Source organism: Balaenoptera physalus, assembly GCF_965194825.1.
Source record: "Balaenoptera physalus genome assembly, chromosome: 16".
Lineage (NCBI taxonomy): Eukaryota > Metazoa > Chordata > Mammalia > Artiodactyla > Balaenopteridae > Balaenoptera > Balaenoptera physalus.
Window position 1 is genome coordinate 54,366,326 of NC_138898.1, and position 288,358 is coordinate 54,654,683.

At 44.4% G+C, this 288,358-nt stretch overlaps 2 protein-coding genes and 1 long non-coding RNA gene across 11 annotated transcripts in view; 1 reads left to right on the forward strand and 2 right to left on the reverse strand.

Annotated features, from left to right (window-relative positions):
• Nucleotides 1-7,626: 7,626 nt before the first annotated feature.
• CREBBP (CREB binding lysine acetyltransferase) lies at nucleotides 7,627-136,592 on the reverse strand. 8 transcript variants are annotated; one of them, XM_082428658.1, is made up of 31 exons: nucleotides 135,934-136,592; nucleotides 112,083-112,795; nucleotides 79,281-79,457; nucleotides 60,812-61,052; nucleotides 59,356-59,469; nucleotides 51,285-51,527; nucleotides 49,772-49,874; nucleotides 49,409-49,555; nucleotides 48,459-48,576; nucleotides 47,758-47,929; nucleotides 47,097-47,141; nucleotides 44,924-45,048; nucleotides 44,123-44,311; nucleotides 42,398-42,709; nucleotides 40,687-40,866; nucleotides 39,486-39,675; nucleotides 35,062-35,180; nucleotides 33,978-34,217; nucleotides 33,113-33,201; nucleotides 27,569-27,679; nucleotides 25,932-25,988; nucleotides 23,136-23,213; nucleotides 22,741-22,808; nucleotides 18,048-18,198; nucleotides 17,537-17,683; nucleotides 16,806-16,919; nucleotides 15,534-15,699; nucleotides 15,024-15,191; nucleotides 12,758-12,919; nucleotides 12,307-12,588; nucleotides 7,627-10,823 (listed from the first exon to the last, which is right to left on the reverse strand). In XM_082428658.1, exons 1-31 carry the CDS (start codon nucleotides 136,016-136,018, stop codon nucleotides 8,688-8,690), a joined length of 7,242 nt encoding a protein of 2,413 aa, XP_082284784.1. In that variant the 5' UTR covers nucleotides 136,019-136,592; the 3' UTR covers nucleotides 7,627-8,687. The 8 variants fall into 8 exon arrangements, with proteins under 8 accessions (XP_082284784.1, XP_082284783.1, XP_082284782.1 ...); XM_082428657.1 differs by having other exon boundaries at nucleotides 27,569-27,649; nucleotides 42,293-42,709; XM_082428656.1 differs by having other exon boundaries at nucleotides 42,293-42,709.
• Nucleotides 136,593-150,967: 14,375 nt separating this feature from the next.
• LOC309645184 lies at nucleotides 150,968-163,280 on the forward strand. The gene is made up of 2 exons (XR_014254782.1): nucleotides 150,968-159,975; nucleotides 160,291-163,280. It is a non-coding gene; the product is annotated as an uncharacterized lncRNA (long non-coding RNA).
• Nucleotides 163,281-201,503: 38,223 nt separating this feature from the next.
• ADCY9 (adenylate cyclase 9) overlaps nucleotides 201,504-288,358 on the reverse strand; it is a 121,465-nt gene continuing 34,610 nt past the window's right edge. Inside the window, exons 3-11 of one of the 2 annotated variants that reach the window (XM_082428679.1) lie at nucleotides 246,600-246,790; nucleotides 233,461-233,565; nucleotides 231,754-231,971; nucleotides 227,300-227,402; nucleotides 224,298-224,506; nucleotides 220,949-221,108; nucleotides 214,417-214,565; nucleotides 211,724-211,765; nucleotides 201,504-205,764 (exon numbers count right to left, since the gene is read on the reverse strand). In XM_082428679.1, the coding sequence (XP_082284805.1) occupies nucleotides 204,573-205,764; nucleotides 211,724-211,765; nucleotides 214,417-214,565; nucleotides 220,949-221,108; nucleotides 224,298-224,506; nucleotides 227,300-227,402; nucleotides 231,754-231,971; nucleotides 233,461-233,565; nucleotides 246,600-246,790 (2,369 nt within the window). In that variant the 3' untranslated portion in view covers nucleotides 201,504-204,572. The remainder of the gene's footprint in view (nucleotides 205,765-211,723; nucleotides 211,766-214,416; nucleotides 214,566-220,948; nucleotides 221,109-224,297; nucleotides 224,507-227,299; nucleotides 227,403-231,753; nucleotides 231,972-233,460; nucleotides 233,566-246,599; nucleotides 246,791-288,358) is intronic. The other variant, XM_082428680.1, reaches the window with a different exon arrangement.

Below are 288,358 nucleotides of genomic sequence, written 5' to 3' on the forward strand. Positions count from 1 at the left end.
AAGAGAAGCCACCACAATGAGAAGCCCGTGAACCGCAGTGAAGTGTAGCCCCCACTCGCCGCAACTAGAGAAAGCCAGAAAGCCCATGTGCAGCAACGAAGACCTAACGCAGCCAAAAAAAAAAGGAAAGATTGAAATTTTGTGTATATTTTACCACAATTTTAAAAAAAATGCCTACTGCAAAGAAAAATCAAATTTGACTGCCTCCCTTTTTCTTCATTTCTTTGTTCAAAGCACCAACTTCTGGGCAAGCTTCTCCCTTCATCAGGCAACATCCTGGGAGTTCCCAGAGGAGGAAAGGCTCATGGCTGTAGGATACTTCTTGGCCCAGAAAGGTCCCTGCGATGATGAAATTTTTTTCTCAATTTCATGGATCCTTTTATACGGCAGATTCCTTTTTGAAGCTAGAATATGGGAGTGGGAGGTGAGGAGAGGAACTCCCAGACAGTCCTGCAGACCCCAGGTGTAGTCTGAAAGCTATTCTATAATTGTCTTAGTGTTCGGGCCTTAGGGGCAAGGATTTCCTCCAGCAGACACAGACCTGTACAGCCCCGTCTGGGACAAGGGCAGCTGCAGCTTGGAGGCCTCTGACCGAAGCCTCAGACACAGTACCTCTCCCTGGGTTTCTGAGGCATCAAAACGTTCAAATTCAGAGAAGCACTAATGGCCCTGTGGTACCTGCACAGGGATTTGTGCCTTCCTTAAAGTTCTTTTCATCATTTGCAGTACTTTCATGCCAAGTCAGCATGGGTTGGAACTCAGAAACCTAGTATTTTGCTGATTCGCTTGACAGCTATCTCAGTATGTTTGACAAAGTTCAATCCTGCCAACTTGAGAGACCCGCCCAAGGCAGCATGGCTCCATTTGACCCCCACTGGCACACATGCTGATGGTGGGATTCGGCCAGAAGCAAGACCTGTGGTCCTTCATGGAGGCAGGTGCAGCCACTTAGCAGGACCTGGCCTGGAACTCACTAGGCCATTTCTAATTTCACTGGATTACTCTAAGGCTTTTTCTCCAAAGGGCTCATTCTACTTTGCCAGTGGCCACTTTTAATTTTACCATCAAGGACACTGGGAATGTCACAGGCTGATTCCACAAACCCCCACAACTTTGAGGGGTGAATGGACCCGAGGTCTTCTCCCTTTTCTTCCCCTACAGCATCAGCAGTCAGTCCAGCCCCCTCTATGGGGCTCCGTGGCCACCCACTAGGTGGGTGGCCCTTGGCAATCCCCTGTCCTATGGGGGCCTTCCACCGTGAACACTGCCTGTGCCCCTGCAGGAGGGGCCCTCCTGGTGGGCTCCCGGTCTCCCTGTCCAGCGTGATGAACCTAAGACAGTTGAATCTGGACAACCACGAAGTATCACTGGTGGGGCCTCCTCTGAGTGACTGGCTCTGGGGAAGGCAGCAACCTCCACTCTTGCATTTCTTCCTGGAAACTTCCACTGGGAGATACCACTGGGCGAACTAGCCCTGAGGGCATGTGTTCAAAGGTGCATTCTGTCCTGGCAAAGAGCTGAGATCACAATTTTTTCCCAGCTTGTGGATGACATCATTTTAGGAATGTCCACCAAACCTCAAGTCTACCGTGTCTATTGCTTACGAGAAAGACAAGTGAGAATGAGTTTGCCCGAGAGACTCCACAGGGTGAAAGGCAGCTCTGTTCTATGTGTGCTGGCATGCACGTGCACGCGTGTGCCTGGGCCAAGCCGATGGCCCTGTACTTCCTAGAGCTGCCATTCTCATGCGATGCTTGGAGGAAACAGAGTGGCCGTGTGGGAGCCTTTGCCTGCTGGGAGGCCTCTTTCCCTGCTTGGCATGGCTTCCTGGTGGCTGCAGGGTCCCCTCCTTCAATACCTGCTCTGTGCTGACAAGGCCCTGCCTCCCTGAAGGACTGGCCCTTTGCCTGGGCACCCTGGGTCTCTACTCCAGACAGAACCCTGCCCAGATGGTGTCCTGAGCAGCACCTGGTATCAGGCCCCGGCAGGTGGGCAGCTTTTGCAAAGTTCTCCTCGCGGAGACTGCATCTCCTCGGGTGTGAAGAGGGTTCCCTCAGTCAGGATTCTCTGGTCCAGCGGGGGATCAGAGGACAGGTGGAGATGCAGACCGTTGGGCATTTCCCCTGACTCCTCGGGCAGCCTCTCTTGGCCCAGGCACAGGGCGGAGGAGGCTGTTGTCCATCAGCATCACCGGGGCTCGTCTGAGTGGCGAGTGCTGTGCCTGCAGTTCAGGAAACAGGAGGGACAGACTGACCCTGGCACTCACTCCCCAGGAGCCAAAGAACAGGCAGCAGTGTGTTCACATGGCCTGGAAACTGGCTGGGGGGCAAGGCACCACTCCTGCTTCTTTGTTCGCTTCACAATCCGCATTTTTTTACAAATGCACTTCACAGCCAGGATGCCTCCCTGCACCAGACAAAAACGGTGGGGATGCCCTTTCCAGGTAACTCAGGGCTTTCAGCCCATTGGGGCTGCCCACAGCCTCGGTTCTGCCCGGACTCCTGTCCTGTCTAGGGGACCCCAGGCGAGAACCACTCGCCCAAACCCCCTCTCCCCACACCCATGTTTTATCGTGAACATTAAGACTAAGGCAGTTTTCCGGTCAAGATGGTCTGCTCTTGGTCCCATGCAGCCTGGCTACTCAAAGCAGATGAGGGCCGGCAGCAGCGGCCTCGCCTGGGAACTTGCTGGAAACACGGAATCTCGGCGCATCACCCCCGCCCTCACCCCCACTGGCCTCAGTTCTGCAGCATCAGGATGTTGGCAAGATCCCAGCTAATCAATCTGCACGCACGTTAAGCTTGAGAAGGAAGCACTGTCCTGAGGACACATGGCGGTGGAGGATTGTGTGCTTCCTGAACCGTGGAGCAGCCTGTGTGCGATCCTCGGCCTGACAAAGAGACGCTTCGTTTCCCGCACCAACAGCGCACAGTGCCCCGGCTTTGAGCCCCAGCACCTTCCTCCAGGACGTGCCTCTGTCGATTGAGTTCTCCCAGGGCTGCATGTCACCGCCCAGGAGCTGATCGATAAACACTTGCTGAGGTGACAGGCTCGGTGCTTCTCTGAACATCAGCTAGAAGCAGCAGGTGTGCATCAGGAGACCTGAAGCTGCTCGTTCCAGACGGAAAGGGGCCTCAGCTTGGTGCCACTCACGTCTTTCCTGCCACTTCTGACACTCAATGCCCTCTTCCCACACGAGGACCCCTGCTCCTCAGCCAGGAAACCACAGCTCAGAACTCAAGTGTCCGGAGGGTGGGGAACCCGAGGGTCCCCTGTGCTCTTGCCTGCGGAGGCCTCGCTCTCACTGGTGACCCCAATTCTGGCTGCTGAGCTCCTGTCAGCTCTGAGTGCCTCCTGCCTGGCCCCTGGGACCCCTTGCTTCCGTGCCCCTCTCTACATCTGACTTTGGGAGCACAGCTGCGATGCCGGCATTTGGTCCCCAAGGCTCTCCCTCTGTCAGTAGACACCCCTCCCCGTGCAGCAGCACAGGAAGCAACCCTCCCTCTTCTGCCGGCCTCGACCCTGTGCCCAGATGTGAGGGGCCCAGGGTGGGCTCAGAGAGGACAAGGAAGGGTCCAGGCACAGGGACCCCGGCACACCCCTTGCCATCCTTTCCAAGGGTGTCCTCTCTGGACATTTTCCCGAGGGACTTGTGGATGCAGGGCCCTCACCCTCGCTTGCAACATTCCCTAAACGTCACCACCTCCCTTGAGGATCAGTTAGTGGATCCATATCGTTATGCCTATATATCATTTAAAAAAATTTAGTGAATTCCCTGGCAGTCCAGTGGTTAGAAATCTGTGCTCTCACTGCTGACGGCCTGGGGTTCAATCCCTGGTTGGGGGAACTAAGATCCCACCAGCCATGCGGTGTGACCAAGAAAAGAAAAACGTTAATAAGAGGATTTCTTGTTGCTGGCCCAGAGCCGTGGGACCCATGATCAGACGATAAACCCCATTTCCATCACTAAGAGCTCTCTAGGAGTCAGGTGGGAGGCGGGTCATCTACACTGGGAGCTGTGAGCTGTGGCCACTACAGTTGACCGACACTGTCAACATTTCTTCTCTGACGCCGAAGTGAGCCAGTGGGCACCAGACACAGGCAAGCTCAGTCCCACACAGTCCTTTGTGAGGACCTGGTTACCACACACCACTGTCTGCCGTGTTCAAGGGGCTACAATGTACTGCAACACCCCTGCTTTGCCAGGGTACCCCGAAGTGGGCTCAAGGGGAACCGGTGGACTAGGAGGGGAGGCAGGCGTGTGGGAGGGTTTTCAGGGCTGGAGGAAAAGCTCCTCTCGAACGAAAGGGGAGAGCGTGGCTGGGGCCAGCGGCCCACGTCAGCCCTTGGTGCTCACGAATTCAGGTAAGTCGGTCCCTCTGTTCTCCCACCTCATGGCTGGGCAGAGGGGTGGACACGCGTTTAAACAGCACTTGTTACCTGGTATCACTACCTTTCACGAGGCCAGGAAGGCAGAAGAGCTCACTCACAGCCAAGGCCAAGGCCCTGGTGCCATCACTGCCCCCACCTCGCAGGCACCTCCGGCCCACACTTGCTATGACCTGGTCTCCCACTCCGAGGTCTCTTCCTGACCCCCTGACTTCTATACCACTTCCTAGCGTGTTCTAAGCTGTCAGCGCCCTTTGAATCTTTCAGTTCAGTGAAGTAACTTCAGTCACATCACAGTCAGTGGATCTGAATCCATCCTCTGTGGAGAGGCGCGAGCTCGCGGAAAGCACCATTTGCATCCTCAGCTCCAAATCAGGGTCCCTCAGCCTTGTCTTTGTCAGCCTGGGTGCTACATTCACTTATGTTAGTATCTCACGACTGACCCGTTTCCCTGCTCTTGATTTTGTAGTGAACACGGGATGCCCTGGGAAGGTGCCGTGTGGCTTTATGATCCCAGGGGGACACTGGCCCCAGCCCCATGCGCTCCTGCGCCATCCACCTGCTGAGGTGGCACCACCACAGTGTCTGCTTCCCAGCACTGGCCTTGTGTCAAGGACTTCCTGGCTTCCCCCCGTCTGCCACCCATATTCAGCTCCTTTCCTTTTTCAGAGTAGCTTATTTTCTCATGCAGTTCTAAAAGCACATTTTGGCTCAAATGAAACCTTTTGGTTCCACTTTACAGCAATCAAAAGTTGCGTGTCTTCAGCCTGAGATCTTAGAAGCCTCTTCACCTCGTGTTACGCAGCCATTGCAGCCGACTCCTGTTTTTAACACACTGAATTCTCAAAAACATAATCAAACATGCGCACTAGACAAAATCAGCTGAACCCCTTTATCTTATGACTGGCTGCTAAGCTAATTCTGCGGGTTGTTAGCCAACTGGAACCATCTTTGAATCCAAGCAGTTTTGCCAGCTTTTATTATAAACACCAGCACATTTCAAGTTTCCTCTTTTTTTTCCCCAAGGATTTCAGGCAACTTTATTCATGGCAGAAGTTCCTTTTTTTTTTTTTTTTTTTTTTTAATAAGTTTATTTATTTTATTTATTTTTGGCTGTGTTGGGTCTTCGTTGCTGCACGTGGGCTTTCTCTAGTTGTGGTGAGCGGGAGCTACTCTTCGTTGTGGTGCGCGGGCTTCTCGTTGTGGTGGCTTCTTTTTGTTGCGGAGCATGGGCTCTAGGCATGCAGGCTCAGTAGTTGTGGCTCGCGGGCTCTAGAGCGCAGGCTCAGTAGTTGTGGCACCTGGGCTTAGCTGCCCCGCAGCATGTGGGATCTTCCTGGACCAGGGCTTGAAACTGTGTCCCCTGCATTGGCAGGCGGATTTTTTTTTTTTAATTTAAAAAAAAATATTTAAATTTTATTTATTTTTGGCTGCATTGGGTCTTCATTGCTGCGCACGGGCTTTCTCTAGTTGCGGCGAGTGGGGTCTACTCCTCGTTGCGGTGTGTGGGCTTCTCATTGTGGTGGCTTCTCTTGTTGTGGAGCACAGGCTCTAGGCACACGGGCTTCAGTAGCTGTGGCACGTGGGCTCAGTAGTTGTGGCTTGCGGGCTCTAGAGTGCAGGCTCTGTACTTGTGGCGCATGGGCTTAGCTGCTCTGCGGAATGTGGGATCTTCCCAGACCAGGGCTTGAACCCGTGTTCCCTGCATTGGCAGGCGGATTCTTAACCGCTGCACCACGAGGGAAGCCCAAGTTTCCTCTTTTTGATCACAGACACAGGACTTTTTTTCTCCTCCTAAGTAGACAGCATGTGAGACACCGCGTGGGGGCTTTCCAGCTCTCACAGAAACTTCCTTACGCCAAGTGCCAGGTTAGCATCCAGCCCACACCCTTGGCCGCATCCTTTGGCAACAAGATTGCATGGGACTCCAAGAGGATGAGGTCGGCACAGTTTTGGATTCTGGGATGACCTGAAAGAGACTCCCCATTGGCCAGGGTAAGAGGGCTGCACATCTGAAGTGTGGGCCTGGAGCTGCTTCTCCAGGGCCCAGACGGCTCACACTTCTTGTCTGAACAGACTCAGCCCAGGGCTTTCCCATCAGTGCAGAAGGCGACCGGGAAGAGGGTCACAGACGCGGGACTTGAGCACGTTAGGCGAGGATGGCACGTGGCCATGGAGGGCCTGGCCCCGCTTCCCTTTGGGGATGGGTGGGGATGGGGGTTGGTTGGTGGCGAGATGGTGGTCTTAGTCTTACCTGGCTAAATCTACAACATTAGAACAAGATTCGAAGCCCTGTGTTACAACTAATTAGAGAGTTTCCTCAAATTTAGATTCCCAGTTCAAGTGTTTTGAAAAGATTTTTGTGAATACAGGGCCAAAAGGAAAGCTATTTGGGCTGTGATTTCTAAGTCTGACATCACAACCCCTCGATTGAGACCACCCTTGGTTGGGAGACAGGGGAATGAGACAGGACCCCACTTGCCAGTGCCCTGGGAGGGGGTGCACAGACCAAAGAATGAACGTCAACTCTCCTGGCGGTGGTCTTCCTCATAGATGTCATTTTTACAGCATTCAGGACCTCGAGTGTCACCCCCTCAGTTAAGGGCCCCTGGAATTGGACTCAGAGAGGAGGGGTGGACCAGGTGGCCGAGTGCAAGTGTCGCTCGAAGCTGGAGGCCTCTTCTCACCCCAGCAGGGCTGGTGGCCAGTGTTCCACATCGTTCCCCCCAGCGGCCCCCAGGGCAGTACCTCGCTGTTTCTAGAGGAAGTTGGAGAAGGCAGGACTGGAGCCGCATCTGCCCAGCCCAGCGTCAGAGGCCGTGGCGGCATCCTCCCTCACTGAACCAGGATTTGGGGGCAGGCCAGGAACCCCCTCTAGTTCCCGGAACACCCTTTGCATCAATTCTGGGATTGGCATGTAGGAGCGGGGGTGGGGTGGGGGTGGCTAAGATGGGGAGTGTGGACAGGCGACAAAGTGCTGTTTCAGGGCCACTTGTGTCCCCGGCTCTGAGTGAGGTTCTTCCATGAGCAGCAAAGGAGGGCCCTCCAGGCCTTGGCTGAGCCCAGCTGCCACCCCAGCCCCCCCCCCGCCCCCGGCCACCAGGACCGCGGCCCCCACCTTTCCTCTGTGAGCAAACAATCAGAATCATGTCTTACAAAGAACAGACTCCAAAAATATATATAAATAAATAAAAACCTTAAACATTCTTACAGGGATCTTAAAGAACAGAATACATGTTAAAAACTTCAGTAATTTATATCAATTTTAAGCGGTACTTTATATACAATGGGGGAAAAAAACACATGCATAGTCCAAATACAATGTTGAAAACAGCATTTTCATAACAAAAGAGCTGGAACACGAAGTGTTAACACCATGTACATGAATTCAAGGACCACCCTTTTTGTCTGTTGCACACAGTTTATTTAACAATATGATATAAGAAATGAGTTGGTACTTTACCATTCTATACAGTGATTGAATCTTCTTGAATTTTCTTATTTATAGTAATTATAGCGCTTGCATGATTTACACTAGAATTGCTTTTCCTCATTTCAAGTTTCACATAGAAGAAAGAAAAGAATGCTTCTTCTCTATTAACATTAGCATGGTCTAAGAGAGTGATCATCCCTATTTTTTGTCTAAAACCAGTTTTATCAGAGAAACAAAGCAACAATTTCTACATCTGCAAGACAAGAGTTTGGCTTAAGCCAGTATGTATAGATAGATGTGTGTGTGGGTGTGTACGTGTGTGCGCTCAGGAGCCAATTCCTATCATCCAGGGGTAATACTTGGAGACGCCCACAGAGTTCACTATAGAAAAAATCTTCCCGCAACGTCAGAAAGTTATCGGGATACATTATAAGCTTGCATTATTTCAGGAATCAGTTTCTGAATATTATTTTTCTTCTCACTTTTAAACATAAATGTTTAAAGTCTTGAAAATACAAATAAAAAATATGAATATAATGAACTTGTTTTTCCCGTTAAAAAAAGGCATGAGTCACCAGCAATGACGACAAAAAGAATCCAAACAAAACCCCCCTCCCCCCAAAACAAAAAACAAAAAACAAAAAAAAAAACAAAAAGAGAGAGAGAGAGACCAGATATTTAAATCAACTGGTTTTTAACAAAAAAATATATTCTTTGTATTGTTTCTTTAAACAGCAATCTACCCTTCCATGACTTGGAAGTAGCAGTTCCATCTAGGAATAAAAAGAGCCCAGATGCCTCGATTTCAGTACAAAAGGTCCAAGAACATGAAAGGGAAAAAAAAACAAGTGATGCTCTCACAATGCTACAAACCCTCCACAAACTTTTCTAGGGTGTCTCCCGTGGTGTCGCCGACCAGGGACAGCTCATTGGACAACGCACTCCTGTTGGGGGTGTTCAGCTGGGGGAGCATTGCACTCTGTTCGGGGTTCCCCAAGTGTCCCTGATCTATGGAGCTGGCCATGGTGACTGCGAGTCCTGGGTGGGGGGAACCAGTCTGGGGCGAGACGTGGTGTGGTGAAGGCTGGGGCTGTATCCGTGGCGACGGGCTGGAATGTGGAGGCTGGGACTGGGGCCGCGGAGACTGGACAGGGGCCGGAGACCGCACCTGGCTACTGAGGGACGTGGCCATCTGCTGGCCGGGGAGGTGCGAGGCCTGCGGCTGTCCTGAGAGCATGTGCTGCTGGGGGCTCATGGGGTTCGGCTGGCCCGGGGACCCAATCTGCTGCTTCATCTGCTGCTGCTGCAGAATCCGCTGCTGCAGGGCCTGCTGGATGTTGGGGGTGCTGTCTGCGCCCAGCCCAGGCTGCCCCATCTGGCTGAGCTGTCCCATCTGGGCCGCCATCTGGCCCATGGAGCTGCCCTGGATGGGGAGGTGCTGCTGCATCCGCTGCTGCTGCATGGCCGCGGGGTAGCCTCCGGGTCCCTGAGGCTGCTGGAACTGGCCGTGCCCCGCCATGCCCCCGGCCATGCCGGCACTGCCCTGCTGCTGCTGCTGCTGCTGCTGCTGCTGTTGCTGCTGCTGCTGCTGCTGCTGCAGGAGCTGCCTTCGCAGCATCTCTCTGTACTGTGGGTTCATACTTGCCATGCTGGGGTTGTGCCCCGGGTTCATGATGTTCAGGGCCTGGCCCTGGGGGTTCAGGCCGCCCATCGCCGGCTGCTGTGGAGGCACGCCGGGCCGCGGCCCGCCGGCTTGCATGGCATTCAGGTTCTGCAGGCTGGGCTGCTGGTGCAGGCCGGGCTGGGGCTGCAGGCCGGGCTGGGGCTGCAGGCCGGGCTGACTGGCCACGTACTTGGCCGTGCGCTGTTTAATGAAAGCTGCCATCAGCTGAGGGTTGGACTTGAGGATGTTGAGCACCTGCTGCTGCTGCTGTGGGGAGCTGGGGGACTTCAGGGTCCGAAGCAGGTCTTGCAGGGCGCCGGGTGAGATGCTCCGGGGCGGTTGCACGCTGGGCATCCGTGGCCCGGCCACGGCCGGCTGGGCCTGCATGGACATCACGGGTCTGGGCATGCCTGGCATCGGCTGCTGCTGGGGGATGGGCGCCTGCTGCCACTGCCCAGGTGGCAGGCTGGGCACGACGGGCCCGCTGACCTGGTTGGGTCGGGGCACGTTCAGGCCGACAGGGGCCATCTGGCTCACCGGCGTCACCATGCCCGTGCGCCCCGGGGGCATGCCGTTGTTGATGTTCACCCGGTACAGGTGCTGCTGCTGCTGGGCCTCCCGCTCGATCTGCCGGGCCGCCTCCACTGCCGCGGGCGGGGGCTGGGCGGGGGGCGGTGGGGCCGGCACCTGGTTGGTGGGCTTCCCGGTGGACACCGTTGTTGGGGGCTGAGTCCGGGCCACACTGGGGAAGCCGGCTGGTGACATGTTCACGGGCGACGGCTGCGGCTGGGCGGGGGGCTGTGGCGTCTGGGGCGTGCTGGGCTGCTGCGTGGGGGTCCCGGGTGGCGCTGAGGTAGGGGAAGGCAGGCTCTGCTGAGGCACGTTGCGGGTGTTCATGGTGGCCATCCGCCGGCGCATGAGCTGGGCCTGCTGCAGGCGGTGCTGGATCTGCTGCTGGCGGAGCTTGTGTTTGATGTTGAGGCAGAAGGGCACGGGGCACTTGTTTTCTTGGCAGTGTTTGGCATGGTAGCAGCAGAGGGCAATGAGCTGCTTGCACACTGGGCAGCCGCCGTTGGTCTTGCGCTTGCAACCCTTGGTGTGCTGCACCACCCGCTTCATCTTCTGGCAGGACGGCAGTGAGCAGTTGGCGTTGCGGCACTGGCAGGCGTGCACCAGGGACTGGATGCAGCGCTGGATGCTCAGGCGCCGCGACTCCTGGGGGCTCTTGGACTGTGGCTCACCCTGGCTGCTGCCCTCGTCGTCCAGGCCCAGCCCCCACTTCACCATCTTGTGGGTGTGGCTCTTCGTGTTGTAGCAGTTGATGCAGAGGTCATAGTCCTGTGGGCGAGGACAAGGGACAAGCCAGCGTCAGCACGCGGCCCCGACCACCAGCTCCCCACCATCCCCACGAGGCTCACAGATGCCAAACGTGTCTGCTCCCTGGAACCTTCACTCCCGGGAACACTCCACAGCCCAGAAATTCCAGAGACCACCGGTGCACCTAGTCGCCCTCTTCTGGGGGCCCCTCTGCCTTCTCCCAACCTGCTGGCTCACAGTGTGTGCAGCTTCGTGAGCACCCCGAGGCTGGGGCCCCTATGCTCTGGGGCTGCTGCGGGTGCCCTCGGTGCATCCCCAGAGCTCGGGCGGGCACTGGGGCTGAGAGGCCTTTACCAGGAGGAAGGCCCTGGGCTCGCACCATGGCAACATAATGCCCCCTCCCCAGGTTTCTAAAAGCTGCACCTGGAGACGGAGACCACAAAGCACTACATCTGGAGAATGAGCCCTGTGACCAGGACTGCTAACCTTCTCACAGCGAGGACGTGAAAATCCCCACAGTGGGAAATAAGAGAGAGGACAAAAGGAAGCTGGAGAGAGTGGCAGAGAGACGAGGGCATTATAGAGAACCTCTCTGCCCCCAGAGAGCACAGAGCTGCTGCTGTGGAGCGCTCGACTATGGGGACTATCTAGGCGTTGACACCAGCAAGGTGAGGACTGGGCAGGAGGGGAGTCTGACCATCTGCAGGGGGAGGCAGAGCACGTGATACCCCGTGCAAGTGACCCGTCTGTGCCAGGGACAGGCTGAGACCCCCGCAGAGGGGGTGCCGGTGTGGTCTGACCACAGGATCCACCAGGACAAGGGAGGAGGGGCTCAAGACTCCTGACCAAAGGGACCCAGCCTGACAGCAGCAGGGAATCCCGACCTCTTGGCAAGCCTAGACTGGGAGCACCAGAAGAGGAACCAGTCAGAATCCCAATGGACCCAAAGCACCACCGTGCTCTCTTCTCTCTGCCCTCCCACCCTGCACCGAGAGGCCTGTGCACATGCCTGACACAGAGCTGGTGTTAACGAAACACAACAAATAAAATAACAAAGTGCCTTGTGATCATCTCCGCATCCTGGAAAGGTCAGGTCAGCACAAATGTTGCCTCCCAGGGAAGCTCACTGGCTTCCCTCCGTCCCCTGAAGACCAGCTCCCCCGCACCCTGGACACATGCCGTTGGGACCAGGTCGGGACCAGGCTGCCCCGTGAGCAGACACCGGCTGCTCCTTGCCCTGGACGGCTGGTGCTAAGCCCCAGAACAGGCACAGGGCAGGAACCCCACCAACATCGAGAGAAACCCTCTCATTCGTGAACCCCAAAACACAATCTCAAAACCAACAGTGGACTAGTGGAGAGATGAGCATTCATCTGGTCATTTTCTCCCTAGAAAACGCCAACTGTCTAAGAGTTGCCCTGAAACACACATGCACAGCCCGAGAGCGCCATGGGCCTTGCCAGCTCTGCCGGCAGCTCTGCGCGGGCAGGTGCCCCGCGCTCACCTCGCACACGGTGCAGTGCCAGCGCGTCTCCACGTGGTGCTTGCACTCGTTGCAGGTGTAGACGAAGCGGTCCTGGCCCTGGGTGTGCAGCTCCACCAGCATGCACAGCGTGGACCACTTGGAGCGCCGCAGGGAGGAGAACTCCCAATGCTTGTCCCGGGCCAGCGTGAGGAAGGCGTCCCGCCCATCCATGAGGTCACAGCTGAGCAGGGGGTCGGGGTCGACAATGGGGGGCAGCGTGTTGATGACGGGCCCAGCATGGAGGTGGATCACAAAGAAGACCTGGGGGATGGCAGGGAGGAGCAGTGTCAGCCTCGCAGAGAGAAGGACCGAGCCGACTCCTGCTGTCCCCGGGGCTGAACTGCGTTGGTGACAAGCAGCGTGGTGTCGCCAGGCCGGGCCTCCTCCCCCTGCACTTGGTCCGCCCCCACCCCACCCCGCCCACCCCCACCTCTTTGTGCTTCTCCATCGTGGCATAGAGCTTCTGGGACAAGTCGTTGGACACGTTGGGCATGCTGGGCTTTTTCTTGTTGGCTCGGCTGATGCTGCTTTTATTCTTGTTGGTTTTCTTGTTGTTCTTTTTCTTGGCGTTCTTGCTGTCGCCCTGGCTGCCCTGTAATAAGACTCAGAGCTGTCGGCCCTGCCTAGCCTCCTGCTCCAATGTCCAGCAGGGAGACCACCAGTTCCTGCTGCGGGGGCTCCAGGGAGCTGGGCCTGAGGCAGGAGACCGCCGAGCAGACCCCTACCTGCCTGCGCACAGGCCATGTGCGTGGCTGTCAACACTGCTGCCTTCAGAGGAAACCGCTGAGGGGAAGGCGATGAGTATGGAAGCAGGGCCCGGACTTGGCCAGGACTGAATGGGTACAGTGGTGACAAACATAAAGCAAGCACTGCCTGTGCCACAACAGCCGCACATCACGTGGAGGCTGGAGGGAAGAACACACCTGGGATGCTAGTTGGGATCTAACCACTGAGGGGGTGGAAGCCGTTTCTCCTGGTCTTATGTTTTCTACTGGCTGGAGGCAGGCACTCCTCCTCGACGGGCACACAGCCAGGGCTGTGTCCCCCCTCAGAGACCCTCTGTGGCAGCTCGGCCGGCAGCACAGACTCTCCTCCCAGCACCCCCTGAGCCCTGGATGCCAGTGCTGACTCAGGCCACCTCCTGTGCCTGGGTGGCCGTCCGGCAGAGGCAGAGGAACCTGGGTTCACTAATCGGCTGTGGTCTTTCTCCCACAGGCACTCCAAGTCTCCACTGAAATCCAGCCCACCCTTCCAGGTCAGCTTGAGGGAGGGACCAGCCGGCATCTCTGCAGTCCCTGAGGAGCAGCATCTCCAGCCCTAAATCACCCCATGTTCCAGGGGATGACGGGTCCTGCCTCCAGGGAGGTCCAGCAAAAGGCAGGCAGAGAACGATGACCACAGCCCTCGACCTCTCCTCGGGACCCACCTGTGACATGAGTACTTGTCACATCCTCACCCACGCTTTCTCCATTTTGGAAGGGGCTAGGGATGCTGTCTTGCAAAAAGGACAAACCCTAAAGCACATGCTGCCTGGCACGAAGCAGCCATGCAGACATTCAACCCTAGACCCCTGGCTCCGGATGCTGGCTCCACATGCAGCCCCAAGCCCTCCTGAGGGCCCCAGGCCTGCACGGCTGGTAACAGGCATCTTGAGATTAACACATCTGCAGCCAATTCTTGACTTCTTCCCCCAAGTGTGCTCGCCCTTCCTTCTCCCCTTCAGGGAGACGCAGCAACACTGACTCAATTCTAAGGCCCCAGACCCAGCAGGCAGCCTCGATCCAGGATCTTCCTCATGCGCCACAAAGATGCGCCCTAAGTTCTGAGGTTGTTACTCTCAAAACACGTCATACGCTGCTCACTGCCGAGAGCTACGAATCCAACTAAACCACCATCATCTCTTACTTGAACATGTGAAACACGGCACGACTCGGGCTCTGCCGCCTTCCTCCTCCTGCTGGAGGCTCCTCCCCCGGGATCTTCTGGGCTCCTCTCACCAGTCAGTCTCTGCTCAGATGCCACCTCCCCAGACAGGCCCTCCCAAAGGTGCCGCATCTGCCCTCTTCCCTCGTGTCTGTCCTACACCATCTCAGCATGCACCACACACTAGGACACATACCCCTTGAGGGCAGGGATGGAGACCTCTTTAGTTCCCACTGCACCCCTCAGGACGGTGCCCGCACATGGCGGGGGCTCAGTGACCAGAGTGAGTGCACAGACGCATGAACACCCAGTGAAGAGTGGGGGGCAGTTTACCACAAGGAGAGTGAATGAGGCCTGGCAAACAAGAGTCTCCTCCTCAAGTCATTTCTAAAGTGAACTGACTGGTTCCTGATCATGATACCCGTCTCCATCTCCATCTCCATCTCCAGCACCTCTTCTGGGCTCCCTGGCAGAGCGCCCTCCTCTCTCATCTTGCCATGTCTCAGCCCCGCTGTCCTGCCCAGATGCCAGAGCAAGCCCCTCTGTCCACCTAGTAGGTGATGTGTCTCCAGTTCGCCCAGCACCCAGTGTGGGCTGTGCCCCCAGGCCCAGGCCTGCCCTGTGGTGGGCGGTAACACGGTGAGGTTAGGTATGAAAACACCACCACAGACAAAGGAGGCCATGTCTTGAGAACTGAGCAGCCCACACTCACTCCCTGACCTGCTGGAGCGCAGCCTTTAGCACGTGCGCTGGGGCCCTCCCTTGGGCTTTACCTCTGGGGTCTCACTGGCCGCGGTGCTCTCCTCCTTCTTCCTCTCTTCTTCCTCCTGTTCCAGCTCCTTAATGCTCTCCTCCAACACGTTAGGCCAAAAGTCACCCTCGAAATAGGGCAGTTCCTTGGCACTGGTGAGCCTGTCTTCAGTTGCTTGTTTGAAAATGTCCTGGAAAGTGAACAAGCACAGCGGTGAGATGAGGCGGGCTGGGCGACAACACTCTGGGGAGGGGGCTCGGGGCCACGACGTGGAGAGGGGACCGCGCACTCCTGAGGCGCATGGTTTCACAGGCTCTGCCGCCACTTCTCTTGGACTGCCAACTGCAAATCTTGACGGACAGCAGAGAAGTTGCTTTTTAGTTTATGATTTTAAAATTTTTTAATTTTTGCTTTCCAATACTCATAAGTAGATATAATTCTAACCCATGTGAGCACAGAGGGAGACACGTGAAGATGTGGGAGTCAGTGGTGAGGAGGCCCCCCCCCCCCCCGCCCTCAGCGGTGTGGGCACCTTATAGTCATGGATGATGCGCTCGGCAAAGGCCTTGTCCAGCATCTTCTTGTACCACTCCTGCAGGCGCTTTGGCTTGGGGATTTTTTGATCCGGGGGGTGGCAATGGAAGATATAGTCGTCTCCTTCACTCGGGGGACAGGCCCAGATGTGTCCTGTTACATACCTGCAGGACATACACACAATTCAGATGGAAGCAGTGAGCAAAATCATCCCTGCCTTTGAGGAGTAACAGCTGAGGAACACGGACCAAAGGACAGAAATAACTATGAAGAAAAACAACAAAAAAGAAATTACAAAATGCTTCTGGCAGAACACGTGAGAGGCCTAAGAGAGGTTCCAAACCATTGTGCTGGGGAAGGGGGTTAGGGTAAAGCCAAATCTCTACAGAGTGCAAACGCAGCCTGGAAATTGGCCCTACGGTACCTCCCTCTTGGGTGTGCATGTCAGGCAGGGGCTAACGCTGCAAGGGAACCTGTGACACAGGAGAGAGCCTGGGAAGACGGCAACGGGTCAGGCGTATCAGACGGCTTGTCCCCAGGGTGGATGCACTGAATTTCCTATCTACTTTCTCCTGCACATTGGAAAGGAAGTTGAGTATTTCTTTCTAAGGGGTTAAAGACAAAATAGATCTCATTCATTCTGCTCAAGACACTTCAATCAAACATCTCCTTTCCAAATTTGGGAAAGAAATGTGATCTAGAACGTAAGAAGAGAGACAGGAAAAGAAGTCAGACACAAGAGACCACATCTGGTAGGATTCCGCTTCTATGAACCGTCCAGAAAAGGCACATTTATGGAGACAAAAAGGAGATTAGTAGTCACTGGGGGCAGGGGTCCAAAAGGGATGAACAGCAAATGGGTGCAGGGATCTTAACGGGGGTGGGGGGGATGAGAATGCTCTGAAACTGATTTACCGTGACAGCTGCATTACTCGGTAAAGTTACTAAAAATCACTGAATGTACACCTGAAGCAGGTGAATTGTATGATACATAAAATATGCCTCAATAAAGTTTTAAAAAAACAGACTAGAATGTGAGAAAAACACAGAAGGCAGGGAAAGCACATGAGCTGTGCTGGGAGCCCCAGACCCAAGTGGCCCAACAGAGCATCTGGCTGGAAGGGTGCTCTGGAGACCCCTGAATCCGTTTAAGGACATTAAAATAAAAACACAAAAAACCTTAAGAAATACTTGTGTTATTTCACAAAATACACAGTGAAAATTAAAAGCGGAGTTTTTATTAGTTCTGAATAATTTGAATTAAACTCACCCCAATTTCTTCACGTACTCTAAATATCCAATAAGGATCTCATGGTAAACAGCTGTTCGGAGGCATCGGGGTCGGAAGAAATGAATACTGTCCAGATAAGATATGTACACACGCCTGGGGGGCAGGGTGAGGAAGAAATTAATTGAAAGTTCAGGTTATCTCCCAAACTTGAAACCAAACACCAGCATCTAAAAAAAGCTCCAGAAATAAATTCTGTTTTGATAGCATTTACACTGTCCACAAACAGGACATAAGAAATCTGCCATCACCAAGCTCTGCTACCAATCAATAAAATAGAATTCAATTTCATCACTGAACTACGAAACAATGCCATCACTCACCACGGGGAACCGTGGAGAGATCAGGGCAAATTAGGAAAAGCCACTTCTAATTCCTTCTCACCCAGATTCTTGACTGAACATGAAATAACTCTCAGCAGAGGTGTGACATTTTCATAGGTGCATCAAAGAGAAGCCCGGCCTGTGTAGCAGTCCCCACCCCCTCCTCCATCGGTTTACCTGCCCAGGTAAGACAGGGGCAACAGCAAGACCAGGATCAAAACCCACGTGTGCTTACAACACAAAGCACTCTACAGCCATCAAAACTCTCCACTTCCCACTGGCTTAGCAGAAAACGAACTAACGAAACTAACTAGTAGTTCTCTAAGATGTTTAGAGCCTCGGTCGCTAGCACAACACGTGACACGCACCCCAAAGGAGCTAGAGGATTACCTTGTGTTTGGAGGGGGGCAATCAGAGCCATACTCTTGGACGTGCATCCCAAAGAAGCACACATCCACTCCATCAATTTCCTCAAAGGCAAAGAGTGCTTTGGTTCGATACGGGAAAGATTCAGACATTTCCCCAGAATCCACAAACCTGAAATAAAAGAGCCTGATGTTTGCATGCATCACCACCATTTACAAGGTGCTTTACAGACGAGACCTGCTGCCGTAAACCCGCTCAGTGCAGAGAAGCTGGAGGCGAGGTCCCCCCTTCTGACCACTGGCCCAGAGCTCCTCCACTGGCCCAGGCAGCTCGGAGCCTTGACCCCATTCTTTGTGACACTGCTTCACTCAGACAGGAATTCCACCTCCCCTGATGAACGTGGGATACTGACAGAAGGGTGGCTACATGCTAACTGATGAAAAGCTTTCAAAATTATGCAAACTCTAAAGCTTTGCCAGAAAGCAAGGCTCTGGTTAACCACGTGGGGTGCCCACTGGAACGTCTGCACACAAACCGTGACTTCATCCCGGGCTTGACCTCCACCGTCTTGTCTGAGCTGGCCACTACGCGGACAAACACCTCCCCGGCTTCAGGATGATTCTGTCGCCGCAAAAACTTGTTGACTCGGTCTTCCAAGTGGTTTCCCAACCGTGTGGTCTGCAGTCCTGCAAAGTCCAGCACAAGCAGATGAGAGGGCTTCGGGAGGGTTGAGGTCACAGAATCCACCTCTTTCAGTGTAGTCTGGTATTTTAAGGAGTAACATTCTCCAAATACAGAAGGGGTCTAATGTGTCCTATGAGGTAAGAAGCATTTTATAAAAGAAAGGTGGACCTTGGAATCTCAGGCATTCCACGCATTGAAAACTGTCAAATGCCCAATATTTCCACCTTCTTCTAACTGTAAGGGGCAGAAGAGACACAAAGGTGGACCCAAATCTGAAAGAAGATGGGCTCTGGGGTGAAGCAGGGGAGCAGGCACGAGGGAGCCACACTGGGTCCACCCTGCCTCCTGCCCCACATGCCCAGCCCCTAGTGAGACAGAGATCTGGCCCTGGCTGCGCCCACACAGCTGCTCAGTGTCACAGCTGTGCCCCAAGGCTGGAACGCACACTTGAAGAACTCTTAACAGAAATGGGGAGCCTGCCACTGCTTTCCCTGGAAGGCAGGGCTGGCACAGCCTCAGAGACAGGATGGCACAAATGCCCCTTCCTGCCCAGCTCTGATGAGAGTCCTGGTGCAGAGTCTGAGACAGCTAAGCTAGCATGCAGCCAAGGGCTACCTCGCTCTGCGAGCATTCCAATCCTGGGCGGCAAGGGACGCTGTCCCAGGACGGAGACCTGCCCGGCACCATTGCTGGTGGGCTCCTCCGCCCTGCCCCTCTGTACCCTCCCTCTCCCAGGGACAGGCCAGGAGTTACACAGCATATAAATACACATACAGTCATAGCATAAAAAAACTCTGTGCATATGGGGATAAAAGACTAGACGGGAAAGCTGCAAAAGGTTAACAGTGACTATAGATGACAGGATTTTAGAAGATTCCTTACTGAGGTTAAGAAATATCTGCAAAATTTAGGCTTTTTAAATTTAGTTTCTCTGCAATAAACATACCAATGGTAGAGCTCTTTTGGTATATAAATTATACCTCAATAAAAGTGATTAAAAAAAAAACTTACAATGGCAATGAAATAAAGACCCCATTAAAAAATAAAAACTTTAAAAGCTATAAAAATAAGCGGAAGTAGAATTATGTTTCACACTCTGATACACGTGCACACTTTCCACAGCTGTTTAGTCATGCTCTGGATCCCCTTATTTCAACCTCCCACAGCTGAGATAACCATCCTGAGAAAAAGAGAATTAGGTGCAAAGGACTTAGACCATCTCATCTATTCTTTGTGAAGCCCAGAAGAAAATTCTCATGTTCTCACCCCCCTGTACTCCCGCCCATGCCGCTGCTGAGCAAGTTTTGTTCCCTCATGAGGTGGCTTCCAATACAGAAAGGGAGGACACAGCTAAGAAGGGCCACCACCCTGCGCTAGTGCAGGGAGCTCCCCCTTCCCTTGTGAAACTGCGATTACACACACTATGATTTTCACATAATGAATAGGAGTAAACCTTCAAAATTAGGTCTTTACGTTTTTTCCCCAAATTACCTGAATTACCTGTACTAAAAATACAGGGTTTTTTTTGAATTTTATTTTTTTATACAGCAGGTTCTTATTAGTTATCTAGTTTATACATATTAGTGTGTATATGTCAATCCCAATCTCCCAGTTCATCCCACCCCCCACCCCCCGCCGCTTTCCCCCCTTGGTGTCTGTCCATAAATTTGTTCTCTACATCTGTGTCTCTGTTTCTGCCCTGCAAACCTGTTCATCTGTACAATTTTTCTAGGTTCCACATATGTGCATTAATATACGGTATTTGTTTTTCTGACTTACTTCACTCTGAAAATAGTTACTATTATTTTTTTTTAATACATTTATTTATTTTTGGCTGAGTTGGGTCTTCGTTGCTGCACGCAGGCTTTCTCTAGTTGTGGCGAGCGGGGGCTACTCTTCGTTGTGGTACGTGGGCTTCTCACTGTCGTGGCTTCTCTTGTTGCAGAGCACGGGCTCTAGGCGGGCAGGCTTTGGTAGTTGTGGGGCGCAGGCTCAGTAATTGTGGCTCGCAGGTTCAGTAGTTGTGGCGCACGGGCTTAGTTGCTCCGCGGCATGTGGGATCTTCCCGGACCAGGGCTCGATCCCGTGTCCCCTGCATTGGCAGGTGGATTCTTAACCACTGCGCCATCAGGGAAGCCCAAAATAGTTTTTAAATGAGACAATTATGACGCTCTGGTCACAAGCACCAAACTGAACACCGTGAAGAGGGCTGGAGAGGTGCTCCGCTGTGTCCCGAGAGAAGAGCCATGGGCTTTACACACGGGACGGCACCGTGTAAACCTGGAGAGCAGCCAGCACGTGCTCAGAGACTCAGTACTGGGGAAAGAAGGGCTGTTCTCATGCTGCGGTGCCATGCGAAGGTGTCCTCCAGACCAGCAAGTACAGGCACTGAGGGTGGGCATTTCTGCAGCAGCCCCTCCCACTGGACAGCAGGGCCCAGGCCACCCTCACTGTGATGGTGCCTCGGGCTTCCCACAGGGTGGCCACGTGCTTTGGTTTAGGTTCCCGTTTCCACTCCTCACAGCCCATTGTGCTGCAGCGGACGGCCCTGTACATGCCTTTAAGCACATGAGCAAATATCTTTGTAGGAGACGTGCGTCAAAGTGGAACTGCTGAGTCTAAAAATGGACATTTTAAATTGTACCCCACCAGGTATATTTTTGACCATGGGAGCCTTATATTTCCCTTTATGTGATCAAATCCTTCAGCCTTTTGCTTTCTGACCTCTGGGCTCTATCTTTTTTAGGAAGGTTTTTCATAACTGAACACAGTAAAAACACTCTCTTACTCTGACCTCCAAAGCATTTGTAGTTCTTACTTTTCGTCCCTTTAGCCACCCGAGTTGCGTTGTGCATGTGGCGTTAATGGGGAGGTGGTTTTGGGTGGATAGTCAGTTGTTTAGTATCACTCTCTGCCCAGCAGCTGGAAGATATTTTCAATGCAGTTGTCCCTCCGCACCCACAGGGGACTGGTTCCAGGAACCCCTCAGACACCAAAATCCAAGGATGCTGAAGTTCCTGACATACAATGGTGCAGTACAGAAGGCCCTCTGTACCCACAGGTCCCACATGCGTGGACACGGAGTGCCCACTGCACTAAGTCAGTGCAAATGACGCAACCTCTCTTTTGTGACCGACAGACACTTGCAGAGATGATGCTAATACACAATCAAATCAAAAACCAAGGGGAGACACACCACCTCTAAGGTCCTTTTCTGTAAGTGAAGGTTCTACATCTTTGAAGCTCATTTGCCAAAGGTCCACATATCCCTCTCCACCATTCTCTGGACACTAGGGGAGGGTGGGGGCTGGGCCAGCTCTCAGGTTCTCCTACCCGCCCCCCCCACCCCCGACCCCTCTCTCTTCTGGCCGCAACTGCTCTTCTATTGAAGTCTAGCTCTCCTGGCAATTTCTGTTTTGGTCACCAAAGCTCTGGCCCAGGAGACTGATTCTAAGTAGCTGACTGCTTTAGTGGCATCACTCAGAATGGATCCTTTAAAGTAGGGGTTCTCACCTGCATGCCCCCAACCCAGGACATCTGGTAATGTATGAAGACATTTCTGACGGCCACCATTCATGGGGGGGTGGGGCGGGGAGTGTTACCAGCATTCAGTGGGCAGCAGCCTGCTGCTAAAATTCTAATTAAGCACAAGACAGCCCCCATAACAAAGACGTTTCTGGCCCAAATGTCAGTATAGAAACCCTGATCTAAAGAGAAATATTGTAATAGCTGGTTAATTCATCAATATTTCAAAAGATTTTATAAGAGTGAGTTTAAGTGATAGGATAACTGTGGATTTTGGTAATGACAGAGTTTGAACGTGAATTAACGCTGACTTGGAAGGCTTCAGAGGGGCTTCTTCCTTGCCTGCCACCCTCCCCTCCTGCCCACGGACCTCTCCCTCCATCCCATCTCTCTTTTACTCCAGCTCCTCAGGTGGCCTGGCTCTTGCTGGGGAGCCCTAAGTGGTGTGCTAGTTGCCTGTCCTACTGGAGAGAAGTGAGAGCAGCAGCCGAGTTGACAAAGACGACACACTGTACACTTCTGAAAAGTGTCGTCTCTAAAAAAGTGAAGACTACCTATGAAAAGTTACTCCTATAGCAATAGGGCGCGCTCTCTGCTCCTCGCAGACACCAGCAGCCACTCCCAATGCGGCAGCGACACACCCAACCAGCCCTCGTGCAGACCAGGCTGCTGCCAGTCCTGGTGATGTTGGCTGATTCCCAGAGGGCCCCAGAGGGTCACTCTTCCCAACAGTGGGGCCCACACCTACTGATGGGCAAACAGCCGCCCCCGCAGGTACCCAACCCAGGGCTGAGTGTGCCCAGGACGTGTGTGTGTTATTTCTGAGCTACTTGAGAAGGATCTGCTGACAAATTTTCTCTCTCAGAATTCACAAAGTTTACTATATGTGTTTTAGATGAAAGTTTCTAAACTTTCTAAAACACAGGCTGATCATAAAGCTGACTTTCATATAAAGATCAAGGCAAATTATTCTCTTCAAGGGTAAGACAAAAAAATACAAAAACCCTTCCACAACTTACTCTTAGCACTGAATTTGTTTTCTTTACGAGTTCTGCCCGTTTTCTTCAAGCAGTTGTCGCACACAAAGCTGCAAAAAAAATAATGGGTGTGATCAGATTATATAAAACAGTATATGTTGCCAAACCAGTGAAATGCAGCATTAAAATACTTCGTTGGCAATTAAAATCGCATCACTATACAAAAGTGAAGAGGCAGACTGCTTTGATTCTACAATTCCTAAAGCGGGCAAACACTTAAGACTTAAATTTAGAACAAACTGCCATCCATCTAATTGCCGGATTCTTGCTGACAACAATGAATGAAACGCAGTAGCAGCCAGCATCCTCCCCTCTACTCTGTGCATAACTGCTTTCCCTTTCCCGAGATCACAGGAAATCACCAGGAAATTACTCACCCTGAAGGCCAAATGATATCATAGTGGAGAACACAAATCTGATGCATCTTCCGGCCACACTCCTTGCAATCAACGAAACTAGAAGACAAAGAAAGTGCACTGTGACACACGGAGCCACATACATAATGGAGCTTCTACAGAGCCCGTGTGGTGTGCTCACACTTCGTCCCCTTGATGACTTCAAGAATCTGCAGCATTAATGCATCTCTTGACTAATTGAGCCGTATTTTAAAAAATGCATCAGTATGATATTTTCTATAGGAAAGACTGACTTTCTCCCTTTCTTTGTACAAATGCCTCTTTCCTCTCTTCTCCCAATCTGCTTTGCAACCAGAAGTGAAAATTTATTTCTAAAAATTGCTATGACGAAGGCCTATTTTACAGGTCAGTATTTCTGATATTACTACAGATTTTCAAGACCAGTGCTTGCTCTAGATGACTGCACATGCCTAAATGGACTTAAATAACAGAGAACAATACCGTCAGTGTTACAAACCCTTGTTCTTAAGCCCAGGCGCAGGAAACGTATGCTGAGTCAGTTACAAGGGTGGGAAATGACGGCCTTTCTTAAAGTAAACACTAGAGAAGTTGGGATGCACCACGCCACCTGCCCTCTGCACAGCTTCCGCCATAGCTCACCTGGGCCCTGTCACCTCACCTAGGAAACTTAATCGCCAACATGCTTGAAGGTCAAAACCTATTTTTTCAGCCATGCCCTTAAAGCCACCACAACTTATACCCTGTGGAAGGCTGAGGGGCTAGAAAGTACCACATTTCTCCAAACAGTCCTGGGTCCCGGCTCTTCCTGTCACGCTAGATGCCGGTCCCGTAACCTGACGCCTGCTCTCACTACTGCTGCTCGAGTCCCCGGCCCCTGACCATCCTACTGCCCTTGCTGAGCAAGCCTTCCACCACAGATCGAGCCCAATCCAGCTTCTCTGCCCCTGCTCTGTCGGAGAAAAGGACACACAAAGGCAGACTGTGCAGAATGGCAGCGACCCTCATCGGCCATCCTCAGTGCTCTCTGCTGTCCTGCCCCAGCTGCTGCCCTTCCCAGTACACACAGGAGGGAATCCAGCACCCTCTGCCCCCTTGTCCTATGGGGCTCCATCCACGCTCCCTACATGCCCTGCCCTTGAGCTCACCTGCAGTGCTGCTGAACATCCCATGTCCTCTCATGTCTTTGTGTCTAGAATGCTCTGCCCACCACCCCCAACACCTGCTTCCAAATGAGTGTCACCTTCTCCACTGGGCCAGGGTCCCCCACTCTGGACTACCTTACTGCCTCCTGCTGCCTGTGCTATGATCTGTCTGTCCTACTGGAAGACAAACGGCTGGAGGACAGGCCCCCTTTATTCATCTGTGTCTTCCCCACTGCCTGGCAACTACTGCTTCAATGTAACGTATTCTGAAATTGAAAAGTGAGTATAGCAACTAACATAACATTGTAAATACTCCAGTATAAAACAAAAATTTGGGGGGACTTCCCTGGTTGCTCAGTGGTTAAGACTCCGCACTCCCAATGCAGGGGGCCCGGGTTCAATCCCTGGTCAGGAAACTAGATCCCACACGCACGTCGCAACTAAGAGTTTGCATGCCACAAATAAGGAGCCCACGAGCTGCAACAAAGGAGCCTGCCTGCTGCGACTAAGGAGTCCGCGAGCCACAAACTAAGGAGACCAACTGCCGCAACTAAGCCCCAGCACGACCAAATAAATAAATATTTTAAAAATAAATAAATAAAATTAAAAATTTTTAAAAACTGAATATAAACCACAGGGAAACGGGAAAACTGTCGGGGAGGACACAATGTGAACAGGGAGACAGCCAGTCAGGACAAACAATCCACTGACACTAAAGAGACAGGGAGCAGGGAGCAGCCTCCTCGTGCACCAGGCACTTTGCTAAGTAATCGTGTTTCCCCTGCAACCCCACCCGGGCACTGCTGGCAGGAGAGACTAAGTCAGCTCTCAACGGGAAGTGGAGTCTGTGTCTTCCGCCGGAAGCTGGGAAGTTGAGCCAAGGGAGGGGAGAACCTGTTTCTCAGCTCTGGACGCACCACAGCCACATTTACCAAACTCCCAACAGTGTTGGAGCCTGTGCTCACCAAGCAACCCTGGACGGGCGTTCACCACAGTGACAGAACAAAATGGGCATCTCCACACACTGGGGTGCCTTCAGGACTCGGCTTTGGGGACCGGGGAGGAGCCACCACATGGAAGGAGCTCTGAGGCCTCTTTAAGGGGTTATTACAAAGCAAAATTTACATACTGAGTATTCTCACTGATCACTGGAGGAAAGGAAAGTATCTGACAATGACCTTCGAAAATATACCATACCAAAGATGGTGACAAGAACATACAACACTGGGCTTCTCATTATTTATTTTTAAAAAGTGGTTTCTAAGAGTTTTTCTTTCTGAAATTTCCCTTTAAATGATACTAGCACCCCTCCACCAAATATTCCTACCTTTAGTCTCTAAAGATTCACACTAAGTGGCTTCTTAAAGACAACGATGACGAAGTTATTACAGAGATTCTAATAGAGCCAAAACATCCATCTAATCTTACATTAAAGGGTGTTAAAATTCAGTAGCTGGACAGCATGCTACAGAGACATACATCTTTTGTGTGAGTTAAAACAGAATCCACATCTGAAATAACTTCACACAAAAAATTCCACCCAGGGTAATATATTTATTTCCAGCGTCTTCTCCCGCAACCCAACCATAAGGAGGAACTTTCCTGATCTGAAACTAAAACCTAAAAGTCAGAAAGAAAATAGCTGTATACTCACGGTTCAGGATCTAAGGTATCATTTTTCTTCTTTTCAAACTGATCCTTTGAAATTGTCCTTGTTTTTGGGGGGAGGGGGGAAAGGAAAAATGTTAATTAACTAAATTTATCTGTTGAGTATAAACTATAGGGTCTCTGGGATATTATTCTGTAACTAGTTCTTCACATAAAAAGTAAAATGATGGCCAGCTGAAATCTCAAGTAGATGTAATAATGGCATGAACATACAACATTTAATTCTATAGAAAGCACTACCTTTTATTTTTCTCTGCCTTCCCTGGAATATTTCCTCCAAACTATCATCAGCACTTACTACAAGATTTAATTTAAGGCTAGTCAAAATACAGTGGCAAAATTATGTTGAGATTCAAACCTGTTAATTTCTAATCAAATCTACATGGTGAATGACTGCTGAATTTGACCAACACTGGTATTATCAATTCTTCTAATTACAATATTCCTTCATTGACACAAGTCAGCATGTACTTGGGGATATTTTACTTATTCTTAAAGGGCTGAGTATTTCATTTTTGTGGTACTTTTATTAGTGTATATATGAATTACTTGATTCACAGAATTATACAATCCAGTTATTAATCACACAATTGGACTAAAGAATTAAATTGACAAGGGATAGAAAAATAAATTGAATATGTAGAATTTCTGTCATTTTGGTTTATATATCTTACAGGCGGGTATGGTTTGTTGTGCGATTGAATAAAGTAAACTTGAGTTGCACAGTAAGTGTCCAACAGTGCTGGAAACTGTTTCAGTGGGAAGCCTTTTTGCCTTTGGGGGGACAGTCACACAGTAGACTTCCCGGAGTGGCAGGAATCACAGCAGAGTCAGGAGAAAAGAAAGACCACAAAACGCTGGCAGTCCTAGGCAGCTATGGTGGCTGGCAGGTTTTTAGGTATCTCGAGCATGTAAATGAGCTGACCATCCAATCTGTGGATTTGCTTTTGCTTTTTTCTCACCACATTCTGGCCATTTGCCTACTCAAAAGTAACTCCATCAGAGGATAAGCATCAGGGAGGAAATGGTGAACTCAGTGAGGGAATGAACAAACTAACTCATGCCTGTCCATGCTGGAGCTGTGAGCAAGAGTCCAACCTCCAGAGAGGAAGGAGATACAGGTACTCGTTGGGGTCTCACCCCCTGGGTTCTGTTACCTCTGCAACTTAAAGGACAGAGGTTTCAGTGGAAGATCAACTAAATGCTACAGACGGGGTATACACACAAGACTCATTTTTGCTACTGCCAGTTAGTTCTGTGACTAGGGTTACCTGGTTTCTTAGGTGTAACTGAAAATTTACAATCTTCCCAAATGGAAGGTGACAGCCACTAGGAAAAAGCAAGTGTTTTAGAAGAAGAGATAGAGCGAGGTCGAGAGAGACCACTGCACTGCAGTGGGGGCTACAGCATCACAGTCTCAAGCAGAGGGAAGAATGTGCAAGTGGCGCTGGGATTCAGCTACAACAGCTACATTGTAAAATATGAATGTGGGTATAAGTAATATGAAAAATACACTACAGAAAAGTCACAGTGGGTGGCAGTGGTGCTTCCCTTTTAATCACGGATGGGAACAAAACAACAATTCAGAGTCACCCCCGAGAGAAATGACAGGATGGTACTTACGTCTGGGGTTGTGAAGGGTCGTCACCCAGGGTAACATTCTCCCCCTGGATCTCTGTGAAACACTTCTCACAGAAATGATACCTGTCAGCAAGAAGGCCATACTTGGGTGAACTGGTCCATCATAACACACAGCCACCCAAGCAACGAAGCCACCAATCAGAGCAGGGCAGATCACCACGACGAAGGGGGGGCGTTGTTGGTTGATTGATGGGTCAGTGAGGACAATGAAAGGAACAGGGGCAGGTGGGGAAGGGCAGGATTAGAGAACAGGGGAGGGAACAAATAGCACAGACATAAAGGTAAGACGCAAACACCAAGACAACACAGAGCAGAAAGCCAAGGCAAAGCATTGATTAGCATTCGGTCTCATTGCACACATCCCAGGCCATCATCACTAACAACGGGTTCGTCCAGCTCCAAGATGCAAATGTTTTCAAGGAGTTGTTAATACTAGAATTGCAAGGAGCCTAATTTTAGGAGTTTGGATTTTGTTATTACTTAGAGAAAACCAGATATAACTAAAGGTCTTGAGATGGAAAAAATTTACTTTGAACAAAACAGTCTGACAAAAGGCCTTAAAAAAGCAATTTAAACTGAAATAGCTTTTTTTCAAAATGGAAAATTTATGCTTGACAGCAATTCATAGATTTTATTTCCGGTATTAAGCCAGATCTTTAAAGGTATGAAAATGTTGAGCACTCAGAACTGGTTTTAATTTTCTCCTGTTATTTTTCACATGTTAATCACTCAGTTAATTGGGTTACAATAGAAATGAAACCAAATCCATATTCTAGACAAACATTTAACAGAAATGCAATCGGGGTCAAAGACTTTCCAGCCATTTATCAGTAAGAATATACAGAGAAAAACTGTGATATATTGTATAAACAATACAATATATGTAAATCCATGAACAGTCTTAAAATTCAATTCTAAGCTTCAATTTAAACTTTTTGGTATTGGGACCAATCATTCATCAATCTGAGATACTCAGTGATTTCTCTAACTTGGGGACAATCCAAGTTAAGCAAATTTAGAGACTTAATCTTTAAAGCACAATCTGCATTTGAGAAATTATCCATCACCCCAATTTCTTAGAGTATAGAGCCTGGGCTCAAGCTATCAAATAAGAACAGTTAAAATAAAAACTATTAAATGTTTGGAAAGGACACAAATGAGAAATCAACAAAAATGCAGGCTGATGCTGCATAAACAAGATGGGCACAAAGGAATACTGTAGAAGTAAACAAGCTGAATGAGGTGAATTACACAAGCAAAAGGGATGAGTATAAGGTACGACGGCAGCACAATAAAATGCGGTTTTAGTGCTCAAAACTACGTCTACAAGATGCCAAGAGGATTAGTGTTAAAGACACTGTGACGAGACTTGGAGCGCCACACTGAACCACATGGGCAGAAGGAGATGCGGCAGCTTGCAGCTACACACAGACACAGACACACACGCACACAAACACACATGCGCGCACAGCTACAAACAACTGAGATTCAGGCCACTGCCTGGCCAGTTTGTCTTCATTACCACTAAAATAGGTCCCCACAAGTTCTAATTCTAATCTTAATTAAACACATTGAGCATTCTGTCTGCTTTATTTCACTGACTAAACACACATAGTGAATTAAAAGTATAAAACTTCAGAGCATGCACACATCTCAAGATTATTCAATTTTTCAGATTTGTTGATGAGGAACATGACAGATTCACTGTGTGTAGCAACTGGATTAATAAGAGTTTCTTGCTGGGACCAGTTTATTTAGAATTAATTCAATCAACAAAGTCTGCCAAGATTAAACACTGACCAGGAACAAACAGATTAACACTGCTGTTTTTAAAAATACTTATCTCTTTCTCTGAATGAATTACAGTAATATTCTGGCTATTCACTATTTTGTAAATATTTTTATGGAGGCTTGAAATCATGTAGTAAAAGGAATTTCCATGTGTAGAAGGGCATGATCATCACTGGCAAGAAAGAATTACACTATAGAAACTATAAACCAATTAAGCAGCAATCAGAACAATATGCAAAAAAAAGATACCCCTTCAACGCCAAATTGCTTCCTTTTAAAAAATGAATGAAAGTGTTCCAATTTATTATGATCAAACTCAGCCACTGTGGGCTAGCTCAAAGAGGACTACGGAACACACTGTGAAATTAAATTGCCATGGTAATTACATGTGAGTCTGAACGGTTTTAAAATCCTGGACAAACTAAACTCTTAGCTTTTATTCAAGCAGAACATCAAGCCTAGCAACATCTGGGGAACAAGAATCATAAACCCATCATTTTCCACTGGAGGAAACTGGCCCAGAGTGAAGCACTGATGGCTGAATGGCAGCCCCTGGGGTGGCTGCGGAAACCTACGCCCTCTGTGTATAACTAACTTCCATTCCCAAGAACCTCAGGGTCAGAAACTGGGAGGGACAGAGTGTCTGTCCCAGAGCAAGGCCAGAGATGTCAGAGAATCAAACCTGTTCAGGTGTAAGGGGAAAGGGAGGGGCCCTGGCCTCCCTTTAGCTCCCTTCTGATATGATGACAGCCCACCCATCTAGTCAAGTAGGCTAAAACCACTCTGGTAATCAGTGGATGACAGATGTTAATGTCAGACTTGCCCCTATCTTATACCTAGTCCAAACTTTATTCATCCTGGAAATACATAATGGTTCAGAGATTCACTTTTCAACCATAAGAGCCTAGATGACCTTCTGCCTTACGAGAAGGAAGCAGTTTGATGAATATGGAATTATAAAGGAGAAACACTTCACATAATCTGATGATGATGTACATCTGGGTACCTAAAGTTAGCACAATGTAACTGCAGAGTTCATCTGTAAGGGTAATTTAATGTATGGAGTAAATTTTCAAATGCAGATTGTTGTAAGTACCATATCAGTATATATAAATAACTGGGATAATAGATAATATCTATTCTTATCTATCGATAATAAACTGTTAAAATTATAGAACAGTTTTCCCAACATGACTTACTTTCAAAATTTCAAAGTGTGGAAACAAGTGAAAATGTAACCACATACTAGCTTATCTATTAGTTTCACTTGTTTAAACGGTCTGTAGAATTTCCTATTCTAAGTGCCCAGTTTAGGACTATAAGTACCAAAACAATTATTCAAAAGAACACCATGGTGTTCATTAACAGTCAAGGTTGAGAATGAAAATGTAAGTGGTTGAAATGTCCATCGCAGAATTAGACCACTGCTTTCACAGACTCACAACATGGTATCTCTTCCAGTTCTGTATTCCAGGAAGCACACCTTGTGAGATTCAGCTGAGGAGCAGTATATGCTCACACTCTTAAAATGTATTATGTGTAAAAGAGAACTCCTTTATTTACGTTTCTACTCTTAAGGAAAACAGATTACTTTTGTGCAATAAAAATTAAGTCCTATATAGAAGTAATATTGGACATTTCAGAACTTTCAAAACAATCCTTTGTTTGCACCCCATCAACAAGCTCCTCTGAGGAGGCAGTAGTGCACGCTGATGCCATCCATTCTATCGAACTCGAATTGCTCTCAAGTGAAATATGGCCAAAATCTATGCAAATCAGCCGAGGCAGGGTCCAAAGGACCCAGGAACAGTGAAAAGCAACAATGAAAAGGCCCCCAAACTTAAGAGATGGTGGCAAGCAATCTGCTGTCTGCTCTTCCTTCTAGACCCAAACTGTGATGGGCACTTAGCAGTGGGGGCATTTTTCAGGGTATAGTTAATTTTAACCTGTTCTCTTAAAATTTCATAGCTGTATTTTGCACCTAACAGTTTCCAAAGCATTGTCTCATTGTAGACTGACAACTAAGGGTGTCAGGAAAGGTGTTACTATGCCCATGTCATGGACAAGGTTAAGCTTGATACATTACAGAATGTGCAAAAGGTCATGGGGCTAAAACTGTAAATGGAGGGGCCAGAGCCTCCAGAACAACACTTGTCACTATAGGAGAGATTCCATTTGGGCCACAGTATCATTTCAAACTTTTAGTTTTAAAATGCTTCTATCAATAGAAGAGCATGCTAAGGCAGAAAATGAATTCCAAATGTTAAAATATTTTCAGCAGGACGGCTGTGCCGGCTGCACTTCCAGTAGAGGTGCCTGTCCAGGGACACCCATCCTTCCCCTCAAACCAGCATTTCACTACGATAAGTGAGCTGGACAAGACTTAGAAATCTTATCTTAAGATATTTTTAGGTCAACAGTTCTTTTTTTTTAAAACAGAATTTTGATGGGAGTCGTTAATTACCTTGAATATGTTTTTTTTTAATTTTATTATTTTTTTTAATTTTAATTTTTTTGGCTGCACTGCATGGCTTGCAGGATTTTAGTTCCCCAACCAGGGATTGAACCCAGGCCATCGCAGTGAAAGTGCTGAGTCCTAACCACTGGACCGCCAGGGAATTCCCTAGATATTTTTTAAAAATTAAAATAAGTTTAAAAAACATAATCGGAAGAAAAGTAACTGCAAAATTCCAAATTATTCAGGCCTCTGCATGTACCTTTGAAAAAATAAAAAAGCCCTGTACTTATCTTCTTCAAAGTATTAGAACATATGTAATTACTATAAGCAAACAAGATAAAAATAATCAAAACATCAAACCCTAAAGCTGACATTTAATACTGGAACCTAAAAACAAAGAACAGGCATGAAGCCTCATCTTGGTCACATAAAGAATTTAGTTGCCAATTCATAGAATGGAGGCAATGTAATTGAATTTGACAAAGAATTACAACCTATGTTTCAAGGCAGGATGCCCTCATGCTATGGCAACATGTAGTCACTTAAAGCAATGGATACCAAGTAGCTTAATTTTCAAAACAACCCCCCAAACCAGGAAGTTGTAATTAGGTAAGGGAATCAACAACAAAAATTATTTTCATTCTTCCTCTACTTAAGATAGGAGATCTATTCTATAGCCATCTCCACATTTCAAGAGAATAGCAAATACTTCAAAAGCATACCTACTAACCCCAAAAAGGCCACCTCATGAAGGGAGTCATTCTTAAACTCAATGAAAAAACCAATCTCATTCTTACTGTGCTACCGATTAAAAAGAAAAAAGTCTATGGTTTAAAATTTTTAAATGAATTAGAGCAAACACAAGTCTTTCCATCAGACTGTCCAGGCCAAATTAGCTAGGCAAATATTTACACACAGGTTGGTAAAATACAATGTTTCAAATTTATTATCTTAAAAAAGGCAGTCAACCTTTGTTAGAGTTACTCTCCACTTCAGACTCTTTCTCATATGGTTACATTTTGGCTTAACACATGTACCTGATCCAACTAGTGCAGCAAAGCAGTTTGGAGCTTAAAATTTTATACTATACAAGCATGCTTTTAAGTTAAGAGACCATGGGCCTATCTGAGTGACTGAGAAACAATGAAATTTCGGCCCTTTTCACTGAAACTTCAGGAAAGAAATAATGAAATGTACCCAAGCTACAATCAGACAAGCATGCCTCGTCCTAAGACCTTCTTTTTCTCCCATGATTCAAGAAACTGCTCAAGGCTTACCTATTCTGATAGCTGTAGTAGGCAGCATCGCGAGGAATTGTACACAGCTGCTTCCCGTAGCAGCACAAAGTCTGTGGGGAAAACTCATACTGCAAAAACAAAGGAGAAAATACTAAAAATATATCCCATTTACTGTCATGCAATGCTCTGCCCAATATGGAGTTAGATTTAGCTAGTAAATTATTTGTTAGTATACTGGATAGTCTTCTAACGATTCTCACATCTATTTAAAGACATTTCTGGATACAATAGGACAGAATTAGTGTCTGAGAGACTTTTTTTTTTTAAAAATAAATTTATTTATTTATTTATTTATTTATGGCTGCCTTGGGTTTTTCGTTGCTGCATGCGGGCTTTTTCTCTGGTTGCGGCGAGCGGGGCCTACTCTTCATTGAGGTGCGTGGGCTTCTCATTGCAGTGGCTTCTCTTGTTATGGAGCACGGGCTCTAGGCGCGCAGGCTTCAGTAGTTGTAGCACGCGGGCTCAGTAGTTGTGGTGCACGGGCATAATTGCTCTGCGGCACGTGGGAATCTTCCCAGACCAGGGCTCGAACCCGTGTCCCCTGCACTGGCAGGCGGATTCTTAACTGCTGCGCCACCAGGGAAGACCCTAGTGTCTGAGAGACATTTATTACAGATAGATGAATGGACACACTGGGGCAGCCAGGAATGCTTAATCCAAGGCCTTTCCCCATAAGCACCTCTAGCTTCAGATAATCAACTGTTTTACAAGAGACCAGACTCCATCTGGGTCCTTCTCAGTACACAGGTGTGGCCAAAATATTGAGTCTATTATATCATCATAATACCCTTTTTGGCTGGATTAACAAGGGTAGTTCATTTTCCAGAAAAACTTTCAACTGTACCTTGCGTCCACAGCAATATCCAAGGGATTGCATGACAGGGTCAATTTCTTGCTCAAAGACCTCTGCGAGCTTACTGCAGAACTTATAGACCCGGGATGTCTTCCGATTGTAGAGCCAGGCATTGTTGAACATGAGCCAGACGTCATCCACATACTGCCAGGGTTCCTGGTACTGCCCTGTATCCAGCTTCCGCTTGATGGTGGAAAGGTCCATGGGATTCTTCACAATGTCAAAATAATCCTGAAAGACAAAACGGTCTCAGTCTAGCAGATCCCCCAAAATTCCAAATGCCCATCTTATCTGGCAGCTTTATCTTAAAATAAAATTGAAGAAAGTACCAGTATAACTTCCATTTCTAATAGTGAAAAATGGGACTTGAAAAGAAAACAACTTCTGATCTTCCTCTGATTTTATTATCTAATATTATAATTAATATTTTCAAGTGTGATCAAATTACTTCAAAAGCAAAGTTAAAGAAAAAATAATATTAAAAAACTTATTTAATAAAACATGTCTTATAATGTCAGATTTTAAAAATAAGATTTTGATCCACCGAATTAAAATGGTGAACATATTTATCAGACAATATGTTTTTCTAGAGATTCCATTCTTGGTCCTAGCAACCAAAATGAAATTCCAAGACAAACACAAACACAAAAGCAAAAATAGTAATACTGCTAAACAGAATCTGTTGGGTCACCATGGCCTTTTTTGCAAGAGCACCCAGGGTTTCAAAGTGAGTGGCCCATGTGTTTTATAAGTGATGTTCACCAATTATTTAAATCCATTCCTGTAGACACAGTCTTACCCAAATATAAAGCAAGGCTACAGAGGCTGTGCGCCCCAGGGTGTGCTCCCCCCATCTCACTGCAACCCTTCCACGGACCCTGGGGCTTATACGGAACAGGGGGGAAACACACATTTCAGTCAGTAAGACAAAGGTGTATTATTGTTTTAACAGAAAATATTTTTTTATATTAGGGAAAAAAAATCTTATTTTTCCCAATTTTAAAAGATAAAATGAGTACCATGGATACCCATGAATTAGTGGTAAAGTTATAATGTTTTTATGATATCAACTTACTGGAATTCCTAGGAGCTGGGGATCTACAGGCTGCCGAAAAGGTAGGGACTCTGGATCCTGTCGATACAGCGCTTCTAGGGTTGGCATCAGAGCCTGGCGCAACTCCTCCGGCTTAAAGACTGCAGTGAAAAAGCACAGGAAACGACACTATTGACAAGGCACCCAGACTCTTCCTCCGTCACTTTTCAAATGGAAGCCTGGCTACTTCTGAGAAGGCCCAAATCATTTCCCTCCCAGCCGTGAAGCTTCCAGGAGTCCGTGGACATTCTAAAGCTACGATTCAGGGATTCTGAAAACACAGTCACACTAGAGTTTTTAAAAACTGCACCCACATCATGAGGCAAAAATACCACACTGAGAAGTTTGCTTGTTCAACAAAAAGATTTCCAATGCCAAAACTTGGTTGGAACAGAAAAAAATGAAGCTAACTTTCTAATCTGCCTCATTGATCAAATGGGTGGGTATAGAGCCATTTTCACAGGAAGGGGCCTTTCCTCCCCTGAGGAAACTTTTGTGTCCTTGGCTGAAGTAAACTCAAACCACCTGAGAGGAACGGTTTTGTATTACAACCTCACAAATAAATGTATACAGTAAGAGAGCTACAAAAATAAGTAGCTCTCTTATTTTCCCCAGAAGTTCTGCAGTGTGTACTGTCCCCTTGCACATGTACTAGTGCCCATGTCTCCAACCTCTTGGCCCACCCATTTCCTATGATGCCTTCTGTTGTCACCAATGTAAGAACAAGCATTGGCTGCCAAATACATTCAGGACAGTCACTCATACAAACCCCTCGTGAGTTCTAAGGACATGGGAAACATGCCTGTGAAGGTGACACTGAGTGTCACGCACCCCCTCGCTCACATACGCTCCTGCCCACAGAAAAATGATCAGAGGCAAACACTGCAAAGAGGTTCTGATGACTTAGGTTCTAAGTGATGTGAGGTTTCCACTTTGTGGTTTTTTGAATTTTGAAAAACTTTCTACAACAGATACGTAACAAACTGTAATTTATAAATCAGACTAAAATACCATAAAAACCTAAAGTTCCCGTTGGGAAGTGGTATGCATTGAGTATATCGAGAGATGAAAACACTGGCTGAGAAGTTTCCAGAAACTTTATTGACATCAGAGCCAGGGAATACCCAGGTATCCTGACTGACCTCCTGAGGAAACGGCCTCCTGCTCTCCAGGACACATGGCGGTCAGCAAGCATGGGAGACACCCAGTGTAGACACTCCCGTGCAGGTGCAAAGGCCTGGTCTAGGGAACAGATGTGCCCTGTGGAGCCTTGTGAAACACACACAAATCCTGCCTTCAGCTAACCTCTTTTCTTCCAGTCTGTTTTTACAGAGATGAAGCAGCGTTTGGTTTTCTTTGAATAACTCTTTATAAGAAGACAATTCCTTAGTTAATCAATAGCTTTTTTATTCTTCTAGACCAGGGGTCGCAAACCACGACCCACAGGCCAAATCTGGCCAGCTGCCTGCCTTTGTATGGGCCTGGGAGCTAACAATGGTTTTTAAGGTTTTTAAACTTTAGGGAAAAAAAGAATACTATTTCATGATAACGTGAATTACACAAGATCACTTTTTAGTCTGACAAAATAAATCTTTATTAGAACACAACCATCCTTGTTGTGCAGGTGTCCATGGCTGCTTTCGCACCACAAGGCAGGGCTCAGCAGCTGCAACAGAAACCTTATGACACACAAAGCCTAAAAGATGCACTACCTGGTGGCCCTAGACAGTCTTCTGAGGCCCTTCTCCAGACCATCTCGTCTCCCAGTGCTGATCAAAACTAACATGGCCTTACATGTATCTCACTTTGGATGACCGTTCATTCATTCACTGAACATTTAATACCTATGCCAAGGAGAAGTCACTTTCAAACTCCTGTCTTTAACAACCACACTGATGTAATAAGACTCCAAATGAGTGGAAGTAGCAGTCAGAAGCTGTATTTGAAACAAGTTCTCTACCACTGATTAGTGTGGTGTGTTATGAGCAAGTCACTCCACTTCTCTGGCTCAAAACCTTCTCAGGACAATCAGGTGGGGACCACATCAGCAGTCCCCAAAGCATGGCCCACGGATACCTTAGGGACCCTCATGCAGTCTAATATGGTAGCCAGCAGCCATATGTGGCTACCTGAATCGAAATGAATTAATATTAAATAAAATTAAAAATTCACTTTCTCAGGCACACTTGTCACATGTCAAGTACTTAGGAGCCACATGTGGCTGGTGACTGCCATAACAAGAGAGTGCAGATATACAACATTTCCATCACTGCAGAAAGTGCAGATATACAACATTTCCATCTAGCACTGCCCTAGGCCTTTCCTAGGGGTCTGTGAAATCCATTTCCATGATCTAAAACAATTTTCATGATAACTCTAAGTTGTCATTTGCCTTTTGCACTGTGTGCTGACATTCACACAGACGGGGCAAAAACAACAGTGAATAAAATCACTAGCACTGCAGCATGACCAGGCCGCAGCTCCAAACTCGACTTTGTGGTCGCCCCGTTCTTTGCTGCTGCTGTGCATACACAGGAAAAAACGTCACCTGCACTTATGAGTGTCCTTGATGAACGAGTCAAAATTCTTACTTTTATTAAATCTCAGCCCTTGGCTACACGTCTTTTATTCTGTACGACAAACTGGGAAGCTGTCATAAAGCACTTCTGCTGCATGCAGTGGTTGTCTTGAGAGAAAGCACTTGTGTGAGTGTTGAGAGCTGAAGTAACTGCTTTTTTTCATGAAACACACAAAACTAGAAAGAATGGCTGATAGACAAGCTACAGTTACTCAGATCTGGGTATGTGACAGACATTTGCTCAAAAATGAACAAAGTAGGCCAGTTACAGTTACTTCCAGGACAACTGACGCTATGTGTTACCAATGATAAAATTTTGACTTACATCAAAAATTAGAATTTTGAAAAACCTGTATCATGCCACATGAGCTTGACAGCTTGTCCAAGTTTACACGACTTTCTGAAGAGACTCATAGTGATATTAATAAATGTGATTTTTAAAAATATCACATAATGAAGCATGCCAACATTTGGAAGATGAGCATAACTCAGTGAGCCAAATTCCCAGATGACCAAAGGATAGTGTTACCAAAAAAATCATGCAATGGCAAAAGATCCATTCAAAGTACAAGATGGACGATGGATGCTAACGCCACAGAGTATGAGAAATTCAGGGCTATGGATTCAGATTTCCCACTGCAACTAGCCTTTAAGAAACTTCTACTTGTTGAGTTTTGGTGTAGTATCAAAAAAGAATATTCACAATGTCCTGAAAAGACTACTAAAATACTCTTCTCTTTATTAACTACTAATCTGCGTGGGTCTGGATTCTCTTCATGTACTTCAACCGAACAACAGAACACAACAGCAAAAGCAGAGGCAGATATGAGAATCCAGCTGCGTTCACTTAACTCTCCGAGTAACAAAATTGTAAAACACAATGTCATCATTCCAACTATTTCTGTTTTGGAAGTTATTTTTCATTAAAATGTGTTATTTATGGGTGCCATGTAACAGATTTATTTTTAAATAAATATTAAAAAAGACATCTAATAGAGTAAATAGTGATAGATGATCCATACAAACAAAAACTTCTCTGGGTTCCTCAACTTTTAGGAGTACAAAGAGGTCTGAGACCAAAAACTTAAGGCCTGCTGTCCTCTATGATCTCCAGGGTCTCTTCCAGCAGCAAAACTATACAGTATCAGCCTTCCTAACACTTTTCTGCCATCTTTCCTAACTGGATCACCTGCAGCCCTGAACTACCTGAGCCCCGTCTCACATTTCTAACGGTCACCTGACAATTTGCTGACACCCTTACCTCCGTACTTTGGACACATCTCAAATAGATTCTATCCAACTTCCACCGTGAGCCTGGCTCATCCTGCTTATTTCAGAACCCAAAGTATCTTCACTAACCTGCCGCCCTCCCTCTTCCTGCTGCACTAGTCACTGGGTTCTACTCTCCCACCCCCTGACTTTGGGCACTTAGTTTCCTATCTGTATCAGCAGAAACCTACAAACTTCAGTGCATAGCATTGCCATAGTGATAATTTCCCTAACATCAAGCTTCCAGTCATCTTCCTGCTGGAGTCCATCAGTGGTTGTCCACGGCATGCCGAGTAAAGCCAGCACCACCCCAGACAGGCGGCTCATGGGCTGCCCCTCAGAGCCCTGGTCGCTTCTCGTTCCTACCACAGACCCCTGTGGGCTCACACCCTGGAGTTCAGCTCACTGTCACCATTTCTAAAACTTGCGGAATGGCAGGCAAGAAGGATAAAAGAAGGGATGGAATTCCTTTTCTGCTTTAGCTTTTAATCCACAGAATGCAATCCCAACACAATGGAACAGCAGCACCATCCAGTAAGTTTACGAGAACATGACCTACTTTTTTTGCGAGGCTGAGAAGGAGAAGTGGACTGAGAGGCTGTCCCGTTGGTGCTACTCTCTTCTTCCTCTTTAGCTTCAACTTTCACTTCAGGTTTCTTTTCATCCACTTCCATTGGTTCCGACTTCTGCTCTGTTGTGTCTGTTTCTTCTTTAACTTGAGAAGATCCTTGTAAGTCCTCCTCCATCATCTTGAGAAAAACAAAATTACAGACAATGATATATGAATATGAAAGACCTTTATTCTAACTCAGTCTTATTGGAAGGCTCTTAAAAATCTCTATGGGCTTGTTAAAACCTTTCCCAAGTCAGAGCTGCACTGATCATTCCTTTTCTCTCCCACAAGAAGGGGTGGAGTGCCTGTTGAGTCACTTCAGTACAGCACCAGTGCATTACAGTCCTAAAAATTAAAAAATTTTTACATGCTAGAGTGCTTAACAAACTTGTATACACAATGTATACACCATTAACTGCTCAATAGTTTTACATATATTTCTAGTTTGGAACAAGAAGTGCCTCGAAAATTGTGGGAAGGATCAGAAATTCAACTGCTCAGAGGGCCAGGCAGGTGAAGCTAACGACAGCAGCAGGAGCTGTGGTGTGAGGCCGCGGGGAGCAGTGGACACTCTGGCAAACTAGAGAGCTCACGACCCATCTAAGAGCCACAGCTGGTGCTCCCACCTAGACTGCTGCCCCACAGGAACGCAAGCACAGTGCTGGCAGAGCTTCTCATTTTTCAAGAAAAGCCAGAAATCTAGAGTTTTATTTGTAATTTCCCATTTTAAAAATAATTGTGTGGGCCAAACAAAACACATTTATAGGCTGGATTCAGCCCACGGTCTGTCAGTTTCCAACTTCTGCTACAGGTTAATTAGTAAAAGAACACACCTCTTGTGCAGTCTAACGCTGCAGAATTATAAATGAATGAAGGACGGCAATGAAAAAGTTGCTGGATGATTTAAACATTTAAAATACAAGCCAGTGCTCTTCACTTCTGGCAAAATAAAATAAACCCATACCTCATATCTAAAAATAAATAACCAATCTGTTTTTAATCTCTTTCCAACGTGAACCACAATCGAACAGGATACTGAAACGGAAAGCAGGGACATCCATGGTGGACGCCTGGTGCCTCCCCCGAGGACACTTCAGTGATGCCTCTGTGTGCAGGACATCTATTCACTCCCAGGAGTGGCACCTACCGCAGCCCCAGGCTCTGCCTTGGGTTCACTGGCATCGGGCTCGGTGTCCTCGGTCTTGACCTCAGCCTTCATTTCCAGCATTGGTACATCGGGTCCTGGCTGCTGGGAGTTGGTTTCGGCGCTGGCCACTGAGGATGGAGTGGGGACTCTGTTATCAATGCTGGCTGCTGCCTGGGAAAGCTGTGGAGAAACCAAAATCATTTATCTCTGTAAACGATATAAATGATCTTAAACCCTGATGCTCACCCAACACACAGTTTCGTGTTAATCTTTCTCAATACTAATCTAACAGGCACCCCTATTCGAGAGAAATGAAGAATAAGCGTTAAAATAGGAGTTCCAGAGAAGTCAAAAATCAGGTAGAAATACAACTGACTTCTTGCCAACAATGCAGAGATGGAAGAGCAGGGCTTTCTACCTTTTGATAGAAAATTATTTTCTGGGAATTTTCTACCTAAGTCACAGAACCTCCTATTTTAAATTTAATTCCTTCCAACAATGACATTAATGGTTATGGTAAAGGCTGAATAATAAATATATAAGTATATACGCTGTAGAAAGGGGAATAAAGTATCTATATGGAATAAGAATGTATAACTAGCCTGTTAATTGTAGGCACAGTGGTGGAGGAGTAAACAAACATTAAGAGAAGGAATCCCAGAAAGAATTCTAAATTTTCAAAGATTTACCCAATGGAGTTTTAAGTAAACAAACAAAAGAAACATAAAATTACAAAGGGATCTTACTTAGAGATAAGAAATATAAAGTAAGGATCAATAAGCACACTCCCTATGGAGAAACACAAACAGTAATGTCATCTTGGGGTTTCTGTTGGGGTTAATTTTGACATTTTATAAATATCCTCAGTCCCCACAAATAAAAGATAATGTATTTTAGGGGGAAGCAGGTTTTAAGTCAGACTGATAAGAAAACAGACACTAAGACTCTGGTGAGAACTGGGAGAAGAATGTGGAGGTGAGCAGCAGCAGCCTCAGGACCTGCGTCAGTGGGGACAGCCCAATCTAGGAGAGCACCGGACCGGGTGCTGCCAGCAGAGTGTGGGACATGGGACACAGGACGTGCTGTGACCCTGCCACCTGCACCTCCCAGGAGGAGTGGGTAAATCTAAGCCACAGAAGTGTTAACCTGAGCATGCCATTTTGTCATGAAAAAGAAAGGGCTTTCAGCTGGAAAACAAGGCTGATAGGCAAGGTCAAAGTACATACAACTAGGAACTTGACTTGTTTACCAAATCCTCATCACTACTAAAACTCAGAAGACGTCAATCTAGGACAGATAATGGGGGACGTACTGCTCCTATGGACAGACAGCTTAAAAATTCTACGGAGGACCCATGTATGAGTTCTTTTAGTTGTTGATTTCTACAAACTGATTTAATTGGGGAAGATAATCATGTCATGTCCTGCCGAACAGCCTTTGGAGCCAATGCTGGAAACAAAACACAGCTCGTTATGGTTCAATTAGAGTGCAGATACTTTTTGCAACTGCACCAAGACCTGCAGTGACTTCATGACAGATTTTTTTTTTTATGGGCAAGTTCTCATCTAAGAGTCTTGGCCAGAAGACGACAGGCCGAGGGGCTCACCGGTGTGCCAGGAGGCTGGGTGTGCACAGGTGTCGGCTGCTGCTGTGACGACTGAGGGGTGGCCACGGACGGAGGCTGGACTGGGGTCTGAGGCTGTGGGGTCACCTGGGCCTGGGCTGCCGCCTGGACTGTAGGGGTGCTCTGGGTTTGGCTGGCACTGGGCACTGAGCCGGGAGTCGGGGTGGGAGTCTGCCCGGAAGACGACACAGGAGTTGATGGCTGGGTGGGAGCTGCTGGCTGGGGAGGAGTCATCCCAGGTGCCGCCGGATGCTGAAGAGACGGCATGCCTGCGGCCGTGGAAGCAGGAGGTGGAGTCTGGTGTAACGGTGACTGTGTCACTGGTGGGCAAGGCAGCTGGCTGGCCTGGGGCCCAAGCATGTTCAGAGGGTTAGGAAGAGCAGCACCAGGCACCTGTCCCTAACAGATGGAACAGAGTATGTTAAAATTATTTCCCCCATTTGAAAATGTGGCAATAGACTTAAAAGACTTAAATGTATGAAAATCTAATCATGGTTTCTTGATGAGGTCTGCTGACTGCACGGGAATGTTCCATTTGTAAAAAGTCATCGATCTGCACACGTATAGTAACGTGCACTTGTTTCTCATGCTTTGATTTATATAAGTGTGGAAATCTCTGGCTTAAACAAACACATATACACTCCACTTACTAGCTTTGTGCTCCACAATATCCACCCACAGCTTAGACCACTGGAAAAGGTATTTGTCTTTTTTAAAAAAATGAGTTATGGAAACACTGAAATGTTTCAGTACAGTGGTTCTCAACTAGGGACATGTTTCAGAATTATTTGTGGACCAATTAAAAATCTATTCTGAATCATTGGTCTAGAGCAGGGATCTGCAAACTATGTAGAGTTCATGGCCAAATCCAGCTAGCTACTGGTTTCTGTCAGTAAAGTTTTACTGGCAGGCAGCTTCGCCCATTCACTCATATGTGAATGCGCATGTCTACCGTTGCCTTTGCGCCACAACAGTGGAGCAGAGCAGTTCAAACAAAGACCCCATGGCCCACCAAGCTGAAAATATTTACAGGACAAACCTGATAACCCCTGTCTGGAGCAACGAAATTTATGGAAATTAAGAATTAATTAATAAGTATTTAGTGAGTGAATCTAATGTAGTCACTGCCTTTTATTCAATGTTACTTCATGTTAAAAAATTAAATAATGAATTTTATCTCTTGGGGGAAGACTTGGCCTGTTTTAAACACATGTACATTTGTATACAGCAGCAATCTGGTGTACTCTAGCAATTAACAAAAGGGGGGAAAAGGCAGTAAAATGAATGGAAAATAGTTCTCACCAGCATTAGACTGAATAATTAAAAACACATTCAATAAGAAGAGAACTACTCAAATGATCCAGTTAGCCGGACTTCACCGGGCAGTTCAGACAGACAGACAACAAGACACAAAGACCAAATCATTAAGCGTGAACTCATGGGACCTTTCCTCACTCCCTCTTTAAAGTCCAGTGTCTCTCAGGATCACACATGAAACTCAGAATTTACAATGCACAAACAAAAACCAACAAAATGACAACTAAAAACCCCAAAACCAAAACAAAAGCACACAAACCAAAAAACCATAATCCATTCCACTTTTGTATGAAGTTCACCCCAAGACTGTATGACTAATTCCAAACAAGGTAAAAATAACGGAACAGAATGGGGGGGAAAAAAAAATCAAGAGATGCTAGTACATGAAATGTTTTGTCTAGAATTCTAATTTCTGTGAACTAAGACATGCTGAGGTCAGCGGGAAGCTGGGGCTACATCACTGTAGGTGGCTCACAGCCCCAACGTGAACAGTACCTGTGACACGCTGGCCTGGGCCGCCGGCTGCCCCATGCCCACGCTGTTCACGTTCAGCGCCCCGCTGGAGGACGGGAACTGGTTCTGTGGCAGGAACTGGTTCTGGGCAGGCGCCTGGGCCATCATGTTGTTGGCGTGTGTACCCATCATGTTCGGAGGCTGAGGCATTCGGGAAGGAGAAATGGCCATCTAAAAGACAATAAGCGTTACTGAGAGTTCAGAGGGCTTCAAGGGCCTGAGTCTCCAAGGTAAACTAGAAGAGACAGAGATCTTCAAATCCTCCTCCCTTGCAGGAAGGGACCCACCACTCACTAAGGCCTTCTGGCTCCCAGGCACTCTGCATGCTTTTCATGCAAGGTCTCTAATGAGCCAGCTTCACACTGTCCTCGGAACAGAAACCAATAGTATGCTATAGTTTAAAGTTCAAAATATGCCTTTTATGAGTTCTCTGAAGTGTTTAGAAGGCAGCCGCAGGAGAGGAAGTTCTGAGAGTCAACAGACGCTGACAAGTCCCTCTCAGCCACATATCTGAGGCTGCCAACCCCATCTTCCAACAAAGTCACAGGTGCCTATGATTTGTCATTTCAATAAAAATAAGTAATGGTCAAATAATTCTTGTAGTAATAAGGACAGAGAGAGAGAGAGAGAGAAAGAGAAATATGAAGGAAATAAAGCATAATCCAAATCCAAAGGAACAAGTACCACAGGATTCCCAGATGATCTACAAGTTTCCTGCTGAGAGAATTTTCCTTATTCGAGCAAGGCCTTCTCAGCACAGCTGAGGCAAATAGAAGCACTTACCCCTGGAACGGAGCCCATGCTGTTCATCGGGACAGAGTGGTTCATGGGGGACGATGCACGAGGTCCCATGGGAGCTTGTGGCAACTGTACATTCCCCAAGGATATTGGGTTAAATGAATTCATCCCTGTAAATGTACCCACAACGGTTCATTAGGAAAATCACTCACAGGAAAACAGAATGACAACTCACCAAATAAAACTCTAAGCCAAATAAGATGGAACACACACACAACATATACAACTGAAAGGAAATCACTCAGTTAATCAGAAAAGATGGTTAAATAACAGACTGTTCATATCCAGAAAAGATGGCACCAATGCAGTGGTGGTGAGGGTGATAGGACGGGGTGGGTGGCAGGGCAGCATGAGCACAGGAAGGCAGAAAGTCAGGTAAGCCATGAGCACACGAGGCTGGGGCAGCGCTCGGCACCGAAGCGTCCCAGCGACAAAGTAGATGTGGGTAGCGTGGGAAGGCGCTCCCACCATCTACGGAGGAGGTCAGCTAAGGCCAGGGCACCCGCCTAAGCCAACCCCTCAGAGCCTTCTGGAGCACCTGACTCCCATCTCCTCTCCTGCAGGAAGCCTGTTCCCATCACTCCAGGCCTCCCAGCCCTTTGGCTGGGTTTACATTTATTGTTAGAATCTGGGGTAAGACTCAAAACATGGTTTTAATTTTGCAAGCACATTAAGCATCTAGAAAGTGCCCAAGGGTTGGCAGTTCTCAACCTCAGCCTCCTCTCCGTGGACTGGAAAGATCTCACTTTCACAGCTACCTTGGCCTTTCCAGAGGTGCCACAGAATGAATGACACCTCACTAGCTGCCACGCGTCTCCAGACCACGAGTCTCTCTCTTTGTAATTTCCCACAATACTCTGTAAGCTCTGAGCTCTACATAAATGCTGGTTCAATAAGTCTTAGGCCCGACACTGGCATTTAAAAGAATCCTTGAGGCACTGCCTTAACACTGTGTAGCATGAGAGGCCGTCAAACAACATGTGCCTCCCTCAGCACCACCAAGAAATGTCATCCTAAGTAACTAGGCACCAGCACAGGCCCAGGACTTCCCAGGAAGCCGATAATACAAAAGTGTCCCACTCTCCTTGAGGGTTTTATTAACAAGAGAAGATTTTATTAAATAAAAGATGTACGAAGAAATGGCACCATAAAAAGTCCCTCTTTACAGACGCAGACATGTCGGTAAGCGGGGCGTGCGAGCGCGTCCCCAGAAAACGCCTTCCACTCTGCCCAACAGCCACCTCCTCAGGCCCCAAAGCAGCAGAGTCCTCCACGTCATCCCCGACACAGCACTCAGCCACTTTCCGAAGGCTCCACCTCTCTGACTTCGTGATTTCTTTCACCCTTCATATCTAGTCCACCTAAACAAGTCCCTGAAAAGTTTCCTCCACAACATCAGTTTATCTACCAGGTCTTTATCAGTACGCAGTATGATCACCACGGCTTTTAAAATGACCTCTTCTACCCTCTTGAACTACTCTACACACAGCAGCAAGGCCTTGCTTTGGAATCTTCTGGATAGTGTCACCACCTTATTTCACAACCTGTAAAAACATCCTACTGTTCAAGTCTCAATTTGACAAGAGCCGTAAAAGCTTTGAAATGACCCTCACCCCCAAACTCCCAAACTAAAATGACTGCTTCAACAACCACCAATAAAAAGATTGCCAGTAGCACAGCCTGATGAGGGTTCTCTGAGCACAAACCCTCCTCGGCCAGCCGCAAGCAGGCATGGTACCTGTGCTCACAGGGCCCAGAGCAGCCCCCACTTTCCTCACCTCACCCCCCCCCACAGTGCTCCTGCCCCAGGATGGGCTTGATGCTCAGAAATGTTCCGAAATGTTTCTTTGCCCCACCTACAATACAATGCTTGTTTTTGGAGACTCTTCCTAAGAATAATGTCCTCTCTTGCCCATCAAAAAAAAAAAAAAAAACTCCTATTTCTGATCTCCTTGGAGAGCTTTCCTGTATCACCAAACTTTCAAATGCAAGAGATATTCATACTACCTGTGGACATGAACTCTGCTCATCAGCAAAAAGGAATGGAAGGAATAAGAGGAGGAGCTACAAAGAAATACAGAGGGAAGAGGACAAACCAATAAACTTTGTGGATGTAGAATGTTAAACCAAAATATGATTCACAACAGTAGTTAAATACCTTGAGAAACCTGCATGCGATTCACTGGCAGAGGCATGGGCCCATCTATAATGGCAGGAAAAAAAAATGGGTTATTTAAAATAATCCTTGGGACTTCCCTGGTGGTCCAGTGGTTAAGAATCCACCTTCCAACGCAGGGGACGGGACGCGGGTTCGATCCTTGGTTGGGGAATTAAGTTCCCACACGCTGCAGGGCAACTAAGCCCGTGCGCTGCAACTACTGAACACACGGGCCACAACTAGAGAGCCCACGCACCACAACTAGAGAGAAGCTTGCGCGCTGCAACAAGGAGCCCACACACCGCAGCAGAGGATCCCGCATGCTACAATGAAGATCCCAACGAAGATTCTGTGTGCCGCAACTATGCAGCCAAAAATAAAATAAATAATTAAAAAAAAAAAAGTTTAACTTAATAATCTTTCAAACTTAAAGAGAAAACCAGGTCCAAAAGTGCTGTGCATTCTGATGCCAGCACACCCGCCTTTCCATGAGAGAGACTCAATGTCTAAACACAGGCCACTGCAGAAGGTCACAGCCACTACCACACAGTTTTCACAGCATAGGCTTCCAGAGAATATAATTCTATATGCTTAGAAATACACACCAAATGCAGAAGGAAAAACAAGGAAACAGACTAAGGGCTGGAAATGAAGTCCTTACTTGGAGGTCTCACAGGCTGTGCCTGTGGTATCCCAGGAGGCTGTGTCCCGGGGGCTGGTAAGGCTGGCTGGTTACCCAAGATGCCTTGTTTGTGTAAACGCGATCTCCGTTTTTCTTCTAGTTCTTTTTGTATCTTGTAGATTTTCTCTGCTAGTAAGTGATAGTACTCATCCTAAAACACAGTAACGTTCAATACTAGTTATTTGTAAAAAAAACAAATGATCTGGTTTTGTATGTTCTAACAAACTAATGAACTTTAAATTAAGTACACTGGCACAGGTAAGCATTCAGCACTTCTGATAAACCAGTGCCCAGTGATGTTACAGGAGTTATCAGATAGGAGGTACTGAGTGCTCATTACATTCATTCCACAGCTGAACCTCTTCTTGGACACTCACTGACACTGGCAATAACACAGACAAGCACTGTGAACACTGCCGCTATAAAGTACACCCACGGATTAAAAACATTTTATATACCTCATTTACCGCTGTAGCGGAGACATCTGTACTCTGTAGTTACAGAACAAGAGAGTTGTACAGGGACCTCATGTCTTAACTGGGAAGTCTCCCTGGTCAGTGCCCTCAAGTGATGAGTCTACCAGACTAACAGATGTCCCCATTTCCAGACAATAAGGCAGACAGATGCAGTTACAGCTCCCATAGGTGCTGTGCGTGGCTAGAACACAAATGGCAACCTACCCTGCTGTTGGCAGACTCATACATGTCCCCTTCCACTTTCTTAGCGTAGGCCACCAGGTTCTCCATGCGGCGATCCTTCAGGGCTGCAGGGTCAGGTGTTGGGAAGATGGCTTGGACACTGAAAAGACAACACACACACTCTCAATCTACTTTCAACACAATGTCTGTCCTGCCACTTTATATGTGACACGGAAAGAGAAGAAACAATCGTCTACCTATGGGCGCAATACACTGCTGACAGAAACCCCCAATCTCTCTCGCCTAGTTCATGAATACACAAATGAAGTCGCTCTCTGGAGACAATACTGACCTGTCAATTTATCTACAAGTCAAACACACCCATATTTTGCTATGAACAATAAGTGCCGGACCACCTCAAGAATAATATGATTTTGAATTCCTAATTTTTAAACTACTTATTATAAAAATTTTTGATTAAAATAATGAAGGAGAAAACAAATCTCCAAGGGAATCAAGTTAACCTCACCTTCAATTTAACTTAAATAACTGGAGAAAGTTAACTATTAATTTCCTGTATGTTAAACTGTATGATAGTAGTGTCATGCCATCTGTATTTACTAGGCCCAAATTCCTCCAACTCTCAGGGGTCTCCACAAGTATAACCTTGAGCCACAAAATAAGGCTAAGCTTCTTAGCTAATCCCAGGTCCCTGGTGCATCCCAGAGCTTAGAAAACAGGCCTGGCCCCCTGCAACATGGGTCACAGTTCATGTCCCTCTGTAGGACCCACTGGGAATGCAGGGTCTGGGATTCTCTGGCCTTCCTAAACAAGCATGTGACCCCCTTCAGCTGCTAGGTTACAATCACCTGGGACCCAAGAGAACACTCAGGAATTAAATCAGACATCGATGAAAATGCAAAACTGTCACATCGCCATCAGTCACAAAATGTTTCCATCACATGTGAATAATGGGCGAGGTGGCCACGTACAGTTTATGCACTAGATGGCTCCTCAGGTCCTGAGTGACATGTTCATGCCAGCCTTTCCGAACGCCAGTGCTGGAAGGAGGTGCTGCTGTGGGTATAGTGCTGAGGGTTCCAATGTTTCCAGAGTTTGAGCCGTCACTGATCAGTGGGCTAAGGAAAGAGTAAGATTTATCCAACTAAGGTTCGCCAACCATATGGAACTTTAAACTGTATTGGAAGGGAGGGAGGGAGGAAGGAAGGAAGGGAGGAAGGAAGGAAGGGCGGGCATCACACATTTATAAAGAATCAAGAGCTTCCCGTGGTTACCAGTACACTTTCACGTGCAACTGTCACTCAGATAGGAGCCAAATCAAACACGGGTCTTACTTTGCGGCCCCAAGGGAAGTTGGAAGAGCTGATTCTGAAATCAAGTTTGGTGGCTGCTGATCTGTTGTTATTCCTCCTGATGGAATGTTCATTGGGTTATTTCCTTGAAAGACAAAAAGAAAAGAGATCAACCAACTGCTGAATTATAATATACACTTTAAAGTCCTGATAACAGATAAATAAAAAGTCACATATAGATAAATGATTCTTATAATAATAAACGCTATGGCAGGAACTCTGGGAGTTATATTTTCAACAACAGTGATCAAATTGTATAAATTCAGTTGCAATCTCCTTCCCACTGCACTTTATAACCAAAGAAAGGCATTTCTATGGAGGTTGGCTGGCATCATGAGTGCCCTGTGGCTGCAGAAAAAAACCAGAAATGATCCATCTGCAGATTCAGATTTTGATTCTGGTTTCATTAATATCATGACTTAAACAAGTAAGCTAACCTGTCACATACATGTTCATCATCTTTTTTTTTTTTGCATATCAGAAGGTAAAAATCATAGAAATTAAGTGCAGGTGAAGAAGATAAAAGGTCAACTTATCTACAGTATTCATTCTAAAGTAAGAAAAAGGTGAGATACAGAGAAGTTAATAGTCTTGTTCCAGATTATACCACCAATAGGAGTAGAGTTAGATTATAATGCAGGTTTCAGGGCTCCAACCCAGCCTCCTAGCCAGCAGGAGTTACAGATGTATTAGGGTGATTATTTCCCAAAGCGCAACAGATGAGATGTCTTTAACTGGACATTTTTAAGGTTAAAATATTTTATTAGGAAAAGAACAAAACTAGCACAACAACCTTGATTTAACTTGCTGACATAACTGTTTGGCTTAAGTCTGAGTTTAAAAGGACTATGCCAATTTGAAGAGAAACATTAAGGAGACAGTATGCAGAGATGGCAAAAACTGTGGAGAGGTGTGACTGAATGATGAAACACTGGCAATTAATGGGTTGAGATGACACTAGGAAACACTAATCCATGGAGAAGTCTGAGACAGAAGAGATTTTCTAAGATTCCTGTTAACCTGCCCATGTCCAGGCTGGTCACCTCCAGCCATGAGGTAGCCCATAACCAAGACGTGCTAAGAGCTGTACCCACCTTCAGGTTCTTTGTCAAATAAATGGTCTACTCAGAGTCAGTGCAAGTGGTACAACCCTAATTCTAACTTGTGAGATTCTGTATTCTGAGCCATATGAAATGCCCTTTATGAAAACTGTCCAGACAGAAGCAACAAAAATATTGGTTCATTTGCAAATGCTATTCATTTTACAAGCCTGTAACATCTTCAGTGCACCCAACACTTTAGCCGTTTCCTGGAAGTTTTTTATTTCAATCATTTAAAAGATATCATCACCATAATATATACATATATTAACTTGAATTTAAAGTAAAAACAGTAGCTAAAAACAGTAACTGAAAACAGCCTTGGGTTCCAGGAAGACTTGTCATTCCCAATGCTGCATGTGGACAAAGAAATTCTTGAGACTTCTTTCACCTACCCAGGGGGTTGAGAGTCCTCATCTGCTGGTGAGTTTGAGGCTGTGCTGGTTGCTGGCCAGGAACCTGAGGCTGCAGCTGCGTCTGGGGCTGGTTCAGGTAGGGGAGTCCAAGAGCAGCATACGCTCGTTGCATGGAGCTGGGGTCTATGGGATTTGGGTTACTTAAAGAAGTGGCATTCTGTTGGCCTGTGCCAACAGAACCAATTGTGTTTTGAATTCCACTAGCTGGAGACCCCAGGATGGCTATAACAACAAACAGACAAACAAAAAAGGTAAGTAAAAGGGAGAAGTCCGCAAATGATTTTAAAACTACTGAAAAGCAAGTAAAATTTTATCAGAAGACCACCTATGTATGTCACGAAGCACTGGAACAATGCTACCAGGAAAGGAACTGTGCAGAGAGAAGGATCCCATTCAATTCATCTATTCTGCACAGCAGTAGTTGAAGAGCAAAAAGCTGAAGAAAAATTCAAGCTTCTATGTTAGAAAACAACAGACCACAATATCAGTGATTACCTAATCAAAGTCATCATGTATTAAATCTAGAGACTCTTAAGAGGTCGGTTCTGAGGAAACAGCAAACGTGTAACAACAGAAAGTTTCTGATTCTTTGGGGGTCATCAGCCACCACTGAGATGAGCTAAGGAGCCCCCTCCTGCTGCCGCTCCCCCAAGTCCTTCACTTCTCTCCTGCATAGGTACAGAAGGATTAACAGAAGGAGCAGAGGTGATACCTAGTTGGTCAGTTTTGTTACTTACTAATAACTTGAGATCTATGACACGACCTTCCAAAAAACAAAAGTGCACTTCCTTGAAACTGCGGCGTACAGTGACCAGCTAACACCACACCTTTCTCTCCTACGAGTTTCCTATGCAGGAGGGCACCATGCTGAGCTCTCTGCTATGTGAAGCTGTTCGAGAAATGCTGTACTTGACAGAGTGACTATCTAGCTGAAATGAGTGATGGACCGAGGCTTGGCGTCCCCTCAGCACCGCTGATACTCAGAACTGAGCATCAAGATGCTCGGCCTCGGCAGCCAACCTCGGCTCCCATGGCCTGGCCTGCGGCTGGCTCGCAGGGTGTTCTCTCCAGCTACCCTTCTTCCTGCCTGATCCCCAGAGACTAAAGGAAAAATTCTGTGGCAACATAAAGAGCCCCATTTCCAAGGGCTTCAAAGTTAACAGAGATGGCCCCAAACATCCATCCGTCTGTCTGTCCATCCATCCATACAAATGTCCTCATTTGCTGAGCACTCAACACATGGCAGAAGTTTTATGTCATACCATTTATTCTTATTCTTAAGGAGCTCCTTTCTTTCCAACTTCCTAAAACTTTATAGTCATGTCATAAACAGCAGCTTATAAAACTGATACTATAAACATATGATCTCTGATACATAAACACTATCACAAAGCCTTTCTTTAAAATTCAATTACCTTATGTGTAATAACAATAGTCTCACATTACCATCAGTGCAACTATAACATAAACAACTCAAATACTTATCAGCGTAACTTAATTAAACCGAAATGTGTTAAAAAAAACACAACTTGATAATTACACATTCCATACTATTAATTTTTCTAATAAGGATATTCAGATCTCAAACTCATTAATGCTCATTAGACACAATTACACACACCAAGCACCTCATTATTATAAATGAAAATCAACTCCCAAGGTACACTTTATGACAAGCATGTAGCTGAAATAAGTCATGTATAATACCTTATGAAAGTATTTTTTTCCTAATAGCTAATACTCCACAAAACTTTAAACACATGACATTGTACTCCTGAAACTGACATGCTAAATTTTCTAAAAGAACTATGATGTAAAAAGGAAAGTGATAATGGTAGGATGACTTATTTTTCTATCACCTTGTGGTGTAAGAAAGAACAGGCACAGACTACATTGATACACATATTGATCAATTGTGGAGGGAGAGGAATTTAAAGAAACAAGGTATACGTGGCCTTCCGTTTCTGGGTGAAGATGCATTAGTGACCACTTCTTCCTACTATAATCCATTCGCGTCCACACTTCCCCAAATGCCATCCTTTTAGCCAAAATTCCCCATCCTAGGACAAATGCCATTCCCAAGCCCAAGGCCACTTACGGGGCAGCCAGCACGTCTCGTGGAAGCTGCTGACATGGTCAATGCATTTTTTGTTTGTGTTAAAAGCATTTATGTCCTAAATGTAAACATTACTATATTTTTTATTTTCAAAGAAAACACATCTGAAGACAAGCAAGCATTTGGTAATTGACATTTCTAACAATTTAGAGACAAAGGAAAACAAAATACAAACAAATAAAAAGCTTCTCTAACATATATGCATGGCCCAATTTGAGTCCAAATGCTGCTATGAGATAACACAAATTATCTCATAAGGGTAAGGGAACACAGGCGTTTCCTATGGGGGTGACAGCTGATTGAAAGGGGTAAAAGCGCTAGATGCTCTAGCTCTCCGTGAACATCTGCTGGTGTCTTGGGCAGCAGTTAGTCTTCGCTGAATTCCCCCAGCGCCTCCTAGGCCTCTGCTTCTCTGAGCATCTGAGCTTCCTGCACTCTCTCGCTCACTCATTCGCTCAACTTGCTGCACAGACTGCGTGCGGACTGGATGTTGGGGACTCTGCGAGGCTCCGGGATATGCACTCACGGAGCAGAGGGTCTGATGGGAGAGCAACAAATTTATCTGATAATACTGACAAATGTAAGGCTGCAGCTCTGGACCCCCTATCAGATTCAATGGTGCTCATCTCCTCTTCCCTGCACGTTGCCTAAAGGGTGGACCAGTGTGCGATGCATCTGGAGTCTTCCCATGTTGTGGTGTCCAGCACAGGGAAACGAGGTGCAGGTGAGCTGCGGCAGTGTAGCAGGTGCCCTCCCAGCACTGAGGGCTTTAGGGCCGAACAAAAATGAAAGGAGTGCTAAAACAGCAAGGCTTCATTTATCTGGTATCATTGAGAATGCAGCCTGCTGTACTGATGTTTACCCTTTTTTTTTTGGCCATGCTGCAAGGCTTGTGCAATATCCGTTCCCTGACCAGGCGGGGATCAAACCTGGGCCCCCACAGTGAAAGTGCAGACTCCTAACCACTGGACCACCAGGGAATTCCCATTTACCTCTTTAAATGTCAAAACCTCTTGTTCTTTTTACCATTTTTACATCGTTTTCTTTCTTAGAGCTCAATGCTATGTTTCATACACAATCAATCCTTAGAATATCACATCACACAGTGTCTCAATACATCTCAATACAGTGTGGGTTCCTCTCCCTTGAGTATCAGTTGGCATTCCTGCTACGTCAAAACACCCCCAACCCCTCCACTGGCACACCGTTCCCCTTCTGTTGCAGCTATACCAAGAGCCCATGACTTAGGAAATAAAAGGCCAAGTTTCATAGTTGGCTCTGCCCAGGACTCACCCACCACTTTTCAAGGCAGTCCTTCCCCAGTGAGCACAAAGCCTCACGGATAGGGTCCATGTACGCTATACACTGCTGCTTTGCAACATTCAATTCACCAGAAGTTCCAGTCCTCAGTCATTCTCAATAAAACTGTGCTCAATTTGGAAATCCAATGAAAACGGACACACTGAACTCCAAAGCTTTGTGAGGTTGGTGGGGGACATGCCACGGAGCAGGCAAAGCATCTACTACCTGGTCATCACTTAGATTTCCACTGAAAAAGCCAAGCTGAAATTTACTCAGACCCGCAGACGTCTCTGCAGAGCTGCTCCCACAGCACGGGGCTTCACACACGCTGTGCACCAGGACCCCCTTCCTCTCCAGCATCTTCATGTGCACAGCACAGGGCACAATGACAAAGGGGAACACCCGAGCCCCAGGGCCAGGCCTCCCATCACAGCCACCACCAAGCAAGAATGCACGCCCTGCAGCAGGTTTTCCTCAGAAGCCAACGACTCAGAACTGGCAACCCTGTGTCTCCCAGAAGAGCAAGGACAAAGCTATTCCGATGAAGTCTATCACCAGCGAAGGTTTGGTACTTAAATCAGGGCAAACAAGCCCAATGCTCTGTCCCTACAGCCAGAGGCTGCCCTGCCCCCTCCGCTCCCCGCCCCTAGCCGAGGGCTGTCAGAGGTGGCTGAGGGTCTCTGGGGAGCCCTCAGGTGGAACAGGCGGCCATCCCACAAGTGCTCGCTGACCACCAGGCAGGCGTCTTGAGGGCACGTTTTAAGGAAGACTCAACACCCTGAAGGACTACATTTCAAACAATCAGAGGGGTCTAAAGTTGGAACACACAGCAGGGCCAGGTAGTGAGCATCAAGCCAGTAGAGGTATTCAAGTCACAGGTCTGGGGACTGCCGACTGAGACCCTGTGGAGGCTCACGTCGAGGTGCAGCCCAGGGCCCAGGCAGCCCTGGGCAGTGAGTGGGCTGGTGTGGCTCTGGGGCTGACCCTGGGGCACCCATTCTGACAGTCCTTCTGGTCTGAGTTGGGAAACCCGTGGTTTCCCCCAGAGAACAACTCACACCTTCTCAAAAGTTCCAGAACAGACACTCCACCCTTCAAGGCATTCAGAGCAGCATGTCCCGATCACCTGGGAATTTGTTAAAATGTAGTCTAGTAACACAGGAGGTCTGGGATGAGGTCCAAGTTTCTGCATTTCTAACACACAACCTGGGGGTGCCCGTGCAGCTGGTCTGAGGACCACATGCTGAGTAGCAATAACCCCACTGATGAGGCAACATGAATTCAAATAGGGAATTCGGTCATGTGTTCCCACAGCCCCTGTCCCCGTTGCCACCCTGTACAGTACTGGAATTTACTGGGAGTCAGATGCCAGGACTGACATTCGGTATATACCTTGCAAAGTCCTAATTATTCAATAAAATCTTATTATCTCTATAAGGGATGGGTAACTCAAGATCAGTGATTGCAGAATCTCTTGAAAACAACTCAAGGAAAAATTAAAATCTCAACACAGGCCAAAGAGGTCTGAGTTTCCTTTCAATGACCACTGTGTAGGCTCCACTGGTGATTCTGGCAGGTTCTCTCAATAGAGACATCAGTGAGAGAAGTTAGATAAGTAGGATGTGTGCACCAGGTAGGGTGAGCATCTGTGGGAAACTCTGCCTGGAAAGCACAGCCTCAGTGGACACAGGTGTGTCTCAGTCCCCAGGGGTCCTTACCACCCACTACAAACCTTACTATAGCACAGGAACCTCTGAATCCAGTCAGATCAGTGCCCTTGCAGGCATATCAGCTGTGCTGTCTAGAATGCTCTTCCACTGTTATTTTACTGAAATTGGGCTTCGCCCAGCCCCACCCTCCAGCACACTCCGATCCTCCCTGCCAGGACTGCTGATAATACTGACTTGCCTCTACCTCACTCCTCTGACTGATGCCATCGTCACATCATTTTTAATGTACAGCGGACCCTTAAACAATACGGGTTTGAAGAGCATAGGTCCACGTACACACAGATGTTCTTCAACAGCAAATATGACACCCACACATTGTCATCTGCAGATGCAGAACCAAAGACATGGAGGAACCAAACTGCCAATGCAGTGGGAAGGCCGTGGTTTGATTGACTGACTGACTGATTTATGCTGCGCTGGGTATTACCTGTGACGCGTGGGATCTTTTAGTTGCGGCATGCGGACTTCTTAGTCTCGGCATGTGAACTCTTAGTTGCTGCATGCATGTGGGATCTAGTTCCCTGACCAGGAATTGAACCCAGGCCCCCTTCACTGAGAGTGCGGAGTCTTACCCACTGGACCACCAGGCAAGTCCCGGGCCATGGATTTTTGACTGTGCAGAGGTTTGGTGCCCCTAACCCCTGAGCTGTTCAAGGGTCAACTGGATATATTCTAACAGTGGAGCTGACTCTCAGCTGCTAGAGGGTCAGATCCACACTTCCTCTCTATTGCCTAAACCCCGTTTCACACATGATAAGCACAACTTGCTTCAGGAGAGGAGGAACAGCAACAAACATTTACAGAAAAGATATTGCTGCAACTTTCTTGCTCATCCTATCAAAGTCCTTTGTACTCACAAAACTATAGTGCTGGAGCCAAAGGAATAGACTCAGAGCAGAAACGTAATTTGAGAAGCATGTAAAAAAACAAAAAAAAAGAAAGCACTTTCATTTCTTCCATGAAAACTTGCCAAAACCTTGCATAAAGTTAGTTTACACCTTCTCCGTGACTTTATATTATAAAATCACCCTGGTAACACCTTACATTATGACTAGGAGAAACACTGTGGTTTACCACTTCTGAGAGCACGCACTGGATCAATTGTCACAACAGTCAGGCAGTTATAAGGAGTTTTTAAAAAAAAAAAAAACCCACATTCATTTTTCTTTTTTTTTTTTTTTTAAACAAAAACCACACAAAGTGTTTCTTAAAAAGAGAAATCTTTACAATTGTCATGGCAATACATATTAAAAACCAAAAGAGCTCAGAAAATCCACAGCCCCAAGTTAAAAGTTAAGAACGATGTCTTAATTCATTACTCACGGAATTAATACTGTACAACCACAAACTCGACAAATGAATATTTTGGCACTTAAAAAGCCTATTACTAAAATACATCCTAAAACACAAGAAACTAACCGTCACAACATACTAGTTAAAAAAAATGTTTTACACTAACTTGAAGGAAAACCAGACTGCATTCCACTAGAACTACTGTCCCAAATATCTGGTTCTAGAAGACCCAGACTCCTAGATCTTCACTTTATATAAGAGATGTCCTGGAAAATTGTGTATTAATTCAATTTTTGGTTAATCAAAGTAAAATTTAACTGATTTAGGAAAGTGACTTTTAAAGGAAGCTTAGTATGACCCCTTCTGCAGGGAGGGAGGGAGGATGACAGGCCTGTGGCCCTGGACCATCTCTCCTGTGCCGTGGACACCCAGCCATGTGGGGCAGGCTCGTGAGGGACCCTCCTGGAAGGCAGGAGCTGGGCTTGTTGAGAGGAAAGCATGTGGGCTGCACAGTGCTCTGAGGAACAGTGTGCTTGTCCATCTTTCCTTGTGCCACACGGAAACAACCAGAAAGAAAAGCAGCACATGTTCTGCAGGCAGAAGTGGGGTCTGAGGCAGGTGATCAAGAAGAATGAGAGTAATGAACACATAACGACAAACAGGGGAGGGTGGCAAGACGGCACAGATGAGGTGGAGGAAGACGAAGACGACGGTGCTGGAGTCACGGGGAGCAGCTCCAGCCCAACGGGTGACACGACATCCAAGGGCACGGCCTATCTGCCCAAACTGAGGGACACACCCAAAGACCACAGTTTCACCTCGGAAATGACAGGAAGGGACTTAAAATTCGGGAGAGATGCTCATCCTTTCCCTGCTCTGATGCCTATAGGGAGCCCCTGGGAGCCTCACGCAGGCCTCCTAAGCAGGGCGCTGCTCAGCCGATCAGCTAAAGGCTACAAAGATAGACTGGAAAGATGACAAAACAACAGGACGATCAAGATGCAGCCAGTCCTGGTGCAGAGACTCTCAATTTGTGCTGAATAAGCTGTTAGTTATGCAACTAGGTCTGGGAACTGCATCTCCAAGGAGGAAAACCTCCTAAACGTCTGCACGGGGGATTTTACCCTGACCCCCTGACTGACTCTTCTAGAACACGGAGTCCTCAAAACTTACTTTAGAGTAATTCCAAAAGAAGTGTCCAGTCTACTCCACCCCTCACCCCGAAGTCGCCGTCATTATAGTGACATGACACTCAAATCTTCAGATACTGAGTATCTGTCAAGAAACATGAAGAGTCATCATGCTGGCTCTCGGCTCTCTGAACAAAGCGACGCTCCTCTTTTGCACTCACTGCTCTGCTGTGACCAATTCTAGTGCTGGGGGTGGAGGGTGGGGGGGATTCCAAAGCGACCACGTCGCTGAGCACATGGAGGACCTGTCTACTCGCTAAGCTGAGCTTCACCCTCAGGTCTCCACCTTGGTACCTCTGCGCCCACTATACTTTGCGGTTAGTAGTTTCTGCCCTGCTTCCTACCTACTCCTCTGTATTCTCTTTAGAAATAGCTTATCATCTCATCGCCAAGCTTCTCTACCCACAATGCTCACTTACTTTGTTGGTTTCGCTTGTCACTGGCATTTTTCAAAGGGAGGCAAACAGGACAGTCATGTCGTGTGCAGTTCTTCCAATGAGAGATGATTTGTCGTGAAGATGCACAATGGGCAACTATGACCAGAAAAACAACGAGATGTTATTTTTCTATCCAAATCGTCACGCTTTCAATTACACCTAAATTATAATGCCAGCTTCCATAAAAAAATGGTAACAAGTGTAACCACAGCACAGTGCAGGCAGTCCTCAACTTACAAACAGGCAATTTTCCAAAAAGTTTGTAAGTCAACTACTGAGAGTTCCAAACAAAAACTTCCCATAGAAGCAATGTTATGAATGATGGTGAATAAGGTTCAGCCCATAAATCAAAAACAAAACAAAAACTACTCGACCTGAAATACTGCACAACTGGAATGAAAGGCAGAACAAATAATAATTCTGCGATGTCACTGTTTACAATAAAAATCTTACATTATGTTTAAGGATGAAACCATCTAAATACTATAGCTGAAGAAATACAGACAGAAGCAAATGAGAGGTCTGTGGAGACTCTGACGGGGACGCTGGGCACTTCTCAAAGTACTTGAGAGGGCAGCTGTGCCTGGTCCCTCTGTCTTTATTTTTACTTCCATGTGAAGGTGCTGTCACTTCTTTCTAAAGGTCTAGCATGACCCTCCTCTGCTTTTCCATCAGGATCAGGGTTACACCTGGGACTCACAAATGTCACAAGGGAAAGAGGGAGATCAGGGAGAGACTCTCCCCAAGGTTTAGGAGCACAAGTTTGAAGAGGAGGAAAGAGAATAAAGATTAAAGGAAAGTATAGTTGTTAGTAAGAAACAGTCTCTTCGGGAGAACTGGGGTGTCTGCTATAGAAGAGCAGGCGGGGGGCGGGGAGGGGCACGTGACTCGCCTGAGTCCCCCTCCTGGAGGGGAAGGAAGGAGTGGCAGGGATGATACGGTGCATAGTTCCCCACGTCACAGACAGTCACCCAGGACAACTTCACCAGTATCCCAATGAACCTCAAGACGAAAAGGTGGAGGAGCAAGGCAGTGGGCCCCTGGCAGTGTTGGCACACAAAACGACTGCAAGACAGATGCTCTAGGTTCTGGGAAGGGCGTGTGCATGCGTGCATGTGTGTGAGCTACACTGTCCAAAAGAAAACCGTGATCTAGACAGTTATGACGAAGACAGTGTCAAGAAGGGACAAAAGTCTTCCGTGACAGAGGAAGGCAGAAAAGAACAAATGCAGGGCACAGCCCCAGCCAGCAGAAGTTCACAGAATATTATAAAACCAAATCGCCTTTCTCCTCAGCAGGTAAGTGTCCAAAGGCATCTGACTGGTCGGCGTGTGGGGACGTAGGTGGTGGGAACCTTATTAACAAGAGAGGTGCCTGAGAATAATAGACAAATTTCGTCCTAAGCTCTGTCCCCAGGACTTCAGAAAATGGCACTTACCTTGACAGGCTTTCCCAGCCTGACAATGTGTCATGTGATTCAAAACATTTTTCATGGTTCGACAATGTGGGAGAGAGCAGGCCCGAACCTCTCCATTTGCTTGTTCTCGCCTCTGACATTTATGAGCGTGAAGCAGTAGAACCAGCTGCTGCTGTATCAGTTTGCGTTTTTCAGGATCTGCAGTAGGGCCCGTTGCAATTGCCTGTGTGGGTCCAATTCCCACTGATGTTTGCATCTGAGACTAAAATAAAACAAATTAATAAAAATATTTTAATAAGCTTTCAGAGTTCCAATTCACGTTCATTAATTATTTTTCAAACTAATGTTAAAGCTGATGGATAGTATCAGCCACAGAGAGAAGGCAGCTGGTGAGGTTCTCTTTAACTCATTGGCAACTTTAAGGAAGATCCAGAGGCACAGAAATAAACCAACTCAGAAGCAAGGCTGGTTAAAGTTCACTTTTGTATGATCATCTGAGAGCAAGAAAGCGATGCTTATTCTAAACTGTAGTAACAAAAACCCAATTCACTCTACAATACATACAAGTGCACGAAAAGCTGTTACTACATGAGGTTCAACCATATGAAACTGTTGTTTCTCTAGGCCCAAATGACCAAACATTGGAAATTTCATATGATTCAAGCTAATTAAAAAGATTGCCTGACCAATCACAACCCACTGCAAATATCTGATGGAGCATAAGAATCACAGCCACCCTTTGGATTTCATAATCTTGTGACCAGAAGGACAATACTTGCAGCATTCATTACCTCTCCTAAAAGAATAAGACAGGACTTCCCGGGTAGCACTGTGGTTGAGAATCTGCCTGCTAATGCAGGGGACACAGGTTTGATCCCTGGTCCGGGAAGATTCCATGTGTCATGGAGCAACTAAGCCTGTACGCCACAACTACTGAGCCTGCACTCTACAGCCCGCGAGCCACAACTACTGAGCCTGCACTCTACAGCCCGCGAGCCACAACTACTGAGCCTGTACGCCACAACTACTGAAGCCCGTGCGCCCTAGAGCCTGCGCGCTGCAACTACCGAGCCCATGTGCCGCAACTACTGAAGCCCAAGCACCTAGAGCTCGTGCTCCGCAACAAGAGAAGCCACCACAACGAGAAGCCTGCGCACCGCAATGAAGAGTAGCCCCCGCTCGCCACAACTAGAGAAAGCCCATGCGCAGCAATGAAGACCCAACGCAGCCAAAAAATAAATAAAATAAAAAGTTAAAAAAAAAAAAAAGAAGACAGCACTTATCTTGAATACAACCACCCAGTACAATTGTTAATGTTTATGAAATGCTTTGCCTTCCATTAAAATTTCTACGCAGACATCTGACAATATTTTTTCTAAAAGTATTCGATGATCTGCTAAAGATTCAAAAATAGAGTTTAGCTGCTCTCAGCCTTTCAAAGTAATAGGCATGACCAACCATATCTCTTAACTGCAAAGAAAATGGAAAAGGTGACCTGTGGAGACCACCTTCTTACTCTTTACCAACTACCAACATTCTTCACACAAATTTACTAAAGAAACTTGTGAAATCAGAGAAATGTAATGTTCCTAATATGCAACAATATAATCCACAGTTCAGGGATTTCTAATCTTCTGCTCTGACAGTCACACTCCTGGCCTGATTTCACAACACTCAGTGCCTCCCATGAAGTACACCACCACTCTGATTTTCCAAATTAAGAATCAAAACTATACACCTGCAATTAGGGGAAAACCAAGTATAAAAATATTTCTTAATGAACCAAAGCTCATTTTTTAAAAGTTACAGGGTTTTGTGCTTTGGTTTTATCTTGATGAGAACTCAGAAAATAAGTGTGTACAAAATCCGCCTGGCTTTCCTCAGGAGCACAACCCCTGGAAGCCTAACTAGGATCCAAAGCAAAAACAAAGTTCAAGCTGAGAGGTCGAGCTTCCTGACTGGTAGAGAAAACAGCCTCTTTTCCTTCTGTCTATTTTTTCCCTGATTATAAAAGCAATATATGCACCCGGTAGAAAATGTGGAAAGCAAAAGAACTAAGGAAATAATTAACATGTGAAATCCTGACAGCCAGGAGTCCACTACTGAAGCGTAGACAGGTATTTCTTCTTCCAGTCTTTTTTCCTAGGCACATGTGTACGTATGAACCATCTGGCTTCGTATTTACTCCAGGTTCTGTCCCATACCATTAAGTTGTAGTATGATGTGTAGTGAACATGTGGCTATACACTTGTTTATCCAATCTCCCATGATTGGGCATAAACTGTACCCTCTCCTTTTTTTCTGGTACTTTAAAATAAAGCTCCAATAGCTTGTGACTATGCCCCCAGCAGCATTCAGTATCAATGTTAAATGTTTCAGAACTGATCAAACTTATTCCCATGGACTAGAAAGTCCAAGTGGAAATCAATAGGAATAGAAGAATATGAGAAATGTAAGAAGATCCTTGTTTAGGTCTCTTCTGCATTTATAAAAATTTCAAACATATGGAAAAACAGAGAGGAAAGGATACCATTATCACATCTAACAAAATGAAGGATTCTTTTTTTAAAAAATAAATTTATTTATTTATTTGTTTTTATTTTTGGCTGTGTTGGGTCTTCGTTGCTGTGCCTGGGCTTTCTCTAGTTGCAGCGAGCGTGGTCTACTCTTTGTTGCGGTGCGCGGGCTTCTCATTGCTGTGGCTTCTCTAGCTGCGGAGCATGGGCTCTAGGCGCGTGGGCTTCAGTAGTTGTGGCACTCGGGCTCACTAGTTGTGGTTCGCGGGCTCTAGAGCACAGGCTCAGTAGCTGTGGCGCATGGGCTTAGTTGCTCTGCGTCATGTGGGATCTTCCCGGACCAGGGCTCGAACCCGTGTCCCCTGCATTGGCAGGCGGATTCTTAACCACTGTGCCAGCAGGGAAGCCCGAAATGAAGGATTCTTTAATATCTGCTAATATCTAGTCCCTATATAAATTTCTCTACTTGCCTCCAAAATGTCTTTTAGAGCTGGTCTGCACAAATCAAGACCCAATTCAGACCCAAACCCTACATCTGGTTATTGTCTTTAAGGTTCTTCATCTCCTGCCACCCTCCCCCATTTTCTCATGGCACTGACTTGAAGAATCAAGTCATTTCTTAAAATACAGAAATGCTACATACAAAAAAAAAATATACAAAAATCTGGTAAAAATCTCAACCTTATGATTAAATTATAAAAGACTTTTTAAAGTTATTAAAAATTAACACATTGCTTCTCATCTGGGATGTTCTTAATATAGCATATTTTGAACTATACGTGACAGTATATTGAAACCTCAACATGTAAAAATAGCATGGCTGGAAACTATACAGCACATTCAAACCTTGGTCTATACTTGGTCTATCTGTAGATGCTTAATAAGCTCTACACACTGCTTACATGTGTCTCAAAAAACATAATGGATGGTGAAGTTGAGTCTGCAGCAAAATGGAAGAGAAGACATGTCTCGTGTCCCTGTGTTTGGCCTTCCCCATATAACTCCATGTACTTGCTTGCTCAAGGCTATTCCAGTTTGCAAAGTGCTTACAAACTTAGGGAGCATTTAAGTTCCTCCTCTCTCAGACCGGTGTTCAACAAGACAGAAGAGGTGTATGAACTCCTGCAGAAATCTGTCAGAAGCAGCCTTCAGACTCTACCAACTTCCCTGCTCAGTCCCCACTGTCCAGGCGGGCATGGAGAATGGAAAAAAAGCGCTTAGACAAGAACCTCCCTTTAAACATACAGAACAAAACCTGCATATTCCCCCCAAAGTAATTTATAATTTTATGCAACTATTTATTTTTGCAATAGCCAAGAAAATTTTGGAAAACAGTTAAGAATGAAGGAGGAATCTATCCTGCCAGATACCAAAACTATAAAGCTATAGATTTCTTTACATAAGTCTAGAAAAAGATACATGTACATATAAAATTAGTGTATTATACAGGTGGTATTTTAAACTGGAGGGTTGTGGTGGCAATCTTTGATCCGTGTATCACCTTAAAATATAAAATAAATTCCAGGTGAATTAAAGTGAATAAAGTATATTAAAATGGATAAAAATACTAGAAAAAAATATTTTTAGTATGACAATAAGAAAAACTTAACATAAAGAAAAACAGAGCAAAACTTAAAAAGTGAAAAACAGGGAAAATGGTTGTTTTTGAGAAGTGGAAACAGTGAGTCAAAAGATAGGGCCATTATTAAAGCTCCTTATATATGTTGCTAAATTATTTTCCAGAAAGGTTGTGGCACTTTTTATTATATAAAGAACTCAGGGGAAAAAAAAAGATACTACTCCATTAAAAAGTTGGGCAAAAAAAAAATGTACCGATACCTCACAAAATAAATAAACAACAAACATAAAAAACGTTCTACACCTCGGTGCCAAGACAACTCAATGGAGAGAAGAATAGCCTTTCCAACCAACAGTGATAAAAAGGATAGGACAACTGGATATCCACATGCTAAAGAATGAAGGAGGACCCCTTCTTCACATCATACTCAAAAATTAACTCAAAATGAATCAAAGGCCTAAATGTGAGAGCTAAAACTATAAAACTTTTAGAAAAAAAATCACAGAAGTAAACCTTCATGACCTTGGATTAGGTAACAGATTCTTAGATATGTCACCAAAAGCACAAACCACATCAATGAAAAAAATAAATTGGACCTCATTAAAATTAAAAGCTGTTATGCTTTGAAAGATACCATCAAGAAAGTGAAAGACAACCCAAAGAATGGGAGAAAACATCTGCAAATCATAGATGTGATAAGGCACTTGTGTTAAAAAAAACCCTTAAAACGGATTAAAAAAAAAAAAGAACCTAATTTTTTAAAATGGACAAAGGATATGAACAGACATTTTCCCAAAGAAGATATACAAATGGTCAATAAGCACATGAAAAGATGCTCAGCACTATTAGCCATCATCAGAACCACACTGAGGTTCCATTTTACACCCACTAGGGTAGCTACAATTTAAAAAACGAGACAGTAACAACTGTTGGTGAGCACGTGGAAAAACTGGACTCACACACTCTGTTGGTGAGAACGTCAAATGGAACAGCAACTTTGGAAAACACTCTGGCAGTTCCTCAAAAGGTTAAACCTAGAGTTACCAGATGGCCCAGCAATTCCCCTCCTAAGCATATACACCCAAGAGAATTGAAAACATATGTTCACATTAAAACATGTACACAAATGTTTGTAGCAGCACTATTCCTAACAGCCAAAAAAGTGTAACGAACTTAAACGCCCATCAACTGATGAATGGAAAAAAGTGATATATCCAAAATGGAATATAATCCAACCACAAAAAAGGAAGTACCAATACACGCTACAACATGAATGAACTTTGAAAACATTGTGCTAAGTGAAAACAGCCAGTCACAAATGACCACATATTGTATAATTCCATTTCTATGAAATGTCCAGAATAGGTAAATCCATAGGGGCAGAAAATAGATTAGTGGTTGCATCTGGCTGAAGGTCTGGGGGAAATGGAAGGAACTTGCTACAAGTACAGAGTTTCTTTCTGGGATATGAAAATGTTCTAAACTTGTGGTTGGCGGACTTCCCTGGTAGCACAGTGGTTAAGAATCTGCCTGCCAATGCAGGGGACACAGGTTTGATCCCTGGTCCGGGAAGCTCCCACATGCCGCGGAGCAACTAAGCCCATGTGCCACAACTACTGAGCCTGCGCTCTAGAGCCTGAGAGCCACAACTACTGAGCCCATGCGCCTCAACTACTGAAGCCCGTGCGCCTAGAGCCCGTGCTCCGCAACAAGAGAAGCCACTGCAATGAGAAGCCCACGCACTGCAACGAAGAGTAGCGTCCACTCATTGCAACTAGAGAAAGCCCGTGTGCAGCAATGAAGACCCAACGCAGCCAAAAAATAAACTAATTAATCAAAAAAGAAAAAATTTTAAAAATAAAATAAAATTGTGGTTGGTGATGGTCGCACAATACACTGAATGCCATTGAGTTGTGCACTTTAAAAGGGGGAAGGAACACTGTATGGGACATGAATTATATCTCAGTAAAGCTGTTTTAAAATGAGTTCTATCTCACTAATCAAAGAAATGAAATTAGAACAAAGAGGCATCTTTCACCTATCAATATGACCATGATAAAAAAAAAATGGTATCAATGAGGGTACAGAGACAGCAATTTTCAGAGATTTTGGTGATAATGCAATTTAGTACGACTCTGGAAAGCAACATGTATCAAAAAGAAAAATGTGCATTTCTTTTGATCCAGTAGTTCTACTTCTTATAATTTATTATTAGGGAAGTAACCGGACTAGTGTGCTAAAATGTATGTACAAAGACAGCCACCACGCCTTGATTAAATCACTGAACACTGGAAAACTCCTAAATGCCTATCAAAAGCGGACTAATTAAAAAAAATTATGGCTACAGACCTCATGAAATCATATGCAGTCATGAAAAGTAAGGTGGACCTCAAGTGACCCCAGTCAAAGCCACATGGAACGTAAGGGCCCAAAGCCAAGCCCTATCCAAATCCTTGACCCACCAAAAATTGTGAGATACAGCAAAATGATTATTTGAGGCAAACAAAATTAGTAACAATAATAATGTAGACCTTCATGCTTTCATGAAAAGCTGTCTGTAACATATTAAGCTACAAAGGAAAGTTATAAAATAGTACCATAAAGTCATTTGGTTTTTCTTTATTAACTTTATATTTTGTACCTGTTCTTAGAAAAACTTTGTTAAGATTATTTGGTGGTTATCTCTGGGCAGGGGTGGGATCGTGTTTATAATTATGTATTGTTTGAATGTTTTACAAGTGTCCACTATTTTTATAAACAAAAAACATTCCACTTTGCGGGGGGGGGGATCAGAAGAATCAGGAGAAAACAATGAACAATTTAATATAAAAAATAAAATTGTAAAGGTACTAGAAAGTATTAAATGAATATTTTGTAATGCAAAAGTGGTAAAGGCCTTCATAAAAATATGTAAAGCAGTGGCTCCTAACCAATCCCCAGTAAAGCCTCTTCAAATACAGATTCCCCATCTGTCCCTTCCAGAGACTATGATTCACAAATCTGGGGCGGAGCCAGAGGCATTTCTATTTGTTAAAGTTCCACAGGGGGTGCTTTATTGTATTTAGCTTTCTACTTTTTAAAGATTTTCCAAAATGAACATGTATGTACTTTTACAGTTAGAATAAAACAAAACATTTAAGAGCAAAAGGGCCACAGGTGATTCTGATGTAGCGGCAGCCATGCATAACGGGAAGGCGCCAGGGCCAGGCCACTGTAATGGCAACCAACAAACTAGGAAAAATATCTGGAACACACAAGACAAAGCAAATAACACTGCAGGTATTATTCTTTTTCCTCTCCTTGGCCAGTCTTTATTTCTCAAGGACTTTGTGCCAGGCTCTGTGTTCAGCGCCCAACAGCATCAGCTCACTTAATACCCACCCACCCATCCCCAAGGGAGGACTAACTCAGGGCCCAAAGTGGCACTGGGCAGTGGTGGAGAGGGGGATCTAGCAGTAGAGTGCCCATCTTTTTTTCTTATTTTTAAATTTAATTAATTAATTAATTTATTTTTGGCTGCACTGGGTCTTCGTTGCTGTGCGTGGGCTTTTTCTAGTTGCAGCGAGCAGGGGCTACTCTTCGTTGTGGTGCGCGGGCTTCTCATTGCAGTGGCTTCTCTTGTTGCGGAGCACGGGCTCTAGGCGCACGGGCTTCAGTAGTTGTGGCAGAGTGTCCACCTTTTAACCCTCCTGCTGCCCACCTTGTCAGAGGGTTGCCCACCTTGCTTTATAAAGCATTCTAAGAGAATCTAACAGAAAAACTGGCCAAGGACAGGAACTAAGCAACTCAAAAATAACAGCATACTAAACATAAGTACTTTAATTCTTACCAGTAATCAAGAAATGCAAATCAAAATAAAAAGACACCGTTTCCTCCTATCAAAGGACAGAGTGATAATCCCCAGCCTTGGGAGCATCGTGCAATACTAGTGACCTGGTTCGTGGCTTTTGTTGGAAGGCAATACAACAGTATCCATTAAAGGCCTTAAAATATATGAAATTTGCATTTCAGTAACGCCCATCAGATCACATGCAATTCCTAATCATGGAAGGGGGAGGTTACCATGGTGTGGGAGTCACATTGGTGCAATCGTGACCCCCCCACCCCTGCCTGTCAACATTTTGAACGATGAATAACAGCAGGTGAACACAAAGCACACGCTCTAAGGGCTGTGGAGGGTACAGCCCACTCACCCCTTTTCAGTCTTTGCTAGATCTTTGCTCTTTGCATGTGTCACTTGTCACCATAACTCAACCATCATTTTACACCCCTGTCCATCACACGACCTTGAAACGCAAACATTTTATATTTATTCTGGTGTATTCCTTAATTTTTAAAGCAGTTTGATGTATTTTTATTAGGGTTGCGCTATTGTTACATAGGTCTGAGTAATCAGCACCAACCCCATTTTTTAAAATGCCCTTTATTCTATCCTAAGGATAGAATCACAGATATGCACAAGGAGTATGTATAATAAAGTTTATTCTGGCATTCTTTCTAGAAAAGGAAGTTATTTTCCATGAAGCGTCCAACAACAGATTATAATGTCTGCAAAGGACTCTGTAATGCGAACAGTAAGAAGCAGACACTGACCAAGACAGAAGAGGGAATGAAAGTGCTTCCTCCTGACACACAACCACTGCCCCCAATTCATGTTGGGCTGGGATTCCTAGAGATGGCCCTTCAGGATCAACCTGGCCCAGACCTTCTACATTACTGATGGAGTCCAGACCCACACTCCTCTGACATACTCCCCTGACCCACCTGGAAACTTTACTTCTTCCCAACCTCCACTTAAAAGTCAGAAAATGACACCAAAGCAAACACCAGGTGGGACAAAGCGTTGTTCTGCAATATTTGCTTGTTCTGATTTCCCCAGAAGGACCCTAGAACAGCTGGGTACACAAAGCTTTGCAGTCATAAAATAAAGAATATGCTCATTAAATGCAGAGCTATCAAACTAGGAAGAAGTGATAATCACCTGAGATGATAAAGATCAGTTGGTAAGAAACAGAACATAGTTGTTTAGATAGAAGGAATAATGTTTCTTGTGTTTTCTCCTTTTTGCTTGGTGTTTGTTGATTTTTTTAAAAAATAAGATTACCTTACAATTTAAGATTTAAATTCAATAGGGAAATAATTTAAAATGAGCAAGCTGGACCAGAATGATTTCTAAGCAATCTTCCAAATCAGAAACGCTGTGATTTCACAGCAGAAAACAAATGGCTAAGTCAAGAAAGAAAACTCAATGGGTGAGCCAGAGGGCAAAGGCACAGGACTGACAACTGGACAGACCCACTCTCTCCCCTACCCTAAGGTCACTCTTTCCGACCCAGAGAGTCAGTCTGCCATGGAGGGCTGAGTGGTCAAATGCACCTGTGCAAAGAAACCCTAAAAGGTAAAAGCTGCTGAATCTATTCCAACAGCCAAGGTGACAGGCCAACCAGACCAGCAGGTCTTAACTGAGTTAAGGGGTCTTCACAGCATCAGGTCCATGCACCGAATGAGAATTACCAATCTACTAAAAAACTTTTACGGAATAATCTTCCTGACCACCAATATATATGAACATATTCTTCAAGAACATTTATTACAGTAAGTTTTTGATAACTTGGCAAATTAATCATTTGACTGAAAAATTAGTTTTTGGTGACTTGAGCCTTAGGGCCATTTCAGATAATTGTGGAAAAAAGTAAAAAGAAGTTAGGGTAATTAGGGCTGCAAAAAGACTGTTGTGGTTCCTGGCTCTTCAGACACAGTATTGCACTTACATCTTTGGTAGCTACGACTATCTCCTTCCAGATCCATTAAATGTGCTATCTACTGAGTTCTTCTTCCTTTTAAAAAATAGATTTTTTATTTAAAAAATTTTTTTAAATTTATTTTTAATTTTTTAAATACAATCTTTTAAGGTGTCTACTGAGTTCTTCTTAAAATGGTCACTTCGTTTTCCAGAAACACCTGTATTTGCTGCTATCGAGCAGGCAGAAATTCCAGCACTAGTATGTGGTGGGCGCAGCTTGTTTAGACATGAAGAACCTTCCTACCGAGTCTCTACTTTACATGAAGTGAGAGGGCTGAATGTCTCTGGAGATAATTTATGTTGTTTTACCCAGAAAGTTTCACTGAAGAAAAGGCTACGCTAATTAGACCCTAGAAAAGACACTGTTGGTTAATGGAAACTCATCTTGGAAAGAAGTTAAATGATCTTGATTGAGCACTTGCAATACATACAGTTGGTTCCTAATATCAAAGAATACTGTTAATTTTTCTCCATTTATAGTTTCCTGATATTCGCAACACATCATATTTTGTGCTTAGGCTATGTTTCCCAGCTGATATTTATTGCCAAAACAAAAGGGGATGAGTTAAAACAGTAGAAAAGATTTATACAGGTACTAATAAGAATTTTAGAACTAAAAGTTATTCTTCAAAGCACTCACATACACATTTTCTCAGAGATCTTCAAGTTACAGGTGAAGGCAGTAAGTTGAGAATACGAAAGGTAAACTCCTAAAATTACAAAAACACTTGGATGGCTAATAATTACAGGCAAGCGCTCACTTCCCAACCTTGTCCCCTGTTTTCCAATTCAATTACTGAGGCATAATTCATAGCCACAGAGTGATTTTCTACAGAAACTGCTCTCACAGTGAAGAGCTGACAAGACTCTTCACTCGTCGTTTCCAGACAAGGACGAGAGTGCCGGGAAGCACTCTCCCCAGTCCTAGGGTTGAGGGAAATACTAGACCACCGGTGATTTTAAATTCATGCTTGTGAAGTACAAGGAGCTAGTGGACAATGGTATGCGAACATGAGCACCTCCGCAGGGCAACTAAAACTGTGAGATGAGCCAATCAAAGACAACAACAAAGAGGAGACCCTTGGGTTCACAAAGTTCAATCAGTTCAAGTCTTGCTCCCTCAGTGATCAGAAACTGGACATGGAGGACAGAAAATCATGAGAGAATAAGACAGAAAAGGTGGAGGGAGACAGGGAAGCCTTCTGAAGTACTGAAGTGGACTCAAGACTAACAAAGTAGCCCACTCCACAGTGGGGCAGCCGGGCATCAGGTCACTGACACTGCAGGGGACAGTGGCTCTCAAAGACTAATCTACATCAAAATCACCGGAGGAGCTTATTTAAAGCTGCAGTTCCAGTGCAAAAGAAAGAACAAGTCCATCTATTTGGCAATTATCCTGAACCGCCTTACAGGGAAGTAGGTGGCATACACTGGAAAACTGAGAAAGAAAAAACCTAAGGTTTCACAAATAACAGTGACAGACAAGAACACAGATTCCTCACCCTCTTCTAAGAGATTCTGAACCAGGAGGACAGGGTGGGGCCCAAGAACCAGTCCCACTGATGCAGTGGGTCCACTGACACGCTGAGAAACAGAGAGAACTAACCCCAAAACACACAGCTTGCCCTGGAAGAGCCGTAGCTAATGGCACTACCCCACATCTTTGTTATTCTGGCAGGACACAGAACACAGTTCTACAACCCTCCTCTGCATGGACAGTCAGTACCAGCGACAGTTTCCTTCACTTTAGAAACATGAATCAGCAGCTGCCTGGGGGCCTCGTCCAAAGCCTCCAAGTTCAAATTCTCTGACACACGACCAAAATCCTAACACCATTCTCATGAGCTATTTTATTTTATTCTTCTGTGAGCAATTTTAAATAAGCAGCACTCCTGATGATTTTCCTCCATTACAACTTTAAGAATGGCAAAGTCTCCATAATACAGTTCTTAGTTTTTCTCAAAACAACAACGTAACAAAAAACCCCAACACGTATGAACTTTCTATTAGAAATAACGCTTGTAAAATAAACTCAAAATGGATTAAAGACCTAAATGTAAGGCCAGACACTATCAAACTCTTAGAGGAAAACATAGGCAGAACACTCTTTGACATAAATCACAGCAAGATCCTTTTTGACCCACCTCCTAGAGAAATGGAAATAAAAACAAAAATAAACAAATGGGACCTAATGAAACTTCAAAGCTTTTGCACAGCAAAGGAAACCATAAACAAGATGAAAAGACAACCCTCAGAATGGGAGAAAATATTTGCAAACGAAGCAACTGACAAAGGATTAAACTCCAAAACATACAAGCAACTCATGCAGCTCAATATCAAAAAAACAAACAACCCAATCCAAAAATGGGCAGAAGACCTAAATAGACATTTCTCCAAAGAAGATATACAGATCACCAACAAACACATGAAAGGATGCTCAACATCACTAATCATTAGCGAAATGCAAATCAAAACTACAATGAGGTATCACCTCACACGGGTCAGAATGGCCATCATCAAAACATCTACAAACAATAAATGCTGGAGAGGGTGTGGAGAAAAGGGAACCCTCTTGTACTGTTGGTGGGAAGGTAACATTGATACAGCCACTGCGGAGAACAGTATGGAGGTTCCTTAAAAAACTAAAAATAGAACTACCATACGACCCAGCAATCCCACTATTGGGCATATACCCTGAGAAAACCATAATTCAAAAAGATTCATGTACCACAGTGTTCACTGCAGCTCTGTTTACAATAATAGCCAGGACATGGAAGCAACCTAAGTGTCCATCGACAGATGAATGGATAAAGATGATGTGGCACATATATACAATGGAGTGTTCGCCATAAAAAGAAATGAAATTGAGTTATCTGTAGTGAGGTGGATGGACCTAGAGTCTGTCATACAGAGTGAAGTAAGTCAGAAAGAGAAAAACAAATACCGCATGCTAACACATATATATGGAATCTAAAAAACAAAAAAAAAGGTTCTGAAGAACCTAGGGGCAGGACAGGAATAAAGATGCAGATGTAGAGAATGGACTTGAGGACACGGAGAGGGGGAAGGGTAAGCTGGGACGAAGTGAGAGAGTGACATGATATATACACTACCAAATGTAAAATAGATAGCTAGTGGGAAGCAGCCACACAGCACAGAAAGATCAGCTTGGTGCTTCGTGACCACCTAGAGGGATGGGATAGGGAGGGTGGGAGGGAGACGCAAGAGGGAGGGGATCTGAGAATATATGTATATGTATGGCTGATTCACTTTGTTATAAAGCAGAAACTAACACACCATTGTAGAGCAATTATATTCCAAAAAAGATGTTAAAAAAAAAAATAGAAAGAAAGAACTCTTGTAGGAGACCGCAATGGGGAGCCCCACAGGAGACTCTGTGAGAGAAACTGATGATAAGGTCCCTTTGGTCACCAAACTTTCTTAGATTAGATAAGCCCAAGATGTGTCCCACTTCGAAACAGTGCTCCTTTAAAACAATCCCAGACCCATCATGAAGGTCAGCAACGACCTAATTGACAAATCCAGTGCCAAATGATGTCTGAATTTCCCTCCTTCCTGCAAATGCTCCCTTGCTCTCCGTGTTATGACTTTTTCAGGTGAAAACGGCACGAAGGGTAATGTCACCAAGGAATCAGGCGGTCTCCTCTTCCAGAGGACTGCCCTGGAACAACTCTCCCCCACTCCACGCACCCTCAGGCAAATCTCTCCTTTGAGAAGGTCCACATGGACCTTGAAGTCAGGCCACAGAAAGACAACCCAACTTATACCCCTGCCCAAACCTGTTCTTCTTTGTCAGTAAAATTTACATAATTTTGAAATTCTTATATCCATGTGAGCTATCCTAGAAAACTGGAGAGTGAACATATATTTAATAGTTGTCACTCTTATTAATTCCAATTATGAACAAGTAATGTAGTTAGTATACATACTGCGTCTTATTAGACCTAAAACTTGTTTCTAGAATACATCCTGATTTCAAAGATGCTACAACTGTGAAAAAAATTTGCATCTCAGAATCATGAAATACAATGTAATAATATGGTAAAAGTTCTAAGAAGCTTCAAAAATCTGTAGAAAGTTAAGAAATTACAAATAAAACGGCCAAAGACAGAGCTGCAACGAAATCCATGTGAAAATTTAGGGAGATGTGGTATTTGCTTTTGAATATTGTCCTGGGGATATGTATGCCCTCAAAAGGACCCCATTTGCAATAGGGTCTCTGAACCTTTTGGAGCTCCAGGCAGCACATCCCAGAGGCAGCCCATAGACCGTGGTGATCAACAGGTCTCCATGACTATGGGCCACACTTAAGTCTCACGGAAGATGTTCCACGCTTCCTGACCGTCCCACAGATCCCCTGCATATTCCAGCGACGCTCTTTGGCCTTCATCTCACTCACCATCTCAGCAGCCACCATCTCTGCCTGTCCAAACGATCTCCTCTCTCGGCTTCAGTGACATCAGTCCCTTGCTGTCCCCTCTGCCAGCTCCTCCTCTGCCTGGTCTCTCTCCCTGTGCTCCCCTCCGAGCCATGGCATCCACTCCACAGCCCTTCTACCATAGCATGCTTACCGCCAGCTCCCGAGGGACAGTGGCTGCCCTACTTGTATGTCCACCCATCTGCCTGGCCTCTTCACCTAGACATCTCACAAGCATCTCAAGAGGAGCATGTCTTAACTGGAATTACGAATGCCCTCCCCTTCATCACCCTTCTCCCAGTCTGTTCCTCCGCTAGCTCTGTAAATGGTCCCGCCTCCCACCAAGTCATCTCACACGGTGACCCCACACATTCACTCTAGTGGCAAATCTCATCTGGTCTCCTGTCCCCTCTGTAATCAATGGCCTCCAGGCCCCCATCTCCACTAGCCTAGAGCACTGCAGTGGCCACTGCCACCCATGGCCCTCCTTGAGACGGCTCCTGCCCAGCCCCCAATATCCACTTCACACCGCTTTCCTCTCACCCTTCCCACTGGACTTCTGCTGGCTCCTACACAAGCCAATGCTCTCCCAGTGCCCTGGGGTCTCCGTGGCTTCTGCTCATCCTTCCAATCTTGCCCTTAAAACCCCCTATTTGGTGCGGCCTTCTCTCTGATGGCTCCACCTAAGTAGGTCCCTGTGTCAACCTCAACCTCTCCGTGCTACTCAGACCTGCTGGAGCAGTTTGCGTTTGTAATTATTTGTTTTCCATCACCACCACCCCCAATTTCACGAAAGAGGGGTGAGCTCTACGTAACTCACACCAGCACTCCAGATGCACCTGGGCTCAGAGAAGGTGCTCAACAAATGAGACGAGTTAAAGGAACGGCCACATCCCCTCGCTTCCTGAGCATCACCAGTGCTGCGGGAATCCTCTAGGAGAGGAGACAAGCATGAGTCCCTCGGCCAGTGACCAAGTGTCAATCGTCCCACAAAGAGCTCAACCAGGGCACCAGGTGATTCGGTATCAGAGTCCTGAGCTCAACTGTTTGGCATGCTGAACCTAGCTGGGCTTTAAAAGACCACTCCCCAAAGCATGACAAAAAACACAAATATGTTCAAGGCTCCAAATTTTTCTTTTTTTTTAATTAAAGAAATTTAGATCTTTGGTAACTGCTCTCCCTCACTGTACAAAAATCTCTGGGCTCCAAGGGGCCAGAAACAATTTAGAAAACTCAAGGAAGACAACAAAACATGTTTGAGGAACTGCAAATAAGGAATGTAAACACACCCCAAAGGGCTCGGAGCCACTAAAACATGACACCAGGACATACTGAAGAAGCTTTGGGCCTTGCAGACAAGAAGTTACATAGCCCTGAACGAACCTAAAGCCCTCAGACCCTCAGCCTCTACATCTGTAAAATGGGAGGTGAATGATGTCTTTCAACAGGCTGTCGAAAGAATAAGGTAAAACACAGGGTGAGAAAGCACTTAGAAAGATACTGGGCAAATTATGTGCACTTGCTGCCCTGCTTCTCTGTCAGTCCCCTCTGGTTCCTGTGCTGCGCCCAATAGCGTGAAGTCCGTGGCTGGGTCACCTGGCCTGGTGAAGCCTGCCCCGAGCCCCGCAGTAAACGTCTGAGGACTTCACTCCAAAGGCACCAGCTGCGGATCTCTCCAAGAGCCCACCCGTGCCCCTGTGGGAAAGTGGTGGCTAGGCTCCCATACACCAAGATACTTCCCCAGTTCACCATGCGGGTAGCCTGCTAAGGCCAAGGCGGGGGGAGGGGGGAGAGAACTGGTTTTATCTGTTAGACGTCACAGACAGAAGGATGAGATGTTACTGCTACTGCCTCCCTCAACCATTCCCCGGAGCAGGGCTTTCAACTGGGGCCCACTACAGGGGGGTCGGTGTGCAGGGCTGTGAGCATCGAGTGGGTGAAGGCCAGGGATATTGTTAAACATCCCACAATACACAGGATGGCCCCCACAACAGAGAAAGACCCCACCCCAAACGTCAACAGTGCCAAGGGCGAGAGAAGCCTTCCCTAGCCCAAAGGGCTCCAGCCCAGGCGCAGGTGGAGGCAACCAGTAGCCTCTTTCCAGTCTGGTCCGAACCTGCCTTTGACAAGCACACCACTCTCAGGAATTCAGTCCCCTGGAGCCGCAGAGGCAGGAAGAGGAACCTGCAGTGAAAGGATTCTGCCACTAAGTTGGGGGTAAAGGAGAAAGGATGAAAAAGTGGGCCTGGAGAAGATCTAAAAAAAGAAAATGGAAGAAAATGTTAGGTCAGGGTTTCTCAGACTACAAAACACAGAATGTCTGTGAAAAGCAAACACTCTTACTCTGAAGCCAAAATGTGCTCCAGGTCACTGACCAAACCCAGGTGACAATCAACAGTACTGAAGTCCACGCTACTGCCCTCCCAGTGAGGACTGGAAAAGGAAAGGCAGGCGAGAACAGGAAGAGCAGGGCTGGGGATCCTGGCCTGCCGCCCCCAGGGCTGAGAGGAGTCGTGTGAAGGGAGCAGTGGGCTTTGTTGTAAATTCTGGGTCTGTATGGCCGGGAACAGGGCAATCCTGGCAACAAAAAGTTACTGGAAGGAGAGAAGCAGATCCAGGAAAGTTACAGGGGGATGATCAGAAGAAGAAATAAAGAAGTAAAAACTTGAAAACAGATCTCATTGCTTGTACCCTTTCTTTTTAAAGAAGGAAGAATGTAGCAAACTGAGAGCGAATCTGATTAGGATACCTCGGGAATCTGACTAGGATACCTCAGTATCACTCCCTTCTCTGATGTTTTTTTTTTTTTTTGGCTGCGTTGGGTCTTCAATGCTGTGCACAGGCCTTCTCTTGTTGTGGTGAGCGGTGGCTACTCTTCGTGTGGTGCATGGGCTTCTCACTGCAGTGACTTCTCTTGTTGCAGAGCACAGGCTCTAGGTGCACGGGCTTCAGTAGTTGTGGCTTGCGGGCTCTAGAGCGCAGGCTCAGCAGTTGTGGCGCACGGGCTTAGTTGCTCCGCGGCATGTGGGATCTTCTTGGACCGGGGCTCGAACCCGTGTCCCCTGCATTGGCAGGCAGATTCTTAACCACTGAGCCACCAGGGAAGCCCCCTTTTCTGATTTTTAACAAAAACAAAGAGAAAGAGATCCAACTCTTCCTGCTTTCAGCAGCCTCAAAACTTCTAAGTACTGTAAGCAGTCAATTCCTTAGTTTTGGCGAACGTACCAAGATTACAGAAGATGTTAACATCAAGGGAAGCGGGTGATGGAGATAGAGGAATTCTTGGCTGTACCTTTACAATAAATACTTCAAATTAAAGTTTTTTAAAAATCAAAAGACAAAAAGCAACTTTTTCTGAACATAATCCCCCAGCTTTCTTCTGAGCCTTCCCAAATCACTCTGCACAACTATGTGGATGGCAGCCCTGGCAGGGCAGACCAAGGGGAGAGGAGAGTGGCTGCTCCAGGCCCTGACGCATCGCTAAAGGCACATCAGAGACGCAGAAGCCATGTATGCACGGTGAGGTCCGACAAAAGAACACACTTCCCCTTAGTGGCCGGAATTAAGAGATGCCATTTTGTGGCACAAAAGGAGCTATTTTCCCATTAATATCTGGGTTAGTTAGGTTGAGAGTTCCAAGGGTAGTTTCTATTTTATAGGCAGGAAATCTCAAGGAGAATGAAGACCTGTGAAACCATCTGTCAAGTCAGACAGGACACACACATCTCACAGACAAGGTACAGTTCTCTGAAGATAAATGTCCTTTGTAACAGAAATGGATGGACTGCTACTGACAGCTTCAACCACTAACAGACGGGAAGTGTAAAAAAGCCTATCTCTCCAATTCTCTTGGCTCTATTGCTGAATCAAGAGGGTGACTCTGGAGGAAAGTCAAAATGACTCACGGACATGAACCCTCTCCCTCCACATAGGGACCCCGGCAGGACTAGCTGAATCATCTTAACTAGCCCCTTACGGGCAGCTCATCACAGAAAATTAAACTCACTGAGAAAGCGTACGCATAAGAAATACAGGTTATTTTCCTTTCACCCATGATGCACTTTTAGTTGCAGATCTTCACTGTCAGCACGATAAAATCCACACACCAAAGCACCCACTGGAGACCCACAGCTCTGAGACCAAGGGCAACTTACCATGTTTGGCACGTTGGTGACTGAAGCATTCTTGATGTCTGCAGCGAAGGGAGGCAAGCTATTGACCATGCTCTGCTTGCTGGGCAGCTGAGGGTTCACTCCAGGGGCTCCCATCTGCTGCCCTCCAGTTTGACTAAAGGGTTGTCCAAATGGACTTGTGTTACCAGTCATTCCCATCTGAAACAAAAAGAGCAACGTCAGCCATCCTGACGCGACCACATATGAAAGGAAGAGCCTCAGAAACGCTCACTCTGACCCACTGAAGCAAAAATCGTTACTTCCTGTAAAATCTTCATTTCAATTATAAATTAAAGGCTCATTCTCAGGGTTCACAATTAGGATTATGAACAGAGCAACTTGCTCAAACAGCTACAGACTAAAGGCAGAAGACTAGTGAAGCTGCTCCCAACAACCCCATCTGTCCCCTCCTCCTAAATATCATCCCAAGAGCCAGCACTTTTCCACCCTTACCCCTCAGCCATACTCCTCACGCCAAGTCCCCTACCCTGAGAGTGGCACCGACCCATTAAGATCATTTGGAAAACAAAATCTTCCAGAATAACTGACAAAGGGGAGCTCCTTCAGTTTAATCCTTAATTACTCTATAAGTAATTAGTTTCTTTCAGCTACCACCCCCCAATCAGATTTAAGTTTCCATTAGTTCAAAATGCACAGTAGAAATACTGACAAAGAAATCATATAATGTCTGGGATCTGCTTTAAAACCTAGTGAGGCAAGGGGTAGCATCGATGAAAAACGACTGGACAAACGTCGGTGACTCCTCACCAGGGAACAGGTGTGGGGGGTTGTTATACTAGCCCCTCTAATATTATACGTATTTGAAGTTTTCCATAATAAAGTCTTATCTTAATTACAGTGAAATAAAAGAAACTGTATAGTAGATAAAGCCAGGAATGGAAAGGAGGAACCCCACCTATGCCCCGAGTGGGGCAGCAAGCAACCACAGGAGTTAGAGGTCCCCTCCAGTCAAGAGCCCCCGGCCAGGTTCCCGCCAGACCCCTCAGCTCTAACCTCCACAGGCATGAATCCCGGAATCCCCACAGTGATGCCCTGCTGCTCAGCCGCCCCCTCTGGAGAAGCAGAGTCTCATTACTAAGAGAGTGGCTTTTTTAGTCTGCCTGCTTTGCTTTCTCACGAAGTTGCAACAATCCATCTGCTGCCTACTGCCTGCTCTACTTTTCTGCTGTCCTGGTGCATTTGATGTTTAGAAACTGGGAGGAAGGAGTCTCCTGAAGGGAAGACCCCCCCCCCCTTCCCTAGGGGACAGAGTTTCCATTCAAGAAATCACAGCTCAGTTCTCTCCATCAACCTCACATGGTGACTGCACCAGCCCGTTCACACTGGTTAACTCACGTTCCTTCTATGGACCTTTACCTCACCTGAAAGATGAGTATCTTGCATAAGACAACTGCATTACTTCTTTCAGCTCTAAAATTCTAGGCTGCAAACAAACAGATGCTCAACACAATCGACCCTTTCCTGCTGAAATGTCCGCATAAAAACACAAATAAAACCAAACTACTGTAACCAAAAAGATCTTGTTCTGGCATTTTCATATGTACTGGTGGTTTCCACATATAGCCCTCACAGCGGTACTTCTCAATTTTTTGAAAGTGAACACATTCTAGCTGCCACTTTTGCCTTACTTGCTTTACTCGAGTAAACTGAAACAAATTTAAATTCAACTGAAATTCAAAGTCAACTTGAGAAAACTGAAACAAAAACAAATTCTTTACGAAGCCCACCAAGTAGGCTCAACTCTGAATTCAGATGATTTAATCAAGGCAAGACTTAATCAGCAAACTTTTAACATAAAGGACATTTCTGATTCTCAACTAGGTTCCTTCAGTTGTTATCTGAAACTCAGAAAAACTGAAGCAAAAATCTACATTTTCAGGAAGTGTTACACTAAATTAAGTCCACGTAATGATTACTTCTTGTAGAATTCTGCATAAACTCAAACACTGCTCTCAGAGCCCCAAGAATTTGGGGAAAAAACACGGTTATAATTTCCATTTCCTAAATTTCTTTCTTTTTTTTAAAAAATTATTTATTTTATTTATTTACTTTTGGCTGTGCTGGGTCTTCGTTGTGTGCGTGGGCTTTCTCTAGTTGTGGCGAGCAGGGGCTACTCTTCGTTGCGGTGCGCGGGCTTCTCATTGCTGTGGCTTCTCGTTGCAGAGCACAGGATCTAGGCACACGGGCTCAGTAGTTGTGGCTCGTGGGCTCTAGAGCACAGGCTCAGTAGTTGTGGCGCACAGGCTTAGTTGCTCCGCGGCATGTGGGATCTTCCCGGACCAGGGCTCAAACCCGTGTCCCCTGCATTGGCAGGCGGATCCTTAACCACTGCGCACCAGGGAAGTCCCCCATTTCCTAAATTTCATTTAAAATTTCTCTACTTAGGACCAAACATGTCAGAAGACACATGCATCAATTTACTCTCCATGAATCCGTGCTCACAGTCAGCCAGCGTTTACCTAGCGCCTGCTATGAACCAAGCCCGGTTCAGAACACTTTCGGATGCAATTTTCCTACTTGTCATAGAGCTCGCTCCATGTAACCACCAATCTGATAAACAAGAAAAATCAATGTTGTTTTGGAAGTTTCTAGTACTGATGAATCAAAGTGGATGGCAGCTGGGGGGTGGGAAAGGAGAGGCAACTGTCCTTCCACTGACGCCAACTGTCCAAGGCAGTCAGCCCTTTGGTGTAGAGAGGGACATAAATACCAAGAGCTCAACAAGCTTCCAAAGGGGACCTGTGCGGCTCAAAGTACACCAGCCCTGTTAAAAACGTCTAAGGCTCTGCGAATATTGGGACGGCGTTCACACGATCACCTTGCCAGGGTGAAAACTGGGTGGGTGTGTGGTCTGGTCAGTTGGCTACTACTTGCCTGGTGAGCCTCTGGGACAAAGCACCAAAGTGCTGTGGACACTGACAGATTTCATCAGGAAATCGTTCTCACCTTTTCTTCTTGGCCATTCCATAGTGAAGGAAACCTCTCAACATGGTTTCAGTCCTCATGGGGCAAGAACCAAGGTAAAGTCAAAGATCACAGACAGCAGGTAAGGAATGGCCAGCTCACAGGAGGCTATGTGTCTAAAAAAAAAATTGGGGAAAATCCCACCCTCAGCCTATGACAACACACTCCCAGGATGAACCAAAGCAAGTCACAGCCACCTTCAGGATCAGGCTCCAAAGTCAGGGCTCAGCTCCCTGGTCCAGGGCCAGTCCCTCCTTAATATCAGAGCTAACAGAGGCCCAGGTAAGGACAGCCCTCTAACAGGCCACCCAGCCACATCAGCCAACTAGGCCCCGTGGTCCCAACTATCCCCCAGCAGAGCCTGGTAGAACCGGAAGGCTGCTCCAGTCCTAGCCTGCAGTTTTTGAGTAAAAACCCTTCACTTCTAGAGATGTTTAGATTTCTGATTTCCTGTCTGTATCTCTTCTCCTTTGATCAGATCGAACATTCCCAAGTCTAGCTAACACATGTTTTTTAGCACCAACGTGTTCTTTAGCTCATGATGAAACAGTATAAATCGAGATGTTTGTCTAACTCCACTTAATAAAATCAATGTATTTCTTTTATTTTCCCAACAGTTACTTAGTAGCAATTTAGTAAACTTTATTTTCAACCGAAGTTTATCATATTTTGGTTTAAGGCTGCTACAGAACCAGCAAACAATCTTTTCAATAATATTCAAAAAGAAGAACAGCAGAAATAGGCAACTGTTCAGTTAATGGTGCAGTTTATACAATATATGAACAAATTAAAGCCTACAGAATAAATATTTATATTCTGCCTCATTCAGCAACAGCCCATACATGTTAAAATATCCTTTCACTCTATTCTTCCAGAGACCTTTTAAGCATTTAATTCAAGTTCAATCTTAGAAAACAGGAAAAGTTAACTATGGTAAGTACTGAAAAAAAGGCAAGCTCCCCCATAAGGAAATCTAAATTAAATAATGCTTTATAGGTCTACCAAGTATTCCCATGAAAACGCATTCTTGTAACCAAGTCTATCAATCAATCATTTGAGAACCTACTTACTCTGTTGTTTGTCTATCACTTCAATGAGACAATAAAGACACGTAAACTACAGTCCCTGTGTACCAGGGAAGAACAAACTAGGTAAGAAGGTAAAAAAGACAACCTCCCCCAAACCCCACAAAACTAGTGCCAGATCCTGAGGCCTACCCCCTGCCCCAGGATGGGATTAGGTATTAGCCTTGGCATGACTTTAAAGCATGAGACCAGATGAGGAAACCTGTCTTTAGGGTTTAGTTCAAACAAACCTGAACAATGCCTACACGAGCCTCATTATGAAACAAAGATAGTGTCCGCAGCAAATTCTGTTGACAGCACCTGGCCCATCAATCAAAAACTGCTGAAGTTCTGAGCTGTCAGGCAAGAAGGTGAATGACAGACATCACAGAAGAAGAACAGAGTAGACGATGCTTCTCTACTCTGACGGACACATACTACAGATATGCTATGGAAGGTTCAAAACAGGACACGACTCTGTGGCAGTATTTGTCATAATAATATTTATGACAACCCATCCTAAATCTATCTTTGGCACAAAACCAGGATGAAACTTCTTGCCTTCCTGGAACATATGTCTCCTCTGTGTCCTTGGGCCCCAGTACATAGTGGGTACTCAATTAGTATTTGGGGAAAGAACCAAATAAATGAACACTCCAAGAGACCCACTGCATCATGCAGCCCACCCCTCGGAACAACAGAAACCCCAACATCAGCCCTGAGGGCAGGGGGGAAATCAAAGAACCGTGCCCCAGTCACAGAAGCCAAGCACAGATAAGGGTCACCACTGGGTGTAGCGGGCACTGGGAGAGGCAGCAGAACAGGCTCCTTTCTGTTTTCTCAACAGTCACCACGAGGATCTCAGCTACTAGTTGCAATGGACAGGCTGTCAGTCCACTGGCCTGTGCTCAAAGGTTGAGTACAAAGAGCATATGCACTCGGAGTTGGTTTTACAGGACAAATGCGATTTTGTGTCCCATGACAGCACAGACGGGAGCCCGGCCTGGCTGTACAACAGGCACTCTGTGCTTACGTGCACTAGGCCAGCAAACCTTTGGCTTTGGTGCAAGGCCTCAGCCAGGCCCCAGCCCAGAGCTTCCCGCTGGTGCACTGCGATAATGGTCCATCAGCCTCCATGGTCACCTGTGGCTGCAAACGGCCTCCTCTGCTGACCTCAGTGTAGGACAAATATTTCATTTTCTACTTGTGTCATGATATGACAACTATCAACATAATAAGAGAACAAGCCGTGGGCTGCAAAAGAGCAGGGAGATTCTCTCCACCACACTGCACTAACCCGGAGAAGATCTCTACTACTTACCCAACTCATCTAATCAAATAAGGTAGTAACTGAAAACCCAAAGAACTAACTAGGGGTGTTAAGGAGAAGTAACAATGATCATGTAAGTTTCTCCCCAGAATAGGTTTCTAAATAGTAGCAAGCCAAGTATTCCTTTTCTTGCTCTTTTGTAGGAAAGTGGGACAGAGAAACCCTTTCTTTGCAGTTAGGGCCACCACAGGTTGTACCTCCTCTACCATCATCAGCAGCCCAAACTCCCTTGGGATGAGACAGTGGGCCTGGGCCTGCCTGGGCAGTCCATGGCAGGCAGGGGTGCCTGGGCGGAAACGTCTGTACACATTTTGTGTGATGTGCATTTTTGAGAGAAAAGGTCCATTATTAGATTCTCAAAAGGGGTCCTAAGATCCCCTAAAGATTAAGGATGCCTGCCCTTGGGGAAGGCAACTCCCTCTTCCCAGACCTCACACACCCCCGCCACATACGGGCCTTTCCCAGTAGCAGACTCCCATCCAGAGACATCAACCACTCACGTAACAACCACCCTCACAAATGAACTCTCCCCGATTTCCATCTCCAAACATCCTCTTGAAATGCACACTCACAGGAAGGATCAGATCATAACTATTTTTGAGCTAAAAGCTTGATGGGGGACACACTGTGTGACCATTTGAGAATATCGGGAAAGGGAGGTAAGAGGGAAGATGTTCAGGACCGGAGCAGCACAGCCAGAAACACGCTTCCGCTTCATGATTTTACTTAGAGTCCACCAGGGCTTCAGAAACGCTTCAAGTGGCAACAAATGGTGAGTCTGATGTGGTTTCAATGAGCCCACTAAACACGCTTTTTCAAAAGCTGAATTCTTCAGCAGTTTTCCTCACACCTTGATATACACTTAAAACCACACTACACAGCAGAGCAATCAGAGGAAGTACCACCGGGGTGTGTGTGCGTGCACAGCAGAGCAATCAGAGGAAGTACCACCGGGGTGTGTGTGCGTGCACAGCAGAGCAATCAGAGGAAGTACCGCCGTGTGTGTGTGTGTGTGTGTGTGTGTGTGTGTGCGTGTAACTGGTGTGATGCTGGTCAGGAAACAGACAGAAAGAAAACAAAATACGGCCTTTCGCGATAAGCTTAGTAGGGACGATAAGACAGGTTAGAATTGTCAGCTGGAAGGCCTCAGAGAGTTATCTAGTCAAAATTTACACTCCGTGGATGAGGAAACGGTGGCCCAGAAAGCTTAGAAACACAACAAATCAGCTGGCGAAACTGCCGTGATGCTCGCCCTGCCCTGCCCCTCCTAGAGGCGCCACCGCCGCTGCAGGCTCGTTGCCCCCTCGCTTAGGCAGAGCCTCGGCTCCTCCAGGCCCACCCGGAAATGCACTGCCCAGACTCGCACCGCCGAAAGGGACAGGCTCAGTCCACCAAGACCAGGCGTCAGCAAACTATGGCCCCAGGGCCAAAGCACCCCAATGTCTGTTTTTGAAAAAACAAAACAAACAAAAGTTTTATTGGAACATAGCCACAAATAAGATTTCATTCTTAGAGACAGTAGGACGTTGTGGTTAAGTACGGAGGACCTGGTCTGCGGGTGGCTCTGCCACTTGCCAGCTGTGTGACCTTCGGCAATTTACTTAAACTTCTCTGTGCCTGAGCTTTATCACCTGTAAAGTGGAGATGATAGCACCTCCTCTCTTAGGGTTGTATTAGAATTAAGTGGATTCACGAACATGAAGCACCAAGAAGAGCGACTGACGCGTAGCAGGTGCTACAGGTGCTGGCTAGTATGTTATTATTTGGCTTTGGGGGGGAATCATGTTACACTAGATGTAGTTTCTTTCCTAAGTATGCTTAGGACACTAATTTAAAAAGTGAACATTTTTCAGAGACTGTGTGATGGTGGAGTGGTTCAAACAGGTAGGATCAGAGGGAGAAGCCAGCTGGGATTACTGGCATTTGATTATGAGACATTTGCAGAGACACATGAAATAAACTTGTGACAAAAACAATCTTGTGCATTCACCAGTTGTAGAAATACTTTTAACAGACAACTCTGTTCAAACTGTCCTAGTAAATCACAAAATTTCCAGTTTCACTCTAGATTGTTTTCCAGCTTAAAAAATAATTAATACTCAGAACGTTCACTTGGAACTTAAAATAGATCATAAGCTGTAACAATATATGATCCAAATACCCTAGCCTAACCTTCCTGGGTTGAAATTTAAATCAAAACATCGAAGAATTGAACAAGAAGGAACATTTTCACAAAAAAAGAGATTGACGCGACTCCCACTTGCAAGCCGGCCACGACAAAGCAACGAATGTTCCATGTGATGTGGCTTCAACCTAACCTGACAGGTTTATTAACCTGAAGTTTTTAGCATCTTTCTTCACATGCTGGTACACATATAAAACCACGAATTCATATAAAGTATGTAAAAACAATACAATTTAGGATGCCATGAGCAAAAAGCTGCCAAATAATTTAAGAGTCACAAGTATTCACTCTTTTCAATGACCAAAAAAACCAAATGACAAACAAAAAAACAAAGCCAAAAAAAAAAACCCAAAAAAACCAGAACTACCCCAGAGTATGGCCATATCATTTGTAAAGCCAAAAGCATTTTCTCCTGGCAACCTAACATTGTTGGGAGAAAGCCAAGAAAAGCAGTTTTCATGGAAAGACATGGCTGTGTTCAGCTGTCTGCTATCACCCGCTTGCTCTTGGAATCCTTCCAGTACCTCAACTTGGCAGATAAAGAGTAAGTAGAGATATGCAACAAATCGCAATGCCAAAGCCATCGCCTGGCTGTCCAGTGTCACCTGCAGTAAGGGAACTGGGAAAGAGGACCCTGGGCGTGTGAGCAGCCCGCCTCGCTGAACTCAACTCTCAGAAGGACGCCAGTTTTGAAAGCATTCAGGGAAATACACAGCCCCCAAGTCTGAACACTCTCCTTAGACTAATAAATTGCAACTGGAAGACGGGCAGAAGTATTTACTGACTCTCATGGTACTGCCCTTGGATGATATGTGAGCAGAATGTGACTTAGAAAAAACGGTGGAAACTCCTAAAAGGAAGGTGACAGGACAGCAGATCACTGCCAAGACCTCAGGCCTCATTTGTAGTTGCCCAATTGTTCTAGAAACTTCTAGCAACAAAGGCAGTGCCCTAACACTGTTGGTATCCCTCACAGGTCACAAAAGTTAGACACACCAGCTCTCCAGGGTACAGTCTGCATTAATTCACAAGCAAAAGCACCAGACCAAGGTCAGTGGGGAAACTAATCCTGACTCTGCGGCTAATCAGCTGTGTGACTGAGACAAACCTCTTGTTCCCTCTAAGTTTTAGTTCTCCTCAGCCGTGAGACACGAAGCATTTAGATGACCACTAGGTGATCTTTAAAGTTCCCTGTGATCCTGGACTTCCCTGGTGGCTCAGTGGTTAAGAATCCACCTGCCAATGCAGGGGACATGGGTTCGAGCCCTGGTCCAGGAAGACTCTACATGCCACAGAGGAACTAAGCCCGTGCGCCACAACTATTGAACCTGCGCTCTAGAGCCTGCGAGCCACAACTTCTGAGCCCACGTGCCACAACTACTGAAGCCCGTGCATTTAGAGCCCGTGCTCCACAAGAGAAGCCACCGCAATGAGAAGCCCACTTGCCACAACTAGAGAAAGCCTGCATGCAGCAATGAAGATCCAACGCAGCCAAAAATAAATAAATAAATTTAGTTTTAAAAAGTTCTTTTTGATCCAAAAAGCCGGTGACTTTCTTGGTTTTAAACAATCAGCCCTTGAATTGTATGATGTCTGTACTCCTGGAAGGCCCACCTACCCGTAATGACAGGCAGATGGGGACGCGATTCTGTGTGGCCATGTGCCGGCCCCTGGACTGGGAGGATCTCATTAAGTCTAGGCTCCCTGTGGGGTGGCCAGCGGCCTGGTCCAGGAGACTGGGATTTTGTAGGGCGCTCCCTGCCACCCGCACTGCACAGGCCCCCACGCTTTCCACAGCTTCACATCCTCCACGCCATTTCCCAGATCGCGTTACAGGAAATACCGCCAAGCCAAGGTGAGGGTGATAAAACTTAAATTGACTGCCTTCCCTAATTCTTCAAGTCCTAACATTTTTTAGGTGGGAAAGCAGCCTCTTTAGGATTGCATCAAAGCCAAGTCAAGCCAAGCCCACAGTGGCTATGGAGAAAGAGGAGGAAAGAGGAAAAGATGATAAAAGAGTAGGAGAGAAAAAGGAAAAAGAAAAAAGCATTTTATTTTATAAGGAATGAATCTGTAGAAAGACGAATTTTAATTTACACTGCAGCTCAGCTACAGCACAATGGAACAGAGAGCCAAGTTTTTAATAAACCTTACCCCAACCCTCTACAGGGCAGCTCTCTCCTGTTAGGCCAAGAAGTACCCTCCTCCATGGATTTACAATCCACTTGAAAAATGATGAAACAGAGCAGGCAGAGGCGACAACAGAGGAACAAGGTGACGTCCACACAGATAATGCGGGAATTCAGGGGAAGGAGAGGTAAAGATGGGACCGAACAGGCAAAGAAGGCTGTAGGGAAGAGAGCCCATGATTATTTCTAGCAAAATTTAAAAGAGAAAGAAAGCTGACATTTAAGAGAATTTTGTTCTTCCTCTCCATTGGGGCAGCAAAACTAAACAAGTTCTTGTAACAGACAGGCGATCAGCTTCACTGCTGGGGCAGGAGGTGAGTCCCAGGAGGCAGGGTGAGGACACAAACCCAGTGTTTTCTGGGGCCTCCTCGGCTGCAAGAAAAGGAATGGAGAGGATAAAGTCCCACCCAGCTTATTAAATGCCATAAATCTCAAACCATAAAACACACTCAAAGACATATCACTCTTTCAAATACATGTGGCTCTACTTCTAACCAAAAACTGAGTTGTGTAAAGTCCTAACAAAAATATACTTGGTATAGTAAAGTGTTCTTAGTCATGTCCACTGGTGCAGAGACATGGCTTTGAGGACACACAGAGGTACCTTAACACTCTACAGACGCTGCGCCTCACTCCTGAAGATAATGTAAGTGAAAGCACTTGGAAAATGAAAGTGCAAAATCAATGTAAGGCAGTAGCGGTGGCATTAAAAGTAAAACAGTTCTTTTACTATAAAAACTCACCCATTACTGATAAGGGGAAAATGTTCCTTGTACAACATTAACTTCTAAAAAAAGGATTAAAAAAAATATAATCCCCGTAACACACGCACACGTGCGCACACACATACACAGAGCAAGACAGAACACCAAAATACTTAATAAAGGGTTTAGAGGTGGTTTTTATTTTTTAAACATTTTCTATATTATTCAAATTCTCTGCACGAAACATTATTTTATCTAAGGAGGAAAAGTTATTATTTTTTTTAATTTTATTTATTTATTTATTCTTGGCTGCGTTGGGTCTTTGTTGCTGCATGCAGGCTTTCTCTAGTTGCAGAGAGCAGGGGCTACTCTTCATTGCGGTGCGTGGGGTTCTCATTGCGGTGGCTTCTCTTGTTGCAGAGCACCGGCTCTAGGCACGCAGGTTTCAGTAGTTGTGGCTTGCAGGTTCTAGAGCGCAGGCTCACTAGTTGTGGTGCACGGGCTTAGCTGCTCTGCGGCATGTGGGATCTTCCCGGACCAGGACTCGAACCTGTGTCCCATGCATTGGCAGGCGGATTCTTAACCACTGTGCCACCAGGGAAGTCCCTATTATTATTTTTTTAAATAAATTTATTTATTTATTTTTGGCTGCGTTGGGTCTTTGTTGCTGCACGTGGGCTTTCTCTAGTTGCGGCGAGTGGGGGCTACTCTTTGTCGCGGTGCGTGTGCTTCTCCTGTTGCAGAGCATGGGCTCTAGGAGTGCAGGTTCAGTAGTTGTGGTGCACGGGTTTAGTTGCTCTGCGGCACGTGGGATCTTCCTGGACCAGGGCTTGAACCCGTGTCCCCCTGCACTGGCAGGTGGATTCTTAACCGCTGCGCCACCAGGGAAGTCCCGAAAAGTTATTTTTAAAAGCCATTCTCTGCTCAAACATTATGACTGCCCACAGTGACAAGATGAAACACTGTTGGGCTGCACACCTGTACTTAAAATATTAACTGCTTTTTCTTTTTTTAAAATTAAATTAAATTAATTAATTTATTTTTTTGGCTGCGTTGGGCCTTCGTTGCTGTGCGCGGCTTTCTCTAGTTCCGGTGAGCAGGGGATACTCTTTGTTGTGGTACGCAGGCTTCTTATTGCAGTGGCTTCTCTTGTTGCAGAGCATGGGCTCTAGGTGCGTGGGCTTCAGTAGTTGCAGCATGCAGGCTCAGTAGTCGTGGCGTGCAGGCCCTAGAGCGCGCAGGCTTCAGCAGTTGCAGCACGTGGGCTCAGTAGTTGTGGCACGCAGGCTCTAGGGTGCATGGGCTTCAGTAGTGTGGTGCGCAGGCTCAGCAGTTATGGCACACGGGCTCAGTAGTTGTGGCTCGTGGGCTCTAGAGTGAAGGCTCAGTAGCTGTGGCGCACGGGCTTCATTGCTCCGTGGCATGTGGGATCTTCCTGGACCAGGGCTCAAACCTGTGTCCCCTGCATTGGCAGGCGGATTCTTAACCACTGCACCACCAGGGAAATCCCTAAAATATTAATTTTAACCTGTCATCAGACACTGAATAAAACTAGGTAGATCAAACTGATTATGACTGTCAAGAGATTACTCTTGGGTGGTAATTTAAATCAAATTCACCCCGGTTATAACATGGTTGGAAGTTGTCACACTTTGCTCTAATGCATTATACATGTGACCAGAAAAAAAGCCTGAATGAGGCTCAGCCACTCAGACATCTACCACTACTATTGGCAAAGAAGGCTGGAAGGAGGGAAAAGAGACGCAAACATAGTCAACAGCCAATCAGGATATAAAAAGCTGTATGTTGCTTTAGTAGCTTATGTTTATCAACAGAAATTTCGTGAGTGACTCCTGATACAACAAAGGCACAATTATCCTGCTACCTGAATCTTGGTTCATATTTCAGGCAGCAGGGATACCATTTCATCTCAATCTATCTGGTACCTGAGCTTTGGAGAGCAACAGGCAAGAGACTGGATCATGAGGGATTTACCAGCATGTGTTTGGCTCCCAGGTTTCGATAGTGAGGTACATTTACAGTTGGAAAGTACCTATTTCAGGAGTAGCACCTTTTCCAGCAAGGAGATGATCCAACTGCTATCACATCTGCCCAACTCTCACTAAAGCCCACCTGCCTCCTAGCTCTCAGCTGTTAGCAATGATGCTCTGATCTTTGGCACAGTGGAAGCTGAAAAGGCAGTGGTAATATACACGTTATCAACTATTAGAATGATGTCTATTAAGCATCTTCCAGAAGGGAGATACTACGGGGTGGTGGAGGTGCACAGCATGCAGGGCCACGTCCTCTCGAGCCCAAGGCAAGAGACACAAGCTACAAGGAAAACACATGTGCGCTGTCAGCAGGTGGCACCAACACTGACTGCTAAATGGAGTCTGAAGGGGGAGAGGGGGGCCCTGGCCCTGTGGGCAGACAAACAGCTCAGGTGGTCTAACTTGAGGTGGGTCTTGAGAAGTGGGCTAAATAGTAACTGTAATATTCATCAGTGACGGGTGCTGTTTGGCATCATCACCATGAATGAAAATACGGTAAGACATTTCTAGAAGGGGCCTGGGTATCCACTAGGCCTAGAGAAGTTACTCTTGCAGTTTCAAAGTCTCTCTCTACTCAGATACCCACAAAAATCGGACTAGATGACCTGGCTGGGAGGTGACTGATAGATCGAAGGTATTAATTAAAATGAACATCAATACTGGGAAAAGCAGGAGTAAGCTGGTTATTAATGTTGATAATTACTTATAAGAGGTAAGCTCTGTCTTTGAAGAGCATCACTTGCAAAATCAACAGACAGGAATGAAAGCTGCTATGACGTCTCCAATCAGATTCTGACAGACTGACCTGAGAGTCACCACCTTCCGTCTTCCGGCCACTCCCATCTCCGCACACCTTTCCTTCAATGAATCCACATGCGGCAGTAGCACAGCTAGGTGCAGCCACACCCTGACAACTTTAAAAGTACAACTGCCAAGCAGGCCAGCATCTCCCATTCTACAGCCAATCTCCAAGCAAAATGTGCCAAGTTCTCAGGGGAGAAAACAACGCTCTGAACCTCCCCTTGGTCTGTCCCTTATCTCCATGCCCCAGTGCTTTCCCCCATAGCCCTATCAGCATGGCCGCTCACCAATGAGACCACACACCCCTGTACACCATGCACAGAGGGCTGCTCAGACTTCCTGTTTCCAACTTAAATGGAACAGCACATAGGAAAATGCTCTGAAAACCACAAAGCACTGTGCAATCTTGAGGTGCCTTTAAGATCTCTTTCCAAAAATAGAGCAGAGAAAATCTCTAACATCAGACAGGATTCTCTAAAGTGAATAAATTTTCTACAATACTGAAAACAGACAGGCGTACATTGTAACTTGTAATTTACAAGGTCAGTAATTCCAATACGATGTATGAAGTTGGCATTTCCCAGTATTATCTATCTCTTGCCTTGTTCTAGGACTTAAGATGGTTTGTTTTCCGGTTCATTCTTCAAACACTGGGCAGAAAAACAGAATTAAACGACTCATTATTGAGGCCATGAAGTTTCCACTTGGTAATAACAAAGCAACCACGGCAATCATGCCATTTTTCAAAAGCTACAAACCCAAGTGCCACATTCTTACCTTAAAGTATACAATAATATGCACAGATGTAATTATACAGAACTATGGCTTTGGACTTACAATCCACTGATAATTACTTGCATCTCCTGAACAGTAAATGTCATCAACAACCAATTCATAGCTCTGATCTGGTGTTGTTTAGAGCACTCTGGACACTTGTTCACTAGAACATTCAGGAAAGGTGCTCACTCCTCAGCAGACAACAAAAGGGGGAAAAAAAGGAATTTTTGCACAGAATGCATTTTACCAACTGTAGCAAAGATGATCAAAGAAAAATAAAAAATGTTTGGGGGAAACTCCATTTGTGAGTAATTTTTATTTTAACAATTATTAAGACAAAAACCTCTTGTTTCTGAGATTCAGCTACACCCACTGCTTTAAGTTCTTGTAAAAGGCAAAGTTTTCAGAGTGTCATGTGTATACTCAAAAATCTGCACAAATACAGAAAAATTTTAATACAAAAACATTAAAGAAGAATTTTAAGTCATATGAATAGATGTTAAAAATGAATCAAATCTATATGTATCAATTTTAATAATAACAAGTTTTTTTTAATGAGATGAATACGTATAGCATACCATGTATATCGTGTATAAGACACTTAGATTTTTAATCTGTTAGATTTGATTTCATTTATTTTAAAAAACTATGAAAAAGAGACAAATCTCCCATGAAGCGTTCCAAATAAGTTACACAGACACCCCACCACAAGAGAGATAGAGCTCAACCCCACTCTTTAAGTGGGGGCTGTGCATGGTGACTTCTTTCCGAGAGGACAGGCTAGAAGGGGGAGGGAATGGAACAGTACAGCAGAGACACGAACTCAGCCAGGTAAGCCACACAACCATGTGATCAGCCATGATGACAATATGCACCCTTTGCCATGTGATAAAAATGGCACTTTAGGACTTCCCTGGTGGCGCAGTGGTTAAGAATCCACCTACCAATGCTGGGGACACGGGTTCGATCCCTGGTCCTGAAGATCCCACATGCCTTGGAGCAACTAGGCCTGTGTGCCACAACTACTGAAGCCCGTGTGCCACAACTACTGATGCCCATGTGCCTAGAGCCCGTGCTCTGCAACAAGAGAAGCCACCGCAATGAGAAATGCGCAGCGCAATGAAGAGTAGCCCCCGCTCGCCGCAACTAGACAGCCCGTGCGCAACGAAGACCCAACGCAGCCAAAATAAATTAATTAATTTTTAAAAAATGGCACTTTATGATCTTCCTTCCATAACCCCGTAAGTCTAAAACCCCAGTCCTACCACAATAAAAACATAAGACAAATCCCAATAATGGGGCATCCTAAATACACCTGACCAGTCCTCCTCAAAACTGTCAAAGTCATCAAAAACAAGGAAAGTCTAAGAAAATGTCACAGCCAAGAAGAGCCTAAGAAGACATAACAAATGTAATGTGGTATCCTGGATGAAATCTTAAAAAAAAAAGGACATTAGGGGAAAATTAAGGAAATCTGTATGGATTTCAGTTAATAATAATGTATCAATATTGGCTCATTGTGACAAATATACAAATATAATAATATGGGAAACAGTAATGGGGGGAGGAAGAAATAATAGGAATCCTCAATACTATCTTCCAATTCTTCTATAAATCTAAAACGTTCCAAAAAAGTGTCTACTTTAAAAGTGAAAAGGGAATTCCCTTGGTGGTCCAGTGGTTAAGACTTGGCACTTTCACCACCATGGGCCCAGGTTCGATCCCTGGTCGGGGAACTAAGATCCCACAAGCCATGTGGTGTGGCCAAAATAAAAATAAAAATTAAGAAAAAAAAAAACCAAAAACCAACTGTGAAGAAAATCTGAAAAATATCAACATGTGTTAATTCTGACTAACGGAAACATAGATGTTGATTATATCGTTCTTTGGTGTGTTTTGAAAATTTAAAAACCCCAGAAAGTCACAAATGAAACCTTTCTTTGCTACAGTAGTAGTATTGTTTAAAAAAAATTTTTAAGAGACAAGATCACTTTAAAAAATCACACAAAAAGTAATTATAACTATGCTGGCCTCCCACATGGGAGGTAAACAATTTTTCACTAGCCAGAAAAATCAACTTCCTTATGGGTCTTGCAAAACTTGCTTGGCTGAATTACTATTTCAGATTGAGAGCCACAGCCCAATGAGACCACAGGCAAGGCCCACAGTATACATGTGTGTTTCCAGAAGGGTGTAAGCAGCAAATCCTTCTGTACAACAAAAATACTCCTGGGAAATTAGACTCACTCTCCAAGTTATCTATTCTATAAATTTTGTAGATGGGGGTAAAACCTGATCCATACACAGAAAATTAGGTATTATGCACTTCCCCGTCTTATGCTGAATCCTGGTATATTACAGACAAAATGGTGTAGTAGAAAAAATACAGACCTTGGAGTCAGACATGGATGGGTTGTAAGTCAAGTCTGCCACTTTCTAACATGTGTCATCTTGAATAATTTCCTGGGAGACAGAAAAGTGGCTCAGAATATTTTATTCCATGTGCAAAACAGATATGGCATGTACCTCACAGGATTATTAAACATGAGACGAATTGAGATCATGTTGCAAAGCACCCAGCGCAGAGCCCAGTACAATCGGCACCCCAGTCCAGAAGTGTCATTCCTTGCCTGCTCTTCTCTTACCATAATTCAGAAAGAGTAAAAACAGTAATTGTTATCCTTGTTCATAAAAGGATCATACTGAAATTTTATGTTATAGTCATTATGTAATTCTGAAAAAATGCCATAAGTATTACGTGGTAATCAACATAAAAACCCTAAATGTTTTAACTTGGTGACAGATGGACAGCAAATTACTGTCTACAGTAAACGTAACTCTTTCCAAAATATTGCAGAAACATTTTGGAGAAGTCAATCCTTGAAGTCATGCTTTGGACCCATTTACATAAAGAATGTTAGGTTTAGTACTTCCCAACTTTCTACACTGAACAAGGAAAGAAACAACAGATAACTTTTGAAGTGTGATACATCCAATCACCAATGGGCACCCATTACATACCCTAACTTACGCTCACACCATCAAGATGGAGAGACCTCCCAGTGCCTGGAGGGCACAGCCACAACAACTGCCCCTCCTAGAGCTGGTGAGAAAAGCAGACTCAAAGCACCCCACTCCCAAGACCTCCCAAAGCAGAATTTGCACCTTAACAAGATCCCCAGGTGATCTGCAAATCATTAAAGTTTAAGAAGCCGTGCCCTAATCTGTGTTAAAGTCTGAGAGACACGTTAATAGCTGGGCTTGAGAATGGTTCCTAAAATGTTTGCAGTGACGGAAAACCACCCAAGAGGAATACAAAGAGTGGAGTCAAATGTCTCCCAGAACAAATCCAACACTCCCTAAAGGAAGACAACAAAACTTATTCAACAACATATCCACAATATCCACTACGTAATCAAAAATTACTAAACATGCAAAGAGGCAGGAAAATGTGACCCGTAACTGGAATTACATATTTAAACAAACGAACAAAAGACTGCAAATGAAACAAACACAGAGATGACAAAGATGCTGAAATCAGCCTTCAAAAGAAGGGCAGGAGGGCTTCCCTGGTGGCGCAGTGGTTGAGGGTCTGCCTGCCAATGCAGGGGACACGGGTTCGAGCCCTGGTCTGGGAAGATCCCACATGCCGCGGAGCGGCTGGGCCCGTGAGCCACAACTGCTGAGCCTGCGCGTCTGGAGCCTGTGCCCCGCAACAAGAGAGGCCACGATAGTAAGAGGCCCGCGCACCGCGATGAAGAGTGGCCCCCGCTTGCCGCAACTAGAGAAAGCCCTCGCACAGAAACGAGGATCCAACACAGCCATAAATAAATAAATAAATAAATTAAAAAAAAAAAAAAAAAAAAAAGAAGGGCAGGAAAGGAACAAAGAGAAAAAAAAAAGAACAATATGCAGAGGGACAAATAGAAAACAAATGGCAAGATGTGGACCTAAGTCTAACTGTATCAACATTTCATGTAAATAAACTAAACCCTCCATTTAAAGACAAAGATTGTCAGAATAAATTAAAAACAAGTTCCAACTAGTATGTTCGTTCCAAGAGACACACTTTAAATATAAAGACATAGACAAAAGGGTAAAAAAGATATCCTTTGCAAATATTAATGAGTGGGAGCAGCTATGTTAATGAGACAAAGAATATTAATAAAAATAAAGAGGAACATGTAGAATGATAAAAAAGCTCAATTCATCGGGAAAACATAATAATCCAAAATGTATATTCACTTAATAAAAGGGCATCAAAATACATGAAATACGTAATCAAATTTCATTCTACTTAAAGTAAAAATAGACAAATCTATAATTACAGTTGGATATTTTTAATATTCTCTCAGTAACTGATAGAAGAGACAGAAAAAACATCAGTAAGGACGTTGCCAATTTGAATACAATCAACTTACTCTAATTGACATTTACAAACGCTACACCCTACAACTGTAGGAGGCACACTCTTTTCGAGTATATCAGAACATTCATCAAGACAGACCATATGCTGGGCTATAAAACAAGTCTCAGTAAATTTCAAAGGACAAAAATCATATAGAGCATGTTCTCTGACCACAATGAAATTAGAAATCAATAACAAAATAATATCTGCAAAAATCCCCAATATTTGAAAATTAAGCAACACACTTCTACATAGAAACATGAATCAGGGCTTCCCTGGTGGCGCAGTGGTTAAGAATCTGCCTGCCAACACAGGGGACACAGGTTCAAGCCCTGGTCCGGGAAGATTCCACATGCCGCAGAGCAACTAAGCCCATGCGCCACAACGACTGGGCCTGTGCTCTAGAGCCCGCAAGCCACAACTACTGAGCCCATGTGCCACAACTACTGAAGTTCGCGCACCTAGAGCCTGTGCTCCACAACAAGAGAAGCCACCGCAATGAGAAGCCCACACACCACAACAAAGAGTAGACCCGGCTTGCCACAACTAGAGAAAGCCCGCGTGCAGCAATGAAGACCCAACGCAGCCAAAAATAAATAAATTTTTAAAAAAAGAAACATGAGTCAGAGAAGAAATTACAAGTAAAATATAAAAATATTCTGAACTAAATGATAATAAAAACCTATCAAAATTTATGAAATGCAGTGTAGACCAATCAATGATCTAAGCATTTACCCCAAGGGGTTAGAAAGAGCAAAGAAAACCCAAGTAGAAGAAAGAAAATAACAAAAAGAGAATCAATGATATATAAAACTGAGAATATTAACAAGTCAAAAGTTGGTTGTCTGAAAATACCAATAAAGTTAACAAATCCCTACCCAGACTGATCAGGGAAAAAGGAGAGAAACATAAAATTATAAATATCAGATTGAAAGAGGGGGCAATGGACATTATTACAGAGTCTGCAGACATTAAAAGGAAATTAGGGGAATATTACGAATCCTTTTATGCCAAATAAATTCAAGACCTTAGACGAAATGGATAAATTCCTTGAAAAACACGAATTATCAAAATTAACACAAGAAGAAATGAAAAATATGAATAATCTGTACCTATTAAACTAATCAAATTATAATTTAAAACCTTATCACAAGGTAAACTCCAGACCCAGATGGTCTCACTGGTGAATTTTATCAAACATTTTAAGAAAAAATACTAAACTCAGAAAAGAAAGGAAGAGGGAACAAACCAGTGTAGTCTTGATACCAAAACCGTATCAGGACACTGCAAGAAAATTATAGACCCATATCCCTCATGAATATAGACGCATAAATCCTAAACAATATTCTAATAAATCAGATCTGGGACTTGCCTGGTGGTCCAGTGGTTAAGACTCCTAGCTCCCAATACAGGGGGCCCGGGTTCGATCCCTGGTCAGGGAACTAGATCCCATGAGCCACAACTAAGACCCAGCGCAGCCAAATAAAAACAGGAGGGAGGGAGGATGAAAGGAAAATCCTAACTCGGTTTAAAAAATAAATAAATAAAATAAATCAGATCCAGTAGTACGTAAAAAGGTTAATACATCACGATCGAGGGAGGTTATCCCAGGAATGTATGGTTGGTTCAACATTCAGAAAGATGTACTTTACCACATTAACAGAATAAAGAAAATCCACCTGATCCTCTCAATAGATACAGAAAAAGTATTTGATGAAATTCAGCAATCATCTATGATAAAAAGACTTGGCAGACTACGTAGAGTAGGGGCCTTCTTCATCCTGACAAAGGATACCTTTAAAAGCCTACAACTAACACCATGCTTAATAAATGACTGAATGTCTTCCTCCACAGATCCAGAATAAGACAGGGGATGTATGCTCTCAACACTTTTATTAAACACTGAAGGTCTCAGGCAGAGCAGTAAAGCCAGAAAAATAAAAAGCATACCGATTAGAAAGGAAGAAGTAAAACTGTCTTTATTTTACAAGGACAACATGACCTAGAAAATTCTAAGGCATCCACCAAATAAGTAGAACTAACAAGTGAGTTTAGCAAAGTTACAGGATATAATGTTAATAAAGAAAAACCAATTATATTTCTCCATATTAGCAACAAACAAGTCAAACAATGACACAAAATCTAGAAATTAAACAGAAATGAAAATGAGAAATTAAGAACCCAATTTTAATACTTACTCTAAAGCTAAAGAAATAAACAGATCAATGGAATGGACTAGAACAGGGGTGGCAGACTTTTTCTGTAAAGGTCCAGTTAGTAAGTATTTTAGTCTTAGCAGGTGACCTATGGTTTCCATCCCTCATTCTTTTATTTATTTGTTTGTTAGTTTGTTTTTTAACCAATCGTTTAAAAACATAAAAACCATTCTTAGGTTGTGGGCCAGATGTGGCCCATGGGCTATAGTTTGCTGACTCCCAGACTAGAGTCCAGAAACAGACCCCTCCTTATCCAGTCAATTCCATTCCTAGTTATTTATCTAAGAGAAATGAAAATTTATATGTCCACACAAAGACTTATACAAAAATGTTCACAGAAGCTTTATTCTTAACAGCTCCAAACCAGAAACTACCACAACATCCATGAATAGGAGACTAGATAAGCAAATCATGGTATATTAATACAACAGAATACTAATTAGCAATAAAAAGAACTACTAAATTCAGGCAACAACATGGATGAATCTCAAACACACACCGTGAGCAAAAGAAGCCTCACCAAAAACAAACAAAAAAAACCCACATTACAGAATTCCATTCATATGAAGTTTGAGAACAGGTAAAACTCATCCATGGTGAAAGAAATCAGTAGTGACAGCAGACATGGGGTGGAGAGAACAGGAAAAGGGAGGAATACAAAGGAACTTTCTGGGGTAATGAATATGCCCTGTATCTTGATAAGGGTATGGGTTACATGGGCATGAGTTTTGACAAATCAAACTGTAACACTTAAGATCTGTGCATTTCACTCTATGTAAATTATACCTTTAAAAATATTAATAATGAAAGTAAAACGATAAAATATTTAAAAAATTAATACATGTAGGTCTTTAACCCCAGATCCTAATTGTTGACCTTTAGTTAGAAAGTAACAAAGCTGATTGGTTTTTCTTACAAGTATACTCTTCAAAGTAGTCACCCTGGAGACATCAAATCAAAGTACTCAAAGTTGCTATTATGCAAAACATTCATTCAGTTTGTGCTACAGAAAATAATCAGTTACAAAGTTAACTGGAAAAAAAAGAAATATAACTCCAACTTTGACTTTAAAAAGAGATAGATAATTATAGATAAAAGACTGCTAGGGAAAACATCAAAAAGTTAACACCAATTATGAACTGGGTGATAAGATTATGGTTTCGTCTCAAAACTTTCAATTTTTGTACAATCAACTATTTTTATTACTAGAAAATAATTCTCTGAAAACAGTAGAAAAGCAGTCTCATTATCACTTCAAATGTGATTATCTCAAATCCTTTATGTAAGAAAGCACCTAGCCAGCTAACTAACCAATCTTCTCTGAAAGTTTTTCAGTAAACCCAGACACTGTGCTAAGAACTATACATACACCGTCTCATCTAATCAGCACAATTCTATGAGGTAGGTATTATTACCATCCCCTCTTAATCTATACAATTCTCAAAGGCAGATACTATTATTATCCTCATTTAAAAGACAAACAACTAAGACCCAGAGTGATTATATTATTTTCCCACAGCTAATAAATTAGTGGAGACTGAACTTGAACTGAGGCAGCTTACTCCAGATCCCAACCTCTGCTCTTAAGCACTTGGCTGTACTGCCTCTGGGGAAGGCAGTTTGAGCTGCTGAAGTGGCTGCTGCTGCTACTAACGATGATGATGATGACGACAACAACAACAATCACAGGAGCAGCAGCAGGTCAGTACAATCTGCGGGTAAAGCCACTAAATAGACATATACAACCTCATTTAATCAAAAAAATTAAAAAATAAATTCATGGATAATTATCATGGGAAGTTCAGTACATCCTGAATCACATATTCTCCATTAAAGTCATGATACAATTATTGAGCCAGTACAAGACTGCTTAACATTTCTACCAAAAACCTGTGCCTGGGCTTCCCTGGTGGCGCAGTGGTTGAGAATCTGCCTGCCAACGCAGGTGACGCGGGTTCGAGCCCTGGTCTGGGAAGATCCCACATGCCGTGGAGCAACTTGGCCCGTGAGCCACAATTACTGAGCCTGCGCATCTGGAGCCTGTGCTCGGCAACGAGAGGCCGCGATAGTGAGAGGCCCGCGCACCGCGATGAAGAGTGGCCCCCGCTTGCCACAACTACAGAAAGCCCTCGCACAGAAACGAAGACCCAACACAGCCATACATACATACATACATACATACATAAAAAGAATGTAAGCAGACAAGAATAGCATTAAAAAAAAAATAAAAAATTTTAAAAAAATTTAAAAAAAAACAACCCTGTGCCTACAGGAGCTATATAATTATTACACAGCACACTGTATTAATTCAAAGCTTTCAACCTTTTCATTCTATAAACTGACCATTTACTTCCATTATGATCTTTTTCAAAAAGGCCAAATTAGGATTTACTTAATAAAAACCTTCCTTGTTTCCTTTGCATTATTTCAAGGATCAGATGAGATGACATTACATGAGAAAGAGAAAAGGATCAGACAAATGTACAGTATTATTTCTCTTGCTATTGAATGTTAGAAATTTCCAATTATCATTCCAAAATAGAGAAGGTGAGTCACTTATTCTGAACAGCCAATTTGGCCCTACTCCTCTCTTACTGACCATATGCGGCTAATCTATCCCTTCAGCACGCCAATTCTCGGAGTGCGGTCGCTGATCAGCACAACCACGGTCACCTGGGAGCTGGCAAGAGAAGCAGATTCTCAGGCCCCACCCCAAACCTACTGAATCAGGAACTCTGGGGAGGCCCAGCACCCTGGGTTAACAAGCCTGCAGTGCCTGTGCTGGACACCAAGTCTGAGAACGACCACTTTATCTTATCTGACCAAACTGTTGGTTGACTGGATCCAGGGGGGTCTGGATCTAAAAATCAAAACCTTCACCCCAGAACTCCCCTGATGGCACAGTGGTTAAGAATCCGCCTGCCAATGCAGGAGACACGGGTTTGAGCCCTGGGGCGGGAAGATACCACATGCCGTGGAGCAACTAAGTCCATGTGCCACAACTACTTAGCCTGCGCTCTAGAGCCCATGAGCCACAACTACTGAGCCCTCGTGCCACAACTACTGAAGCCCACGTGCCTAGAGCCCATGCTCCGCAACAAGAGAAGCCTCCGCAATGAGAAGCCCACGCACCACAACAAAGAGTAGCCCCCGCTCGCTGCAACTAGAGAAAGCCCACGCGCAGCAACAAAGACCCAACACAGCCATAAATAAATAAATAAATAAATTTATTAAAAAAAAAAAAAACCCTTCACCCCTCAGGGAGAGCTCTACGGAAAGCTAGCTCCCCGTTTTCTGACCACTTTCTAAAAAAAGAACAATATTCCAAAAACCTTATAAAAAAATAAGCCCTAATCTAACCCCCTGTGAAGAAGGCTTACCACACAAACTATTTTGGTCCCTTATTTCCAATACATTACTTATAAGAAAGGACTGAAAGTATTTCTAAGGCTGTAAAACCATTTATCAACCTCAGAACTATAAAGAGTCTGGACCCCTTGCCCAGATACATCACAATACCTTCCTCTTTCCACCAGTGTCTGGCTTCCCTCTGCCACCTTCTCTGTGCAGAGCAACAACTCTCAATACCTCTAGCCAGGAGAAGAACTTGAGTGTACGGCTTCCAATTCCCACTTAAATTTATCTTTATTTTTTTTTAAAAGAGAGTTATTATTTATTTATTTATTTATTTAATTTCTTTTTGGCTGCGCTGGGTCTTAGCTGTGGCACATGAGGTCTTCACTGAGGCGTGCGGGATCTTTCATTGTGGTGCGTGGCTCCTCTCTAGTTGTGGCATGCAGGTTTTCTCTTCTCTAGTTGTGGCACGCGGGCTCCAGTTGAGGCGCACGAGCTCAGTGGTTGTGGCACGTGGGTTTAGTTACCCCGCGGCATGTGCGATCTTAGTTCCCTGACCAGGGATTGAACCCGAGTCCCCTGCATTGTAAGGCGGATTCTTTACCTCTGGACCACCAGGGAAGTCCCCTTAAATTTATCTTTAAATATCTTTTTTTGCTTTCCTCCTAAAAGACAAGTGTTTGGGTTATTTTCTGTAGAAAACTAGAGCATGCTACCGAAAAGATAACATATGAGGTTTCCTACTGTTGAAATGGGGGCACACAGAATGAAGGGAACAGAGGGAGGCTGAGTAACCTTCCACGATCACACAGCATAGCCAGGATCGGATCCCACGAAGTCTGGCTAAGGGTCTCTTAAATCACTAACCCGTGCAGCCTGTTCTTGGATCAGTTTTACAATCTATATTTTAATAAAAATTCTTTTTATCCAGGCTTTACAATTAATTAAGAGTTATACAAAAATTCTTACAATTTTGGACTTTCCTGATGTTTGTGGTTATTTCTACTTTCTCATTCCTAATTTTGTGTGACTCTTAAAGAAAACATTTAAAATAGAAAACGTAAGCCATTTCAACAACATGGCAATAATGTTAACATGGCATGATATGTTTAATGAAATAATTTCTCCTCTCCATTCTGTGTGCCTCCATTTCTAATCTGTAACATGGGAATTGTACCCACTTTATACTTTTTAATGAGAGTAGAAGTTACACATTTTGAGTTTTTCTTCAGAATAAAAATATATTTAGACTTTTCTAAAAGAAAAATATATTGACTCAAGAGACCAATAGTCTAATGGAGTATTGTCAAAGATCTTAAGTCACTCTCGAGGAAAAAAGCTTCAAGCCCATACAGTTGTACAGATGGTTTCTCAGTTCTTCAAGGAACAGATCATTCAATTCGAAACTGTTCCAAAGAACAGATGTGAACAGCTTCCAAACTCCTTCTGACCAAATTAACACAACCCTGATATCAAAACCTGACAAAACCTGTTGATTAGTGAGAAGCAAAAATTCTAAATGAATGCTAGCCAATAAAATTCAGCAAAACATTAACTTTCAATTTCACAATTACAGAGATGGTTCAGTTGGATAGTAGGAAACCCACTGAGATAATTTGTCACATAAATAAAACAAAGGAGAAAAAAAAATCACAGGGTAACCACTATAGATGTCAAAAGGGAATTTGATAAAATCCAGCATCCAATAAATGAGTAATAGATTACACCCCAATTTTAAAAGATTGAAAACCAAAGCTCACATTATACTTAATAATAAAACACTACATACATCTCTATTTAAGTCAAATACAAGACAGGGATGCCCAAGAGCATAAACACTGGTAGAAATACTGCCAAGAAGACAAAAGTATCAGTAAGGCAAAAGATGACTGCCTACTAGGAAAACCCAAGAGAATCACCTGAAGAAATATTAGAATAAACAAGAGAACTCCATAAAGTGGCCAGATTACCAAATTGACATGTATATATCAACATCTTTCCTATATTAAAACAATAGTCAATTAGGTAATGAAATAGAACAACTCATCTCTAATAGCAATGATAAACCCATTAATACATCCAGAAACAAACTTAATAAAAAAGGTGTATTACCTATATAAAGAAAACTATAGTATGCTTCTGAGCAACATAAGACTCCATAAAAAGACAAACCTTGTATGTACAGGATAAGACAACTTGGAAAGCCACAAAACTGTTAGAATGTCAAAATCCCCCTTAAATGGTTTATAAAATTCAATATAATCCCAATCAAATCCCAAGACTTTTGTTTGATTTTTAGGAATCTGAAAAACAGTCCTAAAGTTTATTTGAAACAGGTTCTCAACCCCGGCTGCCATGAAAATCATCTGAGGAACTATAAACTATATCAATGCTCATGCCATGCACCAGAGATTCTAACTTAATTGGTCTGCAGTAGGGATGAGGCATCACATTTAAAAAAAAAAACCCCAGGTAATTTTGATGCACAGACAGGGTTGAGAACCATACATCTAGAAGAGTATCTTATAAGGACAGCAAAGAAAATACTGGACTCTTGAAAAAGAGTGAAAGGCAACTGGCTCCATCATATGTTAAAATTCATTACACAGCTAGGATAATAAGTTTCTGGCACAGAATAAATAAAGATCTGTGAAACAAAAGAAAAAGTCCAGAAATAGACCTAAACTCTGTATATTTGAAAGCTGAATAAAATATATACCAAAAATGATGTCACTGCAGTGGGGGGCGGGGGGAGGGGAAAAGCTGGATTAGTAGTATCTAAATAAATGGTACTGGGATGACTATAATTTGGAAAAATGTATATAGCTAGATTTCTGTATCTCACTCAAGCCAAAATAAAGTCTGAGTTAAAGATCCAAGGTATAACGGGAAAAAATACAGAATATTTCATAATTTTGGAACAGAAATGCATTTCCAAACATGACGTAAAGCCCAAAAGCCATAAAGAAAAAAAATGGATAAATTTGTTTCTATAAAAACTGAAAACATCCATTTGGTAAAAACTCCGGACTATCATATTGTTAACCTATGTGGCCATTCTCCTGGTAAAACAGACTTTAGCAAATAAAAAAGGGGGAAAAACTTTCACTCATTAAAAGACTTTAGCTTTTTTTTAAAATTATAATATTTTCAGTCAAAAAATTGAACCATTTCATATTTTTAAAAATTATTATGCTTGATTTTGCTTCTCCCATCCTGCTTTATGCTTTTTGTTTCTAATTTTTTTGTCTTTAGACTTTAGCTTCTAATATACAAAGAATATAAAGAACACAAACCAACAAAAAAAAATGGGAAACCATGCAACAGAAAAGTTGACAGAGAATATAAGCAACAGCAAAATACAAATGCCCATGAACTTCTGAAAAGACATTCTGCCTAAGAGACAATCTGCCTAAGAGAATGGCAAATCAGTAAAAGAATAGTATCAGTGTTGGTGAGAATTTGGGGCACAGGGACTCATTCACTTTGGTGAGGGTGTAATTTGCATAATGTTTTTGGAGAGGATCTGGCAATATCTATGCTTATCAAAAATGTCAATATCCTTTAATCCAGAAATTTCACCCCCAAGAATTTATCCAGCTGATACACTCAGCTGTACAAAGATATATATATAAGTCAAAAATTGTGATAGCAGCAAAACACTGGAAACAATCTAAATGTACAGATATTGGGGCACTAGTCCTATAAATTAAGATATAGCCAAATCAGGGACTTCCCTGGTGGTGCAGTGGTTAAGAATCCGCCTGCCAATGCAGGGACACAGGTTCGAGCCGTGGTCCGGGAAGATCCCACATGCCACGGAGCAACTAAGCAAGTTGTGCACCACAACTACTGAGCCTGCACTCTAGAGCCCGCAAACCACAACCACTGAGCCCGCGCGCCTAGAGCCCGTGCTCTGCAACAAGAGAAGCCACCGCAATGAGAAGCCCGTGCACTGCAATGAAGAGCAGCCCCTGCTCGCCGCAACTACAGGAAGCCCGTGCGCAGCAACGAAGACCCAATGCGGCCAAAAATAAATAAATTTATTAAAAAGAAAAAGAAAAGATATAGCCAAATCAAGGACTACTACTGTACCATAGCTAGTGAGAAGGACTGAGAGCTCTATCTAACATGGAACAACTTCCAACTTACGTTGTTCAGGGGTGGAAAGGAGGTGTATGTCTACATTTATACATGGTGGGGGTTGGGGGGGGAGACACAGAGAGAGATGTTATGCCATACTACTCTTCATGTTTAGAAGAGATATCTACACACACACACACACACACACACACACACACACACACACACACCCTTTCTATACCTCTATATATACAGAGCATCTCTGGCAGGATAGATAAGAAATAGTTGCCTTTGGTGAGAGAATTTGGGAGAATCAAGGGTCAAAAATTAAGGGAGACTACCTTTTCAGTTCTTATCCTTAGTGCTATTTTTAAAAAATTTGGCTGTTAGTTGTTAAACCATGTGCATGATTACTTCTAAAAACAAAACGTTTAACAAAGTCTTTGACCCAGTAACCTCACTTTTCAGAATTTATCCCATGATGCGTGTGGATATGCCTACACAAGGATATATTCACTGCAGCACTGTTTGTACTAATGAAAAGTCAGAAACAATCCAAATGTTCATCATCAGAGGAGTACATAAATTATGGTGCATCACAAAATGCAATACCTTGCTATCAGTAGAAAAAAAGGAAAAATCTGCACACACACTGGCATGGCAAGGCATCCAGGGTATATAGTTATGTAAAACAGCAAGGTGCTTATGTACTGGGTTGGCCAAAAGGTTTGTTCAGTTTTTTCCTTTTTTTCCCCATAAGATGGCTCTAGTAGTGCTTAATTGTCTTTAACTTCATTTGAAACAATTTTGTTAGATTGTATTGTAAAAGCTGTCATGTCAGCGAGCATTTAAAAAAAAACATTAAAATTGGTGAATTTTTGTGTAGCCATTTTAATACTGAGGATGAAAGAAAAAAGCAAAATTTTTGGCATATTATGCTTTATTATTTCAAGAAAGGTAAAAGCGCAACTGAAACGCAAAAAAAGATTTGTGCAGTGTATGGAGAAGGTGCTGTGACTTGATAGAACGTGTCAAACGTGGTTTGCAAAGTTTCATGCTGGAGACTTCTTACTGGATGATGCTCCAGAGTTGGGTAGACCAGTTGAAGTTGATGGCGATCAAACCGAGACTGAGAACAATCAGCGTTATATACCACACGGGAGATAGCTGACACACTCAAAATATCCAAATCAAGTGCTGCAAATCATTTGTACCAGCTTGGTTATGTTAATCGCTTTGATGTTTGGGTTCCACATAAGTTAAGCAAAAAAACCCTTCTTGACCATATTTCTGCATGTGATTCTCTACTGAGACATAACAAAAACGTTTCGTTTTTAGAATAAATTGTGGCGGGCAATGAAAAGTGGATACTGTACAATAATATGGAACGGAAGAGATCATGGGGCAAGCGAAATGAACCACCACCAACCACACCAAAAACTGGTCTTCATCCAAAGAAGGTGATGGGGGGGGGGGGGGGGGGTGTGTGTGTGTGTGTGTGTGTGTGTGTGTGTGTGTGTGTGTGTGTGTGTGTGTGTGTGTGTGTGTGTGTGTGTGTGTGTGTGTGTGTGTGTGTGTGTGTGTGTGTGTGTGTGTGTGTGTGTGTGTGTGTGTGTGTGTGTGTGTATCTCCCTTGGGATTGGAAGGGAGTCCTCTATTATAAGCTCCTTCTGGAAAACGAAACAATTAATTCCAACAAGTGCTGCTCCCAATTAGACCAACTGAAAGCAGCACTCGACAAAAAGTGTCCAGAATTAGTCAACAGAAAACGCATAATCTTCCATCGAGATACCACAAGACCACATGTTTCTTTGATGACCAGGCAAAAACTATTACAGCTTGGCCGGGAAGTTCTGATTCATCTGCTGTATTCACCAGACACTGCACCTTTGGATTTCCATTTATTTCGGTCTTTACAAAATTCTCTTAATGGAAAAAATTTCAATTCCCTGGAAGACTGTAAAAGGCACCTGGAACAGTTCTTTGCTCAAAAAAAAGTTTTTGAAGATGGAATTATGAAGTTGCCTGAAAAATGGCAGAAGGTAGTGGAACAAAACGGTGAATACGTTGTTCAATAAAGTTCTTGGTGAAAATGAAAAATGTGCCTTTTATTTTTACTTTAAAACCGAAGGAACTTTTTGGCCAACCCAATAGTTTGGTTCCATTTCATACTAAAAAAGAATCTGTGTTAATATATCTCTATAGATAGAAGTGGTTATCTGTAAGGAGAGAGGGGCTGCTCTCTTTTACTATTTAAATTATTTTATAGGAAATCTGCATTTCCTTTGTAACAATAATTTTTAAAACAAAATTACCTTTTTAAAAAAGTTTCTTTTCCCAAGTGCATTTTAAAATCTTATTCTGCTTAAAATGAACTTGTCTCTTACTCCTACTATTTGTCCACCACTATTAGTTCTTTTGTCCCAACCAAAGGCCATGACAACCTTTCAAAAATGCCAGTTCCCACTCCTCCTTCGCCATCAGCCTCTTTAGGGTACCTACAGGGGACAGAGATGGCTGCCCCCAAAGCACTAATGTGGCTCACTTTCCACATAGTGAGCACTAGCTAAGTGTCGTTGGAAAGAAAGATCACTCTGTACAAAGGAATGAAAAAGTTGGGCAGAGGAACATGGAGTGAAGAAGACATTATCAGCAAAGCCCAGACTATAGGAAACCCCCAGAACAAAAAAATAAACAAGCAAAACAACTAGATTCTCCTACAAATACGTTGTAAGACTCCTAGAGATTAATAAATTCTTAAGAGCCATATCAAGTGAATAAAATATAGGTTATTCAGAGCTGGGGGAAAAAAGTCTGTAATAACAAATCATGACATATGCAACCACTGGAAATCTGAATATTTAGTGGACATTGATGACATGAGGAAATCATTTATTTACATGTGAGAGTGGCACTGTGCTCAGGTATGCCAAGTCTAACTTCTAGGAATATATATATATTCTATCAATGGCTCTCCAAGTGTGGTCGAGGGACTCAGTCCCTTTCAGGGGTCAAAACTATTTTCATATAATACTTAGACATTAATTTGCCTATTTTGCTCTCATTCCCTTACAAGAACACAGAGGAGTTTTCCAGAGGCTCTGTGACATGTGATATCACTATACTTAACGGCTAATGGAATGTGTGCTTGTGTTTTAAAATTCTGTTTTAGTATCTAATGTGGCTAATATGGACAGATATATCCACGTTTTAAAGAAGTCTCCTTGGGACCCTCAATAATTTTTAAGATTACTCAGGAGTCCTATGTCTACTTTTGCCATGTGACTTAAATTCTCCAAAACAGTTTTTTGTAACTGGGCAGCGTGGACAAGAGTGATGAGTGAATTAGGAAGGAACAAACATCAATCTATCCATGAACCCTAAGCCCACAGAAATCTTTTCTCAACCCAACTCCGAAAGGCACATTCACACACAGACCCCTCTTCAAATGCCAGGGACAACTAAAAATTAAGTTCATATTCCCCCTTAATAACACTTCAAAAGAGATAAATGCAATTTTAACGTTTGGAATTACTTCACCTTTACTTAAGTGAAAAAAAAATTCCTCTTCTTACCTAAGCCAGTCACAGGGTTCACAGCTGTCACCTAATGCTCGCATCAACCTTGTGGGGAAACTGTGCTCTACTGTGATCTCTCCCTTTCCCTTATTTGGGAATAGTCAAATCCAAAGAACAGGCCAAACTGTTTTACTGTTCTGGAATCTGCTGTACCAAATACTGCCTGAAACAGGTGCACTGGTGGCTGTAGCTGAGAAGCCTTTTCTCAGTGCATCTCGGTGTTTGGCGCTCCAGTGGGATCAGCCCGCGCTCTTTCCCTTGTCAGCTCTCGCTTTCCCAGTGGTCTCCTATCTACCCTGGCATCTGCCTTCCCTGTTCTCCACATTCAGTTCCTACACGACACACCAGTTGCAAGGCCTTTCCCTGGAGCAGAGCTCTCAACCCCGCACAGGCATCACACCATCTGGAGTCAGTAGCTTTGCACTTCTAACAAGCTCCCAGGTGATGCTGATGCTGCTGGTTTGGGGACCCCACTTTGAAAACCCTTGCTCTGAGTTTCCTCTGGGACCCGAGGCCCCATGCTGCCCCCTGGCTCTGCCATGTTATCTCTTCCCTGTTAACCACGGCAGGTAGCTGACCAGCTTGGAACCTAGCTTCTTTGTTGGTAAAACGGAGACTGTGACAAAAGACACTTCACCAGTTGGTTGTAAAACGGGAAGGGCATGAAGAGTTAACGACTTGGTCGGCTGCGTGAAGTGAAGGTAAAGAGCCTTTACCGGATTCACTGATGCAACAAAAAGCTGATTCCCAGCAGAAGCTGCCTCTTTCAACCATGTGGTTCTATTTCCACACATTCTCCTCAGAGGCTGAAAACTGGTTATCAGTCCAAACTCATTCCCTAAGTTTCAACTGTCTGACATGCAAGCTAGCCTACCGCTGGTTTCTTCAACAATTCCCACTTTAAAGGCATGGGGCAGAGATCCGTATCCTGGAAAGAAGGGCACTAAATACCAAATCTGTCTCTTCCATGTGGGAGGGGCAGGAGGAAAGCCTAAAGGAGGACAGGAATGTGCCCCTGGTTAGTAGGAAGAATTCAAAGCACCGAAGCTCACTTACCTTGCTCATGCCTCCGGCTTGCGCTGTGTTCAGTCCTGCATGACTGGCCATTTGCGGTGAAACTTGAGTTAACGTCTCAGCCAGCACGCTGCTCGCGGCCCCCTGCATGGCCGGAGTAGCGTATGGCATTCCAGCTCCCCTTCCTCTGCCAGCAGCCCCAAGAGATCCATTCATGACTTGCGCCTGCCCTTGCTGGGCCGGGTTCATTAAACTATGGCCAGAGTTACTATTGAGGAGGCCTGGGTGGGTCTGGTTAAAATTAGCATTCATGCAGATCCCAGGTCCCGTCTGTGACGTGGCAGGGCTGCTGGTCACCAGCCCCACTTGCTTTTGTGCTTGCGGATTCAGTGCTTGGGAAGCAGGGGGAGTGGGCCCAGAGGTGCTGGCTGCCTGTTTGGGCAGGCTGGGGGCTGAAGAATCTCCCTGGTTCAGAGGGCTCTTGCCCATGGCACCCAGACTGGCCATGTTCGCACTGTTCGGCTGCCCCTGGGCCTGGCCTCCGAGGCCTTGTTGCACGGGGCTGCTGGCGCTCACATTTCCTATTCCTGGGTTGATACTAGAGCTGCTGCCTCCTCGCAGAAGCTCTGACAGTTGTTTATGTTTGGAAGCAGCATCTGGAACAAGGTTCCCACTGTTTAAAAGGCCTAATTCTCCTCCATTGGGGATCAGCTCATCGGGAAGATCATTTTCCAAGTCAAACAATGATCCAAAATCTAGAAATTAAACAGAAACGGAAATGAGAAACTAAGCAACCATAATAGCTCTCCAACTGTCATATGTTACTATGATCTTAACCTAAAGGGGCGTTTAACGTGGAACACTAGCACGTCTTGACAGTAACGTCAAAATGATCTGAAAGTTCATTTGGGAAAATAAAACAGGAAGAATATTTTTCAAATTCTGAAGAAGGGAAAGTTAAACAGAGATAAGAGGAAGGCTATGTAAAATGATAGATTTTATCATATATTCTAAAACAATAATTAAATAGTGTAGTATACGGCAAATGCAGATATACAGATTAAAGGAAAACAATGGAAATTTAACTAGTTCACTGAATTAGGATGTTAAAATGCTTTATAAGAACGTATGTGTGTAAAATAGTAATTGGGCATCAGGTTAGACGAATAGTAATTTGAGGAAATTAAAGCCTAGCCTTAAGTGATTACATATTTGAAAGGTAAATTATCAAAAAACCCCAACCTTAACAGAAAATGAGATTTCTCAAAGTGCTGAAGCTACAGGAAATGAAAATAAAGACATATATAGAAACTAAAAATAATTGAAAGTAAAAGAAAATAGGAGCTTAAAAAATACTTGAATTATACAGAAAGGGTTAAGGGTCAATTTTACAGAAAGATTCTAAGCACACTGAATCCCAAGAATAAATGCACAACGGACATAAGCAGGTAAGTATCACAAAGGAAGATAAAACAGTAAACAAAACAGACCATCCTTCCTAGTAATCAAGCATGAAAATTAAAGCAACTCCTTTTTTCCAGTCTCTCTCAAAGTAACACTTCTCTAATGTGACCTATATATGTCATCTCTAGTTCCTCACTGACCAAGCACTGTCCAACCCACAACAACCTGGCTATACATGCAAGTACAAAGGACAAGATATGTACAAATACATTCATCATAGAATTACCTGTAACATCAAAACAAATGCAAACAATACCCAGAGGTAGTTTAACCTAGTGGTTATTACAACTCTAGACCCATACTGCCACCATTTGAATGCCAGCTCTGCTTCTTGCTCCCCACTTACCAGCTGTGGGACCTTGGTTAAGTTAGAGTTTCTGTGCCTCAGTTTCCCTATCTAGAAACTGGGAGTGATAATGGCTACTACACCTCATAGGGTTGTTGTGAGGAGTAAATGAATTAACAAATGTAAAGCACTTAAACAGTGCCTGTGGATGCTAAGTGTTCAGAAAGTATTAGCTATTATTATTACTGTTATCCAATAACAAAGGTTTGATAAATTGCTGTATAATACTATAAAACACTATACATCTATTAAAATAATTATGAAGACTGTACAAATACAGGAAAATGTATGTTATGTAAAAACATGCAAATGAAAATTGTACGCAAAATAGCACACAGAGTAAGATTAGAACTAAAGTACGTGCATGTGGGCAGTAGCTGGAAAGTAATATGCCAAAAATAAGAGTTGTAATGGTAAAATGGTGGGGTGATGTGTCCATGTGGCTTTCTAAAAAATTTTTAAAAGCCTCTCCCCCTCCCACCACCCACTTTTAGAAAACTGAAAATCTTTTTCTCCATGGCGCAAACCCTTCTGACTGCTTCCCCCAACAACCTCCTCGGCTGGCTGGCCGGGATGTTCCTTTTAGGAAGGGCAACACCTTCTCAGGCAAGGAGCAAGAACCGCCACAATCACCTTCCCCTTTCCAGGTGACACAATCCCAGCTAAGGGAACTGAAGGCAAGTCAGCCAAGACAGTTCTGGAAAAGGTTTTCCTTCCTAATGGTAAGGGATGCTCAGAAAAAGATCTCTCTTTTCCTCACTGGATTTCATCATGGGACTGTGGCAACCCTCTTCAACCAGGAGAGGAGACGCTGTTCACACACTAAGGATGGCTGCAGAAAAAAATACAAGCACCTGGGTTCATGAAGCCACCTCTAGGCTAAATTATCCAACTCTGGAAGCCTCCCCATCTTCAGACTTCTCGTAATGAGAGAAAATACATTTCCTATCATTTAAGCCATTCTAGCTGGAGTTTAAGGTAACTTGCAGCTGAAGGCATCTTATCTCCATCATGTCTATGAAGTTCAAACTCCTTCACATGGCACATCAGTAGGTGGCCCCTGCCCACTTTCCAGCCCTTCTTTCCCAGGCACCTCCTGATGCACCTCCTACCTTCTAGCCACAATACCGTGAGCCAGCACATGTATTAGCAATCTTTCTTCTGGGTGCGCTCTCTCTCAGTCTAGAAAACCCCACGTCCAGCCCTCCCTCAGGTTAAACAGTGACTATGAAGACTTTCTGTAGGCTGCCCCTGCAGAACTGACCAGTTCCTTTTCAGCCTCCTGAGTTCTCTGTACATACATGCCTCATAAACCACCTCGAGCACATACCCATTTCTTCCTGCCTGACTGTAAGGGACTAGATACTCCTTGCAAGTGCATATACACATACTCTGTTTTGTAGAACCTGTGAGAGTAGCTGCAGACACCATGAACCCTTCCTCCCAAGTACTTTACTGTGTGCCTCCTGAGAACACCCTTTACACAGCGCAATACATTTATAAAATTCAGGAAATTTAACATTGATACAACACTTAATATACTGATTGCCCTTACTCAGATCTGGCCAGTTGTTTCCCAAAATGCCCTTTATCACACTTATTTTTCCTGATCCAAAATCTGATTCTGGATCCCAGCGTACTTAGTTGTCATGTCTTTGTCTTCTCCTTTATTCTAGAAAGGTTCCTCACACTTTGTCTTTCATAACTCTGAGATTTCTAAGGAGGGTAGGTCAGTTGTTTTGTAGAATGCCCCTCAATTTGGGGTTGCTTCCTCACGATTACAGGACACTTAACTATGAAGAGACAACAGGACTCGACTCCTGGATACAGCAAACACCTCTGAGAGAACCACTGACCAGGGCGTGCTGCTAGCGACAACCCAGCTCCTGTGTTTCCAGGTGGCTTTGTGGGTTCCATTCCACAGCTTTTATGCTATTGTATTGTCCTGAACCTGGAGATTCACTAAGATCTCCAGACACAAAGACCACATGAAATAAAGTAAGAACAAATGAAAACAACACTCCAACATAACTAACATTTCTGTTTGTTGCCTTCCAGGTTCTGTCCACATGTACACACATTTTTACTCAATAATCTCATAAAAAAAAAGAAATCAGTGACTTCCCTGGTGGCGCAGTGGTTAAGAATCCGCCTGCCAATGCAGAGGACACACGTTCGAGCCCTGGTCTGGGAATATCCCACATGCCGTGGAGCAACTGAGCCTGTGCGTCACAACTACTGAGCCTGCGCTCTAGAGCCCGCGTGCCACAACTACTGAAGCCCCTGTGCCTAGAGTCTGTGCTCTGCAACAAGAGAAGCCACCGCAACGAGAAGCCTGTATGCCACAACGAAGAGTAGCCCCCGCTCACTGCAACTAGAGAAAAGCCCATGCGCAGCAACAAAGACCCAACGCAGCCAAAAATAAATTAAAAAAAAAAAAGAAATCAATGTACGTGTGTGTTTAATGTAATGCTTCTTAATCTATGAACGTGAAAATGAAACTCATTTAAACTAGAAAATGGAAGTCGTTATGATAGAGATCATGTTTCCTCCCTATCTGCCGGGGAGGAAATTAGGTGTCAAGCACTATAAACCAGAAGAAGAGACTGGGCTACTAATATTGTACACGTAAAGCTTGGAACAATCTGCTGACGCTCCCCTGACTGACTCTTCCAAGAGTCCCAAAGCACTTTTCCTAGGAGAGGGCAGACAGGCCAGGACAAGAGCAGGTAAAATGCAGAAGAACGTGGTCTCTAGTCCAGTGTAGGAACTGGAACCGGAAATAGAAATGCAAAAACAACACTCACAAGTGGAACATAGGAGTTCAAATCCTGTCTGAATCAATTAGCCCTGTGTCTTTGGGCAAACTGCTTAATCTCTGTGCCTTAATTCCCTCAACTGTAAAACAGGGACAATGGTACCCCAGGGCTACACGATGAAAGCAGGAAAGGAGTGCTCTGTGCCACAGATACTGGATATTTTATTCTATCCTGCACAAAAACTTTCTTACCTTTAAAAATGCACCCAGCGTGCTGCCATTCTCCAACTGACTGATTTTCTTTAATGGTTTAGTCTTGTTCTAGTCCAAATGCACATGCACTTTTTACGTTTGTAGCAGGCATTATGTCTGCTTGTGCTCACTTTTGGTTTTGGTTTTTATTGGTCTGCCACAATTTGTCCACCTTAACCACTTTTTCTCATCCTGTTTCAGTCCAAGCACATCTCACAGCTGTTTGGGCTCAGAAAGGGTTGACAAATTCTGCTATGTCCTCACCTGTGCAGTCCTACTCGTATGAACCTGTCTACAACCACATATATGACGTATGGCTCTTTTAACAAAGGGGTTGTGTAGGGCTTGAGGAAGGCACATCCATACCCACACCATCACCCTTTTTCTCACCATTACTTTCTCCTGTTCTCTAGTTCAAAACAAAACACTGATAAAAGAGAGCGAAGCAGGAAAGCCAGGCTGTTGCAACATAACACAGCTGTGCTTTCTACACACCAAGTGTCCCAACACACAGGTTGGGTAATACCAATCTGAATCATCGGAAGTTCCTAAAATTCAAGATTGAGCGCCACCACTTCCAATCCCAGGTAAATTCCTCTCTCTCCACCAAGTCACCGGGGGACGGACCCAGGAGAGAGCAAAGCTGAGGCTGAATGAGATTCGAGGACACCCCACTTTCCAGGGGTTCACCCTTAGCAGAAGACGAGCTCCGTCACACAGCGAACAGCAGACAGCCTGTCACACTGCCACCGCTGGGAACAGGAATTCTCTCTTCGGGGGCTTCCTGGCTGCATCCAGGAACTCGAGATAGAACATACACATTTGGGGGAGTCACCCTCCAGTCACCAGCTCCCTGAGGAACCACAAATGACTCTTCTTGGTTTGAAGGCACTTGGGGGGGTGGGGCTGAACCTCTTCCCTCCCCTGGTCTCTGCCAGGTCTCACAGAGACCTGCCCGAGAGCCCCTTTCAATTAAGCTGACCTGAGAAAAGAAGCTACAAGCTCCCCAGTCTCTATCACACTCAGGCAAGGATGGGGTGCCCACAGCAGCAGCTTAGGAAGGAGAAAGTCAACCAAACTTGGCCCGCCTCAGGAACGGAAGGTCTTCGTCACGTGCAACCACGAGGGGCCTTTCCCTCCTAGACCACACACAGAGACCTTGGTCCAGGGGACGGTCACACCAAACACTGACAGACATGCTGCAAGACCCATTCTTATGCATCACGATCAGAAGTCAGCATTTCACCTTAAACAAGGAATGAACTACTATCAAGTAGGCTGAAAAAAGCTTTTCATTTTACAAAATCAAATACCAGGCAAGTGACTGACTCAATCTGTCCAGTCAATAACATCCGAAAATAGTTTTGTTTGAAAGACTTTTTTCAAATGCAACAGCTAAACAAACCATCTAGAAAACACATCTTCCCTCAGGTTTTCTAAATTCTTCTCTTTCTGTCATAATACCTTATTTTCTCCTTTGAATTGCATTTGGAGCCCCAAATTCTCTGTATTGGCAGAACTGATTTTTCTCTCAAAATGTGTACAAACCAGTTTATCACACCTCGTATCGGCCAGAAGTATGAACTTTTCCACACTCTACAGACATAATGAATGAATCTTAAAATCATATGATCAACTTCTTGTTACAACTCATGAGGCTGTAAGTACCTCGAAAGCAGGGATCCTGTCTACCCAGCGCCTGCCATACAATGCTTAGCATATAGAAGGCCCTCAACAAACATCTGCATGCTGAATGAGAGAATGAATTACAGAGTGCCAGTTACAGATGATACACAATATCAATTTTAACAAGTTACTTGTCTAGCCAAAGATATCAAGTAGTAATCTTAGCATCTATTACTACTTTCCTAAAATAGAAACAAAGAACAAAATTCAACAATGAATTTTCTTGAAATGTTACATTGTTCTACTCATCGTTCTCTTTACACCTCTTTCCTGCTGCCTATCTTCCAGAAAACCAGCCACGTCTATTTCACTCTCTGGCTACACCTCAGCATCAATGACCCTCTATCCTATGGTTGATGCAAGGATTAAATGGCATGATGGAGAACGAGAGATGGTAGTGTTAGAAATAAACTACGTAAGAGTTTAGATGCTGTTTTGTGTTCATGTTTCTCTACTTCTGAGCATGAAACTCCCCTCCCACAGATATCCTCTCTTCCCCACTCACCCCTATTTCTATCTGCAGTCTTTATTCCCTGTGAAAAAGGTCTGCCTTCTTTAGAGTTTTTTCAGAATTTCTCTACATTTTCTTTGGCATTACTTGCACTATAACCATGACTACTTAAATGCTTCTCTTAAATCTTTCAAAAGCTGAGCACTTTTACTTATCAACCCTGGAAAACTTTATAAGAAGAATTTTTAATTCCTGAGTCAAAACTGGATACAAAAAAACTTGACCCAAAAAGGGTAATGCATTCTGAAACAGCTCACATCTAAAGATGAGGAATCCATAGAATGGTAGACATTTTCACAGGGTTATAAGTCTTAGATGACCTGGAGACCATTCTAGGTCTCTTCAGTGCATTTATTAATATATACTAATTAGATACTGACAACACAGGAAGCACAGTCTGGGGTAGTGAGAAAAGTATCCTGCCAGAGCTTAATTCAGGTCCATCTCTATCACTCACTCCTCCCTCCTATGTGTGCTTCCTCAGATCTAAACTGGAAATGAAAACAGTACCTGCCCCTAGGATCACTGATGAAGGAATTAAATCACACAATGTGTATACAGCACTTAGCCTGTCATGCAGTAAGGGCTCAATAAGTATTAGTCATTATTATCACTATCACTGTCCCATCTTCCAAAGTTGCTATGAGGACTGAACGATACACACACATCAAGGACTGGCACCCTATGCCTGGTACAGGGTTCGTGCCAACAATCATCTTTTCTGTAAGGTAAAGCCCTAATAATCTGACGATTCTACTACAATTAAAGCTTACTTTGCTTTGAAAATTCTTGGAGATTATGCAAATAAATAATGGAACAACTCTCCAACAATGGAGAATTAAATTTTTTTTAAAGGAAAAGGCACTGTTTTATTGGCATTTATGCCATTACAAATAAACTTTATCTAGGCATTTAATCAAGTTCCTAAAAGACATCTATTATTTTTTTTACAACAATTATTAGGAAATAATTAAAAGCAAATTCTTTCTAAAACCTTCTGTGATTAAGGCTTCTTTTATGCAGATACATAAATTAGTATAGAATGGGGTTTTACTTTATTCTAAACAGTGATTTTACATTGAACAAAAAAATATGTCCTTCCTCAAGATCACTATCTGCTAAAGAGTCAAAGTGGGGTTGGCTGGGCAACCCACCTCCTCCCAGGCCTTCCTCAGTGGGAGCAAGTCCCGGCTCTCAGGCCTTCGTTCTGTGCACAGCGGACTAGGCTCACTTGAAACTTGAATAAAAGGATTATAAGACAGCCCTGAGTGGAAGTTCTCTGTCACACTGGATCCTAAATCAGGAGAGTCCTGGAATTGCAGCCAGCCTCCTATCCTCATGTGACTCACTTAGAGGTTCCCGGGAGATGCCATTCTCAGAGAGCTAGGACAATTTAAAGTTTCCTGAGTGTGGTTTGTGTGCTGCCTCCCTCAGCCCTGAAGGGAGGAGAAAAGCCTCCCTGGGACAAAAGTGGGAAAGAAGGTACTGTCACAGCAGCAACCACCACTAAACCAACCATAAACCACCCAGCAGCCCCGAAACACAACCAGGTGGTTTGGAGTAGAAAGGGGCTCACTGTTCTCCACCATCACGGCTGAGAAGGGCACTGGGACCCAGGAGGCACTGCCTAGCCACCCTGCAACCCAACTAAAAGTCCTAGAGGAGGAGGAATGTGGGGGCTGAGCTAGGATTCAACCTCTGCACCCTAACCCCAGGTGCTGGGCCACCTCAGACTACCTGGCCACAGTGTAAGTACAGGCAAGCAGACAGCCAGAGACCAGGTCCCCTGGCCCAAATGCTGGGAGCTGTAGCTGGCAGGCAGCAACACCAAGTCAGGAAGAAGGGGAAAGACCTTCTTCTGGACACAGAGGTGTCAGTGTACAACATATGGAAGTGTGTGGGCTATCAGAGAACCCACAACAGAAAATGAATGCATGAAGTCCAGAAAGTACACCAACATCCAGACAATGAAATATTATTCAGCACTAAAAAGAAATGAGTATCAGGCCATGAAAAGACATGGAGGAATCTGAAATACACGTTACTAAGTGAAAGAAGGCAATCTGAAAAGACTAAATACTACATGATTTCAATTATATGACATTCTGGAAAAGGCAAAACTATGGAGATAGTAAAAATAATCAACAATTGCCAGGAGTCTGCTTTTTTTTGGGGGGGGGGCAGGGAGCTGGGGGAGAAATAGGAGGAATACAGGGGATTTTTAGGGCAGTGAAAATACACTGTGTGATATTACAATGATGGATAAATGCCATTGTACATTTGTCCAAACACAGAGAATGTACCAAACCAAGAGTGAACCCTAAGGTAAACCATGCACTCGGGATAATTACAATGCATCAATGCAGGTTTATCAACCGTATCAAATGTACCACTCTGGTGGGGGATGCTGATAATGGGGAGGCTGTGCATGTGTGGGGGCAAGGAGTATAGATGGGAAATCTCTGTACCTTCCCTTCAGTTTTGCTGTGAACCTGAAAGTGCTCTAAGAAAATTAAGTCTTAAAGGAAAAAAAAAAAGTATGCCATTAGATTACAGATAAATCACAAGCAACTGAGAGGTACAAAATGATAGAGAATCACAAGCGGAAGAATAACTTGAGTATTTATCAACTATATTAATAACTAACATACAAAATATCCAGTGATGTCTATGCTGGGTTTAAGTGTGCTGCTTTTGAAGCTTTAAGGATCCCCCAACACACAAGCTCTTGGAGGACAGTTTGATGATATGATCAAAATTACAAATGCATATTCCTTTTAATCATTAATTCCATTTTTAGGAATCTGTTCTATAGATATACACATAACTGCAGAGCTATTCATTAAAGCACTGTTTGTGAGGGGTCAAGATTGGAAACAGATTAAATCAATCATGGCACATCTCACATAACAAAACTAGCAACTACAGAAAGAGATAATAAGAAAGCTCTCCATGTGCTGCTGTGTACAGGTATGTAACCACGTGGACAGTATGCTGCCTCCAGTAAGAAGAAGGCAGGAAGGGGGCAAGGGAGCTAAGAATAGGCTGTCTGCTTGAAGAGATAAACCATGGAGGAGAGCACAGGGAAGGAGGGGGGCTCTCACTCTACAGCTTTGTGTCCTCTGATTTTTGAACCATGTGAGTGAACTTCCTGTTTAAGTAATTAAAGAAATTGATTTTTAAAAGGCAGCCCCTGGGGTGTCCAGGACCAGGTGATTAGCTTCAGCCCAGGTGATAATACCTGGAATGCTTCCAGATGCTCCTGGCTCCAGCTGGAGTGTTTACGTTTGAGGATGAAATCTGAAATGGGTTCAATACTAGTTTAAAATATTTTTAGTATTCAAATGAGCTTAAAAGGCAGGAAAATAAAAAGCACTTTAAAGAAGGATTTTTCAAAAATACTATTTTTTTCCTAAAGAAATGTGACAATCTACATATCATATTTTGTACCCAACGCAGTAGCAAGGTACATGTTGCTCGCGTCAGGAAAGCTGACATTATTTCAATGTACTTGGAGAAACATTAGTTGGCTGTCAGGTCTTGTAGCTTCCAGCACATCAATGAAGAAACCTCTAATAAAAGGATTCTGTTACCCACTACTGGGCATATACCCTGAGAAAACCATAATTCAAAAAGAGACATGTACCACAATGTTCACTGCAGCACTATTTACAATAGCTAGGACATGGAACCCACCTAAATGTCCATCAACAGATGAATGGATAAAGAAGATGTGGCACATATATACAATGGAATATTATTCAGCCATAAAAAGAAATGAAATTGAGTTATTTGTAGTGAGGTGGATCGACCTAGAGTCTGTCATACAGAGTGAAGTAAGTCAGAGAGAGAAAAACAAATACCATATGCTAACACATACATATGGAATCTAAAACAAAAATGGCTCTGATGAACCTAGGGGCAGGACAGGAATAAAGATGCAGACGTAGAGAATGGACTTGAGGACACGGGGAGGGGGGAGGGTAAGCTGGGACGAAGTGAGAGAGTAGCACTGACATATATATACACTACCAAATGTAAACAGCTAGCTAGTGGGAAGCAACTGCATAGCACAGGGAGATCAGCTCGGTGCTCTGTGACCACGTAGAGGTGCGGGATAGCGAGGATGGGAGGGAGGTGCAAGAGGGAGGGGATACGGTGATATATGTATACATATAGCTGATTCACTTTGTTATACAGCAGAAACTAACACAACATTGTAAAGCAATTATACTCCAATAAAGATGTTTCAAAAAAAAAAAGATTCTGTTAAAAATCAGAGCTTGTGACAAAGGAAGTGATGATTGGACACCACACTAACACACAATCATATTTTCCCATCTTTGGATGACACCTCTAAGTTAATTTACACTTTGTTCAAATCATTCTTGCTAAAGGTCTAAAGGTTTTGCAACAGGAATTACCCAAAACTCCAGTTCTCACCATTTAACAGATTCCTCTAACCACAAATACTAAAGATGTTTTGCTGTGGATCTGATTTACTTTTAAACTAGTTTTTCTTTCTTTTTTTTTAATTTTTAAATTTATTATTTATTTATAAATTTATTTATTTAATGTATTTTTGGCTGCATCGGGTCTTTGTGGCTGCACTCGGGTCTTCTCTAGTTGCGGCGAGCGGGGGACACTCTTCATTGCAGTGCATGGGCCCCTCACTGCAGTGGCCTCTCTTGTTGCGGAGCACGGGCTCCAGGCACACGGGCCTCAGCAGTTGTGGTGCGCAGGCTCAGTAGTTGTGGCACGTGCACTCAGCAGTCGTGGCACACAGGCCCAGCTGCTCCACGGCATGTGGGATCCTCCCGGACCAGGGCTCGAACCCATGTCCCCTGCATTGGCAGGCAGACTCTCAACCACTGTGCCATCAGGGAAGCCCAGTTTTTTGTTTTAAAAATAATATATTTATGTTGTTTTAAAAAGCATTTGGAAGACTATAAAGTGAAAGTGGAGAGCCCCCAGCCCCCCACTCCCAAGGAAAACAATTTTCAGGGATTTCCTTCTGAAAATACCCAATGGACACATTAGTATATATCTTTTTACCTCTAAAAAGGATCTAATTATCATTTCTGTTCTCCATCCTGACTTTTTATTTAATGATTCTCAAACTTATCTTCCATCTTAAATACCCATCACTCTCCCTCCCCAGATTTACAATGGCAAAGGACTCAGCTACTCCTCTTCTGAAGGACTTCTGGGTCACCTTTAGTGTTCTGCAATATCTAGATTAATTAACTAAATTAATAAAAAGGTCTGGAATTAATATGAATATTCTTAGAAGTCCTACCAAGCAACAGATTGATTTTTACCTTATCTATTGTACTTGGCGTACAAGTAGGTTGTTAAGCTACAGACATTTGTATGTCAACTAATAAGGTGGTTAATAAAAACCACAGGTTTAAAGAATCTTTTCCAGAAGCTGGGAAACCATAAACAGAACTTTGGTGTGAACCATGGTTGCATGATGTGCAACATGATGACAGTAACAAAACCTCTAATACTCTTCAAGATGAAATTACTTTTTAGAACTTCAATTCTTCCTATTTAAAAAGTGTAGCAAAAACACAAAAATCATTCTGTGTTATTTAAGTACAGCACCAAAACATTTTACCATTTAAAAAAAAAAAAAGGATTTTTAGAATGAAGCCTGCTCTTCAAATATTAATACTTCTTACAGCTCTGAGATATTTATCAGTCTGAAATGCACCTATAGTGGAACAACATATATAACATGTCACTTTGGGAAGAAGGAGTAAAGAGAGACGGCATGTGCTTACATACACAGCGTATGTCTAGCATGATATACAAGAAACACTAGTTGCCTGTTGGGAGGGGAACTGGTTGACTCCGTAAACAGGAAAGGAAGGCTTTTCACTAAAGTCTTTTGTACTTTTTGGAACCCTATGAACTCATCACCCAGTCAAAAGAATTATTAAAAAAAAAAACTTTTTAAAGAAGAATCACCTGTTGGTACAAAAATTTCCTAATACCTTAAATAAGAACACTACAGCTGACCCTTGAACAAGGGTTTGAACTGCACAGGTCCACTTATACACAGATTTTTTTTTTCAATAGTAAATACCATAGTACTACATGATCTGTGGTTGGTTGAATCTGAGGATGTGGAATTGTGGATACAGAGGAACCGCATAGGGAGGTCCCACGAATATGGAGAAATCGGTATACAGAGGGCAAGTTATATGTGGATTTTTGACTGCAGGGAAGGTTGGCACCCCTATCCCCCACACTGTTCAAGGGTCAACTGTAGTTCTGATTATTAAGCTCCTTTTTGTGGGGTCTTTTTCCTCCCACAAACAGGGTTTGGGGAGAGAGAAGGCAGTTGTCAACTCTCCCTGCAGGTGTGAACTTATATGGAAAAATATACCTTGGAAAAAGATGATATAGCCTCTGGAGAACAAATCACAGTCACTTCCTCCAATTACCCTGGATGTGATGGGCTTCTAAAATTTTGTATTGTTTTTTAAGCTCTAAAAGGATGGTCTGGACTCCCTGGTCAGACACTGCAGGCTCTCCATGACTTACCCAGCCTGACTCCCCCTGCTAGTTTGTTCTGCAATGAGCTCCAGTGCCCTTCCTCTAAGAAGTTTCCCTGACCACCCAGCCTGAGGCATCTGGTTCCTTCCCATCACAACACTGATTCCAGTTCGCAAATAGACAGGCATTGGTGGGACTGCTGGACTGCCTGCCCACACCACTGCACTCTGAGTTCCAAGAACACGGGGCCCCCACTGATATCACCACAGCCTAGGAGTGTCCCACACATAATAAGCACATATAAAGAATTTGAATTATATAAGCGTTTTAATATTTGTTGCATAAAAGAATGGATAAATAGTGGTAGAGTTGAGACTAGAGCTCAGGCCCACCCGACTTCTCAGCACAGAACAACACCAGCAGTGTCCACATCTAAGAGGCAAGACCACGCTGCCTCTAAATGGTAGCCTGTTGAATGTAAAACAAAAACAAAACTGACTTTTTGCAAAAAGTTTACGCGCTCAAAAGTGTGTACCTCCAGACCTCCACACTTGCTGTTTATGCTGTTCCCTATGCCTGGAATAGCACCTCACACCGACTCCTGTTCATCCTCAGGTCTCAGTCACCTCCCCCAGAAGGCCTTCTAAGACCCTTAAGAAAAGACTCTGTCCTATGCCCCAATCATGGACCTCCTCTCCAAGGTACTCGGTCACAGCTGACTATAGCTGTCTCCCATGAAGGCAGACCCTGGACCTCCTGTGTCCCCACCACTAGATCTCCAGGACTGCCATCACAGTGTAACAAATATTTTCTACATGACTGAAAAATCCTAAATCTAAACCAATGAGTATTTTTGAAAATGCTTTCCATCTTTACAAGTTGGTCCCTTTAAAGGGACTTTGCCCTTTAGGTCATAAATATCTTAAAGAACACTCTAGACAAATGAGGTAAGTAAATGTACTCAGGGCTGTGCTGTCCAACACAGCAGCCAATAGCCACATGTGGCTGTTAACATTTACATTAATTACAATTAAATAAAATTTAAAATGTAGTTCCTGACTCACATTGGTAACAGTTCAAGTACTCACTAGCCACAAGAGCCTAGAGGATCCAGTACTGGGAGTGTGGGTCTAGAACATGGCCATCATCACAGAAAGTTCAGCTGGACTTAGTATCAGGAGAACACTAGCGTTTCAAACAAAGGAAATGTCCAAACTCACTCTTACCATTGAGAAGGAACCCGTTTTTCCTTAACTTTCAGAGATTGAGAAAGTCACCAGTGTGAGCTAAAACACTGAATTATCTTTCAATATGATTTTCTCAGAGATTTTTAAAAGAGAAGTTCAACTCTGGGCAGGTTGTGCTCTTCAAACAAAAACCAATCCCAAGAGCACTAAAGGCACAACCAAAATAACACAAAAATCTATCAATACTTTATGCCTTGTTACTTTCAATAAAAATTACTGATTAAATAAAATATAAATAAGATTTAATGTTAGGGGCAAAAATTCTTTGTCCACCATGGGGCGATTTTTACTAGCAAAATCCATAAATCACCACACCTAAAATATCTAGGAGACTGGAAAAACAGTAAACTCCAACTGAAGCAACTTCCTATTATAGAATCTGTAGAAAGAGAAAATCCCCACAATACAGGGAGGAGCTGAATCCATTCCTTTCAAGGTCAGTGGTAGCTGAATCAAAGAGGAAATTAAATTTCACTGCTCTTTCTTTCAACCAATTAACCTGACTAAACTGGATAGCGATTCAAAGGCCATTTTCTCCCCTAACTCTGTTCTCTAAAAAAGAAAGACCATTTTTATAGCTTCTCCATGTTCACCTTTTTCACTAAGTCCTAACCTAAATCAAGTCCCTGTTCTGAAACAATACAGGAAAAACAGTTCCGTTTAGACTTCAATTTTCCAATAAAGAACATTTTTTAACTTCAAACACAGACTGAGTAAAGTGTGTCAAACTCCTACCCGTTTTGTGGGATTCCTGAATCTCCGCCTCTAATTCATTCCTTTGCAAGCTGGTACTGAGACTGCACCAGCCCTGGTGCTCTATGTGGAACAGGAAGGGGAAGCATCTTCCTGTGTACTCAGCAAGAAATGTCCATGGATCTGGTTCTGGGTCAGACTCCTCACCTACATCAGCCCTATCCTTACCAGCCCAAGGGTAGGTGACGTCTAGTACTTTGCCACACAATGATACAATAATACTAGCCGCTGCAACCGGCTATATGCCAGGAACCACAGGAGCCCAATATGCAAAGCTAACCAAAGTGAGAAGAAATGGAAAATTCTAGGGGGGAAAAAAATCCCTTTTAGAGATGAGACCCACCCTCCCCAACAAAGTTCTAATGTAAAGTCACTGGCCCAAGGCACAGAGCTGATGAGCTGGAAGCTGAGATCCAGTGTCCACTGAGTGGAGGCCAGGCTCCTTCCTCACTACCTGCATCCCAGTATAAAAAGCTCTGACATTTCCTTCAACTCTGAGTCATGGTTAGAAGGTTCTACTTTTAATCAAGTGACAAACACTCAAAATATTTTAATCCAAAGGAACTGGGTCAAACGCATACAGTCCATAACTGTCAAAGCAAACCCCAATTATTTGATATATTTCTATAGTTCCTGAGTGTTATCATTCAGTTTGTTATCAAATACCAAAACCCACTTTATTCAAATATTGTTCAAGCCTCACTCTACAGGCTATCATAAGGAACAGTAGCTTATTTTTCTTGCTATTTCATTGGTTATTCTAAGTACAAAATTAAAACACATATAGATGGTACAATTTTTATAAGGAAAATTCAAAATATTTGGGGGCAGTGCAAAGGGAAGCTTTTGAAATATAAAAATATTTTGCGGGACTTCCCTGGTGGCGCAGTGGTTAAGAATCCACCTGCCAATTCAGGGGAGATGGGTTCGAGCCCTGGTCCGGGAAGATCCCAAATGCCGCGGAGCAACTGAACCCAGGCACCACAACTACTGAGCCTGCGAGCCACAACTACTGAAGCCCATGCGCCTAGAGCCCGTGCTCCGCAACAGAAGCTACCGCAATGAGAAGCCTGCACACCGCAACAAAGAGCAGCCCCCACTTACCGCAACTAGAGAAAGCCTGCGCACAGCCACAATGACCCAATGCAGCCAAAAATAAATAAATTAATTAAAATAAATCTAAAAAAAAAAGATTTTGCTTTACAACAGAATTGTATAATCCCGTTAAACAGCTACAACTATTAGGAAACACCTACTATATACACAGGTGTATTAGAAAGACTGGCAAATTAAGAGATCTTCAAACAGCAGCAGATGGGACATCTAGAAATAGGAAAGTCGGGTTTAACCAAGTGAAAATTTCTTCAGCATTAGATTTTACTATTCTTAGTGATGGTTCAACTAAATATTCTTTTGATTAATGGAAATGAAACATGGGGGAAAACGTTACATGGGATGATATCCAAGGTCTTTCTAAGGGTAAGGTTTTAAAAGAAAGGAATTTGACTTCTAGACGTAGAGCTCAAAAATAGCCTTACTTCCCAAAATTAGAACAAGAAAACACCCTGAAGGCAGATTTTTCAAAGTCAGCAACATCCTGCATATTGTCTCAGAACTTGCGGGGGGGGGGGGGGGGGGGGGGGGGGAAGCCACTTTTGCTTACTTCCATGCCTTTCCTAAAGATACCCTCCCACCCCAATCTGTGATTCACATCTCTTCAAGTCAAAGCTCGAGCTGGGCAACCTTGCACATGGCTCTTTTCCGGCACTACTGTCAGCAAATCACAGCCCCCCCAGAAGGTGAACACGCAAAAGCCCCCAACAGACACTGGTGCAAGCACTGACTTCCTGCATCAATGACCTGCTGCAATGTGACAATCCTGAAAGCTAAGCTCAGACTGAATTGGGAAAGTATGGCATCCCTTCCCCCAATTTATGCAAGAGCTGTGGATGCCACAGCAGACCAGGGGAGCCCATCAGGCATGGGACAGTCTTCTGATGAGGGACGCACCACTAAGGAAAGGCCTCAGAGTGGGCTCAGGGAACACTGGGCACATTTGCTGGAAACCAGAGGGCATGGCCAGGAGTCTGAGAGCTTCTGAGAGACCATCTGGGACAACCTGAGAGGACTAGATGCAAGCCATGGGCTGAGATCACACCCATGGAGACGAAACTCTCTGAGTAGCCAGAGTGCTTTTCCCAACACACAGAAGGCACAGAAACCCAGCAGACTTCCCCAACTGCCTGGCTCCTTGCTCTGGCTCAGTGAGAGAAGCCCAGGGGGCACCACAGAACAGGAGCACTAAGGCCCTGCCTCAGGTGCCACCACCACTTGGACACCCAGCCCTGGGCTTATGCACATGGAGCATTCAGTAAACACTGGGTGAATAAATGAAGCCTTCTTCAATTGCCCTTTCTGACTCATGCATTTGGGCACTTGACTGCATTTTATATTCTTTTCTCAAGTTTTGCCTCTATGTCTTATCTTTGTCAACACAGTTCTAAGCTACTTGAAGGCATCACCAGAATCCTTTGTACACTGCTACTGCATAAGGGGTACCTCAGACTGAACTGTAATATACACAGTAAAGAAACAGAATCACATATTTGTTTGCTGCTTAAACAGTCCATGAAATACACTTCAAAATTAGTAAGAATTTTCAGAACATACCATACTGCTTAAGTTTTTGCAATTTTAAAATTTCATGGCCATCGTGTTCCTACAAAAAAAATACAATTGAAAATGGAGGCAAAAATCAATAGTATTGATTAAAGAACTCCTGGCTATATACTGAATGTGCTACACTACAAAAAGATCTGCCTGCTTGTGCGCCTGTGTGGACACGCATACATGGCTACTACTGTTTCCAGAACCATCAGCAAACATGGCTACCAGGGTGCACCCACTCTCCCCTGTCAGGACGGTGCTGGCACCAGGCACTGAGCACTCACTCCAGACCAGGCACTTCTCACACAGCACCTCATTCCACCTTCACCCATCACCCTTGGAGATGGGGACGGTCATCCTCTCTTTTTCACAGATGAGGAAACTGAGGATCCTCAGAGCACCAGTCCCACATTACATCAGGGTCACAAACTGCAGCATGAGGGCCAAACCACCTGGCTGCCGGTTTGTTTGTTTTTTTTTAAATATGTACAGAACTGTTTTTTTTTTATTTATTTTTTTTTATTTTTGGCTGTGTTGGGTCTTCGTTTCTGTGCGAGGGCTGTCTCTAGTTGTGGCAAGTGGGGGCCACTCCTCATCGCAGTGCGCGGGCCTCTCACTATCGCGGCCTCTCTTGTTGCCAAGCACAGGCCCCAGACGCGCAGGCTCAGTAGTTGTGGCTCACGGGCCCAGTTGCTCCGCGGCATGTGGGATCCTCGCAGACCAGGGCTTGAACCCGTGTCCCCTGCATTGGCAGGCAGACTCTCAACCACTGCGCCACCAGGGAAGCCCTGGCTGCCGGTTTTTGTAATGAGAGTTTTGCTAGTTTTACCGGCACACAGCTGCGCACATCTGTGTACATACTGTCCAGAGCTGCTTTCACGTCACAATGGCAGCACTGAGTTAGCTGCAGCAGAGACCACGTGGCCTGCAAATCTGAAATTATGTCCTCTGACCCATTACAGAAAAATCTTGATGACCCATGTATTTGGGAATGGTGCAAACTGCAAGCCCCTCTCTCCAAGCCTCACAGCCCATCAGCAAACTAAGGCTGAGAGGGCCCGCAAGAAAGTGCCTTGGCTATGCCCAATTTCTTCTGAGCACAAAACCTCTGTTGAGCAACATCTCTTCACGTGCCCTTGGAATATACTTGAAATGCTGGTTTGAATGAGATAAAGAGGTAGTGTCCTGACTAATGTTACCCCAAGAACTAAAATGGCTTAAAGCAAGCTTTTCTAATCTTCAAAACTCACAATAAGGAACATTTCATCTTAACACGGGAAGGCATACTTTGGCAAAATCATTTTAAACTATTTTGTTTTCAAACACATTAAGTAAAAACACAAAGCTGGCACTTATGTAGCCCCAAATAATCACTTTGTTACACAACTATCAATACAATGGCACAAGTTAGAAGTTGTAAAAATACAGGCTAACAATGTAAGCATCAACTTCCAATAGTAGGATTAAGCCTAAGTCCCTTTACAAGCCATTCTCAATTATGTTTGAGAATTACAGAATCAAATTCAAGCTTTAAACAGCAATGATTCTCAATCTTTTGCTCTACTGTGAAGGGTCCCTTGGTGGGATTCATACTTACCTGCCATCCCCAAGGAACTTCAAATGAGGCCACTGTTCTCACTGCTCTCACAGTTATTCAAAAATCCCTACTTTTCTACTAAGTAAAAGCTAAGCAAAGTCATGAAAAGCCCTAGAAGTCTCTACAAAAACTCACGTTTCCTAGTTAGCCAGAACTTAGTAAAGAGATGAAATAACCTAACTGGTCCTCAATTACCCACTGCAATAAACAAGAACGTAAGACCAGTATAGGCCTTGGATAACACCCTGCTGCACCAGAATGAGAGGGAGGGGGGAGCTCCTACCCCAGGCCCCTAATAGGAAGAACACTCTCCTGTTCCATAGCTGCTGACAAACTTTCCCTACCGGGACTTAATTCACTTGCTGGAGTTATGCTACTGAAACTTGCTAAGTACTGTAGTCTCCCGGGTCCATGACTGAAGTAGATTCCATGTTTATGGATGTAGATTTATAAGAAGAATTTATCGATTTACTTTAACGATCTAGGTTTGATTCTGGTTTTTACCCTTTATGTTATTTTGGGCAGATCACCTCTCTTAAGTCTGGTTCCTCACCTGGAATTGGCAGGAACAGTATCTTCCCTTCCTGCCTCACAGTTTGCTGTGAGGACCAAACTGAGGTGATGGAGAGAAAAGCAGTCCGATATGTAAACCTAAAAGGTCATCATTTTGCCGTAAAAGGTATTTTGGTTGGTAACGGTATTTACACCAAGTTTCTTTAAATATAGTTTTCTCTTGCACTTAATGGGATTCACAGTATAAAATGTAATCACAACTGCTTAGGGACATTTATACAGCACAGGATGAAACATACCTGTGTTCAACTTTCAGAAGACAGTCCTACAAAACTTTTTTATAGTATACCTGTTGAATGCAAATTTGGCTTCAAAAAAGCTGACCAAAAAAAGTTCACTGCTTGCCTAGATATTTATTTGTTCCACACTGTTAAATCATGAATCCCTGCTGCTGAAAGACACTAATATGCTGGTTTAATTTGGACATATTAAATAAAAAAGTTTCCAAAACACACAACTAAATATACACTGGTAACACAAAGTCCTACTTCTCATAAAGGGTGCCAAGTAAAGGAAGATGACATTTGTAAAAAAGCGTTTACGCCTTCAATGTAAAACAAGAAAATGCTACTTCAACAACATCTGATACCATCAAATTCTGTGCCACTCCATAAGAAAGGTTGGGGTTGGGTGAAAAGTACTGCTTTTCCTTCTTCCTCTTGTTACCTTCCTTTGGGGTACATTCCCTATTTCTGCATCAGCTCTGCACGCTCTCCTCAGAAACCTTCCCTGACCTCCCCAGCCTGCACTGATCTCTCCCATCTGTCTCTGGTGGCAATGACATTTATCAGAGATGCCGCCTTACCTCACTGGAGTGCACGCACATACACGCTCCCCCTGCAGGCAGCATCCTGGCTGGTAACTGCCTTACCTTACTGGAGTGCACGCACACACAAGCGCCCTGCAGGCAGCATCCTGGTTGGTAAGCGCCCTAGCATCAGGTATACTATTCTGCCCCTCCCGCACAACCACCCCGGGGACTCAGCTGACACTGATGGCTCCACAGGCCAGTCCCCAGAGACATGCACTGCATCGTGACAGTCCAAGTCACTCTTGTTTCTCAGGCCACCAAGGCCTCCTCCTTCTCCTCCTAACCCTTCAGCTCTTCCCATGCAGAGCTCCCCTCCCTCAAATTTTATCACATGAGCATGGAACATACCTTGCTCTGCCTGGCCCAGTTTTATCCTAGAAGCCACAAACACACATCCCCTCATTAAAATGACGCTGTCTCTCTCAAGAATGTTATTCCCAGGTCTCTCCCCACTTTTCCATCTAACCAAATGCTTTCACTCCTTTGACTGGTGTAATGTAATTGCTTTAGTCCTTTATTGGCTTTAATATACATCCTTAAGATCTCTGTTTTAGACTAGTAGTTATAGGAGACAAGGTTTTACCTTTTTTAATATGCTCGATGATGACCCCTTCTGTGGCCCACCATGCTAACAGACCCTCTCACAATAATGTGATGGTGATGATGTGCAACCAAGGACCCAACATAAATATGATGGTGAACTTATTCTTTGGATTATTTAAACAGAACTGTTAAAAACCAATTTTTTTGTTCCACATTTATAAAAGAGCCCCAACGTCTTACAAGGATCAAAATTGGAAAAGAAGGGGAAAAAAGTGGTCAAAAGTAGAAAATCCTTTCTGATAAACTCTGTTGTGATTAGCAGCACATTAAGTAAATATGTGACCATCCAATAACAGAACTACCCAAAAGCCAATCCTTTGGGCACCATCTTGGAAACAGCTGAAAGTATATAGTGGGACAAGCCTTTTTGTTAAGTGTCATGTTACTAATTTGTCCTTCTTTATAAAACAAAATCTACAATAACATCATTCAACAACAGAAAAGCTGCAAAGCCATTCAAAAGTTACCAGTTTCAAAGGACAAGCTTCAAGGCTGAACTTGTCTGGTACGATCTACGTTTCATATGATTAAAGATTTTTCACTCAAACATGCCAAGATTAATGAAGCAAAGGAGATCTATTCTGCAGTAAAATCATAGTTTTTTTCAGGCAGTAAAATCAGAGCATTTAAATCTTGGTTGTTCCCACATTCCTCACTTCAGATAAGCCAATTTTACAAAATTAACATCAAACTCAACTCCTTATCAGTTTTTAGAAAGAGTACTATTAGTGACTTATATATCGTGAGACTTACTGATTCCTCCCCACTGTTTAACAAGTTTATTTCAACCAGACAAGAATCTTATGACTGACTTGTTTAAAAAAAAACTGTTTCTCTCACTTCTACTTTAACAGTCTAGGAATTGTATTAAAACTGAAGCCACAAAATTCAAGTTTTGTTTCAACAGTAGAAATAGATTTTTAGACCACCAGTATAAAAACACTAGTGGCCAGTCCCAGAAATATATGCACAAGCTGAACAGCTGTGTCTACTGCAAATCTGAAGGCATTGCTGCAGCAATATAATTCAATTTGGACCCATTCATTATAAACTGATTTTCAGATGCTGCTACTTCAAGACCGTAGTGGAGAAACACAAGCTGCGCTGGGAATCAAATCATTCACAGCAGCGCACAAGTTTTTATTTTACTGCAAAGAAGAGCTCTGAAAGAGGAAATACAACTAGTTGATAATGCTACAGTGAACCAGCCCAGAAGAAGCCAGCACTATTAAATGAACAAAAAACTAAAATACTTCTCTCAGGTAACTGATATGATTACCTAAGAAAGTTTCCAGGGAAGCTGCTTAAAAGAATGATTTATTCAGTACCCTGCTAAAAATTTTTTTGGGAAAAAACGTAATTCCTACATTCCTGAACATAATTTTTTAATATATATCTACACTGTAAAAACAACACAAGCGCCCTTGGAGACTGCAGCCCAGATGAATCTGCTATTTAACTTTCTTCCGAAGTCATACACGTGAAATTAAACACTCCACAGCAACTTTCATGACATCTTGCTAACGAAGTTTGGGGTTGTGAAAAATGGAATGACTTAGGTGACCAGCAACAACAGTTTTCAAAATAACTACTAAGCATTTTCCCAAGGAACACATTCCAAGTAACTTCTAAGTCGTAGGCTGGCTGCTGCTAGGAGTGTCTTCTGGTCGCAGCCTTGTGAATGTGTTACCAATTCAGAAAACATTTCGGGTCCCCTTTCGGCTGCAACTATTTCCTTTTCTCACTAGCAAACCTACCCTCCGCTGACATCCCTCCAGACAGCCACGCGTGTGTCGACACACAGCGGCAGAGGGAGGCGTACGGAATCACCACGCAGAACAGACACGCTCCACTTTACTTTTTCTCCCTGGAAGTACCACTCGGTCTCCACGCGAGGAGGGTTCACCAACTCCGGGCGATCCGAGCGCACCCGGGCATGTGTCGCCCCACTCGGGCCCCATGACGGTCTTCCGACAAACTTCCCCCTCTGCGGCGCGGGTCCCGGGGAAGGGGCTGCGCGGTCCTCCGTTGAGTTCGGGTCCCCCAGGGGCACTCACCTCCGGGTGGGGCTTACAGCGACCCCCGGGGCCCCTACCCCCGGCCCGGCCCCCTCCTCACCTGTGCTGTCATTCGCCGAGAAGCCGGGCGAGCTGAGTTTGGCTCGTTTGGGGTTGGGCGGTCCGTCCAGCAAGTTTTCGGCCATTTTCACCTGCTCGCGAAAACAGCCCCGAGCGCGGTCCGCGGGGTCGGAGAGGGCTCCGGGGCGGGGGTCGGCGCCAGCCCCGACCGGCTGCGAGGGGGAGAGGAGCGAGCCGCGAGCCGCGAGCCGCGAGCCGCGAGCGAGCGCCGAGGGAGAGGGAGGGCGCAGGGCCGGGTGGGGGAGGCGGCGGCCAAATCTCAGCCACAGCAACAGCGCCCCGCAGCGCTCACCGCCCGCCCCCGGCCGCCGCCGCCGCCGCCGCCGCCGCCGGCCGCGGCCCCCTCATCCCCTGCCCGCCTCCCGAGCGCGACACTCCGCGGCGGGGGCGCCCCGGCGGCCCGGCGGTGCCCCCGGGCCCGGCTGGCAGCGACGGCGCCCGGCCGGGCGGCTCAGGCAGTCCCCGGGAACATGGTGCCGCCGCCGCGCCTCCGCCTCGCTCCCCCCCCGCGCCCCACTTAATTAATTCGCTTGCGGCCCGACGACCGGGGGGATCCGGGCTCCGCTCCCCGCCCGCGGCCCGCCGCCGCCGCCGCCGCGAGGAAAAACAATGCGCGAAGCGGGGCCGCCGCCGCCGCCGCCGCCGCGGCCCCCCCACCCCCCGTTCCGCCGCCGCCGCCGCCGCCGCCGCTGCCGCCGCCGCCGCCGCCGCCGCCGCGGCTCCGGGAGGCCGAGCCGAGAGGCGAGCGGGGCCGCCGGAGCGGGCGCCGAGGGCCGGGCGGAGCGGGCCGGCCGGGCGGAGCGGGGTGCGCGGGCGGTTGTGGGGCCCGGGACCGGCGGGGCCGAGTAGATCGCGCTCGAAGCCCCGGTCGGGTCCGCGACAAGATGGCGGCTGTTGATTCCTCAATTAAAAAAAAAAGAAAGTTTTTTTTCTTCTCTTTCCAGAGCCTGAACGGGGAGGGGGAGGGGGCGGGGCACGCCGGTGCGTCACCCCCCCGCGGCGTCACCACGCACGGCCCCCGCCCCGCCCCCTCCACCTGCGCCGGCCGCAGCGGAAAGAGCCGAGCGCGCCCGGACGGAAAGGGCCGAAGACGCGGCCGCCGTGCGTCGTGCCGCCGGGCGGCGGGGCCGCTGGGCTGCCTGGCGGGGGCCGGGCCTGCGGGACGCCGGGCGTCGGGCACCGCCGCCACTTTTGTTCTGACGGCGACTGGGCGGCGAGGGTTCTGGCTACGGCCTGGTCGCGAGCCGGGCTCCCAGGCGCGGAGTCGGCGCCGGCCGGGCCCGCCTGTCCCGCAGGGCGACTCTGCCAGGTCCCGGCTCCTCATGCCCCTGCCCCGCGACCCTCCTCCGCGACCAGGCCTGGCCACTTCCCCTCACCGGATGCCAGCGATGTGTCGTGGCCTCTGCAGGTTACATACTGCTCTCGGGTCCGCCTGCGAGCGGGTGCAGATGGGGAAACTGAGGCAGGAAGTGGCAGGGCCGGAATTCGAACTCCCCCACGTGAAGTGAGGGGGGCGCAAGACTCCTGAGCCCCTGTTCCCCAGCCCGATGAGATGGGGGCCCCAGGTCCGACACCCTCACCTGCATCGGGAGTTGGTGAGCGCTGCCTCCCAGCCGGACGCGCTCAGCCTGCGCCCGGCCCAGAAGGTCCCATTACATTAGGGCTTAGGGCCTCGACGACCGGGGCGCGATCCCACCCCCACCCCAGGACAACCACCTGGACCCCACAGGTGTTCCAGACAGGTGTGGGGTCCCAGGGAGACCGGCCCGCGTGGCCACTCCCCGCAGGACAGTTCCACAAAATCTAAGGTGTTCACACATCTCAGCTCCTTATCTGCTTCTCACAACTTGCCAGCGCTTCATCCGAAGTCCTTATCCGAAAGGTATCACCAGCAACCTGTTTCCTAAGCTAGAACCCTGTGCGTCAACGCCGACTCCTCCCTCTCTCCCACCCACCAAGCAACCTGCCTTCCCAGGTCCTTTACCTGGACAAACCGCTCTTCCTCCCCATCCCACTGCCCCAGAGGCATCTCGCATCTCCCAAGTGGCTACGATGGCAGCTTCCCACTTCAGTGTCCCTTGCAAACCGTATTTCTCCCCACGCAGCATCAGAGTTAACTTATTGGAAAAACAGAGAAAGAACTCTGCTTGAAACAAATAGCTCCTACACATAGAAAAAAAAAAAAAGAAAGCCCGTATATATATATATGTATATATATGGTCTGGGGAAAAAAAAGAACATATGTATAGTTGTTTTAAACATATATGCAAAAAAGTGATTGTCTGCAAGTGTCAAGACTGAGTGATCTTTCTACTTTTTTCTCTTTATATTGTTCAAAATCTTGACTGCCCCCCCATCCCTCCCTTCCACTTTCCATTCTTCACTCCACCCTCACTCCCCGACACCCACGAAGCCACTAGGAAGTTCTTACCATTCCGACCTTTTTACATTTTTGCAAATGCTGTTCCCTGTGCTGAGAATACATATACCTGGCAAACTCTAACTAATCCCAAGACCCAGTTCAAATATCACCTACTCCAGGAAGCCACCCCAGCTCAGTTTTGGGCTCCCACAGCACTTGTGGGCATACTTCTGTGAAGGCATACCACACACTTCCATTTTTCATCCTTCATGTTTTTATTTATCCATCAAATATCCCCTGAGAATCTCCTGAGGGCACTGCCACTGTGCTAATCTCTTGGGCAAAGAAATCTCTATATATTTGACGAGGCCAAAGAGCAAGGCCTGGAAATCAGAAACAGAAACATTCAGGAAGTCAGTTTGCACAAGAAGGCAGAAGGTGTTTAGAGTCACAGAGTAACACAAGACCAGCGGCATCCTACATCTGAAGGTGCCTTGTGTGTCCCTCTCACCCCAAGTCTGTGGGCCCCTTGAGGGCAAGAGCCAGGTCTTAGTCATAGTACAGTGCCCTGCAAGAGGTAGGTTTGTAAAATTTGATGAATGAATGAACACTGTCAGGTTCCCCTGAGTCCTAGAGGCCTCCAGGACACCGAGAAGGATGGGCTCCAGCCTGAGGCAGCTTCAGGCCACTCACCCACAGAGGGGACAACGTGTCAGGTCACTGAGAGGCCACAGCCAGGACCTGCTTGGATCAATAGGGATACCACCTGGCCTTCAGAGTCCCTGGGTAAATGGTTTACACAACAGTGGGCCCATGAGCTCATGCCATCCCCTCACCCCCAGAGGGGGAAATTGAGGGCACCCGTCCCTGTGACCCAGAGGTAAGTGACCTGGATGTGTCAGGGCTGGGGCTGAAACACAGGTCTTCAAACCTTCAAACCCCATGTTCTTCCTACCTCACCACGCTCAACTCTGAAACATACCTGCTCTACAGACCTTTTTCTATCTCATTTGTATCCTTTTGTTCCATTCCTCTGGTATTTCTTGATATCTGCTTTTTCTTTCCTTTCTATGTTTTCTCTCCTTAGTCTGACTCCCATCAAAGAACACTGCACTCAGACATCGACAGCGGAATAGCAAGGAAGGAAGTATGGTTCCTGCCTGCCCACCCTTAGCTTGGGATCAAGGTCGACACAGAAAAAAGGGACCCAGCACTACTGAGTGCCTTCTGTATGCCAGGCCACTCTGCCACATGCTCCACTTGGATCAGGACTTCCCACAATCCTGGAAGGAAATATCATTGTCCACATTTTATTGAGGAGGAAATAAGGCCCCAAGGAGGGCCAGTCACTCAGCCACTAAGGGGCTCTGCTAGGTTGCAAACATAAGGTTGCCTCCTGCTCTCTCCATTCTCAGAGGCCGTGTCACCAAGGAATCCCCATTTACAGAATGCTTCGGGCCCGGGAGAGGAGGAGTAGGTAGAAATAAATCAGGAGAGATTTCCTGAGAAAAGTCCATTTGAATCCATCAACTGATGGATGGATAAATGCAATGTGTTATAGCCACACAATGGAATATTATTCAGCCAGACAAGGAATAAAGCACTGACACAGCTACAACATGGATGAACCTCGAAAATACGATGTTTAGTGAAAGAAGACAGTCACCAAAGACCATATATTGTATGATTCCACTTATATGAAATGTCCAGAATAGGCAAATCCATGGAGATAGAAAGTAGATTAGTGGTTTCGGGGGGCTGGGGAGAGGGGGAGACAGTGGATGGTCGCCAAAGGTTATGAGGTTTCTGTTTGGGGAGATGAAAATGTTCCAAAATTAATGGTGATGATGATTCACAGCTCTGAACTGAAAACCATTGAAATCTACACTTTGGGTGAATTGTATGGTACAGGAACTCTCTCTCAATCAAACTGGTTCTTAACATGTCGGTTTGGGAAGAAGGAAGAGAGACAAGGAAAGACAGAGGGAGGCTGGTGCTCCCAGCAGAAGGACACAAGTCAGGACCAGTTGGGAGAGTGAAGAAGGGGTCTGCGTGGTGGCACCAAGTGAAAGCTTCCGGGGGGCGGGGCGGGGTTGGATTTGATGTGATTGGGATTTCCCAGTTGGGGGCTGAGGGATGAACCCAGCAGAAAGAAAACAGAGACCCAGATTCACAGACCGAACTGGAGAGAGAGGACGTTGATGGGGGAGAATTGAGGAATGTGCAGCTCAGGCTCCTGCCTCGGACCCCAGTGGACACTCATGCTCAGTGGGCCCCAAACAGAGGCCGCAACCTTGACTCCACTCCAGCTCTGTGTCACGTGCTCCCCTTCCTGGGAATGGCTCCCGACTCTCTTCTGGGGGCCTCAGGGTAACTTCCCACTGTCCCCTTTCCTGAACCTTTAATCTCCCCCCTACCCCAAGGGCTTCTTTTTGTTTGTTTTGTTTTTGTTTTTTAATTAATTTATTTATTTATTTATTTTTGGCTGCGTTGGGTCTTTGTTACTGTGCACGTGCTTTCTCTAGTTGTGGCGAGCGGGGGCTACTCTTCCTTATGGTGCATGGGCTTCTCATTGCGGTGGCTTCTCTTGTTGCAGAGCACGGGCTCTAGGCACGTGGGCTTCAGTAGTTGTGGCAGTCGGGCTCAGTAGTTGTGGCACACGGGCTTAGTTGCACCGTGGCATGTGGGATCTTCCCGGACCAGGGATCAAACCTGTGTCCCCTGCATTGGCAGGCAGATTCTTAACCACTGCGCCACCAGTAAAGTCCCCACCCCACACCCTGGGGCTTCTTCTCCTCAATAAACGGGCAGCCTTCACAGTCAACCCTGATCCTGCCCCATCTCCTCCATTCCCAGTCAAGCTGCTTGACCCAGTTGTCTACACTGGCCCGACTCACTTCTCTTCTCCCAGGCACGATTTTTATTTTTATTCATGAAAAATTTCAAACCAGTTACAGAAAGTAATGTATAGACACTTGTGTCTATATTGTTAAGGTAGACAACGTTAACATTTTGTCACATCAGCTTCAGACCTTTATTTTACTTATTTATTTAAGGAATCACATGTCAGAGACAGAGCTAAAGCCCCCATTTCCTGCCCCTCTCCCCCAAAGTCACCACTTTCCTGAAGTTGGTGTATATGGTTAGATGTTTATTTTTACTAAGTCAAACCAAGTGGAATTGCCAATACTTGACTGTTTTTGATCCCCACCCCCCAACAAATTAATATGGTTGATCTAAATATGAAATGTGCATACAAGTTTTTCATCCTGCCAAATTGAAACTGTATTCATTAAACAATAACTCACTATTCCCTGCTCTTCCCAGCCCCTGGCAACCACTGCTCTACTCCAAGGTTCATCTGTGTTGTAGCGCATGTCAGAAATTCTTTCCTGGGCTTCCCTGGTGGCGCAGTGGTTGAGAATCTGCCTGCCAATGCAGGGGACACGGGTTCGAGCCCTGGTCTGGGAAGATCCCACATGCCGCAGAGCGGCTGGGCCCATGAGCCACAACTACTGAGCCTGCGTGTCTGGAGCCTGTGCTCTGCAACAAGAGAGGCCGCGATAGTGAGAGGCCCGCGCACCGCGATGAAGAGTGGCCCCCGCTATCCGCAGCTAGAGAGAGCCCTCGTGCAGAAATGAAGACCCAACACAGCCAAGAATAAATAAATAAATAATTAATTAATTTAAAAAAAAAAAACGGAAAAAAAAAAGAAATTCTTTCCTTTTTAAGGCTGAATAATAATCCATTGTACTTATATGCTGCACTTTGTTTATCCCTTCATCCATTGATGGATGTCTAAGTTGCTTCCACCTTTTGGCTATTGTGAATAATGCTGAGTGTACAAATGTCTCAAGACCCTGTTCTGTCTTACTCCATTCAGGCTGCTAAAACAAAATACCATAGACTGGATGATTTATAAACAACAGAAATTTATTTCTTACAGTTCTGGAGGCTGAAAGTCCAAGATCAAGGTGCCAGCAGATTTGGTGCCTGGTGAGAGCATGCTTCCTGATTCATGGACGGCTGTCTTCTCGCTGTGTCCACACATAGTGGAAGGGGTGAGGGAACTCTCTGCGGTCTCTTTTATAGGGGGCACCCCTAACCTCCTGAGCTTTTCAAGGGTCAACTGAAAGGTTCCCCCACCTCTATTACAGTGTTTCAAATTTAGAAATATCTAGTAAGGAGAGTTCCACCACCCCCTCTTCCTTTTCAAAGCTGTCTTGGCTATTCTTAGCCCTTTACTCTTCTAGATGAATTTTAAGGTAAGTTTTTCCAGGACCATAAAAAAAATTGGATTTTTTATTGAAACTGCACTGAATGTGTGGATTAATTTGAGGAGAATTGCCATTTAAAATATAGTGAGTCTTCCAGAGGAACATGTCATCCCAACACTATGGGATGTAATCTGCAAAATCCAAACTCTGGGAAGCTCTGCAGGAAACGCAACTTGGACTTCTTTAACAAATAAATTTCAAAGAAAAAAGCATAAAGTAGATGAAGGGAGATCCTGCATATAAGAGCACTTAAGAAACATAACAACCCTGATTCCAACAAGTTAAAATAATGAAACAATTGGAAATTGAAACACTGACTGGCATGAAATGATATTAAGAAATTAATGTTACATTTTTGTGTGTGATAATGATACTGTGATTATATATTTTTAAATAGTCCTTATATTTTAGAGGGATAGGCTGAAATATTTGTAGGTACAATAATAGGATGCCTGGGAGGAGTAGATGGGAAAAGAGATGAAACAAGATTGGCCAGGAATTGATAGTTATGAAGGTTGAGAAATGGGCACTTGAGAATTCATTATATGATTCTGTATACTTTTGTGTATTTTGAAATTTTCATAATAAAAAGTTTCTCAAATATTGAAATATTGAGTCTTTCCATCCACAGACATGCTTCATTTATTTAAATTTTCTTCTGTCATTTAAAAAAAATATTTATTTATTTATTTTTGGCTGTGTCGGGTCTTAGTTGCAGCATGCAGGATCTTTCATTGAAGAGCGCAGGCTCTTGTTGCGGCACGCGGGCCGCTCTCTAGTTGCGGCACATGGGCTCCAGAGCATGCAGGCTCAGTAGTTGCCCTGCGCGGACTCTCTAGTTGTGGCACATGGGCTCAGTAGTTGCAGCGTGTGGGCTTAGTTGCCCCACGGCATGTGGGATCTTAGTTCCCCGACCAGGGATCAAACCCATGTCCCCTGCATTGGAAGGCAGATTCTTAACCACTGGACCACCAGGAAAGTCCCTAAATTTTCTTCTGTCTTGCAAAGTTTTATAACTTTTTCCATAAAGTCCTGCATATCTTTGGCTGATTCAACAAATTTGCCAATTACTTATTTACTAGTTCTAATCACACTAATACTTTTTCTCTAGAGTCTTTTGGATTTTCTATTTAGGCCATCAGATCACATGAAATGAAAACAATGAAATTTTGTTTCTCCTGTCCAATACTCAAAAATTCCATTTATTTATCTTGTTATACACTGCCAGTTAGGTCTTTCAGAATAATGTTGAATTTAAACAGTGATAGATGCATCTATGTCTTGTTACCAACCTGAGTAAAAATAATGTTCTTGGTAGGTTTATTCATTCATTCCATAAGTACTCATTGACCATCTATTATGTGCCAGGCACTGTAGTTGGAATACAACAGCAAACAAATCAAAGGTCCTTGCCCTCACAGACCTTACATTCTAGTAGGCAGAGAGAGAAGATGAATATAATTATTGATTAAATTCTACAGCGTATGTTAGAAGGTGATAAACACTATGCAGAAAATTAATAAGATAGGTTAAGGATGATCCAGAGTGTCAATGTGGGACAGGTGCAATTTAAAATAAGGTGATGGATGCTAATTATTAGAGAAATGCAAATCAAAACTATAATGAGGTACCACCTCACACCAGTCAGAATGGCCATTATTAAAAAGTTTATAAATAACAAATGCTGGAGAAGATGTGGAGAAAAGGAAACCCTGTTAACACTATTGGTGGGAATGTAAATTGGTGCAGCCACTATGGAGGTTCCTCAAAAAATGAAAAACAGAGTTGCCATATAATCCTGCAATCCTACTCCTGGGCATATATCTGGACAAAACTATAATTCGAAAAGATACGTGCACCCTAATGTTCATTGCAGTACTATTCACAATAACCAAGACATGGAAACAACCTAAATGTCCATCGACAGATGAATGGATAAAGAAGATGTGGTACATATCTACTCAGCCATAAAAAAGAATGAAATAATGCCATTTGCAGCAACATGGATGGACCTAGAGATCATGGAAGTCAGAAAGAGAAAGACAAATAACATACGATAGCACTTATATGTGGAATCTAAAATATGACACAAATAAACTTATCTATGAAACAGAAAAAGACTCACAGACATACAGAACAGACTTGTGGTTGCCAAGGGGGAGGGAGAGTAGGGGTGGGATGAACTGGGAGTTTGGGATTAGTGGATGCAAACTATTACATATAGAATGGATAAACAACAAGGTCCTACTGTATAGCACAGGGCACTATATTCAATATCCTGTGATAAACCATAATGGAAAAGAATACGAAAAAGAATGTATGTATATGTGTAACTGAATCACTTTGCTGTACAGCAGAAATTAACACAACACTGTAAATCAACTACACTTCAATAAAATAAATTTAGAAAAATAAAATAAAATAAGGTGGTGGACTCAGGCTTTGCTGAGAAAATGATATTGGAGCAAAGACTTGAAGGAGGGGAAGAGTAAGTGCGTGAATATACAGGGAAGAGCTCTCCAGATCCAGGGGCACAGAAGGAGGCAAGTGAGACTGGTGTGGCTGGGGCAGGCTGAAGTAGAAGGAGGTGAGATTATAGAGGAAATGGATGAAGGTGGGAAACAATGGTGAAGGTGTTGACTCCATTCTTGGGCCTCCTCCAATTTTTTTTTTCTTTTTTTTTGCTCATTTCCTAGAGCATCCTGACTTCAACCATACTTAGACTCTCTGCAGAACTTCAATGCATGAATACTGTTCCTTTCCATTGATCCTCACCCCCTTAGACTCCTCTTTCCCCCTCTTATGCAGCTTAAATTCCATGGTCAACTGTCACAAACACCACCCTGCCCACACGCTCGCTTTACCTCTCTCACGTTACTGTACTTGTTTGGCAAAACCACCACCTGGGTTAAACCCAACTCCCTGCAACTTCTTCATTTGCACCCGAGAGTTGAATGTGGCTGGGAAAAAAAGCACGTGACCACATTGACTATTGTCCCTTTAAGTGATGATCACAAACCTCAAATGGGTGCTATGACGCTGGGCAATCATACTGTAATTCTATGATCGGTCACTCTCCCACTTTCCTCTCCTCAAAACTCCAGCACCAGCTTCCCCATCCTCACTCCCCGCTGATGAATTGCTTCTTCACAAGAGAACTTGTACACACTCCCCAAAACATGTTCACCCATGAACTTGCGTTAGTGCCCGTATATCTGTCTTGCTGGTGCTGATATCAGAAACCAATCCATCCACCTCTGAATGAGACCCACCTGTTCAAGCACATATCTCCAAGAATTCTCTCTGACCTATGTCATCAACTTCCCCCTCTTTACTAGATCATTCTCTTCAGCATATAAAAATGCTTTTACTTCTCCCACCTTAAAAAGGATCCCATTTCCCCTCTCAGTTACCACCATGTCTCAGCTCCATTTTGCTGCAAAACTCCTTTTGAGTTGTCTGTACATGTAGTCTTCTATTTCTTTCCTCCAAATTAAAAAAAAAAAAATTTCCATTTACCCATCCCCCTTCTTATGTGATTGTCATATCTTTTACTTCAACATGCATTAAATAGACCTCAACTAACAATGTTATTTTTATTATAAAGAGTCAATTGGTTTTAAGTAAATTATAAGAGGAAAACAAGATCTTATTTGCTGTTTCCAGTGCACTTCATTTCTTCCTGTACATCTGAGTTCCCACTGAAGATCATTTTCCTTCAGCCTTTAGAAGGATATCCTTTAGCATTTCTTAACATTACAGGTCTACTGGCAACAAATTCTCTCAGCTTTTATCTGAAAATAAATTTGTTTCACCCTCTATTTATTTATTTAGGGCTGTGTTGGGTCTTCGTCGCTGCATGTGGGCTTTCTCTAGTTGCGGCAAGTGGGGGCTACTCTTCATTGCAGTGCACGGGCTTCTCATTGCGGTGTCTTCTCTTGTTGCGGAGCATGGGTTCTAGGTGCGTGGGCTTCAGTAGTTGTGGCTCGCGGGCTCAGTAGTCCTGGTTCGCTGGCTTAGTTGCTCTGCGGCATGTGGGATCTTCCCGGACCAGGGATCGAACCCGTGTCCTCTGCATTGGCAGGCGGATTCTTAACCACTGCGCCATCAGGGAAGTCCCCACCCTCAATTTTTTTTTTAATTTTTATTTTACTTATTTATTTATTGGCTGTGTTGGGTCTTCATTGCTGCACACGGGCTTTCCCTAGTTGTGGCAAGCCGGGGCTACTCTTTGTTGTGGTGCGTGGGCTTCTCATTGCAGTGGCTTCTCTTGCTGCGGGGCACAGGTTTTAGGCGCACAGACCTCAGTAGTTGCAGCATGTACGCTCAGTAGTTGCGGCGTGGGCTCTAGGGCGCATGGGCTTCAGTAGTTTCGGCTCGCGGGCTCAGTGGTTGTGACTCATGGGCTCTAGAACGCAGGCTCAATAGTTGTGGTGCATGGGCTTAGTTGCTCCGCGGCATGTGGTATCTTCCTGGACCAGGGCTCAAACCTGTGTCCCCTGCATTGGCAGGCAGATTCCTAACCACTGCACCACCAGGGAAGTCCCCCCGCCCTCAATTTTTGAAGGATATTTTTATGGATATAAAACTTGGGGCTAATGGGTCTTTTCTTCCAGCAATTTAAGGTTGTCTTTGTGTGGTCTTGCATGGTACCCTGGCCTCCACTACTGCTCACCAGTCATTCAGCAGGCATGCAGAATGCTGCTCCAAATATGCAATGTGCCTTTGTCCTTCCGATGCTTTCGAGACTTTTTTTCTTTACCTCTGGTGTTCAGCACTTTTATCCATGCTTGGAACAAAGGCAAGTTTATCCCTGTAAATTGGTGCTTGTACAAATCAAACCTGGGATATTTTCAGCCATTATTTTCTTGCTGTTTTTTTTTTTTTCTTTTTGCCATTATTTTCTTAATTCTTTTTGGTCTCAAAATGACTGTTTTTTCTTTCCGGGATTCCAGTTATATGGATGTCCAATTGCTTGATACTGTCCCTGAAGTTTTGTTCATTTTTCTTTAACCCTCTTCTCTCTCTTCTTCAGAGTGAATAATTTCTATTGTTGTGCCTTCAAGTTAACTGACTCTTCTGCCATCTCCAGTCTACTGTTTTTTGTTTTGTTTTGTTTTGTTTTATTTTTTGGCCGCACTGTGCAGCTTGCAGAATCTTAGTTCCCTGACCAGGGATTGAACCTGGGGCCCCGGCAGTGAAAGTGCAGAGTCCTAACCACTGGACCACTTTGGAATTCTCTCCAGTCTACTGTTAAGGCCATCTGGTGAATTTTTTTTTTTTTTTTTTTTGCTTCATAATAATCAGTTGTTAGTAATCTGAACTGAGCAGGGTGTGGGGGAAATAGTGAACTCTCTAAGTGAGAGATGAGTGTTGGTGAGGATGGAGAGAAATTGGACCTTCATACACCACTGATGAAAATGTAAAATCGTGCAGCCACTTTGGAATAGTCTGGCAGTTCTTCAAAAGGTTAAACAGAGAGTTACCACTTGACCCACCAATTCTGCTCCTAGGTATATGTATATACCCAAGAGAAATAAAAACATATGTCTATACACAAAACCTTTTACATGAACGTTCATAGCAGTATTATTCATAGTAGCCAAAAAGTGGAAACAATCCAAATATCCACCAACTGACGAATGGATGAAAAAAAATGTGGTCTATTCATACAATGTAATATTATTCAGCAATAAAAGGAATAAAGTACTAATACATGCTACAAAGTGGATGAACTTTGAAAAAAATGTGCTAAGTGAAAGAAGCTGGTCGCATAACACCATGTATTACATGATTCAGTTTATATGAAATGCTCAGAACAGGCAAATCTATAGAGACAGAAAGTAGATCAGTAGTTGTGGGGAATGGGGAATTGGTGATTATTGGCTTAGAGGTGCAGATTTCTTTTTGGGTAATGAAAATGTTCTAAAAATCTATTGTGGTAATAGATGCACAGTTCTGTGACTACCCTAAAGGCCATTGAATTATACACTTTAAATGAGTGAATTGTATTATAAACGAATTATATACCAACAGCTGTTTGTTTGTTTTCTTTTAAAGGATCTCTCTGTATGTTGCATTGAGAATAGACATGGGGATGGGGAGGGGCCAAAGTTGGAAGTAAGAATTCCAGGAAGGACCCTTAAGCTAGGTGGTAGTGGCTTGGTCCAGTGCTAACAATGGAGATGGTAAAAAGCCATTGGATTCTAGATGTATTTTGAGGCCAACCAGATATCCCAATGAACTGGAAGCAGGGTGAGTGAAAAAGAGAGGGGTTAAAGATGACTCCAAATTTTATTCTGAGCAACTGGAGGATCGGAGTTGCTGTTAACTGAGATGGAGAGCTCTGGCTGAATGTGAAGCAGTTTGGGAGAGAATGTTCGGACTTGGATCTCAACATACCCATCTAGGTCTCAGTAGACACACTTTTTCAGGTTAAAGTGGTCCCCTGTCTCATCCTTGTTTACTGAGGGTTACCCAAATGAGTGTTGAATTTTATCAAGCAGTTTTTCTAAATTTGAGATGAATATAAATTTTCTCCTTTCATCTGGTAATGCTGTGAAAGACACAAGTAGATTTTCTAATGTCAACCTTCATTCCATTCCTGGAATAAACCTTACATGATCATAATTTGATCGTGAGTTTGTTTCCCTGTTGTTGTCATTTTTAATCTACTGCTGGACTTGGTTTGTTAATATTTATTTGGGATTTTTGCATTGAGTTTTATAAATGAGATTGGCTTGTAATTTCCTCTATTCAAATTGTCCTTGTCTCATAGAATTATTTGAGCTGCATTCCTTCATTTTTTTTTTTCTTTCTGGAATAGTTTGTATGAGATAGGACACATTCATTCCTTGAGTGTTCAGTAGAATTCACCTATATGACAAATTTTTCATGTGTTTGTTGTTTTTCTATTTGTTTTTTTATGGATAGAATTTTAACTACTGAATCAAATATTATTATGGTTGTAAGTTAGTACACGTTTAAATTATTTTTCAAAAATTGCTTATTTTACCTGTTTTTTAGAATATGGGTATGAAGTTATTCACAAAGCTCTCTTATTTTTTAAAAAATCTGATATAATGTTTATTTGTGTTTTCTCTATTTTTCTGTGTATTCATCAGTCTCACCAGAGTTTTGTCTACTTAATTTTTTTTATAAAACCAATTTTTATTTGGTTTTTGATCCACTTTATTGGTTCTTTATTTTCTATTTCCTGCTTCATATTAAAAACTGTATCAACGTAAATGCCTGAACATCCCAATTAAAGGGAAGAAGTCGTCATACTGGGTGATAAAAACAAGGCACAACTATGTACTATCTACTAGAAATTTTAAAATTTATTTCAAATTTCTAATTATACTTTAGTTATAAAGACAAAGATAGCTAAAAATAGAAGGATGGGAAAAGAGCATGTAAACGCTAATCAAAAGAAAAGGTAGAGCAATATCTTATAATAACCTATAACGGAAAAGAATATGAAAAAATATATATATACACACGTGAATCACTGAATCACTTTGCTCTACACCAGAAGCTAACACAACATTGTAAATCAACTATACTTCAATAAATTAATTTTCAAAAACGAAAAACTAGAGTGACTATATTAATATCAGACAAAGTAGGTTTCAGAACCAGGAATATTACCAGGGATAAAGAGGAACATTTTATAGTGATAAAGAGGTCAATTAATTAAAACACATAATAAAACTAGAAGTATATGCACCATATAGCAGAGCTTCAAAACATATGAAGCAAAAAACTGATAGACCTGGAAAAATAAATAGAAAAATCCAGTTAGACTTGGAGATTTCAACATTCATTTGTCAGTAATTGATAGAGCAAGTACACAGAGGCTCAATATGGATATAGACTTAAATACCATGACCAACCAACTTGACTAAATTAACATTTATAGAACACTGTACCTAACAACTGTAGAACACATGTTTTTTTTTTTTTTTGGCTGCGTTGGGTCTTCGTTGCTGAGCGCAGGCTTTCTCTGGTTGCGACGAGCGGGAGCTACTCTTGGTTGCGTTGCGCGGGCTTCTCATTGCGGTGGCTCCTCATTGCGGAGCACAGGCTCTAGGCACACGGGCTTCAGTAGTTGTGGCACGCGGGCTCAGTAGTGGTGGCTCGCGGACTCTAGAGCACAGGCTCAGTAGTCGTGGCGCACGGGCTTAGTTGCTCTGCAGCATGTGGGATCTTCCCGGACCAGGGCCCGAACCCTTGTCCCCTGCATTGGCAGGCGGATTCTTAACCACTGCGCCACCAGGGAAGCCCTACATGTTTTTTTTTTGTTTTTGTTTTTGTTTTTTTTTTAAATGAGGACACCTCTCTTTTTTTTTTTTTTTTAAAGAAATTCGCGTTCTTTTATTTATTTATTTATGACTGTACTGGGTCTTCGTTTCTGTGCGAGGGCTTTCTCCAGCTGTGGCAAGTGGGGACCACTCTTCATCGCGGTGCACGGGCCTCTCACCATCACGGCCTCTCTCGTTGTGGAGCACAGGCTCCAGATGCGCAGGCTCAGTAATTGTGGCTCACGGGCCCAGGTGCTCCGTGGCATGTGGGATCTTCCCAGACCAGGGCTCGAACCCGTGTCCCCTGCATTGGCAGGCAGACTCCCAACCACTGCGCCACCAGGGAAGCCCCCTACATGTTGTTTTAAAACGCCCATGAGGGCCCGCGAGCCACCACTACTGAAGCCCGCGTGCCACAACTACTGAAGCCTGCTCGCCCAGAGCCTGTGCTCCGCAACAAGAGAAGCCACTGCAATGAGAAGCCTGCGCACCGCAATGAAGAGTAGCCCCCGCTCGCCGCAACCAGAGAAAGCCTGCGCGCAGCAACGAAGACCCAACGCAGCCAAAAATAAAAATAAACAAAATAAATAAAATTATTAAAAAAAGTAAAAATAAAACATCCATGAAACATTCACCCAGATAGCCCATATTCTGGGTCATAAAACAAGTTTGAATAAGAATAAGAGGATTTAAATCATATAAAGTATGTTTCCTGACCATCATCGAAACTAGAAATAAATAACAGAAAGATATCTGGAAAAAAACAAATGTTTGTAAATTAAATAACACAATCCTAAATAACCTATTGTTTCAAAGAAGAAATAACAGGGATATTGGAAATGTTTTGCACTGAGTGAAAATAAAATCATAACATATCAAAATGTGTGGAATGTACCTAAAGCAGTGCTTAGAAAAACTTTTAGCATTAAGTGCTTACATTAAAAAAGAGAAAAAAGGTCCTAAATCAATGAATTAAGTTTACACATTTAGACACTAGAAACAAAAGAGCAAATTAATACCAAAATAAGCAGAAAGAACGAAATAAAATAAAGATAAGAGTGGAAATCGGGACTTCCCTGGGGGCACAGTGGTTAAGAATCCGTCTGCCAATGCAGGGGACACGGGTTCAATCCCTGGTCCAGGAAGATCCCACATGCCACGGAGCAACTAAGCCCATGTGCCGCAACTACTGAGCCTGCACTCTAGAGCCTGCTAGCCACAACTACTGAGCCTGCATGCCACAACTACTGAGTCTGCGCGCCTAGAGTCCATGCTCCACAACAAGAGAAGCCACCGCAATGAGAACCTTGCACACTGCAATGAAGAGTAGCCCCTGCTCACCGCAGCAGAGAAAGCCCATGCACAGCAACAAAGACCCAATGCAGCAAAAAAAAAAAAAAAAAAAAGAGTGGAAATCAATGAAAGAAAACAGAAATACAACTGAGAAAATCAATGACACAAAAAGCTGGTTCTTTGAAAATATCAATAAAATTGATAAACTTCTAGAAAAAAGTTAAAATTTCCAATATCAGGAATTAAAGAGGAGAAACCAAACATACCCTGGTGGAAGGGATAATAAAAGAATATTATGAACAACTTTATGACAACAAGTCCAAAAACTTAGATGAAATGGACGAATTCCTTGACACAAACTACCGAAGGTCCCTCAACGTGAGATAGACTTAACTTCTATGTCTATTAAAGACATTACATTTGTAGTTAAAAACTTTCCAGCAAAGAACATTCCAGGCCCAGGTGTCCTTACTCATGAATTTGACCAAACATTTAAAGGAAAACAAAAACAAAAACACGAATCGTACACAAGGTTTTCCAGAAAACAGATGAGGAGGTCATTTCATTTTATGAGGTCTGCATTCCTCTACACTAGTATCAGGCAAAGATTACCAAAAAACTGGCAGGCCAATATTTGTAATGAACATAGACACAAAAAACAAATGTAATACATCATGACCAAGTGGGGAATGCCAGGTTTAACATTTGAAAATGAATCACTGCAATTAACATGTTAGCTGACTGTAGTGGACCTGAAAAGGTCTCCCTAAAAGATGTCCACGTCTAATCCCTGGGACCTGTAACAGTAACCTTATTTGGAAGAAGGGTCTTTGCAGATGTGATTAAGTTAAGGAACTTGAGATGAAGAGATAATCCTGGATTATTCAGGTAGACCCTACATCCAATGACAAGTGTCCTTATAAGAGAAAGACAGAGGGATATTTGAGACACACATAAGAGGAGACACAGACGTACAGGAAATTGGTGCCAAGACAGAGACAGAGATTTGATTGACGCAGCTACAAGCCAAGGAACCCCTGGGGCAACCAGAAGCTGGAAGAAGCAAGGAATGGATCCTTCCCTAGAACCTTTGGAGGGAGTGCAGCCTTGCTGACATCTTGATTCGAGACTTCTGGTCTTCAGAGCTATGAGAGAACAAATTTCTGTTGTTTTAAGCCACCAAGCTTGTGGTAACTTGTTACGGCAGCCCCAGGAAACTCATACACTGACTAAAAAAGAAAAACCTTATGACCATCTCTTTTGATGCAAAAAAAATAATTGACAAAATTCAATACCTATTCATGATTTTTAAAAAAAGAAAAGAAAGGGACTTCCCTGGTGACGCAGTGGTTAAGAATCCACCTGCCGATGCAGGGGACACGGGTTGGAGCCCTGGGCCGGGAAGATCCCACATGCCACAGAGCAACTAAGCCCGTGTGCCACAACTACTGAGCCTGCGCTCTAGAGCCTGCAAGCCACAACTACTGACCCCGAGTGCCACAACTACTGAAGCCCATGTGCCTAGAGCCCGTGTTCCACAACAAGAGAAGCCACCACAATGAGAAGCCCACACACCACAACGAAGAGCAGCCCCCGCCCACCGCAGCTAGAGAAAGCCCGCACGCAGCAACGAAGACCCAATGCAGCCAAAAATAAATAAATAAATAAATAAATAAATAAATTTTTAAAAAAGAAAAGAAAAAGAAGAACTCCCAGCAAACTAGAATAGTTTGATAGTTGCCTGATAAGAGGCAACTACAGAAAACCTACAGCTAATATCACATTTAGTGGTGAAAGATTGAATTATTTTCCCCCTTAGATTACAAACAAGGCAAAGATGTTCACTTTCACCCATCTTATTTAAGACTTTAATGGAGGTCCTATCCAGTGCAACAAAGCATAGACAGGAAATGAAATGCAAACTTTACTTCTTAAAGGAAGAAATAAAACTATTCAGAGATGACATAATTGTTTCTATACAGAATCCTAAGGAATCTAAAAAAAAAACTACTAGAACTAATATGTGAGTCTATCAGGGTTACAGGATACAAGGTCAATATATAAAAATCAATAGTATTTCTCTATACTAGTAATAAAAAATTGGAAATTGATATTAACAATAACATTTAAAATAGCATTATCATATGAAATATTTAGGAATTAACAAAAGATGTGCAAGACACATACCCTGTAAACCACAAAACATTTCTGAAAAAATTAAAGACCCAAATAAATGAGGAGAGATACTTCTGTGATCCGAATGTGTCCCCCTAAAATTCATATGTTGAAATCCCAATTCCCAATGTGATGGTATGAGGAGGTGGGGCCTTTAGGAGGGTGATTAGGTCATGAGGGTAGCAACCTCATAAATGGGATTAGTGTCCTTATAAAAGAGACCGCAGGGACTTCCCTAGTGGTCCAGTGGGTAAGACTCCACGCTCCCAATTCATGGGGCCCGTTCGATCCCTGGTCGGGGAACTAGATCTCGCATGCATGCTGCAACTAAGACCCAGCGCAGCCAAAATAAATAAATAAATAAATAAATAAATAAATAAATAAATAAAATATTTAAAAAATAAAAGAGACCTCAGAGAGCTCCCTCGCCCCTTTCTTTGTGTGAGGATACAATAAGTCTGCAACTAGAAGAGGTCCCTTGCCCAACAGTGCTGGCACCCTGATCTCAGACTTCCAGCCTCCAGAACTGTGAGAAATAAATTTCTGTTGTTTATAAGCCACTCAATCTGTGATTTTTTTTTTTGTTATAGCAACCTTAATGACAAATACCATGTTCAAGAATTAGAATATTCAATTTTGCTAACATGTCAATTTTCCCCAAATTGAGCTATGTATTCAATGCAACCCCAGCAGGACTTTTAAAAAGGAACTCATAAGCTGTGTAAAAAATGTATATGGAAAAGTAAGGGGACCTAGTATCACCAAAATGTCATTCTGGCCACTGGGCATAGAAGGGATGGTAGGGACAAGAGAAGAAGGAAGGGCAGTTAGGAGACAATTGCTAACAACCCAGGCTAGAAACTATGGGAACAGTGGAAATGAAGATGGAGAAACATGGGCAGTTTTGAGAGCGGTTAAGGAGATAAATACCAAGAGATTTTGGAGATTAAGCATGGAAGTAGGGGGGATCAAGAATGGCTCCCAGATCTCTTATTTGGGAAAATGAGTGGATGGTGGAGATATTCATTATGATCGGGGACACAAGAAAACTAGTTTTGAGAAGGGAAATAATGATGTCAGTTTAGGGCATAATAAGTTAAAGGATCCTTTGACATCAATAAAAGGACACATCCAGCAGGAAGCTGCATACATAGGAGATACTCTGGGCTGGACGTGCACATTCAGGAGTTATCAGCAAAGAGATGGCAACTGAATACAGAAGTGGATGAAATATCCCAGGAGGTGTGTAGAGCAGGAACAGGGGACCCAAGGTCAACGCATGGAAGTGTTCTAAGCATGTGGAGAATGAGCTTAATGGGGATAAAGTATTAGGAGAAACTAGTTTGGAAGTTACAGCTTTAGTCTTGGTGCTATGGTGGCTTAAGACTAAGGCAGAGGGAGTGAAGTAGAGACACTTGTATTGATTCCAGTGATATTTAGGGCTTCTATTCAGGTATGGGCAAGGAGCTCCTATTGGATCAACCCTTCTGCAGATCACTACTGCAAATTCTGGACCAAACATTAAAAAAAAGCACCTACTTAAAGGCCCTGGAAGGAAACCAAAAACAATACTGGAGGGGCATCAACACTTGAAAGAATGGAACTGCATTAGATATTTCACATTTTTATGGTTTCTAGCCTGAGGGAAGGCTGCAGTAACCACCATTCCAGATGGTTAAAATTCCAATAGAAAACTCATAGCTCTATTGGTTTGAGGAACCAGGGGATGATTTGTGACAAGCACAGCTGCTGGAAAGGAAGGAGAGAAAACTTGGAAAGAACAGAAACAGAGATGAAGTGCTCCAAATTCTGCGTATAAACTGCCCAAATCTTTGGCTGACTCATAAATAATGCATGCATTGGCACCAAGCTAAGGCTAAAGGAACTGACCTGAGGTTTCAGCTGCTGCCCACTATGGGGAAGACAGAGTTTGCAAACAGGATCCAGCCAAGTTAAATGCTGGCTTAAAAAAAATCAACACTGTTCAGAGGAAGATAACAGGATTCAGAGTCCCTGCAATATATCATTCACAAACCAATCATACTAGACATACAAAGACATAGGAAAATGTGGCCCACTCTCAAAAGAAAAGACAATCAATGGAGGCTGAACCCCAAGATAAACAAGACATTAGAACTAGAAGACAAGGGTGCCATAGCAATTATTATAACTTGTATTGGCCATATAGGGCTGCTGTAACAACATACCACAGACTGGATGGTTTTACTATTGAAATTTATTTTCTTACAATTCCAGAGGCTGGAAATCCAAGATCAAGGTGCCAGTGGGGTTGGTTTCTCATGAAGCCTCTCTCTTTGGCTTGCAGATAGCCACTTTATCTTTGCTGTGTCCTCACAAGTCCTTTTCCCTGTTCATGCACATACCTGATGTCTCTTTCTTTTCTTGTAAGGACTCCAGTCCTATGGGATTAGGGCCTCATTTAACCTTAATTACCTCTTTAAAGGTCTTATCTCTAAACACAGTCAGAGTTGGGAGTTAGAGCTTTAACATATGAATTAGGGGGGGCAGAATTCAGTCCATAAAATAATTGTTCTCAAGGACAATATGTATATAAAGATATATAGATATATAGATATAGATAGATACTTATAGTATATGTAGATATATAAACACACACATTTAGGATATAGGATATCTCAGGACAGACGACAGGTACAGAAACCAAAAAAAAGAACCAAATGGAAATTCTAAATATAATTTAATTAAAAATTCATTGGATGGGCTTGAGAGCAGATCAAACACTGTAGAAGAAAAGATCAGTAAACTAGAAGATGGGACAATAAAACTATCCAAACTGAAGCTTAGAGAGAAAAAAAAAAAAGCATGAAAAATAGCCTCAATGACTTGTGGGACAAGATCAAATGGTCTAACGTGAGTAATTGGAGTCCTAGAAGGAAAGGAAAGAGAGGATGGACAGATAAAATTTTTGAAGAAATAATGAATGGAATTTTCCCATATTTGGTGACATACTCATAGATTCAAGAAACTCAGAAAAACCCAAGCTGTATAAACACAAAGAAAACTACGTCCAGGCATTTCAAACTGCTGAAAACCAAAGATAAAGAGACAGTCTTGAAAGCAGACAAAGAAAAGTGACACAATAGATACAGGGCAACAAGAATCTGGATGATACTGACTTCTCATCAGAAACAATGGAGGCCAGAGCACAATGGAACAACATCTTTAAATTTTTAAGAGGAAAAAAAAAATCAATCAACTCCAATTCTGTACCCAGTGAAAATCTCCTTCAACATTTAAGGTGAAATAAAGACATTTTCAGATAAAACTAAGAGAATCTATTGCCAGCAAAACTTTGCTATAGAAATGCTAAAGGACTATCTTCAGACTAAAGAGAAACTATATCTCCTGGAAAATTGAATTTTCAGGAAGAAATGAATGACATTGAAAATGGTATATATATGGGCAAATATAAAAGAATATTTTTCCTCTTAATTCCATTTAAATACATATAAATGTTTGAAGCAAAATTTAAAGGGTTGGCTTGATTGTAAAGTTTACAATGGGTGAAGATATAGCATATATGAAAACTACAGCATAAAGGATGGGGGAAGGGAGTAAATGGACCTGTATAGCTACAAGGTTTCTACATTTTGGGAGCAGTAGCATAAGATTAACTTTAAATAGATTGGGAAAAATTAAGGATGCACAATGCAATCCCTAGAGCAATTACTAAAGAAATACGGCACAGAGATATTGCTAAAAATATTCAATTAATAGGAAAAAGGCAGGAAAGGAGAAACACTGGAACAAAAATAGAAAGGGCAAACATAAATCAAATGGTAAAATGATAAACCTAAATCCAACCATAGAAATAAGTACATTATATGTCAATGAACTGAACACTCCAATTAAAAGGCAAAAGTGGTCAGAGATTATCATACTAAGTGAAGTAAGTCAGACAGAGAAAGACAAATATCATATGACCTCACTCACATGTAGAATTTAAAAAATGATACAAATGAACTTATTTACAAAACAGAAACATACTCACAGACATAGAAAACAAACTTATGGTTATCAAATGGGAAAGGGGGGAGGGATAAATTAGGAGGTTGGGATTAACATATACAGACTACTATATACAAAATAGATAATCAACAAGGACCTACTGTATAGCACAGGGAACTCTACTCAGTATTCTGTAATAACCTATATGAGAAAAGAATCTAAAAAAGAATAGATATATGTATATGTATAACTAAATCACTTTGCTGCACATCTGAAACTAACACAACATTGTAAATCAAGTCTACTCCAATATAAAATAAAAATGAAAAAAAAAATTCTACAGTTTATAAATTTAAAAAAAGAGGCAAAAGTAATCAGAATGGCTTTTTTAAAAAAGCAAAACCCAATTATACGCGGTCTGCAAAAGCTTGACTTTAAATAAAAAGACACAGGTTGAAATTAAGTGGATGGAAAAAGATATATCGTACCAGCAAAGGGACATAGGCTGCAGCAGTTACATTAATATCAGATAAACTGACTTCAAGATACAAATATTACCAGAAAAAAGAGGACACTTCATAATGATTAAAGGGTCAACTCATTGGGAAGGCATAAAAATCATAAATACGTGAACATCCACTTAAGACTTCCATTTGAAGATGCAAAACCAAACATATGTATTTAGCTCCACTCCCTCAAACACCCTACTAAAATACTAAAATATATATTGCATTATTAAAGAAAACCCCATACCTACAAAAGGTATAATGATTTCCTACTCACCCATTACCTAGATTTAACATTTATTCATGTCATTCTATATTCATTTCTCCCCCCACCACAAAGTATCTTAAAATAAATTTAGTTTTTTAAAATTTTAAGTGGGTGTATTTTACCCAATAAAGGAATTTGTAAAAAATTAAAAATGTATAAATTCAATAAAATTTTTAGAAGAAAAACAGGAGAAAATGTTTGTGATCTTGGGTTAGTCAAAGAGTTCTTATATATGACAACAAAAGCACAATACATAAAAGAAAAAAATGATCAATTGGACCTCATTAAAATGCAAATCTTTTGTTCTTCAAAAGACACCATAAAGAAAACAGACAGGCAGATAACATACTGGGAGAAAATATATCCAAAATACATTTATGTTAAAGAACTTATATTCAAATAAAAAAAATTAGAAATAAAATAAGATAAAAACAAAAGAAAAAAAGGAAAATAAAAAAGAACTTGTATCCAGAATATACAAAGAATTCTTACAACTAAATAAGAAGACAAACAATCCAATTAAAACTGGGAAAAAGATTTAATTAAATATTTTACCAAAGAAAATATACAAATAACAAGTGAGTATATGAAAAAATGCTCAAAACCATTAATCATTAGGGAAATGCAAATTAAAGCCACAATGAGATAAAACTTCATACCCATTACTGATGTCTACGGTAGAAAACAAACAAAAAAACCCAAACAATAACACATGGTGGCAAGGATGTAGAGAAATAGGACTCATGCATTGCTGGTGTGACTATAAAGTGGTGCAGCCACCTTGGAAAAACAGTTTGGCAATTTCATATAAAATTAAACATATTCTTAGGGGCTTCCCCGGTGGCGCAGTGGTTGAGAGTCTGCCTGCCGATGCAGGGGACACGGGTTCGAGCCCTGGTCTGGGAGGATCCCACATGCCGCGGAGCAACTAGGCCCGTGAGCCACAACTGCTGAGCCTGTGCGTCTGGAGCCTGTGCTCCGCAACGAGAGGCCATTATAGTGAGAGGCCCACGCACCGCAATGAAGAGTGGCCCCCGCTTGCCGCAACTAGAGAGAGCCCTCGCACAGAAACGAAGACCCCACACAGCCAAAAATAAATAAATAAATTTATAAAAAAAAAAAAAAAAAAAAATTAAACATATTCTTAGATGTGACACCAGAAGCACAAGCAACAAAAGAAAAAAAAACAGGTAAATTGGACTTTATCAAAATGCAAAACTTTTATGTATAAAGAACACTATCAACAGAGTGAAAGGCAACCCTCAGATTAGGAGAAAATATGTGCAAATCATTTATCTGATAAGTGATTAATATCCAGAATATATAAAGAAATCCTGAAACTCAACAGCAACAAAACAGACAACCCAATAAAGAAATAGGCAAAGGATTGGAAGAGACATTTCTCCAAAGAAAATATACAAATAGCCAATAAACACATGAAAAGATGCTCACTAGCATTAGAAATTAGGGAAATGCAAATCAAAACCACAATAAGATACCACATCACAACCCTTACGATGAAATATATATATATTTCACACAACAGCGTATATACACAGTCAAATAAACTAAAAAGTAAAATATGTTCTATCCTCCTACCTTAACAAGTATACCTTCAGAACTACCTGGAAGGCCAGGTTCTGATATAAAATACTCAGACTCTCTGGAGTTCTGCTCCAGAACGTGGAGGTGTGGGGATTTCTGGCCCCTGCTGACATCCCCTCACCCACTCTCTTTTTCTTCCAGCTCTTGATTCATCCCACACCACGAGGGGCTTCATGTGCATGCACGTGGGCACTCCAAGCTCCAACCCTGTATCCCACAAAAGGGTGTTTCTGGGCCACTCCATAGGCATAAAGTTGTGAACAATTTGTAGTGTGCTCTGTCCCCAGGACAGATCTAGAGAAGATGCCTGCATGGGTCCTGGAAATGGACTTTGAGCTATTTGGGCAAGGAATTCCAGGTTTCCAGGTATGTACCTAGGTTACTATCAGGGCATGGGCTCTGAGTTGCCCAGTGTGACTTCAGAGTGCAAGGTGAAGGCCAATCAGAGTAAGAGTGGATACTGATGGGATCACAGCATCCCTTGATGGAGAGCAGGCCAGCCCCATAAAGACATTCCCATGACCAGCACCGTGTTGCCCATGTACGAAGTGGCGCCACAGCTCTGAATGGTGATGATGAATTCAGACAGCTGATGCCCACTGAGCGCTTACTGTGTGCCAAGACAGAGCCTAGCGCTTTCCACACCTTATCTGGTTTAATCCTCTCAACAGCCCTGGGAAGTAGATGTTATTCCCATTGTTCCCATTTTACAAACAGAGCACCCAAAGCTTGGAAACTTATTCAAGGGCAGGCCCAGCTGACCGGAAGTCAGAGCATCTGGTCCCATTACTGCAGAGAGGCAGCTCCTCAGGGGTGTGAATCTGATCTTAATTGCAGAGCTGGGAGTGACCAAACAAGTTCTATCACATACCATCCCCCACCCCCCCACCCCGCAATGCCCTCTCGCTCTTGGAAGACTCCACAAGCACCTCCTGCTGCTGGACGGAGGGCAGGAAGAGGAAGAGCCCAGCCCCACTCTGCTGAGCACCTGAGGTCCGCTGGGTGGGTTGGTCCCTCCGGCCTTGAGCCAGTCCTGACCCAGACCACATTGCTGGGCAGCATCTGAACTCGTGCTTGTGTTTGAAGCTGGGTGTTTCCCTGCCCCAGTAGGGAAATCTTAGCTTGGGGCCTAGGCTGGGCCCATGGCTGGACTGAGACATTTTTGGAAACGTAAGTTCAAGCTAATGGGTCTGGCCCCACCAGAAGCTAGTTGCAGAGTCCAAGAAACTTCTGGAAAAGTCCCCCTCGGCAGCATGGCACCAGAGGAAGAACTCAGGCTCTGGAGACCTAGGCTCTAATCCCACGCCTGCCACTTCCTATAGTGTGACACAGGGAAAGTTCATTAAAGATTCCCAATCTGGGAATGTAAGTTGGTGCAGCCACTATGGAAAACAGTATGGAGGTTCCTCAGAAAACTAAAAATAGAATTACCATATGATCCAGCAATCCCTTCCTGGGCATATACCGGACAAAACTATAATTCAAAAAGATACATGCACCCCTATGTTCGGAGCAGCTCTATTCACAATAGCCAAGACATGGAAACAACCTAAATGTCCATCGACAGATAAATAGATAAAGAAGATGTCATACATATATACAATGGAATATTACTCAGCCATAAAACAGAACAAAATAATGCCAATTGCAGCAACATGGGTACAACTAGAGATTATCACACTAAGTGAAGTTAAGTCAGAAAGAGAAAGACAAATACCATATGATATCACTTATATGTGGAATCTAAAATATGGCACAAATGAACCTATCTACAAAACAGAAACAGACTCACAGACACAGAGAACAGACTTGTGGTTGCCAAGGAGGAGGGGGGTGGGGAGAGGGAAAGATTGGGAGTTTGGGATTAGCAGATGTAAACTATTATATATAGGATGGATAAACAACAAGGTTCTACTATATAGCATAGGGAACTATATTCAAAATCCTGTGATAAACCATAATGGAAAAGAATATTTTTAAAAAAAGAATGTATATGTGTATAACTGAGTCACTTTGCTGTACAGCAGAGACTGGCACAACACTGTAAATCAACTATACTTCAATTTTTTAAAAATTAAAAAAAAAAAAAAAGATTCCCAACCTGGGACGGGAGTGAACATGTCTACTGTGGTGGTTTTAAAATACGTCTGCAGGGCTTCCCTGGTGCTGCAGTGGTCAAGAATTTGCTTGCCAATGCAGGGGACACAGGTTCAATCCCTGGTCCGGGAAGATCCCACATGCCATGGAGCAACTAAGCCCGTGTGCCACAATTACTGAGCCTGCGCTCTAGAGCCCATGCACCACAACTACTGAGCTTGCGCTCTAAAGCCCGTGAGCCACAACTACTGAGCCCGTGTGCCACAACTACTGAGCCCATGTACTGAAGCCCATGTGCCTAGAGCCCATGATCCATAACAAGAGAAGCCACTGCAATGAGAAGCCTGTGCACCACAACGAAGAGTAGCCCCCACTCTCTGCAACTAGAGAAAGCCTGCACACAGCAATGAAGACCCAACGCAGCCAAAAATAAATAAATAAAATTTAAAAATAATAATAAAATAAAATATGTCTGCAAATCCCTTGATATTCTTCCCTTCAAGAGGTGGACCCTAGTTCCCCTCCCCTTGAGTGTGGGCTGGACTTAGTGACTGGCTTCCAACTAATAAAATGAAGCAGAAGTACTGGCGCATGACCTCGGAGACCTGGTCTTAAAAGGCACCATGGCTTCCTGCCTGCTCCCTCTCTTGCCCTTGCATCTCTCCCTCTAGTGGGAGCCAGCTGCCATGTCAGGAAGAGAGGCACACTGGTGAAGGACTGAGGTCTCCAGCCAACAGCCATATGAGGGCACCATCTTGGAAGAGGACCCTCCCGCCCCAGTCCAGCCTTCAGATGGCAGCAGCCCCGGACAACATCTTGACCACAACCTCATGAAAGACCCTGAGCCAGAACCACCTAGTGAAGCTGCTCCTGAATTTCTGACCCATGGAAATGGTGACATAATCAATGTTTGGTGCTTTTAGCCAGTACATTGGGGGTATTTTGTTACACAGCAGGAGATTACAGATATATACACTCATCTCAAGTATTTGTCAGGATTCACTGGGATAACAGACACGAAGTGCCAGATGCCTGATGGATGCTGAGTCTGATTAGCTCCTTTCCATTCTGTGGTCTTGGCAGTCCCTTCCCCGTGGGGCTAAGGTTTGGACTGTGGGTTATGCCCACTCAGGGGCCAGCCCTCCAGCAGGTTCCTGGCTTCTTTCCCTTTCCCCGCCCAGCAGGCCTCCCGGCCATGCCCACAATAGACACTGTCACACTGGAGGAGGACTGCTCTCTCTTTTATACAGAGGATCAAACAAATTGGTTGGCATCCAGTTCAATCCAAATCCTGTGTCAATACTACGTACCAGCCTCGCCCCCCAGGTTCACCTTCCGCACAACAGCACAAGTGGGATGACCAAACTGTAAATCAGTTCACACCACTTTTTGCTTTAAACCCTCCAGCAGCTTCCCTTTACCCTTAGAGTAAAAATCCCAACTTGTTACCATAGCTACAAGACTCCTGTGATAGGCCCCACCCCCACTGTATGATCGATTATTATGCTCCAGTTTCTCATCTTCCAAATGCCATTCAAACGTGCCAAACCTCTGCACGTGGAACATTCTTCCACCAGACCTTCACAAGGCTGCCCCCTCCCCACTAGTTTGAGCTCCACTCAGTGTCCCCTCCTTAGAGCCCCACCCCAGGCCATGTCCACCACATTATCTTATTTCATCCTTTTTATCACCAGCTAAAATGACCAGTTGCCTTGCTTATTGCCTGAAGCCCACCTACTGCTGGAGAGCAGAGCTTTGCTCTGATTATTCTAGGGGCTGGAATGGTGCCCAGAACCCAAGAGACACTGGATGAAGGCTTGTGGGCCAAATGGCTTCTTGAACATCAATCAAATTCCCTTTTGAAAGCTTTGGAGGCATCTTTCTTCATGAGGAATCCTCTGGAAAATCCTTCCATAAAGGGAATGAATCACCTCCAGACTTTCTAACAGCGGGTCATACCTGCATCATAATCATCTTAATCCAGGAAGGCTCTTGTTAGGGATTTTGAAATGCCAGTGTTCTGAGAGGCAGTAAATCTTTTTCTGATTTGGTTCCAGGTAACGTACAGGGACTGGAACACCCTGATTTTTTCCCCTTGGCTGGATTTTCATGTGGATCTGCCTGGCGAGCTGTCCTTTGCAAGGAGCAGAGGTCCAAAGACCATGTGGCTCTGTGATGCAAACCTTTTCTCCACCCCCCAGGAGGGCAGGGACCGAGTAAGGGACCACCTGAAGAAGCCAGAATGTTCTGAGGTCCTGGAGGTTGGAAGAAGGGAGGGCACCCAGCATAGGGCTGAGCGGGGCGTGGCTCAGGGATAAGGACCGACTACAGGGCCACCCTCCAGCAGGTGAGATGGCCGTGGCCTCCAGGGCCAACCAGCAGAGGACTCTGCTTGTTCCTGCTTCCTTCCAGGACCTGGGGGAGCTGAGGGGCTCACGGAGGACCCTGATGCTAACTGGTCTCCTTGCTTCTCTTGGTACCAACCACAAACAGTCGTCTTCTACAAATAAGATCGCATCATTCCTCTGCTTGAAGGAATCACTCCCCTTATTCTCAAGACGCAGACCCATCTATATGCTGAATCTCCACCTCCAGCCCCAGCCCCTGCTGCTGGCCGCAGTCACACTATTCCCAACCCTGGCCATTTCTGTTCCCTGAGCCACAAGGCTGTTCCCGCCACGTCATCTCCTGAAAGAGATCATGCAGCCCTCCTGCAGAGTCCAATCCCTACCCACTTCACCGTCTCCCGCTCCTGTCCTGTGGGGGCCACAGCACTGCCACGGCCTCAGCTCTTATGTGTGGGTTTGATTACTGCGGTCCCAGGGGGCGGGGATGCTGCCTGTCCTCCTCACCCCTGCACCTGGAGGGGAGTGGCCCTGGCACTCAGCAGACACTCAGACCACACTGAGTGAAAGAAAGAATAGGAAGCTCTAAGGGCCAGGCCAGCATGGTTGGAAATGCAGTGAAAATGATGGACGGGGCTGGAGAGCTGGGTGAAGAGCATTCAGGCGAGTCTTGGGCTCTGTCTCCAGCGGGTGGATGTGTGTGGATGGAGCAGGGTGTGTCCAGGTGTGTCCCACTGGCCAGCATCTGGGGAAGCCACATCCCCAGTCTCCCTTCACCCAGACAGCGTGCGGGGTGGGCGTGGTGGGTGGGGAAGGCCTCACTGGATCTGGAAGGAGAGAAGGGGCCCAGCGTGGTCTGGGGATCATGGCACTCTGATGTCCCCGGCTTTGCCCAGGGGAGAGGGAGAGCTGGGGAGAATGGAGAGGATGAAGGGGTCAGGAGGAAACGGTGTGACCCGACAGGTGCCCTGGGAAAGCGGCCGAATGCAGCTGCTTGGACTTGAGGTTTTCTGCCACTTTGTGTGGCTGAGCATGGGGCACCCCCCCACTTCTGGGTGTAGAGCCAGGGCGGGAGCAGCAGCTTCAGCGAAGAGGCGTGAGGTCACCGCTGCTGCAGGGGGAGGGCAGGATGCTCGGGGCCAACCACACCGGTACCCAAGGGGGCAGGTGGGACCCGGGTAGGTAAGGCGTGGGCAGGACCAACCAGAAGGGGCCTAGCCGCGGCCGGGGAACAGGGTTCTGGAGACTCCCTCCGGACCGGGCATGCCCTTTATTGCCTGGATTTAGGGAAGTCCAGGGAGTGCCTGGGGAGGGGGTGGGGTGGCTGGGAGGCCATGGGAGCATTCAGATGTTAATGCCTGGACCAGCCCTGCCAGTGTGAGCCAGCTGAAGTCAGACCCCACCTCAGCAGGTCAGGCCCGGCCCTAAGTGGCCACAGGTCTTCTCTGTGTCCAGCCACCCTGGCCTTCCATCAGTCCCCGGAAGACACTGTGCTTCCTGGGGCTCTGGTCCCCAGTCTCTGCTCTCTCTAGAACCTCCATGACCCCCAAAACTCCTCCTTATCCTTCCAAGATCAGCTCAGCCATCTCATTCTCAGGGGCCTTCCCTGGCCCTGAGGCCAGTCCAGGTCCCTTGGTCCCCACCGAACACTCATCCTTCCCAGGGCCTGACTTTGCTGACACGCATCTCTGTTCCTAATTCCACAGGGATGAGAGTTTCCCACGGACTCAGTCCAGAGGCTCGGGATCAGAACTACTGTTGCTCACTTCTCTATCGTCGACATCTCATGAAACATCCACTGAATAGATGAGCAAAGGAATGAGTGGACCCAAGACGCCCACCCTCATGTGGATCTCATCACTCCCTTCTTGGCTATGAATTCAGGTAGTGGGTACCACTCGTGTGGTCAGGAAAACATGGCTTCTCTGAGGAGGCTGGGATCTTAGGGGTGCCCTCCCACCGTAGCAAAGAGAACCCACATGGTCTGGCTGCGAGGGACACGAGATCCTGCCTGAAAATACAAGAGGCAAAGTTGCGCCCCCAGGGGCCAGACCTTTGAAGTGGAAACTGAGCGCAGTGGAAGGTTGCCCAGGCTGTGCACTGCTGCGCTGATGGGACCTTTTCAGCACAGACATCTCCTCCTGTGGCTCACCTTTAAGCTCCTGTCTCGCAACACATGGGAGAAATCCACGTCTTTGTAACACACTTGGCATTGCCATGGACCGAACAACCGGCTATTTGATTTTTCTCTCTATTCTGTTTGACTATTTTACCAGGATTTTTCCCCCTCTAGAAATACTTAATCTTTCCCAACTGGCTGGAAAGGTGGTCAAACAAACAAAAAGACTGATAAACAGGGATTTAATTAAAGGCATGGGCTACATCAAAAAGCAGTGGCATTTCATCCTTTCCTTAGCGCCATACTAAGACTAGAGAGCTTCTCTTATTCAGCTCTTCAGTTGCCTAAACTGGGAAGGCTTGAGCTAGGTATTTCCCAGGATGTACCCCCATCCCCCACCCCTCCACACCCCCACCCCTGGGAGCTGAACGCAAGTCTGGAGGGGGTGGAAGCACAGAGACTAGCATTCCCCCCCTGAATTGTCGCAAAGGGCGATCCTCACCTGCCACGAACAGCCTTGGGCAGAGCCAGCGGGTCCACGCGCTGCCAATCATCGCACAGGAAATAAGCTTGCTGGCCGACCCCTGTGCACATGCCCGGGAGCAGCGCCAGAGCCCACAGAGCGGAGAGGGCTGGGAGGAAGCCGGCTCGCAGAACTAGGAAAACCTGTTCTGTGTGGGAGAAGCTGTGTAGCAGGGAATCCTGCGCAGAGGAGGAGGGGACTCCAGTGGAGGATTAAGGTGGTCTTTGCTCACCTGATCCCATAACTCTCCAGCAGGGAGATGGGTAAAAGCACATGCAAATTGGGTGAGATGCACGCGTTTCACGGGGAAAGGCAGAGAGTCTTAAGTGTTAAAGCACCACCTGTGAAAACTGCCCCTTAATGGGAAAGCTGAAAGGGAGAGCAAATTCTAACAAGGATGGAATTGAGCGTTTGCCAGTCTTGCTGACAACGATTTGGAAACGTCTTTCTTTCTGCAGAACGAGCTCAGTGGGTTCCCCTCCGTCTGGGTGGATGAGGGTGATGCAGGGAAACCGAAAGTAGAACCAGAAGGAGAAACAAAAGGCAGCATTGTTCTTGCAGTAGGTCACTTGTCATCAGGAAACACAAATCGGAGCCACGGTGAGACACACTTCACACCCACTAGGGTGACCATAATGAAAAACACAGGTAACAACAAATGCTGGTGTGGATGTGCAGATATTGGAACCATCACACACTCCTGGTGGAATGTAAAATGGTGCAGCTGTCTTGGGAAACAGTCAGGTGATTCCTCAAAAGGTTAAACATAGAGTCACCATATGACCCAGCAATCCCACTCCTAGGTATAGTCCCAAGAAAATTAAAAACATTTGTCCACACGACAACGTGCATGTGAAGGTTCACAGCAGCATTATTCACAATAGCTCAAAGTGGAAACAACTCAAATGTCCATAGGCTGGTGAATGGATAAATGCAGTGTGGTCTAACCACACAGTGGAATATTATTCAGCCATAAAAAAGGAATGAAGCCCTGACACAGGCTATAACATGGAAGATCCCTGAAAACATGATGCTCAGTGAAAGAAGCCAGACACAAAGGACCACATATTGTAGGACTCCATTTATATCAAATGTCCAGAACAGGTAAACCATGGAGACAGGAAGCAGATTAGTGGTTGCTTAGAGCTGGGATTGGGGAAAGGGTGGATTAGGGAAATGATGTATTAAGGGGTGTACAGTTTCTTTTTGGGGTGATGAAAATGTCCTAAAGATAACTGTGGTGATGGATGCACAATTCTATGGATATACTAAACACCACTGAACTGCACATATAAATGGGTGAATAGTACAGCATATGAATGACATCTCAATAAAGCTGTTGAAAGGAAAAGGATTTTGATGGGCCAGAGAGTCTCTTGTCATCTGTGTGAGGGGATCTCCTGTAATCCCTCCAGCCACCACTAGGTCTGTTGAATGACTGACCTAAGCCAGACCGGGCGAACAATAAAGGATTTTCTTATCGTACGAAGTGCATGAGATAAAGGTACAGATTCCACCCTGAGGCACCCATAGAATGTGAGGATTAGAAAAGAAAATGGGGGACTTCCCTGGTGGTCCAGTGGGTAAGACTCCATGCCCCCAATGCAGGGGGCCCAGGTTCGATCCCTGGTCAGGGAACTAGATCCCACATGCCACAACTAAGACCTGGCGCAGCCAAATAAATAAATGAATAAATAAATATTAAAAAAGAAAAGAAAAGAAAATTGCACCTGAAAGTTCAGAACTAACAAGAATCCACACATAGTGAGAGTGCAGTGACCTTCAGTAATGTGAGATCCTGGCTCGTCCTGCAAGGCTCTGTCCAGTGGGCTGCGTCTTTCCTGCAGCTCTCTAGGTTCCCGTGTTCCCAGTGTACTCATTACAGCATCACTGCATGTCTTGTTCTCTGGCTAGTGGATAAGCTGAATAAGGGCATCTTCTCCAGGAGGCTCTAAACTCCTTCAGGACAGAGATCTCTTATTTATTTATCTTTCAATACTTGGTGTCTCTAAAAAATAGTAAATCACATACAGTAGGCACATATTAAATACTTGCTTAAAAAAAAAAAAGAGAGGCGGGTACTTCTACTTCCACTAACAATGGTCTAGGTAATTGGTAAAATCCTGCCCAATAGAAACAATCAAAAAGGCTGCACGAAATATAGAAAACAGTGAAGAGCGAGCAAGACTGTGAGGACACTGGGCCAACATCCAGGAAGACGAGACATCTAGAGAGGCAAGCGTGGCATCATGGCAGCTCTCATCCAGGGCTGTTTGCTGATCTGAAGATGTGGCTGACAAGTTGTGCTGTGTGTTTTCCAACTTCATGGGGCTGTAGGGAAAATATCAGAATCCAGGGCCTGTCACTGGTGGAGGCCATGGGCAAACAGCCCCTGGTTTGGACTGATTTCAAAGAGCAGTGCATTAGGAGAGAGGGTGACCTGGAAGTGACACAGCTGCTGCAGGACTGTAGTCCAACGGCAAGTCACCAGAGAGCACAGACAAGGAGGTCCCACATTGCTAATGTCCCCAGGCACCCGGCAAAAGAAAAAGTCTCTCTGGAGTAAGGTAGCATCATCCCAGGCCCCAGAATATCCTACAAGTAACTTTTCAAATACAAAATCCAGGGACTTCCCTGGTGGTCCAGTGGGTAAGACCCGCGCTCCCAATGCAGGGGACCTGGGTTCGATCCCTGGTTGGGGAACTAGATCCCGCATGCATGCTGCAACTAAGAAGTCTGCATGCCATAGCTAAGAAATCCACATGCTGCAACAAAGACCTCACATGCCACAGCTAAGACCTGGTGCAGCCAAAAAAAAAAAAGTCATAAATGTGTTTATGTGAAACTTGTTTTTGAACATGATGCTCTTTTTTTTTTTTGAACATGATGCTCTTGAGAAAACTTTTTAAGAGAGGAAAATATGTTTACATGAAGAGAAAATGGTTTGCGTTGGCAAAAGCCTAAGGAGGAAAAAAAAATCTATGCTAAAGTCCTGGTTAATATAACCTCTAACCTCCCAGTAGAAATTTTAGCCTAAAACCTAGGTTCAGTCTAATGCCACTGGGAACTGAACAATGGATTTCCTTGCATCTCTCCGGAGAGCACTAACTGGGTTTTTTGTAGGTCACAAAATACAAACCAGGAGGAGACTCAAACTCATGGCTGGAGGAAGGAAGTATTGCTAGCAGAAGTCATTGATGAATCAGCTTAGAGTCAGCATTGGCTGAAAGAGAAAACTGAGGGATTCGGATAAGGTCATGTGTGCCTGCCTGATACCCCAACTTACTCCCCACTGACTTGCTCCCTGCTTAGGTGAAGGGGTGTGTGTGTGTGTGTGTGTGTGTGTGTGCGCGCGCATGTGTGATCGGTAACTTCTCTCAGTACATACTGAGTTTGAGTTCCTATGATCAACCTTGAGTTAATACTCAGATAAAACAATCTAGAGTGAAGTATGAAGAGAAAAAAGAAAAGAGAATATAGTGGAAGAGCAAAGACGTCCCTTATATGGAAAGAATATCTAACATAAGTTTTATTGGGGTTTTAGGAAGAGAGGAGGAAGAATGAAGCAATATTTGGATAAAATAAGCTGATAATTTTCCAAAATTGATGGAACACGTCAATCTGTAAATTCAAGGAGCCAAATAAATCTCAAGCAGGATAATTAAAAAGAAATCCAGGGCTTCCCTGGTGGCGCAGTGGTTGAGAGTCTGCCTGCCAATGCAGGGGACACGGGTTCGAGCCCTGGTCTGGGAAGATCCCACATGCCACGGAGCAACTAGGCCCGTGAGCCACAATTACTGAGCCTGCGCGTCTGGAGCCTGTGCTCCGCAACAGGAGAGGCCGCGATAATGGGAGGCCTGCGCACCGCGATGAAGAGTGGCCCCCACTTGCCACAACTAGAGAAAGCCCTCGCACAGAAACGAAGACCCAACACAGCCATAAATAAATAAATAAATAAATAAAAATTAAAAAAATAAAAGACAGCATTAGCACACTGAAAGAAAAATATAAATTAAAAAAAAAAAAAAAAAAAAAAAAAAGAAATCCATACCTAGTACAGAAACCCCCAAATGAAGAATTTTAAAAGTAGCCAAAGAAGGGCTTCCCCGGTGGCGCAGTGGTTAAGAATCCACCTGCCAATGCAGGGGACACAGGTTCGAGCCCTGGTCTGGGAAGATCCCACATGCCACGGAGCAGCTAAGCCCGTGCACCACAACTACTGAGCCTGTGCTCTAGAGCCCGCGAGCCACAACTACTGAGCCCGTGTGCCACAACTACTGAAGCCCGCACACCCTAGAGCCCGTGCTCCGCAACAAGAGAAGCCACCGCACTGAGTAGCCCGGGCACTACAACGAAGAGTAGCCCCCGCTCGCTGCAGCTAGAGAAAGCCCACGCGCAGCAACAAAGACCCAACGCAGCCAAAAATAAACAAATAAAATAAATAAATTAAAAAAAAAAAAAGTAGGCAAAGAAAAACAAAAGATGACTTTCAAAAGTGCAAGTTTTGCTGAGTTTTTAGCAGCAACAGGAGAAGGAGAAGTAGTAGAATTATATTGTCAGTGTGTTGGAAGTAAAATTAACAACACAATAACAGTAACCTGGCCAACACAGCTTCCTACCTGGTGAAAAAATATTTCAGTAAAGGGAATTCTAGGGTGTTTTTCAGGCAGAAGAAAAATTTGTCCTAGAGGGGAAGTTGGGGATAGAAGAAGGAATAAAATGTCAAATGTGAGATTAACTCCAAATGAACATTAACTTTACAAGACAATGTCTTTTTTGGCTTATGACACAGAGAGAATGAAAATTCAAAACAATAAAATCATCTAGCTCAATAGAAAACAAACAACCCAATCAAAAAATGGGCAGAAGACCTAAATAGACATTTTTCCAAAGAAGACATACAGATGGCCAAGAGGCACATGAAAAGCTGCTCAGCATCACTAATTATTAGAGAAATGCAAATCAAAACTACAATGAGGTATCACCTCACCAGTCAGAATGGCCATCATCAAAAAGTCTACAAATAATAAATGCTGGAGAGGGTGTGGAGAAAAGGGAACCCTCCTGCACTGTTGGTGGGAATGTAAATTGGTGCAGCCACTATGGAGAACAGTATGGAGGTTCCTTAAAAAACTAAAACTACAGTTACCATATGACCCAGCAATCCCTCTCCTTGGCATATATCTGGAAAAAATGAAAACCCTAATTCAAAAAAGATACACGCACCCCAATGTATCATAGCATAATGTCATCTGCAGCAACATAGATGGACCTGAAGATTATCATACTAAGTGAAGTAAGTCAGACAGAGAAATACAAATATCGTATGATATCACTTATATGTGGAATCTAAAAAAACAAAAAAAGATACAAATGAACTTATTTACAAAACAGAAATAGACTCACAAACATAGAAAACAAACTTGTGGTTACCAAAGCAGAAAGGGTGGGGAGGGATAAATTAGGAGTTTGGGATTAACAGATGCACATTACTATATATAAAATAGACAAAAAACAAGGACCTATTATATGGCACAGGGAATTAAATTCAATATCTTGTAATAACCTACAATGGAAAAGAATCTTAAAATATATATATGTACATACATATGTATGTATAACTGAATCACTTTGCTGTACAACTGAAACTAACACAACATTGTAAGTCAACTATACTTCAATAAAAAGTTGCTTGTTTTGAAAAAATAAAAATAAAGCATCTAATATGGGAGAAGTGTAAATGTTCTAAATGCATTGATTTTTCTAGGAGAGAAGTAAAGGTAATAATTCCTATTGGGTGATAAGTCAAGGCTGCATATTGTAATTTCTAAAATAATCACTAAAAAGAATGGTAAAAGCCTGAATAAATATCAAACCAACAGAGGAATAAAATGAAATTTTAAAAACTTGGGACTTCCCTGGTGGTCCAGTGGCTAAGACTCCACGCTCCCAATGAAGAGGGCCCAGGTTTGATCCCTGGTCAGGGAACTAGATCCCATGTGCCGCAAGTAACAGTTCGCATGTCTCAACTGAAGATCCTGCATGCAGCAATGAAGATTCTGCATGCCACAACTAAGACCTGGTGTGGCCAAATAAATATTTTTTAAAAATAAAAAAAATTTTAAAATTAAAACTCAACTAAACTAAACCTAGGCAAAAAAGAGATAAGGGAACAAAGAACAGGTGAGATGAGCAGAAAGCCCATCAGTAAGACAGTAAAATCATTGCATTAAAGGTAAGAGGGTCAACTACTCCAGCTAAAAGACAAAGATTATCACACTGGATAGAAATAAAATCCTATATATGCTAAGTACAAGAGACACATCTAAAACAGAGGGATCAACAAAGATTGCAAAGAAATGATGAAAAAAATCATATACCACTGAAATACTATGAGGATGGCTGGTGTCACAATCCTAATATCAAACAAATATACTTTAAGGTAAAAGCATCACTAGAATTAAAGAGTGTCACTCTATAATAATAAAAGAGTATTCTAAATTTGTATGAACCTAATAACATGATATATAGAGTAAATGTAGACAGAACTATATGGAGAAACAGACAAGTCCATAGTCATAGTGAGATACTTTGACATACTTTTTTCAGTATTTAATGGAGTAAGCAGACAAGAAATCAATAACACTATAGAAGATTTGAAACAACATAATTAACAAGCTTGACTTTATGGACATATATGCAGCAACTGAAGAATACATTATTTTCAAGAAGATATAATCCACTTTAAAACTTGACTATAGGGGACCTCCCTGGTGGTCCAGTGGTTAAGACTTCACTTTCCAATGCAGGGGGTGTGGGTTTGATCCCTGGTCAGGGAGCTAAGATCCCACATGCCTCTGGGCCAAAAACCAAAACATAAAATAGAAGCAATATTGTAACAAATTCAATAAAGACTTTAAAAATGGTCCACATCAAAAAATCTTAAAAAAAAAAAAATTGACTATATGCTGAGCCAAAATGCACATTCCAACAAATTTCAAAGGATTGAACTAAAACAGATAATGTTCTCTAATCACATTGCAAATAGCTTAAAAATCAGTAACAAAAATATAATTGGAAAATCCCTGTATCTTTGAAAACTACACTTTTGAGTAATATGCTTCCAAAATACACTTTTAAATAATGCATGGTCTCTGAAGAAATAAAAATGGAAATTAGAAATTATTATTATTATTTTTTAACATCTTTATTGGAGTATAATTGCTTTACAATGTTTTGCTAGTTTCTGCTGTATAACAAGGTGAATTAGCTATATGTATACATATATCCCCATATCCCCTCCCTCTTGCATCTCCCTCCCACCCTCCCTACCCCACCCCTCTAGGTGGTCACACAGCATCTAGCTGATGTCCCCCTGAGATGCAGCTGCTTCACACTAGCTATCTATTTTACATTTGGTACTGTATATATGTCAATGCTACTCTCTCACTTTGTCCCAGCTTACACTTCCCCCTCCCAGTGTCCTCAAGTCCATTCTTTACGTCGGCGTCTTTATTCCTGTCCGGCCCCTAGGTTCGTCAGAACCTTTTTTTTTTTTTTTAAGATTCCATATATATGCGTTAGCATACAGTATTTGTTTTTCTCTTTCTGACGTACTTCACTCTGTATGACAGACTCTAGGGCCACCCACCTCACTACAAATAACTCAATTTCGTTTCTTTTTATGGCTGAGTAATATTCCATTGTATATATGTGCCACATCTTCTTTATCCATTCATCTGTTGATGGACACTTAGGTTGCTTCCAGGTCCTGGCTATTGTAAATAGTGCTGCAATGACCATTGTGGTACATGACTCTTTTTGAATTATGGTTTTCTCAGGGTATATGCCCAGTAGTGGGATTTCTGGGTCATATGGTAGTTCTATTTTTAGTTTTTTAAGGAACCTCCATACTGTTCTCCATAGCAGCTGTATCAATTTACATCCCCACCAACAGTGCAAGATGGCTCCCTTTTCTCCACACCCTCTCCAGCATTTATTGTTTGTAGATTTTTTGATGATGGCCATTCTGACTGGAGTGAGGGTGATACCTCATTGTAGTTTTGATTTGCATTTCTCTAATGATTAGTGATGTTGAGCATCCTTTCATGTGTTTGTTGGCAATCTGTGTATCTTCTTTGGAGAAATGTCTATTTAGGTCTTCTGCCCATTTTTGGATTGGGTTGTTTGTTTTTTGATATTGAGCTGCATGAACTGCTTGTATATTTTGGAGATTAATCCTTTGTCATTTGCTTCGTTTGCAAATATTTTCTCCCATTCTGAGGGTGGTCTTTTCATCTTGTTTATGGTTTCCTCTGCTGTGCAAAAGCTTTTAAGTTTCATTAGGTCCCGTTTGTTTATTTTTGTTTTTATTTCCATTTCTCTAGGAGGTGGGTCAAAAAGGATCTTGCTGTGATTTATGTCAAAGAGTGTTCTGCCTATGTTTTCCTCTAAGAGTTTTATAGTGTCTGGCCTTACATTTAGGTCTTTAATCCATTTTAAGTTTATTTTTGCATATGGTGTTAGGGAGTGTTTTAATTTCATTCTTTTACATGTAGCTGTCCAGTTTTCCCAGCACCACTTATTGAAGAAACTGTCTTTCCTCCATTGTATATCCTTGCCTCCTTTATCAAAGATAAGGTGACCATATGTGCGTGGGTTTATCTCTGGGTTTTCTATCTTGTTCATTGATCTATATTTCTGTTTTTGTGCCAATACCATACTGTCTTGATTACTGTAGCTTTGTAGTATAGTCTGAAATCAGGGATCCTGATTCCTCCAGCTCCGTTTTTCTTTCTCAAGGTTGCTTTGGCTATTCAGGGTCTTTTGTGTTTCCAAACAAATTGTGAAATTTTTTATTCTAGTTCTCTGAAAAATGCCACTGGTAATTTGATAAGGATTGCATTGAATCTGTAGATTGCTTTGGGTAGTATAGTCATTTTCACAATGTTGATTCTTCCAATCCAAGATCATGGTATATCTCTCTATCTGTTTGTATCATCTTTAATTTCTTTCATCAGTGTCTTATAGTTTTCTGCATACAGGTCTTTTGTCTCCTTAGGTAGGTTTATTCCTAGGTATTTTATTATTTTTTTTGCAATGGTAAATGGAGTGTTTCCTTAATTTCTCTTTCTGATTTTTCATCACTAGTGTATAGAAATGCAAGAGATTTCTGTGCATTAATTTTGTATCCTGCTACTTTACCAAATCATTGATTAGCTCTAGTAGTTTTCTGGTGGCATCTTTAGGATTTTCTATGCATAGTATCATGTCATCTGCAAACAGTGACAGACTTACTTCTTCTTTTCCAATTTGTATTCATTTTATTTCTTTTTCTTCTCTGATTGCCACGGCTAAAACTTCCAAAACTGTGTTGAATAATAGTGGTGAGAGTGGGCACCCTTGCCTTGTTCCTGATCTTAGAGGAAATTCTTTCAGTTTTTCACCATTGAGAATGATGTTGGCTCTGGGTTTGTCACATATAGCTTTTATTATGTTGAGGTAGATTCCCTCTCGGCCCACTTTCTGGAGAGTTTTTATCATAAATGGGTGTTGAATTTTGTCAAAAGCTTTTTTCTGCATCTATTGAGATGATCATATGGGTTTTTTTTAAATTAATTAATTTATTTATTTTATTTTATTTTATTTTTTAACATCTTTATTGGAGTATAATTGTTTTACAATGGTATGTTAGTTTCTGCTTTATAAGAAAGTGAATCAGCTATACATATACATTTATCCCCATATCTCTTCCCTCTTGTGTCTCCCTCTCTCCCACCCTCCCTATCCCACCCCTTTAGGTGGTCACAAAGCACAGAGCTGATCTCCGTGTGCTATGTGGCTGCTTCCCACTAGCTATCGGTTTTACATTTGGTAGTGTATATATGTCCATGCCACTCTCTCACTTTGTCCCAGCTTACCCTTCCCCCTCCCTGTGTCCTCAAGTCCATTCTCTAGTAGGTCTGTGTCTTTATTCCCATCCTGCCCCTAGGTTCTTCATGATTTTTTTTTTTTTTTTTAGATTCCATATACATGTGTTAGCATACAGTATTTGTTTTTCTCTTTCTGACGTACTTCACTCTGTATGACAGACTCTAGGGCCATCCACCTCACTACAAATAACTCAATTTCATTTCTTTTTATGGCTGAGTAATATTCCATTGAATATATGTGCCACATCTTCTTTATCCATTCATCTGTCGATGGACACTTAGGTTGCTTCCATGTCTTGGCTATTGTAAATAGAGCTGCAATGAACATTGTGGTACGTGACTCTTTTTGAATTATGGTTTTCTTAGTGTATATGTCCAGTAGTGGGATTGCTGGGTCGTACGGTAGTTCTATTTTTAGTTTTTTAAGGAAGCTCCATACTGTGAGATGATCATATGGTTTTTATTCTTCAGTTTGTTAATATGGTGTATAACATTGATTGATTTGTGTATATTGAAGAATCATTGCATTCCTGGGATAACCCCACTTGATCATGGTGCATGATCCTTTATGTGCTGTTGGATACTGTTTGCTAGTATTTTGTTGAGGATTTTTCATCTATGATCATCAGTCATATTGGCCTGTAATTTCCTTTTTTTGTGACATCTTTGTCTGGTTTTGGTATCAGGGTGATGGTGGCCTCATAGAATGAGTTTTGGAGTTTTCCTCCCTCTGCTGTATTTTGGAAGAGTTTGAGAAGGATAGGTGTTAGCTCTTCTCTAAATGTTTGATAAAATTCACCTCTGAAGCCATCTGGTCCTGGGCTTTTGTTTCTTGGAAGATTTTTAATCACAGTTTCAATTTCAGTGCTTGTGATTCATCTGTTTATATTTTCTATTTCTTCCTGGTTCAGTCTCGGAAGGTTGTGCTTTTCTAAGAATTTGTCCATTTCTTCCAGGTTGTCCATCTTATTGGCATATAGTTGCTTGTAGTAATCCCTCATGATTCTTGTATTTCTGCAGGGCCAGTTGTTACTTCTCCTTTTTCATTTCTAATTCTGCTGATTTGAGTCTTCTCCCTTTTTTCCTTGATGAGTCTGGCTAATGGTTTATCAATTTTGTTTATCTTCTCAAAGAACCAGCTTTTAGTTTCATTGATCTTTGCATTCATTTCCTTCATTTCTTTTTCATTTATTTCTGATCTGATCTTTATGATTTCTTTCCTTCTGCTAACTTTGGGGTTTTTTTGTTCTTCTTTCTCTAGTTGCTTTAGGTGTAAGGTTAGGTTTTTTATTTTTCTTGTTTCTTGAGGTAGGATTGTATTGCTATAAACTTCCCTCTTAGAACTGCTTTTGCTGCATCCCATAGGTTTTGGGTCATCGTGTTTTCATTGTGATTTGTTTCTAGGTATTTTTTTTAATTTCCTCTTTGATTTCTTCAGTGATCTCTTGGTTATTTAGTAGCATATTGTTTAGCCTCCATGTGTTTTTATATTTTACAGTTTTTTTCCTGTAATTGATATCTAGTCTCATAGTGTTGTGGTCAGAAAAGATACTTGATACGATTTCAATTTTCTCAAATTTACCAAGGCTTGATTTGTGACCCAAGGTATGATCTATCCTGGAGACTGTTCCATGAGCACTTGAGAAGAAAGTGTATTCTGTTGTTTTTGGATGGAACGTCCTATGAATATCAGTTAAGTCCATCTTGTTTAATGTGTCATTTAAAGCTTGTGTTTCCCTATTTATTTTCATTTTGGATGATCTGTCCATTGGTGAAAGTGGGGTGTTAAAGTCCCCTACTATTATTGTGTTACTGTCGATTTCCCCTTTTATGGCTGTTAGCATTTGCCTTATATATTGACGTGCTCCTGTGTTGGGTGCATAAATATTTACAATTGTTATATCTTCTTCTTGGATTGATCCCTTGATCATTATATAGTATCCTTCCTTGTCTCTTGTAATAGTCTATTTTAAAGTCTATTTTGTCTGATATGAGAATGGCTACTCTAGCTTTCTTTTGATTTCCATTTGCATGGAATATCTTTTTCCATCCCCTCACTTTCAGTCTGTATGTGTCCCTAGGTCTGAAGTGGCTCTCTTGTAGACAGCATATATGCAGGTCTTGTTTTTGTATCCATTCAGCCAATCTAGGTCTTCTGGTTGGAGCATTTAATCCATTTACATTTAAGGTAATTATTGATATGTATGTTCCTATTACCATTTTCTAAATTGTTTTGGGTTTGTTTCTGTAGGTCTTTTCCTTCTCTTGTGTTTCCTGCCTAGAGAAGTTCCTTTAGCATTTGTTGTAAAGCTGGTTTGGTGGTGCTGAATTCTCTTAACTTTTGCTTGTCTGTAAAGGTTTTAATCTCTCCATTGAATCTGAATGAGATCCTTGCTGGGTAGAGGAATCTTGGTTGTAGTTTTTCCCTTTCATCACTTTAAAGATGTCCTGCCACTCCCTTCTGGTTTGCAGAGTTCCTGCTGAAAGGTCAGCTGTTAACCTTATGGGGAGTCCCTTGTATGTTATTTGTTGCTTTTCCCTTGCTGCTTTTAATATTTTTTCTTTCTGTTTAATTTTTCATAGTTTGATTAATATGTGTCTTGGCATGTTTCTCCTTGGATTTATCCTGTATGGGACTCTCTGAGCTTCCTGGACTTGATTGACTATTTCCTTTCCCATGTTAGGGAAGTTTTCAATTATAATCTCTTCAAATATTTTCTCAGACCCTTTCTTTTTCTCTTCTTCTTCTGGGACCCCTATAATTCGAATGTTGGTGTGTTTAATATTGTCCCAGAGGTCTCTGAGACTGTCCTCAATTCTTTTCATTCTTTTTTCTTTATTCTGCTCTGCAGTAGTTATTTCCACTATTTTATCTTCCAGGTCACTTATCCGTTCTTCTTCTTCAGTTATTCTGCTATTGATTCCTTGTAGAGAATTCTTTATTTCATTTATTGTGTTGTTCATCATTGTTTGTTTGCTCTTTAATTCTTCTAGGTCCTTGTTAAGCATTCCTTGTATTTTCTCCATTCTATTTCCAAGACTTTGGATCATCTTTACTATCATTACTCTGAATTCTTTTTCAGGCAGACTTCCTATTTCCTCTTCATTTTTTGGTCTGGTGGGTTTTTACCTTGCTCCTTCATCTGCTGCATATTTCTCTGTCTCTTCTCATTTTGTTTAACTTACTGTGTTTGGGGTCTCCTTTTCACAGGCTGCAGGTTCATAGTTCCTGTTGTTTTTGGTGTCTGCCCCCAGTGGGTGAGGTTGGTTCAGTGGCTTGTGTAGGCTTCCTGGTGGAGGGGACTGGTGCCTGTGTTCTGGTGGGTGGGGCTGGACCTTTTCTTTCTGGTGGGCAGGGCCACGTCTGGTGGTGTGTTTTGGGGTGTCTGTGAACTTAGTATGATTTTAGGCAGCCTCTCTGCTAATGGGTGGCGTTGTGTTCCTGTCTTGCTAGTTGTTTGGCATGGGGCGTCCAGCGCTGGAGTCTGCTGGCCATTGGGTGGAGCTGGGTCTTAGCATTGAGATGGCGATCTCTGGGGGAGCTCTCACAAATAGATATTACGTGGGGCCAGTAGGCCTCGGGTGGTCCAGTGTCCTGAACTCGCCTCTTCCATCTCAGAGGCTCAGGCCTGACACCAGGCCAGAGCACCAAGACCCTGTCAGTCACATGGATGGAAATACATTTGCTCTTGATTCTTGCATGTTCCTGGCCTGTGAACCTGCTAGTGTTGGAGGGTCTCCTGCAGAGGCGGGGGTGGCTGTGGCTCACCGTGGGGACAAGGACACTGGCAGCAGAAGTTCTGGGAAGTACTCCTTGGCATGAGCCCTCCTGGAGTCTCTAGAAATTATTTTGAACTAAATTATATATAATGAAAAAGTGCAGTACAACAAAATTTGTGGATTAAAGATAAAGCAGTGCTTGGAGGAAATTTATAGCCTTAATTGCATATTTTAGGGAAGAAAAAAGGCTGAAGTATAATGAATTAAGCATTCATTTCAAGAGGTTAGAAAAAGAATGGCAAAATAAACTCAATAAAAGTAGATGAGAGGAAATAATTTAAAAGTATAAATAAATGTAAAAGAAAACATACAACAAAGAAGCGACAAAGCCAAAACTGAAAAAACCAATGAAATCGATAAACCCCCATTGAGAATGATTAAAAAGAAAAGGGACACATAGCAAGTACTAGAAATGAAAAAGAGGCTTTGCTGAAAAAATAAGAGGATATTATGAACAACTCTGTGCCAAAGACTTGAAAATTTAGGTGAAATGGACAGATTCACAGAAAAATACAACCTAAATGACACAAGAATAGAAAATCTTAGGCTTATGATGATTAAAGAAATTAAATCTGTAATTTTTAAACATCTGATGATGAAAATTCAAGACCCAAATGTCTTCACTGGGGAATCCTACCAAATACTGAAGAAAGAAAAGATGCTTACTTATGTGCCTCTTCCAGAAAGTAGAAAAAGATTCAGCAACTAATTTTGGGAGGCTTGTATACATTTTATACTAACACCCAACAAGAACAGTACAGTAGTCCTCCCTTATCTGCGGGGATCTGTTCCAAGTCCCCCAGTAGATGTTGAAACCATGGATAGAACCAAACCCTATATATACTTTGTTTTTCCTATATATACACACCTATGATAAAGTTTGCTTTAGCAATTAGGTAGAGTAAGAGATTAACAACAATAACTAATAATAAAATAGAACAATTATAATAGAACTGTAATAAAATTTATGTGAATGTGGTCTCTCTCAAAACATCTTATTTTACAAATTTAATGCCTCTTCCATCTTAACTAAGCACTTATCATGCCTGATGGCTGTAACTTTTACAGTTTGAGGTGAGACAGCAAAATAGCATGAATTTACTTTTCCTTGTTCACAATTTCATGGATAGAAGATTCATTCTTACCATAGATCTTACCAGCCTCAGCGTACAACTTTCTTCCGTATTAAGTCGAGAACTTTCGCCTTTTCCCTTAAAGGAAGCATTTTTTTGGCTTCTCTTTGGCATATCTTAACTGCCAGCATCACTCCTCTTATACTTTGGGTCCACTATTAAGTAAAATAAGGGTCACTTGAACACAAGTGCTGGGATACGGTGATAGTGGGTCTGATAACTGAGTCGCTACTAAGTGACTAGCAGGCAGGATCCACTGGACAAAGGGATGATTCATGTCCCAGGTGGTACAAAACAAGACATCATGGTATTTCATCACACTGCTCAGAATGGCCTGCAGCGTAAAACTTATTAATTTCTGGAATTTTCCACCTAATATTTTTGGACCATGGTTGACCATGGGCAACTGAAACACTGGAAAGTGAAACTGCATATATGGGCAGACTACTGTACCAGAAAGAGAAGATACAGGTCAATTTCACTCATGAGTATAGGTGCTAAAATCCTAAACAAAATAAAACAAAGAAAATCAAGCAATATATAGAATGATAATACACCATGATCAAATTGGATTTATCCTAGGAATGCATGTTGATTTAACATTAGGAAATCAATTAATAGAGTTCACCATATTAATAGATTAAAAGAGGAAATGCATCATCTCCAGTTTGCAGGAAAAGTGATAAAACTTGACATCCATATACAATAAAAACTCATAGGAAAGAATGAAACTTCCTGAATCTGATGAAGGACATCAATTTAAAAACCTATCATACTTGGTAAATATCATACTTGGTAAAAAGTTGAAAGCTTTCTCCTTGAGATTGTGTATAAGAAAGCTCATGCCCATCACTTCTTTTTTTTTTTATGACCATCAGTTCTTGTTTTCTTTTAATATTTATTTATTTATTTAGCTACATCAGGTCTTAGTTGCGGCATGCAGGATCTTTGTTGCCTGACCAGGGATCAAACCCGGGCCCCCTGTATTGGGAGTGCAGAGTCTCAGCCACTGGACCACCAGGGAAATCCCTATGACCATCATTTCTATTCGGATTTGCTGGAGGCTTTGGCCAGTGCAGCAGGCAAGAAAAAGAGATAAAAGTTATAATGGTTGGAAAGGGAAAAAAGAAACAAAAACCCAAGACAGTCATTATTCTCAGCTAAGGATTCTATATGAAGAAAATCCAAAAGACTCTACTGTAAATATTAGAATTAATAAAGGATTTTAGTAAGGTTACTGGATATAGAGTCAATGTACAAAAAGCAAGAGTGTTTCAATAGTAAACATAAAAATAAATTTAAAAGATACCATCTACAATAGCATAAAAATATACATGCCTAAAAATAAAACTAAAAAAAAAGATATGCAAAGACTTCTAAATAGGGAGGGATAAATTAGGAGGTTGGGATTGATACATATACACTACAATATGTAAAAAAGGTAATCAACAAGGACCTACTGTACAGCACAGGGAAATATACTCAATATTTTGTAATAACCTATAAGGGAAAAGAATCTGAAAAAGAATATATATATATATATATATATATATATATCACTGAATCTTTGTGCTATACACCTGAAATTAACATGACGTAAATCAACTACTAAAAAAAAGTCTATGCTGAAGTATATTCACTGAAATAAAATGTCATTAGATGTGTGTTTTATACGCAGTAAAAAAAAAAAGCAGTATGAGTTGATACCAATAAATATTTGTCTTCCAAACTCCTAAAACCTAAAAAAAAGACCTCTAAATATAAAACTAAAAAAAAAAGTACTGCAAGAAATTTTAAAAGACCTAAATAAATACATTTATGGATAAGAGGACTCAATAATAAGTACATCAATTCTCAAACTGATCTGTAGATCCAATGCAATCCTAATCAAAATCTCAAAGGTTTTTTAAAAATAGAACTTGACAAGCTGATTCCAGAAAATGGAAACGATTCAAAACAGTAGAATGGATAAATAACCTGTGGTATATCTAAAGGATGGAATGAAAATGAATTAACAATGTACAAAACATGAATGACTCTCAAGAAGAAACCACACACACACACACACACACACACACACACACACATACACACACACTCACGCTCAGCCATAGGATTTAGGAATGCTTGTTTTGGTGGGAAACTATAGGTAAATACAAAGAAGAGATTAAACAAAAATTAGGACGGGAGTGAAGATTTGTGAAAGAAAGAGCATACAGTGTGTTCTGGAGTGCTGCCAGCATTCTGTTTCTTGACTTGGATAGTGGTTGTACAAGTATTTGCCTTATGATTAGCCATTGGGTAGTACATTTTTTTGTTTTGTGCACTTTTCTATGTGGGTGTCACTTATCACAATGATTTTTGAAAGATATAGAATATTTGTTTTCCCCACATCAGGGAGGCAAAATGAAAGCAAATGTAAAATCAGCAGTTGTTCAATGAACTGTAACATGACAAAGGCTATAAGATAGTGGCCTGGACTAAGTCTAGGATTGCCGAAGGTTAAGAATTTGCTGTTGTTTATTCAGTGCTAACAGTGGCAGAGCGACTCTGACTGGCACAGGATCACCAGCCAGGAACAGGGAAGACTCCATATTCCACCTCAGCCTGGACAAAACAAATATAGCACTACCCAGCTCCCTGTGCTCTGCCTCTGGGCATGCTAAGAACCCTTTGCATGACTAAGCTGGTATCTTGAGTATTTAGAGATCAAGACAGGGAGTGGGTTCCTTGAATAAAAGGCATGAATATTCAGATTTCAGGAAGGGTATACTTCCATTATAAATTAATAAATGACACTGATCAAATTGTTTAGTCTCTATGGGCTTGTACAGTATGATGCAATTTCCTAGAAAATTAATAACATTGGGTGATCTGATAAAACTGAATTCTTGAACCTGTATAGTAGAAGCTCAGACCTTGGTCCCAGCTTTACCCATCAAATGTACATACTAAGTGACCCAGGTGGAACTCTCAGCCAGTGTATCTTATCTTGCATCTTATCTCATCTCATTGACATTGGCTGGTTATTACACAGGTCACACCTGGGAATAGAGCTCTACCTGGGGAGAACCTTAGACTTGGAAATAACCTCTGTGGGGAGGAATTCCCCAATCCTTATATTTTACTTAGGGAGGAAGCAGGGCTCTATAATAAAGACATAATTTAAAAAAAACCAAAACTATAGACCAATATCCCTCATGGATACAAACCCAAAAATCCTCAACAGAATGATAGCAAATAAAATCTAGCAATATATTCAAAGGACCACAACCATGTGGGATGTACCCCAGGAATATAAGTTTAGGTCAACATTTGAAAGTCGATGCGGGAGAGGGAATGCTCCTTGTTGTATCCAGGTGTTGTGTGTTATTAAGAATGGCTCTGTGCTTACCACGTGCCAGGCCCTACGCTGAGCAGTTTGCACAAAAGGGCAACAGATTGGACAGGAAGAAATGTGCACACCAGGCTCCCGGGCTCCATCCTTTCAATTCTGAACTCCGGAGGTGGGGCTGGGGTGGAGGTATATTTGTTTGCTTGGGCTGCCAAAACAATTACCCCAGACTAGGTTCCTTAAACAACAGAAACCAATTTTCTTACAGTTCTGGAGCTTGGAAGTCCAAGATCAAGGTCCCCTTGGCTTTCTCACTCTGTCCTCACGTGGTCTTTCCTCTGTGACTCTGGCTCTCCTTATAAAGACCCCAGTCGGATTGGGTTGGGGTCCACCCTAACGGCCCTCATTTTGAATTAACGTCTCTTTTAAGACCCCATCTCTAAATGCAGTCACATTCTGAGGTATTGGGGGTTAGGGCTTCAACATATGAATTTGGGCGTGACACAATACAGCACATAACAGGGAATGAATTCAGATTTGGCCCCTCTTGGATAGGGATGTCTAAGGACAGAGCCTTTACCCTTGACTAGTTGAGGGTCAGCTCAGAATAACTGGTAGAAAGATCAGATCAGTTCACCTGTTTTGACATTTTGTAGCTGCATAACCTGGGATGAAGCACTTAAAATCTCTAAACTTGACACAATGTCCCCTCACCTAAAGGGGAACATAGTCTTATCCCATAGGGCTGTTGGGAAGAGCATACGGACCGACATTATTATATCAAAGTGTAAGGCCGTGTTCTTAGTCGTACAATAGAATCACCCCAGCAAAAATGGAAAATTCTGATGCCCAGGCCCCCGCGCCCCCTCCCCCCCCACCCCCCCAGTTCAATTAGTCTGGGATGGAGCCCAGATACTTACCCTTTAAGAAGTTCTCCAGTGATTCAAATGACCCACCAAGGTTAAGGGGCTGCATGAGCATCCCGACAAGTTTCCAAGGATGGACTAGGGGCTGGGGGTACTCTGTGTACTTGGACTTTCAGAGCTGGAAGCCCCCCTGGATGTTCTCAGGACCACTCCCTCCTGCTTCTCTACAAGAAGAAACAGATGCTGGAGGACTGAGGCTGGACCAGGACCTTGTCCACCCCCGCTCCCAGTCCAGCGCCTTTCTCGCCCCAGGCACTGCGCGCCAGAAACCCCTGCAGGACGCGGGTCAGAGGCAGCGCGAGTGCAGGGCTGGCTCTGAAATCCGGCTATTCCTCCTGCTTTACTTTATCCAGGGACCTGGGACTCAGGTGCTCAGGATTGTGGATGGTGGGGCTGAGCCCCGCCAGGAGGGCCGTCTGCGGGCGCGGCCAACGCTAGGTGGCGCCCGAGGGCCGGATCTGCCCTGCTCCCTGAAGTCCTGGGGGCGCTGTGGATCCTGGGGGGTCCCGCTGCGCTGCTGGGCAGCAGAGCTTCGCGCCTTGTGCTGCCCGGTTCCTCGCCTCTTTCGAAGCACTGTCGGGAGAATTACGTGCAAGAACTTCTCAAGACCTAGCCCTTGCCCGACCCCTAGAGAAGATGGACTGCATGTTACCCTGCTTCCCTCTTGCCTTCTCTCACTTGGGGGGGCCTGTTTTTTTCTGGTGAGTTGCTCATCTCTGTTAGCAAATCTGGAAGATTCTTCAACGTTTTGCTGCTCAACGCGTGCCACAGAGGACTGTCGATTAGTAAGAAAATCACATTTTTAAAACACAGGAAACGTATCAGAACGAAGTCAAAGAATTTTCTCCACTCAAGTGTTTGGATAGCAGCGTCACAATGAGGACCCTGAGACACTGTAAAATCCTGACTCAAAAAGGATCCACTTTTGTTCAGAGTTATTTTCATGTAGAGTGCTTTATGTGTTTTATAACAATTTTAGAACCAGGGACCCATCACTGTGGTTGCTATTTAGAGTAGCCCCTCCCTAACGCAGAACATCCCAGAAAACCCAACAGCGAAACACATTTTGGAGTAAGGTGTCATCTTGAAGTTCTAAATACTTAAAATATTTCCTTTTGAGAAACTTGAGTTAGCTTTTGCAAAATGGTCTTTCTCATGTTACCAGTTATTTCTTTTTCTCCCTCCCCATTTTATATTAGGAATTTCTTCAACTAACACTTATTTGCCAATCTCTGAGTCAGACCCTGGAAATACACAAACAAACAAACAATAAACAGGAAACAGTCCCTACTCCTAGGAAACTCACCATCTAATGGGGAGGAGAAAAGGTATGTAAATAACACCAGCACCATGAGCTCAGGGATGTTATGGAAACGTGTGTTCAGGGGACACATAAAGGAGCAATTCATTCATTTTTAAACTTTGTATTATGAAAAATTTCAAACACAAACAAAAGTAGAAGGAATAGTATAATGAATCTTCTCTGCCTGTCACCCAGTTTACAAAATTATCAACATATCACCAATCTTGTTTCATCTGTGCCTTGCCACCTTGCTGGTAATTTTTTTGTTTACAGTATTATTAAGGTATGATTATATACCATAAAACTCACCCCCTCTAAATGTACAACTCAATGAGTTTTAGTGAGTTGATAGTTGTGCAACCATCATCACAATCCAATTTTAGAACATTTCTACTATATCCCAAATTTCGCTCGTGATTATTTGCAGTCAATCCTCATTGTCATCCCTAGCCCTCGGCAACCACTGATCTTCCTTCTAGCTCTGTTGACTTGCCTTTTCTGGACTTTTCATATTCATGGAAGTACTGTATATGTGGTCTTTTGTGTCTGGCTTCTTTCACTGAACATCATGTTTTCAAGGTTCATCCGTGTTGTAGCTGTGTCAGTGATTCATTCTTCTTTATGGATGAATAATATTCCATTGTATGGATGGGCCACATTTTACTTACCCATTAGTAATTGATGACACATTTGGGTTATTTCCATTTTTTGGCTTTTATGAATAATGCATCTATGAACAGTCACATTCAAGTAAATGTGTGGACAGATGTTTTCATGTCTCCTTGGTAAGTATCTAGAAGCGGAATTACTGGATATTATGGTATGTTTATGCTTAACATTTTTAAACTCTGCCAAATTTTTTTTTCCAAAGTGGCTGTACCATTTTAAATTCCCATCAGTAACATATAATGATTCCAGTTCTCCACATCCTTGCCAACATTTGTTATTTCTTCTTGATTATAGCCATCCTAGTGGGTGTGAAGTGGCACCTAATTGTAGGGTTTTTTTTAAGTCTATTTTATTTTATTTATTTATTTTTGGCCGTGCCGCCTGGCTTGCGTTTCTTAGTTCCCCGACCAGGGGTTGAACCGGCGGCCTCGGCAGTGAAAGCACCTAACCACTGGACTGCCGGGGAATTCCCATCTAATTGTAATTTTAATTTACATTTCCCTAATGAATGACAATGTTGAGCACCTTTTCATGTGCTTATTGGCCATTTGCATATTTTTGTTGAAACGTCCATTCAAACCTTTTGTCTATTTTTAAAAATAAACTTTTAATTTTATTATAGTTTTAGAAAAGTTGTGATGAGAGTACAGACTGTCCACATCCTTCACACCGTTTCCTCTGTTACTAACATCTGACGTGAGTGAGGTACATTTGTCACAATGAACTAAAGTTCACATTTTGTTCTGCTTTCCTTAGTTTTTACCTGAGGTCCCTTTTCTGTTCCAGGGTTCCATCCAGGACACCATTTAGTTGTCGTGTCTCCTCAGGTTCCCCTTGGCTGTGACAGTTTCTCAGGTTTGTTTTTTTTTTAACCTTGACTTTTGATAACCTTAGCAGTTTTGAGGAGGACTGGTCGGGTATTTTGTAGAATGTCCCTAACTGGGATTTGTCTGGTCTTTTTCTCATGATTAGAATGGGGTTATGGGTTTTGAGTGGAATTCCTCAGAGGTAAAGGGCCTGTTTATTCTGCTCCAGGTGACTTAAACAGCAGAAGTTTATTCTCTCACAGTTCCTGAGGCTGGAAGTCTATGCTCAAGTTTTCAGCTGGGTTGGTTTCTTCTGAGGCCTCTCTCCTTGGTTTGTAGACTTCCACCTTCTCCCTGTGTCCTCACATGGTTGTCCTTGTGCCTATCTCTGTCCTAACCTTCTCCTCTTATAAGGACACCAGTCATATTGGATGAGGGCCCATCCCAATGACCCCATGTAACCTTAATCATCTCCTTAAAGATCCTCTCTCCAAATATGTTCACATTATGAGGTACTGGGAGTTAGGACTTCAATATATGAATTTTGGGAGGGACACAGGTTAGCCCATAAGAGTGCCGTTCTCATCATATTGAGGGTCCGTGCCATCAACAAGACTTATCACTGTTGACTTACCACCTTGATCACCTGGCCGAGGTATGTTGGTCAGGTTTCTCTGCTATACAGTTTTCCCTTTCTTTTCCTTTTCCATACTGTGCTCTTTGGAGCAAAATCACGATGTGCAGCCCACACTTAAGAAGTGGGGTTTAAAAAAAAAAAAAAAAAAGAAGTGGGGTTTATGTTCTATGAACCTCTTAGGGGTAAATCTTCGTGACTTTGGTTTTGGCAATAGAATCTTAGACATGACACTAAAAGCATAGCAACAAAAGAAAAACTAGATCTATTGGACTTCATCAAAATGAAAAACTATATCAGTGGATATTATCAAGAAAGTGAAAGGACAACCTATAGAATGGGAGAAAATATTTGCAAATTATCTCTATCTGATAAGGGTCTAGTATCCAGACTATATAAAGAACATAACAACAAAAAGACAGAACTCTAGCTTTTACAAATAAATGCTGTAATGAAGAACCTTGTGCACAAGGTATTTTGCATGTTTGAGCGTATCTGCAGAATAAATTCCCAGAAGGGTGTGTGCTTTTCTAATTTTGACCGCTGTTGCCAAATTGCCGTCCATTGAGGGTGTACCAGACAGATCCCCAGCAGAATTTATTTCCAAACCTGCTCTGACATATGCCAACACTGACAAGAATGCCCAATGCAGTGTTATTCATCAAAGCTCCAAACTGGAAACAGCCCAGTGACCCTCAGCAAGAGGATGGAGAAATAAATCATGGTCTCCTCATACAATGGAATAATACAAAGCAGCGAAAAAGGGCCAAGTTCTGCTACCCACGAGGTGGAGGAATCTCACAGGCATGTCAGTGCCTGAAAGAAACCAGATGCAAAGCAGTGCTTCCTGTGGGATTCCAGTGAGATGAATCGGCCATGAAGTTGAAAGGAAGAGGCACTCTACAATGGTAGAGATCAAAACAGGGCTTCGCCTTGGATGGTGGGGGCTTTGATGACACGGCACAAGATTGTCTACTGAGCTGCTCAATATGTCCTCTACCTTGATCCGGGTGATAGGTAGGTAGGTGTAGAAATACATAAAAACTCACCAAGCTATTTGTGCGTCACTGATGTTACATCTCAATAAAAAGAAAAAAGGGCTTTTTTTAAAAAAAGTGCCAACGCTGACGTGGAAACAGCAGGGCCCGGGTAGCAGGGAACGTCCTTGGAAAGAAGGGTCGCGCAGCAGGCCCTGTGTCTCTTCGTTCCGTCTTGTCCGGCTGCCGGCTCCAGGTGTCAGGAGGGGAGGCTTGCTGCATCTCCGCCGTCCAGGCTACACCCCCACAGCTCAAGTGCAGGGGGGCTGCTGTCTCACTGCCCTGAGCCACCTCCCCCTGCCCAGACGGCTCTGCACCAGCTGTGGAGCAGCTGCCTGGTTATTTATAGCCTTGGGCTCCGCATGAAAGGAGCCTCTTTCAGTGGCTCCTTCCTCCTGACTTCAACTCTGCTCCTGAGTCGCTCTCCCCCCACCCCCCACCCCAAGCTTTAATGTTTCTGGAACATTCCAGGTCCCACTGCTGGGCTACATGTCACTGTTTGGGGGGTTCTCCCCTGCAGAGCCGATTCCTGGGGCTCACCTCTCCTGACGTGGCCTCAACTCTCTAAAGGGCTTTTGGATGGGATGAGAGAGCTTATTTCTCACAGACTCAGGCCAGGCCCCGGGGTCTTGGGCCCTCAGCTGCCAGGCTGTCTCTCTGGGTGAAGGAACAGCCACTAGGAGGCTGAGGAGGGCTCGGTCCCTTCCCAGGAAGTGCGATGGTGGTCCTGGCCTCTCCCCTTCAGGGTCTCCTGGGCCTCTGGCTAAAGAGGCCGCCAGCCCATCCACCGAGCTTCTCCTACGCCTAGTGTAGGCCTCCTGGCTCTGGGCCTCCTCTGCTGGCCGTGTCCTGCGGGAGCTCCAGGGTCCAGGAGAGCTCGTTAGGGGCTAAACCCTCACCCCTCATCCCACCCCTCTTCTGATGGGGCCTGATAGCAGCGTCCTTCAGGAGCCTTGAGTCTTTTCTCCAAGCCCTGTTAGGCCCAAGTTAGTCTTGTTCTTCTTCTCGGAAAACTAGGATGCTCCTCCTCGTCCCCCCACATCGGAAGAGTGGTGGTGCGGCACCTCGCCAGCTGCGGAGGGAACGAACCAACGCCAGTGCCTTCCGTGGTTCAGCTTGAAACCGGAACGGGGAGGACCCCCCTGCCCCCAACAAGGTGTTAAACTCCAGCTCTCCTCTGTCACCAGCGGCAGGACACTTAACTGCAGGAGACGGGTTCTGAAAACATGATCCAGAAGGACACTTAACTGCAGGAGACGGGTTCTGAAAACATGATCCAGAAATGCATTTTAAAAATCAAATCCACTTTAAAGGCAGTAAAAGCATTTGCCTGCCTTTTCTCTCGCTCGCTTTCTCCCTTTTTCTTTTCTTTTCTCCCCGCCCCCAACCTTCCCTCTCTCTTTCCTTTTCTTCTTCCTTCCATCTCTCTCTCTAACCTTCCTTCCTCCCCCCTCCCTTCCTTCCTTCATAAAGTGAAGGATCCCCTCTAACGGGGCGGGGGTGGGGTGGGGAGAGCAGGTCAGGGAGGCCAGATGCAAGTGGACGTCCCTGGGCTCAAGCTGAGTGATTGATGACCCCAGGAGGTGGGATCGCTCAGTTATGTGGGCTGAGTGGCCAGACTAGCAGGGAAACAGTTTGTTCCAGAGCAGAGGAAGCTCCCTTTCTCCGCTGGGGGTTTTCGGTGGCCTGCGTGCAGCTGACCCATCAGGATCCCCCTCAGGCTCAGCCTGTGCAGAGCGTGCGGGGGCCAAGGAGTTATTGGCGGAAACACAAGAGCAAAATTAGCTTTTGTCCTTTGAGTCTGTGGCTGCCTGCCAGCGTCTCCTTCCAATAAGAACACTCTCATTCTCATTCTGGAAGTTTTTGTCAGGTTTATTGCAAACGAAGGGGAAAGCAGACAGAAACAAAGTGACGTTTGCTGAGATGGAAGGATTGTTTCTAAATCTATTGTCCAGAGCACACCAATTGCCTTTCCCTGGCACTCGCCTCGGTGAGGGATTGAACCCACGTCAGAGATGGCCTTGTTTTATGACCAGCCTTGGGTCCCCGTGCTTGTGCGTGTCTCTGCGTGCATGATGCGTGGGCATATGGCCGATAGATGGTGAGGACCATGGTAAGCCACCACTGGAAACATATGCAAGACAGATGAGCGCTAAATTCACAGGATAATGGAGAATTCTAATGAATTTCACTGGCATCAAATTTTTATGTTCCTGTAAACTTATGAAAGCCATGAAATTAAAATGACTACCTCACAACAGAGCAGAGTAGTTTAATTAAAAAAAAAAGAAAGCCCTACAAAAAAGCGAATTGATAAATCAAAACTCAAACTAATACCCTTCTAAAAATGGAGAATGATACCCTTCAATTTTAACATTTGTTCCCAGATCCCTTTGGCTATGAGAGTTTGTTATATAAGGTACTTTCCTGTTTTCCAGAAGAACGTTTCCAGAAGAACGCAGCCTCAGTGTTTTGGCTGCGTCTCTCCAGGTGGTGATGGACAAGGAATGCCCGGTCTCTGACCACACAGGGAAGGTCTGAGGGGCCACCAGGTGACCATTTCAGTGTCAGGAGAGCCACCTGGCTGGAAAGGCCCCTTCCAGGGCATGTAAAGGGATACTATTTAAAGGGATGCTTTCTTATTTTCACACGAGCTTGATAACTGGAAAAAAAGAGGTGAGCAATGTTTCCTTCGTGGACAAAAACACTTAGCCATCAGGGCATTTGTTAATATGCACATTAAACACCTTTCTCCCCCCCGCCCCTGCACATCACTAGGTTGCTAGGAGGCTAAGACTTTTCTCTTTCTAGATGGTTGGTCTGACTTTAAAAACAAAAAAAAGGCAGGTCTCCTCCCAGGAGGAGTGCAGCTTCTCTGTGTATCGTGTTTGCTAATCAGCTTCGCAAACCTGTCTACCCAACACCAGCTAAAAAAGTCAAGCTCAGAGTCAAGAATTATATACTTCACAGTTGGTGCAGGAAATCTGACCCAAACACACAGGGAAAGAACATTCTATGATTCCTGGGCGCCTCCGCTTGTGGGCTCGTTTTCAGAATATTCTTACAACCCATGGAATTGGCCATCATGCTTCTAAGTGAAAAGATTGGGAAACTGGGCCAGTGACTAAACACTTACTTTGGATTTGTACTATTGATCAAAAAAAAAAAAAAAAAAAAAAATCACTGGAAAAAATGAGCCCTTTTCTTCTATTTTGGCTCAAAACAGTCCAAAGAAAACAAGTTTTGGTTCACTCCTGTCCATGAGCTCAGCTCAGGGTTGAACAAACTCCAGAGAAATCACGGAGAAAGCTTGCCACTCCCCCATCCATGTTTCTTAGCAGGGAGGCCTCTCCGGCCCTTTCAGCGTTGGGAGACACCCCCAGGGAGGGGGGCTTCTTTGCCCTCTTTCTCTACTTGCCTGTCTGCACACATTCTGCTGGAGGAAAGGAGGTACTGAACCTTCCAATCCCAAGAGTGCACTCGAGGTCCTGAACATTTGCAGCCACTCTCTGTTCTGAACACTTCTTTTCAAGCTAAAGGTTGCTGACAGAGGCCAGGCGGGAGGCAGGCTGGGCCCAGGCTGCAGCACCTTCTCCCCGAAATGCCTGCATCTGGATTAAAATGCAATGACCAGCTTGCGACCCCTTGGGCTGCACGGTGAACCCACACACCATGAGCTCTGTGAGTGGTGCTGCCTTAAGGAGAGGTCTCAGGAGTCTCGCAGATAAATTCAGTTTCTGGTTGATAATTTATAGTCAGCACATCTTCCACTTGAAATTGTGCCATGCCAAGAATAAACAAACAACAAGATTTCAGTCAATTATACTGTATTTTGAATTATTTCCCCAGCTTCTCGGGATCTGTAGCGTGATGTTTTCTCTGATACAGTAAAACATTTTAATGTACAACAGATTACAAGGTCTGTAGTGATGAATTAAAGATAATGGGCTTTTTATCTATATACAGATACAGCTTAATAGTTCACAGATACAATTCTTCCTGTTTTGGGTTGTTGACAGAACATAAGCAGTTTCTTACATATGTTTAAAATTTACAATTAGGCTCCTTCCCTTTATCTGAAAGGAAACGGAGTTCCCCTCTCAGCAGTGCTTTCATCTTGTGGAAAAGAGGTGTTGGGAAAGTGCAGATGAGAAGAAGGTTGGAGGGGAGGAAAGGAAGAACCACAAGCAGTTTCTAGAAAACATGACGATTAAAAAAGGAAACTATCCATGCTTCTGCAACGGAAAGCTGATTTACACTTTTCCGTGATTGCTTTCTGTATTCCACGACAAGCAAGGGGCCACGTGCAAGAACGACCGTTCTAGGATGGAGCGTGCAACCACCCATGGCCAAAACGCTGCTGGAACAAACCATTGTTGCCCCTTCGTGGTGATGCAACACCGTAAACAAGGAAAACACGCTCTGGCGACCTGTCAGGACAAAGCTGTCAGGATGGGGCGATGCTGACCTGTTGCGTTACATCACACCTCGGGAGCCTCACAGAACTGGTTTTGGTATGAGGATAAGTGCATGGATTGAGACGGTGGGCATTGATGTTAGTAAGTGGATCATCTCAGGGATGGCTCCATCCTAAAATGCTGTCTGTTACAAACCATGAAAACGACACGGGGTTTCCTACAGGATGTTAAGGCTTTGGGTTTTTCACTGGTGCTCATTTGTGTGTTATTGGTGCTTCGGTTGGATGCGGTAGCGTGAAGAGGGTGTGCCCGTGGAGGCCCTGTCTGGCACACCCCGTCCAATGGCTTACGATGCAGCTGCAGTGGTGGCACCCAAGGGGCTGGGCCCCTGCTGCGTTAGGTCACTGAACGCTGGAGACCCCACTTTGCTGACATCCACTTTTCTGGGTGTTCCCAGCAGGTCCTCTGCTCTGTCCTGACCTCCCCCAAGTCCAAGAACCGCTTTAGAGTCCCCAGGACCATTGGTGGGATTGGCAGGGGTCTCTGTTTGGCTTCCACGCTGGTCTGAGAGTCTGGCTCACTGCTGCCTGGGCCAGCCCAGGACTGGATGGAGGAAGAGCCTCTTTGTGAGTCTGGATCAGGCCCAAAGTCCCAGTTCGCTGCTCTGGCAGCTTCTTGAGGCTAAAACCAGAAGGGACTTGCAGACGATCTTCTGAAGGGTAGTGGGTGCCACAGGCTTAACCAGGACTTGGTGGCAGTTTATGGTGAGGGTTTTGGAGTGTCTCAAGCTGGGCCAGTGCATGAGGCTGCCTTCCTGCACTTCAGAGGGAAGAGAGAGAGGAAGGCCAGTCTCCTCCTGGCTGCCAGACTGTCTCAGGCACATGGGATGGTCACGCTGGCACTACAGAGCTCCTGCCAGAGGTCATCCATGGGGCTGTTGCTATGGGAACAGATGCGGGACGTCTTGTGTTTGAGTTGGTGACAGAAACCACCAGTCAGGAACACAGGCAAACTCTTTTGGAGGCCCGGTAACTACTGAATGGCTAGTTCACAAGAATATGCTAGGTTTTCCCTCAAAGCACGCAGGTCTGTTCCTATTGTAATTCTGCCAACAAAACAGACAGTGGCAGAAGGAGAGGAGGAAATTTGGAAACGAGGTGCTTAAGGGACTGAAGCGGCCCATTGTATTGGCCACATAAGAAAAGTGAACTGAAGAATTTGGATCACTATCCATGTGCTTCATGCAATAAATTCATTCTGTCTCATTTGAAATATTTTAGGCAAAAGGATGCTTTTATCCTAAATTATCTGGATAAGTGCTTCAAATCTCTCTTTTTTTTCCCCAAAAAGTTTTACCTTATCTTCTTAGATTCAGGTTTTAGTTGAATTAATTTCCTGAAAGTTCACATAAATCACATTCTTCAATATTAAAAAACAACCAACCAAATCCAAAAGCTCTCCAGGTACTACAGTAGATTAGGACCTTTAGAAGTCTCTGGAAGTCCTTGACTGAAATTTTTGGAAAGTACAACCTGTCATGCAATTAACAATAGAAATAGGAGACCAAGGGCAACATTTAGCCACGTTCTTCTGTGCTAAGCGAACACTCTAGATGTATCTGTGATGCCATCAGAAGTCTTTACTCTTGAGGAAGAAGAGATATCACTCCAGCAAATCAGAATTACAAAAGAAAAATTCCACCAACTCACCATGTTATAAGACTTGCTTCTAAACTATTGGCTTCCTTGCTCCTTTGTAGTCAACAAAGTCGGTTTTTTGCCCAAGGTCCCCAAATTGGCATAGAAATTGTGAATTATGTTTTATAGTTCAAGTTAAATGGCCAAAAAATACTTAGTTATTTTCTTTCCCCTCTAATACTTCCCTGAAATTCTGGAGATGTGCAGCTACACAAGGGCATTTTAAAAACAACTTAACATTACACATAATAAAAAATTTAATGTGGAATCAACAGTTGGAGAAAAAAACGGATCTTGTGTTCAAGGTACCTGATCTAGTTCTGTTACATTAGCAAGATGCACAGGACACCAGCATAATCTGTGTTTTATACAGATCTTTCCCAAGGCACCAACGTGTTGTAAACTTGGCCTCAATTCCCTGATGGTCTTGGTTAGCCGATGGACACAAGTCCATATAGACACTTGAATAATTTGAAAACTTTTCCATTCTAAGCAGACACTAGACAATACCTTAAACATTCCACACACAATTCAAGTATCCCATCTTACAAAAAGAAGGGGAGAGGGAGAGAAGGGGAGATGGATTTACCTTGTCGGTCACTTGCTGACCTACTGTCTAATCTCACCATTTAAATGCACCATGTCTCACCCCACCACCTGGATTCTCTGTTCTTTTCTTGCAAAGGAAGGGGGGCCAAGCCATGAGATGGTCTGGACAAGCAGCATGCTCTGTCTCTGGCTGTGCAGCTGGGAATCGCTGGCAATGACTGGCTGAGGGGGGCAAGCTGCTCAGCTACGCTGAACCTGAACTTTCGAATCTGTTGGACAGGAAAAACCACCTCTGCCTTCGGTGAGGCATCGTGAGGACAGAAGGGGTTCCAGGTGTCTTGAGTTCCTTGGCAGAAAACTATCATATAATGGGAGGCTGCCTTATGTGTAGAGGCACATTTGCATGTGTGAGAACTGAATTTCGCAGCTGAAGAGTTACTTTCTTTAAATCAATGAAGTGCCCGCTTGCCGTGTTGCCATAGGTTTATCTGTACTCCTGAAGTTTGGGAGTGAGGTAACACAGCACTGAAACCTACTTGGGAAGTCAAAGGTGATGGTAGAATGGAGGTGGTGGCCGTCCATGAGACGGGGAGACCAGAGCTGGGGACCTCAGAGGGTGGGAACCTGGCAGGATTTGAGACGGATGCCTTGGGTGCGAGGGTGTCTATGCCATGAGACTCCAAGGGGAGCGTGTGAGGCCATGGCACCCCCATTCTGCTCCTTTCCCTGGAATCACATGGACAAGTCCAAACAATTCCCCCTTTCTGCTATCAGTCCTCGCCCTGTCAACCTAGAGGGCAAGAATTTTGTTTGCTGAGAAGATCAAGAAGCCCAGAGGAAGACAGAGAAAGAGCAGCTCTGAGAAGACTGCAGCCTGCTGGAGGTCGCTTGGAAGGAGGTGGGGTCAGCAGAGGCTCTAGTCCTCCAACCCCCTGCAATTCCGCGGGGGGGCCGGGGGGGGTGGCAGGGAGACCCTTCACTGGGGGTGTGGTTCCTGAAAGGCCACCACCAGCCCGGTCAGTCCAAGCCAGTGCCTTGTTCTGCTCAGCTCTGAGACCCTCGAGCTGGGACCCCAGTCGCCATCAGGATTGTTTTAAAAATAAAATATATGACCATGTGGAGTGGCCCCTCTCTCAGGGAGGGATCAACACAATATTGGTGCAGTTGTTTTCCCTGAATGGTCCTCATCTGTTGCTCTTTCTTGAGAGACTGAATAGTCCATAAGACCATGAACACGAAGATCATCTCTGATGGGGTACAGACGACACTAAGGAGGCACCGTTTAAAAATGTCAACAAGGAGAGGGACGTCTCAAAATTCCCTTCTGTTTCCTGGTGGGATTCCTAACAGGAGAGCCGTCGGGAAAAACAGTGACTAATCACAGGTGCTCCTCAAATATTCTCAAGTATCACAGCACTGTCACCACCTAAGTGAAAGGAGCTTTGGCACATAGTAGGCTACTCAGTAAAACACCATCTGATCGTTATTTATTTGTTGGAAAGAATCTGATGAACTTTGTCTTTATATTGAAAAGTTCTTTGAGTGGCTCTTCAGATGTACTTAGGTAACTCACACATTAAAGTCTAAAATATAATTGGATTGGAAATGCATATATAAACAAGCAGCATTAACCTGTTTAATCACGTTTCCAATGGAGAGTCCAGAAGTGCTTGGAAACCTCACCTGCAGATACTTATAATTAAAAATCACCATTCCTCCTGTTATTGTAGATCATGGGTATTGGATTTGGATCCAGGAACACGAAGAGGGTTTATTTTGATGTGCATTTTTTTTTCTGGAGAAAGGAGCCACAACCTTCATCAAATTATCAAAGGCTTTGTGAGCCCAAAAAAAGGTTAGGAATCACTGCTGCTGATGACTGAGGTTTCAGGAGGCACTCAGATTGCTCAATACCTGATTGCGTAATTTCTTTCTCTTTCCGACTTTCAGGCCCAGAAGGGATGTGAGAATTCCCCACGCTTAAGTTATTCTGACATACAGTAACAACTCTTTGGAGTCGTGTTATTTAAAAACGAATTTTTACAAAGGAACAGTATAAAAATAGACACTTGGGAAGATTTTGAGTTTACGCCTACATGGTGTGCAACTCTGTACTTTTTCTTAATCACTTCCTCTCACTTATCTCCTGCCCCTTAGCTTCCTCTCCCTGGTACTTGGGATCCATCCCAGGCGGCCACAACGACAGATTCCCACAGCAGAGAAAAGCAACCACGTGTGAAAGAGATTTTAGATAAAAGTAGATAACTCGTCTCCAGCCCCTGCAGAGGTCAAGTGAATACCATGTGATCACCACACTAAACGACACCGTTGGACTACCTGGTGGGGCCCAAAGCCCCCAGTTAAACAGAGACACTTATCAGGCATGATATTCCAAGGGCTCAGAGATCACTTCCCAAGAAACCAGAGAAAAGGCCAGCCCTCAATTTGGGTAAGGTCGATTCTTCATTACACTTATTTTAAAACTCTTCCTAAAATGAGAGTGAAAAGATTAAAAAAGAATAGATGAAAGAGAAACCGTAAGTGATAAGTCCTGAGGCTTACTGCAAAAATTAGAGGCTGCCTTTTTGGACTGTTTGAGAAGCCCCCGAAAGTCCCTGGGGTGTCCTTTCTAGTAGAGAAACGCAACAAAGACAGCTATTCCCTTACCTCTGGAAGGTTCCTAGGGATGCCTGCAGCGCAGACTCAGAGGAAAGAGCGCCCTCGTCAACAAGCAGTGTCCTCACGGGTACCAGGCTCCGGTGGAGGATCACCTAGAAGCTGGATCCCTCAGCGCTGATGAGCAAGGCCTGGGGCCACATCTGCATCCCTTTTGCTGAGTCGACAAGAGGGTCCTGTGCTTTGAAATTGCACATAAATACTGAACTCTCCAGGAAAAACCCTGGGGGAAGAGGCTCTAACCCCTAGCAGAGCCAGCGTTTGGCTCCAGATTTGGAGGTGCTGTGAGCCCCTATGACATGTAAAATGGCATGTGTGTTTTTTGGCAAAGATGCTCTGTGACTTTAAACAGATTCCGAAATGGATTTGTGACTTCCCCATGATACGGGCACCCCAGGACTCTGTAAGGAAGAGGCTATGCAGGCACATCTTTTCAGAAAACTTACTTCATTTTCTCAGTCAGTTGCTGAAGATATTGCGGGAAAAACTATTTAGAAGGTCTAAAAAAATCAGGATGTGGTCGCAAGCAAAATTTGTCCTGCAACCTGCTTCTGTTCCATGTAAAAATAAATAATTCTCAGCCAAAGTTCACTGTAGCAGATATGTCCATTTAAAACACACACACACACACATACACACACAATAAGAGTTTTTAGTTGCCTTGTTTTCAAAGTCACAATGTAAAAGACCTGCAAAGCTTCCTATTTCAGCCACAAATGGCAGGGAACAAGGAGCGTCCTAGTCTCGGAAGTGGTAACGATCTTGTCGATGAGGAAATACCAGACATCAAATATTGAGATTTTAGAGTATTTTAATGTCCATTTCTTCAGTGGGTGCATTATGAAATTATTAGGATTAACAACTTAAAAAGGGTAGAGCAAAGGAAAGATGGAGAACGCAAACAATTGGTTCTCGTGGATTTAATTTCAGATTCTAGGCATGACATGATTTTTCGAAACCACCACCAAAAAGCGCTTACTTCGAAAGTCTAGAAGTGCAAACGCGGACAGATCTTTGGAAACTACAAATCACTACAGCCCACATAATGGGGAAGCACGCGGCCCTTTGGCTCTCAATGTCAAGTGCAAATGTGCAGGTGTCTCCACAGCGCAGTCAGGGTAACGGAGCCGTGAGCAGCCTCCAAGCTCCATGAGGGTTTCATAACTGATGCTCTGCATTTGTTTGCATTGAATGCAATTATGTGTGCTTGTTTATATGTATTTATACATATATAATTTGATCTGACCTGAGGCCAAGAAGAAACTAGCAATTGCAACTCAAAGCAACTATTTACACACATTCAATTCTGAAGTATTGCTTCCTGCCCTAAGTTCACAGGAGGTATTGCCGCTCTGAAGAACGCCTCCACCTAATTGGAAGCGCCTGAACCCGCTGCTCAGAAGCCCATCTGTCTTCAGCCACCGTCTGCTCAATGCCCACGGAGACAGAGGCCTGGCGCTGCGGCTGCAGGCACTCCGTGGTTCTGTGCTGAGGTATGCTTCCAAGCAGGGACTGGGAAGGACCCGGGTCACTGGTGGCCCAAAGAGAACATCTGTACTGGTTGCTTAGGAAGGCTCGCTCGGGGTGTTTTTTTAAAGACAATTTAAACCGTCCACAAAGGCTCCCATTTGCACAATGCTGAACTGGACAGGTGGACGTCACCACTCTCTCCCTGCGTCCGCAGCCTCTTGGCTTCCCAGGAATCGCAGGAGGGGAAGGGGAAGAAAAAACGAGTTTGATAGGGAGGAAGCGTGTGCAGAGATGAACTCTATGGAGCACGTTGTGAGTGAACAGCAGAGACACGGGGAACAGCAGGAAGCGCCCAGGCCCCTAGCCGCCGCCAAAGCTGCAGAGCCTGGAGCCAGATGGCGGAGGGCGAGGCCCAACGTCTTAATACTGATGGAAGGAACCCCTGACGTGCCCACAAGCCTGACAGACAAGCAGAGCACCAGGTAGTGTTTTTCAGAAAAAATAAAAATAAAATCTCTGCAGGATTTTATAAGAATACATTCTTTAGAAGAGGTAATGTCACAGTCATCCTTTCTCTATTTCTCTAGCATTGGAAGACCAACAATCTGACAGTAAAACCTGAAGGCAAATCTCCCTGGACGTGGAGATCCTGGCTACAACTGCACTGCCGTGGTCCGTGCCATGCATGTCCCTGGGGAGCTGGCTGATCAGAATCAATACTTCATGACGCCGGAAAGGGCAGATTCTGTACGTATTTGGCGAGGAGTGATAACAGGACTTAATGCAGATGTGAAAGCTACACAGAGATTTACCAGTGAAAAGAAAATACACAGGGCACATCGGTGAAGACCTTACACAGAGAAGGAGCCAGTCCTCAAATATCGCATGAGCTGCAGCCACCTGAAGAATGAGGTGTCATATGACTATGACAGGGCAACTCTGGCCTGAGTTCAATTCTACATAAACTTCAGACTCAACGTGGCAAAACGTAATTACAAGCAGGATTAGCAACAAAGGGCACAGAAGCAATTTCCTTGGGTTTTCTGTACTTCCCCGGTTCCACACCTCATTTGCATCCAGATGATTCTGTCCCTACTTACAGGGTAAGAGCTCCATCTAAACAGGGCTGGGATCCACTCACCAGGCTCAACCCCACCACAAATGGGCCCTGCACAGGCTAAGAAGAGGAAAGGATGGAGAAGCTTCCTGAATGTGGAAGCCAAGCGCTGCCCGCGGCCCTGGTGCTCTGCCCAGACCTGCTTCACAGCGAGCCGGTTCTGATCCCACCCCTGCCGTGAGCAGACCCCCTGGGTGGGGGGCAGAAGCAGGGCTTTTGCTTTAAAAGTGGTGGCCGAGGGCTTCCCCGACCCAGAGTGTGCAGGCTGTGCCCACCGGGGTCCTGCTCAGCCCCTGGCAGGGGAGGCGGCCCAGAGTAGCTGAAGCACTAACGGCCACCTTCTCATCCTTCTGCTGTGCCCTCTGTGACCACACTCCACCCCCCCAGCCTAGTTCCCTTCCCCAGACAGAATGACCTGGCAACCCTCCCCAAGACACACACGTTTCCTGATAAATAAATAAATAAATAAATGCAACCCTTGGATGTTTATTTTGCGTTTCCTCTCAGTTGAGTCAGCTTCCAAGACAAGCCCCTCCGCTCCAGCTGGAAGACCCCTTGGGGCGGGGGCAGAATGAAAAAGGGCTTTTAGATACCTGAGGCCTGGGTTCATGAGCTGTGAGGCCGGTAAGCATTTGGAATCTCGGCCTGCACGAGGAGGAAGCCCTAAAGCTGCTGGGTGTGGGGGGCGGTGGGTGCAGCCACAGCCCCTGAGGGCCTGGAAGGCACAGGTCAGGGGACACCGGTGTCCTGGCTGATGGCCCGCTGCGGTCCTCAGCCTGCGCCCCCCCAGCATCCCCGCCCAGTGAGTTACTGGCACTTGATCTCAGAGTCATGAATGCAAGTGTGTGTGCGTCTATGTGTTTACATAGAAAGGTCAGGTCACTGGAAAAACACTAGTACGTATACAGAAAAAAACCTCAAAAACATTGTATTAGCAAAAAAAAAAAAAAAAAAAAAAAAAGTGTCTTGTGAGAAAAAGCAATAAAAATAATATTTTAACCACAGCTTCTGTTTTAACGTCCACCACCACCCAGCGCCACACCCTGGCCGCACCTTCTCTGGACTCCAGGCCGCGCCAGCCCCTGAAGGCACTTGTTCTCCACACTGCTGAACGGTCACACCAAGGGGGAAGAGGAAAAAAATGGATGAAAATGAACCCTGAATAACTGTGATCCACACAGAAGTTAGGGCTGCAATGACCACAGGACACCATGTCTGGGGACGGGAACTGTGGAACCTGGACGGACAGAGCACCGCGGGCGGCGCTGGGCCGCATCACGCCCTCTTTGAGACGTTGAGCTTGGTGAGTTCATTGGCTTCCTCCACCCCCGCTTCTTCACAGTCGCTTTTCTCTATGGCTTTGCTGAACCTACACCTTTCTTCGGCTTTGATGGGCTCCTTCCAGGGCCTCTTAGAAGACGGGTGAGTGTCCCTGGCCTGTGTGTTGTTCTCGGAGCCCAGGGACACCTGGTCCGGGTTCTGTACGGAAGGCACCAGGTTGGTGATCTCGTCCGTGGGGGAGCGTCCGATGCTGCCGTCCACCTGGACTCGGATGTCGGGGGAGATGGAGAGCTGGTGCTGCGGCACCATCCCATTGTCCGTGCACTTGGGGTACAGGTAGGTCTTCATCTGGCCTTTGCCCTTGACGTTCACTGTCCCTCTGTAGTCGAAGTCGTAGCCCATCTTGCTCAGGACGCGGTAGCTTTCCTCGCTGACCTGGATGCGGCACTCCACCCCCGTGGTGTCCATCCTGCTGGCGATGTTGACCGTGTCTCCCCAGATGTCGTACAGCAGCTTGGTGGTGCCAATGACGCCCGCCGTCAGGGGCCCATGGTTGAAGCCCACCCTGAGCTTGAAGTTGAACCAGAGCATGTTATTGTTGAAGTCATCCACCACGCGCATCATCTCCTTGGCAAACTCGAACAGGATCTGCAGGTGCTCCTGCGGGTGGCTGCCGTCACGGCACTGCGTGGCGTTCAGCCCCGACGCGGCCATGTATGTGGCCCCGATGGTCTTGATCTTCTCAATGCTGCTGTAGTCCGGCTTGCTCAGGAGCTCGTCGAAGTCCCCAATCAGCTCGTTGAGGACCCGGTAGCACTCCTTGCCGCCCTCGTAGTTCTCCTCGTAGAACTCGCTGAAGTTGACGATGCTGGCGAAGATGACTCCTCCGTTGTCGTGGTTCTTGGAGTAGGTCTGGGAGACCTTCAGCTGCTCGGCCACGTGGTAGGGGATGATGTTTCTCAGCAGCCAGTCGGCCTGGTCCCTCATGCTCTGGATCTTAGTGCGGTGCAGGTCCGCCTCCACGTCCCCGTGGTAGTGTAGGCGGTAGCTGACTTCGAATTCTCGATTCAGGAACCAGACCAACAAGAGCAGGAGGAAGAAGACAAGAATCACCTCCTGGCCGATCAGGCTGGCTGGGCTCCTGCTGTTGTGCGGCAGCGAGGCATTGCATGGATTCCTCTCGGAGCTGGAGAGGAAAGAGAGGACAAAGGACGTGCCTTCTGAAATGCATCTTTAAGGGAAAGGTTACTGCCCAGTGCTTCCAGGTTCTGAACCAGCCCAGCTAACCAGCATCCTGCACAGAGTTTTGTGTAGCTCAAACCTTCAACCACCTGCAGCTGCAGAGTGACCTGTTTCTGTTTAGAAAGATGTGGCGAGATAAAGAGTCACTCTTGTAAGATTCCTGTAATGAGTGCTTTGTACTTCCTTTGTTTTTCAGAAGTCTTTAGCTCCTTGATTTTTAAAATATTTTTTCCCAACTTTTTATTTTGAAAAATCTCAACCTTACAAAAAGGTTAAGAGACTAGCAAAACAAACATTTGTATACCCTTCTCCTGGATGCAACAATTGCCAACATTGTGCTACTCTGCTGTTTCCCTCTGTCAACACAAACTGCACACACGCACACACACTCACACAGGCATACTTTGCTGAACAGTCTGAAAGCAAGCTGCAGACATCAGGCCACTTCAATTCTGAAGAGTTCAGTACGAATCTCCTAAGAAAAAGGACGTCTCCCCATGGAATCACACCACCACTGTCACACCCAAGAAATTTCACGTCCTCTGATACACTCTGATATAATTCCCCTGCCCCCTCCCTCCCACCCGCCATGGGGTTAGTTCTGTTTTGCCAAAGTCATTTAAGATAACTTTAACATTTTTAAAAATAATATAAAATGTATACTTTTAAGAGTAACACACTGTAAGAAACTCAAACAGTATAAACAATGGAAAATAACTGTCTTTCCTGTGAGGTAACCTTTCTGTTGCGCACTATTCTAACACACGGCTGTGCTGTAACAACCAGTCCCCTGCAGAGGGCGATCGGCTGTGTCCATCTTTGACTACTAGGAACGAGGTTGCAGTGGATATTCCCAAGTGTCTTCGTGCATATGAATGAGCCTGTCTGTGGGATAAACTCCTGGAAGTGGAACTGCTGAGTCATTTAAAATACACTTAGAATTCCATTAGAAATTTCCAAACTGCCCTTCTAAGGGCTGAGCCCATTTCTATTCCCTCTGATGACCAAGTCTGCTTGGTCTGTTCTGCAGTTCCATGGCACCGAAGGGGCACAGCTGGGACCCCAGGACTGAAGATTAGCGTGGGTAGCAGTCTCTTCTAAAGTTTATTCTTTAAATATAATTTTTTCCACTTAAAAATACTACATACTCATCATATAAAATTTAGGGTGAAAGTAGAAAGAAAAAAAGATTCACCCATCATCACACCATCCAGAGGCGATCACTGTTAATGTTTGCTGAATTTCTTTCTCGTCTCTCTTTTATCTGTTTACAATGCTGTGATTGCTCTGCTCATGTAAACTGTACCCTGATGTACGCTAAAATGCACAGAGCAGGCCGCTAGATTTTACATAACAATGGTCTGGGTCACTTATATGAATATAATTATATATGGAACAGATGGACCCTGAGTTTAGAGAGTACCATGGCACAGAAAGCTCAATTCTACCATCAGAGTGTTTTTTAATGAATTTTACTGTTACCTGTACTTAGGCATATTAAAAATAATGAAACTGACCAATCTGGTCATAACGCCTTCCATGAAACACAGTCACATAAGCCTGGCTTTGGAGTAACGACGCTGGGCTGGCCCCCCATAGAGCTCTGAGACCCTTGGGCAGGTCACACCATCTTTCAGGTCTCAGTTTCCTCACGAGTAAATTGAAGATGGGCTGGAGTATCGCTAAGTCTCTACCAGCCTAAGGGTCTGTGCAGAAAGGGCCTGAGGCTATGTCTGTAGAACCAGCAGGGTGCCCTAGGCTGGCATCGGGGAGCTTGGATTTGGGGAGGGTTCCCACCAGTCCTTGATGAGAGGGGCTCACTGTGCCTGGACTGTTTGTACAAACAACGCGGTTTATGCACCTGCCCTCCTTCCGAAAATCTGGAATTTTGGTACATGCCAGGCAGAGGGTGCCTATGTGACCAGCCACCAAGAAAAACCCTGGAGTCTCTGATGGGCTTCCTGGGAGGGTGTTTCACACGCGCTGTCACAGCTCATTGCTGGAAGAATTAAGTGCATCTCATACGACTCCACTGGGAGAGGACTCTTGAACGCTGGCGCCTGGTTTCCTCTGGACTCCGTCTCATGCACTTTTGTTCTCTGCTGATTTTGCTCTGTGTCCTTTTGCTGTAATAAACTACAGCCACGGGTACAAACATGTGCTGAGTCCTGCGTCCTCCAAGTGAATGATCAAACCTGAGGGTGGTCTTGGGGACCCTGACAGAGGTTCTATGGCTTAATGCCTAAGAACCAGGAACCAAAAATGGCCTCTATGGCAAGATGCACCACACTTCACTCATTTATTTTGCCAACTGTCATTTAAACAAATGGCAGTACTTACTATGAATCTAAAGTACTAAACAAAATAACTATTTTAGATACTAAAACAGATCTATGTCCAGCCCCTCAAGTCCTCTGGTTGGCTCAGAGTAGGGAGAGAATCTGGAGGGAGTGAGTCTTCTCTACATGAGCCCATCTCCTTGGCTTAGGAGTTGACCTTTCCTCCAGTTTCTCCAAAGTGGTAACACTGAGGAACAGCCTCTTTATTAGGAGACGTCACCAAGGCTTAAGGTCATCCTAGAACCAGGCATTGTAGAACCCGGTGGTAGAACTGGGTGGCATGTCTCAGTTCCCTCAATTGTGCTGTAGCTAAAGCTGGCAGCGTGGCCTCAGTCTGGGATGCGCACAGGCCAGTGCCCTCTGGATGGAGCAGGGGAATACGAAACGTGGGCGGGTGTGACAGGGAAAGGGAAACAACTGCACTGCTTGCTTTTACCTTTGCTTAAAAGGAAGGGTCCTAATGCACAGGCTGACATGTTGCGCCCAAGGGGCTGCCTTGCAACAGAAGATCTGTAACCAGCGGATGAGAGAATTATTTCCACTCTACAACCTGTACTTCTTATTCTACTGCAGAAGGGACAAGGAAGGCGATGGTTCTACTCCTAAATTCAAATAGTAAAGGTCAGTCCCAAAAGGAGGAATTTTGTGACTAAATGCAAGAGATAACTTAATAGATGGACAAATGGAAGTCAGAGTAAAATACAGTACAGTTCATTATCACGGAAAAGAGGGATTACAAAATAGAGAAAAATGGAAAACAAAGACCACTCGTTGTCCTAGCCAGCTCAACATGGGATGCATTAAAATTCTGGTATATTTCCATGCCATTTAAAATCTATGCCTAGGATGGGGGCGGGATGCACCAGGAGAAGGCATAAGGGGGGCTTCTGGGTAGTGTTCTATTTCTTGATCTGGGTGACAGTTAAATGGGTGTGTTCACTTGTGAAAATTCACTGAGTTGTCCTCATGATCTGGAGGCTTTTCTGTGTATGTGTTATACGTCAATAGAAAGTTAACTTAAAAAAAGATGTTAGGTGCTTTGCTACTAAATCTTATAATTGTCAATCATACACAGAAACATCTGTATTCTGTTTTCGTTCCACTGTCACTTTAATTCTCCTTCCCAACATCTAAATGTCCACAGATATTTAATGTTTTAATTGTAGAAACAGAGAAAAAAATCATCACTCATCATTAGATCGTAAGTATTACATGTCTTACTTTTTTCATATACGATGAAATAACTAGCTGTAGCTATAAGACCTAGGTAATTTCACATAATAAATGAAAAATGAAAACCATAAATGCTTTCTTTCCACATTGCTGCATTTTAACAGTTGTAATATTTGGGTATATGTATCATAATTTAATTAATTTCTTTTTTACTGACAACTGAAGTTGCTGATGAACTTTCAATATTATCAATCACAATGATCAATATTTTGGGGCATGCAGCCTTTACCAAATGCTGAATTATTTCCTCAGCAGATAAGCAAAAACAGAATTATTAGTTTAAAGGTGATGGACATTTTTATGACTATTTTTTATAGATTGCCAAGTTACTTTCCAAAACTATTGTACCATTCTGAAAAGTAATGAGGCATGGCAGAAAAAGCATGGCCTGGTAGTGAGGGAGGCCAGGGTTTGAACACTGCCAGTATCCATAGGCAGGTTCCTTCGCTGAGCTTCAGCTTTCTTATCTGGAAAATGGGGGCAAAGTTACCTAATATATCAGGTTATTGTGTAGATTAAACAAACCTATATTAAACACCATCAATTCATATATGTGCCACACCCTGGCCTACACTGGGTATTCACATGGTAACATTTTGAAGGTACGATTTGAAGATCAGAGGGAATTCTGTAGTTATTTAATAGTGCAATGACTTGGGTAGTAGCCTATTTATTTTCTACTACATTTCCTCTTTTGTGATTTTTTTTTTGTCTTTTATCTACACAGGTCTTAATTAGCTCTTTACATAACAGTCTCACAAATATTTTTCTCAGTCTGCTTTTATCATCCCCTCAGTCAGTCTTATTTTTTTGTGCGCATGGTTCTATTTATTATTTGTAAGACTGGAAAGTTATCTCTGTCTTAGAGGCTTGAGAACTGCTTAATTTTATTTTTTCTAGATGTTTATATAGTTTTATATAATTTAAAATTTTTTGACTTCAATTTATTTAGAACTAATTTTGATGTTTATAGTAAAGCAAGGGTCCAACATTTATTTGTTTCAAATTTCTAGTCGGTTATTTCAAAATATTTTAGGGAATAAATTTTCTTTGATTTGTGAGATCTCCTTTGTAACATTCTAATGTCTTATATAAAATTAAACCAAATCTAACACAGGAAACCCTCGCTTTTTGAAAGTTCGCTTTTCACCACTTTGCTTTGATGAAAGACCTACATTAGTACCTGTTTTTGCTAATGAAAGAAATCTGAAGGGGATTTTTGCCTTTAGAAAAAAAGGCAAAGGGCTTCCCTGGCGGCGCAGTGGTTAAGAATCCACCTGCCAATGCAGGGGACACGGGTTGGAGCCCTGGGTCGGGAAGATCCCACATGCCGTGGAGCAACTAAGCCCGTGCGCCACAACTACTGAGCCTGTGCTCTAGAGCTCATGAGCCACAACTACTGAGCCCATGCGCCACAACTACTGAAGCCCACGTGCCTAGAGCCCGTGCTCCACAACAAGAGAAGCCACCGCGATGAGAAGCCCACGCACCGCAACAAAGAGTAGCCCCTGCTCGCCCCAACTAGAGAAAGCCCGCGCGCAGCAACGAAGACCCAACACAGCCAAAAATAAATAAATAAAATAAATGTATAAATAAATAATAAATTTTAAAAAATTAAAAACAAAAAGAAACAAAAAAAGGCAAAAAGCAAAATTAATGTTCAGCAGTTGTTTTGCAGCGAGTGTTACAGAGGCAGCGCCATCCTGAGCGGCAGGAGCGGCCCCGCCAAGCTCCTTCCCAGGAACCACACTGCGCATCGCAGCATCAGCCGCCACAGCTCTGAACTGTGTCTGTGAGCATCTGTGCTTTACCTCAACTTACTCTGTGCCTCCGTTAGTGAGCTGTGTCCTAACGGAACTGCTTCTTCGCTTTTTGGCTTACGGAAGTTTTCACAGGAACGCGCTACCTTCAGAGAGCGGAAGAAACCTGCCTACGTCTTTTTTTTTTTTTTTTTAATTAATTAATTAATTAGGCTGCGCCGGGTCTTAATTACAGTACTCGGGATCTTCGTTGCCACGTACAAGTTCTTCAGTTGCGGGATCTGACCAGGGATTGAACCTGGGCCCCCTGCATTGGAAGCATGGAGTCTTAACCGCTGGACCACCAGGGAAGTCCCCTGTCTATGTCTTAACGATTATTCATTTTCCCAAAGATGTTATAAGTATGAACTGATATTTTAACAAATAGATATCTTCCACTTACTCTTTTAAGAATGCATATGTTGTTCTTTTTAATTCAAGATACAACTGTTTTTCAGGAAACTTAGAAATAACCAGCAGTAATACAGTTACACTCATTTATTCAGATATAGGCACAATGTTAAAAGCTTACCTGAAATTCTGTACTGCATCCAGGTGTGAAATTACTATGGAACTGAAATTAAAATGCAGAAAACTATTATTATAAAAAGCAAAGAGGGCATTATACAAAGCAATCCGAGAAGAGTTTAAATAAAAACAACTTTCCTATTTTTAAGGTGGAGATCAAGGTAGAAAGTTAAGGATAGTAAATTTCAATTATAATTTGATGCTGTATGTTAATGAAGAATAACAAAATGGTAAAGACAACGATGTAAAAGCCTTTATATCAGCTGTGGAAAGTAGGCACAACCACTCAATAGCGAAATCAAGGAAGAGTCTCTAAGGCCTTCATTTTGCTGTTAAGGACTTATCTATGGTGTCGTGTCCTACAGGCTAGAAACTTCAGTCATGTTCAAACAGCGAAGTCTACTGACAAAGGATCAATTTCAAAAGGCCCCGCTGGAGGTGTTGGCAGATTACTTACTGAAGAAGCCGGACTTTGCTATTGGTGATGCCCAAAGCAATCAAACCCCAATTTTAAGACACTGAAAACACACCTAACTAAAGACCTCTCTCTTGGTGCTGGGGAAGGTACCCAAGACACCCAGCCCCATTCTCTCCACATGCTGCACAGCTTCCTCTGGGGTCATGTTACCCAGCGTCCACTCAGGCCCACAAATCACCCAAACCTCTCCACCCGGGGCAAGTGCCCTGATGCTTTGTCCTTCAGGTCCCCCAGCCTTGCTCCCTGCAAAGGGGACGTTGCAGAGCAGCTCTCCTGGGCAACAAAGGCCAGTGAGGGCTCAGAGCGGCTTTTTTGATTACAGGAGGTATTAAATGACTTCACAGAAAAGGAAAGAAAAGCAAGAGCTACACACAAACTGTCCTCTTCTCACCCTGTCCAGACGTGACTGTGACACTGCTGTAACCCACGTGTCTGTGTCCCCTCAAAGCTGGAAGAGTCCCCCAACCCCAGCTTCACAGGAGTTGAGTTTATGTTTTGTCCTCCCCACATGTTCCCTACCCTGGGTTCGGCTCAGCAGTGACAGGGTGGACGGGCTGAAAAGATTCTGCGTGAATGCGGGTGTACTGGGTCCAGCAGAGATTCAACCACCAGCCCTACCTCAAGACCTGCTATTTGATTTCTAGGTGAAAAGGCGATGGATGGGTTCCCCATCGCTACGGCTCTCTAGATCCAAGTGGAAAAGGCCCGCACCAGTGACTAAATGACACTGTGAATGGCTGATGGGGTATTTGTGTTGGATCTAAAAGGTTAAAAGTCAGACTGTTGAATTTCATGCTCTTGGGAAAGAGCTTTATAATGACCATAATTCCAGAAGGCCGCACCTTCAGAGAGGAAAAATGACACTTTGTTTTGCTTCAAGTGATTTAACTATTCATTAAAGTTTCCTTTCAAATGCTGAATGACATTTCTATTTCCTTTTTGATCTTAATTTGCAGAGAACTTGAATATCTTTCATGTGGTTATTATTTTATTAAGTAAACTGAGGAATGATACTCACCCTGTCCATTACTGACCACTGCTTTGGTAATACCCAAAATGCACTATGGCGATTTCATCTGATATTGAGACAAATTGGACCACTTTATACTTTTGAGTTTACTAAAGCAATGGTTCTCGGCAACAGTAATACCATTCCTAGGGGGCATTTTGGAAACACTGGGGGTCCCTCTGGTTGTTTGGGGAGCCAGGAATGTTAGATGCCCTGCAAAGCACAATAGAGAAATGTCCCATGTAACTCTGAAATATCCTGCTAACCTAAACCCACTGTAATTTTAAATAAATGATTCTTTAATATGTGCTAACATAAAACATAAGCAGTTACACAAAAAGTCCAACATTTAGGAGAAGTCTGTTATAGAAATAGAAGCTTAATGGCTTTGAGACATTCCGCTGAAATTTCTGAATAAATTACTCACCGTGTGCACTCTGTTATCCAAGGTATCATCGTATTTCCAACTACATATTTAGTTGAAAAGGTTAAAAGCCACAAAACCAGTTGCAAATGTGCAACAGGTAATTTCAGACTCATTTTAACAGCTAAGAACCAAACGTGATTTAATTCGTAGAACACATGAAAGGTAGTGGTCTTACTGGATTTCATTAACAAAGGATGTTTTAAATACAGCACCTATCATTGCCATCCTCTATATTTTAAATTTTAAATTCTTTGTAGCACAGCAGTAAGAACACATCCTGTCCCCAGGGGTCTTCACAAAGCTCCTGTTTCTTTTCCTCACACCATCTGTGAGAGGGCTTTTTTTTTTTTTTTTAAAGATTTTGTTGTTGTTGTTGTTGTGGACCATTTTTAAAGTCTTTATTGAATTTGTTACAATATTGCTTCTGTTTTATGTTGGTTTTTTTGGCCACGAGGCATGTGGGATCTTAGCTCCCCGACCAGGGATCGAACCCGCACCCTCAGCAGTGAAAGCTCAGAGTCCTAACCACTGGACCGGCAGGGAATTCCCCCAAGAGTAACTCTTAAAAGGTCTCATCACGAGAAAAAAAAATTTGTGTGGTGATAGATGTTAACTAGACTTACTGTGGTGATCATTTCACAATATACACAAATATTAAATCATTACATACTGCACCTGAAACTAATACGTTCTGTGTCAATTATATTTCAATTAAAACAAAAAGAAAAAGTGAGAAGGAGAAGAAGAAAGGTGGTCCTGCTGTGGAGGGCATTGTGCACGTACCTGTCGGGGCAGAGGGAGACGTAGAGCAGCAGCAGGGGCCCGGCCCCGACGACTGTGGCCAAGGAGGACCTCATCCAGGAGCTGAGCTGGCAGAAGTTACAGTAGTGCACCACGGTGATCAGGACAGCCGAGCCCGTGAACACGGTGGACTGCAATGAGGGGCAGGCTCGGTGAGGACCCCAGCCTCCCTCCTTGCCACATGGGCTCACCTGCCGTCCCTCCACCTGGGCACCCCGAGAGCAAACGACACGCTCACTTACCTGTCCTTCTGTTTAACAAAATATCTGGTGGTTTCAGGGACAGATCATAAATCATTAGATTAATTACCAGAGCTTTCGGTTACAAGTCTCACTGGCACTAAAATTCCTCTCCTGACGTGTGCAAATTGCACACGTCACGTTGGAGGAGAGGAAAGGTAGACTGCCCTGGTTGAGAACTTCCACCGTGTAACCAGTTACCTCCCAAAGCCTGTCCTCCAGGCACCCTGCTGCGTGTCAGCAGAAATGTGATTTGGTTTTAAGTATCAAATGCAGCCAGCCCACCCAGTACTTCATGCTATACTCGCTGGCACCAAAAATATAATCTTCCACAGCAGGATGAATTCACTCTTTATGGGATTTAACTTGAATGCTCCTTCCCTGATCAACAGCAGCTGATCCAGGTGCCAGTCAATTGTTTGTGCCAGTTCTGCAGACTAACGTCATCTTTTTTTTTTTTTTAACTTTTTAAAAAAAATATAAAGTATAGTTGATGTACAATAGCACATTACCTTGTATCATCTGGAAACATGGGTCAGATGCTTCTTTGTAAAACGTGTAAGAAAATAACTGATTTGGGGGACTTCCCTGGTGGCGCAGTGGTTAAGAATCCGCCTGCCAATGCAGGGGACATGGGTTCGAGCCCTGGTCCGGGAAGATCCCACATGCCACAGAGCAACAAAGCCCATGTGCCACAACTTCTGAGCCTGCGCTCTATAGCCCGCAAGCCACAATACAGAGCACGTGTGCCACAACTACTGAAGCCTGAGTGCCTAGAGCCCATGCTCAACAAGAGAACAAGAGAAGCCACTGAGCAGAAACAAGAAGAACTACAATCCTGCAGCCTGTGGAATGAAAACCACATTCACAGAAAGACAGACAAAATGAAAAGGCAGAGGACTATGTACCAGATGAAGGAACAAGATAAAACCTCAGAAAAACAATTAAATGAAGTGGAGATAGGCAACCTTCCAGAAAAAGAATTCAGAATAATGATAGTGAGGATGATCCAGGACCTTGGAAAAAGAATGGAGGCAAAGATCGAGAAGATGCAAGAAATGTTTAACAAAGACCTAGAAGAATTAAAGAACAAACAAACAGATGAACAATACAATAACTGAAATGAAAAAATACACTAGAAGGAATCAATAGCAGAATAACTGAGGCAGAAGAATGGATAAGTGACCTGGAAGACAGAATGGCGGGATTCACTGTTGCGGAACAGAATAAAGAAAAAAGAATGAAAAGAAATGAAGACAGCCTAAGAGATCTCTGGGACAACATTAAACACACCAACATTCGCATTACAGGGGTCCCAGAAGGAGAAGAGAGAGAGAAAGGACCTGAGAAAATATTTGAAGAGATTATAGTCGAAAACTTCCCTACCATGGGAAAGGAAAGAGCCAACCAAGTCCAGGAAGCGCAGAGTCCCAGGCAGGAAAAACTCAAGGAGAAATATGCCAAGACACATAGTAAGCAAATTGACAAAAATTAAAGACAAAGAGAAATTATTAAAAGCAACAAGGGAAAAATGACAAATAACATACAAGGGAACTCCATTAGGTTAACAGCTGATTTCTCAGCAGGAACTCTACAAGCCAGAAGGGAGTGGCATGATATACTTAAAGTGATGAAAGGGAAGAACCTACAACCAAGATTACTCTACCCAACAAGGATCTCATTCAGATTCAATGGAGAAATCAAAAGCTTTACAGACAAGCAAAAGCTAAGAGAATTCAGCACCACCAAACCAGCTCTACAACAAATGCTAAAGGAACTTCTCTAAAGGGGAAACACAAGAGAAGAAAAGGACCTACAAAAACAAACCCAAAACAATTAAGAAAATGGTAATAGGAACATACACATCGATAATTACCTTAAATGTGAATGGATTAAATGTTCCAACCAAAAGACACAGGCTCGTTGAATGGATACAAAAACAAGATGTGTATATATGCTGTCTACAAGAGACCCACTTCAGACCTAGGGACACATGCAGACTGAAAGTGAGGGGATGGAAAAAGATATTCCATGCAAATGGAAATCAAAAGAAAGCTGGAGTAGCAATACTCATATCAGATAAAATAGACTTTAAAATAAAGAATGTTATAAGAGACAAGGAAGGACACTACATAATGATCAAGGGATCAATCCAAGAAGAAGATATAACAACTGTAAATATTTATGCACCCAACATAGGAGCACCTCAATACATAAGACAAATGCTAACAGCTATGAAAGAGGAAATAGACAGTAACACAATAATAGTGGGGTGCTTTAACACCTCACTTACAGCAATGGACAGATCATCCAGACAGAAAATTAATAAAGAAACACAAGCTTTACATGACACAATAGACCAGATAGATTTAATTGATATTTATAGGACATTCCATCCAAAAACAGCAGATTACACTTTCTTCTCAAGTGCACATGGAACATTCTCCAGGATAGATCACATCTTGAGTCACAAATCAAGCCTTGGTAAATTTAAGAAAATTGAAATCATATCAAGCATCTTTTCCGACCACAACGCTATGAGATTAGAAATAAATTACAGGGAAAAAAATGTAAAAAAACACAAACACATGGAGACTAAACAATACGTTACTAAATAACCAAGAGATCTCTGAAGAAATCAAAGAGGAAATCAAAAAATACCTAGAGACAAATAACGAAAACACGATGATCCAAAACCTACGGAATGCAGCAAAAGCAATTCTAAGAGGGAAGTTTATAGCAATACAGTCCTACCTCAAGAAAGAAGAAAAATCTCAAATAAACAATCTAACCTTACACCTAAAGGAACTAGAGAAAGAAGAACAAACAAAACCCAAAGTTAGTAGAAGGAAAGAAATCATAAAGATCAAGGCCAAAATAAATGAAACAGAAACAAAGAAAACAACAGCAAAGATCAATAAAACTAAAAGCTGGTTCTTTGAGAAGATAAATAAAATTGATAAACCTTTAGCCAGACTCATCAGGAAAAAGAGGGAGAGGACTCAAATCGATAAAATTAGAAATGAAGAAGAAATTACAACAGACACTGCAGAAATACAAAGCATCATAAGAGACCACTACAAGTAACTCTACGCCAATAAAATGGACAACCTGGAAGAAATGGACAAATTCTTAGAAAGGTATAACCTTCCAAGACTGAACCAGGAAGAAACAGAAAATATGAACAGACCAATCGCAAGTAATGAAATTGAAACTGCGATTAAAAATCTTCCAACAAACAAAAGTCCAGGACCAGATGCCTTCACAGGTGAATTCTATCAAACATTTAGAGAAGAGCTAACACCCATCCTTCTCAGACTCTTCCAAAAAATTGCAGAGGAAGGAACACTCCCAAACTCATTCTATGAGGCCACCATCACCCTGATACCAAAACCAGACAAAGATACTACAATAAAAGAAAATCATAGACCATTATCACCGATGAATATAGATGCAAAAATCCTCAACAAAATACTAGCAAACAGAATCCAACAATACGTTAAAAGGATCATACACCATGATCAAGTGGGATTTATTCCAGGGATGCAAGGATTCTTGAATATACGCAAATCAATCCATGGGATACACCATATTAACAAACTGAAGAATAAAGACCATGTGGTCACCTCAACAGATGCAGAAAAAGCTTTTGACAAAATTCAACACCGATTCATGATAAAAACTCTCCATAAAGTGGGCATAGAGGGAACCTACCTCAACATAATAAAGGCCATATACGACAAACCCACAGCAAACATCATTCTCAATGGTGAAAAACTGAAAGCATTTCCTCTAAGATCAGGAACAAGACAAGGGTGTCCACTCTCGCCACTATTATTCAACATAGTTTTGGAAATCCTAGCCTTGGCAATCAGAGAAAAAGAAGAAATAAAAGGAATACAAATCAGAAAAGAAGAAGTAAAACTGTCACTGTTTGCAGATGACATGATACTATACATAGTAAATCCTAAAGATGCCACCAGAAAACAACTAGAGCTAATCAATGAATTTAGTAAAGTTGCAGGATACAAAATTAATGCACAGAAATCTCTTGCATTCCTATACACTAACAACAAAAGATCAGAAAGAGAAATTAAGGAAACAATGCCATTCACCATTGCAACAAAAAGAATAAAATACCTAGGAATAAACCCACCGAAGGAGGTAAAAGACCTGTAGTCAGAAAACTATAAGACACTGATGAAAGAAATAAAAGATGACACAAACAGATGGAGAGATATACTATGTTCTTGGATTGGAAGAATCAATATTGTGAAAATGACTATACTACCCAAGGCAATCTACAGATTCAGTGCAATCCCTATCAAATTACCAATGGCATTTTTTACAGAACTAGAACAAAAAAAATCTTAAAGTTTGTATGGAGACACAAAAGACCCCAAATAGCCAAAACAATCTTGAGGGAAAAAAACGGAGCTGGAGGAATCAGGCTCCCTGACTTCAGACTATACTACAAAGCTATGGTAATCAAGACAATATGGTACTAGCACAAAAACAGAAATATAGATCAATGGAACAGGATAGAAAGCCCAGAGATAAACCCACACACCTATGGTCAACTAATCCATGACAAAGGAGGCAAGGATATATAATAGAGAAAACACAGTCTCTTCAATAAGTGGTGCTGGGAAAACTGGACAGCTACTTGTAAAATAATGAAATTAGAACACTCCCTAACACCATAAACAAAAATAAACTCAAAATGGATTAAAGACCTAAATGTAAGACCGGACACTATAAAACTCTTAGAGGAAAACATAGGAAGAACACTCTTTGACATAAATCACAGCAAGATCTTTTCTGACCCACCTCCTAGAATAATGGAAATAAAAATAAACAAATGGGACCCAATGAAACTTAAAAGCTTTTGCACAGCAAAGGAAACTATAAACAAGACGAAAAGACAACCCTCAGAATGGGAGAAAATATTTGCAAACAATAAACGGACAAAGGATTAATCTCCAAAATATATAAACAGCTCATGCAGCTCAATATTAAAAAAACAAACAACCCAATCAAAAAATGAAGACCTAATAGAAGACCTAAATAGAGATTTCTCCAAAGGAGACATACAGATGGCCAAGAGGCACATGAAAAGCTGCTCAACATCACTAATTATTAGAGAAATGCAAATCAAAACTACAATGAGGTATCACCTCACACCAGTTAGAATGGGCATCATCAGAAAATCTACAAACAACAAATGTTGGAAAGGGTGTGGAGTAAAGGGAACTCTCTTGCACTGTTGGTGGGAATGTAAACTGATACAGCTACTATGGAGAACAGTATGGAGGTTCCTTAAAAAACTAAAAATAGAATTACCATATGACCCAGCAATCCCACTACTGGGCATACACCCAGAGAAAACCATAATTCAAAAAGACATATGCACCCCAATATTCATTGCAGCACTATTTACAATAGCCAGGTCATGGAAGCAACCTAAATGCCCACTGACAGACGAATGGATAAAGAAGATGTGGTACATATATACAATGGAATATTACTCAGCCATAAAACGGAACGAAATTGGGTCATTTGTTGAGAAGTGGATGGATCTAGAGACTGTCATACAGAGTGAAGTAAGTCAGAAAGAGAAAAACAAATATCATATATCAACGCATATATGTGGAATCTAGAAAAATGGTACAGATGAACCAGTTTGCACGGCATAAATAGAGACAGAGATGTAGAGAACAAATACATGGACACCAAGGGGGGAAAGCAGTGGTGGGGGTGGTGGTGGGATGAACTGGGAGATTGGGATTGACATGTATACACTAATATGTATAAAATAGATAACTAATAAGAACCTGCTATATAAAAAAATAAAATTCGAAAAACAAAAAAGAGAAGCCACCACATTGAGAAGCCCGCGCACTGCAACGAAGAGTAGCCCCCGCTCTCCACAACTAGAGAAAGCCCGCGTGCAGCAACAAAGAACCAACACAGCCAAAAATAAATAAATAAAATAAATTTTTTAAAAACCTGATTTGGGACACCAAGAGGGGTTGGAGAGGACACAGGTCCACCAGGGAATCTCCCCAGGGCAGCCCCTGGGCTGACCTCCCTGCCCGCTCCTCTGTCCGAGGCAAGTCTTTTAAAAAGACAAGTTCAAAGGACTGACAAAGAGTTTGCGCCTCTTTAAGGGCCTATATTTAAATTGCCGTCCCAAGCCATCAGGCTTATATTTTAAAAAAGTGATCAGGGAGTCCAGAAGAGCACCAACACAAAATCACCAAGATTTTACTTACGTGTATGTTTGTCTCAAATTCGGAGGTGACATGTGAATAGACCGCGAGGGCGGGGAGGGACACCAGGATGGCCCCGATGAAATGGCGCGGGAGCCAGCCGGCTATCCACTCCAGCAGGCGCTTGGTACAAGCCATCACATCCTCCAGGAAGAACACCATCCTGGGAGCGGGGGGAGAAAGGAGAAATGGGGTATCTGTGGGTGGGGGACCCACAGCCAGGGCCACTCCCAACCCTGGCCTATGCTGTGGCCTCTGGTGTGGGCGGTGGGCAGAACCCCCGCCTCCCTTATTTTTGATCAATGGCAAGTAAACTGGACTCACTCAGCTCACCATACCATATTTTAAGGTTACTTGCTGCATTCGGATAAGATGTGCTTGTAAAAGACAGGCATAGGCCTCTGTGAGTCTAAATGGAGCATGTAAGAACCAGGCAGGCAAATACTAACAGGTCCCGAAAAAGGTCACCCGTCACCTGTTACTGCCTGCTTCTAGGGAGGTCTCAAGTGGGTGGTTCAGGAGGTGTTCGGAATTTTGTGGGGCTTTTTTGGTGCCTCAATGGTTGCAGGTGCTACTGGCACCAACGGGCAGGAGCTGGGGATGGGTGATGTCCCATGATGTAGAGCGAGGCTCTGCCCTGAGCCCCACATGACTGCTACACACCCCCTGGACAGAGAAAACCTGCTGACGATGACTTCAGCCTAGAGCCTAACTGCATTTCGTTTACAAACATAAAGTGGTTTCTGTGTGGCAGTAACATACACCGAATTTTCCAAGAGTGCAGCCACTGGGTAAACCAAACAAGATTACCCGTAGTTTTATTTGGGACACCACCAAGAGTCGTCAGCATCTCAGAAACCACATCACAGGCTCCTGGGGCTCATACCACCAAACCTGCACACCCATAACAGTCCACATGGGGAGCTGTCATATTATCAGTGCACAAGGGCAAACAGCTGACGACTTTGGCGTGGCTGCGCAGGTGGCGATGCCCTGGCATATTCGAGGTGAAGCGCTACACGTATATTATTTTAAATGGCTTTCTTGCCATTTCTCCTTCACATTGGAGTGATGGCATCTCATTGATTGCTTCTGAAATTGTGTGTATAGGTGGGCTATACTTCAGGGTAGGGATGTGGCATCATAAAACGTTTTTCATAGAGAATGGGGAGCTGAGTGCGTGGGGCCGAGAACTGCTGCTCTGCAGGAAGAAGCCCTGGGTCACCAGCAGCGGGAGGTGGAGGAGAGGGCACTGGGGGTCTGCCTCCGGAGGGAGACCCATGCACACAGCCCCCTCTAAAGACACCTCGGTGAGGGTGCAGGCGGGGCAGGCCCACTTCCCTTCCCTTCAAAGGCACAAAGCCTGTCAAGGGCCTCTCGCATCCACCCAGGCGTCCACACCTTCAGTTACCAGTGTAGGTCCTTATCGACGTAGGGTCCCATATCCACCCTCAGCAGGGCCAGAGGAAATCCCCTAGGCCCCGCCCTCTCCTGGGCAAGGACATCACACCAGAGGCTCGGGCAGGAGCAAAATGGCCCTGCAGAGACGTGGGTGCTCCGGGCACAGCCAGGCCTGGCGTCCTCATGGCCTGCAGTCCTCTGCAGTCCTTAACATGGCTTAGCCCAGAGTTTTTCAAATTGGGTCCGAAGAACAGGGAACAATCATGTAAAGGGTTCTTTAGAAAAGATATGGAGAAAACGCTTGCCTCAGAGGGATTAAGAGCCTTAACCAGTTGTGGGCCCCGCATCGGACAGAAACTCAGGGCAGGGAGGGGAGTGATTGGAAGTGGGTACTGGCTTTTCTTTGGGGTGACAGAAATGTTCTAAAATCATATGGTGGTGACGTTTGCACAATTCTGTAAGTTTATTAAAAATCTGTGAATTGTACACTTATGAGTGAACTTATTATTTGTGAGTTATATCACAATAAAGCTTGTTTTAAGAAGAAAAAAAGACTAGGGGCCAGAGGATGCCTTGTTTTGGTCCCTTAGGGTGTCCCCAGGCCCAGGGCAGGCCCAGGGCAGGCCCACAGAGGGCGCAGTTCGTTTGGAAGTGGGTCCCAGGCAGCTTGTGGAGACATGGATGGAGGCAGGCCCAGGGGAGGGCTGTGCTGGGGAGGAGTCACCTGCTGCGGGCAATGCAGCTCCACGCTGGTGGCGAATCTGGGGAGATGGCGAGGATGCGCCTTAGAGTTCTCTCCACTGGGAGGAGGAGGAGGAGGGAAGGGAAGAGCCCCTGGCAGCCAGAGAAAGCCCTTGGCAAAGGGCTGAACGGGCCTCAGTGAGGAGTTAGGGGGGAGGGGGTGAGCGTGGAAGGGAGGGGGCAGGTGTCCAGCTCATCCATTTCAAAGGGAGGGATCTTGCATTTGGGAGTCTCAGGGCCAGATCTGAAGCTGTGGTTTCCTGTCCTGGGATGTTGGGGAGGAGTAGAAACTCAAGGTCAGGGCCCTTTACCCCATTTCTCTCCGATCCCCAGTGTGGGGCTGTCCTGCTGAGAGGACAGGGCTGGAGGAAGGCGGTGGGCCTGGTGCAAGGACCCAGCATGAGTGGAGGCCCTGTTTGTATCAGTAGAAACATTGTGAGCTTCCTGAGTGGGGTGGAGCCTGAAACTGAAGGCAGGCTGGGCTGGTGCGGAGGGCCCAGCCTCCCAGAGGGACTCTGCTGTCTCTTCGGACACTCTGTCCATTTTTAAATGGGATGACTGTCCTTTTATTATTGAGCTAACATTCTAGATATTAGACCCTTGTCACGGATATGATTTGCAAATACGCTCTTCCATCCTGTAGGTTCTCTTTCTCTTTGGGGTGAAAAGTGATGATGGTGTTCTTTGAAACATGAAAGTTTTAAATTTTGATGAAGTCCATCTTAACTATTTTTTCCTTGGTTGCTTGTGCTTTTCATGTCGTATCTAAGAAAGCGTTGCCTGATCCGAGCTCGTGAAGACCTGGGCCTGTGCTTTCCTCTAGGGGTTTATGGTTTCACCCTTACATTCAAGAGAGGCACCTGCTGATGTGCTGGCAGCCCCCTACCAGCTGTACCCTGTCCACCTACCTCTTTTCTTTCTCTGCCCTGCTTTCTTATTCCCTATCTTCCCACTTTCTCTCTTTAAGTATCTGATTTGGGAAATCAGCAGACTAGCTGGTGGCAGTAGGGCTGCAGAGGACAATGACCCACTGGTAAGGTGAGTGCCCACCTGTGCTGAGGGCCCGGGTTGGTGAGGGAGGAGCCAGTGAAGCAGGCTGGGGGAGGGAAGAAAAGAGGACCGCCCCCGAAATGGGTTATGGAGACAGCTGTTCCACCAGCAGAGGGAGCTAAAGGCTAACAGCTGGGCAGCCCTGCAGGTGGGCCTTTACCTGACGGAGACCACGAGGGACAGGACCTCCAGAAGCAGGGCTGCTCCGAAGACCACCAGGGCAGCCGGCGGGGGTGGCGTGGAGGCGGCCCCATACTTCAGGAAGCAGGTGATGGAGAGAATCAGAAACACTGTTGTCGACAGAAACACATCCAGGAGGGAGCTGAAGGTGGCACTGGCAAAAGTCTTCACGGGAGAATTCTTTATAACCTGTTGGGGGGAGTGTGAACAGATGCTGCTGATGTATCCTCCTGGAGAAGTATAACCCAGGCGGAAAAAACAGCAGATGCTTGCTGAGCACTTGCCTCCTGCGGACCAGGTACGGGGTGAGTAGTGCTTCAGGCAGGCCGTCTCCTACCCCACCTAACAGTGAAGAAACTGAGGCACAGAGAAGTGAAGAAACTTGTCCAAGGGCACACAGCAACTGGTTACAAACCAATTAAGTTCTCACAGGCATGTGACGCCCTGAGCCTGAAAGGCGAGCTATCCACAGGCAAAGTCAGTGACTCTGCATCTGTAGAGACAGTAGCAGGAAAGCCACATGCTAGAAGCTTCCACTGAACGCTGGGTCCCAGGCTCAGGGTATGTGAAAGCTGGCTTCATACAGAAGTAGGAGGTCAATAGCAACAGTGACAGCAAGAGCCTTCTCTGGGCCTGGACGCTGTGCAGGGCTCGAGGGCAGGCATGCAACAACCCGCTTGGGGGCTCATGGCCTAATGGTGGGACAGACAGGAGTCTGAGATGGGTGGTGTCATCAGTGTAACAAAGCGACATGCACATCATGTCAGGAAATCACGGGAAGGAGGGAGAAAATGACGACAACACCAGAGTCTGAGAGAGACTGGTTCCAGGCACCATGTGGACCCTTTGGGGGCACGACCTCAAGGAGGAAATGCTCCCAATCTCAGGGCACAGGCTGGGAGGCTGAGGTGAGGTGGCCACTCGAGGTCACACAGCCAAGGAGGAGCCCGGCCAGGGGCTGTGGCATCTTGATCATGTCACCTACTGTCCCTGTGCCTCCATTTCCTTATCTGGAAAGAGGGATAAAATGGGACCCTGCACTTTATGGGTACTGGGGATGCTTAGATGGGAAATCACAAAGTGCGGCAGGGGCCTAATGTGGGGGCGGCTTGGAGCCTCTCACTGTTTCTGCATCGCTCCCGTCCTCGCCAGCTGGCCCTGTGGTTCAGGGATAGTGTCCCACCTGCTCCCCAGGCCTCCGGGCTCATCTACTCCCATTACCTACAGCTCAGCCACGTGACCTTTATACAACACAGTCTGACGGTGCCAACGCCTGTTCTGGATCCTTCAATGGCTCCCCTGGCCTTTAGCATAACGTCCACAGTGTGGGAAGCTGTCATCGGGCCCCTGCCCACCTGCCACTTCCACCCCGTCTGCCAGACAGAAGCGCCCACAGCTCCCTGGATGCACCCAGGCTCTGTCTTATCTCCAAGGTTAAGTTTGCAGGTGCTGGCCCCCCTCTGGAACGTTCCTTAATTCAGTTAATTGCTAGTCCTCCCACTAACACGGGCTCCTTCTGGGCCCTCAACCTGGGGTTGGTGTGCTCTGTGGCCATTACGGGGCCCCTGGGTCTGGATTCTCATTTCTGCCGAGTTACTGCTTCCCTGTGTCTGTCGACGCTACACCCCAGCCCCAGGAGCAGGACCCGGCGGAGCAGATGCTCAGTGAGCATTTGGTGACCTGTGCCCTCCGCTGGGGAGGCTCTGTACTCAGCACCGGGAGTGGGTGGGAGCTCCTGGCCCTGAATCAGGCGGGTGCCCAATCCTAGCGACGGGATCTCGGCCACTCGGCCTTTCCTGGCCTCGGCTTTCTTTTGGTAAAATGGGGATAATCATAAGCTTCCTTGAAGGGTTGCTGTGAGGATTAAGGTTGCTGTTTTGCCTTAAAGGCACCAACCAACCAACTCCCAAGTCCACGAGAGGAGCCTCGCCTGGGATATTAACGGATATTCACCACCCAGGAGGCTGACGAAACTCAACCCCACAGGCATGAACTGCCCTGTCTGGTTCACCAGGACTCCTGGGGTTGGTCAGGGCCTGGATGTAACAGACACTGAGGGATGATCTGCTGGATGAACGAATGGAGTCGAATGAGAAATCCTTCTGGCTCTGGGGTTGGGAGGGTATGCATTTTTGACCTTGGAACACTAAGCTGGGTTAGATTTGGGAAAAATGCAGGGAGCTGGCTTCTTGGAACTCAAACCAGGCTCTAGGTTCTCGTATTTATTCATCGTTTCCACCAAGCTCTACTGAGCACTTGTGGGTGTGGGGACTGGAAGCCACGTAGAGTGGAGATGAGAGACAGGGTCCTGCCTCCCAGAGTGGAGAGTCCAGGGGGAGGCATACGATTCAACAGTCCCACAAGAAGAGATTACAAACTGGGATGCAGCTGCGGAGAAACAGTATAACGGGGGAAAAAATCCAGTCTGGGGTCTGGGAAAGTTTCTTAGAGGAAGTGATGTTTGGGCTGAGAGTTACAGGACAACAGGAGTTAAGGCAGGGGAGGGGCAGTGGAGGAGGGCTCAGCACCAAAGCAGGCGGGAGAGCGGAGCAAGATGAAAGCCCTCTCAGCTCTTGTCCCATTTCAGTAGGAAGAAAGCCGACAGGGAACAGGGGGAGAAATCCTGCTTGAGAGCAGAGAATAGATGGGGCTGGAGCTCCCCCATCACCCCTCTCACCCGGTACTAGGCCTCCAGGGGCTGGAGCACGGCCAAGGGCGCCTGGGGATGCACCAGCTGCGGAGGAGAGGGACCGGGAGATGACAAGCCTGGGTTGTTGTAGAGAGATTTGGGGTTTTCTCCCTTGTGGAGATAAATTCACATACAGGTGAAATTTAGGGCTTATGGACTGTGGGAAATCAATATGAGCCGTCAATTTCCTGTCACTCAGGAAAACAAAAATGGCCTCCAAAGCACAAGACTAATCGTGAACTGTGCAGTGAAAACGACGCATGTCTTTGGTAAAATTATAAGGAGCCACGCACCTCTTCTTGATAGCTGGTCCTGTAGGCTTGTTCTAGCTCCTGATCCAGGAAGTTCAAGCTGAACTGATTAATGGGTGGCTTAAAAAAATAATCTTTCATCAGGCTAGAAGAGACGATAAATGCAATCAATCAACGTGCAGCACAATCGTTATATTTATTTTATCAGAAGATCACAGTTACCTACTGAAACGCCATTTGTGAAGCGTGTCACAAAAGCTGTACCTAAAAGTCACCATACAACAGACATTGCTCAACTGCCCCTTTTAGAACATGTCTCTGGAAAGTCCTTCATGCTTCTAAACATAATCCCATTTTAGGTTTCACCTCCACGAAAGAATGCCCATTCACCATTAATATAACACATCATCAGAACCGTGCTTTTGAAAACATCTTCCTAACGTCCAGAATTAGAATAGAAGGAGGCAGCAGCTTTTTTGTTCCATAAAATGCTCCCTTCCAAAGGACCAGCAGATCCCTGTACTGAGCGTACTTATGTTGATTTGGAGGCTTCCTTGCAAACATAATTCAGAACCGGCTGTCCTGTCACTCAGAGTACTGACAGTAATTACCACTGTCACCGCTAACAGGTTGTTATCACAAAATTGTGTTTATAGTTAGTGTAATTTTGGTGCTATTGTCACATATGCAGATTGCATGTGAAACCTGAAAAATGATAATGCTCAATGATTTTAATAGCAGAGAAATCAAGCCTGCTTTACGTGACTCTTTCATTCTTTTACGGACTGCTAGCAAATAGTCATATCCTTTTTATCCTGCAGAAAATTACTATAAATTTAAGGGAATGTTAGCATAATTTCAGAAGGCAAATGCAGCTGTGGGATGTCTCCCTCCCTCACATAATAACTACTAGAATTAAATCTGATGATATATGTAAAGAGCCTATCATGTGCCTGACACACAGTAGGGTTCACTGTAGTTCCTCCTTTCCCCGAAGCAGAGTGGGCTCTCTTTTTGTGCTAAGTGTGCAATACCTTACTGGGCTCTCAGACTTAGAAAAGAGAAAATTCTATCCCCTAATGTTGACCCCCTATCCTCCCCTCCACTTGGCAAGTATGGACAGAGAGAAAAACAACAAAGCAGCTATAAGAAGGAAATGTAATGGTTTCATTTTTGCAGTCAAGTGGCAGGATCCACACTATAAAATGTACTGCTCATTTGAGATTAATATTGGGAGGTTCCACTTCTGGGACTGGAGATTAGCTCCTGTTAGATCAATCATCTCTCAGATAACAACTATAAACCCTGAACAAAATATAAAAACAACTCCTGGAAGGCACTGGCAATTGACCAAAGCAGTAAGAAAATGGAGGAAAGCCACACTTGGAACAGGTTGAATTTCTTGTGGGGTATTTTTTTTTTTCTTTTCTTTTTTGCCTAAAGAGAGTCACTAGTCAGCACCACGTGTAGGATGGCTAAAACTCAGAAAAACTACAGTTTTACTGACCTGGAAAACCAGAAAATAGAGTTTAGCATGCCCACCAATGGAAAATGAGGTTGGACATTCCAGAGAGAGAGGACCAGAGAAGGGGGAGCCCCAAATTCTGCATATAGGCTCTGCTCGAATCTCTGGCTGACCCTTGAAATACACATGTGCATGGCAGACTACAAGCCTAATTAAGGCTGAAGGAATAGTGGCTGCCCACCTCAGGGGAGACAGAGTTTGGTGTTTGAGTTCAGATGAGTTAACTGTCTACTAAAACAAACAAAAAGTTGATATTCTTCAAAGGAATGTAACAGAATCCAGATTTTCTAACCATTGTACATAATGTGCACAATGCAATTCAAAATTACTAGACAAACAAGGAAACAGGAAACCATGAGCCATCCTCAACAAAAAAGCAATCAATAGAGACCAACCTGAGATTACCAAGAGGTTGAATTGGAGGTTGGGGTTTATAATGTATATGGATATAATACATGTGAAAACTGTAACATAAGGAATGAGAAGAGAGTAATGTACCTATACAGTTGTAAGATTTCTACATTTAAAATGAAATGATACAGGGACTTCCCTGGTGGCACAGTGGTTAAGAATCCGCCTGCCAATTCAGGGGACACAGGTTCGAGCCCTGGTCCGGGAAGATCCCACATGCCGCATAGCAGCTAAGCCCGTGCACCACAACTACTGAGCCTGCACTCTAGAGCCCACGAGGCACAACTACTGAGCCCTTGAGCCACAACTACTGAAGCCCACATGCCTAGAGCCCATGCTCTGCAACAAGAGAAGCCACCGCAATGAGAAGCCCGCGCACCACAACGAAGAGTAGCCCCCGCTTACTGCAACTAGAGAAAGCCTGCATACAGCAACGAAGACCCAACGCAGCCAAAAATAAACAAATAAATAAATTTATAAAAAGAAAAAAAGTGAAATGATGCAACATTAACTATAAGAAGACTATAAAAATAAAAGACTGCCTAGAGCAACCATTAAAAGAAAAATAATGCAAAGAGGTATGGCTAAAAAGCAAATAAATATATTAAAATATAATAAAAAAGGCAGAGATTGTCAGAATGATTTAAGGAGCAAGACCCAAAAGAGATGTATTTCAAATATAAAGACCCAGGTTAGAATTTTTTTAAATGGAAAATGATGTAGCATGCAAACAGTAAGAATAAGAAGGCTAGAGTGACTATGTTAATATCCGATAAAGCAGTCTTCAAGACAGAGTATTACTGGGCACAAAGAGAGACACTTCAAAATGATAAAAAGATTATTTACCAGGGATATATAACACTCATAAATGTGCATGTACCTAAAAAAGAGCTTCAAAATACCTGAAACAAAAATTGTCAGGACTACAGAGAGACACAGACAATTCCACAACCACAGCTGGAGATTTTAACATCCCTATCTCAATAAGTGATAGAACAAGAGACAAAAAAGTCAGTAAAGAGACAGATGATCTGAACATTACTGCCAACCACGTGGACCTAATTGAGGTTTATGGATCACAACATCCTGAGAATGCAAAATATGCATTCTTTCAAACGCACATGGTATGTTTACCAAAACAGACCACATGTGAGACCACAGAACAAGTTTCAATAAATGTAAAAGGAATGAAGTCACATAGTGTATGTCTTTGACTGCAATGACATTAAATCAAACATTAATAACTAACATATGTAAATACCGTTTGTCACTAAAAGGAGCCAGGGCTCTTTGGAGAAACGGCTGATTCCTGAGCTGGGGCAGGGAAGATATAAAATGAGCCTGTTGTGCTGGAAAGTAAGAAATCACTCAAAACAAATGAAGGAGCCGTGTCGAAAGGACACAGGAGCCAGCCTGAAGGGAGGCTCCCAAAGGCCAGATTCGGGACAACTAGAGCATCAAACTCTAATTAGGACAGTGATAAATGATGTCCTGTTAAGTAAATCAGGACTCCATGAGGGTTTATATGGATTTATAAATCTATAGATGGATACGTTAAGTAATAAGTGGGGAGGAGCTCTTCTTTACTGCAGAATGCCAAGCCCCAAATGATAAATGCACAGTCAGCGCTGAAGCAGGAAAACTGCCATTTTGACCAACATAGTAAAGACGGTTTCAACCAAGAACCATCAATGGAGATTAAGTCTAGGGAAGTGTGGTGAGGAATGGGATCTTTACATGATCTGAAAGCATCTTCCCACAGATGGCCAACTAGTCACAGGGAGAAAATGAGTATAGACTGGAGAAGTTGGCAACACTCGCCCAGCTGATCAACATCACTACCCCGATGAAGGTCAAAGGGGGCACCATGGGCCTCTGGATCTGGTGCCTGAGAAGACACGTCACCTCCGTGGGATCTGGACACACAAGCAGCCTGGACAGAATCGTGAGGAGATGTCACACAAATCCAACTTCAGGAATATCTTATAAAAGAGCCAGGCCTGCATGTTTCAAAAATGTCTATGTCATGGAAGATCAAGAATGGCTGAGGAACTGCCCCAGATTTAAAGACTGAAGAGGCCTGACAACCGAATGGTGCAGCATGTGATTCTCTACCGTGCTATGGGGGACACGTGGGACCACCCAACAAAACCGGAATAGGAACCGCAGACTGGGTAAAACACCTCATCAGTGTTAAATTTCCTTAAGTAGGTAGCTATGATCATGTGCAAGAACACCCCTGTTTTCAGGAAACACAGTTTTAAGGGGTAGAGAGCACGATGTGTCTAACTTACTGTCAAATGGTTCAGAAAAAAAACAATAAATTTCACAGGGAGAGAGAGGAGAATAAAACAAGCAGAGTAAAATGTTAAAAGTTGGTAAATCGGGCAAAGGGTGTAAAGAGAATCTTTTGTATTATTCATGCCACTTTTCTGTAAGTTTCAAATTATTTCAAAATACACTGACAATGGAAGGCAAATGCGTGGGGGGTGAGGTGACTCAGAAAAGGGGGAGCTTCTACCTGCAAATCTTTGCTTTGAGGCAGGTGGCTGCATCTTACCTGTCTTCCTTGATAACATCAACAAAATGGGCATCCGTCTTCTCCCGGATGTTCTTGAACCTCAGCGGAAGGAGGGCTGACTGGTCCAAGCTCACACCTGTCCACCTTCCCTTCTCCTGTAAGATCTCACACAGGGAGGTCTGACTGTTGGTGAGCTTCTCCTCCGGGGGAGGGCTCAGCAGTCCGTTTTGCGTTTTGGAACTGGGTCCTCCAGAAGCCTGTGTCAGGATAAGGGGGTGGGGGCAGACACAGAGGCTGAGGCGTGAGATGCAGCAGCACTATCCCCCATAACACGGCCATACTGGAGCCCCCTGGACTGCGCCCCGCACACCACAACCTGCACCTTTGGATCTCTGCTCTAACCCGAGCGCTCTGCCTCTCTGCCGGTCTGCTTCTCCCCATTCCCCCTGGCTCCTCCAAACACACCTCCAGGCGCCCAGGACAGTGGTGTCATGGGAAGAGCCGGTAAGGAGGTCAGGGGGAAGGCTAAGGCAGGAGTTGGGGAGGCTCCCAGAGTTTCCTGACCACAGAACCAGCATTCCAGAAGCCAGGAAGACTCGAAGGAAGCGCAGGGGTGGATCCAGGGAAAGGAAACCCAGAGCTGTAAGGGCTGTGGCTTAAGAAGGGGTGACTGATTTGCATTTCTCTAATAATCAGTCACCCCAAGCAACCTAAATGTCCATTGACAGATGAATGGATAAAAAAGGTGTGGTACATATATACAATGGAATATTACTCAGCCATAAAAAGGAATGAAATTGGGTCATTTGTAGAGATGTGGATGGACCTAGAGTCTGTCATACAGAGTGAAATAAGTCAGAAAGAGAAAAACAAATATCGTATATTAATGCATATATGTGGAATCTAGAAAAATGGTACAGATGAACCTAGTTCCAGGGCAAAAACAGAGACACAGACATAGAGAACGGACATGTGGACACAGTGGGGGAAGGGGAGGGTGGGATGCTTTGGGTTTTTAGGATTGACATATACACACTATATGTGTGTAAACAGCTAGTGGGAACCTCCTGTATAGCACAGGGAGCTCAGCTTGGTGCTCTGTGATGACCTAGATGGGTGGGATGGGGAGATGGGAGGCGGGCTCAAGAGGGAGGGGATATATGTATACATACAGTTGATTCACTTCGTTGTCCAGCAGAAACTAACACAACATTGTAAAACAATTGTACTCCAATTAAACAAAAAGAAGGGGTGACTCGACACAAACGATGTGGAATGACCCAGCATCATGCAGGCCCGTGGGCCAACGATCTGAGGGTGAGGATGACAGATTTGCGCCTCCCTGGAGAGTCGCCTGACTCAGAAGCTTGCTTGGAGGCTCCTGGGTCTGGTCTCCAGGCGAGACTTCTCTGCACTGTCCTTGCTGCTGGCCTAACCCAAGCCCTCCTCACGCCCCACCTCTCACCCTAAGGGTTCCCCTCTTCTCCTTCCACATCCACATCCCACCAGCCGTTGAGTCCAGCTTCCAGCCCTGCAGGTCTCACTGCCCGTCAGGGTATCCCATGCAGGTCAGCATCCATCCTGCTCTTTATCAGTCTGTTCAAAACCCAGAGGACTCGAAGGTATGCAGTGGTGTCACCCAAGAGGAGTTGCCCTCGGAACTGAGAAGCTGACCAGACAGGATGTCCTCTCAGGTGGGTGCACCAGGAGAGGCACTGACAGGGACCACAGCCCAGAGCGGGTTACCTTGGTGCTGTTCTTGGGCTCCTCCTGACAGCCATTCTGGACTGCTCCGCCTTCAGCGCCAGCTTCCAATTTGGGAGCAAATGTGATTCTGCACGACGGGCAGGTCTACGAGAGAAACACAGACCGTAGGAGCTCACTCAGGCAACATGACCTCACTACGTGATTCAAACAAGTCAGCTGCTGTTGCAATTTGCTGTCACACAGAACGGCGCAACCAAATGGAAGGCTTACCAAACCACTCAAGATGAGTTAAAAATGAACTGGCTGGGGCTTCCCTGGTGGTGCAGTGATTAAGAATCCGCCTGCCAACGCAGGGGACACAGGTTCGAGCCCTGGTCCATGAAGATCCCACATGCCGTGGAGCAACTAAGCCCGTGCGCCACAACTACTGAGCCTGCGAGCCACAACTACTGAGCCCACGCGCCACAACTACTGAAGCCCGCACACCTAGAGCCCATGCTCTGCCACAAAGAGAACCCACGACAATGAGAAGCCCGCGCACCGCAATGAAGAGTAGCACCCACTCGCCGCACTTAGAGAAAGCCCGCGCACAGCAACGAATACCCAACACAGCCAGAAAAAAAGAACTGGCAGCATGAAAATGGAAAATAAACCACACAAAGACCTGTACGTGAATGTGCCCTAACAGCTTCTACTTTTTAGGAGAAACAACTCAGATGTCCATCAGCAGATGAATGGATCAACAAAATGGGGTATATCTACAGAACAAAACATTACTCAGCTATCCAAAGGGATGAAGCACTGACACACGTGACAACGTGGATGAACCTTGAAAACTCATTCAGTGAAAGAAGCCAGACACAAAAGGCCACAAATGGTGGGATTCCATCTGTATAAAATATCCACAAAAGGCAAATCCACAGTGACAGAAAGGAGATTAGTGGTTGCCAGTGGTGAGGGACACAAGGGAATGGGGAGTGACTCTAACTGGTGTGGGGTTTCTTTTTGGGGTGATGAAAATGTTCTAAAACTGACCGTGGTGATGGTTGTACAACCTTTCAAACATACTAAAAACCACCGAATTATACACTTTAAAGGGGTGGATTATATCTCAATAAAGCTGTTGTTAAACAAACTAGCCACCAACCCACACTCAAACACTAAGCGAAGGTTCTCAAGCTCTCTATGAAGGTGAGCTGTTCTCATAAAGCAGGACAATCGGAGGGAGGAGCTTACAGACCCAGCCCTTCTTATTCATTTGCGGGAATTAGCTGACCTAGAAAAGACAAGGCAAGACTCAACACCGCCACGTATAGTACAACACAGGGAATACAGACAGTAGTTTACAATAACTACAAATGGAGCATAACATTTAAAAATTGTCCATCACTATATTGTACTTCTGTAACTTATATAATATTGTACAGCAACTATACTTCAATAAAAAAAAAAAAAAAGTACCACCACAGATAGTAGAAAGGGCAAGGCTTTCGTTTCTCACAAACCAGGGTTCAAATCCTCGATTCCTTACTGGTTTGGAGACCCCTGTTCAAATCCCTCACCTCGGTTCTCTCCTGTGTGAAATGAGAGTGAAAACACTTTTCTTGAAGACATATTGTAAGGATTTATGAATACGCATGTAGAAAGCCTAGCATTGCTCCTGGCGCTCAGTGTATCCTTAATAAATGTGCTCTTATTATTAATATGATCTGGTAATCTAGACCACTGAGATAATCAACCACCACTGAGATAGCAACTGACAGCATCCAGGGGAGAAGACAGACTTATTAGGCTTCGAAAACAATTTCCTAGCGTAAGAATCGTTAAGCACTGGAATACACTGTAGGAGGCTAGATATTGTTTCAGAAATTTTAAATAATAAAATTTAAATAAAATAAATGTCACTTAGTGCCTTAGGGCAAGGATATAACCCAGATCACATCCTAAGTTAGATTTCAGGCCTGTACTGTATTCAATAAAAGAAATAAAGATTCTAAAGAGTTGTGTAATTTGGGAATCTGACGCAATGCACCCATTAAATTCGAATGTTCGTATTCATTCAAGAAGTGAAAATATACATGCCAAAAGAGCTGGCCAAATCAGGGAGTATCATGTCCAAGCAAACAGCAGTACCTAGGTAAAATCTGCTTGTAGCTCGGAAAAAACTGGCATTATTAACAGGGGCAAGATGCTCTAATTGTCAATGGCATACAGTAAAATTATTTTAAAGCACCTCTTGGTATTGACTGAGTTAAACTTCAGAACATGTTGCCAATGGGGCCAATGATCTTCTCAAGTGGAAAAAAAAATCCACTACCACACACATGAAGTGACTCCTCCACCCCCAGAAAAAAGTGCGTGCGTCCACGTGACAGGCCAGCAAGATTCCCAAGGTCCTCCCTGGCAGGTGTGTGTGTGTGTGTGTGTGTGTGTGTGTGTGTGTGTGTGTGTGTAAATGGCTTTGGTGGTGGTAGCGGTGGCAGGCTTGCTTCTCTAGGGAAACACAGCCTTTTCAGGGGCCAACTGATGGCCCAGGGGTAGGATGGATACAGCCTGGAGCGGCAGGGGGGGTGTGGAGGGTTGAGACCCTCTGAGCCAAACCCTTAGGCTCCAGGGACTGTCTGTCACCAATCTCGTAAAGACACGATGGAATAGTGAACAGATTCTCTGACCACTTTTTTTTTTTCTTTTAAAGTCTTTATTTATTTATTTATTTATTTTATTTTTGGCTGTGTTGGATCTTCATTGCTGCGCACAAGCTTTCTCTAGTTGTGGCGAGCAGGGGCTACTCTTCGTTGTGGTGTGCGGGCTTCTCATTGAGGTGGCTTCTCTTGTTGCTGAGCACAGGCTCTAGGCGCACGGGCTTCAGTAGTTGTGGCACGCAGGCTCAGTAGTTGTGGTTCGCAGGCTGTAGAGCGCAGGCTCAGTAGTTGAAGTGCACGACCTTAGTCGTTCTGCAGCGTGTGAGATCTTCCCGGACCAGGGCTCGAACCGGTGACCCCTGCATTGGCAGGTGGATTCTTAACCACTGCACCACCAGGGAAGCCCTCTCTGACCACTTTTCAAACGTTAAGTCTACAGAACAAGTGTAACACAGTGATTAAAGGCACTGGCTTTGAAATCAGACTGTCACAGACTGAATCCTTGTTCTATCACTTAATAGTATGGGAATCTCTCTGAGCCTCAGTTTCCTCCTTTGTTAAATGGGATTGTATCGTAAGGGCAGAATGAGGAGACACATGTAAGGCCGGTCAGAGGTATTTTAGATCAGCTCTAATCCCATGGCACTGACCTCCTAGAATGTTGAACTGAGAAGGATGATGAGGCCACGTCCTAGCCCCGAGGGAGGGGACCCACGGGGGCGGGCGATGTCTGCCGTGGGTGAGGGCTTGCGTGTGTGAGCGTGCGTGCATTGACCACACTTGGCTCCACACACGCCTGCAGTGTTGGGGAGTGCTCAGTAAACACTGGTCCTTAACACTGAAACATCGGGTCACTATTCTCTCTGGTTCTGAAGCCGGTGCATACAATCATTTAAAGTCCTTGATCACAGACTGGACAGCCACCGGGCGTCTGCTCTTGCCCAGCCCTGTGTTTTCAGGCATCTCTTGGCATCAGCTTGCTCCTAAGTATCTTCCTCTCCTCAAGTACACCTGATGCACTTGAAGAACAGGCCATCTGCTTCTTAGGAATTCCTCACGGTGTGCTGGCTTTGCATATGGATGATGTTTCATGCATTTAGAGCCACAAATATGCAAAAGTGACTCTCAAACCTATCGGACATCAGAGAGCATACACCCGCTGCAAAGGAGTCCCTGGACAGGAGTCAAGGCCACCCCAGTCAGACACTGCATCCCCTCTCTGACAGGTCTTGGCTGTGAAGGAAGGGGTGGGAGGGCCAGTGGGGACTGGGACTGCCCGTGGGGACCGGGCTGATCTCAGGGGGCCGGGGGCAGGGCTCTTCACAGATGGGCAGCTCAAGGCTACACCCTTTTGGCAAACAGAGGCTGCGGGGCCTGTACCCCATTCTAATGCACGTCCCGCAGAGCTGCCCACAAAAGAACCTCAGGGAGCAAGGACGTGTGTTGTCAGAGCCCGGATGCTCACAACGGTCTAGGAGACTGTGCTCAGGGAGCCCCGGGGTAGAGTAGGATCCGTGAGGACTCCTAATGGTCTGAACGGTGCTCACTCCGCACACTCACAGCAGCTTCATCCAGGGAGTGGGGACCGGGGGTTGGGGAGGATGCCAGCTGTGGACCCAGGCCCTCCTGTGGCAGGGTGGTTCCTGCAGCACAGGGACCCAGCAGCAGATCATTTCGTTGTACTGTGAAGATGTGGCTCTTTGTCATTCTGTTTCTTCCTCAGCTACTTTCCTTTTCTGGGGGAAACTGTACTGATTCTAACTTAAAAACAAATGAAACAAAAACTTTAGAGAAATCTGTCTGCCCTGATGGAAACTTTCTCATATCTCGACATTCCCTCGATCTGTAGGGGGAGCCTCTTGTGCTCCACGGGGGTCCCGCCAAGCAACAGTGGGACGGTGGGTGGGTTTGTCCACCCCCTCCCCCGAGCAACTTTCCTTTAACTATTTCCAGCTTCGTTTTAATCAGGTTAAAACGTCTCACATACTGGTTTTTGCCAAGCAGATACCTCTGTGAAATGTTTGTCAACCCATTAAAGGCCCGTCTCTCCCCCTGAGCAGCTGCTGTCATCTCAGACCCCAAGAAGCCCTTACCAGGAAGAGGGGTTTAGATTCTGGGGACTCTGCGGGGCACGCCCAAACTGAGCAACTGACTTGTAGGGCAGCCCCTCTGCAGACACAGTGGGTCAAAGCTACTGTTCTAATGAGAGCGGCTGCCACGATGTGGAAACGCCTCAGTGCCCAGGACGTGCCAACGAACACTGTCAGGTCCTTATCCACGCCATGCCCACGGTCTCGTGCACCTGATCTCCATTAATCCTCATATCGACGCTGCAAGGCAGAAGTGACTGTCAACAGCGGGGGTCAGACTGCGGGGCTCCTGGCCCCTGACCACCATGCAGCCTCTCTCTGGCCTCCTTTCCTGGCACAAAGAGGACCCAGGAATAATCCTGGCACTTTGATCTCCTCTGCCTTGTTCCCCTGAAGTGACCCAAGCAGTTATGGCCACCTCCTGGTTCCTTTAAGTGGCACCACTGGACACCGGCACAAAGGGGAGCTTCACCAAGACCAGCTAAGGTCTCCAGGACAGAGGACTCTCCGAGCTAAGGAGTGTGCTGGCTGTTGCCTGGGAAACCCGAGATCCCCTGGAGAACAGCCAGGAGCAAACTCTTCATCTTCCCAGATTACCCACGCTTCCCCCCATCTCGGATGTGGGCTCTGGAGGGAAGATTATAACGATTTCTCTAACACGCTTGGGTGCCTTTGCATTTGTTTTTAACACATTTCAACACATACACCCTACATCCTCTTCAGAATACATGGCACTGAGCTATAAAATAGTTTTTTCTTCAAGGCTATTTCTCTTCACAAGATAAATCACTTCTAAGCCAACAGTTGTCCTTTTTTCATAACTGTCAAGGGAGGGAGCAGGGAAACCTCTTTTCTGAGAAATGAGGAGGAAACAACATCAGAAAAGTCCTGCTTTGCCTGGTCAGTCTGCTGAACATGACTACTGAGCGAGCTGTCCTCAGACCAGGAGGAGCATCCCTTGCTTCCCAAACTCGAAACCCAAGTTGAACATGGCAGACAGGAGCATGTAGCCAGAGCACATACGACCTACTGAGGCCCATTCTGAGTTCTAAGCTCTTTCCTGTATTACTTTGTTTAGTCCTCACAAGCACCCAGGAAACATATTGTGAGTAGCCCATTTTACATAAGAGGGAACTGAGGCATAGAGAGAAGGGACTGGCCCAGAGTCACAGTTAGAGAATGGCAGGGGGACAAGGCCCTTGACCCCAGCCACACATGTGACATCTCTGCGCGAACAGGGACAGCCTGCCGTGCGGGGCAGGGGCCACCCCGGCTGTGACCTGCCACGGGCAGGCCAGGCACCCTCCCCAAGCTAGCGGATCGGCACAGGCATTCACACTCCCAAATAGATGACTTCTGCTAACAAAATCCTAGAGGAAAGTAGAAGCCGGATATTAGAGGAAAATAGAAACGGTAATTATTACAGAAAAAGAAAGGCATCCAGAAGCGATAAGAACAGAAAAGTGGACAGCCTGCGAATACTGGAGGCAAAACAACAAACAAACAAAACACACACCTGTAAAAACCAGGTGCAAAATCTCTAAGCCACAGAGTGTAGAACCACTGAAACCTCATAGATTCCTGAGCCCTAAGCGACCTAAGTGAGTTTAATAATCGAGGCTGATAAGACAAGAAAAGTGTCACCGTGGTGTGGTAAAGTTCCATCAGAAAGTCAAAGGAAGAAAATGTTTGGTATTTGGGGAAATTTATTTCATGTGCAGTACTTTACTACCTGATGATGTCAATTAAATGAGCTGAACTAACCTTTCCATTTCAATTCACACGTAATATATAACAATAACAAGCATATTTATATTACATAAAAATAATATAAACATAATATTTTATACATATGTATTAAAATGTTTTATTTTGAAACAAGTTTAGACTTAAACAGAGTGGGAAAGACAGTTCAGAGAGTCCCCATACGTCCACCCCAGCTTCCCCTAACATTACTTAGCATCTTACATGAACCGTGGCCCAGTTACCAAAACTAACAGATTAACACTGGCACGGTACTATTAACCACGCTGCAGATTTTACTCAGATGTCCTTTTCCTGTTCCAGGATCCCACGCACATTTAGTCTCCTCCAGTCTGGGACATTTTTGAAGTGTCCTGGTTAGGTATTTTGTAAAATGTCCTTGAATTTGGATTTGTCTAATGTTTCCTCACGAGTTGACTGAGGTTTAGGATTTGAGGGAAGAAACCCACAGAGGTGATATGCCCTTCTCTGCACGTACCACAGGGTGGGGGGTGGTACATGATACCGCTGGTTTTCTTAATTGTGATGCTAACCATCATCATTTGGTGAAGGTGGGCCCTGCTAGGTTTTCCACTGTCGAGTTACTAGTCTTCCCTTTCTTTCTTTATTTTTTGGCTGTGCCGCATGGCTTGTGGGATCTCAGTTCCCCCACCAGGGATTGAACCCTGGGCCATGGCAGTATAAGCCCGGAATCCTAACCACCAGGGAACTCCCTAACTATTCTTCCCTTTAAAATGAATAAATATCTAAGGGGAGATGCTTGGAGGCTATGCAAATGTCCTGTTTCTCCTTAAACGTCTACCTGCTGATTTTAGAATTCACTGATGGATCTTGCCTGTAGCACTTATTACTGTGATGCTCTAAAGGTGATTTTTCTTTCCCTCACTCCTTCTACAATCTATTAGCTGGAATTCTTCTATAAGGAAGAGTTGTCAATTTATATGTGATGTGCTTCCTCCTAATTGAAGGAAACACACACACGTCTCAAAATATAGACACAACTTGAAAAGTCCTTTTTAAAAAAACTTACTTTACATCCACATTTCAGAGCAGCCTTCAGATTACTATTTACTTATTTGTGTTGCAGCTTTATGGAGATATAATTCACATACCATACAACTCATTATCTAAAGTCTATAATTCAATAGTTTTTAGTATAGTCACAGAATTGTGCAGCCATCAACCATCACCACTATCAACTCAAGACAACTATTTACAATAAATACTTAATGTCTAAACTACACACACACACACACACACACACACACACACACGGAGAGAGAGAGAGAGAGAGGGAGAGATAGAGAGAGAGAGAGAAAGAGAAAGCTATTACTTTTTCCATCTATAATAAAGTAAAAGGCCCTCACTTCCTCAAACTGAACTGACTAAGCCTATTCATAATGATTTTACATACAAATAACAAGGAGATAAGAAGTGATCATTTTCTTAGAATCATTTAAAAAGCCATAGCGACTGTCACAGAAGGGTGTTCCTAGGGCAAGTGACCTCAAAGGGAAAGTATAACCCTTGTGAGACAGGACAGGCCCTCTCTGAATCCCCTCACGTGGGTGAATCCACTTTATCAGCCTCATATCACCAACTGTAAACAGAGAGAAACACCCCATGAGCACATGCCCTGGGTTCTGAATAAGGGATTAAGGCAAACTCACGAAGATCAGCCAAGCAGGTGCATCCCACGGAGGTCTTTCAGGGATGACATAAGATGCTCTCACAGCTCACGTGGCTCAATGATTAGGACGGATGTGATAAAACACCATCCACATCTTTGGTTTGCATTTCTTTGCTCTTTGCAAACACGTCAGCCTGGCTATTTTTATTGGCATGCGCAGTCTCCCTCCATCCATCACCCACAGGGTTCATGATAAATGAGCAGCAGACACCACAGCAGGGCTGGGGCCACACAAAACAGGTTGCACGTGTGCCGTGTCTACATCCCTTACAGCAACGATTAGCTGCAACAACTGAAGGACCCCCTTCAGCTCACAGCAAACAGGGACCTTCCCGAGAGACTCAGTGACTCCTTGTGGGCGAACCAAACAGCGCCTCTGCCTGCTCCTGTCCTCCCTGCTCCTTCTGCGGTCAGCATCCGCCACTCCGTGCGGACTGAGTGAAAGTGCGCTCCAGGGCCAGCTGAGCTTCTCCAACCCCAGCATTCGCGGCGTGACTTCAGTTAATCTTCACGGCAGCCCTGAGAAATTGCCATTTGCCTGTGGCTTACAGCCATGAGGTGACCTGTTCGACCCCAAAGCCAAGGCTTTGACATGGATCCTCAGCTTTAGGTTCCAGCCTTTCTGAGGCACCCAGCCACCTTCCGTGACACTGACGTGGCGAGGCCTTGTCTCCTTCCCTGGCTCCCTTCTTGCTTCCTCACCCCAAACCCTCCGGTACCTCTGCAGCTCAGCCCAGACAGCTGAGTGCCACCGTTCTGGTGGGACCCCCCTCCCCCCAGTATGTGACGTCAGGTCCTTCCTGAGGAGCAGCTCTCACGACCAGCCACTCAAGAAGCCAAGGCTTAGGTGTGAAGGGTTCCCTCTGACGTATGACCTCAAGGCCAAAGCCCTTGACCTCTGCCATCACTACTGTTTCTTAGCAGGTCATCATAGTACTCAGACTATTTATGAAATATCAGGTGGCAATTGTCCAGCTGTGAACTGGGAGATAACTTACAGACACACAGGGTACGTGTGCCAGGAGCGGAAAACAAGTGCTTCATGGGCATCACCTTGGTTCTGCCTAGGCTTCCAGTTCAGCCCTCAGTCTAACTCTGCAGAGCTACGTGTCTCTGCATGTAATTAAAAAACTAAAAACATAAGCCAAAAGAAAGTCGTAATTATCTACTACATGCCAGGCACCATGCTGGACCCTTTGGAAAAACTTAAGTTATGTAACAAACAGGCCCTGCATTCAGATAGATCAGAGAAAGGGGCGTAAGAAACAAGCAAGTATTTCAGGTTGCGTATGTTATAACCAAGAGGTACAGACTAACTGAATTAAGGCTTCAGAGATGGGGTGGCGGCATCACTAGCTAGAGGAGTCACAGGAAACTAAGGAAGTGCACGGTGAGAAAAGAGGGGAGTTTATGGGGACAGGGAAGCGATCGCACTGCAGGCGAGAGCAACAGGACCAAGCCTCTGTGGATTCACTCGAGAATTTACAGAACACCTTTCCTCTAATACCTTGGTTCTTTCAAGGAACTAAGGAAACCAAGGTCCTCTAAAACCGAGTTCTCCTGCCGAGTTTATGATTAATCTCTCTGTCCCAAACTTTATTCCTTTTCTTGTCCCCTCTAACCTCAACTCTGTGCTAACTAAACACTCCTCAGCCAGAGTCAGGTGACTAAGATGGCTATCGTCAATAACATCGCTAACGCACTAAACTGCTGTTGTCGATCTCACTGTTAAGGTACAAACTCAGGTTGTTTCTCCAGGGCAAGATGAGCAGCAGACCCCCCCATCCATGGACCACCTGGCCTGAGAATCGTAAACCAGAGACATCCTGACTCTCAAAACTACGATTAAGAAATGTCACAGAAATGTCACAACACGATGATTAACCCTAGCTTCACTGTTCTTCCCCCCTTTAACTCAAAGACCAAGCTGGAGTGGATCTGAGGCTTGTCTCCCACTCCTTTGCTTGGTGCCCTGCAAATAAACCCTGACTTTGCTGCAGACACCCACTGTCAGAGTTAGGCTTTCTGCACTGTGGGCAAAAGAGCCCTTTTGCTTGGTTACAAAACTCCTTCCACTAGATAAGCACACCCCCAAAAGGAACAGCTTGAAAGAAGAAATCTTTGGTCAAGAGGCCAGAGAATGCTGCATACCACTTCCCTCTCTGGAGACCTATCCATGCATGTTAGCATGCTAAAGGCTCTGAGAAGGCCTGCAGTAAAGAAACCCCTTCAGTGTTGTTTCACCCATATTGACTTGACCACAGAACACTTTTTCCATACTGGACGCCCATTTCCATCTTGAGAAACTACTGTTCAAGGGAACCTACTTGGGGAATCCTCCTTAGACCAGGCCTCTTCCACTGGTCAGGGCTTCCGGCGCTGGGCAGCAGGAGGAGGGAGATGTGGGGAGACAGAAATCCCCATGGGAGTCAACTCTTGTTGGCTGCGGCGGCAGCAGCAACAAAGGGAAAGAAGTCTGTTGACAGAAAGAGTCAACAGATCCTGGGAAAGGATGAGGAGGAACACATCTGTGATGCAGCGAATCAGAACAGCTCACTGTGGTGCAGACAACATGGAGCAACAAACCAGTGGCACACATGAGCCACCGACACGCTTGTGGGATAAATCTCCTCAGAGAACCTGGAGCAAGAGACTGCGATTTCACTTTTGTATTGTTCAAAAACTCTTACTTGAGGGAAGGCCTTGTATGTCAGATTACAATCTATGTAATCTTTAAAGGAGACCTCACTTTTCTGCCTTTCAAGTCTAGGATGACGGTTCATAGCGATTCACTTGCTTCCCCGGTGCTTATGCCTCTCAGCCGCCTGCCCTGGCCTGACCTGCACCCAGGAACCAGGGCCCAGAGCAGGGTTGTGAGGAGGGACCCCAAGTGGCAAAGCCTGGCATGGAGACTGGGCCTATCTCCTCATGCTCCTTCCACTCCAACCGTGAACCCCAGGGACCCTATGCTTCAGAGGCGTCCCTCATCTCAGATGTCCTGTTATCCCCCAAACACCATCAAAACACCCCCAAAATTATACTTCATATCCACTCATCTTTCCCTCCTGGAAGGGGCAGAAAGATCCTTTTTTTTTTTTTTCTCAAATTCCTTTTGGTAAACACAGTTAACTTCATAGATCACAAGATTATTTGGAAAATTTATACATGGCAATAGAGTATGCTGAATAGTTTTTGCCCAACCAGATCAAAAACAAATAAATATATAAATAGGTTTATGACTAGAACAAGAAATGTTCCGTCGGGGGGAGAGAAAACCTTCTTAAGGCAATTTAGCGCAGAATGCCTGTCATTAACACTGCAGGTGTGTGATACAGTGAGGTCCTCAAGGGCACACGCCCTCATGGATAGAAACACACACACACATCACCTAAAGTGGCAGACAAACGCAACAAAACATTTATTTTTGGCTTTGAGCTCTATTTCTCTACTTGACTACAGCTCAGTTGGAAGCCTGAGGAAACAATTTCTCCCCAAATAATAAGGCCGTATTTGGAAGCCATGTTTTTGCTCCCCTCCCCACCTAGCTCTTCCCGGCCCATGTTCAGTGGTAGCCTGTGAGCAGGGGGCTCCTCTTTCTGACTCCTGCAAGACAGCAGCCCGGGCAAAGAGTGCATTAAGTGCATATAATGCCTGCAGGCATTAAGGAAATTTCAGCTACATCCGCTGCTATGCATGTGCCAGAGAGCACGGGGAAGGACAGGGTCTAATACCCTATCCTCAACAGGTGTGAGTTTACCCTTCCCTGCTAGGGGACATCGGGTCATGTCTGGAGACCTTGGTTGCCATGCTGGTAAGAGAGGGTGCTACTGGCATCTAGTGGGTGGAGGCCAGGGATGCTGCTCAACACCCCACCATGCACAGGACGTCCCCTCCACAAACAGTTCTCTGGCCCAACATGCTGATGGTGTCGAGGCTGAGAAACCCTGCATTAAGTGAACAAAGCACACGATGAAAACGATACGTGTGTGCTGTCCACAAACCTGAACACAGGAACCGCACACAGTGCCTGGATGAGAGACACCATGAAGTCCAACACAGTGAAATAATCTGGACACTGCAGCTGAGTGCCCCATTATGATGCCATCAGCTGAAGTACCAAGATCACAAGCTTTCAACTCTGTTAATGATGTGGATAGGCAGGAATGTACTGGATTACAGCCATACCAATAGGCCATCGTCCTGACCAAACATCACTGTGTTACTTGAGAGCACAAAACAGTGATGTGGAACTGTTTTAACCGTCTCTCTCTTTAAAAAAAAAAAAAAGGAAACGGCAAATATTTAAACTGTAAAAATAAACAAGAGGTATCAGTGGGGGAACTAAATCAAATGTGAAACCTGAGGAACAACTCACATGCCAGAGTGATTTCGCATGCCCAGGGTCCATCGTGTTAATTCCCCGGTAGTTTATTGGGACAGAAATGGGAGCATCTATGCAGCCACCAGGAGATCTCTGTCCCAGTGATGAAATATTATAATGTTCTTGGCAAGCCTGCACTCTTCCAATGATCTACAGCACAAGATTCACCCACACCAACAAGATTTAAAATAATCATAAAACACTGAATTTCAAGAGATGTGTGAGTATTTGAGAAAGTGGTCTCTGAAATAAGATACAAACTAGCCCTCCAAGCAAGATGCTGGGAGAATCACCTTTACTCTTATCATTTATCGTTAGCTTTCAGAAATCCCAAAAGACATCATAGGTCGCAGAAAAAGAAAATAATAACTCAAGTGAGAAGCAACTCTATGCAGTGTAGAAAGAAAATGGAGGTGCATATGTCAAAAAAGCAAAGATATTAAAAATGCAAAATGCTGCTAACTTTATACTAAATTTAAAAATCATAAAAACCAGATGGAAGGGCATTCCAAGTCGTCTGCCATAGACCCGAAGGCTGTTTATTATTTCACATGTTCTACTGCAGAATTAGTATCAAGTTTTAGAAGTAGGAAAAAAAAAAAAAAACTAACCTTAAGGTTATCAAAGGTTTTGACAGTCTGCGCCAAGTCACTGACACTCCCTGGCGATGCTGTCCCCTGTCCCCTAGGGCCTGAGGACACCCGTGAGCCGTCAATGACCTCAAAGCCAGAAAGCAAGGCCTCTGAACAGCTGCAATGAGACTCCTTCGCTCTCTGACCCGCTATCAGGTATGTCTTCAAACCTATGGATAAAAATTACAGTCAGCACAGGTGGACACCAGCGTTGGTCGAAACGCAGCTCCGTCTTGCTCTCTACGCAGGACACGCTCCTAGAAAGTTGAGAGTAAAGTGAAAATGAGAATAGGTCATATTTTACTACTACTCCCATGACCTTTCCAGAGATGCGCAGCCTCAGGGAGAACGACTGCCTCCAAAACACACCATGTATTCACGCTGTGTTTTCTCTGAATGGAGGCTGCATGCTTCATCTTCTGGGGCTGAAACAAGGGTTTAAAAGTCCTTCCTTGGAAGGGTCACGTGGCCTCTTTCGGACGGCAGCAGAGCCCACTGAGTGCGGACCCTATACATTTCGTGGGTTTGTTTCTATCTGTAAATACCAGTCGCCAACATTCATAATGGTCAGCCTAGATGTGAGGGTGACTACAGACCATGTTACCTACGTCAGGCACTGTCAACCACCATGAAAAGGGAGACCAGAATAGGCACGAGCAGGGGAACTAAGCCCTCCCTCGATTCAGACTTATCAAGTATCTCTTTTCTGTTGGGTCCAAACATTCACACAGCAGGAACATCAGCTTTTTTTTTTTTTTAATATTTATTTATTTATTTATTTGGTTGCACCGTGTCTTAGTTGTGGCCAGTGGGCTCCTTAGTTGCGGCTTGCCGGCTCCTTAGTTGCAGCTCGCCGGCTCCTTAGTTGCAGAACGTGGGCTCCTTAGTTGCAGCTCCAGGGTTCCTTAGTTGCAGCTCGCCAGCTCCTTAGTTGTGGCACTCGATCTCTTAGTTGTGGCATGCATGTGGGATCTAGTTCCCTGACCAGGGATTGAATCCAGGCCACCCGCACTGGGAGTGCAGAGTCTTATCCACTGCGCCACCAGGGAAGTCGCAGAACATCAGCTTTTTGTCAAGCTGCAGTCTACGTGAATTTTATTCTCTCACAAAATCCCCACTGTAAAAAAAAGTTGGTTAAATGGACTATTAACCTACAACTTTACAATCCCCATTAAAGGCTGAAGTAACAATATATGCTATAGTGTTAAGGAGCTGTAACAGGTGGGCTGGGCCCTGCTCCTGGTGTACAGGACTATCTGCTGGGAGGGGAGTAAGGAGCAGCTTTTCCAGGTGGAACTCAAGGGCTTTCTGAAAAAGAAGCAAGCCTTATTTAAAGAAATCCATTGTTAGTCCTTACTGGAATTTAACCAGACTACGAATTTATGAAAGGGAGTGACAATGTGATTTATTCAATAAACATTTATTTTAGGCCTGGTGTATGCTGTACACAGAGAATAAAATCAGAACAAAGCAGGATTCCCTCTTAAGGAGTTTAAGCTTCAGCAGAAGGTGGTAGAGAAAAGGCATCATGGGACTTCCCTGGCGGTCCAGTGGTTAAGACTTCGTCTTCCAATGCAGGGGGTGCGGGTTCCATCCCTGGTCGGGGAGCTAAGATCCCACATGCCGTGTGGACAAAAAACCAAAACAGAAAACAGAAGCAATATTGTAACATGTTGAATAAAGAAATTTAAAAATGGCCCATGTCAAAAAAAAATCTTAAAAAAACAAAAGACTCTATATACTATCTAAGAAAATAAAGTACATTTAAAAAAAAAAAAAAAGAAAAGAAAAGCCATCATGGAGAGACCCAATCAAGAGGTGACATGTGTCTGCGCTGCTGGATCCATACAGTTTCTCGCACTCAGTACATATTTAATAAATGCTCTAAAATTAATTAAGCAAATAACCCTGGGACTACTTAATCAGTAATCCTTAATCATTTTATAATTAAACCACCATTTCATCACTTTATCTTTCTTCCTCTCCCTCCCTCCTTATAAAATACTGTATAGCGTACGTTTTTAGGTCAACCGTTCTGAGAATTTGGCAAGAGTCCCAGGACACCTAGAGACATCCAGGAGTGTAGCCAAAACACAGGTGGGATCCAAAGACTGAGATAAATAATTTTAGATGCTAACTGACCCCAAAAGAGATTGTTAAATGCTCACTCTTAACTAAGGTCCTGAACTTTCATGTATTTTTTTCCAACCAAAAATATACATCCCAAATGATATATAGGATCAATCACAGTTCTGACTAGCTACATGTATAAACTTGAAAGGGAAGCATTAACTAGAATACAACAGAAGGGTAAAAGTAGCTTTGCGTGAATTTCTCAGACTCTGTTACAGAAAACACTGAACTGATTTTATCATTTCGCCTTGGGAGAGTCAGAAAACACAAGCTCTGTGGGCTGAGGAGAGAAAAGCCCTATTTCTGACCTGCCGTGGCATCTCATCCCTGGCTTCGCCCAACCAGGGCATGAAGAGGCCTGGTCCCTGGAGCTGCTGTAACTAGTCCCTCTCGAACTCCCGGGTGTGGCAGGTAAGTCACCTGCAGCGGGTGGGGAGGGGGGCCCGGCGAGCACCTGCAGCCGCTGCAGGGGCTGCCTTGAGGAACAGATAAAGGAAGGGCATTTTTTGGATTGCAGGGGTGAGGAGCTGAGGCTGCAGGGGAAGGTTTTCCGTTGTGTCTGTAGCTGGCCCCGACCCCAGAACTGCATTCCCATGGGGAGGCCGGCAGCTCGGGGCTCCCCTGCCCGGGGCTCTGCACCCCTGGGCCCTGCTCCCAGTCAGCTCTCTCACCCCCAGGAGGGGTCCTCAGTCAGGGAAGCGCTTATCCCCTCCCTGTATGGCTCCTCGGGCAAGAGCAGGTGAAGGAGGCCTTTCCTGGAGGCGTGACAACTACAGCAGAGAAAGGGCTGAGCCTGCAGCCCCTGCAGGGCCACGAAGACATGATGATGATGCAGCCAGTCCTCCAAGCAGGAGTGCGCCCTCCACCTGGGCATGGAGCCAGCTCCGCAGCACAGGCTCTGATGCCTGCCTTGGGGTTGGCACCCCTGAGGTTTGTCGTTGCTGCTTTGAATTGTGACTACTGAGTTGCCGCTCATCGCTCAAACATTTATTAAGTGCCTCTGTTTACCATGCACTGTGAGGGTGCTGAGGGGACAAGCGTGAACATGGCAGCCGTGACCCTCCCTGTACGGGGCAGCTCCTGCAGGGGGATCTCGGCAGCAAGTGGGTACGCCTACCCGGTCCAGGACCAGGAAGCACAGGAGGGTGTATCTCACAAAGACTCAGAGGTTTGGGAAGGCCTCCTGGGTGAAGTCCCCTCCACGTTGAGGGCTACAAGATGAGAAGAGGCCAGCCCAGCGAAAGCCACCAGGACCAGGGGCTGGGACAGCGTGGTCAGACTGTGGGTGTCACCAGAATAGTCGATGAACCGGACTCCAGAAAGGGAGCCTTCAGCAGGCAGAGTGGAGGGATGGAGGTGAGTGTCGTGTGGCTGGAACAGAGAACATGTCGGGGGCGGCGGGGGAGGGGAGCAGAGAGGAGCTGAAGTCCGTGCAGGGCACCAGGGAGACCAGCTCCAGGAGCCTTCACTCTGGGGGCAACAGGGGTGAGGAGGAGTAACGAGCAGGCACCAGGCTGAGGAAAGGCCAGGGAGCCCTGGAAACACCAGCCACAAGTGGGTGGTGAGGGAGTCAAGGGACAAGGGAGGTGGGAAATAATGGTGAGACCTACTCCTCTCGAAGTGCGGGGGCAACAGGCAAGGCTGCCACGGCAAGCACGAGTGTAACGGGTAAGGGCGTGTGGCTTCCGGGGAGAAGCCCTGGGATTCAGGCTCTGTCCCTCCTAAACGTGTGATGCAGTGAGATACTTCATGGCTCCACATCTCACTAAGAATAGGACTCACCCCACAGGGCTGACTCGAGGATTAAATGATTAACACACGTGAAACCTTCACGGCAGTGCCTGGCGCACAGTAAAAACTCAGTAACGTTAGCTATTATTATCAATGTGGGTGTTTGACCTGCTTATCGCTGGGAGTCTTTTTTATGCTCCTTCTATGTACAAAAGCATTTGCAGGACTGTTAAATCAATAACTGCTCCAAATTTGTTCCTAACTTGAAGTTTTCTTTGGGTAGCTCCTAACAATCAACCTGTATTAGTAACGCAGCAATGCGAGTGTTCCAAAGGACAAACGCACAGATGTGTCCATGGCAAGCAAAAAATCGGTGAACAAATTAAGCAACTTTTAATTTATGCTTCAATATGGAAAGTTAGATTTAAAGTGAAATGTTTTGCCAAAACTGGAGTGATATCAGTAATGATAAAGTCAGACCGGATATGAAAGGTCCCAGGGAACGTATCAGGGCCGGGTGACTGGCTGCAGTCAGGAGAGGTCATAAGACATAAGGATTTAATGAGTAACTACACACATGGACCTTGGGGTCCAAGTTCGTTAGAATGGCTCTTTTAGAGCAGAAAGTCAAAAGGCAGCTAGATTATTTATTTCGTTAAGTATAGTGTAAACAGGAGAACAATTAATAAGGTTTCTTATATTCTTTCCTGGTAATTGACTTTAAACCTCACTGGCACAGATGCCTTTCATCGGCTTAATTCACAGCAGGTGGAGAAGTGGGGAAGACGGTTCCCATGAGCTCCTGTCTGACGGAGGCGTCGTCTGCAGCTGTGTGTGCCCGGGAGGCTGACGTGGTTAACAGTCTTAACTATAGCATCAATTCTTCGAGGAGAAAAACTGAGCCTTGCACACAACTTGTGTCTAGTTTTCGTGAGCTGAGTGTGATTTGAGTGAGTGCCAAAGTCCATTTTGGAAAAGAAAGACTATTCTGGCCTTTTAATCACGGTCTTTTTCTGCAGGACTCTTGCTTTGGAGGGCGATACCCTCAATCCAAGAACCAAGGGCCCGAGTGTCAACCCAACAGAAAGAGGAGAATAATCAGGAAGGAAAGAATGTCTGGAGGTGTGTTGGGAGTTAGCAGCGTGACATAGCAAACGCCTGGGAGCTTGCATCACTGATGATCTGAAACAATCAATATAAGGGAGGCAACCAGTTTGGGCCGGTTCACAAACCAAAGGGTCTAAAAACTTATTCACTTTGTAATGAATTTTTCCTTCTAATGATATCTGTAATGGCCGAGTAGCATGAGGATTATTTAAACTAAAATGTAGTCAGTCAATACGGAAAATAAAGATTAAAAGCGCTCAATCTTAATCTACCAAATAACCAGGGCCTAAAAACTATAGATATGATATTTCATCATTATCTATTGCTTCTGCTTAGGAAGACCAAAAGTTTTGGTGAAAAAAAAAAAAAAAAGCATTTTCCACCTTGTTAACATCAAAACACTCTGGATGGGCCTAAGTCCTCTCTGCTCCTATGTGAAACAATTAATCACAAGGAGGTGATCCGTCCTCGTTTTCCCAACACTTGACAATAAATCACAAGTTCCGACAGCAAATGGCTGTGGGTGAAACTTAACCTTCTTCTTAAAAAGTGAAGTCCCAAACAGTAAAATACGAGACAGATTAACCCAAGCAGGTGAAAGAAACAAAGGGTGGGCACCACGCCTGAGTGGCTTGATCTTGACTACACCTTTAGCCTAACCAACAGACTCTTTCAAGAACATGCACGTGCGCACGCCCACCCCACAGCTGCTCCTGTGGCGGGCGTCCTCTGCACCAGCCTCCACGTCTCTGCAGGAACGGGTACATGTCACGGCCAAAGGTGAGTGACTGGGCAGTCACCTCGTGACCACGTTTCCCTGAGCTGTCTTCTTCTGAACTTTCCCACTTGACATGAATAAGGGCTACCCTGCTCAATGCTCAGAACTAATGCTGGTAGAGTCCAGTGTAACTGCCTTCAAAGACCCACTCCTCCCACCTCTAAAAAACTCCCGAATTACGGTTTAATACCCAGGCCTTCAAAAACTATGAAACGAGTTCTTTTAAAGGTAGCATTTGGCTGTTTATGGAAACAGGCTGCCAGGTACTAACCAACTCATTTATTCATTGGCTCATTCACACATTCACTTACCCAGCAAATAAAACATTTATTGAGTACCTACTAAGGGTAAGGACCTGGGCTGAGTGTTGAAAGAAATGAATAGGAAAAAGGAATGCTCTGGTGTTAGCAACAGTGCGGATGAAAACCGTGACCCAAAATAGAAATACCAGTCACCTAATGATGACCCCATTTCAAAGGGCTGCTGTGAGGATTAAATGAGTTAATGCTTTTCCTTAGAGCATCTTCAGGAACACTCAGGAGTAACTCAGAGTAGACTGAGGAAGGGCATGAAGTAATGCTCATAAAGAATTACATGGGAGGATGGGAGGCTGGCAGTGAGGGAGAGAACAATGAGTAAGTGATGACGCATCGACAAGAAGAGAGAATCATGTGAAGTCAAGTCTGTGTGCTGGTGGGATGTTCGCAAGTGACAAAAGGCGTTTTTACAGTGAGTTTTAGAAAACAAAAGGAAAGTGAAGGTCTATGATAACTATCTTGGAATACTGTATACAACAGAGTTGAAATAATCAGAAGAGACTATGAAACAAGACAGCTAGAAGGAAGAGTGTCGGGAACTGAGACAGACTAACAACTAATAAACTGTTATTCACCAAATGTTAACCCAGAGAGTGGTCATCAGACACAAGAAAGCACGTCAGGTCACATCTGGAGCAATTATAGGAGGAGCCACAGACCGTATTCTTTTCCCTGGAGAATTGAGAAATAACAGTTAATTTTAAGATTTTAACTTAAGTTAAACTAACAGTTTAAAAATTAATAATTAGGGACTTCCCTGGTGGCGTAGTGGTTAAGAATCCACCTGCCAATGCAGGGGACACGGATTTAAGCCCTGCTCCGGGAAGATCCCACATGCCGTGGAGCAACTAAGCCCGTGTGCCACAACTACTGAGCCTGCACTCTAGAGCCCACGAGCCACAACTACTGAGCCCACGTGCCACAACTACTGAAGCCCACGCACCTAGAGCCCGTGCTTCGCAACAAGAGAAGCCACCGCAATGAGAAACCCGCGCACGACAACAAAGAGTAGCCCCTGCTCGTTGCAACTAGAGAAAGCCCGCGTGCGGCAACAAAGACCCAATGCAACCATAAATAAATAAATAAATAAAATTTTTAATTAATAATTAATTTTAAGAGTGGCAGATTTATGTACAGGATAGACAATGGAAAACAGATTCTAGAAAGAAGATAAATGAAAGACTCAATTTAAAATCTGGGAATAGGTGGCAGCTAAATAATTGAAAAATGAAGCCAAAAAAAAGGGAATACATCAAAAATAGAAATAAAGCTATAGGATGCTACGTGAAAGAAGCCAGTCACAAAAGGCCACATACTACATAATTCCATTGATATGAAATGTCCAGAATAGGCAAAAATCCACAGACACAGAAAGTAGCCAAGTGGTTGCCAGAGGTTTGGGGGTTGAGGGATGGGGAGCAATTGTTAATGGTACAGGGTTCCTTTGAGGGGTGATGAAAATATTCTAAAATTAGATTGTGGCGATAGTTGCACAACTGTGAATACTCTAAAAACCACTGACTTACATACTTTGGAAGCATGAACTGTACAGTACGTTAATTATACCTCAATAAAGCTGTTTTTAAAAAACAAAACAAAACTATGCAAAGATCAAGATGTAACAGTCCTGAGATTCAGAGGACAAATGAAAAAAAAACAGTAAGAAATACACTATCCTTGGGAATTCAGAGTAAAGGAGTAGGCAGTAGCAGGTAAAAGAAAAATGTTACAAATAAAGGCTTGGAAATAGATAATGTAGTAGAGCTAGGATGGAAAAACATATAAATAAGAAATAAGGCTAAATAACCTTGAAGAACTAAAAATTCAACATGGCATGAGTTCAGAAGTCTGGGAGAGATTAAACAAAACAAAACAAAAGTTTGACCTTCAGGAGATATCTCCAAGAATCATCAAATTTGCAACACTCACTGCTGCAGGCTAGTCCAGAAGAGCTGGCCCGACACCCAGGCTGTCTTCCTAGATCACCAATGCGATTCCCCCCCAGATGACAAGCGCTCACCGCGCTGCACGGCAAGGCTGCCAGAGCACCAGGGCTGCAGCCTCACCGCAACACAGTAGAGGCGGGGTTCTCCCAGCTGCCCCAGTACTGCTGCTCCCCTCTCACCCACCAGGACTTTCACCTGCAAAGGGCAGGGGCACCACCACCAGCGACACTTCCTGGGAGCATCTTTAGATGGGAAGAAAGGCAACATAGACAACCTCACCCAGAAACTTCGTATTATGCAAAAAAAACAAAAACAAAAACAAAAACCACAACTCTTACCATTCCTGACTAGCCTTTCCTGGGAGTAACCGCGCCTTTACCACCTGTTCCTTCGTGGAAATGTTTATCCAGATTCTGGCTGGCTCCCAAATCACATTTCCAGCACAGTCACACGCTTGCTGCGAATTTCCTCACTTTCCAAGTCAACCAGTTTTCAGGTCACATCAAAGTTTTCTCTCTTTTGATGAGTGCCTTGCATACTGGCTGGAACACTGCCAGAAACAATTTCCCAAACTGCATTTTCTTGTTCCCATAGGCAGACTTGCTCGAGCCACAGAACTGGGAAACCCAAACCTCTCCTTTCTGATCAAGAAGCAATATCTTCTTAGATATTTCCAGTTCCTCTAATTTCATTTCAGCACTGGAGGTGGTCTTTCTTTCTTAGACCTTTTTCAGGAGAATCAAAGCTGTGTTTGTGTGGTATATTCTTAAGAACCTGAAAAGTGTTGCTGGGCGTCAGACAAGAAGTCGAGGGCCCATCCCTCCACTCAGGGGTCACCGGCCGGGTGGTCCCCTCTTCCTCTCTAGCCTCACACTGTTAATTCCTGCCTCAAGAAAATCACAGCTATGTTGTAGACTCTCACAGAAGCAAAACTGAAAGTGAAACCAAGGCAGTGAGTAGTGAGTGCCCACATATGAGAAGAGGTCGATGGACGGTCCATGGGGCACATCGACATGCAGAGATGTGACTTATATAAAAACGTGACCTGGGGCTGCAGTCAACAGCCCCTCATTCGCAAGAAGGGAGTGGATGAGTCTTGAGGAGTCCCCCGTCTAAAGGCGGAGAGTGAGGAAGACCCTAAAGGAGAGGCAGACGCGGGCAGAAGGCCAGGGATTCAGACTCCCCAGGAAGGAGGGGCAGACACTCCAGCAAGCAGGTCCCTGCCCCGTAGAGGTGCTGGCCCCAAACCACATAGCTGAGTACTTGGAGAGAAGGAGGCATGAAGAGCAGCTAGTATCACAGGGAAAGAAACAAGAAAAAAACAAAGTGTTATTCTGAATAACACTAGACCACTGTTAAAAACACAGAAATACAGCTTGAGGAGCTAATGTAAAATGTGGTAACAACAGTTGATAACACTGTATTATATAACTGAAATCTACTAAGTGAATAGAACTTAGATGTTTCCACCGGAAAATAAAAAAAGATAAATACGTGAGATGATGAATGTGTTAATTAACTAGATGAGGGAATCCTTTCACAATGTATACATATATCAAATCACAATCTACACTTTAAATATCTTACAATTTTGTCAGTTATAACTCAATAAAACTGAAAAATTTTATGGAAAAAAAACACAGAAATACACCAAAATATTAACAGGGCAACAGGATTATGGAAATTCACTTTCTATATTGAATCTTCTTATTTATATTTAAAATAAGCATAAAGTTTTGAACTTATTACAAAATATTTTAGACATAGAAACATGTAAGGAAAAGTAAGCTGAAGACTCGGAGTCCTTCCAGTCTAAGGAACAGATGGTCGCCTGTACCATCCAGGTTCCCTGCAGGCCTTCCCCACCACACCCCTCCTCCCGCACAGAGCACAGAACTATCCGGAACGCCACGGCCACAGGCTCCTCCCCACGTGTTTCTTTAAGTTTTCACTACATACGTACGTAATGCTAAACAACACACAGCATTAATATGTGGTTTTTTTTCTTTACCTTTATATAAATGACATCATTTTACAAGTATTCTTTTGAAAGTTGCTCTTTTTGGTCCAGCAATATGTTTGAGAATCATCCATACTGATACATGTGATCCACACTCATTTATTTTCAACACTATGAAACGTCCCACTGAATAAATACACCATGGTTCAAAAAAGAAAATCTCCAAGTATTATGTTAACACCAATGATAAACTCTGTGTTCTGTTAAAAATAATAAAGAAATATGATAAATCAATAGGGTAAAGACATGCTGAACGCAAAAATACCACCGATTCAAAGAATACATCATAAATATACATTTAAGAATGAAATGGGGCTTCCCAGGTGGCACAGTGGTTGAGAATCTGCCTGCGAATGCAGGGGACACGGGTTCGAGCCCTGGTCTGGGAAGATCCCACATGCCGCAGAGCAACTAAGCCCGTGTGCCACAACTACTGAGCCTGCGCATCTGAAGCCTGTGCTCCGCAACAAGAGAGGCCACGATAGTGAGAGGCCCGTGCACCGCGATGAAGAGTGGCCCCCGCTTGCCGCAACCAGAGAAAGCCCTCGCACAGAAACGAAGACCCAACACAGCCAAAAAATAAAAATAAAAATGAATTAAAAAAAAAAGAATGAAATGGAACTTGTGAAGACTAGTAAAAACAAAAAAAATCAGGAGAGGAGCTCAAGGATGGAAGAAAAGTTGCTGGAAAAAAGTCAAAGAAATCAAACTCAGTGAAGATGGCAGGCCAGGCACCACAAAGATCACAATGAAATGGAAAAAACGAAATAGGGAGATGACAGGAATACAGAGCTCCTCAAATTGTGAGTTAACGAGGTTGAGAGGTGACAATTCCATTACCCTGGTTAAAAAGACCCTCGGGACTGCTGTAGTTAGGTCATATGCCTGCCACTTTCCCAAATGAAGAAACGGACAGAGTGTCCCAGGGAAGAACTCCCGACCAGGCTGACTCAACCCAATCAGGTCAAAGGCTCAGCAGTACGGCTCCACCTGACTTTTCAGCCATACACAGCTGGGTTGGGAGAAACTGGAGGAGAAGGTTCCAGACGGTTCCAGAAAGCTGAAGAGGCTTTCGGGGGGTTGATGAGATAATACAGGAAGTGGACTATTGGGAGGGTGTAAAGAATGTGGCCCAGGGCTGTCCAAGAGAACTGTCTTTGACGACAGAAATGCCCTACGGCTGTCAGTTCAGCGGCCACCAAGCACTCGAAATGTGGCTCATACAAGTGAAGAACTAAATTTCTTTTCTATTTTTTAAAAAATTTATTTTATTTAATTTATTTATTTTTGGCTGCTTTGGGTCTTCGTTGCTGCACGCAGGCTTTCTCCAGCTGCAGTGAGCAGGGACTACTCTTCGTTGCGGTGCGCGGGCTTCTCGTTGTGGTGGCTTCTCTTGTTGTGGAGCACAGGCTCTAGGCCCGCAGGCTTCAGTAGTTGCAGCATGTGGGCTCAGTGGTTGCGGTGCATGGGCTCTAGAGCGTGGGCTCAGTAGTTGTGGCGCATGAGCTTAGTTGCTCCACGGCATGTGGGATCTTCCCAGACCAGGGCTTGGACCCGTGTCCCCTGCATTGGTAGGTGGACTCTTTTTTTTTTTTTTTAATATTATTAAACTATTATTTTTAATTTATTTATTTATTTATTTTTGGCTGCGTTGGGTCTCTGTTGCTGCGCACGGGCTTTCTAGTTGCAGCGAGTGGGGGCTACTCTTTGTTGTGGTGCATGGGCTTCTCACTGCGGTGGCTTCTCTTGTTGTGGAGCATGAGCTCTACAGCATGGGCTCAGTAGTGTGGCGCACGGGTTGCTCCACGGCATGTGGGATCTTCCCAGACCAGGGCTCGAACCCATGTCGCCTGCATTGGCACACGGATTCTTAACTACTGCACCACCAGGGAAGCCCAGAACTAAATTTCTAATGTTTTCTCATTATAACAAATTTTAAATAGCTACATGTGGCTCACTGCTACCACACTGAACAGTGAAGATCCAGATCCTTCCTTATTGGGAAACAGGAATGAATTGGCAACAGAAAGCTCCTTCTTATCTTTACCAACTAGAGAAGAGGTATAAGAACCATTAAAAAAGGAATGGATGGAGCAAAGAGGAAAACTAAATGTGAAACCAATAAGCATGAACTTTTATTTATTATAGATGACATTTAGTAGCAAAGACGAGGGGCAAATTACCCTGTACACTAAGAGCAGGGGTAGCCAATTGGAAAATAGGGTAGAAATAGATACTCTAGCAAACAAAATGGTAGACAATCTCTAAGAATAAGAAAACAGGAGAGGACTCCCCTGGTGGCGCAGTGGTTGAGAATCCGCCTGCCAATGCAGGGGTCACGGATTCGAGCCCTGGTCCAGGAAGATCCCACATGCCACAGAGAAACTAAGCCTGTGCGCCGCAACTACTGAGCCTGCGCTCCAGAGCCCGCGGGCCACAACTACTGAGCCCGCGGGCCAGAACTACTGACCCCGCACGCCACAACTACTGAAGCCCATGGTGCCTAAAGCCCGTGCTCCGTAACAAGAGAAGCCACCACAATGAGAGGCCCATGTACTGCAACAGAGTAGCTCCCACTCACTGCAACTAGAGAAAGCCTGCGCGCAGCAACGCACCCAAAAATAAATAAATAAATTTATTTATTTATTTATTTAAAAAAAGAAAGAAAAAAGAAAACAGGAGAGCTTGGAAAGATTGAACATTTTCCAATAAAAACTTAAAATGGTTTGAAAATTTGATTCAAAAATCTAATTCAGAGCCCATCTGTATATAGTTCAACCTTGCTTGACATGTATTATTCCTAAAAATGTTTTTAATATCAATAGTTTTAAGATATGCTGTATTTTCCACTTTTTATACACTTTAAATTGTACTGCATGATTCCTAAAAGCAGTCTGTAAAACGAACACTGAGCTCTCTGATCTTTCACACCCATTAAAAGCAACACATAGTAAAACACACCACTGAACAGATTACCATTTCGTGGGGGTTCTCTGTCTCCACCAGCCTGAATGTTGAACTAGGCACGTGGCCATGATGCTAATGGATTTGGCACAAACTGCTGAGGCCAGGCCGGAGAAGGCGTCTCACGAGCGGTATCACTGTACCGGCCTTTCTGCTGAGGCCCAGCCCCAGGCAAATATGTGAAGCAGATAAACTGACCGGTCGCCTCGGCCAACCTTCCCTCTCTTTCTGTTCCTCCCGGGTCCCCTCCGCCCTGCCACCTGCTGTCTGAATGTCCACCAGCGTCTGCATGATCGAGGGCCTTGGGGTGCTGTGACATCACCCAGGATGAGAGAGAGGAGGGAGCCCTGGGGACCACACCCCTGCCCCCTGCTCCCATGAGCTGCCCTCAGTGGTCAAGGAATTCACCCCTGCAGCTGACTGATCTGCACATTGTGCCTTCCTGACTCGAATGCAGTGAAAACATCTGGTCCCCGGTCAAAGCCCAGAAACTCCTGTGTCACCAACATCCAGGCACAGTTTCTGCCGGGCACCGCAGGAGGGGGCCTCCACGCCGAGGGCAGGTCCCAGCATAAAGCTGTGCCTCATCTGGGATCATCACGAAACATGGCATTTCCGCTGGATTCTCTGAAATACTTTAAATTCCTTGAGGACCCATAATGACACCTTCTGGAGACCAGATGGTGAACCATGGGTTCTCAACCTGATCAGACCCAATGGCCCCGTGTTATCCCATTTTTATTGTATACTTCATTTGCAATGTCCTCTTTACCCTCCTGAATAAAATTAAATTCATAGACCATACATAACCCTTCATCACCGAGACCACCAAAAACACCTCTACCAATCTCCTGCTGCGTGGCCTTGCATCAAGCCGTCTTAGGACACAGCAGGGGGAGCTTGGGAAAGTGAGTGCTGGGCCACGGCAGGGCCTCTTGCCCTACAAGCAGCCAGAAGTTCCATAGTTCTCTTCCCACACCTCCCCCTGCCAAGAGAGAACCAGCTGGAAGGATATTTAAAAGACTGAAGGGACTTCCTTGGTGGCACAGTGGTTAAGAATCTGCCTGCCAACACAGGGGACATGGGTTCAATCCCTGGTCCAGGAAGATCCCACATGCCGTGGAGCAACTAAGCCCATGTGCCACAACTACTGAAGCCCAGGTGTCTAGAGGCCGTGCTCCGCAACAAAAGAAGCCACTGCAGTGAGAAGCCACGCACCACAACGAAGAGTAGCCCCTGCTCCCCACAACTAGAGAAAGCCCACGCGCAGCAACGAAGACCCAACACAGCCAAAAAAAAAAGAAAGAAAGAAATGAATAAAAAAATAAATAAGACTGAAAATTCCACAGTGCTGTATGTGCATCTATTACGAAATTGTATATGTAACATGTGAGTGTGTGTGTATCTGCCTCAATTTTAAAAGGAAAAGATTTCGGAACATGTCCTATTCATTCTTTCAGCAAATAATGAGCTCCTGAAATCTGCCAAGAATGAGGCTAGGCCCATTATAAATGCTCTTAGTACCGTACATTGCCTCTGTCTTACTCATCTGAGTACCGACAGCACCCCAGCACCCGGCTGAAGGCCTAGCACACAGGGCATTCAAACGCGGCAAGAGCTGACCACACCCCTACAGCAGTGGTCCATTTGCATAGCATGAAAAGCAAGCAAGGGCAGAACAAAGTACTGAAAGTACTGTACCTTCTTGAACTATATAGTAAACTTTCCTTTTTACACAATAGGAACAAAAAGTTACTTGTCTACTGATTCTATCTGAGCACCTGCTATATGCCAGGTGAATGCTAATGACAAAACTGTGAGCGTGACAGATAATTGTCCCTGACCCCAAGGAACTAGAAGTAGGAGAGTAAACAATAAACCGCACCTCACTGAAGCAAAGTGGGAGAGGAGGGTGGCCCGGGTGAGGCTGGAGTGGCAGGCAGGGCTGCAGCCGTCGGAAGCAGCCTGAGTTGGCGCTGGGCCCCTGGAAGGCCTCAGCGGAGTTTTAAGCATGGGTGCACACAATCCAATTTTCTCTTTTTTTCCACTTTAATTTTTTTTAAAACTTTTTAATTTGAAGTAATTTTAGACATACAGAAAAGTTACAAATAAAGTACAAAGGAGTTCCCTTCTATTCCTCACCCCACTTGTCCTGATGTTACTGTTCTCTTATGCTATGTCAAACATAGAACAATAATCAAGAAAAGGAAGTTAACGTTGGTACAATACTGTTAATTAGACTATGGACTTTATTCAAATGTCACCAATTTTTGGTCTGATTTCTCTTCCAAGATCCTACCCAGATCCTGGCTGGCTGGGGGTAGTGGATGGCTGAGAGCTGTCGAGAGCAGCAGCGGGACTCGTCCTGAGGTTGTTGCTGTGACCCAGGCAGAGGGTAAGAGCAGCCTGGCCTAGGATGACTGCAGGGTAGAAGCAAGCAGATTCCCAATACAACGTCCAGGCAGAACTGAACAGGACAAGCCAACAGGCTGGACGTGGGGGTGAGGAAGGGGAACAAAGCGGACTCCCCAGGTTCTGCCTTACTCCCTGGCTGAGAAGGACCAGGGCAGGTAAAGGTTTGGGGGGCAAGATTAGAAGCTCAGTTTTGGACTCTTTAGTTGTAAGATGCCTGTGAAATTCCCAAATGAAGACATCCAAGAGGCAGCCACACCGTCCCAATCAGAGGGGAGATTCAGACTAGAGAAGGGATGTCGCTGCTACACCCATGGAGAGGATGACGAGAGAGAAGGGGCCAGGAAGTAAGCCTGAGGACCTCTGATGTCACGAGATGGTGGGGGAGGGGGAGCCAGCAAAGAAGTCCAAGGAAGACAGTCTGGCAAACAGGATTCTGAGGAAGCCAAGAAAGGAGAGTATCTCAAGAAGAAGGAATGGGCCACTGTGTTGAATGCTGCTGAGAAGTGATCCTGGGTTTGGTAGCACGGAGACTGGCAGTGCCATGCCAAGTAGGGATGCACCTGAGTGGCCAGACTGGGTGGGTTGAGTGGAGAGTGGAGAAAGCACGTGTCAATCCTTCGGAGAAGTCTGGTCATGAAGTGTGGCAGAGAAATGAGGTGATGTGGCATCCTGGGGGGATTTGTGCAGGGCGGAGATGCTAGAGAATGTTGTGGACTCAGGGAGTGGTCCAGAGAGATTAAAGGTGCAGGAAAAGGAAGGCAGCTAGAGGGGCAACGTTGCTGAAAAGGGGAGCGAAGATAGAACCCATAACTCAAGTGAAGGGATTGGGCATTATCAAAAGGAGGCAAACTTCTTCTGTAAAAGAAAGAAGAAAAAAACTAGACATAATCATTTGTAGGCTTTCCGGGAAGGGAGTGTATTTGGTTTGGCGGGAGCGGAGGCAGGACAGTAGGACTCTTGAGGTCTGGCTGTGGCTGAGAGGATGTCACGTCGGGATGTGAGGTTCAGGCTGGGATAGATGCTCTTGAGGGAGAATATCTAGAGTCATCAAGGTGACAGTGCTATCAGCCAGACAAACGGCAGTGGGAGCTGGCTCTTCCAGAACAGCACTCCAAGGCAATGAAAGAGCAAAGGCACAAGTGAGGCACTTAAGTATCTGTTGAATAAATATATAAATAAATGAATGAACAGATGAGTTGATGTGCTAATTAATCAACTCACAAAGTGAAGCCTGTTTTGAAGGCAGAGTGAGAGGAGATGGGAGAGTGGAGTAGCGTGATGTGCTGTGGATGCCTGGAGGAGAAGTGCGTGAAGAACTCGCACCATGAACAGTGAAACAACAAACAACCCAATTTTATATTTTTAAAGGCAAAAAGGTCTGAATAGACATTTCTCCGAAGAAGACATACAAATGACCAATAAAGCATGTGAAAAGATATTCAGCATCATTAGCCATCAGGGATACGCAAATCAAAACCACAATGAGATATCACGTCACACCCATTAGGATGGCTACAATTAAAAAGACAGACAGGGACTTCCCTGGTGGCGTAGTGGTTAAGAATCCGCCTGCCGATGCAGGGGACACGGGTTCGAGCCCTGGTCCGGGAAGATCCCACATGCTGTGGAGCAACTAAGCCCATGCACCACAACTACTGAGCCTGTGCTCTAGAGCCACGAGCCACAACTACTGAAGCCCACCCGCCTAGAGCCCGTGCTCTGCAACAAGAGAAGCCACTGCAATGAGAAGCCTGCACACCACAACAAAGAGTATCCCCCACTCACTGCAACTAGAGAAAGCCTGCGCACATCAATGAAGACCCACCACAGCCAAAAATAAATAAAATAAAATAAATTAATTTTTTTAAAAAGCTTTAAAAAAATAAAAAATAAAAAAGACAGACAATAGAAAGTGTTGGCAGGGATAAAGAGAAACTGCAATCTTTATACACTGCTGGTGGGAAAGTAAAATGAGGCAGCTGAACACTCCAGCAATTCTTCAAAATGCTAAACATAGAATTACCATATGATGTTCGAATTACCATATGAGTTCCCAGTGATTCTACCCCTAGGTAAATGCCCAAGAGAAATGAAAACACATGTCCACAAAAAAACTTGTAAACTAATATCATAGCAGCATTATTTATAACAGCCCCAAAGTGGAGATAACCCAAAGGTCCATCAATTGATGGTCTATACATACAACAAAATATTATTCAGCCATAAAAAGGTATGGAGTTTTGATCCATGCTACACCATGGATGAATCTTGAATCTCATGCTAAATGAAAGAAGACAGTCACGAAAGACCACGTATTGTATGATTCCATTTCTACGACATGTCCTGAAGGAAAATGAGGGGAAAGCTTGTTTTACAGGAATCCAACAGGTCTTACAAAGCTACAGTGGTTAAGACAGTGGAGTATCCACACAAAGGCAGACAAATAGATGAAATGGCAAAGTGTTCAGAAATAGACTCTCACACATATGGACACAATTTATGACAAAAGTGACACTATGGAACATGGGAAAAGGATGGCCTTTTCAAGATCAGTGCTCAGCTCAGACTGTATATCTGTTGCTTCCTTTACAGCCAGCCCCAAAGTCCTGGGCTGGTAAATATGCACATGCAAAGATATTCAACATCATTAGCTGCTTAGGAAATGCACATTGAAACCATGAGATATCACTACACACCTATTAGTATGACTGAAATGAAAAACACTGACAATATCAAGTGCTAATGAGGATGAGGAGCAACGGGAACACTCATATGTTGCTGGTGGCTACACAAAATGGTATAACCACTCTGGAAAAACCTGCAGCACTTACTTATAAAGCTAAACATACACTGACCATGTGCCCCAGCAATTCCAATCCTGGCTATTTACCCTAGAGAAATTAAACCTATGTTCACACAAAATGCTGTATACGATGTTTACAGCAATTCTATTCACAATTTCCAAAACCTGGAAACAACCTAAAACGTCCTTCAGTGGGTGAATGGATAAACACACAGTGTTAGATCCACAGGATGGAATACCGTTCAGCATTACAAGGAATGAACCACAGATACATGCAACAACTAAGATGCAACAACTTATACTAAGTGAAAGAAATCAGTTTTAAAAGTGTATATACTGTTTGGTTCCATTTTAGTGACATGCTCCCAAAGGCAAACTACAGGGGTAGATAAGAGATTAGTTGCTTCCAGGGGGACGGTGGGGGCAGGAGGTGGATCTATAAAGGGTCAACATAAGGAAAAGGTTTGAGGGGGGTGGAGGTGAATCTGTTCTATATCCTGGTCGTACTGGTGGCTACAAAATCTATACATGTGTTAAAATTCATAGAACTGTACACAAAAATATCAATTTACAAATGACAATTTGAAAAGTAAAATTATACAAAAAGGAACTGCCACACAACACTGCAGTTCCAATCCAAGTCTCTACTCGTGAGAAATGAAAACATCTATCCACACTCAGACCTGGACACAGATGTTCAGAGCAGCTTTATCTGTTACAGCCGAGATGTGAAAATAATTCACATGTGCATCAGCAGGTGAATGGACAAACTGTGATCTAACTATCCAACAGAACTTGACCCAGCAAGAAAAAGGAACTGAATACTGATCCACGCTACAACACGGGTGAACCTCAAAGACAGGACACTAAGTGAAAGAAGCCAGATGTAAAAGACCACATAGTGTATGATTCCAGCTATATGAAACGTCTAGAAAAGGCAAATCTCCAGAGACAGAAAGTGAATACACAGGTGCTGGGTTTGGGAGCAGGTCTGCCTGCAAATGAGCATGATGGGCCTGAGGGGTGATAGAAATGCTCTAAAATCAACTTTTGGTGATGCTTAGACAACGCTATAAATTTTCTAAAAATAAGTCAAGTGTACGCTTTTTTTTTTTTTTTAATTTTATTTTATTTTATGGCTGTGTTGGGTCTTCGTTTCTGTGCGAGGGCTTTCTCCAGTTGTGGCAGGTGGGGGCCACTCTTCATCGCGGTGCGCGGGCCTCTCACTATCGCGGCCTCTCTTGTTGTGGAGCACAGGCTCCAGACGCGCAGGCTCAGCAATTGTGGCTCACGGGCCCAGCCGCTCCGCGGCATGCGGGATCCTCCCAGACCAGGGCCCGAACCCGTGTCCCCCACATCGGCAGGCAGACTCTCAACCACTGCGCCACCAGGGAAGCCTCAAGTGTACGCTTTTAAGAGGTGATTTTTGTGGTGTGTAACTTACACCTTGATAAAACTGTGCTCAATTAGATATTCATGTTTTTTCATGAAAACTTGGCCCCTACTTCACAGAATACACACAAAAAATTAATTCCATGTGGATTATAGACATAAATTTGAAAAGCTAAACAATAAAGTATTTAGGAAACAAAAGAGAAGAATAATTTCATGACCTCAGAGGTCGAGGAAGGTTTCCTAAACAGGACACAAAAAGCATTAACCTAACAAAGAAAAAGACTGATAAAATTCATACTAGGTTGAACCACATGAAATTGCCAATATTTAATCATTCTGATCTCTAAGAATGGCAATTTCACAGTAAAAAGGCAAGACCATAGTGGGAGAAGGCACTTGCTTCACTATAACTGACAAAGGGCCAGCAGCCTGAATATAAAGAGCTCTGAAAAATCAATAAGAAAACCAAACCAAACAAAACCAGACCACTCAGTGGAAAATGGGCAAGAAACTCAGACAGACACTTGACAAAAGAACAAAACCAGATGGCCTGCTGACGTAAGAAAAGGCACTCGACCAGGGAAACGCAAACCAAATCAGAGAATCACAAGTTAAAGCTACCAACAGAAACCCCACACACCAACCAGAGTGGCTAAAATCAGACAGACTGACAGCGCCCGTGAGGACGCGGGGCAGTGAGGAGCTGCTGGTGGGAGGAAAAGTCGGCAAATTTGCAAACTGTTTGGTATTATCTGTCTATTAAAGTTGAAGATACTCATACTCTATGACCCAAGACTCCCACTCCTGGATGGTTGTTTACCCAACAGAAGTGCATGCAAGTGTCACCAGGACATGGCACAGAAGTGTTCACAGTCATTCTGTAGGAGCCAAGATGGGAACCATCCACACGTCCATCAACAAGACAGAGAGACAGACAGCAGTACAGACACAGAGAACACCTTTCAGCAGTGAAAATGAACAAACTACAACCATAAGCAACAGGGATGAATCCCACAAGCATGATATTGAGTGACGGGAGCAGCCCCAAACGAGTACATATTGCAGATTCCATTTATATGACATCTAAACACAGGCAAAAACAATTGATGGGGCCAGAAGTCAGGATGCGGTTCCCGCAGGAGGAGGGAGTGAGTAGTACTGAGGGGCGCACAAGAGGGTTCTGGAATGCTGGCAACATTCCATTTCGTCTGGGTGCTGGGTGTGTAGATGTGTCCATTTTGTGATAATTCTTCAAATGTACACTTATGATTCGTGCATTTTTATTTATGCATATTATACGTCAACACAGAAGTTTGTTTTAAAAAACAGGCATCCGAAGTCTTCAAAACTGCCAATATCATTAGAGACAAAAAAGGCTGGGGAACAGTTCTAGATCAAAGAAGACTACATGGATGTGCAATGAACAATCCGATCCCAGACTAGACCCTGGATGAAAGTAAGAAAAGCTCTAAAAGATACTACAGGACAACTGGGGACATCTGACTATGAATGACACATCTGCTAAGAGTATTGTGTTACATTTCTTGATGCAGTAATTCTGTCTATGCAGGAGAATGTCCTCGTCCTTAGGAGATACATGCTAAGGAATTTAAGGGGGCAGGGCCATAATGCTTGCAACTTACTCTCAAATGGTTCAGTGGCTCAGGAAAGAAAAAAGAGGAGATACACACATACACATATACACACATATGTACACACGCACATATATATATACATATAAAGGGCATGTATATGTATACACACATATATAAAGCACATATGTATTTGTGTGTATAAATATATACATACATTTATATAGAGAGAAAGAAAACAAATTTGGTAAAATGTTAACAATTGGTGAATCCAGGGGAAGGGCATATTAGTATTCATTACACTATTCTTTCAACTTTTCTGTAGGTCTGAAATTTTTCAAAACAAAAATTTGGGAAAAAAGCAAAAGCGAATCAAAAATCTGGCAAAACCAAACAACCTAAGCCAAGTGTTTAAGGAGGCACACTGGGTAAGAAAACCACAAAGAAGAGAAGAAGTAGCCCCCAGTAAGGGCCAGACCATGGTTACCTTTGGCAGGGAGGGGACAGGATGGGGTGTCTGGGCAGTGGCAGTGTTCTCTTTTTTAACCTGGTCAACAGATACAAGGGTGTACACTTTAATCAGACCGTACGTGTATTTTATGTAGTCTTCTGTAGCTGTGTCATTTCATGATTTTTACAAAATTGTGCTTTTACAAGAACAAAGAGATTGAGCAGGGTAGAGCTATGTGTGCAGCATGAGAGAAGCAGTTATAATCAAGCTGGAGGAAGAGAGAGCAGCTCAGCCACTCAGCTCCGGCTGCCACGGGTTCTGCCACCACACTTTGCAGGCCCCACTGTGTAGCTGCTTCTGGCATGGCAGCTTCTGGTGTGGCAACACAATCATAACAGCATTACTGCCTCTTAGCTGCCAAACGTTCTCATGATTTGGTTGCTATGAAAACACACCTAACTTACAGTGAAGACTGATTTATTAAAGGTGTTGCAAGATGGTGTTTTTTTTTTAATGAAAAAAAATTGTCTCCCAGGAAGTCATTTTCCCATAAATCACAAATAAAAACTTAGCAAAAAATATTTAAAACTCCCATAAGTTTTGGTCCTTAATTCTCTTCTCCTGATACTGCTACAAAAATAACTGGAAACAAAATATTTATTGTTTACAGCTGCTTGGAATTTAATTCCAAACGAGTTGGTCAGTAGACTCATTTACTGCAGAGCTAAATCTGCAAGATTCCATGTTGAGGACAAATCATCTCCACGCACAAAACGGAGGAACCCTCAACAGCTTCTCACCGAAGTCATTCTTGACAAACGACAATAGTATGTGTGTTCCATTTCAGCTCACAGACTCCAGCGCCAAGCTGCTTGGGTTCAGACCCCAGTTCCTCTACATGCAGCCTGTGGAGTCTTAAGCAAATGACTTAACCTCTTTGTGCCTCAGCGTCTTAATCTGAAAGGACGTGAAAACAGCACCTCCTTGACAGTGTTGTTCTGAGGATTACACAAGCAAATACACACAGTGTGCTTAGAACCAGGCCTGGCACATACAGGCATTATACAAGGGTCTGTTCAAAGGGAAATGGCCCAACAACCAAACCCAGAGAGTGTGGCCAAAAGGATCACAGATGACGTGAAGAACGGGCTCTGGAGAGGTGCACACTCCTCTGGAACCTGAGAACATGGGTTCTAGCATCAGGCCGTCTGACTTTAGGTACTAATTTTACCACCTTAAAACTACCTGTTACTTAACACTCTCTGTGCCCCAGTTTACTCGTTTGTAAAACTGGAGCAGTAAAAGTTACGAGCTTGCAGGATTATTGTGAGAATTAAATAATGTATGGGAAATGCCTGGCATGTAGTAAACACTCAGGAAATGTTCGCTTCCTCTACTCTCATACCAGGATATCTGCAGTCTGCCACCCTAGACAGTACATGGTGCTGTGTACCTGATTCTGACCTATTTGCAAGTTAGATTATCATTTGGTGGATAGCTTGGATGAAGACAGAGAGAAGCTGTTCATCACAGATGCAGATGGGAGGACCAACCAAAGATGCGTGGGTGTTGGAGGAGCTGCTGTCCCTGCCAACAAGGGAAGCCAGCAGGTCAGGACAGTGAGCTCGATGCCCCTGCACTGACTTTCTGAGTGTGAAAAGAATGCAGCTGCTACTTCACTTCTTCCTTCCAGATCTTGTGCAAATTGTCCCTTGTGGCCCAAGCTGCATACAGAGATCTAACTTAGCAAAGCTGACATGTGAATCCACTACAGTCCACCCCTGTCAACCTGGCACCCATCCATATATATACATACACCTCTTTTTAACCATAATCAACTTCCAAATGAAGTCAAGGGTAAAATCAGGCTTCCACCTGATGTAATGCAACCATCCCTCTTACAGCCAAAACCATGCTCACCCTCTCTCCAAAAGAATCTAGGTTTAGGACATTAAGCAGTGCAATTAGCTCAAACTAAGGTGGTTTGTTGTCTTGCTGTTGAGGTTTCTCTTTCTTTTTTCATTCTTTCTTAACCAAGAAAGCCTCTGTAGGAGCAGGGAAGTTACAAAGTAATACTTTCCAGAACTTTTTTTCACTCAGCTTTGAAGACAAACACTTGGTGAAGTTGCTGGGCACTATCATATTCCTGGTTTCTTCCTTCCTTAAAAAGAAATTGCTCATTTGGGACGTCCCTGGCCATCCAGTGGTTAAGACTTCACCTTCCAATGCAGGGGGTGCAGGTTTGATCCCTGGTTGGTCGGGGAGCCAAGATCCCACATGCCTCGCGGCCAAAAACCAAAATATAAAACAGAGGCAGTATTTTAACAAATTCAATAAAGACTTTAAAAATAATCCACAACAACAACAAAAAAAAAATCTTAAAAAAAAAAAAAAGGAATTGCTCTTTAAAATGACATTCAATTAAGCAAACATTTTAAGGAGGGTCTACTGAGTGCAAGATATTGATTCCAGGTTAAATAAAGTATTAAAACAAGCCTTTTACCTGCTGATTGAACTGTCTTTAATAACTGTGCTTGTGTAGCACTTTTCATTTCCATTCCCTCATTTGATGTTCCGATGAGATAGGTGAAATAATCCTGCCTCCAATAGAGACGAGTGCGCGAAAGTGGCGGGGGCAGTACCTAACCATAGGGGTCAGGTGTAAGTTGGAGGTAAATATCTATCCAAAATGTCCGGATGGAAAAGACCACGTATGATAAGACAGAAAAATAAAAGCTCAGAGAGGAAAATCATATACGGAGCATTAAAGACCAGCAGTGTCATAACACTTCCCGAGGAACAGGGGGTTCTAGGACAAGGTTGGATAGGAGCTCACTCTCAGTAAGAAGGGAGCTGCCCCCACTCATAATTCTCTGTGTTTCTATCTTATTTTTTCCTTCTAAAAAGCTATGCTCTTTTCTAAATTTTTAGATTTATTGCCAAACTCAAGGAACACTTGACTGAAACAGCATAGAACTCTGAAATCACAAATAAAGTACTAGCAAATTCCATCTTCATGTTCTATCATTTTACTGCTGTGCTAGTACCAAAAAAAGAAGAAAACGATGTGTAAAGAAAAAGCTGATGATTTGTGAGTTTAAAGTTTTTTTGTTTTTATTTATCTCAATTCATTTTAAGAAAAAGGAAAAAATATATGACCCCCCATTATTATCTGATTATTTTATAATCTTATATACAGACATAAAGCATCATTACAAGAAAAGGCACATACCAACGGAACAAAATAGAAACCTGATTTCCTTATTTTCTAATAATTTGTAGTCTTTGATTCTTTGCTTAGAACTTCTGTTCATCACAAAAGGAGCATATTAACAATGTGCTAAAAACCTTTGTGACTTTGGGCAGGGCACCGAAGTTCCATGGAACTCAGTTTCTCCCTTTTAAAAAAATAAGATAGTTTAACTAGAATCATCTAAACTACAAACGCCTTTTATTAATTCTTTTAAAAAAGGATTCATAAAATAAATAAAATTCTACAATTTGATGGAGCCATTTTTGTCTAAGATGTTTAGCAACGCCTGGCAAAGGAAATCTAAACAAGGGCTCCTGAACAGTAAGGCCTATTTTAGAGACTTGGACTTCTCTATCATAAACCTATGGAATCAAACTGTTGACAATCTAGCCACCAGTGACAGCACAGCTCAGCATCAACAAATGTATTGCATTTAATCCTGGTAACAGAGGCATGCAGCTGTTTTTCCTGGAAATCAGCTTTGTCTCTGGATATTCACAAATCCCAATTTAGAAGGCTATTTGAAGAGAAACAGCATGAGAGTATCACTTCCAAACCTTAATACTTTTAAATAATGTTTCTCGATTGGGAGCCTGCATCTAAACCCTACCAATTTTCCAGGACCTCGCTCGGAGGCCACTCCAGCCCTGCAGACAGGCGGATGGACTCTCCATCCTTCTTCTGTCATTCCCAGAACAATCCATCTCTCCCCAGACAAATATTCTTCTCCCCAGCATCACAGTGGTTGGCTCCTGGCTCCCTTAACTGACTATAAATTCTCTGAGACTGCACTGGCTTTGCATTGTTCGTGAAGCAAGCACACAATAAACATTTGTTAAAATAAACTCGTATAAATTAATATAATCTTCTTAATTTAAGGGCATAAATATAGATTACAAAATCATTATAAGTGACTCCGAACAAAGCCCTGAATTGAAAAGCCCAGTTCCATTTTTTAGATCCTTTGACGACATTTAAGGGGAAGTTGAGGACAAAAATAATACCAAAATAAAATGGTTACTGAGAAAAAAATCAAAGCCTAGGTAAGAATAATCAGTTTGAGCTCTGTTTTAATTAAGGAGGAGCCAAGCAATTTTGCTTCCCAATTTTCTTGATTCGTGTAAGAGACCTCAGATAATAACTAGCTTTGAAAATCCTTATGAATTTGCAATTCATGTGAATTATGAAACTGAGGCTAAGCTTTAACTATCCAAGGTCACCTAAGTAGTCAGTGGCAGGGCTTAGCCTGAACCATAGCACATGCATTTTCCTGTATTTCCCACGTTTATGTTAATCAACATACTTTGCACAGATTCATGTGTGAGCACAGCTACATTTTTCATACTAGCTTTGTAAATAAGGACAAAATGGTATCAGCCAGGCAACTTTGTTGCTTGTGTGTGTTCACAGTGCATGTGTATTTTAAGCACTAATGATATAAATGAAGAAACCAACAATGTTTCCCCTCATCCAGGAGGAATCAATTCTACATGAGTAGGCTAGTGGTTACTTCCAAAGCCACATTAAATGTGTGTACTTCATGGGAAAGGGTTGAAGTTAACTGTCCTAATGCCCTTTCATTTAAATCTAGGACACGTGCCTCTCAAATAAGAGCCTCTGAAAATTCTAGGCACATCATTAACGTAGATAATCTTAAACCAATACTCTACTAGTCTCCCTTATCAAGGTAATATTTCTCTCCAGTTAATGACCAGGGGATTTATATATATCTGTTACAAAGTCACTATGTAAAAAAATCTTGTTGTTGTTTTTTTTGGCAGGGGCCGGGGGGAACAACTAGATTGATAAAGAGGCTTCCTTTGCAACCAACTCACTTCTGTGTGGACCCTGAGACACATACTGGTGTTCATTCAGGATAGAAAGTGACATGACATGGGTGTCTACAGTGACAGTCCTTTAAAGCTTTGCCTGCGGGAAACTGAGAAGCTGCTGTGGGTTGAAGCGTTTCCCTGCAAGAGCAGCCAGGTGACCACAGTCCTACCCCCTCCAACACACACTTCTTTAAACATAAATAGCATTTTGGACGTCTTTAATTCTTTGCTTCCAACACTGCACACATGAAGGTTCCAGGACTGGCAGACAGCCTTTTTTCCTGAACAGTAGGGTGGGAGATGGGTCCAAGGCTACCCACAGACTTTGCTGACAGTGTCTGAAAACCGCAGAGTGTATTCTGAGAATACAAGAGAAACGGGCCTTTGTTTTGGAATGAACTCGCATCCCCTCAAGTGTTCGCCATTGTTTAAACTGCAGATCTCCCCTAACTTACCCCTGGACCTCTCACCAGGCAGCAAGGAGGCCTCTTGGTGACAGCGGCTCTCAAGCCGCACTTCTGTTCTCCCCAGGCCCCACCCTGATCCACCTGGACTTGTAATGCCATCCTCCCCTCAGCCCCACGGGAGGACCCAGTTCTCCACAGCGTTCATCCTGGATGGAAACAGGTCTGAGGCTGGGAAGGGCGCCAAGCAGAGATGTTTTCATTGGTTTCTATTCCCTGTCATTTTTCAGGGAAAAGGAAACACCCAACGATCAGAAATTGTCAGGCAGACATAAAAGAGATTTAATTAATCATAAATACTCCTTTAAAGTTGTATTTGCACTGCCATTTTAAAAGGAGATAACACTAATAACATGAGAATGAAGTCTCTGTTAAAGGAAAGTGATGACATATTGTTCAAATTTCAATTACTTCTTTGTTCCACACTGAAAAACCATCCTCAATTAGTTACACACACTTACTGGGAAACACAGCGGTTCATCCCTCTGTCACATTCTTGCCCTTCTGTAGTTTATATAACTTCTCTTTGTTCAACAAACCGCGGTACAATGTCAAGATGGAGTTTATTATGAAAATGGATCCATTAAAACCTACCTAAGAATAACACAACACTACAATTCTGTGATTTGAAAAGGAGGTGAAAGAAACGCCAGCACACCCTCTAGAACGGCTCAGGCTGGCACCTCGCCCCACCTCCAGAGGAAGACCAAAACGGGAATGACGAGGAGCAGAGTCATGGCCATGGCCTCCTCCCTGCCTTCCTAGGGCCCATTTCTGCCCTTTAGAGATGAACTAGAAATTCCTTGAAGTTAGGAACGTGTGTTATTATTCACCACTCTCTCTTCCTCAGAGAGTGACTCAGTGTCCTACACGGAGCAAGTGTTCGGTAATGCTGGTTGCCCACCATTACCGAGTGTTTCCACTGACCCTCCAGCAGGGCCGCTCCAGCCCCCAGATCACTCATAACCCTGGGGCTCTCAGAAGGCACCTGGGCAGGGGCTCTCAGAAGGCACCTGGGCAGGGCCTCTGGTCACTCACTGGATAAAACCCAATAACATCCCCATCAACTGAAACCCCTGGTCTCCAGACCATGACTCAAAGCCCAAGCAAGTGACCAGAAACTACCTGAGGCCATCAGGACTTGAAATGACCAAGGGTCCTATATCAGTTATGACTCCAATAAGGAAATAGTAATCCCGGAACGGAAAGATTTTACATACACGGAAGCAGGGGGCCCAGGGAGCAAAGGTCGGGAGAACGCAGCACTCACCACGAGGCGTTACAGACAGGAGCTTCCAGGAGAGCCACTGCCGGTGTGCCACCTGCCACCTGTCTGCTTCAAACACCACGGACGACCCAGCAACTTCTCCCCCGCCTCCCACAGCTGAGCAGAACCTAACCTGGAGCTACAGCAAAGGACCAGGGAAATACAGCTCCAAGCTTTCGCTGCCATAAGGGCACAACTTGGAAGGGCAAGCATCTAGCTGGCTACCCAGCCAGGCCCAGGCGCCCTGCTGGTGCTGAACACCACCCCCCACAGGCGTTCTTGACCTCATCAGACCCAAGCCAAGCTCAAGGATATCGGCTAACAAAACACTGAACACTTTCTGCCAGATTATCCTCAAAAACAGTCACTGGAATCTCTGCAGTAACTCTCTAAGCCTCTTCTGAGCTTAAACTGAGTACAGACAGAATTTTCCTCTGACACGCCAGTAAACCCGGCCCACACTTCAATCCAGCTCTGCCAAGGAGCTGTCACTTCCACAGGCCCCTCACCAACAGTGCCAGCTGATTCTTCCAAGTGTCAACATCTTTGGGCTCGACTGAGACATAAATACTGATAAAGAAGACCTTTTTCTGAGCTTATGTTGGATATGTTTTTCTGTTCAGGCCACCACTATAAACAACATCCCTAGACTAACGGAATGCCTTTTTGTAGCAAAAGTTAGACTTTAAAGTACATGTATTGCTCGCTGGCACAGGCTGGGGGAGTCTGCCCAGCACTGGAGGCACAGGGGCAGGGGACACCCCTGGGCTGGGGAGTTAGTGCCAAGGCCTAGATGATGCATCCATAAAAAGACCAGTTACCTACGAGGGTACTGATCAAATAAATGTATCACAGATGATGGGAGAGGAGAGGTAGGACCAGGGGAAGGGGGAAAGTGAAAATGAACCATGTGATCTGAACTGTAATTGGACACATCATGCTTTTTATAGCTACCTCGTTAGATAGAGAACAATAAATGTACATGTGCACACATGCATATAACTATATACTGTACGCATGTGTGGAGGAGAGTATACACACACGTGAGTTTCCTAACTACATCCACTGAAAAGGCTTAGTTGCCATAATGTCCCAGTAGCCGTGGACATACAGAGCACTCAGAACTTGCTTTCTAGAAACTATCCTTGGGCTTCCCTGGTGGCACAGTGGTTAAGAATCCGCCTGCCAATGCAGGGGACACGGGTTCGAGCCCTGGTCCAGGAAGATCCCACATGCCGCGGAGCAACTAAGCCCGTGCGCCACAACTACTGAACCTGCGCTCTAGAGCCGGAGAGCCACAACTACTGAGCCTGTGCGCCACAACTACTGAAGCCCGCAGGCCTAGAGCCCATGCTCTGCAACAAGAGACGCCCCTACAATGAGAAGCCCGCGCACAGCAACGAAGAGTAGCCCCCTGCTCACTGCAACTAGAGAAAGCCCACACGCAGCAATGAAGACCCAACGCAGCCAAAAATAAATAAATAAATAAATAAATAAATAAATAAATAAATAAATAAAAACAACTATCCTCCACTCAAAGGAACCAGAGCTTATTGGAGAAATGACTGACTCCAAGGCTGGGGAAAAGAAAGATCAAGATAAGCGTGAATGGGGACTTCCCTGGAGGTCCACTGGTTGGGACCCCGCTCTTCCACTGCAGGGGGCGTGGGTTTGATCTCTGGTCAGGGAACTAAGATCCCACGTGCTGCACGGTGCAGCCAAAAAATAAAAAATAAAAATATAGTTACATTAAAAACAAAAAAGATAAGCCTGAATGTGTTGTGCCAAAAAAGTAAGGATGATATAGACATGTCAAAAGTACACAATGGCTCCCACTGGCCAAATCTGGGACAATCTCAGCATCAGAGTAGACAATGACAGTAATGGATTATAACCCAATGAATAAAGTAAGATCTGTAAGTCTGCTGCTGGGAAGGGAGGGAGCAAAGAAGAAAGAAAGCTCTACCTTACAGTGGGACACCAACCAATAAATGCAAAATAAATGATGTGACTAGAAAACTGCCCTTTGGTAACCATCACACTAATTGATTCAGCTAAGACACATCAAAGGATGCTAAAACTCGTGGGTAAAAGTTTAATGAAAAACTGCCTCGTAGCCTTACATAGCCTCAAAATATTTCCCATCAAATAGTTATTTAATAACTACAAAAGGTTAATTAATTAATTTTACAGTGAAGAAACCTGGCAGACACCTTCTCAACTAATGATAACTGCTAACTAACATCTCTGGAAATGGGACAAATCAAAATTGTGTGCTCTCCTATTACGAAACACCTAGGAGGATGCAGCCCCAATTCTGCAGTCCTGCCAGACAAACCCAAACTGAGGGACATTCTACAAAAGTAACTGGCCTGTTCTCTTCAAAAATGTCAAGGTCATGGAACACAAAGACAAGGAACTGTTCCAAATTGAAGGTGACCAAAGAGCCATGACAAGCAATGCAACGTGTGAGCTTGGGTTGGCTCCTGGGCCTATAAAGGACATCATTGGGACAAGCGGCAAAACGTGAAGGGGGTCTATGGATTGGGAGGTGTACGGTAACAACGTTCACTTCATGACTTGGGTGGGTGTACGGTGACTACACAGGAATGTGTCCTTGTTTTTAAGAAATACACAGGGAAATATTTAGGGACACTGTCTACAATCTGTTCCCAAATGGGTCAGAGAAGAAAGAACATGTGTGTGTAGAGAGAGACGAATGTCACAGAACACTAACATTTAGGGAATCTGGTGAAGGGTTGGCACAGGATTGGTGGGGACCCCAGACACCCCAACCACACAGTTCTGGTCACACCCACTGGGGGCAGCTCTTAAGACAACCCACTTGGGCCGGCCGACTGGACTGAAAGGCGTGTCAGTAGTGCCTCTTTTACCCCAAATGCTAAGTGGCATTTGATCATCTATGCCAAGAGTAGAGACCAGGACACCACAAACTCCTAAGGGAAAGGCCGTGTCGTTTATCTCTGAACCCCACGCCCACACCACATTTAGGCTCTTATAAATGCTCAAACATTGGGTGCTCAACCAATATGTGTTGAATACAAGCTCCTTGTGTGGGCCGAACAGTGTCCCCCCAGATTCATGTCCACCAGAGCCTCAGAATGTGGCCTTATTTGGAAATAGGGTGTTTGCAGATGTGAGTAGTTAAGGTTCAAGATGAAATCACAGTGGATTAGGGTGGGCCCTAGCTCCAATGAGTGTCCTTACAAGAGACAGAAGAGGACATGCGGAGACACAGAGAAAGCCATGTTAAGATGGAGGCAAGATTAAAACGCTGCATCTACAACTGGGGAACACCCAGGATGGCCAGCAGCCCCAGAAGCTGGGAGAGAGACCTGGGACGGGTTCTCCTGAGTCTCCAGAAGGAACCAACCCTGCCCACACCCTGATTTTGGACTTCTGGCCTCCAGAACTATGAGAGAATAAATTCCTGTTGTTTGAAGCCACCCAGTGTGTGGTACTTTATTACAGCAGCCCTGGGAAATGAATATACTACTCAAAAAATATGTAAAATGGCTTTGTCAACAATACTAAAATCTCACTTAACATGTTAACTTAATTAAGGTAAATCACTTTAACGTATTCGTATCTCAGCTAAGTGAATATAACACAGCATCTTACACCACATACCACATAAGCATCGTTTCTTTATGACACTGAGCAGCTCTTAACCTGCCCTGGGAAGAGCAGAGACTATCAGAGGTGCACGTTGGATTTATTTTCCTTAAGAGACAAACTGATTTCTAAATTACTGACAGCCTACTATATGAATGGCACAGTTTTAGACATTCTGACGTGTTACAAATAAACCACAATAAAAACTTCCTGGAATAGGGGTTAAAATGTGGGAATGAACACGATATTTAATAGGCATGCATTTCCAGCCATGAATCATACCACACACACAGCACAGTGATATGTAAACCTCTCATGTAGAATTGGGCCATGTGAAACTTTAAAATGCAGTGAAGTGGCCCAGCTGGCCACCGTTACTAAATGAGCACAAATCTCTCTGTGATTTAGGGTAGAGACAGTACACACATTTGGATTAGAGGACTGGAAATAGTTAAACTATGCAGAGCTTCTGCAGAAAACACAGTTGCTGTTTTTTCAGTTTAGTCAGTGAAACATAAAATAATATTGATGTCTGAGAAGGGCTTTCGATGGGAACAGCAGCTCACATTCATCAAGAGAGCACTTACCCTTCCTCCAGAGCATTTCACGTGGAGCCACAGGTCTATTTATAACGGCTGGCACAGGGCACCACAATGGGTGATTGTATTGTGCAGCTGTTTGTGTGTATCAAGAAGGGTGGCCGTGGACAGCCTGCACTTTGATGTTTCCCTTTTTTGGAGATTTAAAATAACATTTTAAAAACTGCCAACCAGCAAGGTCACGAAATATTTTTGGATGGCACGGGAACGAGTGCACAGTTGCGGGCCCTTCAGATCGGTGGCCTGGGACTCGGCCAGCGAGCCCGATTGCACAACATCCGCCACCGCCAGCTTTGCAAGTTATTTGCCTGGGAGCGCTCACAGACTACCCCTTCCTGGTAATGAAAGTGCAGTTGACACATCGGCAGAGGGTCTCCCTGACAGGGAGGACCCAAGGGGATGAGGATTTCCCTGGCGGCCTTGCTTCCCGTAGCAACCACTACCTCCAGGCCTTTTTGCTGCCCTCACCCCACAGCTCCCCCAAACCCTGGCCGTACCAGCTGCATTTTCTCCAAGCGCTTTCCACTGACACACCACGTATTTCTCTAAGATGCGAGTCCGTGTTTCAACTCCCCCATTCTACACGTATGGTCCACAAAAGCAGGGACAGGGCAGTGTGTTTGTTTTCTTCACTGATGGATCTACAGAACCGAGACTCGGGCCTGGCATGTAATATTTGCCAAGTGCATACTCATAAAGTGACTTAATTTAAGTAGCAGAGACAGTGGTTTCAGGAAGCACATGGGAATCCTGAGGACCAGTGTTTGAGTCCAGAATTCTCCCCCTACCACAAAGATTCCAGTTTTGTTCACACATTCACAGCATGCAAAAACAGAAATGGACTTCATAAAATACTTGATTTCCTCAAACTGTGGTAGGACGCAAAGACTAATACCTCACAGGGCTCGATTCTGAAGTCATATTCATCCAAATTGTATCTCTGAAACTCTTAAGAGCACTGCTCATCCATCCGGCAAACCTTCCTGCTGGAGGTGTTAGACTTGGGAAACACTGATGCTAATGAAAAGCGTGCCCCTAATTCAACGAGTATTAAAAGCATCAAGTTACGCAAAAGGGACACTGTACTGTGTACAACAAACGACTCCTGAGATTTTAGTCTTTTTCAGGGTTTTACCTCAGTATATCATGAAAACCTAACGATTTTAGGTAAATAAAATTCAACTCACCACTCAGAAATTCTGGAAGGTCAGGAAGAGGCAGAGATCAGGGCCACAGTGGAAGGGGAGGGGGCACAGGGCAGAGAGAGGAGGGGACACAGTGGGGGTGTCCTGGGGGATTCTACCGAGCCTTCCTTCCACGCTGTACAGGCACAGCCAGGCTCAGAAAGCTGGTTCTACTCAGCAAATTCACAGGTGAGGAAGCCTTTAGAAATGTTTTGGGGAAAAATTCACTAGCGGAATAAAGGTGTGGCTTCCTAAATGTGAGTAACTCTTTATCAAAGATGCCTGAGTAGCGATAAAGCCCCCTGCAGGTATGGGCAAGATGACTGGCTTACTGAGGATCCCAGGCAAACGGCTTTGAAGCTACTTCTTAACCCTTGATGACGAGCAGTGTTTGAAACACACAGGCAGGGAGCTCTCTGTCAGGGCTTGGGAATATGAAAGTCGACAACCAAGAGATAGCAGGTCAAGTTCCCCCAAAGACTCTTCTTTTCCCCCCAGAGGTCATCTTCAGAAAAATCTGCGATACCCTGGATTCTTGAATAATTTCCTCAATATCAGAGCTCAAAACATTTACAGAACACCTGCCTCGTGCACAGCTGTTTTCCTACCTGCACAAAAATTGTGGCTCCAAAGAAAATTTAAAAGGGGTGTTAGTCCTCCCAGGAGTTAGAACCAGCCCTCAATGTAAAAAGCAGAATTCTGACCTCAAAATTGGTCTCCTGGGAACACCGGGAGGCAGCATATGATCTGCGATGACCAGACCAACAGACGCCCCAATTCATCTCTGCATCAACAGCAGGCATTCAATGCCATGCCTGCACGTAGTGGGTCCTCAGGAAACGTACTTCATTGTTATATCGAGCACAGCGAAGGCCAGAGACGTGCAGAGCTTTACATGTTTTTATTATCAGTCCCACAAGCTGACAAGCAGTCCACACCCCCCTTGCCCAGTCCCTACCCCTGTGATTTCTGAAGTTGCCTCACCACAGCAACCCCCGCCCGCTTCAGGCCTGGGAGGAGATGAGCACCAGTCCAGGAAGACCTGCTTTGAGGGCCACGGCCAGTGCTGACGCGGGGCTGGTTCCAGCAGAGCTCCGCCTAAGACCTCAGTTCTTTCAGGTCACCTGCACGGATGAAACCCACCCCAACCTTATTCTGCTACTATTTTACATCTATCATAGGTTTCGGCAGATAAAATAACATGATCTTTTTAAACTGATGCTTGTTTTCTCATTTAAAAGGCAATAAATATATTTTTTTTTTCTGGAAATACCTAACAAAGGGAAAAGTATAGGGTAGTGAAAAAAATAAAGATGATCAGCAACCCCAACTGGAGAGATCAACCCACTCTTAACTTCCTCACTTCCTTTCCACCACTTTTAAATAATAGTTTTATTGAGATAAAATTCACATACCATACAATGTACCCATCTAAAGCACAGAAGATGGTGATTTTCAGTGTATTCACAGACCTGTGCAACCACTGGCACGGTCGACGGAGAACGTTTTCGTCGTCCTAAGAACAAACCCTGTGCCCTCCAGCAGCACACACTCCTCCTGTCCGCCCAGCCACTGGCCTCCTCCGCATGCCTCCCAGCACCAGCCCGGCTCCTCAAACCCGTCCTACAGCGACTGCACTTCCACACCCTGCCGTGTAGGGAAGTCTCGACTCCACTCAGAGGTTTAACTAATTCCGAAGTTGCTGCGAGAACATATGAGGCCCCACTTAACAATATCCTCTCCTATCTGAAATGTCACTGTTAAGGGTGATTCCTTGTTAGTAATAAAAAAAAAAAAAAAAAAAGATGATGACGACAAAGACTACAGGAGGAGGGACACGGAAGCATTTGCTATGCCCTCCAAAGTACCAAGCATTGTTCCAAAGCACATTACACAAAGAATCCCGCTACATCCTTCTCACAGCCCAGTACAGCACGGACTGCTACCAGCCTCACTGCAGAGACAGGAAAGCCAAGGCCTGGGAAAACCAAGGTCACAAAGGCTTAGAAGAAAGCAAGCTGAAATTTGAACCCCGAGCACTGTGACACCAGAGCTCAGGCCCTTAACCCTGCACCACGCTGCCTCTTCCTTCACAGAACTCTAAAATGCAGTCATGCCAGAGTGACATCACAGGGAAAATGGCTGATGGGCACTTTCCTGGAGAGCCTGGGAAGAGATATGCTCTCGGTGGGATAAAGGACGGGGGTTGGGACACTGTAGAGAGGGGACTAGACAGGCGAGCGCTGTGAGAAGTGCAGGCAGAATTAGGGCTACTTAAAATACATAGATCATACCAGTCTTAGTATTCTGTCCTTGCCAGGAGAGGGCCCCTAGTCTCCTTTTAGTCAAACTAATTATTGCTAATTAAGTTTATCTCCTTGAATCAAGAGCTAAAAGTCTCTGAATTAAAAACCGTGTGGCAAAGGGTAAGGGAATTGTGTGGTGAGGGGATACAACCAAAAATACAATGACTAAAGTAAGGCTTTGGTCTGGAAAGCAATTCACTAACTTATCAGCAGTGGCTACCTTTAAGGATGGAAACAGTGAATGCTTTTCATTTCCATTTTATACATTTCATACTGCTGTGTTTTTATAACAAACTTATACCACCTAGGAAGTTGGGGGGAAAAAGATATAAAAAGGCAGGTTGGGGGGAAGGGAGAGAACTTCTGAAATAATAAGTGAGGAGCTTGGCAAAACTTCTCCAAAAGCAATGAAAAACTGGACAAATTTGTCAAAAGCAACCACTTCAGGAATGGAAATCAACCGAAGGCATACAACAAATTGAGAAGTATTCACTCAAAAATAACTACAGAACCTTGCGCCCCAGCAGTGGATCTATGGCATTTTAGTCTGGTGTGCTCCAGCCCTCACCCCAGCTCCATCAACAGTGTTGGATCCACCAGGGCAGGACAAGCTGTGAAAACTGGTGGCTCTGTTGCTGTGGGGGATGACTGATGTGGAGTAGAGCACATGCCCAAGGGCTCTATCATAAACAACAGTGATCACAGAAAATTATACAAGGCCAACATCTCCACGAGCCTTAGGTCACAATACTGACTGGGATAAGCAACAGGCCAGCAGACTAGCCAAAAATACATTACGTACATGCAAAAACAAGAGAGCCATAGTGGGCAAGGATAAGCTCCCACATGTCCCTGGTGTCCTCAAAGGGTACACACATGCAGGAGAGACCAGAGAGGGCCCTAGCTATCTACTCATCCCTGGTTGAAGTGAGGCCTAGCACCTGCACAGAGGAGGCAGAAGAAGGTCTGGCAGAAAGTAAACCAAGGCAGACCTGTAAATGGCCTGAACTTTGAGCACATTCCTCAATGCACACACAGATCCACTGCAGAATGATGAAGCTTTGCCAGCTTAAGGTGTTTAAACTAACTCTGAACAATCACTGGCTGACCATTATGCTATGGTGACCCAGGGGCAAGCCTTAGGAAGCCAGGCTTAAATATAAAAACAAGAAAAAAAAACGAACAGGATCAGCAGCAGCTGCATACTGCTAAGAAGAGAGACTCTACAGAATTAACCATGCAAGTCACAAACAAAAAGCAACAACAACAAAACTGGATTTTGTCATGGATGATCAGAATCTGGAGTTGCTATATTATGTGACCTAAAATACCTAGTTTAAAAAATAAAATATGAGACATGCAAAGAACATAAAAGTACTGTGAACTATACTCAGGAAACTATACTCAGGAAAAAGAGCCATTAATAGAAACTCTAAGGGGGCCCAGATGTTGAACTTAACAAAATTCAAAGCAGCAATTATAAACATGCTCAAAGAAATGAAGGAATCTGTGTTCAAAGAAAAAAGGAAAGTATGAACACAACGACTCATCATATAGAGAATATCAAAAAAGAGATGGAAATTATAAAAATAAACCAAATGGAAATTTTGGATTCAAAAGTGCAATAAATGTAGTGAAAATTCACTAGAGAGGCTCAATGGCAGACCTGAGATGGCAGAAGAAAAAAAGCAGCAAGGTTGAAATTATCCAATCTGATGAAGAAATAAGAAAAAATGAAGAAAAATGCACAGCGCCTCAGAGACATGAGGGATACCATCAAGAATATCAACGTACATGTAAAGGAAGCCCCAAAAGGAGAAGACAGAAAAGAGCAGAAAAAATATTTGAAAAACAAAAAGTCAAAACTCCCCACATTTGATTTTTAAAGAATTGATCCTCAGGGACTTCCCTGGTGGCGCAGTGGTTGAGAATCCACCTGCCAATGCAGGGGACACGGGTTTCAGCCCTGGTCTGGGTAGATCCCAAATGCCGTGGAGCAACTAAGCCCATGCACCACAACTACTGAGCCTGCGCTCTAGAACCCATACGCCACAAATACTGAAGCCTGTGCACCTAGAGCCTGTGCTCCGCAACCAGAGAAGCCACCGCAATGAGAAGCCCATGTACCGCAATGAAGAGTAGCCCCTGCTCGTCACAACTAGAGAAAGCCTGCACACAGCAACGAAGACCCAACGCAGCCAAAAATAAAATAAATAAAATAAATAAATTTATATTAAAAAAAAAACTCAACAAATGAATTAAAATAGAACCCTAGAAGATATCTACTTAACACAAAAGAAGACAGTAAGGAGCAACAGAGGAACAAAAAAAGATGCAAGACAGAGAAAACAAATAGCAAAATGGTAGAAGTAATCCAACCATATCAATAAATCCACTAAACGTGAGTGGGTTAACCACTCCAGTAAAAGGCAAAGACTGTCAGACTGGATAAAAAATAAGAACAAAGCAACAAGGATTTACTGTATAACACAGGAAATTATACCCAATATCTTGTAATAACCTATAGTGGAATATAATCTGCAGGAAAAAAAAAAAACTGAATCACTATGATGTACACCTAAAACTAACACAATATTATAAATCAACTACTTCAATAAAAAATAAATAAAAATTTTAAAAATTTAAAAAATAGAAACAAAATCCAAATATATGTTGGCTAAAAGAGACATAAAAAGGTCGAAATAAAAGGATGGGAAAAGAAACTATGCAAACAAAACCATAAGAAAACTGCAGTAGCTATACTAATATTAGAAAAATCAACTTTAGGACAAAAAATGTTGTTAGACAAAAAGAGAAATTTTTATAATGATAAAAGGATCAATTCATTAGGAAAATATAACAATTACATACACATAAATACTTAAAACAGAACTCCAAAACACATGGAGCAAAAACTGACAGAACTGAAGGGAGAAACAGACAACTCAAAATAATATTTTAATTGATATAACAACTAAACAGAAAATTAGCAAAGATATATAAGGCTTGAACAACCAACCTGACCTGACATTTACAGAACACTTCCAGCAACAACAGTGGAATACACATTCTTTTCACGTGCACATGTAACATTCTCCAGGGCAGACAATAGGCTAGGTCAAAAAAAATAAGTGTCAATACATTTTAAAGGATTAAAATCATGTAAAGTATGTTGTCTACCACAATGTAATCTAACTGGAAATCGAGAACAAAAAGAAATTTGGGGGAGCCTCAAATATTTGGAAATTAGAAAACATGTCTAAGTAATTCAAGAGTCAAAGAAGAAATCACTTCAAACTGATTGAAAATAAACATAGCAGATCAAAATTATGGGATACAGCTATGGAAAGTACTGAGAGGGAAATTTATTACTTTTATAAAAAGCCTGTAGGGAAAACAGAAAAGTCTCAAGTCAATAACCTAAGCTGCCACCCTAAGAAACTAGAAAAAGTAAAGCAAATTAAAACCAAAAGCAGTAGAAGGAAGGCATGTATAAATATTAGAGTAGAAATCAATGAATTAGAAAAAAAAACAGAGAAAATCAATGAAACCAAAAGTTCATTCTCTGATCAGGAACAAAGCAAGGATGTCCATTCTCACCGCTTCTAGTCAACATTGTACTGGAAGTTCTAGGCTGTGCAACATGGCAGGAAAAGAGAATTTTAAATATACAGATTGGAAAGGAAGAAGTTAAACTGTCCTTATTCACATATGACATGATCCTGTATATAGAAAATCCTAAGGCATCTACAAAAAAAAAACTACTAGAATGTGAGTTTTAGCAAGTTTAGAAGATACAAGATCAATATCCAAAAATCAACTGTTTTTCTATATACCAGCAATGAACAATCCAAAAATGAAATTAAGAAACAATTCTATTTACAACAGCATTAAAATTAATAAATATTTAGGGATAAATTTGATAAAAGAAGTGCAAAATTGTACACTGAACAATATACATTATTGTTGAGATATTAAATAACATCTAAATAAGAGGAAGGAGATAGACACTGTGTTCTTAGATTGGAGGTCTCCCTCCCTATTGTTAAGATGGTATTTCTCCCCATACAGAGCTACAGATTCAACACAATCCATTAAGTTTTTTTATAGAAATTGACAAGAATGGCCATAAGTAGATAACTGTTTGAAGCTGAGTTATGGGTACCTGAGTTCACCGTACTATTGTCTTCACCTTTGTATGCTTGAAATTATCCATAACATGGCGTTTTTTGTTAAAAAAAAAAAAAAATTGGGACTTCCCTGGTGGCACAGTGGTTAAGAATCCGCCTGCCAATTCAGGGGTTTGAGCCCTGGTCCAGGAAGATCCCACATGCCGTGGGCCAACTAAGCCCGTGCGCCACAACCACTGAGCCTGCTCTCTAGAGCTGGAGAGCCACAACTACTGAGCCCGTGTGCCACAACTACTGAAGCCCGCATGCCTAGAGCCCATGCTCTGTGACAAGAGAAGCCACTGCAATGAGAAGCCCACGCACCACAACGAACAGTAGCCCCCACTCACTGCAACTAGAGAAAGCCCACGCGCAGCAACGAAGACCTAAAGAAGCCAAAAATAAAAATAAATTTATTAATTAATTTTTTAAAAATTAGCAGAGCTTCTTTCTTTTTGCTAGATGGGATGCTGCCCAATTCATCAATCACTGAAAAAAGCCAATGAGATCTTTAAAATTTTTTTTAAAAAATTAACAACTAATTTGGGGCTGCCTTAATTCTCCTCACTCTTCACCCTCTGCTTACATCACACTCACCTATAGGTTGATCCTTGCTTGGAGTCCACACTTAGTACACATGGCTAGTGGCTGCGTGGGTGGGGAAAACTAAGAGGGCAAATACACAGAGTGACAAAGGAAGAATAAGGGAAAGATCGGAAGCATTAGTGACAGGTGTTCCTGTAGTCTAGTCTGTCACCAGGCTTAAATTTTTGTCAGTTTATAGCCACTCCACAACCGCACGTGTCAATCTCTAATGATCCACGTGCCAGACTGGAAGCTACCAGAGTCGGCTATAAAATGCCCCTCTATTGTTATGTCAATTGCACAGTAATTTACTTGGATTTGAGCTAAGTACAAATTAGTGGTGCTCTAAGATCAAAGCATCCAGGGCTTTAACGTTGTCATCTTCACTGCCTTGCCCCACCCCATCCTGTCTGGAACACCTGCACATTCCTTTCGCTTTCTTCCCAAGTGCACACCCTAAGGCCCTGGCTGAAAGGGAAAGTAAGCTGTGTTTTAGTTTCCTCCCAAATATTTGGTGCTTTCCAATTTTCTTTCTTTCTTCCCGAATGGAATAATACTTGACATTTGTTACGCATTATTCACCTCCTCTTAAGATCCTTACAACACCACCACACCACAGATAGGGAAGGTATTAAATCTGAAATAATGGTGAAGTCCAATGTCACATAGCAGCATAGCCTCCTGTCCAGGCCCATGACTTCAACAAGCGGGATGTGTTTTCCACTTCCTGCTGCTGCCTCCAAGGCACAGGGGCACTTCCTAGCAACAGATAAGGGGGCCTATCCTAGGGA

Coding starts and splice junctions, on each gene's coding strand:
- CREBBP (XM_082428656.1), bottom strand. CDS start 136,018: ATGGCCGAAAACTTGCTGGACGGACCGCCCAACCCCAAACGAGCCAAA. Junction 49,875..51,284: donor GAGGACTCTCAACCCCCTGG/GTAGGTGAAAGA, acceptor TTGTCTTTCAAG/GAAATAACCCAATGAACATT. Junction 12,589..12,757: donor CGATGGAGAAGCACAAAGAG/GTGGGGGTGGGC, acceptor GCCATCCCCCAG/GTCTTCTTTGTGATCCACCT.